The sequence below is a fragment of the Rhinopithecus roxellana genome, chromosome 12 (genome assembly GCF_007565055.1).
Source record: "Rhinopithecus roxellana isolate Shanxi Qingling chromosome 12, ASM756505v1, whole genome shotgun sequence".
NCBI lineage: Eukaryota > Metazoa > Chordata > Mammalia > Primates > Cercopithecidae > Rhinopithecus > Rhinopithecus roxellana.
In genome coordinates, this window is record NC_044560.1 from 124,808,399 (window position 1) to 125,022,818 (window position 214,420).

The following is a 214,420-nucleotide window of genomic DNA, read 5'->3' on the forward strand; positions in this document are numbered from 1 at the left end:
ACTTGTAGAATTTTACCATCCCAAAGTTAGATCAGACTCAAAGAGCAGCGGTCTAGACTCCAGCCCAGGGCAGAAGTCCAGGCTCTTTTTGTACACACGCTACTGTCCAAGAGCTCATTATCTGGAGATGTGACCTTGAGGAGTGGTGCTGGACTTAGAGTGGACGGATCCATGTGACTTGAAACCCTGCCTTCCCCTTTTGTAAAAGTGGGATGAGGTTATTGACCTCACAAGACCGATGTAAGAAATAAATTAATTTTCTTGAAAGTGTTTTATTTCAAGATTTATAAGTGATATTCACATCTGAGTTGCTATTATTCTTGACATTATAAGCTCCTATCCCTGGGATATATTAATTAATTTCTTCATCCCCAGAGTCATCTTCTACAAGGTGTCGCTTCTCTGGTTGAACACTTTATGATCCCTGGGGTGTTAAATTTAAAGTAAGGACTCCCTTGCCTTACACCCAAAGTCCTTCTCTTCCTCATCAACTGAATCTCTTGCTTCTCCCCACCCATCAAATGCCCCCTGAGACACAGCAAACTGATCTTTTATATCTGTTAGCTTGGTGCATTGGAGCTCCCGTCCCCTTTTCTCTGAGAGAAACTTGTTTCAAATGTTCTGTCTTCTGAAAAGCCTTTCCAGTTCCATATCAAAAACCTCAGGTGAAGTTATTTGTTGCTTCCCCTGGCTTCTCATGACATGTTGTAGCTCTTACTACTATGGTACCAGAGTATAGTATTTAGGTTTTAGCTATTTTTCTTCTTGAATGAATAAATAATATTAAAATGCAACTTTCCTGGGAGACTGGCATTTTAATTATGGTCATTGGTTCCTTGACGTGATTTTTTTAAACAGCCGAGTACCTGGGCTCTGGAAAAAATAAGTCTAGAGTCTAAGAGATCTGGGTATGAATCTATACTCAATCACTTCAAACCCGTGTGACCTTGGATGTCATTTTATCTCTCTCAGTCTATTTCCTTGTTTGACCAAAGAGGAATTTAACAAAGCCTACTTCTTAGGGTTCTTGTGAGGATTATAAGAGGTATCTACACTGAATAGTAGAATGTCTCGTCCTGAGGCTCAGGACTATCAGTCATGCTATCTGGATCTCAGCTCTGCCTCTCTGGCTCTCTGTAAGATAACATGATCCGAGTATCTCTGCAAGATAACGTTTCTCAAGCTGTGATCCTTGGTCACAGAGCTCTACCATACAGGGCATGGCCTTCTGGGGAGGCCATTCCTGGCCTGCCTCACACAGCTTCATTCTTACTGATTTCTTAGGTGGTTTCTAAAGGCCCTTTGCCTCTGCTCTTTCATGATGCCATAATTTTGTGAGTGAGGCAGGTAATTAGAAAGAATTGTGATGAGGGGACAAGGAATGAGAGACTGACCTGGTCATGTCCTAGGCCATGGTCTGAGGATCCCAGGCACCTGGGGAGGTAGAGAGAACAGAGCTTTGTCGGTCTTTGTGTATTGCCTTATTCATGCCTTGAACGGTGTCTAGCAAATAATAGGCATTAAGTGCTGAATGGAGACAAGGAGAGTCCACAGGAATAGTTCTTCAGACTAGATAAACTGAGATGATGCCCAAGCCCAACCAGGCCTGTCCTGATGACTGTCTTGGGGAAAGACCCATTGAATTCATTCACTCAGCCTAGAAGACTCAAATTCCAACCTCAGTGGCCACTATAGCAGATCACATTTTCACAGTGGGAAACAGAGACTTCCTAGAGAGGTGCAGGTCTGAGGAGAGAGAAGGGCCAGAAGAGTTTCCTGCTCAGGGAAACCGAGGTAGGCAGCAGGTCCTGAGATGACACTGAGCATCTCAGAGGGGCATCAGGAGCATCTGAGTAGAGACAATGATTGAGAGAACTCTGGGGGCTCCTGAACTTTTGTCCTGTGTCTGTATCCACGACTGTTACTTCAGGTGGGTCTTCAAGGGAACTAGTCATAAACTTTGAAGTGGAGAAGGACCTGTAAGATCAGGTTGTCTACAAGGAATGGAGAGCTGGGAGGCCAGAACTCCTCCCAGAAAGGAGCCCAGGATGATCATTGATGAGGACAGAATTCCAGAGCCGAGGAGGGCAGCAGGCAGAGATCCTGGGGTTTACAAGAAAGAAGAAACATGAAGAGCATTGGGGAATAAAATGAGCCTTGTGGGCCACCTTCATCACTGACATTGTAAGCTCATAGAAAACAGGACCGGGGCTCCCTGTGGTTTAGAGGACAAAACCTGGGGACACTCCGCCACCAGCATGGGCTCTGCATTGTGCTTTGCAATTAGTGGATGCATGAGAAACACTCCTTGAACACAATTTCCTCTCTTCCATTTTACTCCTTTATTTTAAGCTCAGATCTTCCTCCTTCAGATGGAGTTGTCCCATCTGGTTACAGAAACTGGAACAGTGAATAGAGAAATCCTAGGATGTTGGAATTTTAAGAACGTTCCACAATGCCAAGAAAAATAGGTCTGTGATGAACCAATGGCACCATGATGGCAGATCTGGAAAATACATTTGACTCTGTCTGAGTCACAATCTCATAGGATCACAGAGACCTTGAGTTCATCCAGTCTACTAGATGGAGGAGCTAAGGCCCTGGGAGGGGCAGAACTATTTGGTAGCAGAGACAGGTCTGGAACCAAGGACTGGCTGCTCACCCTGCTCTGATCAGATGCCAGGCCTCGGCTGTCGGGCTCTTCTAAGAGCTGTCTGACATGTGTAGCTTTACCTTATCAGAAGGAAGGAAAGATGACAGGGGGCAGCCATTCCTGGCCTAGCATCCATCAAGACCCACATAAATATTTTCCCAATGTCTGCATGGCCGGCATCTAGTTGGCTAGGTTCCAGGTGACAGTAAATAATTCGGATGACTGGTTGCTTCCTGGCCACTTTCTTGGGTGTGTTTTCTGACAACTATGTTTTCTTGGAATGAACATTGATGAGACCTTGATGAGGGCAGTATGCCAAGCCCTTCCTGGACTTTCTGATGGCATTTCTGGTCAGGAAAAAAGTACCCATGGGGACTTGGTGTCAGTGTGCTTGGGGTAGAAGATCACTTTCACTCAGTCTGAAAGGCCTTTCAAGTGGGGCCAGGAATTAGTTTCAGGAATTAGGGTGGGGTGAGGTTAGAGACTCCGGGACCAAAAAGTCAGAAGAAATAAACTCAATTGAGGTAAAATGGGTAAGTTTGACCAAAGGCATGTTGGGGTCTTGGCAGAGAAGTTGGTAGGGGAAGACAAAGGTAGTATTGGAGCTGGCATAGCCTCAGGCTATCAGAGTGACCAGTTTTAGAGATCGAAGTTCAGGAGGGGGTGTGGTATTTAGGCCCCATCCATTCTGATGCTTCATCCAGGGCCTCTGACTAGGGCTGGCAGTGGGTATCTCAGGGACATACATGGCAGTCTTGGAAGACAGGTTCTCTACATCCTGTCTGGTTTATAGTAGGATGTCAGTCAGCGATTTGAGGAAACGGGAATGGAGTAGAAAGCAGGAAACATCTGAAAGAGTGGCAGGGCTGGAAAGTCTCAGTGCAGTTGAACCTGAAACAGGCCTTAGGAAAATCAGACAAATTCTAGATCTCAGCCTCCAGTGGGAGGTGCTCATTATCCTCTCTGCATTAGACAGGGTGGGCTCAGGATCTGAGGAAGCGGGTCTGAGTGTGCGGCGTGAAAGCCTTTAGTGCCTATACTTGCTCAGGGTGAGGGAACCAGGCTGGCACTGATGCAAAGACCAAGGCTTCTGTCACTGAAGGAAAAGCACACTGTGTCTGTGAGTGGATGAAGATGTAGAATCCCAGATGGAGGGAGCTGGAAGGACCCATACCCACAAGGTCTTGCCTGAGCCTCACAATGAAATTATTGGGACCCTGTGTCCCGTATGTCTTGATTTCCAGCCTCCAACCCCGTATGATTGCTCTTGGGACCCAGTAGAGATCACAGTTCCTCTACCTCTGAGAAAGGCAGGCAATGGGATTTAGGAGGCCCAATCTGACTTCCTGTATGTGGTTTTTGATGATTAGGAATAGGACTCTTTAATCTGCAGCATGGATCATCACCCAGGCATTTGATAAAACTGTTTTGAATCAGCCCATAATCTAAGACTGTACATTCTCTAGGGATGGGAATTCCTAAATTCACTTCGTCCTAAACGACTGCACGCACATTTGTCCTGATTTTGAAAGGAAATGCAGAATCGTTGAGAACGATGGGCATTGGAATCAGATGACTTGGGTTCAGGTACAGGTTGAACCAACTGTGTACTCTTGGTCATACCCCTGAATCTCATTTTCTTCACTGGAAAAATGGAGAAAGGGTCATTGGAAGGCTGACATGAAGTAATATGCCTAAAGTGCCAAGTACAGTTCCTGGCACAAAGTAGATGCTTAGTAAGTGATTGCTGACTTATTCAATATTTTGTTAAGCAAATAAGACCTGGGTTCTTATTGTAGATCCACCAAAATCAGACTATGTGTCTTTGGGCAGCTACCTCTCACTCTGAGCCACAATTGTCTTCAGTGACATGAGGAAAATAATGGCCACCTCACAAGGCTATTGAGAAGTTTTAATGAGATGCTTGTAAAATCTCCCAGTCTCCTCCTGGTTTTCAGGTTTAGGGGAAACTGCCTTACTGTGTAAACGATTGCAATGTATGAGCTCACTTTCCACATCCTAAAGGATATAAAAGCCTCTGATTCTAGGCTCAAAGCATTCCCCTGTCCATCTCATTCTTTATTCCCCCCTCCCTAATTCAGGTGTCATACCCTCTCACCTGGACGGCTCCACCTGCTCTCTCACAACCTCTCCCCTGCAGTGTCTCTTGCTCCAGCTGATTTTCTCCACAACAGAAGGGCACCTAGAAGGCAGAAGCCTGACCACCGTGCCCTCCTGCTCAAATCCTCCTGGCGTGGCATTCAGGGTTCTCCATATTCGAGCCAGGCGAACCTTTCCATTTCATTTCCCAGATTCTTCCTTCCAGATGCACAGTTTACATTCGTATTTACACAGTCCCCATTAGGAAAAGATGCCTGGACTCAAAAGCTGTGGGTGTACATTCTGGCCCTTCTTTGGCCATTGGGTCACCTTATACACACTGTTTCCTTTCTCTGGTTCCTTATCTGGAATGTTAAGGATTGAACTAATGATATCTCAGAGTCTGCTATGGTTTGAATGTTTGTGTTCCCTCCAAAATCCATGTTGAAACAGAATCCCCGATGCAACAGTACTAAGAGGTGTGGCCTATGGGAGGCGATTAAGTCATGAGGGTTCTACTCTTATGAATGGGATTTTCCCCCTTATGAAAGAGCTCAGGTTAAAGGGAGCACTGTCTCGCCTTCTGCCTTCCACCATGTGAAGATGCAGTGTTCCTTCCCTCCGGAAGACACAGCAACAAGGCATCATCTCAGAGGCAGAGAGCAACCCTTGCCAGAGACCAATGGCAGTGCTTTGATCTGGGACTTCCCAGACTCCAGAACTATATGATAAATACATTTCTGTTCTCTGATACTTTGTTATAGCAGCACAAATGAACTAAGACCGGGTCTTTCAGCTCTGAGGTATTTTAACAAAGTTTGATGCCCTATAGAGTGACCAGGAATTGTTTCTCTTTTTTTCTCTCACCACACATAGGTACAAATACATGGATTCTCAAACACTCACGTGCAAATTCTTTTTTTTTTTTTTTTGAGACGGAGTCTTGCTCTGTTGCCCAGGCTGGAGTGCAGTGGCCGGATCTCAGCTCACTGCAAGCTCCGCCTCCCGGGTTTAGGCCATTCTCCTGCCTCAGCCTCCGGAGTAGCTGGGACTACAGGCGCCCGCCATCTCGCCTGGCTAGTTTTTTGTATTTTTAGTAGAGACGGGGTTTCACCGTGTTAGCCAGGATGGTCTCGATCTCCTGACCTCGTGATCCACCCGTCTCGGCCTCCCAAAGTGCTGGGATTACAGGCTTGAGCCACCGCGCCCGGCCGCAAATTCTTACACAAGTACATACTTCCTAATACATAAGGACATGTGTTTTCACACATATATTCTCACATATGCACTTAATACTCCATACACTTAAGAACTCATGTTTTCTTGTAAACACTGTTATAAACACTCTTACATACATGCAAATGCTGGTCTGTCTTGTTCTCCACTGAATCTCCAGCATCTAGAGAGCAGAGTAAATCCTCAAAACTCATTCATGGAATGAATGAATGAATGACCCTCCCTGCCCACCATATTGACACAGGCATTCACACACACCACTTTTGTGTATACAAGCAATAAGATGTGCACACTCAAAGGTGTGAATGCATGCTGACATACATTAAATGTGCCCAGCACAATCATTCCCACCCACAGACTCACATTTTATATCTCCTTCTAGGAGCTGAGCTAAGGGAGACCCTTTCCTCAGTCATGCTGAAAGTTTCCTTGTTGTCAAGTTTGACTCCAGGAACATCCAAGGACCTCGCTTCAGATGTCAGAGATAACACCACAGACTTCTATTTGGACAGTGCTTTGTAAAAGTCAAATCACTTTATCAGATGATATCCCACTTGATCCTCTCAGCAGACCTGAGGGAGGCCTTTGAGCTGGGGTTATCCTCTTCATGTTACAGACAGGGTAACAGAGACCTGGAGAGATTAGGTCATTTGTCCAAGGTCAGAAAGCCGGCTAGTAAGTGAATCACCCAACCAGAACCCACCCCGCCTGCTCCCCACCCCCACTTCGCCCGTCTAGGGCTCTCCCAGTGACTGGTTTAAGAGGATTATTTATTCTTCAGTTGTTTTCGGCCCCTGATTTCTTTCTTTCTTTATCCTTTTTTTAATCCCCTGTTTCCGCCTGCAAAGAGTAGAGTTTCAGCAGGGAGTAAGGGAGGCCAAGTTCACCATCAGAAGAAAAATCTAAAAGTAACTTTTCCTTATAAACCTCAGCCAAAATTCCTGCCAAATAAAATGAGAACTTACCACACTTGCACGCGCCCACCTTCACAAAGAACCAACTCAACTTGCAAAAGGAACAAAGTTAATAAAGTTAATATCTACTTCAGAGAACAGAGTAAGGCCCTTCTGGCCATGTAATTTGCCAACTAATTAAAAGTTATTCAGCTTTATAATTTTAAAAATTTGCATCACTTTTAGTTGCTTGGAAGGAATTGGTAATGTGCAAACCTATTCTGGTCATTTTGGCTTTGGGTGAGCATGTGGGCCAATCTGCACTGTTTCTTTTCCACAAAGATGACACTGTGGGAAAGCTGGGGGCTCCCTTTGGGGCTTTGAGGACCCACGTATAGCCTTGCTGGCACCACTCTTTCCTGGCTCCAGCAGCTCTCAGGAGAGATGGTAAGTCAGTGTAACAAGATCACTGGCTTTGGAGTCAGGCTGACTGGTTTGAATCCCAGCTTTACCCTTAATGACCATATGACCATGGACAAGTCATTTAACCTCATGGACTTCAATTTCCTCATCTGTGAAAAACCTTCTGATACCACTACCTTGCAAGGTTATTATTAGAATTAGGGCTAGCTTATATAAGAAATCTGGCACATAGTAGATGCTCAATAAATGGTAGATACCATCAGATTGGTCAACCCAGCACTTGATTCTACCCTGTCTTAGGTTTCCAGGTGGAGGTTTTGTGGAGGGAGTAATAGGATAGCTAGGGAAGAGGGATAGAGGAGAACCAGGCTCCATGCCTGACTGTACAATGAATTTGGGAAACTAACCCCTCTCTGGTCTCTGCCACCCCATCCGTACATCTCTAAGGGGCTTTCCAACCCAGTGAACTGCATGTTGGCCAAGGATTAAGACTGAGTCTTCTCCTATCTCTACCCTTGGGTTAGAGAAAAGGCCAGATCCACAGTAGCTGCTCGAAGACAACTTAGCTGTTTGACTTTGTCCACTGCTGGTCAACCAAGCCCAGAGACATGGTAGATGCAAACTCAGACATACTCAGGCCAACTGTGTTCAAGGAAGGGATGACAATGTTATCTCATGTAACTGTTACATTGAATAAGCCAGACTCATGGGGGAATAATCAAGAAACAACTTTCATCAGTCATTCTGCCCATCTGAGTCTCTTTTTGTCCTTTTTGTTGAAATCTGACTCTTCTGTTTTCTCTTAGGTAATACAAATTTCCCCATTTGTCTTAAATCACAAAATATTGTTTCTGCTCAGTAATTATCATGTCTAGGATATTACTATTACTCATCTTAGTCCATTTTGTGCTGCTGTAGCAGAATAACTGAGACTGGGTAATGTAGAAGGAACAGAAATTTATTTCTTATAGTTCTGGAGGATAGGAAGTCCAAGATCAAGGATTTGGCATCTGGCGAGAGCCCTCCTGCTGCGTCATCCCATGGCGGAAGGCAAAGAGAGGGCAAGAGATTGAACTCCCAGCCTCACACCCTTTTATAATTGGCATTAATCCATTCATGAGTGTGGAGCCCTCATGGCCTAATTACCTCTCATTAAGCCCCACCTCCCAACACTGTTGCATTGGGGATTAAGTTTCCAACACACGCTTTTCAGGGAACACATTTAAACCGTAGCACTACTGTTAACCTGTTAATAATAATAGCAGTAATAAACTCCAAACTTCCTTTAAAAGCAAGATTTTTTTTTTTCCTCACTACTTGCTTGAACCTGGCACTGCTGCTGGCCTGCAGTGAGAAAGGGGCTCAATCTCCTGCAGTGAGAAAGGGGCTGTTTCTTCTTTTTCCTTCTCTGTCTACATCTTGCTAACCTTTGTGGATTTTTTTATATCTCTATTGTCAGGAATGGGAAGAGAAAAAGAAGGAAGAGGAACAGGAGAATTCTTCCTGGACGGGTACAGAAATGAAGATTCAGGGTCTCTCTGAGCTTGGCAGGCATTAACCTTACTTCTTCTTACTTTCATTGGATATTTTTATGGGTTTTTTGGAGAATCCCCACCCCCAACTCATGCAGGTGATCCCTGATGTGGGTAAATGCATTTTGATTCCAGCTGGCTCCTTCAGATTCCTTCCCCAGCCCCTAGGCATCTTCCAGCACCACCAGCCTCTTTATGCTGAGGTCCTTCATCCCACTAGATGGTCCACTGACAGGGTTTAGGAAGACTTAGAGCATCTCTCTCTCGTGTGTTCCAGATCTGGTTCAAGAGAACACATCTGCATTCTCTACCTTGATAAAATGAGAATTTAGGTTGTCCCCAGTGCAGCAACCTCCCTTTATTCTTCTGTTGGGCAGCTGGTCAGTCGGCATCTAACCTTTTACATTTAGCAGTGGGAATCAGATTCCAATTTATAGTATCCTCCAAATATAGGGAAAACATCACATTCTCCAACTATCCCATTAAAGTCACTTTCCCCAGGCTTGAGTTAATGGAAGGAGTGGACAAAGACACATGATGTACTTACAGCTCTTTCCAGAAAAACCCTGTATAATCCCCCACTTTGTTCTTGGCTTCTCCCACCTCTTTTATATGCCAGAGTTGAGTAGTGAGCAAGGAACCTCAAAAGTAGCTTTTAATACCATCTTTTTCAGTTCTTACATGTTGGTTCTGCACTGCACTTGCAGAGGTGGTATCCATTATCTTGGGGCCTCACATGAAATATGGACTAATGTAGTTTATATTTGTTTCCAAGGCAAAACTCTGAGGTAGATATTGCTATCTGTATTTAATGGTTGAGAAAACAGATTGGGAGAGGCTAAGCAACTAGCTCTAAGCATACAGCTAGTGGGGATTAAAAACCAGGTTAATCAGATTCCAAAACCTGAATTCTTTTCATCCTACATGAAGATTGGGCTTTACCTCTATAGCAGTTGGTGGATATAAAAATGCTTGAGGGCCTGCCACACAGCCAAGTTGAGCATCCACATCACAATTGAGTGTGACTGTCAGCTACTTATTAATCTTGAAGCATGTTCCTATCCATGAACTCATTTGCTGGGACATCATCCAGGACAAGAACCTTCCCGATGCCCATTGAATTGCTTCAGAAGAACCCAGCAAATAGTCTTTCTTGTGCTTGACCCAAGCATTGATTACTGCTCTCATTTTCTCCCTAAGGCTTTTAGTTAGTTTTTTCTGCTTTTCGGTTCTGTTGATTATTATATTGGAGAGAGACCCTCAATTAACATAATCTTTATAATCACCAACAACATGTATTTAAAAAGTGCTCATTTGTTTGTAGTATCTGCCTTTATCTTGTTCATCTCTGTGTCTGCAGCAGTCTTAGTACATATTATTACTCCATAAAGACTGGTTGAATTAATTCATTGGCTAAACAAAGTTAATTTAAGAGTGGGTTAGAGTTGGGGAAGGAGAATGAGAAGGAGGGAAATGCATACCTATGGGAGATGTAACGTCAATCATCAATGGCTCATACTCCCAATTCCCTGGGCAGGCCTGGATAAGGGTCTTTTAGCTTCAACTTTCTCACCTGACCAGCAGGGATAAGGGTCTCCATCCTGTCAGCCTCACTGGGAGTATAAGATGAACCTCCAACAAATCATCGAAGTGGAAAGAAATAAAAAAGTATCACACATGTGGGTTTAGTCTGGGAAAACAAAACTCCTGACTCAGCCTGGGTCTCCTCAGACGGTGGGCTAGGAGGACCCAGAAAACCACTCTGGCCTGTGTAAGTTGCAAACAGAGGCTTCTACTTTCTGGGATAAATTATCCATGAGGCAGAGGCGTCAGGGCTGTCTGCTCCCTGTCTGGCCTCCTTTGCCATCTCACTTCATGAGGCATAAATCCCCAAGACTCCCCAGTCATTTCTTATCTGCATCAGTGTTTATTTTTTAAAATTGTGTTCCCCCCTCTTTTCTCTGCTTGCTATTTTATAGGGATATGGGCCAGGAGGGCAGAATCCAACTACAAATCTCACAGCTCTCCCTGCTGAGACGTTGGGACAGAGGGAGTGAGCTATGGTGTTCTGAAGCATAGATGTCATAGATGTCCCAGCAAGGGCCAGAGAAAGTGCCTTGGGGTATTTCCTGAGAAGGCGGGGCTCTGAGATTTGCTTTCCTGGTGTGCCCAGACCTCAGGATGCAGAATCCAGAGAGAACAAAGAGTGTGTTCATATGAAAAGGACACCAGGTATGGTGTTGGACTCATCTCCGTCACACCTAGCTGGGTGACATTGATTAAGCTACTGTAGCCTCATTTTAGTCGTTAATGGGCATGACAATAACTCTTAAGGTGATTGTGAGGATCAACTGGGATGACCCAGGCCACTGTGTCTAGCATACCACCTGCCATGGGAGGTGTGCAGTGCACATCATTTCCTCTTATCTTCAGCTGTGATTGTGAAGTAACATGTTTATCATCTAATCTTCCTCAAGACTCTTGAATGTAAGCTCCTTTGAGGCAGGGACTTTGTCTGGCCTATTCACCCCAGGATCCCCATCACCCAGTAGAATGCCTGACATGTTATCTGTGCTCAATCAACATTGGCTGAATAATGAATGAAACCAAATGATCTGAATGATTTCCATAGGCACAGAGAAATTTCAATATGAGCACATTGCTACAGAGACCTATAGACATTCCGAATCAGAAAGGGCTTTTGAACAACATGCAACTTGAGGTCTTCTTTGTTGAGAGGAAGACACTTAGGTTCAGAGAGGGAAGACACTCGACCAGGATTCCACCAGAAGTTAGGGCGGGAACCCAGGTCTTCTGACTCCTCATCTGATGTTCTTTATACTACATTATGCTGTTAGTCATGTCTTTAAGGTAGAAGAGAAGGGTAGAGAATTATGAAACAGAAAAACCTAAGAAAAGGAAAGTGAAGGGAAAGAAAGCATTTCCACTCAAGTTGAGAGAGAGAGAGAGATAGCCAGAGAGACAGATGGACACAGACTTAGAGAAAGACAGAGAGACTCAGGGCTGGGACCTAAAAGGAATTAAATCCAAAACATACTATGTTACATGACAGACAGCCTGAGTATTACTTTAGAACACTGAGAACTCTCCCCTCACTATGGGCTCAGCAATGCCCTTGACCTTTATTCATGTGGGTCACAGCATGAGTAACCTTGGTGAAAGTGGGGAAGCTTCAATTTCCACTAGAAGCCAACCTCTATTGCCTATTTCAACCTGGCTAGCAAGGCTTTGTTTTCCTCATAACCTACACAATGATGCCACTACTACCACCACTACCGTTTCCAACAGTTCAATTACTACTATAAAAGTTCATATCTTTCTAATGTTTATTATGTGCCAGGCACTGTCCTAGTATTTTACACACATGAACTCAGTTAATCCTCACAGCCACCATCATTTTACAGATGAGGTTAAGTAATCTGCCTGTGATCATCCCGTTGGTAAAGAGAGGAACAGCAGCACAAAGGCCAGACATCTCTCTGGCGTTAAAGCCCAGCACAAGCTGTCCTCATGTCTCACTCAGGCCTTTCTCCTGCTGTCCTTTCAGAGGTCACCTTGTTTTTACTGAATCGAAACAGATTCTTCCGTTTTATTCTGACATGCTTTAACCACACTTCCTACTCCTCCATGTCTGCAAATATCCAAATAAAATACTGTTCCAGGCCCTGTGCTAGGGGCCCGGAATGCAGATATGAGAAATGGTGCAGTCTAATAGGGAGGCTGACATTTAAATGGAACATTACAAACTAGTTCTTTAAGTACTAAAGAGAAGCATGACCCCAGCACCTGGGGAGTTAGAATAGAATTCATAGAGGAGGAGGAAATATTTCATCTGCATCTGAGTTGAGTAAATGACCACCAGAAGAGGGAGGGAACAGAGAATGCAGGCTGAGACGTGCTGGTGCGAAGCAGGATTTTGGGGGAACCAGTGGGGTTTACAATGGAGAGGGCCAGAATGTGAGACTGGAAAGGGCTTGAGGTCAAGATGTAAAAGATTTGAAGACCAGGCTAACGGCTGGCTTTATCTCAGTGATAATGCTTTTTCTATTTTTTTATTTTTTATTATTATACTTTAAGTTCTAGGGTACATGTGCATAACGTGCAGGTTTGTTACATATGTATACTTGTGCCATGTTGGTGTGCTGCACCCATCAACTCATCAGCACCCATCAATTTGTCATTTATATCAGGTATAACTCCCAATGCAATCCCTCCCCCCTCCCCCCTCCCCATGATAGGCCCCGATGTGTGATGTTCCCCTTCCCGAGTCCAAGTGATGTCATTGTTCAGTTCCCACCTATGAGTGAGAACATGCGGTGCTTGGTTTTCTGTTCTTGTGATAGTTTGCTAAGAATGATGGTTTCCAGCTGCATCCATGTCCCTACAAAGGACGCAAACTCATCCTTTTTTATGGCTGCATAATATTCCATGGTGAATATGTGCCACATTTTCTTAATCCAGTCTGTCACAGATGGACATTTGGGTTGATTCCAAGTCTTTGCTATTGTGAATAGTGCCGCAATAAACATACGTGTGCATGTGTCTTTATAGCAGCATGATTTATAATCCTTTGGGTATATACCCAGTAGTGGGATGGCTGGGTCATATGGTACATCTAGTTCTAGATCCTTGAGGAATCGCCATACTATGATCATGAACGACAGACCTGGCTGACCCTCATATTGACTGACACACAGAGGAGTTGACTGGCTGATAGAGGTATGTGTCAAAACTTCTCCATAGCACCAGGGAGTATATTGGAGCCATTTCTGTTGAAGGCCCAGCCCTGCTACAACAGAGAAAATTCTCTTTCTGCCCTCAATTTCCTCCAAGCTGAGACTTACTTGATTCTGGCTGCGGATGATGCTCCTGGCTCTGGGATGTGTTGGGCTAAGAATTTCTGCCAGCCTTCTGGGCTTCTTATGAAATCAGATATTTGAACAGGGCCCCAGTTTCCCAACATATGCCTAAATCACTTCCACTGTTCTGAAACCTACTCCCATGTATCCACCACTCATCACAGCTAGAGGGGTCTGTAGCCAAGCTGGGAAGAATCAGACCTCCTGATTCTTCTCTGAACCCTGGGAGATGTGGGGCTAGGACCAAGCCTGCAAGAGGCCAGGCGGTCCCACCCTTAGCCCTGGGAGGAGAACTTCCTAAATGTACAGCCACTAGCAGTTTAATAGCTCTGGGCCCAGCTCATGTACATAAACTCTCAGTTTTATTTTGATATTTATAGTCACTGGTAAAATAAATAACACACTTGATTGGAGGTTGTTAAGTTGGTGCTCACAGTTTGCCAAGGGCCTGGGAAGCCTGCTGGGGTGTGACCACTCTGGGCATTCTACAGAGAAGCTTGATTACTCTTCCTTCCACCCTGAGTCCACAGCACTCTTTCCATGTGGTGGTGTTCCCACCTTAGACCTATTACTCCCTCTCATAGGCTCTCTCAGAGCTGGCTAAGGCCTCTCTGACTTCCTTGATTCCAGAGTCTCTGAGAGGGAGTAGGAGATACTCTGGCATCTCCCACTGAATTAGAAGCATAGTGTTTTAGAATCTAAACATCTTTCAAGCTAAGATTATTAATGTCCAAGAATAGTCAGATTATAAATTGTGAGAAATTTGGAATTCTAAACTATGTGAAACAGAAATAGGGGCACCGAGATATCGAATGATAAGAATTTCAGAAGTGAGGAGCTTAGTTTGAGTCTAGGCCTCTGTCCTCCATTGGGTTTAGATGAGACTAAACAGATGTAGCTAACTGGTGTGTGTGTGTGGTAGAGGTGGGGGTGGGAAGTGGCCAGGTAACACTTGGCAGTAGACAGGTAGACCTGGCTGAAGAGTGGGGAAAGGTGGAAGCTGCAGAGAGGAACAGAAGGTGCTGCATTCTCACTGACCAAATGTGTTCATAAGGACATGAAAGACACCTATGAGGAATTTGGGACCTTTGGGGGCAGGAGCCAGTGAAAATTTGAGCTATTACTATTATGTAACCTCATTTAACTCAAGTTAGTTAGAAGTCTGGACTTTTAGGGCTTTAGAATTAAGACTTGAAGAGCCGTGAATGGACTCATGCCTGTAATCCCAGCACTTTGGGAGGCTGAGGCAGGTGGATTGCTTGAGCCCAGGAGTTTGAGGCCAGCCTGTGCTGGCCATCTAAAAAAATAGACAGGCATGGTAGCACAAGCTTCTAGTTCCAGCTACTTGGGGGCTGAAGTGGGAAGATCCCTTGAGCCTAGGAGTTTGAGGCTGGAGTGAGCTATGATCATGTCACTGCACTCCAGCCTGGGCAACAGAGCAAGACCTTGTCAAAAAAAAAAAAAAAAAAAAAAAGCAAGAATTAAGACTCAAAGCTTTTTAGGCTACCAGATATTTAGACTAGAATCTAGAATAGTAAAGACGTAGATGAGAATCTTAGAACCCTAGAATTCTAGGATAATATAACTTAAGGGTTCTAAGAATGTATCTAGTCTTTTTCCTAGTGAATTAGGCTGGGGTTTGGAGACAGTCTGAGATAAAGAAGACCAATCGTGGGCTATTGCAGCTTTATGAGTTTCACAACATCCAAAGTTGAACTAGACCTGAGGAGCGATGAGGGAGGGAAAAGCAGCAGCACGTGGTTACCATTAATGGTAGATGTAAGACAGGATCTTGATTTAATACTTCTTAGTGCAGTTAAAATAAAGTTAAAAGAGATGCCCAACCTAATATTCCTACTTTATGACGAGGGAACGGAGGTCCAGAGAAGCAAAGTAATATGTCCAGTTTGGAATCATCAGTTAGTGGCAGATCAGATCTGGATGTGGATCCATGTTGCTTGGCTTCCAGTCAGTTATTTCCTTTTCACTGGTCTGCTCCTCCTGGACTGAGGTCACTCATTGCATTCTCTTGACAGCTTTATGGGAACAGTTAGTATATCACTGGCCTGTTTAGTAAATGGAAATATAAAGGACAATGAAGAAAGGAAATGGATTCTGTGATGGGAGCACTGGGCAAAATTCATAAGTTATTTCAGGATGAGGCTATGAATTTTACCCTTCTCCAGCCCAGTTCTGTTTTCCTGTCACAGACCAACTCCTGTCCTTGATGGGCTGAACCTGGCTAGTCCCAAAATGAGGCTTCGGTCTAGTCACAGACGGACCCTCGACCTTGGCCAAAGACTGAGCCTTGACTTCGATAACAAAATAAGATAAAGCATTTAATGAGAAAATGAGAACACAGGCCATATTGCATACTGAGCAGAATACAGGTCATTTTCTGTACTGAGTCAGATCTTCTGGTGCAGGGGAAAGACAGTAGGCTCTAGGGTCTCCTGGAACAGAACCTCCTGGTTTCATGAAGAGGGAGTTTCTGAGAAGAAGCCTTTTTCACTCTGCATATTTCAGATTTATCTGACCCTGTGGATGAGAAGTGACATCTGATTGGTGAATTTGGGAAGAACTTTAGGGCATATAAAGCTCAGTTCTGCTACTTTCTTTACCTTGAGAGCTGTCTGTCTAAGAGAAGCACGCTTTCTGCTCTTGCTCTTGGGTCTTGTCCTTATAGCCAAGGATGGCCTCGCATAGGACTGCTCTGCTTAGTTGGGCAAGTCTGCCTACTTAGGGGGATGATTTAGCTGTACTATGTCATTCAGGATACTTTTGGAACCAACGTCTCCCAAACTGTGGTAAAAGTTAATTTCTTTTCTTTTCTTTTTTTTTTTTTTTTGAGACAGGGTTTACTCTGTCACCCAGGCTGGAGTGTAGTAGCAAAATCACGCTTACTGCACCCTCGACCTCTTGGGTTCATGTGATCCTCCCACCTCAGTATCCCAAGTAGCTGGAACCACAGGCACATGCCACCACACCAGCCTAATTTTTTGTATACATATATTTTTTTTTTGTAGAGATGGAGTTTCACCATGTTGCCCATGAAACCAGCATGGGCAAAGAGATCTATCTGCCCATTTTGGCCTCTCAAAGTGCTGGGATTACAGGCATGAGCCACCATGCCCAGCCTAAAAGTTAATTTCTTGCTCATGTCACTGAAAGATGTGAAAAGGGTGCTCTGCCTTATGCAGTCATTCATGACCCAACTTCCCCCTGTTGTGTGGCTCTGGCATCTTCTAGAACAGTTCTTCTCAACCGGGGATGATTTTGCCACAGATGGGGCATCTGGAAATGTCTAGAAACATTTTGGTTGTCACAACTGGAGAGTGGGAAATGCTACTGGCATCTGGTCAGTAGACACCAGAGATGCTGCTAAATATCCTGCAGTGTACAGGACAATCTCTAATAAAGAATTTTCTGGCCTAAATGCCAGTAGTCTAAAGTTGAAAAATCTTGTTCTAGGGCCTTCTTGGATCATTCAACCAGCAGATGAAGAAAAAGAGGGAGAATGGAGAATTATATGTTGGAGAATTTTATGGATCTTACTGCTAAGTGATGTGTAACACTTCTGCCCACATTCTACTGGTCAGAACTAAGTCACATGACCACATACAAGGAACAAGGCTGGGAACTGTGGTCTAACGATGGCCAGCAAGAAGAGGAAGCAGGTTTGCTGAGCATCTATTCACTCTCTGCCAGAAGACTCATTTGTCTCCAACCACAACCTGTAAAGGTACTGTTTTGGCCTCCATCTCTATTCTCTTTTATTTCTTAAATCATTCAAATTTAATCACCCATGGATTCAAATACTGAGTAGGGCAAACTGCTTTAACTCTTTGATCTTCCCTTTGCTAATCACAACACGGAGTTAATACAAATAACCTCCCAGGGATTGTTGGAAGGGTTTCTCCTGTTCTATTGCTCTATCTGCATTCTTAAAGGTGATCCCGCCTTCTTCCAACCAAAATAAGGTTCTGAGGTACCCTATTCCAGAAAAGGAAGTTTCATCCTGATCATGAAACTCAGTTCTCAAAGAAAGAAAAATGAATATGTTTGCAGGATTCTGAGACATCTTGCAGTTACTCAGAAATTTTCTCTGAAAATAAAAATGGCTACAGAAAAGAATCCTTGGCTGAGGGGTAGAGGGGCACTTGACTTCTAGTTCCAGTCCTGCCTCTGAATGGCATGTGTAGGCTCAGACACATTCCTTCCCTGGATCTTAGGGCCCTTGTTACAGAGTGGGCAAGGTGATTTTTCTGTAGCTCTAAGATCCAATGTAAGTTTTGCTTGAATTTCCCTCTCCCCCACCAAACTAATCTCTTTCTTGGCATCAGCATGCACTTAAAGAATAAGATCTTGTTTGTAAGGGAAGGGCACAGTGGAGGTGGGTGGTTTAATGACCACCTCCTCTCCTGGGGAACTAGTTTGCAGAGAGAAGCCTTCAGGAGGTTGTCATAAATAACTAGACCCTTATCCTGACTTCCTCAAAAGAAAGTCAGACCAATGATTGATTTAGCCCATTTGGGCAAGGTTGGAAACCCAGAAGAATGCTCACTGGCAGATCTGCTTGTAAAGTTTCACATTAACCACAACTGGGCTGGGTGTCAGGGTCTCAGACATCCTTGTAAGGCTTGCTCAAGAGCCTCAAAGACAAGGCAGAGGATTTCATGCCAGGTTAGAAGTGAGAGGTCAGTTTATGGGAACAAAGAGTAAATGATAAACTCTAGATAACAGTTCAGAGAGAGAATTTTCTACAGCAGGGGTGTCTAATCTTTTCGCTTCCCTGAGCCACATCAGAAAAAGAAGAATTGTCTTGGGCCAAATATAAAATACGTATAAAATACCAATGATAGCTGATGAGCTAAAAAAGAAAAACTGAAAAAAATCTCATAATGTTTTAAGAAAGTTTAAAGATTTGTGTCGGGCTGCATGCAAAGCCATCCTGGGCTGCATGCGGCCCATGCAAGCTCATCGGTTGTACAAGTTTGTTCTAGAGTTTCCTATGAGACCTTTACAAGGATATTTTTTCTCCCATCTCTCAGGACCTCCAGAATACAGCAGGCATCATTAAAACCTAATCTAATTGACATGATGTGTGCATGATTTAAATATTTAATTACTTTTGGTCAAGAGTAAACAATTGTATGTTACAAATTACATCCATAGTAGAAAAATATTAGACATAAAAGAGTTTTCTATGTCTCCTTCATCAGCAACACTGAGTGCTGAAAAGAGGAGCAGAAAAGGGAAAAAGAGTGTAGGGGAAGAAAGCCTGAGACAAAACTCTGCTGCCTTCCCTATCTGGCTGCCCCAACTCTTAATTCTCCCAAAAGAGAAGTCATTTAAGATTTACTTTCTTAGCTTGATAGGCAACTTGAAGCTTTCTGGACCCACGGCTGCCCCTACCCACTTCCCACTTAGAAAGCCTCCTCATCTCGCAAGGCCTGAACCAGTCAGCAAGTCTCCCTTTCTCCCGAGTTTTCTGTCTGAGCAGGAGGTTGTTCTCCTGAGTTTTCCATCTGAGCAGGAGGTTGCCCTGCAACTGCTAACAATTGGGGTCAGAAATCACCTTTGGAGGCAAATAAACATCCTAGGTATGCCTAATCTTCACTGAAGCTTTGAAGAACCACCCACTCCCTGCCCCACCAGTCTGCACAAGAAGATAGGTCAGAAGAGGGACAGAAATTTGTTATAGTCATTTCAGAAAGTGCAATGTTTATAGAGGGGATACTCCCTTCTCACCCGCATCCCCCCACTTCTCTCCTAACTTAATCTAAGTCAGAGAGGAGGTTCCAAGAGAGAGCCCTGTAGAGACTGGGAGCACCTACAGGAAGTGGGGACAGGGAGAGTTTCATTTCCTGGTTAGAAGTTTACTGATGTGCAGAATTTGCAGGCACATCCCTATTAGTGCACAGTGGAACTTAGAGGGAAACTTCTAGGAAGAGCTTAGCTTCTCAAAATTCACTGCAATTTGAGGGTACATATGAACCAGAGATCGAGATCTGCTGTTGCTGCTTTTTTAAAAAACAACTTTATTGAGGTGTAATAGACATATTACACATATTCAAAGTGTGCAGTTTTACAAGTATTGACACGTATATACACACCTAAAGCCCTCACCACAATGAAGATAGTGAATAGACCCACCATCCTCACTTTTATTTGGTAAAAGTTTGTCCCTTTGTGATTACTCCCCCATCTCACCCCCCACCCACCCTTCCCAGGCAACCATTGATCTGTTTTCTGTTGTTATAGATTAGTTTGCATTTTCTGGAGTTTCATATAAATAGAATCATACAGTATGCACTCTTTTCTCTCTGACTTCTCTCACTTAGTATAAATATTTTGAGATTTATTCATATTGCTGCTGTATGGCTTCTTCATTCCTTTTTACTGCAGAGTAGCATTCCATGGTATGTAAATACACTCATGTATTTCTCCACTCACCTGTTGATGGACCTTTGAGTTGTTTCCAGTTTGGGGCTATTACAAATAAAGCTGTCATTCACATTCATGTCAAGTCTAGTATGAACGTATGTGCTCGTATATTTTTAGTTGGAATGGTTAGATCATATGGTAGCTGTAGATCTTGAGACTGCCAAACTATTTTTTCTGAGGTGGTTCTATCATTTTACATTCCCATTAGAAGAGTATCAAGTTGAGATCCTCGCCAACACTTGACATGATCAGTCTTTTAGATTATAGCCATCTTCATAGGTGTGTAGTGGTTTTGTGGTTTTAAAATTGCTAAGGATCATGAGCACCTTTTCATGCATTTATTTGCCATGCATATATATTCTTTGGTAAAATGTCTCTTCAAATATTTTGTCTATTTTTTTATTGGATTACTTGTTTTCTTTTTATTGAATTTGAGAGCTCTTTATAGATTCTGAATACAAGTCCTTTGTCAAATATATGCTCTGCAAATATTTCCACCCATTCTGTAGCTTGTCTTTTCATTTTCTTAATAGTGTCTTTTGAAGTATGAAGTTTTAAATTTTGATAATGTCCAATTTATCAAAATTTTCTTTTATGGATTGGACTTTGATGTTGAATCTAAAAGACTTTGCCTATCCTGTGGTCACAAAGATTTTCTCCTGAAACGTGTTATAAATGTATGATTTACATTTAGATCTACAACATAGTTTGAGTTAATCTTTTATACATGGTGTGCATTATGAATTGGACGCTCTCTTTCTGTTTTGTTTTGTTTGCTTACATACATCCAGTTGTTTTAACAACATCTATTGAAAAGTCTGTCCTTCCTCCCTTGAATTGCTTTTAAATCTTTGTCAAACATCAGTTGTCCATACATGTGTGGATCCATTTATGGACTCTGTATTCTGTTCCATTGATCCATTTGTCTAGTTTGATTCTAATGTCACATTTTGGTTACTTTATAGTAAGTCCTGAAATCAGGTAGAGTTATCCCATCAACATTGTTCTTTTTCAGAATTGTTTTAGTTATTCTAGGTCTTTTTTATGATCGCAAGAATTTTTATTTATTTATTTATCTATTTATATTATACTTTAAGTTCTAGGGTACATGTGCACAACGTGCAGGTTTGTTACATATGTATACATGTGCCAATATTATAAACACCTCTATGCAAATAAACTAGAAAATCTAGAAGAAATGGATAAATTTCTGGACACATACACTCTCCCAAGACTAAACCAGGAAGAAGTTGAATCCCTGAATAGACCAATAGCAGGCTCTGAAATTGAGGCAATAATTAATAGCATACCAACCAAAAAAAGTCCAGTACCAGAATTCACAGCTGAATTCTACCAGAGGTACAAGAAGGAGCTGGTACCATTCCTTCTGAAACTATTCCAATCAATAGAAAAAGAGGGAATCCTCCCTAACTCATTTTATGAGGCCAACATCATCCTGATACCAAAGCCTGGCAGAGACACAACAAAAAAAGAGAATTTTAGACCAATATCCCTGATGAACATCGATGCAAAAATCCTCAATAAAATACTGGCAAACCGAATCCAGCAGCACATCAAAAAGCTTATCCACCATGATCAAGTGGGCTTCATCCCTGGGATGCAAGGCTGGTTCAACATATGCAAATCAATAAACATAATCCAGCATATAAACAGAACCAATGATAAAAACCAGGTGATTATCTCCATAGATGCAGAAAAGGACTTTGACAAAATTCAACAGCCCTTCATGCTAAAAACTCTCAATAAATTCGGTATTGATGGAACGTATCTCAAAATAATAAGAGCTATTTATGACAAACCCCCAGCCAATATCATACTGAATGGGCAAAAACTGGAAGCATTCCCTTTGAAAACTGGCATGAGACAGGGATGCCCTCTCTCACCACTCCTATTCAACTAGTGTTGGAAGTTCTGGCTAGGGCAATCAGGCAAGAGAAAGAAATAAAGAGTATTCAATTAGGAAAAGAAAAAGTCGAATTGTCCCTGTTTGCAGATGACATGATTGTATATTTAGAAAACCCCATCGTCTCAGCCCAAAATCTCCTTAAGCTGATAAGCAACTTCAGCAAAGTCTCAGGATACAAAATCAATGTGCAAATATCACAAGCATTCTTATACACCAATAACAGAGAAATAGAGAACCAAATCATGAATGAACTTCCATTCACAATTGCTTCAAAGAGAATAAAATACCTAGGAATCCAACTTGCAAGGGATATAAAGGACCTCTTCAAGGAAAACTACAAACCACTGCTCAGTGAAATAGAAGAGAACACAAACAAATGGAAGAACATACCATGCTCATGGAGAGGAAGACTCAATATCGTGAAAATGGCCATACTGCCTAAGGTAATTTATAGATTCAATGCCATCCCCATTAAGCTACCAATGACTTTCTTCACAGAATTGGAAATAACTGCTTTAAAGTTCATATGGAACCAAAAAAGAGCCCACATTGCCAAGAAAATGCTAAGCCAAAAGAACAAAACTAGAGGCATCACGCTACCTGACTTCAAACTATACTACAAGGCTACAGTAACCAAAACAGCATGGTACTGATACCAAAATGGAGATATAGACCAATGGAACAGAACAGAGCCCTCAGAAATAATACCACATATCTACAGCCATCTGATCTTTGACAAACCTGACAAAAACAAGAAATGGGGAAAGGATTCCCTATTTAATAAACGGTGCTGGGAAAATTGGCTAGCCATAAGTAGAAAGTTGAAACTGGATCCTTTCCTTACTCCTTATATGAAAATTAATTCAAGATGGATTAGAGACTTAAATGTTAGACCTAAAACCATAAAAACCCTAGAAGAAAGCCTAAGTAATACCATTCAGGGCATAGGCATGGGCAAGGACTTCATGTCTAAAACACCAAAAGCAATGGCAACAAAAGCCAAAATTGACAAATGGGATCTAATTAAACTAAAGAGATTCTGCACAGCAAAAGAAACTACCATCAGAGTGAACAGGCAACCTACAGAATGGGAGAAAATTTTTGCAGTCTACTCATCTGACAAAGGGCTAATATCTAGAACCTACAAAGAAGTCAAAATAAATTTACAAGAAAAAAACAAACAACCCCATCAAAAAGTGGGCAAAGGATATGAACAAACACTTCTCAAAAGAAGACATTTATACAGCCAACAGACACATGAAAAAATGCTCATCATCACTCACCATCAGAGAAATGCAAATCAAAACCACAATGAGATACCTTCTCACACCAGTTAGAATGGCAATCATTAAAAAGTCAGGAAACAACAGGTGCTGGAGAGGATAGGGAGAAATAGGAACACTTTTACACTGTTGGTGGGACTGTAAACTAGTTCAACCATTGTGGAAGACAGTGTGGTGATTCCTCAAGGATCTAGAACTAGAAATACCATTTGACCCAGCCATCCCATTACTGGGTATATACCCAAAGGATTATAAATCATGCTGCTATAAAGACACATGCACATATATGTTTATTGTGGCACTATTCACAATAGCAAAGACTTGGAATCAACTCAGATATCCATCAGTGGCAGACTGGATTAAGAAAATGTGGCACATATACACCATGGAATACAATGCAGCCATAAAAAAGGATGAGTTCGTGTCCTTTGTAGGAACATGGATGCAGCTGGAAACCATCATTCTCAGCAAACTATGGCAAGAACAGAAAATCAAACACCGCATATTCTCACTCATAGGTGGGAATTGAACAATGAATCACTTGGACACAGGAAGGGGAACATCACACTCCAGGGCCTATTTTGGGGAGGGGGGCATAGCATTAGGAGGTATACCTAATGTAAATAATGAGTTAATGGATGCAACACACCAACATGGAACATGTATACATATGATCGCATGAATTCTAGAATCAACTTATCAATTTATGCCATAAGCCTGCTGGGATTTTGATTGGGAATGCACGAATGTATAGATCAATTTGAGGAGAAGTAAAATGTTAACCATGGTGAGTTTTCTGATTCATAAACAAAGAATGTCTCCATTTATTTAGTTCTTCTTTGCTTTCTCTCAGTGATGGTTTGTAGTTCTCAGTGTATAGGTCTTTCATACCTTCTGTCTGATTTACCCTTAATTGTTTAATTTTTTTTTTTGGTGGATGCTATTGTAAATATATTTTTCAATATTTTATTTCTGATATTTTGTATATCTGATATGGAAATACAATAGCTTTTTGTATATTGACCTTATATCTTGCAATCTTGTTAAACTTATTAGTTCTAATTAATTTTTGCACATGCTATTATTTTTTTCATAGACAGTTACATCATCTGAGAATGAAAAATAATTTTATTCACTCCTTTCCAACCTGGATTCTTTCTATTCTTTTCTTTCCTGATTGCGTGCATGGCTAAAACATCCAGAACAATGTTGAAAAAAGTGCTGAAAGTAGACATCTTTTTCTTATTCTTGATATTAGAGGGAAAACATTTAGTCTTTACCATTAAATAAAATGTTAGCTGTAGATATTTTTGTTGACTTTCCTTTTTAAATTGAGGAAGTTTTCTTCTATTCCTAGTTGATTGAGAGTTTTTATCCAGATTAGTTGGATTTTGTAAGGTTGCTGGATTTTGCTAAATGCTTTTTCTTGTCTCTGTTGATATAATCATGTGGGATTTTTTTTCTTTTCAATGTGTTAAAATGGTGAATTACATTGCTTTCTCTTAAAAAATTTAATTGTGATAAAAACCTTGTGTAACAAACATTTTCTGTCTAAACCATTTTTAACTGGACAGTTTACTAAGTATGTTCACATTGTTGTGCAAAAGATCTCCAGAACTGGCACTGGTTTTTGTACGTTAAACTTACCCTGCATTCCTTGGCAAAACTTCACTTGGCCATAACACATTATTATCCTTTTTATCTATTGGATTTAATTTGTTAAATTTTAATATGGATTTGATTTGCTAAAATTTTGTTTAGAACTTTGTGTCTGTGTTTTTGAAAGATGTTGGCTTGTAGTTTTCTGGTAATGTCATTATCTGGGTTCAGTGTTAGGGTAATGCTGGCATCACATAATGAGTTGGTGGGCATTCCTTCTTCAGTTTTCTGGAAGAGTTTGTGTAGAATTAGTGTTATTTCTTCTTTTAATGTTTGGGAGAATTCATTAGTGAAGAAACTAGAGTGTTCTTCATTAGTGGGAAAGGCTTTTTGTCTCTAAGTTCTATTTTATTAGTAGAGACCCGCTGACTTTCAACCCCGATCGGTTTGGCCCCGGAGCACCCAAGCCACAGGTTCACCTACTTCCTCTTCCCACTGGGCCACCGCTTCTGCATCGGGCAGCAGTTTGCTCAGATGGAGATGAAGGTGATCATGGCAAAGCTGCTGCAGAGGCTGGAGCTCCGGGTGGTGCCCGGGCAGCGCTTCGGGCTGCAGGGGCAGGCCACGCTCAAGCCACTGGACGCAGTGCTGTGCACCCTCTGGCCCCGAGGCTAGCAGCCCACACCCTCGCCTCCCTGCGGCTGAGGAGGCCTCCAGGCAGGATGAGACTCCCTGGGCAAGGGCCGTGCCCGTCCACCTCTGCTGTTCATGGCCACCCACCCTTCTCCCTTGCCCTGTCCCCTGGGCCACCCTTCACACTGGCTTTCAGCGGGCCCTCTGCCGACCACCTGCTTCAAACCCCTCAGTGCTCCCTGTCGTCTGTGGACTCCACAGCCCTTCCTGGACTGGCCCTTGCTCAACTTCCAGCCGCCACCATTGTCCCTACCACTGAGGCCTTGCACAGGCCACTTCCTCAGACGAGACACCTTAACTCTTGTTCACTCCCTAAAGCCCACTTCAGGTGTCACCTCCTCTAGGAAGCCCTCCTTGCCACCCCCAGACAGGTCAGGGGCCCTTCCTCTGTGCTCCCTCGGTCACCTGTGCTACCTCTAACACTACATTGACCACACTGTACCGTGAGTGTCCACTGATGTGACCCATTGTCCTACCAGGCTGTGAGGGCCTCAATGGTAGGGTCTGCGTGTGATTCCTCTCTGAGCCCCCTGTGCCCACCCAGGGCCTGGCACAGAGTCGATGCTCAATAAATGAGTGTTTACTGCAAAAACAAACAAACAAACAAAAACAAGTAGATACAGAGATGCTAAGGTTATTTCTTTTTGACTGTGCTTTCGTAATTTGTGTTTTTTAGAGAATTGTTTTGTTGAGTTGTCAAATTTATAGGTATAAAGTTGCTCATAATATTCTCCTATTTTTTTCTGTAAGGGAATGTGTGGTGATGGCACCTGTCTCATTCCTAATTTTGCAATTTGTGTCTTTTTTCATATTTTCCCTGATCAACTTGGCTGGAGGTTGGTCAATTTCATTGATCTTAAAAAAATCACCTCTTGGTTTCATTGACTTTTTCCCTACTGTTGTACCGTTTTCTATTCCATTGATTTCTGCACTGAATTTTATTATTTTTTCTTCTGATGTTTATTTTGCCATTATTTTTAATTGCTATGGCTTCGAGTTAGCCAATCTTTTCTTCTGCCGTGTTTAATATATCCTTAATCCTACTCAGAGTATTTTTCATCTAAGATGTTGTAGTTTTCATCTCTAGTTTCTATTTGAGTATTTTTGAAATCATCCATGTCTCTACTTAACTTTTGAACATATAGAGAACAATTAAAATAATTATTTTGACATCTTAGCCTGGCAATTTTAAATCTGTTTCAGTTCTTGGATGGTTTTGATTGATTGATTATTCTCTCTGTGTTTTCTTGCTTCTTTGCATGCTTGGTTATCTTTGATCAGATGCCAGAAATGGTGACTTTTACCTTATTGGGTGGTGGATCTTTTTGATTCTTATAAATCTTCTTGAGCTTTGTTCTGGGATGTGTTAAGTTACCTGGAAATTTTTTTATCTTCTTAGGCCTTACTTTTATGATTTATTTGGCATATCTGAGCAGTCTAGGGCTAATTATTCTCCACTACTAAGCAAGATTTTCTGGAATACTGTAACCAATGCTCATAAAGTATGATTTCTTTCAACTGTCAGGGGGGAATATGCAATATTCCCAGTCCTGTGTGAGCATCAGACAATGTTCTTTAATCTTTTCAAATTATTTTTCCTCCATCCTCAAGTGTTACTTCACATACATGTGCTAATCAGGAGTCTGTTGAATATCAGAGGGGGATGCTCTGCAGATCATAAGGGCTCTTTCTTGGCACATCTCTTTCCTTTTATTACTTTGTCCATCCATGAACTCTATCCCACTTAGTTTCCCTAACTCGCAGCCTTATCACCTCTGTTCAAGGATCCTACTGGGCTCCACTCAGACTTTCTTCTTTGTCCCATAGCCTGGATATTCTCCGAAGGCAGCAAGCTGGGGCAGTCATAGGGCTTACCTAGTTTGTCTCTTGTCTCTTAGGGAGTAACTATCCTTTGTTGCCTTAGGTCTAGTGTCTTGAAAATGGCTGTTTCTGACATTTTATCTTTTTTATTTTGAAGGCAGGAGGGTAAATTCAATCCTGGTAACTTAATCATGGGCAAAAGTGCAAATCTCCTGGCATCCAATTCTTACCATAGATTTCTGACATCTGGAAGCATGGTGGAGCAACACACTTCCGAAGGAAGAGCAGGTACTCTAGTGAAGTTTTCCACAAAAGAAGAAAATGCTGTGCTCTTTGTCCAACTCACTAACTTCCCTTCGGCCCTTGGGGAGTGTAGAAGACCTCCATGTTCATCAGGGCTCCATTTTAAGGAGAGAACAGAAGTTGGAGGAGAAGGTGGAAGTTCTGATTGACGTGGACCACATAAGGTGACATCCAGCCAAAGAGGAAGCTGGGAGCCACAGACTGCTAACAGGATGAAGGGAGACACAGCTACCCCTCTGTGGGATCATCAGTGATGGAGGGGGCTGGCATAAAGATGAACATCTGCCTCCAAAACCATATAACTCTATACACCATATCATCTAATAGGAGACCAACATATTGTCAGAGGCCACCAGCAACAGAGGGAAGCAGGTAAAGTCAGTGTAAGATCAGGAGCCTTTCTCCACCAATGACAAACAGCCACTTATTTAGAGTGACCTGTGTTATTCCTCTTATTTTCCCTTCTTCCCTCAACATGAAAGGCACTAGACCCAGAAAAGAAAGGAGGAGAAAATAGAAGACAAGACCACAACCCGTTACCACTCTTTGTTTGTTTGTTTGTTTGTTCTGAGACAGTCTCACTCTGTTGCCCAGGTGCTGGAGTGCAGTTGCATGATCTTGGCTAACTGCAAACTCCACCTCCCAGGTTCAAGTGATTCTTGTGCCTCAGTCTCCCGAGTAGCTGGGACTACAGGCATGCACCACCACGCCCGGCTAATTTTTTTTTTTTTATAGTGATGGGGTTTCTCCATGTCCCTTTCCCACTCTCGTAACTTGAGGTACAAGTCTGGCAAACACTGAAGCGAGACGAGGAAATGCTATTGAAACTGGATACGAGATGATGAGTTGTGAACTAGACCAGATGGGACTTTTGGTAACTGATATCGATGGGAAAGCAATGGGATCTACCTGAAGATATCATTAGAAAATGAGACTGGCAGATATTACAAATCACATTTAACCGTTGTGGCTAGAGTAAATAAGTGGAACTGTTTATACCTATATCCCAATGGATTGAGGCTCCTCAATAAACTGGTTACATCAGATCTGCTAACAACGGCTGCTAAACATTGAAAGGGATACTGTGCTGAGTGCTGTACACATGCTATGTCATTTGCTCTTCACAACCTATAGGACAGGCAATCGTTTTCCCCCCATTTTGCAGATGACAGAAACCGAGGCACAACCAACTTGTCTAAATATAGATTATAGAAATTTCACATGTATCTCTCTAGTTCACATGAAGCGTCATTCTCCTTAATCACTTTGCTTTCCCTTGATGTTTTTCCAAACATTTTTGCTTATGTTCAGTGTTTTCAATTTCTCTAAGCTGTGTTGTGTCAGTCCATCTCCTGATGAAGCAAGGGCAGTTTGAATGCTGGAATGGAGGTGAATGAGGAAGGGGAACACTATGGGAGAATATTTGTTTTATGCAGATAAAATGTTGGATTGGAACGCATGGAACTACATCTGGGTGAGAGGCATCGAATAAATCACTTAACCTCTTTGTACTTTAGTTTCCTTATATGTTTTTATGGGCATCATGATAGTGCCTACTTCACTGGGCTGGCACTGGGAACGAAGTGTGAGTACAGATGAAGCCGTTAATCAGTGTCTGGCACATGGTCTGCTCTATCCGAGGATTAACCATGGTTATTATCTGTCCTTTATTACTAATTAAGCTCTTTTCACACTGAAAGCAAAAGTCCAAATGAACCTAAACATATGCGTTTCTTTTCTCCTCCACATCTTCGCTGCACCTCCTTCATTACTCTACCTCCATCACCACCCCAAGAAATTAGATCTTTGCATAGCAGAAAACACTTTTCTCATTCATAAGAGAAAGAATGGGACTTTTTTTTTTTTTTTTTTTTTGCTATTCCAAGACAGAACCCAAATATGACACCCAGTTTTTCTAAGTACACCTCTGGTTACATTGCTGGAGGTGTCAGTGTGAGGATTTAAGCTTAGCTATATCTGACAGCTGGTTACCCAGATGAGAAACCGAGAGTCCTCTTCCATCCTTTGCAGTGAGCTGCCTGGACCTGCAGGGTTCCTGCAGTACCTTCTATGTGCACCAGGTGGCAGGTGCTGCTTCGGAAATGCAGGTGCGGCAGCTGTACCACTGGTTCTACCCGTGGATCTGAGCACCGGGCTCACCTGGGAGATTTCTGATAACACAAATGCCCAGCCTCCGCCCCCAAGATTTTGACGCTGTGGGTTTGGTGTGGCGGCCTGGCATGTGTGTTTTTATAAAGCCCTACAGGTAATTATGATTCAGCTTGGTGCAGGGACCTGCGTTTGGAAGCGGCTGCTTCAGAGTGTTCCAGAGAATGGCAGCCTCACACAAGCATGAAGCGTTTAACTGTGGAACACAAATCAATAACCTGGGCTCCTAGAATTCAGGGTGAGGTTTCACAGAGTGTCAGAGTTGAAAAGGATCTTGGGGCTCACTGATGAAGCATTAACGACGAGGAGCCTGAGGCCAGAGAGAACGAGCCACGGACAGCCTGAGCTACAGTGCCGGTCTCCTCCCTCCTCCGCAGCCCTGCTGACCGCAGCTCTCCGTGGTTATAATACTGTCACTTCCCCGCTAGCCCAAGGATCTGAAAATACTTTTTGGTAAGCCACGGGAAGGACCCTCCTCCCTAAGTCAGTACCTTTAGCTGCTCTTGGAACAACTCCAAGCCTCAAATAATTCAAAACTGTGTGAAACGCGTTTTTGCCTGAATGAGGTGGGTGGCCTTTGTCCAGAGGCCATGTTTTAATGACTCTGCAGCGTGGCCCCCCTGCCTTCCATGCCTGCGGGGATGCTCAACCCTGTCTCCCAGCCCTGGTGCATCCCCAGCCCCGTGCTCCAGTCTTCTCACGGTCCGTGGGCATATCAAAACCTCTCTGAGCCTCCATTCCTTCTCTGTAAGACAAGGGTGAGGATTACATGAGAAAATGTTAAACATTTCTGTGTGTAACTGTAAAAAAAAATAGAGCTTAGTTTTCCTCTGTACTCTATCTTTGAACACTTTTAAGTTGGACTCTAGCTTCGCAGAGGCAAAGGTCCTCAGAAAATCTGTAACTGAAACCGCTAACTTTATACTAGAGCAAACTGGGTCCAGAAAGCTGAATGATTTACACAGGGACTTGCTGAGAGAGGAGGATTGGCCTGTAGGTGTCCCGATGTCCAGCCTTCTGTCCTTTCTTCCGTATCACAACCACTCAGCCCTGGGGCCTCTGGGGTGGAGCCTCTTACTATTATTATTACTATTATTATTATTATTATTATTATTTTTTCAATGTTCAGTTTCCTTTAATGACCCCCATCTCCCTGAAGGGCAGGTGCAGGCAGCTAGGCGATGGCAAGAGATGTTCACTTGAAGATCTTGCCCTGATTGAAGGCTTTGCCCACATGCTGGAAGGCCCCCTCCCAGGAAAAGTACTCTCGAACCAGCGTCTGGGTCTCCTCGCTGCCAGGATCCAGTTTCCGCCATGTGTATGACTCGTAGTCCACCTGCCAATCTGGACTCAGCGGAAAGGCAAGCTCCTGGCCTCGGAAGACCCAGACTCCAGAAATGGAGCTGCTATTGTTGGTTCCAAAGAGGATGACACTGGCGAAGGCATTCTTCCTCAGCTTGTCCAGTCGCTGGAACATTCCAGTGATGAGATTGCAGCTCATGAAGGTCTGAGTGAGTTCTTCAGGGAAGCGATACTCTGAGTACCACAGGGACCAGCCGTCCTTATCAAAGTGTTCCCAGAAATATGGCAGTGCCACAGAGAGTGTGTCCTCATTGGAGTACTTGCGCTTAAATTCATCCAACACAAAGGTACTCTTGGGCAAGTGAGCGAAGGGGTCCTTGGCCTTGGGCTCAGCAGCCAGCGCCTGCTCACATTCATCCATCTCCTCCTCAGGAGCAGGGGCAGCTGCCTTTTTCTCCTCCTTCCGCTCAGCCTGGGGCTTCTGCTTCTCTTCCCGTGAACCCTTCTCTTTCCGTGGTGTATCTTTTTTAGGCTGGGTCTCTGCAAACTTTTTAGCATCAAACTGGGCCATCTTCTCACACAGCTTCACTTCCCCCAAGACAGCCCGGAACTGGGGCTGATTAATGCAGGTGAGGAACCAGCGGTTGGTATTGGGAAAGGCCTGGCGGAAAGAAGGCTCTAGGACCTGCTTATAGAGCCACAACAGGGTACAGACAACTGTGATGTCAGCCAATGTCACTCGTTCGCCCACCAGAAAAGTCCTCGTCTTCAAGTGAGCATCCAGCAGCCCCAGAATTCGTCTCACTTCCTCCTTTGCATTCTCAGTGGCCTGTTTGTTGTGGTGCATGATGCCCAAGGTGGGGAATACCCAGGTACTGGCTGGGGGCACTATATCGGAATCAGCAAAGCTCACCCACTGCACCACCTGGGCTGCCGCCTCTGGAGTACTTCCCCGCAGCTCCTCGTTGCTCACATAGTAGGCAATGGCGTTGCTCTCAAACACACAGAATCCATCGTCACCCTCAAATGCCGGAACCTTGCCGGCAGGAAATTTGCGAAGAAATTCAGGGGTGCGGTTGGTTTGGCCAAAATGGAAGTGGGGTGGTGCGGAGAGCACGCGGACCTGAGCCCCGCTGTACTGAGCAGCGATGAGAGCCTTGAAGGCCCTCCAGTTTTCAGGATACGTATACAGGGTCCCAGCCGCCATGGTGATTCCGCAAAGAAAGGGGGTGGGGTTCTCCGCGCTGCCGCAAAGTCCTCTTACTATTATTATTCTGAATAGCTGTGATGCTAACTGGTGTCTTCCCCTTTCTCCTTTCCTTTCATCAACACTTAGTGAGCACCTGTTTTATCTTGTGCCCTATACTTGGTTTCTGTTCGAGAACCTTGCCTTGCCTACAATAAGTACTAAATAAATCTTTGACAGTGGTTTAATTATCCACATTTATTCATATATTTAGTGATAAGCACTTGCTTTGTGCCAAATCCTCTTCAGGGAGGCTGCGAGGAGCCCAAGAGGAGCAGATAATGACATGGTCCACAATGCACTTAAGGAGTTGGCAGAGTTTGGGATCAGGGGAGTCTGCGCGTGTGTGGATAATTAGCATTCAGGAGAAGGTAGAGTGCACGTAAGTACAGCTGTGTGCACCGTAGTGGCAGGAGGTCACTTTGCTTTGGGGCTGGAAGTCTGGGAAGTCAGACCCTGTACTTTTTCAGCATAAACCCTTGATCCCCCTTCTCCTTTAGCCTCTCCTGTGACTGCTTCTGCAGGATTCTGTCCTAGACCTTCTCTTCTCACTCTATGTGGTCTTTCTGGAGCATTATCCATCTTCCTGCCTCAATGATCATCTAATTCTTGATGGCTTCTAAATCTATATCTCCAGAGGAAAATGTTTCTCTGAGTCTCAGACCTTTACATCCTACTGTTTCCCAAATGTCACTGATTGCATAACTTGTCACTTGTACAAAACTGATCTCCTCTCCCTTCCAGTCTGCTTCTCCTCAGTGAGCTCAGAAACCTGGAAGTGGTCCTTGACTCCCCCCTCTTTTCTTTACTCTTCCACCACCCCAGTAATATCGAGGTTCTTTAAACCCCAGAATCCTGGAAATCTAAACAGCCCTGTCACAGTTTTCTTTCTCTCCAACCCACTTTTCCCTGTCACAGATTTCTTTCTCTCCATCCCACCTTTTCTGCCACTGTCAATCTCTGGGTACAATCAAGATTCACCTGCATTTTTGTAACAACTTTTTACCCAAATGGTCTTCCTATTTTGAGTCATGCTTACCTATCAGTCCTCCAAATTGGACCCAGAGAAGTCTTCTTATATAAAATAAAACAAACAAATGAAGTCCCTCCATCACTTACAGCTCTTAGAGGGTCTTCCCTCTGTCCCCAAACTTCATACTCCTGTAAGTGGCCCTGCAACCTGTGCTATGGATTGAATTGTGTCCTCCAGAAACATACATTCAAGCCCTCACTCCTCGTACCCCAGAATGTGAGCTTAATTGGGAATGGAGTTGTTGACATGTAATTAGTAAGATGAAGTCATGCTGGAGTAGGGTGGGCTCTTAATCCAGTATGACTGGAATCTGTATAAGAAGAGGGAAATCTGGACACAGACATAGGCATAGAGGGAGGACAGCCATGGGAAGTGAAGGCAGAGATTGGAGTTATGCTGCCAAAGCCAAGGAATACCTGGCTGCTGCTTCCAGAAGCTGGAAGAGGCAAGGAAAGGATTTCTCTTTCCAAAAAGGCTTTGGAGGGAGCATGGCCTTGCCAATACCTTGATTTTGGATCTCCAGCCTCCAGAACTGTGAGACAATACATTTCTGTTGTTTTAAGCCACCCAGTTTGTGGTAATGTGTTATGGCAGCCCTAGTAAATGAACATAAACTGTCAGGATCCAAATTCCAAGTATCTTTCCAGCCTCCTCTGCAGTCATGTGCCTCAATTCACCCTGTTGTCTCAGGCACACTGGATTACATACAGCTCTTCAAACACACTGTGCACCTGCACACCTTTGCTCACACTGGTCTCTGGTGGAAGGCTCTTCCTCTTCTCTGCTTGCCCACCTTCTCCACAACTTCTTCCTTCTGTTCCTTTGGCACTAGACATGTGAACAACGATGACTTGTCCTGGCCCCCTTGAGAGCAGGGACTCTGCTTCCCTCGTCTCTATCTCTGGTGCTTTAGCACTGAGCTGGCCTAGCACAATGCTGCAAGAATTGATTTGAGCTTGGTCACATGTTCGTCCACAGTTTATGAGTTTGTGGGTGGTGGGATTCAAAACCCTCATTCCTCCCTCCTCACTGGATTTCCAAAGAGGGGTTCACCCTGATTTCATCACCCACTAAAAGCTAATTAACCACGGGGCATAAATTCTTCTTGGAAACCCCCAAACTGCCAACTTCTTCTCCCTCATGCTGTTGCCAAGGCTCTTGAGCGGGCTTGAAGGAAGGAAACGTGGACAAAAAGATTTTGTTCGTTTCTTTGAGGCCAACACCTAATCACTGTCCCTTTTCAAGTGAAAAATGGGGAAAACGCTAGCTAACTGTTGTTTAGTGACCCCAACCCCCATCCCTTTAAAATAAACACTCTTTTCAATTAGGAAGATTTGTCACTGGGGACAGTAATTCCGTGTCCTACCAAAACAAACACAGTTGTAATTAGTTTTATCCAGGAAGAAAATTAACTCTGTTTATCTTAGCATAATTAATCACTGACCTTTTTTCTGTCCCGGCAGCTTGGGGGAGGGCATGGGAGTGGGAGGTTGTGATCTACAGCACAGGGGTGTTCCGGGCTCCATCTATCTCTCGTCTTGGTTACACAGCTGTCTGCGTGAGTTATTTGAATTAATATTCCTAGCCAAGAGTTGTGGAGCTGCCTCAGAGCTGGACTTGGAGAGACCGCTAAATAAGGCTATGATTTTATGGCTTCAGTCTGTGGAGAATTTTAGATGAGTGCGTATCAGATGGGCATGAAGGCACGCGGCCGACACTGAAGTTTGCTTGGCTCCTTTCGTGCCCTTCACCTTGACCTCAACAGGTCTTGAGAAACGGGAAGGATCCTCAGGCAAAGGCATTGGTCCTTGATTGTGGAAGAGAGGCTGCTGCTGCAGTGAGGAGGGACAGGCTTTGGGGCTATGGTTTGGTTTGGGTGTCAGTCTTGACTCTGATATCCTCTAGCTATATGACTTTGGGCAAAATACCTCATCTTTCTGAACCATAGTAACCTCCTAAGTGAAAAAAAAAAAAAAAAAAGCAAAACCAAAACAAAACAAAAAACCAGGACATGTGTGCATGTGTGTGGTGGGGACAGCGTTAGTAATATATATCCACAGGGATGAATAAGGATTAGAAGTGAGGTATGCTATGTCTCTAGCACAAGGCCTGATACTAAATAGTAATTCAGTGAACACAACAGGTAGGTTTTGTTATTTTTGCATGAACTAACTGAGGTTCCAGGGGTGGAAGGACACAATAAATGTCCTCTCTCTTTATTTCAATAGACCCACAACTCATGGAGACCCTACTGTGTGCTGGGCTCTTCTGCATTAGGCCCTGGAAATAAAAAGAGGGTTTAATCCTGGCTCCTGTCCTTGAGGAGCTCACAGCCTACTGGAGAGAGAGACATACCCAGATGTTCTCAATGTGTTGCAAAAAATGCTAAGCTGGAGACATGGGCATGAGATCCCCTGGTAGAGAGGGAAGCAGAGACTGAAGGGAGTCTGATTTCACTTATTCTGAGCCATTTAGTCAATGTATAATTCCTCACTTAATCCTCATGATAACTCTAAAAATAGGCATGAGGGAGGGGTCCCAGGGAAAGGTAATTGAGGCTCACAGATGGGAAGTCATTAGACCCCAACTACACAGCTAGAAAATGGTGCAGCTGGGATGTGAATCAGATTTGTTTGACACGGGAGCCTGTGCTTTGTCAGTTTTCACCTTGGAGGTCCTGGCTGGGTTTTAATGACTGGTATCCTTCCTCAGGACCTTTAGTCAGGAGCTTTAAAGCAGCAAGGCCCTGAAGGCTGGTGTCAGAAGACCCCAGAGTTAACAATGTAGCTTCTTGAGCCTCACCTCAGGCTCTTCCATATTAAAATCTCTTGCAGGAGGATAATGTTAGCAACTATAATACCTAAGGTGATTCTTATGTTCTCACCATCTGTTATAGTTTTAAAAACCTACCTTTTGCTCATGATGTTCAGATGGCTACTCCCACACGTGTTTGCAGGTGGGTGGGGAGAGCGTGTCCTCTAGGAAACAGGAAAAGAGAACTACGAAATCAAGGAGGCCCACATCCTGAACTGAGAAGGATGAAGAGGGGAGGTGAGATGGGCCAGAACCTCTTGAGAGTGGCCTAAATAGCTCACACTGGGGTGAGCGTCTCTGGCTGCCAGAGGCAGAGTGGTGGACCGGGCACCTGCTCTGAGCACAGGCCACTCACTCCCTGTCCATAGGCTTGTAACAGTGGGTTCAGAAGCAGGAGAGAGCTGCATAGGTCCTTTCTTGAAGCAGGAGGGGCCTTCAGACTGGGAGGCACATACTGCCCGCTGTAGACAGAGAGCAAGGCAACCTTTATTGATGCACAGGTTGCTGGGAGGATGTGGGGCTTTTGTCCTCTCAGATCTAGAAGAGAACTGGAGGCAGGAAGAGTCAGTTTCTGGTGCTGCAAAGGACTCCAGGGAAGGAGCAACCACAGATACTGAGGGCACTGAGGCTGGTTTTGCCAGGCCATGGTGAATCCTGGCCCTGCAAGAGTGGTCACTCAGATGGCAGGGGACTCCACACATTCTGAGCTGGAGAGAGAAAGTGAGATGGGCTATCAGCAGAGGCTGAAGAATCAGTCAGAATTGTATTCTATGTCCCACCTCTGCCTCTGCCAGTGACAAGCTGTGCAAACTTGGAAACCTTTTTTTGTTTTTTTTTGTTTGTTTGTTTTTTTTAAGTCAGAGTCTTGCACTGTTGCCCAGGCTGGAGAGCAGTGGTGTGATCTTGGCTCACTGCAGTCTCAACCTCCCGGATTCAAGCGATTCTCCTGCCTCAGCCTTCCAAGTAGCTGGGATTATAGGTGCCCGCCACTGTGCCTGACTAATTTTTGTATTTTTAGTAGAGATGGGGTTTTTGTCATGTTGGTGAGGCCGGTCTCAAACTCTTGACCTCAACTGAACTGCCCCCCTTGGGCTTCCAAACTGTTGGGATTAGAGGTTCCAGCCACTGGGCCCGGGCAAACTTGGAAACCCTTTTTTCCCTCCTAGTGCCTCAGTTTTCTCAAATGTAAAATGGGAATAACAATATCTACCTTGTAAGACTTTTGTGAGGGTCTAATAACTATCTTATACACATTATTTCATTTAATCTTCACAACAACCTTTAAAACAGGGATATGATCATTCTCAAATTTACACTTGAGCAAGAGTGAGGCAGTTCAGATGGCTTGGCCAAGGTTACCTGGCATTTGAGTGGCAGAGCCAAGAATTAAACCCAGCTCTGTCTGACGCTAGACCCTTTGCTTCAACCATATTCTGTAACGTCTCTTTTCTAGGAATGAGTGAAGGAATGTTCTCACATGTCATCATCCAGCCTCTGAGGTGCCTCTGACAACCATAATCGCCTCCTCATGAAACTGCGCCCAGTTCCTCCTGTGACTCTTCCTGCTGCAGCCATGGGCCTTGCTGTCCTGGCTGGGGATGCTGTTTTCATCTTATCTGGGGCTTCTCATTGCTGACAGTGCTGGAGGCTGTGGGGCAGAATGGTTTCAAGCACAGGCTCTGGAGTCAGGCAAACCTGGGTTTCAGTATTGCTCAGGAAGCTGTTGGGCAGGAGGACTCTTGGTGAGCAGGCACTGTCCGATAATGGGGTTTCCCAGGATCCCAGGTTTCTTGGGGGCACACAAGTAGGCCAAAGATGATCTGGGAACCTCCCGGAGAAGAATTGCCTGAGACTGTACTCTCCCCAAGAGGCTGTAGCCAAGAGAATAGGGGCCACGTCACGGGGGCTCATGATGGAGTCTGGGCTTTGTGGGAAAGGAAGTGGGGAGGGTCTCAGAAATGTTTTTATAATGTGAAATCTTCCAGTTAGAAATTTATATGCAGGATTTAATCATAAGGAAATTTGGACAGGACTCATTTTTCTCATTGCTGCTCTAAGCAGCTGCTCTAAGCAGCCTGGACTGTCTCCCCTGTGGCTTTGCTGAGTTCAGCAAACATTTATTGTGCACATACTGTGTGCAGGCACTTTGCTGGGGATACAGGGATGAAATGGGGACAGTGCCTATGCATGAGGGCATTGTCCTGAAGCTGGATGCTAAGGCCATCTGTGTGTGTGTCTGTGTGTCTGCATGTATCTCTGTGTCTGTTGTGTCTCTGTGTCTGTGCTTCTGTGTCTGTGTGTATGTCTGTATGATATCCGTGTGTCTCTCTTCGTGTGTTTGTGTGTGTTTTTGTGTATCTGTGTGTGTGTTCTCTGTGTGCCTGTATGTGTCTTTGTATGTGTGTTTCTGTATGTGTCTTTGTATGTGTGTTTCTGTATGTGTCTCTGTGTGTGTCTATATGTGTATGTCTGTGTCTATTTTGTTTGTTTCTGGGTGTGTCTACCTCTGCGTGTCTCTGTATACCTGTATACCTGTGTGTGTCTGTGTGTGTGTATTTGTGTGTCTCCGTATGTGTCTGTATGTGTGTCCCTGGGTGTGTGTCTGTGTGTGTGTGTATTGAGAGGGAGGGAGAAATGAAGGGAGTGACAGATGGGTCAGCACGGAAGGTGTATCGTCATTCACAGCTCTGGGAAGAATCAGTCAATCCACCTACTGGTCAAGACCAACTCTGGTGCTGCCCAGCTGACAGTGGGAATGCGACTTTTCATTTGAGGATGGGTTCGCATTTCCTAGGAAAAGAATCTAGGAGTTGGAGTCTCAAGAAGTGTTTTTCTTTTTCTTTTTCTTTTTTTTTTTTTTGTGATTGAGAGCTGAGCCTTGTGTGTGTTGGCTAATAGATAGATACCAATCTGCATGTTGGGACAGCCACAGAGAAGAGGTAGAGGGAACCACAGACAGTGAGCAGGGGGCTGCTGGAACCAGTCTGCCTTTATGCCCAAACCCCCAACTATAAATACCTCATCTTGGGGAGCTCAGTCTTTGGTTTGTTCATAAAAAAAACCAATCTGGGAACCAGAGGTGGACAGGAAAGAGGAGGCTGACTTGCCGCTCCTGGGTTGATGTGATCTTGGCTGGTGTTAACAAGTGTATTATGGTTCATAGCACAGGACAAACCCTTAGAGACTCCCCTTGTCCTCACCAGGGTCACCACACCAAACCAGGTATCTTCAGGTGTGAGGACCACAAAAAATTGGAGATCTCACCAGGGTGGGCAGGGATTTCTTGGTTAAAGTCTGAAGGAGAGAAGACTCGGGGGCATCTCTCTGGCTCCAAATCTCTGAAGGGCCAAAGGCAGAAGTGCTGGGGGAGAGTCAAGTTTTCATTTAGAACAGGGACAGCCTGACAGTGGCTGCCTTATGTGGCAGTGAGTTTCAGTCACCAGTCAACAGAGGCCCAAGAACTACTCACCAATGGGGCCAGGAGGCCAAGGAGGGCTGGGGAGGGCAGAGCAAGGACCCTGCAGGTCACCACAGGCTCCTGCCTCAGATCCTCTGACTGAGGGATGATCTGATGAAGGATTGGTGACAGACAAGGCCATTTGAGGCAGTGTTCATCATATCCTTGGAACATGTAAAGGCTACAACTTAACATTTATAGGGTGGTCTCCGCAGGACAGGCTACATCATGAATTGCTACCCAGAGGGCTGAATGCTCTGCAGCTCAGGCCTTCCCTGTGCTATGTGGCTTCTCAGGAAAAGGAAAGAGAATAGGATGACCATGAAAGAAAACAGGGAGAAAAGGAAGGGGAGGGGCTCTCAGAAGATGGAAGTCTCTGTTGACTGGGCACTTGCTCTGTTCCAGCACTTATATACTTGGCCACACTGGATCTTTGTGCAACTTTCTCTGGTTGTTTTACAAGCGATGGTCCAGGCGAACTCTCAGCCAGTGAAGTTCTAGGTCTGCCTGCCTGTGAAGACTGTGGTACTTGGGGTACCCCATGGCCTTCTTCAGGTGGGCAGCACGGTAGCTCAAGCCTGAAAGGTCGCTCGGAGGTCATTTCTTACAGCCCTTACCCACTCCCTGCAGGCCCTGCCTCCTGTGATCCACTTGCCCTCTGCTTGATTTTTCCTATCTGTGGATTTATAGAAAAAGAGTGGAGCGCTTGGCTCCCTCCTGTGGTTAGAGCAGTCAGAAACTGTTGCTTGAAGGAGGCCTTGCCTTTTAGGAGTACTAAGAAGATCACCACAATGGAAAAGATTTGGCAGAGCTAAGACAGGGGGATATTCCAGGAATGGTGTTATCTGGCATGTGGTAGGTGCTCCACACGAGTCTAATGAATTAGTGAATGAGATAGAAACCTGGAGGCAAGGGTGGGCCATTGAGGGAGAAAGGAACCAAAGCAAAGAGATGCGAAGGTACAGTATCCAATCAGGAAGGGGGCCAGCTAGGGCTGCAGGCTCTGGACCTGACTCTCCAGCCACCCCTGGGAATCCTGCACCGGCGATCTCCCCTGTGGGGCTAAAGCCCCCTTGTGCAATCATGGGGTTGATGTGTATGGGTGGTGCTCATTCCAGGCTGCAATTATTAATCACCTGGGAGGTTTTCAAAAATGATTACTGGGCCCTATCATTACTGATTTTGACTTAATAGGTCTGAGGTGGGGCCTGTACAATGCATTTTTTGAAAGCTCCCCAGGTGATTCTGGGGTCCCTCTGAGGCTACGAACCAGGCGTGGGTTATTTTTTTGAATGCTTCCAGCTCATATTGCTTGTGATTCAGAGCTTGTTTTTTTTTTTTTTTTTTTTTTTTAAAGATATTTCACTAAATTAAATTTGTATCCTATGCTAGTAGATGATGTTATTTCACCATTAAGACAAGGGGCTGATATTTGTCACTAATAAATCTAAAGATAGATCTTGATATTTGCATCCATAAGGTGATCCCCACCATAGGCAAGGGGAATATGATTCGTTCCCCATGCCTCTAATGTAATTAGGCATGCATTTTAAAGAAAGATGCACTATTGAGATACAAACTGGTAATGGGAGTTTAACCTTCAAATTGCTGTTTTGTTAAGGTTACCACTGTATCGCTTCAGTGCTTAACAGTGCATTATTCGTGTAGCAAACATGGAAAATCCACTGGGAGAGGAAGTGTAACACACTCAAGAGATGATTTGAGGCCTCTGGACTTTGTCACATCCCTAAGAACTATTACTTCATTCCCTTCTCTGTTTGTTCTCCTCTATTCTGTGCAAGAAGGTTAACACTGATGGGGGAACAGAAAAAGGAAAAATAATCTACAGCATGGGTAGCTACACTTTAGATACATCACTTAGAACAAGTTGCTCCTATTAGACAAGTCCAAAGGGCAGGCATTACATTGAGGCATTTCTCAGATCTCTCCTTGCTGGGGAACATATTTTAGAATTCTGAATTGTGTCTGTGCTGGCAGCCTTGGCTGGCCACGCTTCCCTGCCATCTCTCCCTCCATCCTAACAGGCTCTGGCCTACCACTGTGTGAGCTAGAAAGGTTGTTAACAGGGATAGCTCATAGAGAAGTTGCCAACTGGGCCCAGATGAGACTGTTGCCAGATGACACGAGCTCTGGGTTGGATTAGCAAGAAACCACTTGGAACAATATCAGTAGTAAGAACCACCATTGATTGAGTGCTACCACATACCAGATGTGACGCTGCACATGAATAGTTGGACTGATTTTCTTTATCAGCCCGAGGCATAAAAATAGGTTATATCACTTTTGCTTTTCATTTAATTGCTTAAGGCCTATCTGCCAATCATGTCCATCTTCCTTGACTTTTTCAAGAACATTGTGTAGTGTAAAGCATATGGTGATGTTTCCAAATGTACTCAATCTATCAGAGAGAATCTAATCTCGATTGTTAGGGAGAAGATATTGGCTTGACTCTGTGCAAATTTATTTATTTATTTTTGAGAGAGGGTCTTGCTCTGTTGCCCAGGCTGAAATACAGTGGTGCAACCTTGGCTCACTGCAACCTCCACCTCCCAGGTTCAAGCGATTCTCCTGTCTCAGCCTCCTGAGTAGCTGGGATTACCAGTGCACACCACCACACTGGGCTAATTTTTGTATTTTTAGTAGAGACAGGGTTCCACCATGTTGGCCAGGCTGGTCTTGACCTCCCGACCTAGGTGATCTGCCCACCTCGACCTTCTAAAGTGCTGAGATTACAGGCATGAGCCACCGTGCCTGGCCACCCTGTGCAAATTTAGCTCCCCCTCCCAAGTAGCCAAATCTTGGGACATTTTGCAAAGGATAATCTTTGTGAGCCTTAAAGAATCCTGTTACAGCTGTTCCACATCTGTATTGGTCTGTTTTCACACTGCTATGAAGATACTACCTGAGACTGGGTAATTCATAAACAAAAGAGGTTTAGTTGACTCACAGTTCCACATGGTTGGGGAAGACTCAGGAAACTTAGAATCATGACAGAAGGCAAAGGGGAAGCAAGGACCTTCTTCACCAGCTGGCAGGAGAAAGAGAGAGAGAGAGAGAGCGAGAGAGCCAGGAAGTGCCACACTTTAAAACCATCAGTTCTTGTGAGAATTGACTCACTTATCAAGAGAACAGCATGGGTGAAATTACCTTCACAATCCAATCACCTCCCACCAGGTCCTTCCCCTAACACATGGGGATTGCAATTTGAGATGAGATCTGGGTGGGGACACAGAGCCAAACCATATTAATATCTTAGTGTGTACCTTGTGGTCTTCTGTTTGCAATATCTCAGAGATGCAACTGAAGTGTTCAGAGAAAAATAAAGCATCTATTTCATTGTGATAAAACTTACAGTGTTGTCAGATAGAAGGCACTGGTGGGTTCTCTCTCTCTTTTTTTTTTTTTTTTTTGAGATAGAGTCTCACTCTGTTGTCCACTCTGGAGTGTAGTGGTGCAATTGGCTCACTGCAACCTCTGCCTCCTGGGTTCAAGTGATCCTCCTGCCTCAGCCTCCCAAGTAGCTGGTACTACAGGTGTGCGCCACTACACCTGGCTAATTCTTGTATTTTTAGAGGAGATAGGGTTTTGCCATGTTGGCCAGGATGGTCTCAAACTCCTGACCTTAGGTGATCCACCTGCCTTAGCCTCCCAAAGTGTTGGGATAGTCATGAGCCATCACATCCAGCCAAACCTACTGGCAGGTTCTCTTGACGAAAAGATTCTAAGTTCTGTTTTGCCTGGCAGTCTATCATACCTGTGTGCATAATTTAATGTTCACAACAACTTTGCAAAGTAGGTGACTTAATCTCATAGAATTTTTCTTATCATAATGATAGTGAAAGTTTATATTTTCTTACCACTTTTTCTTTGTTCCAGGTTGTGCCAGGTTGTATATAAATAATAAATAATGAGCTGGGTGCAGTGACTCACACCTGTAATCCCAGCACTTTGGGAGGCCAAGGTGGGTGGATCCCTTGAGGTCAGGAGTTCAAGAGCCGTCTGACCAACATGGTGAAACCCCATCTCTACTAAAAATACAAAATTATCTGGGCGTGGTGGCGCACACTTGTAATCCCAGTTACTTGGGACGCTGAGGCAGGTGAATCGCTAGGACCCGGGAGGCGGAGGTTGCAGTGAGCCGAGATCGTGCCATTGCACTCCAGCCTGGACAACAAGAGCGAAACTGTCTCAAATAAATAAATAAATAAATAAATAAATAAATAAATAAAAGGACTATTGCTAACCCTTACCATAAGACCATAGGTAGGTATTATCACTCAATTTAACAACTAACAAAGCAAGTCTCAGAGACGTTAAGTTCTTTGCCCAAGTTTTGGTAGTTCACAGATTTCACGAATCACAGAGGTAGGATTCAATACTACATGTCCCCAACTTCCAAACCCATGATGTTCACTGCGGGAAGTTATGTGCCTACAAATTTTTACCTATCCTAGAGCAGGTGGGATGTGCTTTCCTGAAGGATCCGGTTCTAAAAAGGTTAGGAAGTGCATTTCAGAGATGTTACGCAGGGTACTCCTGTCACAGGAAGGGAGGGGATGGACAATGTCCCTCCAGCTCAGGAAGAGACTTGTAAACCAGCAGACAGTCCCAATACTGAGCTCAGAGTCTGGTGCAAAGAATACATGAAGAAAGATATTTGTTGAAGAGAGAACGTGTTCTGACTTGCGACTGATTAAACGTTAAAGAAAATATACTAGGATCTGTCAGAGGAGGGGAGGTTACTGTGGTCTGCAGCGGTCAGGAAAGGCGGAGGCAAATTTTGACTCAGGATATGAAAAACTTGCTTACTACCAGCCATAGATGATAGGGCAGGATCCATCAGGTTGTTATGACAGGTTTTCCCTTCACTTAGGGGTTTCCAGGAGCAAAATTCTCTTTCCTGCTTAGTATGAACAGCCTTTAACAACCCTGCAGTACTAGTTTGGCCTCTAGATGGCACTCATGTACTTTTACAGCTTTTACTGCTTAGCTTCCAAAGGAACACAGCACTGGTTCTGTCCAACGTTTTCCTAACTTCTTTTTGTTGTATTTCTCTAGGTCATGGTGTCCACTTATGGTGAATGAGATGCCAGAGGACAGACGTATGTTTATTTTATTGATTATTAATTCATGCATGTGTACCCTCTCTGAAGATAAAAAGAATTTGAGGCTGAACGACCAGTCTAGCATCCTGTATTATACATATTGGAGGCAGACAGCACAGGTGCCCTTGGGACATTTGTTTTCTTCAATTCCATATTTATTACTTTTTGTTTGCTCTTAACTATTCTATTATTCTGAGACACATCTAGGTAGACAGGATGGAGGTAAGGCACAGTCAAAAGCATTGTATTTAGGGAGGTAATGAGAAACTGTGAATTTGAAATTACCAGACAGATGTAACAATCAATAAACTAGGAACATAGGAATTGGAGGCGAGGCAAGGATGGGTAAAAGATAAATGATATCATCCCAGGTTTTCTAAGCTTGGATAGGGGAGAATGAATTTGAGTTTGGAATGAGAATTTCTGGGAATGGGGCTGAGCCTGGGCTAGTTGAATTTTGAGATGGAGCAGAAGCATCTCTCCTTCTTCTGACCTTGCCCTGCATCTTATGACTATGTCTTTATTTAATAAATATCTGAGCACCACTCATGTTACAAGTATTGGTAAAGCCACTGAGGAAGTAGCTATAGATGAGGCAAACAAAACTTCTTCACATGAGCTTACATGTTAGTAGGGGAAGTAAAAAACCAATAACAAAATCATTTCAGATGATGATGGATGCTATGAGGATGACAAGATAGAAAACCGTAATAGAGAGTGATTGAGATGAGGTTTATTTAGATAGAGAAGTCACAGTAGACTTTTCTGGGGTGATGTTGGAGCTGAATCCTGAACAAAGAGAAGGAACCAGCTCTCTATTGATATTTGTAATTCCAAGGAAACTACAGCTCAAGACAGTCAACTCCCCTGGTAATATCCTAGAAAGGCTTGAGACTGTACACATAACAAAGAATGAGAATTAAAAGTGGGGGCCCAGACAGGAGGACACGTTGGAGCTTCGTACACGCAAGTTGACTTGCACCCTATCCCCGTGTACAGAATGGCCTTTAGGCAGTATTTACACCTTGGCAAAAGCAAACCAAACAGACCATAACTTTGATTACATCAGACAAACAAAATAAAATAGAAGTTCCTTTTAAGAAATATTAAAGAAGCCATCTAGGAGAGCAGGTGTAGCTGCTGCCTACCTATGTAAAGCTTTCCATAATCTGGCACTGTTTTGATGAAGAGGTGCACTAGAAAAATGACTGGTTTCCTGGTAGCTGGTAAAGTTTGATTATCTGTAAGTCTCGCTCTGGCTTCATCTTTCTTTTTCTTCAGTCTTAAATATATATTGGTAAGAAGATTCAAGATACTCCAGAAAAGTGTGTAATGTTCAGCAAAGAAATTTAAGATTAAAAAAATGGGGGAAAAAAAAGATACATTTAGAGAATAGGAGTTCAAACAGAAGCAAACCCCAAATACCCACCTTCTCTGCCAATCACATAAAAAAGGCAACACAGTAATAAAGATTAAGGAATTACAACAAATTACTGGAAATTAAAATTTGGATTATAAAAAATGTAATAGGAAATTGAGAAGATAAAATAAAGTCTCCTTCACACAGTGAGCAGGTAGCCATCTGCAAGCACGAAGAGAGTCCATCCTGGCACCCTGATCTCAGACTTCCAGCCTCCTCAGAGCTGCAGTGAAATAGATTCCTGTTGTTGAAGCCATCCAGTCTGTGGTTTTTGTTATCGCAGCCCAAGCTAACACAGATGAATAAATGCAAAGTTTAATAGGTAATTGGAATTTATAAGAAAATTAAGTGGCACTTAAAAACTGAAAACAAAATCTGAAATTAAGTCACCTGAGCACAGCAAAACACCAGAAAGACAAGTAAATAAAACGTATCCAAACAGAAGCACAGAGAAAGAATGCAAAACTCATAGAGGAATGTAAAAGACATGAGGGTCGATGTCAAAGGGGCTAAAGTAAGTATTATAATGATCACAGAAGGAGACGAATCAGGGGATGGTGGAGAGGCAATATGTGAAGAGATAATGGCTGAGAATTTTCCAGTACTTTCTATAAATGGAATCATATAATATGAACTTTTTTGTGTTTGGCTTCCTACACTCAGCATAATTATTTTGAGATTCGTCTCTGTTGTTTTGTGTACCATTTATTTCTTTCTATTGCTGAGTAGTATACCGTCATATGTATATTCCATAGTTTATTTAATCATTCACTCATTGATGGACTTTTGGGTTATTTCTATTTTATGTCAATTATAAATAAAACTAATATAAATATTTGTTTATGCAAATATTTGTATAAATGTATCCTTTGCTTTCTCTTGGTTAAAAACCTAGGAGCAGCATGGCTAGATCATATAGTAGGTATAAGTTTAACTTTTAAAGACACTGCTAAACTGGTTTACAAAGCAGCTGTACCATTTTACATTACCATCAGTGGTGCAGGGATCTTCCACTTTCTTGCCAAACCTTGGTATAGTCAGTCTTTTTGATTTTAGCCATTTAAATAGGCTTGTAGTGGTATCTCATTTGTGGTTTTAATGAACATTTCTGTAAAGACTAATGATGTTGAGCATATTCTGCATTGCTTTAGTTAAGTGTCTGTTTAAATCTTTTGTACATTTTTTATTAGGTGTTCTTATTATTGAGTTTTGAGAGTTCTTTACACATTTTGTCCTTTATGAATGATATTATTGGCAAATATTTCCTCTCAGTCTGTAGCTTGTCTTTTCATTTTTTAAACAGTGTCTTTTAAAGAGAAGTTTTTATGAAGTCCAAATTATAAATATATTCTTTTTTGGATTATACTTTTGGTTTCACATCTAAGAAGTTTTTTGCCTGTCCTAAGTTACAATGGTTTTCCCCTGTTTTCTTCAAGAAGTTTCATTGTTTTACATTTTTAAAATTGTGGTAAAAACTAACAATATGAAATCAATCCTCTTAACAAAATTTTAAGTGTGTACTATAGCACAATATTGTACAGTAGATCTCTAGAGCTTTTTCATCTTGTGTAACTGAAACACTGTATTCACTGAACACTGAACACCAACTCCCCAGCACCTCACCCGGCTCTCCTGTGGAAGCCATCATTCTACCTTCTGCTTCTATGAGTTTGATTACAGTTGATACCTCATAGTCATAGAATCATACACTATCTGTTCTTCTCTGACTAGCTTACTTCACTTAGAATAATGTCTTTAAGATTCATCCATATTGTTTCATATGACAGGATTTCCTTCTATTTAAAGGTTGAATAATAATATTCCATTGTATGAATATACCACATTTTCCTTATCTAATCATCGGTCAATGAACATTTAGGTTGTTTCCACATTTTGGCTACTGTGATTAATGCTGCAGTGAATATGGGAGTGTAAATATCTCTTTGAAATCCTATTTTCACTTAGCTTCTGTGGAAAACTGGACACGGTTAGAGATTTGGGGTTCCATGGCTGACATTTGGAACATGACACAGCAAGCTTTGGATAGGGGGTGCCACAAAACCCAAGGAATGCCCACCTTCTGGTTGACCCATAGCATCTACGATGGATGGAGCTGGTTAGTGGGAGAACACATGGTGCCCCCACAACAGGTACCATGATGTATAGAGCAACATTGGGATAACATCACTGTTGAGTGGTTGCCTACCATAGTCTACACAAATACAATATGTCACCACACCTTTGTGGAATAGGTAGCCTCATCAAGGTCAGGCTCCAATGGGCTTTGTGCCCCCAGGAAGTTTGTGTCTGTGGTGACACAGGATGGTCATATTTGTCAGCAAACTGGACTGGCTACTGTACCTGGGGGTGGACTGATATGCTTGCCACTGTCATTCCCACGTTGCTTAGAGGCCCACATAACTGGGAGATGATATGTTCCCAGTTTTGTGAGTGTGATGAGCCCCCTGGTGGCTCTACCTCTTAGCCTTAACCATCCCTGGAGCAGGTGTCATAACTGTAGAAATGCAAGTTACGGCCCTTGTGGAGCACATTGCTTGAGCTTTGAGTTACACCCGAGTTGCCATCCTTCTGTTGACAGATGAGGTTGATCAAATCCGGAAGGTGGTACTGCAGAACCAGATGGCTCTAAACATATTAACTGCTGCCCAAGGTGGCACCTGTGCTCTTTTGGGAATGCAATGTTGTACCTTCATCCCTGACAATCAACAAAACATAACAGCTTTTCAAGAAGCTTCCCAGGAAATCAAGGCAGTTGAGAGCCTTACTGATGACCCCCTACTGACATGGTGGGCATCTCTGGACTCTGGCCTATGCTGGACCCTAATAATTATGGGCAGCATGGTGGGAACATTAGTAGTGAGTTGTTGCTCCCTGTATTCCTGCCATGGCCTTTGGTTCCAGAGTTCTGCCCTGTGGGCATGTCTCCCCATTAGAAGGACTTCCTCAGCCTAGGGGGTGGAGTGTAAGAAAAATGGCTGTGATTCAGTCAGAAACAGGCTGAGGCAGACATCATTACAGAGGGTTTGGAGCACAGGCTCACAACCCCGTGCATTATGTAATCAAATTTATGCAGCCATTTTAATGTAACCTGTTTGTGTGAGCTCATACTGCTCCAATAGCATTGTGAAATGGGCCCACACCTTCGCTGAGATGACCAATGTTTCTAACTTGGATCTGCACTGCCCTTCCAGCAGCAGCTCTGGATGGCTTGCACTGGTACACACATCCTTTAAGCCATATTGCCTGTGAGTAATATAACGGCACTGCTGACTCTGTAGGAGAGAGAATAAAGCCACGTCCCAGCTGCCTACGGTCCCTCGAGTGTTCTTTCAGTTACCTGCCACACATCCACCAACTCCCCTCGAACCCCAGCTTGGGTTGGAACCTGACACGTGGTTGTACTAATTTACATTCTTACTAACAGTGTGTGAGGGTTCCCTTTTCTCCATATCCTTGCCGGCATTTGTTAGTGCATGTCTTTTGGATAGAAGCCATTTTAAGTGGGATGAATCTCATTGTAGTTTTGATTTGCATTACTCTGGTGATCAATAATCTTGAACACATTTTTATATGTCTGTTTGCCATTTGTATGTCTTCGTTTGAGAAATGCTTATTTGTATATTTTCTCCATTTAATTAAAAAAATTTTTTTTATTTTAATATTAACTTTTATTTTAAATTCAGGGGTACATGTGTACATTTGTTTTATCAGTAAACATGTGTCATGGGAGTCTGTTGTAAAGATTATTTCATCTGCCAGGTATTAAGCTTAGTATTCATTAGTGATTTTTCCTGATTCATTCCCTCCTTCCACCCTCTGCCTTTTGATAGGTCCCAGTGTCTCTTGTTTCCCTTTATGTGTCTATGTGTTCTCATCATTTAGCTCCCACTTATAAGTGAAAGCATGTGATGTTTAATTTTCTGTTCTTGTGTTAGTTTGCTAAGGATAATGGCCTCCAGCTCCATCTATGTTCCTGCAAAGGAAAGGATCTCATTCTTTTTTATAGCTGCATAACATTCCATGGTGTATATGGATCACATTTTTTATCCAGTCTATCACTGATGGGCATTTAGGTTTATTCTGTGTCTTTGCTATTATGAATAGTTCTGCAATGAACATATGTGTGCATGTATCTTTATGATGAAACAATTTATATTCCTCTGATTATATACCGAGTAATGCAATTGCTAGTTATAGTTCTGTTTTTAGATTTTTGAGGAATCACCACACTGTTTTCCACAATGATTGAACTATGCAATAGTGTATAAGTGTTCCCCTTTCTTCACAACCTCACCAGCATCTTATTTTTTGACTTTTTGATAATAGCCATTTTGACTGATGTGAGATGGTATCTCATTGTGGATTTGATTTGCATGTCTCTAATCAGTGACATTGAGCTTTTTTCATATGCTTGTTGGCTGCATGTATGTGCAGCTATTCTGATATCAGACAAAATAGATCATAAAGCAAAAAACTTTAGTAGAGATAAAGAGAAGCATTTCATAATAATACATAATGATAAGGGCATATATGTAGCACAATGTATCAAATTCACAATACATATAGGTATATGCACAAATCTTTTGCCTCTCATTCCTATTTTACTATCTTTGTGTGTATCAAGGACACACACTAAGGTCAAATTGTATGTCCTTCTGTCTGAGATCCTATCCTTGTTTCCTCTATAATTCTTATTCTTCTTTCACAAAACTTTGTCAAGTTTTTCCAAGTTTTATTGAGTCCATGGTTTGGTTTTTGCATTCTGGTCCCTTTTGCTGAGCACTCTGTAGCCTGACTTTCTTTCTGCCTCTATCTGTGACCCTACAAAGCTCTCAGCCTCCTGTTACTGTGACCTAAATAATAGTATGAACATATTCCTAGTAGACTTTCTGGAGAGGGAGGAAGGTCTGGTAGGCAATCCTCTGCTTCCGGAAATAATGCATAATGGTCATTGCCATGTATTTTGGAAATTAAGCTCAGCCTGTCTGAGCTTGCACAGTTTACTTTGTTTGTGTCAACACTGCTGCCTCACCCAGGGATTGGTTCCCCTTACCAACTTCCAGTTTTATTGCATACGACCTAGCCAAATTCAGTTCAAATTTTGTGTAAGTCACAAATATCCTTTTCAGGAAAGATTGCTGCAAGTCAGTATAAAAGATAAATATTAATTCTATTCTCAATATTGGATGTATTAAATGGGACTCCAGGCAGGGCCAGTAGGAATGTGAACTGAAATAATAAAGCAGTATATCTCAAAATGGAATGAAGATGCAAAGAAAGGTAGATGCTAATGTCAATCATTCATTTTACTTTCCCTCCAGTTACCAGAATTTAATTCAGGTATGGCCTGAGTTCTTTCCTAGGTTCTCTGTACTCTCTTCAGTCTAAGCTCTTAACCAGTCCAAGCTCCTACCTCTTAAATGGAATCCCATTTTCTCTGGACTGGGTTACTGCTTGGTTCAAAATGGTCCTCCATACTTCTTATCTTTGTCATCACACCACTTCAACACCTAAACGAAGTTTCTGCAATGCTTATTAAAATTACTCACAATCCCATCCCATATGCTATTTCAGTTAGAAAAAGGCTTGCTGAAGGAAATACACAATTTTACACATATTATACCTGCCCATTGTTGAGAAAAATGTAACTCCTGTTCTTCTAGTTTATTGGTTGTCTGCCTATCATTGGCATCTACTAAGAAGGAAATGTGTTGGACAGTGGGTGAGAATAAATGTGTCTTTTATTCTTCTCTCTCTTTTCTTCTTGAATATTCAGGAAATGTTTCCTTTTCTGACTCTCAGAGAAATAAGAACTCAGCTGAGATAATGGAGTGGGCATAGGAGTAATAAGAATAAAAATTCAATTTATCCAGCTTGCTTTAGAATCAGCTGTTTTGACATATATTTAACATTTCATAGTATATAATTGCAAGTGGAAGAACTTGCAGTTTAAAGAAATCTTTTGAAAAGTAAATGGTATAATCCCTCTGTTTACATATTCTACAGTATTATGTTTGATGCTATAAATACTATGGTTTTCTGGCTGATTCGTGAGCAGAATCAAGGTTCTTAACTTTCTCTTGTACCAGAGAATGCAAGTAGGATGTCAAAGTCCTATTTCTGTTCATTCATATTTACATTTAACAGACTCAACGTTGATCTTTTGCTGAGTAGTCTGGTAGTCTGGCTTCACTAACATGAGACTAGTTCCATTTAATACATACAATATTGAGAACATAATTAATATTTATCCTTTATACTGACTTGCTGCAATCACACAACCAGCAAATAGCATGCAAGATTATAGTTTAGAGCAGTCTGATTCAATTCATTACGTCACTACTTTCTCAGGGTGTGTGTGGGTTGTCACATGGACCATGAAGTTATCAGATTTGGAGCCCTTCCTCTTCTTCTTCTTCTTTTTGGAGCCCTCCTAATAGGGGATTTTGGAAGCCAGTAAGATATGAATCTAGGATCTGGTAGAATGAAACAAACTGTGTGGGCAGTTAGTCTTATTTAGCAGGCTGTCCGGGTTCAGGACATAGGAGCTCAGAATCAGCTAAAATAGCCCCTCAGAGCAGATTGGGCAGATAGGCTTTGTCATTGTTGTTTTGTTTTTGTTTTGTTATGTGTGAGCCTTGATAAACCTTTTGTCAGAAATATTTTCAGGAAGGGCTTTGAGTGTGCTTTATTATGGTGCTATGGGAAAGACTATTTGGAACCAAGTTGCATTGGGTCAAGGCAAGGAGTAGTGTTGAGGAGTCATTCTCAGGAATTTAGGAGGAGAGTGCATGAGACACCAGAAAGATACAAAGATAACAAGCAGACCAAATTCCAGCAGGAGGACAGCCTCCATAAACCAGTTCTGACTTGGGACAATTGGACTGGGTAAGGCTCAAAAATGTAAAATAGTGAAGTGGAGTGTTACGTACACTTGGATATCTCATAAATATCTCCAATTAGATAGTGGAAATATTAAAAGTGTGGGTGAAGAATTGAGAAAAGTCTGAGTTAGCTGGTAGATTTAACTGAAGCAATATGGAAAAAAAAATCTACTCTTTCTCAGGTCCACTTCCAGAGCTTAGGGCTTTCTGACCACAAGAGAGGGATCGATATTGATGAGTTGCTGCTAAGGTGATTAGTCCCTTTCTGCTTCTAAAAGAACTGCTCCAAGAAATTAGAATGGTGCCCTGCAACATTCCATTTCAATAATGAGAAAGACTCAGTCTACTAATCTGCTCAGGCCTCCAATAGTACAGGACTTAACTAGATTAGCTTTGGCCTTCCCTTTAAGAAACGTCCATTTTACCATGCTTCTTATCTTTCTCATCATAGGGCACTCCACAATGCAAATTCCTGTAGTCTCTCATTTCATGGATCTTTTTATGCTTTTAGTCTTTCATTTATTTTTTCTACCCATTCTATCTGTTGAGCCAGGACATTCATCCGATTTCAGTTTACTGTACCCAATATTTCTGCCTTATTTATATAATTATCTACTTTCTTCCTTCCTGTGATAGTTAATTTTATTTCCCAATTTGGCTAGGCTATGGTGTCCAGTTGTTGATCAAATAGCAGTTTAGATGTTGTTGTGAAGACATTTTTTAGATGTGATTAACATTTACATTCATAGACTTTGACTAAAGCAGATTACCTTCAATAATCCAAGTAAGCCTCATACAATGAGTCGAAGGCCTTCAGAAAAAAAAAAAAAAAAAAAAAAAACTGAAGTCTTCTGAGGAAGAAGAAATTCTGTGTCCAGACCCCCTTTGGACTCAAGGCTACATCAGCAACCCTTCCCTGGGTTTCCAGATTGCTGGCCTGCCTTGTAGATTTTGGATTTGCCATACTCCGCAATCATGTGAGGCAGTCTTTTCAAACAAGTCACTCTCTCCATATACACATCTTGTTGTTTTTCTTTCTCTGGAGAACCTTTCCTAACACATTTCCTTAAAGAAAACTTGACTCTGCCCCATAGAAACCATCTACTTTGTATGTGTCACTAATTGTTACTGCTTTTCCTCTCCCACCCTAGACCAAAGAGCCAGGGGGCAGTGTCAGCATTTTGAAGCTCCCTTTTATTTCCGCGGAAGACATGTTATTTTCTTATCAGATAAGATAAGAAAATATCTTATCTTTGTTACTGAGGCTATCCAACCAAAACAGTACACACTACTTTTATGCTTCTTGATTTAACAAAAGCAACCAAATTTCCTATCCCTTCCATTAATTCTTTCCAGATAATGTCTGGCTTTAGCCTATACATCTGGGACAGTGATATCTATCTTGAAGGGTAATCGTCAGAATTAGAGCCAATGTGTGTAAAATATTTAGTACTGTGAGACCATTAGCAGGCCCTGAATACATAGGAGTCAGCAATTATTATATTTCTATTCAGTATAGGTTCTTATATAATCACATGAGGCTTTGGTGACCAAAGGAAAAGCAATCCAACACCCCAGTTTCAAGATTGTTTGACCCTCACTCCAAAACCCTTCATCTGAACTCCTCTTTGGCCACTCATTACCGTGACAATGTCCTATAACACAGTAGTTTAAGAAGAGCACATGCTTCTTAAAGCTCTCCACCCACTCACCACAAACACATTTTATACATTTCAGTTAGAAAAATGGCTTATTGAAGAAAAACATTACTTGCCTATTTTTATTTTTGTTCCAACTGCTTTTGAGAAATTTGTCATGGAATCTTTGCCAAATGGTACTTCATAAGTTTTCTTCTAGGATTTTTACAGTTTTATGTCTTATATTTAAGGCTTTAATCCACCTTGAGTTGATTTTCATACATGATATTTCATATATGGTGAAAGAGAAGGGTCAATTTTCAGTTTTCTGCATATGACTATCTGGTTATCCCAGCACCATTTAATGAATAGGTAATCCTTTTCCCATTGCTTGTTTTTGTCAACATTGTCGAAGATCAGACTATTTTGACAAAGTCTCCAAAAGCAAGTGCAACAAAAACAAAAATACACAAGTGAAACCTAATTCAAGTAAATAACTGTTGCACAGCCAAAGAAACTATCAGCAGAGTAAACAGACAAACTATAGAATGGGAGAAAATGTTTGCAAGCCGTGTATCCAATAAAGGTGTAATATCCAGAATCTATAAGGAACTCAAACAAGTCAATAAGCAAAAACCAAACATCTACATTAAAAAATGGGCAAAGGAGATGGACAGGTACTTATCAAAAGAAGATATACACACAGCCAACAAACATATGAAAAAATGCTCAACGTCGCTAATCATTAGAGAAATGAAAATCAAAACCACAATGAGGTAACATCTCCCACCAGTCAGAATATGATTATTAAAAAGTGAAAAAATGGACCGGGTGTGGTGGCTCATACCTGCAATCCCAACACTTTGGGAGGCCAAGCTGGATGGGTCACTTGAGGTCAGGAGTTCGAGACCAGCCTGGCCAACATAGTGAAACCCCTCTCTACTAAAAATACAAAAATTAACTGGGCATGGTGGTGGGCACCTGTAGTCCCAGCTACTCAGGAGACTGAGGCAGGAGAATCACTAGAACCTGGGAGGCAGAGGTTGCAGTGAGCCAAGATCTCACCACTGTACTCCAGCCTGGGTGACAGAGCAAGACTCCATCTCAAACACAAAAACTCAAAACAAATAAGTAAATGGATAGCAGGTGCTGGAAGCCAGTTTCTCTCAGAAAGAGGGAAGTTACAGACACACAAGTGTAGAAGGATAAAGTAAACTACATCACGTTGGAGTAGTGTTAGAAAAAACAGCAAAAAAAATAACAGATGCTGATGAGGTTGCAGAGAAAAGGGAATGATTATACACTACTGATGGGAATGTAAATTAATTCAGCCACTGTGAAAGCAGTTTGGAGATTTGTCAAAGAACTTCAAATGGAGCTACCATTCAACCCAGCAATCCCAGTACTGGGTATATACCCAAAGGAATATAAATCATTCTATAATAAAGACACATGCATATATTTATCTCAGCACTATTCACAATAGCAAAGACGTAGAATCAACCTAGATGCCCATCAGTGGTAGACTAGATAAAGGTAATGTAGTACATATACACCATGGAATGCTACACAGTCATAAAAAAGAATGAAATCATGTCCTTTGCAGCAACATAGATGCAGTTGGAGGCCAGTGTTCTAAGCGAATTAATGTATGAACAGCAAACCAAATATGGCATGTTCTCACTTATAACGGGTAGCTAAACATTGGGTACTCATGGACATAAGGATGGCAACAAAAGACACTGGGGACTACTGAAGTGGAGAGGGAGGGAGGAAGGCAAGGGTTGAAAAGTTATTGAATACTTTGCTCACTACCTGGGTAACAGGGTAATTCATATTCTGAACCTTAGCATTACCCAATATATCCATGTGACAAACTCTTTTTCAGCATATTAATAAAGGTCCCAGCCAGAGCTATTAGGCAAGAAAAAGAAATGAAAGGCACCTAAATTGGAAAGAATGAAGTAAAATTATCTGTTTGTAGGTGACATAATCATATATGTAAAAACCCTAATGACTAGTAAAAAACTTTTAGAGTTAATAAATTTAGTTAAGTTGCAGGGTTCAGATTTGACATACAAAACACACTTGTGCTTCTATACATTGACAAAAATTGACACATAAAAGAAATTATGAAATAAAAGCCCATTTGAAATAACATCAAAAGGAATAAAATACTTAGGAATAAAAGTGACTCAGGAGGTAAAATACTTACACATTAAAAAGTATAAAGCATTGATATGAAAAATTAAAGAAGATCTGAGTAACCAAAGCAATATTTAGCAAGATAAAAGCTGACATCACACTCCCTGATTTAAAAATATATTACAAAGATATAATAATTAAAACAGTATGGTACCACCATAAAAACAGAACCTATAGACCAGTGGAACAGAATAGAGACCCCAGAAGTAAATTTACACATTTACTGTCAACTGATGTTTGATAATGATGCCAATAAAAACAATGGGAAATGGAGAGACTCTTCAAAAAATGATGTTGGAAAAACTATTCCTGCATGTAGCAGAAGTAAATTGGACCTTTATCTCTCATCATGTACAAAGATGAACTAAAAATGGATTAAAGACTTAAATGTAAGAACTGAAACCATAAAACCCCTAGAAAATAACATAGACAAAAAGCCTTTTGACATTGGTCTGGGCAATGATTTTTAGATATGACACCAAACACAAAGGCAACAAAAGCAAAGATAAGTAAGGCTACATCAAATTAAGAAGCTTCTGTGCAGCCAAGGAAATATTCAAGTGAAAAGTCAATATATGGAATGGAAGAAAATATTGGCAAGTCCTATTTCTAATGAGGGATTCATATTCAAAATATATAAGGAACTCATTCAACTGAAGAGCAGAATGCCAAAAAACTCAGTTAAAAAATGAGTAAAGAGCCTGAATATACATTTTTCAAAAGAAGACATGCAATTGGCTAAGAGGCATATGAAAAAGTTCTCAACATCACTAATCATCAGGGAAATGCAAATCAAAGCCATAATAACATATTATCTTACACATGTTCCAATGGCTATCATAAAAAAGAAATAACAAATGTTGGAGAGAATGTAAAGAAAATGCTTGTATACTGTTGGTGGGAATGTACCTTGGTACAACTGTTATGGAACAGTAAGGAGGTTCCTCAAGAAATTAACAATACAATTGCCTTATGATCCAGCAATTACACTTCTGACTATATATTTATCCAAAGGCAATAATGTCAGTATGTTGAAGAGATATTTGCACCCCCATGTTCAATGCGGCAGTATTCACAGTGGCCAAGATATGGAAAAAAATCTAAATGTCCAGCAATGAATGAATGGAAAAAGCAAATATGGTGTATATATACAATGAAGTATTATTCAGCCTTAAAAAAGAAAAAAATCCTGCCATTTGTGGCAACATGGATGAAACTGGAGGACATTATGCTAAGTGAAATAAGCCAGTCAGAGAAAGATAAATACTGCGTAATCACATTTATATGTGTAGTTTCAAATATTCGAGCTTGATATATCAAACTGAATTTTGTAAGGTGATCTTTGAGAGGGGATTTCCTTCACTTAGAAGTTTGACTGATACTTTGGTGTTCATGCTGCTGTTTATTGCTGCAGTGACTTACCTTGCCTTGTCTTGATGCTGCTGATGTGAATCATCCACTGTGAGGGAGCTGGTTGCTACTTCAGCTTTATCTTGCTCTCTCAGAGGCAGAGGGTAGATTGGTGTTTGCCAGGGGCTGGAAAAAGGAGGAAACGGGTTGATGTTGGACAAAGGGCACAAATTTTCAGTGGTGCAAGATGAGTAAGATTTAGAGCAATGTAACTATAGTTAGCAATACTGTATTGTATACTTGAAATTTGCTGAGAGGGTAGTTCTTATTTGTTTTTATTCACCCAAAAGAAAAAGATAACTATGTGAGGGGATTGATTGAGGTGATTTACATGTTAATTAGCTTGATTGTGGTGATTATTCCATAGAATATATGTATATCAGAATGTCAAGTTGTATGCCTTAAATATACACAGGTTTTATTTGTCAATTACACCACAATAAAACTGTAGAAAGAACCAAATTGAATTCTGTAAGGTTATCTTTGAGAGGAGATTTCCTTCACTTAGGAGTTTCACTGGTATTTTGATGTTCATGCTACTAGTTTATTGCTGCAGTGACTTGCCTTGGCTTGACTTACACTGATGTGAATCACTCACTGTGAGAGAGCTAGTTGTTACTTCAGTTCTGTCCTGCTCTTTTCTCACCTCATAGCAGCATTGGTTACCAAGGTGGTGTTTCTGAGCAATTGGAGGGAGCAAGGATATGTTAAAAATCTGGATTGATTAAGTCATATTTGGATGATTAGTCAAATACTTCTCTTCCAATTGGGCAGTGTCAGTCCCAGGTTCTATTCCGTAATTTTAAAAAATCTTATTTTCCTTTTTATTGGCTCCTCTTTTGTGTCAAGAAGGGAAGTTTGCTACTGGCTTCTTCCCAACTCCTTTGGGAAAGTTCATTAAGACAGACATCTTGAGTCTCATAATTAGTTTAGAGGCAGATAGATCCTGGGAAAGGCAGATAAAGAAAATAAGTTTGCCTTCTCTTTTGTCAGCTTGGTTGTAGCTACTAACAGAAATGGAACTTAGGGAAAGTATGTCCACATTCAGGATAAGAGCAAAGGATACTAATTTATCTTTAAGACAATGAGGTAATGATTCGTCCTGATTTTTCCTTATGGTCAGCATCATTTAAACTGATCTTCCTCAGATTTATAGTGCTGTCTTCTTCAGAGGCCGTCAATGGACTGCAGTGTGATGATGTGGAGGCAGATTATTACAGAAAAGACTCTATTGGGGACATCTGTCTATATTATAAGGAGTATGTTTCTTAGAATAGCAAAATTTCTGGTCAGCTCTGATTGCCAGTGTTTCAGCTATACATTTTTATTTTTACTTAGTCCCCCAAGAAGAGATTATGTGGAGGATGCTTGTAATTCCTCCTCAACAAGAGGGAAAATAGGCATAACTGCTACAGTCCTCTTTTCAGTAAGCTATAAATAGTAGTTACACTTAATACCTCCTGCTCCAGATTCCCTTTTCCCTCAGTCATTCCTCTCTATGTTGGGATTGTTTTTTATCTGGTGGGAAGACTCAAATCTTAATTCCTAAAGCGTGTGAGTCTTTAGTGACCCTGCCTTCATTGCATTCCTGTGGTCTTTAATTAATTACTACTGAACTTGAAGTAATTAGATGTTTCTCAGAGAAATCCTTGGTTTTTAGGCATAATTCTTTCTTCCTTGATGGTGTTTATTTCCCCTTGATAGCTAGAATCAATCCCTTTTTATTGACCACTTGATTCAGTGGCACTGGGAGCCTAACTTGTCCAGGTGGCAGTCTCAACTTCCATGTCACCAGGACAGTGTTGCCTACTTATGCGAAGTCACTCGTTTCTTGGGAAGCCTTTTAGACTGACAGACCTCAGACTCATGGGAGTAAGAAACAAGAGTATATAATAAATAGAATGTTGAATATGATAGTAAAAGAAACCACTCCCACTTTTATCTCTCTAGTCTTGAACTTACGCATTTTGGTCACAAAACTAAAAAGCACCACATATAATCATTGATTCAAATAAAGCACTGCATTTTATGGGTTTTTTTCAGCCTTGCAGATGGTGCTTTTCAACTAGCAACATGTTTTTAGTAGGACATTCCAATGATCTAGATAGGCAGCTGCTTCTATGTAAAGAAATATATATATACAGTAATATTGGTCAATTCCCTAAGTAGGAGTTCTTCACTGTACTTTTTTTGTGGTAAAATTAGTTCCTTGATCAGAAACCACTTTGCACAGAATAGCATAATGACAATACAAATGTTGTCATATGTCTGTGCTTGATAATGCTGGCAGAAGCACTTCAGCCAAGGAAGGCATATTCGTATATAGGATAATTGTCCAATCCAGTGGGAAAAAAATGCTCTTGTCTCTCTATGGTGGAAGAGGTCCAGTATAATCAATCAATAGCGAATGCATGCCAATCTGGGACTTAATGCATCATCACTATCATTGACATTCGGGCAATGAGTGGTTTCAGCAGGCAGAGAAGCTGTGGGAAGAGAAAATCCATTTTGTTGACCTCATGCATAACCTCCAGCTCATTACCATGGCTGTTTTGTACATGAGTCCATTAAATAAACACCAGAGTTACTCAAAAAGTGGCTGACATTCACAGGATGGGGCACCTTGTCCATTCGACCATAGAAAGCTTCCTCTCCAAAAGGCAACTTTGTATAATGATGTAAATAATTCACGACTGTGTCATACTTTGTGCTCATTCTGGAAGTTATATTAACACATTTCCCAGACTTCCTTTCACTAACCTTTCAACTTGATTTATGCTAAGATTCTGACCAACTAACAAACCCATCAGCTCATGTTAATGGGCCTAGTGTGTATTTTTATGGTCACTTAGTGTCTTATTATCAGGCATCTCTTTTTATTTGTAGAAACGTATTCGGTACAAGTACAATTTTGTTACATGCATAGATTTCATAGCGGTGAAGTCAGGGGTTTTAAGGTATCACCCTAATAATGTACATCACAATCATTAAGTGATTTCTCATCATCCACTCCTTCCAACCCCCTCACCCTTCTGAGTCTCCATTGTGTATCATTCCATACCTGATATCCATTGGTATACATTACTTATTAATAGCTCCCACTTGTAAGTGAGAATATGTGGTATTTGTCTTTCTGTGTCTGACTCGTTTCACTAAAGCCTTCAGTGTCGTCCATGTTGCTACCAAAAATGTGATTTCATTCTTTTTTATGGCTGAATAGTGTTCCATTGTGTATATATGCCACATTTTATTTCTCCAATCAACTGTTGATGGACACTTAGGTTTATTCCATACCTTAGTTATTGTGCATGGAGCAGTAATAAACATATGAGTGCAGGTATCTTCTTGATATATAGATTTCTTTTCCTTTCAGTAATACCCAATAGCGGGATTGCTGGATGAAATAGCAGTTCTATCTTCAGTTCTTTGAGAAATCTACATAGTGTTTTCCATAGAGGTTTTAGTAATTTACATTCCCACCAACAGTATATGAGTTCCCTCATCCCTGCATTCTTGCCAAAATCTGTTACTTATTTATTTATTTTTTTATTTGTTTGAGACAGAGTCTCACTTTTTCTCCCAGGCTGAACTGCAGTTGGGGCGATCTTGTCTCACTGTAACTTTTGCCTCCTGGGTCAAGCGATTCTCCTCCCTCAGCCTCCTGAGTAGCTGGGACTACAGGTACATGCTACCATGCCTGGATAATTTTTGTATTTTTTAGTACAGGTGGGGTTTTGCCATGTTGGGCAGGCTCGTCTCAAACTCCTGACATCAGGTGATACACCTGCCTCAGCCTCCCAAAGTGCATAATAATAGCTATTCTGACTGGGTCAAGATGGTGTAACATTGTGATTTTAATTTGCATTTCCCTGATGATTATTGCTGCTGAATATTATTTCATATACCTGGGTGTCTTCTTTTGAAAAATATCTGTTCATATCCTTTGGTCACTTGTTTATGATATCATTCATTGTTTTAGTTGTTGTTCAGTTGTTTGAGTTCCTTATATATTCTGGATATGAGACCCTTGTCACATGAATAGTTTGCAAATTTTTTTTTTTTTCAGGTGCAAATATATAACTTTATTCTTGCTAGGTTTCTTGGCACACAGTACTCCGTTTTACCTATGTTGTCACTCTGGAGTTGTGTTTTTGAAAAGTATTTGTTGTGACTCATTAGTTTACTCTCTTTTTTTTTTTTTTTAATTATACTTTAAGTTCTAGGGTACATGTGCATAACGTGCAGGTTTGTTACCTATGTATACTTGTGCCATGTTGGTGTGCTGCACCCATCAACTTGTCAGCACCCATCAATTCGTCATTTATATCGGGTATAACTCCCAATGCAATCCCTCCCCCCTCCCCCCTCCCCATGATAGGCCCTGATGTGTGATGTTCCCCTTCCCGAGTCCAAGTGATGTCATTGTTCAGTTCCCACCTATGAGTGAGAACATGCGGTGTTTGGTTTTCTCTTCTTGTGATAGTTTGCTAAGAATGATGGTTTCCAGCTGCATCCATGTCCCTACAAAGGACGCAGACTCATCCTTTTTTATGGCTGCATAATATTCCATGGTGTATATGTGCCACATTTTCTTAATCCAGTCTGTCACAGATGGACATTTGGGTTGATTCCAAGTCTTTGCTATTGTGAATAGTGCCGCAATAAACATACGTGTGCATGTGTCTTTATAGCAGCATGATTTATAATCCTTTGGGTATATACCCAGTAGTGGGATGGCTGGGTCATATGGTACATCTAGTTCTAGATCCTTGAGGAATCGCCATACTGTTTTCCATAATGGTTGAACTAGTTTACAATCCCACCAACAGTGTAAAAGTGTTCCTATTTCTCCACATCCTCTCCAGCACCTGTTGTTTCCTGACTTTTTAATGATTGCCATTCTAACTGGTGTGAGATGGTATCTCATTGTGGTTTTGATTTGCATCTCTCTGATGGCCAGTGATGATGAGCATTTTTTCATGTGTCTGTTGGCTGTACGAATGTCTTCTTTTGAGAAATGTCTGTTCATATCCTTTGCCCACTTTTTCATGGGGTTGTTTGTTTTTTTATTGTAAATTTGTTTGAGTTCTTTTTTTTTTTTTTTTTTTTATTATACTTTAAGTTCTAGGGTACATGTGCATAACGTGCAGGTTTGTTACATATGTATACTTATGCCATGTTGGTGTGCTGCACCCATCAACTCGTCAGCACCCATCAATTCATCATTTATATCATGTATAACTCCCCAATGCAATCCCTCCCTCCTCCCCCCTCCCCCCTCCCCATGATAGACCCCAGTGTGTGATGTTCCCCTTCCCGAGTCCAAGTGATCTTATTGTTCAGTTCCCACCTATGAGTGAGAACATGCGGTGTTTGGTTTTCTGTTCTTGTGATAGTTTGCTAAGAATGATGGTTTCCAGCTGCATCCATGTCCCTACAAAGGATGCAAACTCATCCTTTTTTATGGCTGCATAGTATTCCATGGTGTATATGTGCCACATTTTCTTAATCCAGTCTGTCACAGATGGACATTTGGGTTGATTCCAAGTCTTTGCTATTGTGAATAGTGCCGCAATAAACATACGTGTACATGTGTCTTTGTAGTAGACTAATTTATAATCCTTTGGGTATATACCCAGTAGTGGGATGGCTGGGTCATATGGTACATCTAGTTCTAGATCCTTGAGGAATTGCCATACTCTTTTCCATAATGGTTGAACTAGTTTACAATCCCACCAACAGTGTAAAAGTGTTCCTATTTCTCCACATCCTCTCCAACACCTGTTGTTTCCTGACTTCTTAATGATTGCCATTCTAACTGGTGTGAGATGGTATCTCATTGTGGTTTTGATTTGCATTTCTCTGATGGCCAGTGATGATGAGCATTTTTTCATGTGTCTGTTGGCTGTATGAATATCTTCTTTTGAGAAATGTCTGTTCATATCCTTTCCCCACTTTTTGATGGGGTTGTTTGTTTTTTTCTCGTATATTTGTTTGAGTTCTTTGTAGATTCTGGATATTAGCCCTTTGTCAGATGAGTAGGTTGCAAAAATTTTCTCCCATTCTGTAGGTTGCCTGTTCACTCTGATGGTAGTTTCTTTTGCTCTGCAGAAGCTCTTTAGTTTAATTAGATCCCATTTGTCAATTTTGGCTTTTGCTGCCATTGCTTTTGGTGTTTTAGACATGAAGTCCTTGCCCATGCCTATGTCCTGAATGGTACTACCTAGATTTTCTTCTAGGGTTTTTATGGTATTAGGTCTAACATTTAAGTCTCTAATCCATCTTGAATTAATTTTCGTATAAGGAGTAAGGAAAGGATCCAGTTTCAGCTTTCTACTTATGGCTATCCAATTTTCCCAGCACCATTTATTAAATAGGGAATCCTTTCCCCATTTCTTGTTTCTCTCAGGTTTGTCAAAGATCAGATGGCTGTAGATGTGCGGTATTATTTCTGAGGACTCTGTTCTGTTCCATTGGTCTATATCTCTGTTTTGGTACCAGTACCATGTTGTTTTGGTTACTGTAGCCTTGTAGTATAGTTTGAAGTCAGGTAGCGTGATGCCTCCAGCTTTGTTCTTATGACTTAGGATTGTCTTGGCAATGTGGGCTCTTTTTTGGTTCCATATGAACTTTAAAGCCGTTTTTTCCAATTCTGTGAAGAAACTCATTGGTAGCTTGATGGGGATGGCATTGAACCTATAAATAACCTTGGGCAGTATGGCCATTTTCATGATATTGATTCTTCCTATCCATGAGCATGGTATGTTCTTCCATTTGTTTGTGTCCTCTTTGATTTCACTGAGCAGTGGTTTGTAGTTCTCCTTGAAGAGGTCCTTTACATCCCTTGTAAATTGGATTCCTAGGTATTTGATTCTCTTTGAAGCAATTGTGAATGGAAGTTCATTCATGGTTTGGCTCTCTGTTTGTCTGTTACTGGTGTATAAGAATGCTTGTGATTTTTGCACATTAATTTTGTATCCTGAGACTTTGCTGAAGTTGCTTATCAGCTTAAGGAGATTTTGGGCTGAGACGATGGGGTTTTCTAAATATAAAATCATGTCATCTGCAAACAGGGACAATTTGACTTCTTCTTTTCCTAACTGGATACCCTTGATTTCTTTCTCTTGCCTGATTGCCCTAGCCAGAACTTCCAACACTATGTTGAATAGGAGTGGTGAGAGAGGGCATCCCTGTCTTGTGCCAGTTTTCAAAGGGAATTTTTCCAGTTTTTGCCCATTCAGTATGATATTGGCTGTGGGTTTGTCATAAATAGCTCTTATTATTTTGAGGTACGTTCCATCAATACCGAATTTATTGAGCGTTTTTAGCATGAAGGGCTGTTGAATTTTGTCAAAAGCCTTTTCTGCATCTATTGAGATAATCATGTGGTTCTTGTCTTTGGTTCTGTTTATATGCTGGATTACGTTTATTGATTTGTGAATGTTGAACCAGCCTTGCATCCCAGGGATGAAGCCCACTTGATCATGGTGGATAAGCTTTTTGATGTGCTGCTGAATCCGGTTTGCCAGTATTTTATTGAGGATTTTTGCATCGATGTTCATCAGGGATATTGGTCTAAAATTTTCTTTTTTTGTTGTGTCTCTGCCAGGCTTTGGTATCAGGATGATGTTGGCCTCATAAAATGAGTTAGGGAGGATTCCCTCTTTTTCAATTGATTGGAATAGTTTCAGAAGGAATGGTACCAGCTCCTCCTTGTACCTCTGGTAGAATTCAGCTGTGAATCCATTTGGTCCTGGACTTTTTTTGGTTGGTAGGCTATTAATTATTGCCTCAATTTCAGAGCCTGCTATTGGTCTATTCAGGGATTCAACTTCTTCCTGGTTTAGTCTTGGAAGAGTGTAAGTGTCCAGGAAATTATTCATTTCTTCTAGATTTTCTAGTTGATTTGCGTAGAGGTGTTTATAGTATTCTCTGATGGTCATTTGTATTTCCGTGGGGTCCATGGTGATATCCCCTTTATCATTTTTTATTGTGTCTATTTGATTCTTCTCTCTTTTCTTCTTTATTAGTCTTGCTAGCGGTCTGTCAATTTTGTTGATTTTTTCAAAAAATCAACTCCTGGATTCATTGATTTTTTTGGAGGGTTTTTTGTGTCTCTATCTCCTTCAGTTCTGCTCTGATCTTAGTTACTTCTTGCCTTCTGCTAGCTTTTGAATGTGTTTGCTCTTGCTTCTCCAGTTCTTTTAATTGTGATGTTTGAGTGTCAATTTTAGATCTTTCCAGCTTTCTCTTGTGGGCATTTAGTGCTATAAATTTCCCTCTACACACTGCTTTAAATGTGTCCCAGAGATTCTGGTATGTTGTATCTTTGTTCTCATTGGTTTCAAAGAACATCTTTATTTCTGCCTTCATTTCGTTATGTACCCAGTAGTCATTCAGGAGCAGGTTGTTCAGTTTCCATGTAGTTGAGTGGTTTTGATTGAGTTTCTTAGTCCTGAGTTCTAGTTTGATTGCACTGTGGTCTGAGAGACAGTTTGTTATAATTTCTGTTCTTTTATATTTGCTAAGGAGTGCTTTACTTCCAATTATGTGGTCAATTTTGGAATAAGTGTGATGTGGTGCTGAGAAGAATTATGTTCTGTTGATTTGGGGTGGAGAGTTCTATAGATGTCTATTAGGTCCGCTTGGTGCAGAGATGAGTTCAATTCCTGGATATCCTTGTTAACTTTCTGTCTCGTTGATCTGTCTAATGTTGACAGTGGAGTGTTGAAGTCTCCCGTTATTATTGTATGGGAGTCTAAGTCTCTTTGTAAGTCTCTAAGGACTTGCTTTATGAATTTGGGTGCTCCTGTATTGGGTGCATATATATTTAGGATAGTTAGCTCTTCCTGTTGAATTGATCCCTTTACCATTATGTAATGGCCTTCTTTGTCTCTTTTGATCTTTGATGGTTTAAAGTCTGTTTTATCAGAGACTAGGATTGCAACCCCTGCTTTTTTTTGTTCTCCATTTGCTTGGTAGATCTTCCTCCATCTCTTTATTTTGAGCCTATGTATGTCTCTGCATGCGAGATGGGTCTCCTGAATACAGCAGACTGATGGGTCTTGACTCTTTATCCAGTTTGCCAGTCTGTGTCTTTTAATTGGAGCATTTAGTCCATTTACATTTAAGGTTAATATTGTTATTGTGAACTTGATCCTGCCATTATGATATTAACTGGTTATTTTGCTCGTTAGTTGATGCAGTTTCTTCCTAGCCTCGATGGTCTTTACATTTTGGCATGTTTTTGCAATGGCTGGTACCGGTTATTCCTTTCCATGTTTAGGGCTTCCTTCAGGGTCTCTTGTAAGGCAGGCCTGGTGGTGACAAAATCTCTAAGCATTTGCTTATCTGTAAAGGATTTTATTTCTCCTTCACTTATGAAACTTAGTTTGGCTGGATATGAAATTCTGGGTTTAAAATTCTTTTCTTTAAGAATGTTGAATATTGGCCCCCACTCTCTTCTGGCTTGTAGAGTTTCTGCCGAGAGGTCTGCTGTTAGTCTGATGGGCTTCCCTTTGTGGGTAACCCGACCTTTCTCTCTGGCTGCCCTTAAGATTTTTTCCTTCATTTCAACTTTGGTGAATCTGGCAATTATGTGTCTTGGAGTTGCTCTTCTCGAGGAGTATCTTTGTGGTGTTCTCTGTATTTCCTGAATTTGAATGTTGGCCTGCCCTACTAGGTTGGGGAAGTTCTCCTGGATGATATCCTGAAGAGTGTTTTCCAACTTGGTTCCATTTTCCCCCTCACTTTCAGGCACCCCAATCAGACGTAGATTTGGTCTTTTTACATAATCCCATACTTCTTGCAGGCTTTGTTCATTTCTTTTTCTTCTTTTTTTTTTTTTGGTTTCTCTTCTCGCTTCATTTCATTCATTTGATCCTCAATCGCTGATACTCTTTCTTCCAGTTGATCGAGTCGGTTACTGAAGCTTATGGATTTGTCACGTATTTCTCGTGTCATGGTTTTCATCTCTGTCATTTCATTTATGACCTTCTCTGCATTAATTATTCTAGCTATCAATTCTTCCACTCTTTTTTCAAGATTTTTAGTTTCTTTGCGCTGGGTACGTAATTCTTCCTTTAGCTCTGAGAAGTTTGATGGACTGAAGCCTTCTTCTCTCATTTTGTCAAAGTCATTCTCTGACCAGCTTTGATCCGTTACTGGTGATGAGCTGCGCTCCTTTGCAGGGGGAGATGCGCTCTTATTTCTTGAATTTCCAGCTTTTCTGCCCTGCTTCTTCCCCATCTTCGTGGTTTTATCTGCCTCTGGTCTTTGATGATGGTGACGTACTGATGGGGTTTTGGTATAGGTGTTCTTCCTGTTTGATAGTTTTCCTTCTAATAGTCAGGACCCTCAGCTGTAGGTCTGTTGGAGATTGCTTGAGGTCCACTCCAGACCCTGTTTGCCTGGGTATCAGCAGCAGAGGTTGCAGAAGATAGAATATTGCTGAACAACGAGTGTACCTATCTGATTCTTACTTTGGAAGCTTCCTCTCAGGGGTGTACTCCACCCTGTGAGGTGTGGGGTGTCAGACTGCCCCTAGTGGGGGATGTCTCCCAGTTAGGCTACTCAGGGTTCAGAGACCCACTTGAGCAGACAGTCTGTCCGTTCTCAGATCTCAACCTCCGTGTTGGGAGATCCACTGCTCTCTTCAAAGCTGTCAGACAGAGTCGTTTGCGTCTGCAGAGGCCTCTGCTGTTCCCCTTTTGTTGTTTAGCTGTGCCCTGTCCCCAGAGGTGGAGTCTACAGAGACAGGCAGGTTTCCTTGAGCTGCTGTGAGCTCCACCCAGTTCGAGCTTCCCAGAGGCTTTGTTTACCTACTTAAGCCTCAGCAATGGTGGGCGCCCCTCCCCCAGCCTCGCTGCTGCCGTTTCGGTTAGATCGGAGACTGCTGTGCTAGCAATGAGGGAGGCTCCGTGGCCGTGGGACCCTCCCGGCCAGGTGTGGGTATAATCTCCTGGTGTGCCCGTTTGCTTAAAGCACAGTATTGGGGTGGGAATTACCCAATTTTCCAGGTGTTGTGTGTCTCAGTTCCCCTGGCTAGGAAAAGGGATTCCCTTCCCCCTTGCGCTTCCCAGGTGAGGCAATGCCTCTCCCTGCTTCAGCTCTCGCTGGTCAGGCTGCAGCAGCTGACCAGCACCAATTGTCCGGCACTCCCCAGTGAGATGACCCCAGTACCTCAGCTGAAAATGCAGAAATCACCGGTCTTCTGTGTCTCTCGCGCTGGGAGTTGGAGACTGGAGCTGTTCCTATTCGGCCATCTTGCTCCGCCCCTCAAGTTTGCAAATATTTTAACCCATCCTGCAGATTGTGTCTTTATTCTGTTGATTATGTCCTTTGCTGGGCAGAGAGTTTTAGTTTAATATAGTCACATTTGTCTGTTTCTGTTTTTGTTGTATTTGCTTTTGAGGACTTGGTGATAAATTCTTTGCTTAGGCCAATGTCCAGTAGAGTTTTTTCTAGGTATTATTCTAGGATTTTTATTGTTTTACCTTTAATGTTTAGGTCTTTAATCCATTTTGAGTTAATTTGTGTTACTGTTGAGAGATAGGGGTCCAGTTTCATTCTTCTGCAAACGGCTATCTAATTTTCCGAGTACCGTTTACTCAACAATGTGTCCTTTCCCCAGCCTGTGTTCTCATCAAATCTGTCAAAGATCAATTGGCTGTAAATATGTAGCTCTTTTTCTGTGTTCTCTATTCTGTTTCATTGACTTATGTGTCTATTTTTATGCCAATACCATGTGTTTTTGGTTCCTAGATACTTTTAATATAATTTGAAGCCCGGAAAAGGGGTCCCTCCAGCTTTGTTCTTTTTGCTTAGAATTGCTTTGGCTACTTGGGCATATTTTGGGGGCTCCATATGAATTTTAGATTATTTATTTATTTATTTATTTATTTATTTTTATTATCCTTTAAGTTCTGGGATACCAGTGTAGAACATGCAGGTTTGTTATATAGGTATACATGTGCAATAGTGCTTTGCTGCACTCATCAACTCGTCATCTACATTAGGTATTTCTCCTAATACTGTCACTCCCCTAACCCCCCACCCCCCCCAACAGGCCCCAGTGTGTGATGTTCCCCTCCCTGTGTCCATGTGTTCTCACTGTTCAACTCCACTTATGAGTGAGAACATGTGGTGTTTTGTTTTCTGTTCTTGTGTTAGTTTGCTGAGAATGAAGTTTTCCAGCTTCATTCATGTCCCTGCAAAGGACATGAACTCATCCTTTTTTATGGCTGCATGGTATTCCATGTTATGTGTCATGTTTTCTTTATCCAGTCTATCACTGATCATCATTTGGGTTGGTTCCAAGTCTTTGCTATTGTGAACAGTGCTGCAATAAACATACATGTGCATGTGTCTTTAGAGTAGAATGATTTATAATCCTTTGGGTATATACCCAGTAATGGGACTGCTGGGTCAAATGGTATGTCTAGTTCTAGATCCTTGAGGAATCACCACACTGTCTTCCACAGTGGCTGAACTAATTTACATTCCCACCAATAGTGTAAAAGCGTTCCTATTTTTCCACATCCTCTCCAGGATCTGTTGTTTCCTGACTTTTTAATGATTGTCGCTTTAACTGGCATGAGATGGTATCTCACTGTGGTTTTGATTTGCATTTCTCTAATGACAAGTGATGATGAGCTTGTTTTCATATGTTTGTTGGCTGCATAAATGTCTTCTTTTGAGAAGTGTCTGTTCATATCCTTCGTCCATTTTTTGATGGGGTTATTTGTTTTTTTCTTGTAAATTTGTTTAAGTTGTTTGTAGATTCTGGATATTAGCCCTTTGTCAGACGGATAGATTGCGAAAATTTTCTCTCACTCTGTAGGTTGCCTGTTCACTCAGATGATAGTTTCTTTTGCTGTGCAGAAGCTCTTTAGTTTAATTAGATCCCATTTGTCAATTTTGGCTTTTGTTGCCATTGCTTTTGGTGTTTTAGTGATGAAGTCTTTGCCCATGACTCCTGAATGGTATTGCCTAGGTTTTCTTCTAGGGTTGTTGTGGTTTTAGGTCTTAGGTTTAAATCTTTAATCCACCTTGAGTTAGTTTTTGTATAAGGTTAAGGAAGGGGTCCAGTTTCAGTTTTCTGCATATGGTTAGCCAGTTTTCTGAACATCGTTTATTAAACAGGGAATCTTTTCCCCATTTCTTGTTTTTGTCAGGTCTGTGAAAGATCAGATGGTTGTAAATGTGTGGTGTTATTTCTGAGGCCTCTGATCTGTTCCATTGGTCTATATATCTATTTTGGTACCAGTACCATGGTGTTTTGCTTACTGTAGCCTTTTATTACAGTTTGAAGTCAGGTAGCGTGATGCCTCCAACTTTGTTCTTTTTTGCTTAGGGTCGTCTTGGCTATGTGGGCTCTTTTCAGGTTCCATATGAAATTTAAATTAGTTTTTCCTAATTCTGTGAAGAATGTCAATGGTAGCTTATTGGTGATAATGTCGAATTTATAAATTACTTTGGGCAGTATGTCCATTTTCATGATATTGATTCTTCCTATCCATGAGCATGGGATGTTTTTCCAGTTGTTTGTGTCCTCTCTTATTTCCTTGAGCAGTGGTTTGTAGTTCTCCTTGAGGAAGTCCTTCACATCCCCTGTAAGTTGTATTCCTAGGTATTTTATTTTCTTTGTAGCAGTTGTGAATGGGAGTTCATTCATGATTTGGCTGTCTGTCTGTTAGGGGTGTATAGGAATGCTTGTGATTTTTGCACATTGATTTTGTATACTGAGACATTGCTGAAGTTGCTTATCAGCTGAAGGAGATTTTGGGCTGAGACGATGGGATTTTCTAAACATACAATCATGTCATCTGCAAACAGAGACAATTTGAGTTTCTGTCTTCCTATTTGAATATGCTTTATTTCTTTCTCTTCCCTGATTGCCCTGGTCAGAACTTCCAATACTATGTTGAATAAGAGTGGCGAAAGAGGGCATGTTTGTCTTGTGCCAGTTTTCAGGGGGAATGCTTCCAGCTTTTACCCATTGAGTTTGATATTTGTTGTGGGTTTGTCATAAATAGCTCTTACTATTTTGAGATATATTCCATCAATACCTAGTTTATTGAAAGTTTTTAGCATGAAGCGATGTTGAATTTTGTTGAAGGCCTTTTCTGCATCTATTGAGATATTCATGTGTTTTTTGTCGTTGGTTCTTTTTATGTGATGGATTAGGTTTATAATTTGTGTGTGTTGATCTAGCCTTGCATCGCACGGATGAAGCCGACTTGATTGTGGTGGATAGGCTTTCTGATGTGCTGCTGGATTCAGTTTGCCAGTATTTTATTGAGGATTTTTGCATTGATGTTCATCAGGGATATTGGCCTGAAATTTCCTTTTTTTGTTGTGTCTCTTCCTGGTTTTGGTATCAGGATGATGCTGGCCTCATAAAATGAGTTAGGGAGGATTCTCTCTTATTCCATTTTTTGGACTAGTTTCAGAAGGAATGGTACCAGCTCCTGTTTGTACCTCTGGTAGAATTCGGCTGTGAATCCATCTGGTCTTAAATTTTTTTGGTTGGTAGCCTATTAATTACTGCCTCAATTTCAGAACTTGTTATTGATCTTTTCAGAGATTCAACTTCTTCCTGATTTAGACTTGGTAGGGTGTATGAGTCCAGGAATGTATCCATTTGTTTCAGATTTTCCGGTTTATTTGCATAGAAGTGTTTATAGTATTCTCTGATGGTAGTTTGTATTTCTGTGGGATCAGTGGTGATATCTCATTTATCATTTTTTATTGCATCTATTAGATTCTTCTCTCTTTTCTTATTAGTCTGTGTAGTGGTCTATCTATTTTTTTTTTTTTTTTTAAACCCGGCTCCTGGATTCATTGATTTTTTGGGGGGTTTTTTCATTTCCCTATCTCTTTCAGTCCTGCTTTGATTGTACTTATTTCTTGCCTTCTGCTGGCTTTTGAATTTGTTTGCTCTTGCTTCTCTAGTTCTTTTAATTGTGATGTTAGGGTGATGATTTTAGATCTGTCCTGCTTTCTCTTGTGGACATTTAGTGGTATAAATTTCCCTCTACATAGTGCTTTAAATGTGTACCAGAGATTCTGGTACATTGTGTCTTTGTTCTCATTGGTTTCAAAGAACATCTTTATTTCTGCCTTCATTTCATTACTTACCCAGTAGTCATTCAGCAGCAAGTTGTTCAGTTTCATATAGTTGTGCAGTTTTGAGTGAGTTTCTTATTCCTGAGTTCTAATTTGATTGCCCTATAGTCTGAGAGACAGTTTGTTGTGATTTCTGTTCTTTTACTTTTGCTGAGGAGAGCTTTACTTGCAATTATATGGTCAATTTTAGAATAAGTGTGATGTGGTGCTGAGAAGAATGTATATTCTGTTGATTTGGGGTGGAGAGTTCTATAGATGGCTATTAGGTCTACTTGTTGCAGAGCTGAGTTTAGGTCCTAGATATCCTTGCTAACCTTCTGTCTCATTGATCTGTCTAATGTTGATAATGGGGTGTTAAAGTTTCCCATTATTATTGTTTGGGAGTCTAAGTCTCTTTATAGGTCTCTAAGGACTTGCTTTATGAATTCGTGTGTTCCTGTATTGGGTGCATATATATTTAGGATAGTTAGCTCTTCTAGTTGAATTGATTCTATGTAATGGCCTTCTTTGTCTCTTTTGATCTTTGTTAGTTTAAAGTCCGTTTTATCAAAGACTAGGATTGCAACCCCTGATTTTTTTTTTTTTTTTGCTTGCCATTTGCTTGGTAGATCTTCCTCCATCCCTTTATTTTGAGCCTATGTGAGCCTTTGCAAGTGAGATGAGTTTCCTGAATACAGCACACTGATGGGTCTTGACTCTTTTTCAAATTTGCCAGTTTGTGTCTTCTAATTAGGGCATTTAGCCCATTTACATTTAAAGTTAATATTGTTATGTGTGAATTGGATCCTGTCATTATGATGTTCGCTCATTATTTTGCCCATTAATTTATGCAGTTTCTTCATAGCATCGATGGTCTTTACGGTTCGGCCTGTTTTTGCAGTGGCTGGTACCAGTTGTTACTTTCCATGATTAGAGCTTCCTTCAGGAGCTCTTGTAAGGCAAGCCTGGTGGTCACAAAATCTCTCAGCATTTGCTTGTCTGTAAAGGATTTTATTTCTCCTTCACTTATGAAGGTCAGTTTGGCTGGATATGAAATTCTGGATTGAAAATTCTTTTCTTTAAGAATGTTGAATATTGGACCCTACTCTCTTCTGGCCTGTAGGGTTTCTGCTGAGAGATCTGCTGTTAGTCTGATGGGCTTCCCTTTGTGGGTAACTCAACCTTTCTCTCTGGCTGCCCTTAACACTTTTTCCTTCATTTCAACCTTGGTGAATCTGACAATTATGTGTCTTGGGATTGCTCTTCTTGAGGAGTTTCTTTGTGGTGTTCTCTGTAATTCCTGAATTTGAATGTTGGCCTGCCTTGCTAGGTTGGGGAAGTTCTCCTGGATAATATCCTGCAGTGTGTTTTCCAACTTGGTTCCATTCTCCCCATCACTTTCAGGTACACCAATCAAATGTAGATTCGGTCTTTTTAAAGAGTCCCATATTTCTTGGAGGCTTTGTATGTTTGTTTTTACTCTTTTTTCTCTAACCTTGTTTCCTTGCTTTAGTTCATTAATTTGATCTTCAATCACTGGTATCCTTTCTTCCACTTGATCGAATCAGCTACTGAAGCCTGTGCATGTGTCATGAAGTTCTCATGCCATGGTTTTCAGCTCCATCAGGTCATTTAAGGTATTCTCTACACTGTTTATTCCAGTTAGCCATTTGTCTAATCTTTTTTTGAGGTTTTTAGCTTCCTTGTGGTGGGTTCAAACATCTTCCTTTAGCTCAGAGAAGTTTGTTATTACTGAACTTCTGAAGCCTACTTCTGTCAACTCGTCAAAGTCATTCTCCATCCAGCTTTGTTCCTTTTCATTCTCTGTTCAGCTTTGTTGCTGATGAGGAACTGCAGTCCTTTGGTGGAGAAGAGGTGCTCTGATTTTTCAAATTTTCAGCTTTTCTGCTCTGGTTTCTCCCCATCTTTGTGGCTTTATCTACCTTTGGTCTTTGATGTTGGTGACCTACAGATGGGGCTTTGGTGTAGATGACCTTTTTGTTGATGTTGATGGATGTTGATCCTTTCGTTTATTAGTTTTCCTTCTAACAGCCAGGTCCCTCAGCTTCAGGTCTGTTGGAGTTTGCTGGAGTTCCACTCCAGACCCTGTTTGAGTGGGTATCACCAGCGGAGGCTGCAGAACAGCAAATATTGCTGCCTGGTCCTTCCTCTGAAAGCTTTGTCCCAGAGGGACAGCCACCTATATGAGGTGTCTGTCAGCCCCTACTGGGAGGTGTCTCCCAGTTAGGCTACACGGGGGTCAGGGGGACGTTTAAGTCTGCAGAAGTTGTCTGCTGCCTTTTGTTCAGCTATGCCCTGCCTACAGAGGTGGAGTCTAGAGGCAGTATGCCTTGTTGAGCTGTGGTGGGATCCGCCCAGTTCGAGCTTCTAGGCCTCTTTATTTACCTACTGAAGGCTCAGCAATGGTGAACGCTCCTCCCCCAGCCAGGCTGCTGTCTCGCAGATCAAGCTTAGACTGCTGCACAAGCAGTGAGCAAGGCCCCATGGGTGTGAGAGCTGCCAAACCAGGCACAGGAGAGAATCACCTTGCCTGCCCATTGCTAAGACCTTGGGAAAAGCACAGTATTTGGGCAGGAGTGTCCCATTTTTCCAGGTAGTCTGTCACAGCTTACCTTGGCTAGGAAAGGGAAATCCCCTGACCCCTTGTGCTTCCTGGGTGAGGCGATGCCCTGCCCTGCTTCAGCTCACCTTCCGTGGGCCACACCCACTGTCCAACCAGTCCCAATGAGATGAGCCAGGTACCTCAGTTGGAAATGCAGAAATCACCCATCTTATGTGTCAATCACGCTGGGAGCTGCAGACAGGAGCTGTTCCTATTCAGCCATCTCAGAATGCCTTCTGATTTATTCCTTTTTAACCCATTAGAAATTATATCCTATTTACTTAAATTAGTGATTTCTATTCAAAAGCAACCTAACATGGGAATGTTTCTTTTACTGAACGTTGAGTGTGAACACTATGTTCAAACTGTTAGTTGTGTTCTGACTTAGTGCAAAATTTTACATATATTTATTTATTTTTATTTTATTTTTGTGAGACAGTGTCTCACTCTGTCACTCAGGCTGGAATGCAGTGGCATCATCATGACTCACTGCAGTCTCAAGCTCCTGAGTTCAGGTGATCCTCCCACCTCAGCCTCCTGAGTATCTGGGACTACATGTGCATGTCATCATACCTGACTAATTAATTTCTGTTAATAGAGACCAGGTTTCATCATGTTGCCCAGGTTGGTCTCTAACTCCTGGGCTCAAGTGATCTACTGGCCTCAGTCTCTCAATGTGCTAGGATTACAGGTGTGAGCCACTGCACCTGACCAGTTTAAAATATATTTAAAATGATAATATGTTCTCAGTCAGCTAATATTGTCATAGGAATTACCTATGAAGATTTAGAATAACTGTTCCAACAAAGATTAATACTTTTATATTTCAAAGTACACTGAGATAGTTGAAGAGTAACAGACTCTTTAAGACAGTATTAAATATGTGAAAGAAAAAAAAAAAGGAGTGCAGATATCTTCAGAAAAACGAAAGCAGAGAGAATTCTTTGCCTGAAGATCTGCACTACCAGAAATGTAAAGTGAAGATCTCAGGACTCAGGATAAAGGAATATTATGACAGACATAAATCTCAATCTATATCAAAGGAAAAAGGTTCTAGAAATAGTAAATATTTAGATTTAAAAGATAGTTTTTTCTTACTTTATTTATAAGGTAATTGACTTTTTAAAGAAAAACAATAACAATGTATAGTTTATGACATGTAGAAGTAAAAAGTATGTCAACAATGACATGAAGAATGGAGTGGGGAGAAAACTTAATTATACCCTTGGATATTTTTTGTATTATACAACAGCCCATACAATATAACTTTAAGGTAGGCCTCAACTAGTAAAAGATGCGTATTTTGAATTTGAAGGCAACCACTAAAGTAAATATATAGCTAATAAGAAGATAGTAGAATACTAAAAGATGTTCACCTAGCATCATAAAACAAGGCACCAAGTGAGATAAAAAAAGACAGAAATTTTCAAACTGGATGAAATTGAGACACATTAAATAAAAAGACACAGAAAAGTTCAAAGTATAAACTTGAAAAAAATGATATACCATGTGAACAGCAAGCGTATTAATATCTTACTATATTAAAATCAGCAATGTAGAATTTAAGACAAACACTATTAGCAGAGATGAATGAGCAACATTTCATAGAGATAAAAATATGACTCATCAGGAAAACACAATGATCATAAATGTGTATGTTTCTAATTAAAGAGATTCAAAAAACAAGCAAAAAGTAACTAAACTAAAAAGAGAAATAGAGAAATTCATAATTATATTAGTTTCAGATTACAATACTCCTCTTTCAGTGATTGACAGGAAAAGTAAACTAAAATCAGCAAGATTAAAATAGAATTTAATATAATATGCAAATAAAGCAATATAGGGGCAGAGCAATGGTGGCTGGTGCTTTGGGAGGCCAAGATGGGAGGATCACCTGAGGCCAGGAATTTGAGACCAACCTGGGCAACACAGTGAGACTCTGTCCCTACAAAAAGTGAAAAAATAATTAGCTGGGTGTGGTGGCATACATCTGTAGTGCTAGCTACTCAGGATGTTAATGGTGGAGAGGGTTCAGCTTCTTGGTGTCTTGAATGAAGAGTTAGACAAAATGCTCAAACAAAGCAAAGAAGAAATGAAGGGATTTATTGAAAATGAAAGTACCTTCCACAGTGTGGGAGTGGGCAAAGCACAGAGGCTCAAAGGCCCTGTTACAGAGTTTTTGTGAGTTTAAATACCCTCTACTTTGGGTACACCCTATGTAAATGAAGAGGATGAAATAAAGTTACAAAGTCACTTAGTGTATGCCCTATGGAAAGAATATTTCCTCTCACAGCTGAAGTGTGAATTGGTCTTATGTTCCCTGCCTCCAGACCCTGCTTTCCTGCCTCATGTTGCCGCTGAGAGATGTGATCCCCATAAATCTTTATGGGAGGCAAAAGGACCAATTTTTTTTTCTGTAACTACTTCATGCTGGCTTGAGGCATAGTCCCTACCTATTGGGGATCACAGAACTCTTGCCCTGCTCTAACTGGTGGAGACACAGTAGCTTCTTGATGGCCACGGGTGGTGTCTTCATCTGGAACTAGCTGGAACCTTTGTTGCATGATCATCTGAAGCTTAATGGTCTCTAGGCAAGAGGAAATGGATTTGGTTAAAAGATTTAATGAGAATCTCAGGGGGTGGATACCTATGCTGTTAGGAATGTTTGCTATAAAGATTTGCAGGGGAGAAAAACAAAATCTGGCTTGTTCTAGAACTTATGTGTTTCCTTAAAGTCTTAGCACAAGCAACTCCATTTTGGTTTGGTTTGGTCTGCTGGGCCATAGTGCATGAGCTTAATTCAAGACAATGGCCTCCCAGAATTTTATTAAAACAATTTCCCCTTTTTGGTCAAGTTCTCACTTAGGTGAGAGTGTGACCAAAACTTGGGGCCTTAGCACCACTCTCAGTTATCATCATTTTGGGGTTTCTGGTCTCAGCACATTGTTTGTAGGTTATGGTGTCCTCATTGTTACATATCTTTTTTATTTTTATTTTTTTATTTTTATTTTTATTTTGGAGGCAGTAGTGAAATGTATTCACTCACTAAATTTTTTTTTAAATTTTTTTATTATACTTTAAGTTCTAGGGTACACGTGCATAACATGCAGGTTTGTTACATATGTATACTTATGCCATGTTGGTGTGCTGCACCCATCAACTCGTCAGCACCCATCAATTCATCATTTATATCATGTATAACTCCCCAATGCAATCCCTCCCTCCTCCCCACTCCCCATGATAGGCCCCAGTGTGTGATGTTCCCCTTCCCGAGTCCAAGTGATCTCATTGTTCAGTTCCCACCTATGAGTGAGAACATGCGGTGTTTGGTTTTCTGTTCTTGTGATAGTTCTTGTCATTCCAGTTGAAAGGAGACCATTCATTTGATGTTCTAGAGATGCCTGCATGCAAACATTTAAAACCTTTGAGAGAGCACAGCATGCCAGGGATACTATTATTATCACTGTTGGGAAGATAATACCAAGAGTCCAGAGTATGCTCTTTACCCAAGGCCCCCATGAACCAAACCTTCTAAAATCAAATAGGTCAAAGAATGAGCTAGATAAAAAGTTTACTCACTTGACTAAGCAATTTCTTTGGCAATTCCCTACCACTGAATTTCTATAATCTTCATTTGATGTATTTCTCCATAGGTCACAAGTGCCAGCAGCTACACAGATACTTCTCTGTTTAGCCATCCCAATATAACTTTCACAAGAGAATTTAAAGTCTGTTGTGAACTGTAGCCTTTAGAGTAGAATTTGTCATAGAGCTTATCATGAGGGATACATTTCTAATCATTGCTTTTTTTACTTTAAACCATGGAAGAAGGACCTAACAAATGATGCCCTTCTAGAAGAGTGAAGGCCTCCTGGCAATGTTCTCTTTAACCCATGATATGGGTTGAGAAGTGAAACAATGTTTTGTTTTTGACTGATTATGAAGCAACATATGTACCTTAACGTTTCTCACCTATATTGGGTCTTTATTCTTTATTTCTCAAAGTATAAGGTTATCCATGTATAAGGCTGGCTGCAAACTCCTTTACAAATAAAAGTATACCCCATGAGTGCACATAACAGTCCCCCTTTCCACTTCTATTGTTCATAGGGGCATAAGCAAGAAAAAAATTCAAAGATAAGAGTTTCATGATGGTAGCAGTCAATCTGTGAACTTGGGAAAAACTGTTCATATCAAGGATGCCATTTTCTTCTTGGGAGAAATTTCCCTGGTTAGCTATATCTCTATACAGCTGTTTCTATACAAGATGGTAAGTATATGAGTAAATAATATTCACTACTTATTTACTACTCAAACAATAATCAAAATGTATTGTAGAATAGAATATACATGTAATAACTAATATGGATAAAAGTCATAGAAAAAAGTAGGATGTAAGCGAAATTTAAAATTATAAAGTTTACGTAATATTGGAAAATAATAAAAGTAGTATTTTGTATTAAATTGTAGTAAGTTAAGAATTAATGATGTAATCTCTAGGATAACCATTAAATAGCAATAGAATGTAAAACTTAAAATTAAATAAAGGGAACAATAAAATCAAACATTTATTTGACCTAGAAAAAGTCAAGAAAGAAGAAAGAAGAAACATTGTCTAACTAATAACAGAAGAACCACAAATAAAATAATAAAAAGTTGCTAAAAGAAGAAAAGAAAGGAGAAGGACCATAAAACAGATGGACCAAATATGTAATAAATAGTAAGACGGTATATAGCAACTTAACTACGGTAGTACTTTTACTGAAAGTATAAGGACTAAATACTCCAAATAAAGAATAAGATTGTCGTACTGGTTAAACGTCAGTTTAAAATGTTGCTTACATGAGACACATTTTCACTCTAAAGAGACAAAATGTGTTAAAAGTATGGATAAAGATAGCCTGTGCAGAAAGTAACCAAAAGAAAGTGAATATAGTTATTCCAATGGCAGACAAAACAGATCACAAGGCGAAAAGCTTCAGTAGCGATAAAGAGAAACATTTCACGATGATACATAATGATAAGGGCATCTATCTAGCACAACGATGTAAAATGCAAAATAATGGCAGCGGCAGCCTTTCTGCAGCCACCTCTGGGATGATGCCGGTTGCAGCGGGGGAGGTGTGGCCAGGGCTGTGGTGCTCCATGGAACCAGTGGGACCCAGGAATAGGCAGAATCCTCGCCCTCTTCCCAGTTGATGGGGTAGGAGCCCCGCCCTCAGGTGCGAAGCTGCAGCCGCCCAGTGGTGGCTGCGGACTCAGGTGTCCCTGCACTCTTGGGGAAGCAGGAAGCCCCTAGCTGCCCCCTCAGGCTCAGAAGTGCCTGTTCCCGCTACCTGGCCACTTCCTGCTCCTGGTGCCTGCTCCGATTTCACAGCAAAGTTGAGGTGGAGCCTGTGCACTGTCGTGACCTGGCCAGGTGTGTGTGTGCACTCTGGGCAGTACTAACATGCCAGTCCCCTCCCACCTTGGCCCCTCCAGACTTTGAGTGCCAGCAACCATGGGAGGGAGGCCGAGGGGGCGCTGAGGTCGGCTCCAAGGGCTTGCAGTCACCCATGGGTAGAACAATTTGGATGCTGTGGACGGCATGATTGATGGCAGCAGGAGGCAGACAGGATCCTGGGTAGAAAGGGTTGGGTTCCTTCAAGCCAGGAATGGCTTGAAGCATGGGGGCCAGGCTGTCAGTTCTGGGTGGAGTTCACAGTCTGGAGTGAGAACTTACGCTGCTTTTCCAGGTTAGGAGCTACCCACTTTGCATCTTCTGAGAGCTGTTCTGTTGCTGAATGAAGCTCCTCTCTGCCATGCTCAGTGTCCAGTTGTCTGCGTACATCATTCTTCCTGGGCTTGGGAAAATAACTCCAGATGTGTGCCAAGTGGCAGGACTGAAAGAGTCACACAAATAGGTCTAAAACATGCCCTCTGCTCCAGGGTGACAAAAAGGAGAGAAGAGCTGCAGTCCTTCAGGGATCCCAGAATTAGGGACTCCTTGAGCCTAGGCTGAACCCTCTTTGGGACTCTGTGGTTCCTGGTGTCTCCAAGCTTCTAGGTACTACAGTGTTCCCCTTGTTCAGAAGCAGGTGCCTGAAGTGGAAGCCACACCTGCAGTACATCTGGTCCAGCTACAGCCTTGCACAAAGCCAGCACCGCTGGTGCCTAGAGCTGCCCAACCTGCTGCAGCAGCTGGCATGCTTGGTGTGTGCAATGGCTGGACCCCATGCTCACTCACTCACACACCCCTCATTGCTCTGTGTCTGGTTTGCCATTGGCAGGTGTGGGATCCGAACCGGTAGTGCAAGCCTAGTGCAACCTGCTGGGTCAAGTGGGTGAAATGAGCCCATCGGGCATGAGCAATACTCAGGCACACGTTACTACCAGCCACAGTGGTTTCTGGCTGGTGATGTGACACCTCAAGGATCCCATGACATTTTGGGGACCTTTTCTGGGATCTGCAGAAGAGTGGATAAAAATGGACTTGATACTTTCTATCTTTTTTGCAGAGTCCCTAAACTCCACAATAGCCAACATGAGCAAAAAATACTGAGCGTCTGTTGGCCAGTTAAAAGCGACTAGCACAGCTGCTGGACTTAAGATATGGAGGACAGCCTTGCTGGGAAGGACACTGTCAAACCCCCATCACCCTCGGGTGTTGGGAATGTTGGCTTTGTTCCAATCCAGTTTCCTTCCATGGAGGTCTAGCCATCATGTGGGATCAAAATAAGGTTTTGGGGCAACTGAAGGAATCAAGCCACACCTTGGTGTTGCCTGAGGACCCTTAGATGAGCTCCCATCCTGGAAAGCCCATTAAGGTGTTGGCACTAGGATCTCTAGTCTTTCCTATCGCTCTTTCTTTCTTTCTTGCTATCCTCTCCTTTACATACAATTTTAAGGGTGTTGTTCCAAACCATAGAGATAATATTACTGGGTAGAATGAGCATTTGGCGTAGGCATCAGGAGTATAAAATTGAAGGTTAAGAGTAGCACAGATGAAATGAAGTGCGCCTTGACATCTGTACATATATCGTGACAAAAATGTTCTCCTTATTGTTTCCTTGGTTGCCAGCTTACTGTCAAGCATCTTGAGGCACAGAAAAGAAACATGACCTCAGAAAGGAAGCATTAATTTTAATAACATCCTGCAACTGGACCTTTTCTGTAAACGTGATGGCAAATGGTATGGGGTCCCATATGTGCAGACTTTCTTTGCCTTGCAGCGTAATCTGGACCTTTGCCGATGTAATAGGATTGATTCAACCTGCCTAGTGGCCATCTCAGGAGAGGATCCAAGGGGTAGTTTCAGGGAACGAGGGAAGCAAACCCCAGAGGTACTTCCAGTGGGGAAGTCAACTCTCTTCACTCTTCCCTATCCAGGTTTTCTCTCAAGCTTGCCCCATCCTAGAAATCCCTGTTAGGCAGGTCCCAGACTCACTCCCACCTATACAACAGATGTCTTGTAAATTTGGCCCCATTAAGGTCCAGGTCCCCTTTTTTCTACAGGACTTCAGGCAAATTAAGGGGGATCATGGAAAGTTTTCACATGACCCTGAGCAGTATTTAGAGGCCTTCCAGAATTTAACCCAAGTATTTAAATTCTCCTGGAAAGACATTATGTTACTTTTGAATAAAACCCTACCTACCACTGAAAAGTAGGCTGCTCTGCAAGCCCCTCCCCTGCACTTAAGTTGTTTCTTCCTCCCCCATGTCAGGAGTCGACATAGTCCTGCAGATACAGGGAGTTTTTCTATGAGAGGGCTCAGTTTATTTTTCCTTTGGGAGACACCTCATCAGGCCAAGTCCCCAATTCCTGGGATTCCCTTTCTCTCCCTTCTTTGAAGAGGGCGTGGTCCCACAGCTTCACATGCTATGGGACCAAGCATGATTGGGAATTTATGATAGGGAAGCAACAGAGGAGCTGCCCCTGCTGGTTGTTGGCTGCAATTTGAGGAGGGCCACCTGGGACTGACTTAATGGGTCCATACACTCTCCTGATGCACCTTTTTGTCCCAAGCTTCGATTTGAGGCTCAAAAAGGAAAAGTAGATTTGACGGACCCAGATGCAAATGACAGTGGAAGTCTAGTGGCACAGCACAGGTGAGCATGACTAATTCCTGCCAATTGGGTGCCCCCCTGCTTCATGGAAGGAGGTCATGCTCTCATCCATGGTACAGATGTGGTCTAGGGAACCCAAAGTTTACCAACAGCCAGAGGATAGGGCAGTGCATAGGTGAGTGTAAATATTTATACCCGCTAGGCCTGCCCATTACATGGGTGAAGGTCACACTTGCACCAATGGGTAGCACCTGCAAAGGCTGCTGGGACTCAGGGATATACAGTTGAAAGCAAAAAGGGGATGCTTTTTTTCTTCTCCCTCATGTACTCCAGGGATTTGCTGTAAAAAGAAAGGAACAAAGAGATGCCTTTTCCCCCTCTTTCCAGATGGGTAACCAATCATCTTCAGCCTGCACTCCTCTCAAGTGCATCCTGAATCACTGGAACTCCTTTGACACTCAGACTGTGGAGAAATAAAAAAAAAAGTTTTCTTCCTCTGTCCTCTATTCATGGATGGATAATCACATCTTTGTACTACAGGATACTTCCCTCAGATGCATCCCCTAAACTGGGAAAGGTTTAATTTCCTCAGACCTTAAAATGCTTGGCAATCTCTTGAGGAGCAACATTTGTTTGTCTGTTCCCCCTTCACAGGACTCAGGGTTGATAGTGCTCCATCGCTGAGGTGAGGGAACCAAGAAATCTGACATTCTAGCAGAAAGCTAAAAGTTATTACCCATTAGACTTTTGGCTTCACCCTCTCTGTGCAACTTATTGTTGGAATGACAAAATTCACTGTATTCTCTGCCCCTCTATGAGTTCAAGAGCCAGAAGTATTGGCCATTTGGCATGGGTAAGGTCAGGTAATGAGAGATTTAAAAGGACTTCTTAAAAAAGGAGCACAATGGTTAAAAGTCAGCTTAATTAAAAGTGAATATCTAAGCTATAGGTATATTTAAAAGGCCTTTATGTCTTTTCTCTTTGTGGATCTTGTTTTTCTGGAAAAGGTTTTTTTTCTCCTCAGCTAACTGAGCTATTTTTCTCCTCTCTTGCTGCACACATGAGAGGCCCTAAGATAGCCTGGGACTCCTCGGGAAAGCCAGAGAAGGCAACACTGACCCCATTTTGGGAAAAAAAAGGCCCCTGTTTTTTCTCATGGAACTCCAGGAATTAGAAGCAAATAGATCCCTCTCAAAATCTGTCTTTGTCTTATGGCTATGCCTGTTTATTAGGCCCTAGAAACTACATGTTTTTCTAGCCCTGTTTCTTGAAGGGATCCACCCTGAGGTCAGTAATCCAATTAAGAGACCAGCAAATTAAAAATATTACAATTACTGTATCTTCCTCTGTCTGTGTAGTTATATATGTGTTATGTGTGTGATGCTTATGTAAAAAAAAGCTCTAATTGATTGGCTTAAATAAAAATAATGGCTTAGATCAAATATTTTTTAAAGAAAAATGAATCTGTAATGCCTTTGAGTTCATGTGACTTCAATCTTTGAGAATTAAAAACAGCTTTAAATCTTATTGGTAATGTAAGAATGTCTTCAAAATGTAGACATATGGCCTAAATTATGCAGGTCAGAAAGTAGGTTTGCTAAATTCTTTAAGGTCATAAACTGCTTCTTTGGCTTTTGAAAATTGTTTGACTTGCTTGCTTTACAGTTTGGTAAAGTCTGGGGACATATGGAGTTAACCACACCCCTAACTATGCTGGAAAGAGTCAAATCTTACCTGTACCTACTACATAATTAAGGTAACTTACCAATTTTATGCCAAAATTAAAAATTGCTAAGAGTTACCACTATAACATGTAATTGAGTCTGTTGAAAATTGGTTTACCTTCAAGGTGTGTAAGGAAAGTAAATTTTTTTTGGTAAAAGATAAAAGAAGGCATAGGAATGTAAATTTCTGTCTGTTTAGAGAGTTAAAGAATTGTTTGAAATTAGATAAGATAAAAATGAAAAGTTTAAACAAGTTGTGGAAGTTTTGCAAAAATTAATCTTTTAACAAAAATTTTGTGTGTGAACATATTTACTTATTCAAGAGGATATTATTAGCTTTTTCTGTGTGTTGAACATTAGAATAAAAGCAAAACAGGGTTTTCTTAAGGCAATGATTTGCTCTTTAACAAAAGTTTGTAACGGGTTATAAAAGGTTTATGAGAATCTCATCTCATGATCAAATTGGTTAAGATTAGATAGATTTGTCCATAAGTTTTTATTTAAAAATTGGGGTTGACATTAATAATAGACGAATGCAATGGTGAAATTTGGCTCTGTTTCTCTGGAACAAGATTTTCATGTGTTAAAGAATAATAAAAGATTTTTGTTTGTTTTGCAAATAAACTACCATAAAAAGAAGGGAAGGACAAGAGACAGATTGTTTGGAAAGCTGTCTTCCTTCTTAATGAGAAAAGGTTTTTGCCTTCTTTTTAAAGTTTTGAGTCATTATTTTGGGTAAATAAATGACTTAAGGTAACATGGAATTCTTTTCATAATATGAAAATTTTTAAATCTTTAATATATTTGATAGGCTTTCCAAAATTACAGTTCAGCTTCAGAATAGTCTTTTCTGACCCCTAACTTTGTGATGCTACAGAGGGCCACCAGAACATCCAGAATAGAGGTAAACAGATATATTTGGCACGTTTAGTTACAAGGAATTGTTGAAATAAAGATAAGGTTTATTCTTCAGGTTATATTTTAGTAAACATTATTAACATATGTTCCAAAATGGTATGGGATTTCTAAAATTCTAATGTCTGAGTGTATGCTATCAATCATAATTAGGGTTGTTATGTTATTATAAACCACAGAAATAACCAAATTTCTTTGTCAATCATGTTTCTAACTATGACTACCGTAAGACATTTTGTCATTCACAGACAATTATTGTTGTGTTTTGATCCACCTCAATAGTTTTTAATGAACTATAGGAATTTGACAGGTGCTCATTAGTTGTTTTTAAGTTTTTGTCTGCATTTTAGATTAAGAACCATTCTTGTTTTTTGTGAGCCAACCAGAGATCTCTGACTGCAGCTCAGAAGAAACAAAGGGAATGGGTAATGTAGAAGTCTTGATCAATATTCTCATTCTGGTCAATTATCCTGCAAATTCTACCAGGCACTGAGGGTAAATGGGGTGCCCATAACCCAGAGCTTTTATTTGTGGGAAAACAAAACCAAGGGATTATCTACTCCCCTAAACAGTTATTTCTCTTCTAAAGTTTAACTGTCGCCAAATGAGATTCAGTTTCTTTCATCAGGGTGAAACAGCTCCAGCTACAACATTGTTTTCAGAATGGTTAGTCTATTTTGCTTCTTATTTCTGTGATCTTTGGCACTGGATTTTTTTTCCTTCACATAGTTAAACCTTCTTGTAAAATCTGTTTCTTCTCACCTAGAGATCATCAACTCCAAGCAGTCATGCGACTGGAGCCATGAATGATGACTCCCTTTTTACCAGGGACCCTTAGGCCTCTGAGACACATCTGACTGCTGTTTTCCCCAAAACAGCACCTTCTGTCAGAATGAAGCAGTTAAGAGTGATCATCATTCCTATCCTAACAGCAGTTAGGTGTATCTCTTCAGAGGGGAATTGGTGGCAGTGGCAGCCCACCTGGAGCAGCCACTGTGAAGACACTGGCTACAGCAGGGAAGCATGGGCAGGGCTGTGTGCTCCACAAAGCCAGTGGGTATCGGGGGAACCTGCCTCCAATATTTCAATGTATATGCTGTTCCCTAAGTGTCAGCTGGTCTGAGAAATAAAGCGAAAGAGTACAAAGAGAGGAATTTTACAGTTGGGCCACGGGGGTTGACATCACATATCGGTAGGTCCATGATGCCCACCTGAGCCACAAAACCAGCAAGTTTTCATTAGGGATTTTAAAAGGGGAGGGGGTGTATGAACAGGGAGTAGGTCACAAGGATCACATGCTTCAAAGGGCAAAAGGGAGAACCAAGATCACATGCTTCTGAGGAAACAGGGCAAGGACAAAAGCAAAGATCACAAGGCAAAGGGCAGAATTAGAATTACTGATGAGGGTCTATGTTCAGCTGTGCACGTATTGTCTTGATAAACATCTTAAACAACAGAAAACAGGGTTAGAAAGCAGAGAACTGGTCTGACCTCAAATTTACCAGGGCAGGATTTTTTTCCCCACCCTAATAAGCCTGAGGGTACTGCAGGAGACCAGGGTGTATTTCAGTCCTTATCTCAACCCCATAGGACAGGCACTCCCAGGGCAGCCATTTATAGACCTCCCTCCAGGAAAACAATTCTTTTCCTAGGGTCTTAATATTATATTCCTTGCTAGGAAAAGAATTTAGTGATATCTCTCCTACTTGCATGTCCATTTATAGGCTCTCTGCAAGAAGAAAAATATGGCTGTTTTTCCCCAACCCTGCAGGCAGTCAGACCTTAGGGTTGTCTTCCCTTGTTCCCTAAAATCACTGTTATTCTGTTCTTTTTCAAGGTGCACTGATTTCATATTGTTCAAACACACATGTTTTACAATCAATTTGTACAGTTAATGCAATCATCACAGGGTCCTGAGGTGATATACATCCTCAACTTACAAAGATAACAGGATTAAGAGATTAAAGTAAGACAGGCAAAAGAAATTGTAAAAGTATTAATTTGGGGAACTGATAAATGTCCATATTAAAATGAAATCTTTGCAGTTTATGTTCAGAGATTGCAGTAAAGACAGGCATAAGAAATTATAAAGGTATTAATTTGGGGAACAGATGTATATCCAAGAAATCTTCACAATTTAAGTTCCTCTACTGTGGCTCCAGCCAGTCCCTCTTTTTGGGATCCCTCACTTCCCGCAACAAGTGGAAGCTGGGAACAGGCAGGAGCCCTGCCCCTTTCTGAGTTTATGGGGTGGGACCCCACCCTCTTGGTTGCAGCTGCAGCTGCCTAACCATGGCTGCAGACCTGGGCATCCGTGAACTCTTGGAGGCCCAGGTAGTCCTCCCTGACCCCAAAGGCTCAAAAGTCTCTCCTCCCACTCCCTGGCCTCTCCCTGTTCCTGGTGCCTGCTCTAATTTTGGAGAAAAGTTGAGGCTGAGCCTGGGTGCTGTCACAAGCTGGCTAGGTGTGCACACTTGGAACAACTCTAACAGCTAGCCACCTGACACCTCAGCCCCTTCTTGACTTTTGGTACTGACAGCCATGTGAGGGAGGCTGAGGGGGGCTGAGGGCAGGTTGGCATGGGCCTGCATGTGCCCCATGACACAAACAGCCTGGGCTCCATGGACAACATCATTGATGGTGGCAGGAGGTAGACAGGCTCCTGGGCAGAAAGGGGTGCATCCCTGGTGAAACCTCACCTTCAAGCCAAGGATGACCTGAAGCATGGGGGCTGGGCTTTCATTTCCAAGCACAGTTTGTGGCCTGGAGTGAGAACTTATAATGCATTTTCTGGACCCACCCATGGCTGTTGATGAACTAATAAGTGTACACTTCCACCCTTCTGAAGCCCATAAAAACTCCAAACTCAGCCAGATTCACAGAGCTGTTGAGATGACCAGCTGTAGGAAGGAGATACCCAGTTCTGGTCTCCTCAACTTGTCCAGATGACCAGCTTGTGAAAAGGAGCTACCCACTCTGGGTCTCCTCTCTGCTGAATGTTGGACACTTGTTGGGACGACCTGCCTGTAGAAAAGAACTACTCACTTTAGGTCTCCTAAGAGCCATTCTGTCACACAATGAAGCTCCTCTCTTCCTTACTCACCCTCCAGCTGTTTGGGTACTTCATTCTTCCTGGACACCAGATAAAAACTGGAGACCTGCTGAATCACAGGACTGAAACAGCTGTAACACAAACAGGGCTGAAGTATGCCCCCTGCTTGCTACATTGTAGGTGACAAGGAGAGAAGAGCTGCAGCCCCTCAGCAAGCCCAGAACTAGGGGGTCCCTGAGCCAGTGTTGTGACACCCTCTTTGGGGCTCTGCAATTTGTGGTATCATCAAGCTTTTGGGCACCATTGTGTTCCTCTTATCTGGATGCGCGTGTCTGCAGTAGAAGCCATGTGCAGTACATCATGTCCAGCTGCAGCCTCGCATGGAGATGACATCTGTACTGGCATCTGAAGCTGCCCACCCTGCCCCAGCAGCTGACATGCTTGACTCTGTGCAGTGGCTGGACTCTGTGTTTGCTTGCTCACACAACCCTTGCCTCTCCACACCTGGCTCACCCTTGGTAGGTATGGGATCTGGACCCATAGCCAAGTGTAGCCTGCTGGGCCAAGTGGGTGGAATGAGCCCAGTGAGCATGAGCAACACTCAGGCAGAAGGTGCTGTTGGCCACAGAGCTTTCCAGATGGTGAAGCAGCACACCAGGGATCCTGACAAGAACACACATAGGAATATCCACGAATCTTATACCTCACACTCCTATTTCACTATCCTTGTGTGTATCAAGGATACATGCTAAGGTCAAATTATATGTCTTTCTGACTGAGATTCTGTCCTTCTTCTCTCTATAATTCTTATCTTTTGTACATGAGGCATTGTCAAGTTTTTGCAAGTTTTATTGTGGCCCACAGTTTGGCTTTTGCATCCCTGCCCTTTTTTGCTGAGCCCTCTGTTTCCTTACTTTCTTTATGCCTCTATCTGTGGCCCTATAAACCTCTTAACCTCACTTGTTACTGTTCTGTGACCTAAATAAGAGTATGAATGAATTCTATTATTGACAGGGAGAATGGTCGGGTATGCAGTCCTCTGCTTGAAGAAATCATGTGTAATGGTCACTGCCATGTATTTTGGAGGTTAAGTTCTGCCTCTCTGAGCTTGCACAATTTACCTTGTCTGAGTCAACATTGCTGCCTCATTCAGGGATTGGTCCCCTTTATCAATTTTCAGTTTTCTTGCATATGACCTATCCAATTTCAGCTCAAATTTTGCATAAGTTACAAATATCATTTTCAGGAAAGAATAATAATCCAAAATAATTTTCTGTTTTTCTGGTGGTGACAGATTTTATCATCTTAGGGAGAATATTGCTTTTTTTGGAAACTGTCTTTCTAAGCCATCTTGAGGTAGGAAAATACTGACAAGCTTTGGTTTTAGTTAGTGCCAAGACTTCTAAAAAAGATGAGAAAAATAATACATAATAGACAAGGTGAAATTGTTTCCTCTGTGTGAGACAGAGAGTCAGAAAGGAAAAAGGAGACATGAAAGGAGATCATGATAATAGTATCATGTTGTATCAGTTTCTATGAACCTCAAGTCATTGATAAATCAAAGACCATCATAAAATGCTTGGGATATTTGATTTTGGGTTGATATGGAAACTAAACAGAGAAGAAATGTTTGAATGTAGGGGCTAGAGATAGAGGTGACGTGGATATTTTGATTCTATGGATGTTGGGGAAGTTCTTAGACTTTCTCCAAATATGAAATCAGTAAGGATTCAAGGACGTTTCAAGCTAGAGCACTGAGGAAGAGGAAATTTCCAAATGACATCTGAATTACCTACACCTTCAGCCAATCTCAGGTCTCATTCTATCATGTCTAGCTCTTATTTCTGAAGCTTCCATAATAAGAGTTTTGTATCTACTTTATATTACCCACAGATACTGGCTTGTGACCTCCCAGGGGCTCCTAAACTGGTAGAAGTTTCTAGTCTTGGGTTAGGGTGGGAGATTCTCATTTGAACACCATTTGTGTACTCAGTTTAAAATGAACATATGGATCTGTTGTCTGGTTTCATTATTCTAAAAATGAGATTGGATCAATAAGAGGAAAGATAGACAATGCCAACTACCTTTCCTTGTATTTCCTTGTATCTCTATTCTAGATTTTAAAATTTCCTGGTTGATTGCTTTTTCAAAAAATAAATTTTATTTGAGGTTTACAAAATAATGCTATGAGTTATGTATAAATACATAGATATATATAGATACTATAATGGCTACTATAGGAAAGCAAGATTATCATATTTATCAGCCCACATAATTACCTTTTTTGCTTTAATTTTTTAATTCTAATCTCTGCCCTGGCCCTGCCTAGAAACCTGTTTTCTTTGGAATGATATCCCTGTCTGGATCTAACTGGTCCTAATATAGACTGCATTTATAATTCTGAATCACTAATTCTTTTAGTTCTCTCGGAACAGCCTGTTTATTCTGCAGTTATGTATCATTGGTTACCAAATTCCCAAGTCTTTGTGATCTAGGACCCTCACTGGTAACTTTTAGGATTATTGCCCCTTGTTCTGTCCTCTTGCTAATGACAATCCTGCCCATCGTGTATTATTATGTCTTCTGGGGGATCCAGCAGTCCAGGTAACCTGTTTGAACGCTATCAAGATGTCTTCTCTTTGTTTCATGCTTATTCAAAATCTGGGACTTTTTAAAATCAAATTATAGCTTCTCCTGTTTTTATTGGGTCTCTTCCAATTTTTTAAAATGAATTCAGGCTTCAATGGATATCCTTTCCTTTGTAAAAAGGCATGACATTATCTGGGTGCCTGCCAGTGATTAGACCCTCAACATTCTGACTGATTTTGGAAAGCAAAAGAAAAATCTCTGGGATGAAGGGGCTGTCTGGAACTTTGCATTGTATAAAGGTAGAAATATCCTTGTCTGTTTAGTGACTCGCAATGTGTCTATTGCTTTATTGTTTCAAAGCTTCCTGGCATGGCTTGTTTTATGAACCATCTTGACGAGTAATTAATTACAAGTAAGTGGGGGTTTAGAAGGTGAAAGAAAAACTTGCTTAAAATGATGCAAAACTATATCTGCCTGAGAAAAGCTAAATTGTTTAATTTGGATGAGGAGTTGTAGGAAGACACAGGCTTCCTTACATTTTGGCCAATTCCCTGTCCCCTTCCTGCCCTCCACCTTCCCATCAGAGCCAGTTAGAACCAGGCAGTCACCAGTCCATAAAAAATGGGATTCCAGGCAGGGCCAAGCAGGAATACAAACTGAAGGAATTAGAAGCCAATGTTAGTCATTCCTTTTACTTTTCCTTCAGCCACCAGAGTTTAATCCAGGTATGGCCAGGGTTCTCTCCTAGGCTTTCTGTTTGTACCCTCTCTTAATTCTAAGTTCATTAACCAGTCCAAGCTTCTACCTGTTACGTGGCATCCCATTTTCTCTGGACTAGGCTACTCCCTTGCTCTAATTTGTTCTCTGTATGTCTTGTCATTGTACCATTTCAGCACGTACAGAAGTTTCCGCTATACTCCTTAAAATTGTCCACTCACAATCCCATCTTATATGCTATTTCAGATAGAAAAAGGCTTACTGAAGAAAACCCACAGAATTCCACGTATATTATATCTGCCCATAGCTTTAGGAAAATATAGCTACTGCTCTTCCAGTTTATTGATTGTCTGCCTATCATTGGTTTCTACTAAGAAGTAAATGTGTTGGGTAGTGGTAAGAAGGGATGTGTCTTTCGCGCTTCCCTCTTCTTCTCCTTGAATATTCAGAAACTATTTCCTTTTCTGACTCAGAGGAGCAAGAAATCAACTGGGATAATGGAGTGGGCAGAGGAGTAACAAGAATAAAAATCTATTTCTCCAGCTTGCTTTACAATCAGCAGTTTTAACAGATATTTAATATCTTATAATATAGTATTCCAAGGGAAAGAACTTGCAGTTTAAGGAAATGTTTTGAAAAATGAATGGTATAATCTTTCCATGTTTTATACATCCCAAATTATCATGTTTGACTACTATAAAGACTATTATATTCAATATTTTCTGGTTTATTTGTCAGCAACACTAAGGTCTTTATGTTTTTCTTATCCCAGAGAAATGCAAGTGGGATGTCAAAGTCATATTTCTATTCATTCATATTCATATTTAACAGGCTTAACATGTTGCACAGTGTGGTAGTTTGGTTTCACAAACATGAGACTAGTTCCGTTTAATATATACAGTAACATTTTGAGAATTAATATTTCTCTTTTATAATGCCTTGAGAATCACACAGTTAGTAAATAGCATGCAGGATTATAACAGAGGTCAGTCTGTCTCAATCCATTACACTACTTTCTCAGGGTGTCTGTGGGTTATCACATGGATCATGAGGGTATCAAATTTTGAGCCTTTCTAGTACGGGATTCTGGAAGTCAATAAGAGTAGATTCTAGGATATAGTTAAGATTAAACAAGTTGGGCAGGCAGTTACTATGACTCAGCAGACTTGCAGGGTTTAGGACCTAGCAGTTCAGAATCAGCTAAAATAGTCCCACAGAGCAGACTGAGCACAAAGCTTTGTTATTGTTCATTTTTGTTTGTTTGTTTTATTTTGTTATGTATGAGCCTTGATGCCTAAACCTGTTGTCAGCAATATTTTCAGAAAGGGCTTAGAATATGCTTGACTGTGGGGCTATGTGAAGCAGTGTCTGGAACAAAGTCGGACTGGCTCAAGACAAGGAACAGTGCTGGAGAGTCATTCTCAGGAATTTAGGAGGAGAGACCACAGCAGAAGCAATGGCCACACATGGGACACCAGAAAGGTGCATAGATCACAAGCAGACCAAATTCCAGTGGGACAGACTTCATAAACCAGTTCTAGAGAAGTAGGCTAGGCAAGCCTCAATAATGTAAAGTAGAGACGTGGCGTGACATGCCCACTGGAATATCTTGTAAACATCTCAAATTAGATTTAAAGGTGTGGGTGGAGGATTGACAAAAGTCTGGGTTAGCTGCTAGATTTCACTCAAGCAGTGTGGAAAAACTCTAGTCTTTCCCAGGTTCACTTACAGAGTTTAGGGCTTTCTGACCACAAGAGAGGGACTGATACTGACTTTGTTGTTGTTAGGGCAATTGATCCTTTTCTATTCCTAAAAGATCTTTACCAAAAAATTTTAATGTTGCCTCCACAATATTCCATTTCAATCATGAGAAATATTCACTCTACTAACCTGCTCAGGCCTCCAACAGTGTAAGGACCACCTCATCGGCTCTGGCCTTCCCTTTGAGAAATGTCAAATCCACTATGCTTCTTATCTTTATCGTTGTGGGCCATTCCATAATGCAAACTCCCGTAGTCCCTCTTCTCTTGGATCCTTTCATGTCTTTTCTCTTTCATTTCTTTTTTCTCATATTCTATCTATTGACTCAGGATGCTCATTCTATATGCATTTACTCTACTCCATGTTTTCACTATATTTAAATAATTATCTTTTTTCTTTTTTCCTGTGATGAATAATCTCATTTGTTGATTTGGCTAGGCTATGGTATCCAGTTGCTTGTCGAACAGCTGTCAGATAAAGGTGCTTTTGTGAAGATGCTTTTTAGATATGATAAACATTTAAATTGGTAGACTTCGAGTCAAGCACATTACCTTCAATAATGTGGATGAGGTTCACCCAGTGAGTTGAAGGCCTCCAGAAAAAACAACTGAGGTCCCCCAAGAAAGAAGGAGTTCAGCCCCACATGGCCTTTGGACTCAAGGCTACGTCAGCACCTCTTCCTTGGCTTTGCAGATCGCTGGCTTGCCCTGTAGATTTCAAACTTGCCAGCTCCCACAATCATGGGAGGTAATCCTTTCAAATAAGTCTCTTTCTATGCATAAACATCTTATTGGTTTTGTTTCTCTGAAAAACATTTACCTATACAATCCCTTAAAAAACCTTGACTCTGCCCCATGGAAATCACCTACCTTGTGGGTGTCACTAATTGTTACTGTTTTTGCTCTCCCACGCTAGACCAAAGAGCCAGGAATCTGTCAGCATTCTGAAGCTCCCATATACTTCCCACTTCTTTTCTTGTCAGGTAAAATTACATCTTTCTTTATTATTAACACTATCCAACTAACACAGTATGCACTATTTTTAAATTTTTTGCTTTTGTCAACCATCAACCTTCCTATCATTTGATGACAATGTCTGACTTTAGCCTATATACCTGAGACAGTAATATCTTTCTTGAAGGGAAATTGTCAGAATTACGGCCAGTGTGTCTAAAGTGTTTAACACTGTGAGTCCATTAGTAGTCACTCAGTACGTAAGAGTAATTAGTAAGTATTATGTTTCCATTTAGTATGGGTCTGTATATAAGCTATAAAATATCAATCTCTGTAACTTTATACCTTCAGGTTCTCTCACACATTTTTTTCTATATAACTACTCTTTTATCTCATTAAGACCTTGGCCTAAACTCTTTCTTTGCTTTGTCATGATACTAATGAATGCTGAGCTGATTTTAGATCCAACAGGTTTCTGGTTATTTGGGATAGGGGTTGGTGGTGACTGTTGTCTAGAGTCTAATCAGCTTATACATTAGAGATCTTTAATAGGTCATTGTTAGACTGGAAGGTCCCTGATGGGCATGAGCAGGATATGGGTCCCGGCTCCAAAGGGGAAAAATAAATAAGTCCTCCAGTTTGGGCATATCAATGTTATACACTGCGATATTCTAAAGCATGAGTCACAGGAGTCCCTGGTGGGAAAGTATGGTACCCACTCTCAATTGCTGATGAGATAGTAGATCCTCACTCTGGACTGTATAACTTTGAAATACTTTATGTTTTCTGTGCCCTTGATTGTAATTGTCAGGTGATCAGAATCTTGTAGTTTCTCTAGTTTATACCAAAATATTAGGGTTGTTTTAACCCCATAAGTATTTAGAAAATAATGGTAATTGATGGTACAAAATTCTTAATCCAGAAGAAAGAGAATTATCAGAGACAAAATAAAATATAAATTTTCACATGTGGCATTTATTGTGTTTAGACAAGTTTTTTCTATACATATTTTGTTGAGAGTTTTTATCATGAGCGGATGTTGAATTTTGTCAAATGCTTTTTCTGCATCTATCAGGATAATATTTTCTTATCCTTTATTTTGTTAATATGGTGCATCACATTCATTGATTTGCATATGTTGAACCACACCTGCATCCCAGGGGAAAATTCCACTTGGTTATGGTGTGTAATTCTTTTAACATGCTGTTGAATTTGGTTTGCTAATATTTTGTTGAAAATTTTTGCATCTATGTTCATTAGAAAATTTGTCATGTAGTTTTCTTTGCTTGTGGTATCTTTGTCTGGCTTTGCTAGTAGATTGATGCTGGCCTCATGAAATGTTTGGAAGTAGTTCATCTACCTCTATGTTTTGAGAAGAATTGGTTCTAATTTTTCTCTGAACGTTTGGTAGAATTCACCTGTGAAGGTGTCTGGTCCTAGGCTTTTCTTTGTTGGAAAGTATTTGATTATTGATAAATCACCTTTTTTAATTTTATTGGTCTGCTTAGGCTTTCTATTTCATCTTGGTTCAGTTTTGGTAGGTTATATGATGCTAGGAATTTATCAATTTCCTCTAAGTTGTCCAATTTGCTGGTGTATCATTGTTCATTATAGTCCCTTGTGATCCTTTTTATTTCTGAGGCATCCATTGTAAAGTCTCATCTTTCATTTCTTATTTTATTTATTTGAGTCTTTGCTCCCTACCCCTTTAGTTAGTCTAGCTAAGAGTTTGCTGTATTGTTTAATTAAAAATTAATTTAAAATTTTAAAATATTAATTAAAAAAGTTTTGTTGATTTTTCCTACCTTTTATTTTCTATTCACTATTTGATTTATTTCTGCTTTAATCTTTATTATTTCCTTTATTCTGCTAACTTTGGGCTTAGTTTGTTCTACTTTTTCTAGTTTCTTGGGGTGTAAAGTTAGGTTTTTAAATGTGAGATATTTATTCTTTTTAATGTAGGTGTTCATTACCATAAATTTCCTCTTTAGTATTGCTTTTGCTATGTACCTTAAGTTTTGGTATGTTGTTTTTATAATTTTGTTTTCAGATATTTTTAAAATCCTCTTTTGATTTTCTTTTTACCCAATGGTTGTTCAAGAGTGTGTTTTTAATTACTACGTATTTGTAAGATTTCTCATTTATTTACTGTTATTGATTTCTAGTTTCATTCCATTGTGGCCAGAAAAGATATTTGGAATGATTTCAATCTTATTAAATTTGCTATAACTTGTTTTGTGATCTAAAATGTAATCTATTTTGGAGAACATTCTATGTACATTTGAGAAAAATGTATATTCTTCTGTTGTTAGGTGGAAAGTTCTGTATATGTTTATTAGGTCTACTTAGTATGTAGCAAAGTTCAAGTTAGCTGTTTCTTTATAACTTTTTGGCCTGAGTGTTCTATCCATTTTATCTCAACACAATAAAGACAATATATGAAAACTTCACAGATAATATCATAATCAATGTGGAAAAACTGAAAGCTTTTCCTGTAAGATCTGGTACATGGCAAGGAGGCTCCCTATTACCACTTCTGTTCAACATACTACTAAAAGTTCTAGCTAGAGTGATTAGGCAAAAAAAAAAAAAAAAAAAAAAAAGAAATAAAAGACATCTAAATTAGAAAGAAGTAAAGTTATTTCTGTTTGCAGGTGATATGATCTACATATAGAAAATCCTAAAGACTCAATAAAAAACTTTTAGAACTAGTAAAAAAATTAGTGAAATTGCAAAATACAAATTTAGCTCACAAAAATCAAAATGAATAAAATACTTGGGAATAAATGTAACCAAGGAGGTAAAAACCTTATACATTATAAAGTATAAAATATAGATGAAGAAAATTAAAGAAGATATGGATAAATAAAAAGACATACAATATTTATAAATTAGAATAATTTGTATTGTTAAAATGTAGGCCAGGCACAGTGGCTCATGCCTTCAGTTCCACTGCTTTGGGAGTCTGAGGCAGGAGAATCACTTGAAGCCAGGAGTTTGAGACTACCCTGGATGACACAGTGAGAACCTGCCTCTAAAAATAATCCATACTATGCAAAATGATCTACAGATTCAATATATCTTTATTAAAATGTCAATCTGACATTCTCAACAGGAATAGAAAGTTCTAAAATTTGTATAGAGTCATGAAAGACCCAAAATAGCCAAAGCAAACTTTAGAAAAAAGATTAAAGAGGAAATCATTTACAATAGCAAAGACATGGATTTAAACTATGTGCCCATCAATGGTGGATTGGATAAAAAAAAAATCTAGTACATATATGTCATGGAATTCTACGTATCCATGAAAAAGAATGAAATCGTGTTCTTTGCAACAACATGGATGCAGCTGGAGGCCATTATCCTGAGAGACTTAATGAAGGAACAGAAAACCAAATACCACATGTTCTCATGTATAAGTAGGAGCTAAATTATTGAGTACTCATGGACATAAAGATGGCAACAATATAAATTGGGGACTGCTAGAAAGGGAAAGGGTAGGGGCCAAGGTTGAAAAACTAATTGTTGAGTACTGTGTTCAATACCTGGGTGATGGGACTATTCATATTCCAAAACTCAGCATCACACAATATACCTGGGCTTCATCCCTGGGATGCAAGGCTGGGTCAATATATGCAAATTTATGCCTTTACTATTTATGCATGTAACATACTTGCACATTCCCCACCTGAATCTAAAATAAAGGTTGAAAATAAAAGGACAGGACTGTTGACCATTAAAAAAAACATTTCAATATTTAAAGCTCTGCATTGTCCAATCAGTTCCCAGCCATTGTCAATCCTTATAAACCTACTAAGCTCAGTATGCAATGGTCCCCCAGCCCCAGAACCTTGGGCTGGTTGGAAATTACTATTCAACTGCATAATAATAATTCAGGATTATAAAACACCATAAACAAAAGTAAATAAGTTAATTGAAAAATGAATAAATACTTATCATTTGCAAAAAAGAAACAAAATTGAACTGCAAACTATGTTTTTCAAAGCTTCGCAAACTCACTTTTCTTTTCTTTTATTTTTTTTTTTGAGACGGAGTCTCGCTCTGTCACCCAGGCTGGAGTGCAGTGGCCGGATCTCAGCTCACTGCAAGCTCTGCCTCCCGGGTTTATGCCATTCTCCTGCCTCAGCCTCCCGAGTAGCTGGGACTACAGGTGCCCGCCACCTCGCCCGGCTAATTTTTTGTATTTTTTAGTAGAGACGGGGTTTCACCATGTTAGCCAGGATGGTCTCTGTCCCGACCTGCAGGACAGTCGAACAGACCCTGGAAGGGGGAGTGGGAATGGAGGAGACAAGAAAACACGAGAAATGGAGACAAGACAGTATCCTGATCAAGTCTCGTTTAATGGCGGTGGTGCAATGCCTTATATAGGCTGGCAGGGAAGAGGAAGGGCTCAGAGCAGGCGGGGAGGAGAATAATGAGAGACGTCACCAGGCGCATGCTTGGTAGACTTAGTCTTTCCCGGGCATGGGAGGTTAACTAAGCGCGGGCGGGAAAAGTTCGCGCGCGCGGGTAAAGTTGATGATGAAGAACCAGGAAGTGCGCCATCTTGTCTCCACAATGCAGAGCTTAAGCAACAGAGGCCGCGGCAATTTCCGGGCCTCACGGCTCCAGACAGGTCCTCCTTTTTTATATTATTAGTGACTAGAAGATAGTCCCTCGGGAACTGCGCCTGTCTTAGGTTGGAGTGACACATCTCTTCACTGGTACCCGTCATGGGATTAGGCAGTAGCTATGACGGCCCTCCTGTCTTAGGTTAGTGAGAGATGACACTCTCTTACCCGTCATTGGCTGTCCAGTTCAGCGCACAGGGAAGGTGGTTCACGGCAAGCGTAAGTATGGACCACTGTGATCTTCCTGTTCAAGGCGATGATAATGGACCTGTATGGGTTTGGCTTGGATGGCCTCGATTTGTTGCTTAATGAATGTCATGAGCTTATTGAAGATTATAGGCCCCAAAGAGAGTAAGAGCAATAGGCAAAGCAGGGGGCCCAATAACGGTATAATATAGGGGAGGAGTCCATGGAACCCAGTCCAAAATGGGTTATCAGTCATTTCTTTTCGTCGTTTTTCTAGGTCTTCTTGTAGATGCTTGATTTTATCTCTGACGATCCCGGACTTGTTGGCGTAGAAACAGCACTTTTCCTGTAGAGCTAAGCAGATACCTCCCTGTTCGGCAGTTAGTAAATCTAGGCCTCTTCTATTTTGGAGCACCACTTCTGCCAGAGAATCTACCTGATCTTGTAAATCTTGTATAGTACTTGAAATGGCCTGCATATCTGAGATCAATTGGCGAGACAATTTGGTGTATTGAGTAACAGAAACCCCTAGGCCTGTAGCCCCTGTTGTTACAGCAGTAGTTATGCCTAATCCTGCAAGTAGGGGGATAAATTGTACTGCCCTCTTGTTTCTTCCTAAAAAGTGATCTATAGCTGGGATAGGTACAGGTTCATCTCCAGGGATAATGTCTATATCTGGCAGAAGGGTGGCAAGGATACAAAGTCCTGTCCAGTTTGTAGGCAAATATGTATATGCTCTATTATTGCCGCATATAAAAACTGAACTGTTTGGGGCACACAGCGAATGAGAAACATTAGTGATAATAGAGCAATTAGTGAACTCAGCTATGCCTACGTCAATGTCGTAGGAATTGTTGAGAAGTGGAGAGTAGATGCACAAAGAGTTAGAGAATTCGAGGGGCTGTACTCGAAGAGGAGGAATGATTGTACAGGAAGTATTGGATGTATATCTTGAATCATTACTGGGTATGGCAAGAGGAACGGGATCCCCTAATGGTAAGCATAGCCAACAATCACTGGCTAGACCAGAGTTGGAATTATTGAGCAGACTATGCGTAACAGTGAGGAGGTCAAAGGTCTGAGCATCAATTTTTTTCTTTCCCACGAGTTTTGGGCAAGGCCAAGGGGTGGTAGTAAATTTCCAGGTACAAGGACCTTTGCAACTCCTCAAGTTTTTTGTGTACCATAATTACCGAATTCTGAATAATGAGTGACATCCATTTGCCAGATCATGTTGGGAACTAGTCCTCTTGGGTTAATTCCTAAGTGAGGGACTGGCAGGTATGTTATACAGGTCTGACATTGTTTAACTATTTGTCTTGCTTGTTCTCTAGTTATTTTAAACATCAGTCTCAAAGTTTGAGCATTAAGATGGTGTAAGGCATGAGTAGCCTGTGCTTGGGCTAGGTTTGTATTTGTAGCTATGGCTACCGTCTTGGCTGCCATATCAGCCAGTTGGTTGCCCTGGGATAGAGGTCCTGGTAATCCTGAATGAGCTCTAATGTGTCCAAGAAAGAAGGGTGTTGTTCTATTATGTATTAATTGTTGGCATTGTAAAAATAACTTGGCTATATGTGACACATGCTTAATTTGTGCTACTGTCTCAAATAGAGGTATTGAGTGAACTAAGTATGCACTGTCGGTATAAATATTAAGGGCCTGATTAGGGAAGGCTGACAGCACTGCAATTAGGGCCTGTAATTCTACTAACTGAGCCGAGGTATGGCTGGTTTTGAATTTAACAGTGGTGTCTGCAAAGGTATATGCAGCAGTTCCTGTGGATGACCCATCAGTGAATATTAATAAGGCATTGTCTAAAGGTGTTTTACTGATGACATGAGGAAAGACAAAAGCATGTAGTTTACAAAATTGGATAAGCTTATTTGGTGGGTAATGGTTATCTAAGTTAACAGCATAAGAGGCGCAAGCAATCGGCCACGTTTCAGTGTTTTGCATTAGCCAATGGATTTGTGGCTTAGAATAAGGTTGTATGATCGTAGAGGGTTCAATTCCAAAATATTTTTTGCTATTGTCTCTCCCTAGAATAATTAAATCTGCTATGGCATCATAATAGGGGAGTAATACCTTTTTGGGTGATGAAGGCAAGTGGACCCACATAATAGGGTTATTTTGCCAGAATAAACCAGTAGGTGTTAGTGTTGTGTTAAATATTAAAAGGGTTAATGGCTGTGAATAGTCTATGTTAGTAACAAATTGCTCAGCAATGGCCGCCTCTACTTTATTAAGTGATAAAAGAGCTTCTTTTGATAACGACCTAAGGGACTTAGGGTTGGGGTCACCTCTCAGGGTGTCGAATAAGGGTTTTAAGTCTCCTGTGGTGAGTTTTAAGTATGGCTGGAGCCAATTTATGTCTCCAAGGAGCTTTTGGAAATCATTGAGGGTTTGTAACTTATCTTTATGGATAACGGCCTTTTGATTAGTAATTTTAGGTCCATTTATTTGAAAACCTAAATATGTATAAGGGTCTTGTAGTTGTATTTTTTCTGGAGCTATTTGTAAACCCGCTGTGGTTAGTTCTTGCTTGAGTTGAGCAAAACACTGTAAAACTTGTTCTCCCATTTTTCCTGCTATAAGAATGTCATCCATATAGTGTATAATATACATTTGTTTCCATGTCTCTCTAACTGAGTGTATGGCTGTAGCCACATATTTTTGACACAAGGTGGGACTGTTGGCCATACCTTGAGGTAACACTTTCCATTGGCATCGCTTCATTGGTTCTTTAAAATTTATAGATGGTAAGCTAAAGGCAAATCATTTTTGGTCAGTAGGATGAAGGGGAATTGTAAAAAAGCAATCTTTAAGGTCTATGATAATTTTAAATATCCTTGAGGGATTGCTACCGGAGAGGGTAGCCCTGGCTGTAAGGCTCCCATAAGGACCATAGTAGCGTTTACTGCTCTTAAATCTTGTAAGAGTCTCCACTTTCCGGATTTCTTTTTTATGACAAATATGGGTGTATTCCAGGGAGAGTTACTCTCCGCAATATGCCCTGCCATTAGCTGTTCCTGCACTAACTGTTGGGCCACAATTAGCTTTTCATTAACTAAAGGCCATTGATCAACCCAAACAGGCTCATCCGACTTCCATGTTATGGGGTCAGCGCACTTTTGGGGTGCAGGCATGTCAATGGCCGAAGCTAAAAATTTCCAAACCCCTTTGTGTTAGATTGTCCTAAGGCTGGAATAGGCCGTTGAATACCATTTTCCCTTTTTCCCAGTCCTTTTCCGGGGCTATAACCTTGGGCTAGCATTTGTGCAGTAACTATATCGTTAGGGCTGCACATTATGATTTTCATCTGGGAGAGTAGGTCTCGGCCCCAAAGATTAACAGGCAATTGAGGGATAACAAATGGTTTAATGAGACCTGAGTTATTTTCTTTGTCTTTCCAGGTGAGGTATTTAGAGCTTTGTCTGGGATTACTGCTTTGCCCAATTCCTCTTAAGTTAGTTAAAGTCTCTGTGGTAGGCCAGTGAGAGGGCCAGTCCTCTTGTTTGATGATGGTTACATCAGCCCCCGTATCTATTAATCCTGTAAACAACTTACCATCTAGCCACAAGGTCAGGGAGGGCTTTTGATTAGTGATTGGCTGTACCCAATATATATTTGAGGATCCAAAACTTCCCTTTCCTCTGTTAGAATGCTGGACTTTATTAGTTGTTTTAATTAGAGGCAGTAGGACTAATTGTGCTATTCTATCCCCTTGAGGGGCAGTAATAATATTGTCAACAGCCCTGGCCATTATTTTAATTTCGCCAGTATAGCCGTTATCGATTACCCCTGGAAAAACTTGTAGACCCTTCACAGTGACACTACTTCTTCCCAGGATTAATCCAAAGGTATCAGGAGGCAAAGGCCCATATATTCCAGTGCCTAAAGCTTGTGCTCCCATCTCAGGCGTTAATACTGTGTGGGAGGTGGAACAGAGGTCCAGTCCTGCACTTCCTGGGGTTGCTCTACTAAGTCTTGAAATGGATTGTTGCTGCTGGCTGGAACAAAGCTGACCGCCCCATAAGCTTGTTTCGGGGCCTGGGGCTGGCCCCTCATCCCGTTTCCCTGTTGGGATGGTAAAGGATTTCCCTGACTGTCAGTTTTAGATTTACATTCATTAGCCCAATGTTTTCCTCTTTTACACCTTGGGCAAAGGCCTGGAACCTTTGCTTCGGAGTTTTTATTTGAATCCCCGTGGCAATCTTTTGCAAAATGTCCCCTTTTGCCACATTTAAAACACCCTCCTTTTTCTTTGTTCTTATTATTAAGGAAGTCTTTTATGGTTTGTCCACTGAAAGCTGCGGCCATTGCTAAACCCTGTTGATAGGAGGGCCCAATGTCTGAACAGAGACGGATATATCCAGTTAAGTCTGTTTTCTTTCTATAAGGTCGGATTGCCGCTTGACAAGCTGGATTGGCATTTTCATAAGCCAATTGTTTAACATAATCTACACCTGCCTCGGTATTACCAAAAATCCTTCCTGCAGTTGTTATGAGCCTATGTACAAAATCTGCGAACGGCTCATCAGGTCCCTGCTTGACTCCAGTGAGCGAAGCTCCTGGGTCTCCTTTAACAGGGAGTTTCCTCCAGGCTTTGGTAGCCACTGCTTGGATTTGAGAAAACAGTCCAGGATCATACTGCATCTGAGCATCGGTTTCTGTGTAATTACCCGAGCCAGTTAGCATATCAAAATCCCAACCATTTCCGGCTTGTTGGTTTCTCTTGGCCGTATCTCTACAATTTTCATAAAATTCTGACTTCCAAATCAGATGGTCGCCTCCAGAAAGAACTGCTCTAACTAAGGTATTCCAATCTATGGGAGTGAGCCAATTTTCGGCCACAGATTCGACTATGGCCAGGGTATACGGGGCAGTAGCTCCGTATTGCGAGACAGCAGTTTTTAGTTCTTTTATTACAGTAAATTCAAACCCATTGTGGTGTCTCCAGGCTCGACCCTGCGTATCTGTAGTTTCCGTTACTGGAAAAACATCTCGAGGAGAGGAATCCTCCCTATTCCTACTACCAAGCGACCTTCCTTTTGGGACATGCTGTCCGGGTCTCTGAGGGTGAGAGGGTTTCTCTATTCCTTTAGGGTATTGAACGCTCTCACTTCCTGTCCTTAATTTCTGCAATCTAGTGATTAAAGACTGATGTAGTTCTTCGAGCTTTATTTGCTCTTCAAGCTGTGCAATTTTTTCTCTAAGCTCCTCTTTTGGGTCTATTACTGCCATAACTGCGGGGGCAGAAGCCTTATTATAGGGAGGGGGATAAGTAAGAGTTTGTGGCCAGTCAGAATTATGATATTTTGCTGCCCCTTCCTCTAAATTATCCCAGTTTACTTCTGAAGGGTTAAGGTTATTTTTACTTTTGCTTTCATTAGTTGTAGGTAAAACTGGGTATTTTTTGGCCTTTTCCTTATTTGATGTTTCTGTATTTGTTATTGAGGGGACCCCAGCCTCTTCCTCATCGCTTTGTAGCGATATAAGGTCTATTTCTTTATTAGGTATAGATTTTTCGAGGTCGGTTTGGGAGCTGCCTCTTAATATTTCCTCAGTCTGAGTAACCACCGCCATTACCTCAGGATCTTTTTCTTTTTCCTTTTTATCTATTATATCTCTGATTAGATTCCAATAAGAAAAAGCTGTCACCGGAACCTTCTCTGGTCCAAAAGTACTATAGTAATCTTGAAAACAGTCTCCCACTCTACGCCACCTCTTTATGTCAATGGTCCCCTCTTGTGGAAACCAAGGGCAGGTTTCTTTTACAAAATCAAAAAACTTAAATAAATCATTACTTTTAACCTTTACTCCTCGTGTTTTTAAAGCCTCTTTTAATTGCCCTACATAAATTTGATGCTGGCTTAATTCTTGTCCCATAATCAGACACTATTACTCACCTCTGGTTCCAACGCGGCAGGCTCCCGCGACGTCCGGAGGAATTTCTTCCACTTTTACTTTCGGCCGACTTTAGTGCCTTCTTCCTCACTTCTTCCCCCATGTCCAGGTCCCTGTCCGGGCGCCAGGTGTCCCGACCTGCAGGACAGTCGAACGGGCCCTGGAAGGGGGAGTGGGAATGGAGGAGACAAGAAAACACGAGAAATGGAGACAAGACAGTATCCTGATCAAGTCTCGTTTAATGGCCGCGGTGCAATGCCTTATATAGGCTGGCAGGGAAGAGGAAGGGCTCAGAGCAGGCGGGGAGGAGAATAATGAGAGACATCACCAGGCGCATGCTCGGTAGACTTAGTCTTTCCCGGGCATGGGAGGTTAACTAAGCGCGGGCGGGAAAAGTTCGCACGCGCGGGTAAAGTTGATGATGAAGAACCAGGAAGTGCGCCATCTTGTCTCCACAATGCGGAGCTTAAGCAACAGAGGCTGCGGCAATTTCCGGGCCTCACGACTCCGGACAGGTCTCGATCTCCTGACTCGTGATCCGCCCGTCTTGGCCTCCCAAAGTGCTGGGATTACAGGTTTGAGCCACCGCGCCTGGCCGCAAACTCACTTTTCTATGTTGTCTTGTGTTGTTATGTAAAATTTGCTCCAGCATTTTGTTCAGAAAGATGGCATTGATCAACAATATATTTATCTAAACTGTTGCCACAAAGTTATTATTCATGCAGGGCTACAACCGGATTAATTTTGGAGAAGAGCTGTTCAAACAGGCCCAGAGCTGTGGTACTTACGAACACCACCGTTTCTCTTTTTGCTAATTAGTTTGAAATGGTTCCAAATAAGAGTCAACCCCACAGAAGTCTGTGTAGCATGAAGCCAAGCTTGTTAAGACACAGAAAACAGTTTCGTCTTGATGAATCAATAACTGCATCATAAAGCCTTTTCAAAAGGAATACAATCTGAATTACCACACTCAAATGTTGTATATTGTTTATATGCCTCTCAGTCTTTCTTATTAACATTTAAAAAGCCTATTATTATGACTCAATATAGATGACAATATGTTTGTAATGTTTCCCTGCAGTAGGATGGTAGACTAAATTTAGTATAATACCATTTTCTCTTCTCTTCTTATTATATAAATTAACATTTTTTTTGTTTTGTGTGTTTTTGATGCATGACTGCCCTTCTAAATTTTGCACTATACCATTAAAACAATTGTTATCAATAGTTAAATAAAAAAGAACAAAGCTGGACATGTCAATCTTCCTGATTTCAAACTATATTATAAAGCCAAAATAACATGACAATATGGAATGCCATAAAAACAGTTATGCAGACCAAAAGAACAGAATAGAGACCTCAGAAACAAATTTATGCATTTACTGTCAACTGATCATTGGTGCCAAGTAAAACAATGGAGGAAGGGGTGTCTTCTCAACAAATGATACTGGGTAAGCTGCATATCTACATGTAGCAGAAGTAAATTGGACATTTATGTCTCACCATATAAAAAATCAACTCAAAATTGATTAAAGACTTAAACATAAGACCTAAAACGTTACAACTCCTAGAAGAAAGCATAGGGAAAAAGCATTTTGAGATTGGTTTTGGCAATGAATTTTTTGATATGACACTGAATGCAAAGGCAACAAAAACATACAAAACACGTTAGGCTATATCAAACCAAGAAACTTCTGCATCACAATGAAAAAAAATCATCAACAGAGTTAAAAAGCAACCAAAAACCTTATCCACCATGATCAAGTTGGCTTCATCCCTGGATGCAAGGCTGGATCAACATACACAAATCAATAAATGTAACCCATCACTTAAATAGAACCAACGACAAAAATCACGTTATGATTTCAATAGATGTAGAAAAGGCCTTCAACAAAATTCAACACCCTGCATGCTAAAAGCTCTTAATAAACTAAATATTGATGGAATGTATCTCAAAATAATAAGAGCTATTTATGACAAACCCACAGCCAATACAATACTGAATGGGCAAAAGCTGGAAGCGTTCCCTTTGAAAACTGGCACAAGACAAGGATGCCCTCTCTCACCACTCCTACTAAACATAGTACTGGAAGTTGTGGCCAGGGCAATCAGGCAAGAGAAAGAAATAAAGCACATTCAAATAGGAAGAGAGGAAGTCAAATTGTCTCTGTTTGTAGATGACATGATTGTTTATTTAGAAAACTCCATCATCTCAGCCCCAAATCTCTTTAAGTTGGTAAGCAACTTCAGCAAAGTCTCAGGATACGAAATCAATGTGCAAAAATCACAAGCATTGCTATACACCAAGACAGAGAGCCAAATCATGAGTGAACTTCCATTCACATTTGCTACAAAGAGAATTAAATACTTAGGAATCCAACTTACAAGGGATGTGAAGGACCTCTTCAAGGAGAACTACAAACCACTACTCAAGGAAATAAGAGAGGACACAAACAAATGGAAAAACATTCCATGCACATGGATGGGAAGAATCAATATCATGAAAATGGCAATACTGCCACAGTAATTTATAGATTCAATGCCATCCCCATCAAGCTACCATTGACTTCCTTCACAGAATTGGAAAAAACTACTTTAAATTTTATATGAAACCAAAAAAGAGCCTGCATACCCAAGACAATCCTATGCAAAAAGAACAAAGCTGGAGGCATCACGCTATCTGACTTCAAACTATACTACAAGGCTACAGTAACCAAAACAGCATGGACCAAAACAAGTATAGATCAATGGAAAAAAACAGAGGCCTCAGAAAGAACGCCACACATCTACAACCATCTGATCTTCAACAAACCTGACAAAAACAAGCAATGGGCAAAGGATTCCCTATTTAATAAACGGTGTTGGGAAAACTGGCTAGCCATATGCAGAAAACTGAAACTGGACTCCTTCCTTACACCTTATACAAAAATTAACACAAGATGGATTAAAGACTTAAATGTAAGACCTAAAACCACAACAACCCTAGAAGAAAACCTAGGCAATACTATTCAGGACATAGGCATGGGCAAAGACTTTATCACTAAAACACCAAAAGCAATGACAACAAAAGCCAAAATTGACAAATGGGATCTAGTTAAACTAAAGAGCTTCTGTTCAGCAAAAGAAACTATCATCAGAGAGAACAGGCAACCTACAGAATGAGAGAAAAATTTTGCAATCTTTCCATCTGACAAAGGGTTAATATCCAGAATTTACAAGGAACTTAAACAAATTTACAAGAAAAAAAACAACCCCTCAAAAAGTGGGTGAAGGATCTGAACAGACACTTCTCAAAAGAAGAAATTTGTGCGGCCATCAAACATATGAAAAAAAGCTCATCATCACTGAAATCATGAGGATTAAAGAGGAAATTAGAGAAATGCAAATCAAAACCACAATGAGATACCATCTCATGCCAATTAGAATGGTGATCATTAAAAAGTCAGGAAACAACAGATGCTGGAGAGGATGTGGAGAAATAGGAACGCTTTTACACTGTTGGTGGGAATGTGAATTAGTCTAACCATTGTGGAAGACAGTGGGGCGATTCCTCAAGGATCTAGAACTAGAAATACCATTTGACCCAGCAATCCCATTACTGGGTATATACCCAAAGGATTATAAATCATTCTACTATAAAGACACACACACAGGTATGTTTATTGCAGCACTCTTCACAATAGCAAAGACTTGGAACCAACCCAAATGCATATCAGTGATAGACTGGATGAAGAAAAATGTGGCACATATACACCATGGAATACTATGCAGCCATAAAAAAGGATGAATTCATGTCCTTTGCAGGGACATGGATGAAGCTTGAAACCATTATTCTCAGCAAACTAACACAAGGACAGAAAACTAAACACCACATATTCTCACTTATAAGTGGAGTTGAACAATGAGAACACATGGACATGGGGAGGGGAACATCACACACTGGGGCCTGTCGGGGGGTAAAGGGGGTAGGAGAGGGATAGTATTAGGAGAAATACCTAATGTAGGTGATGGGTTGATAGATGCAGCAAACCCACGTGGCCCATGTATATCTGTGTAACAAACCTGCAGATTCTGCACATGCATTCCAGAACTTAAAGTATAATAAAAATAAATCACACATATTCCATACATATATATGTACCATGTTCCATACATATATATGTACCATGTACCCACAAAATTTCAAAAAAAAAGAATGTAAGAAAATATTTGCAAACTATACACCTGATAAGTGGGTAATATCCATATTATACAAGAAACTCATTCAACTTAATCACACAATAAAAAATAACCCAACAAAAAAAATGGGCAAAGAACCTGAATATACATTTCTCAGAAGAAGATATAAAAATGGCCAAAAGGCATATGAAAAGGTCCTCAACATCACTAATCATCAGGGCATTGCAAATCAAAACCACAATAACATATCTCCACACACCTACTGGAATGGCTCTTATCAAAAAGAAATAGTAAGTATTGGAGAGTATGTGGAGTAAAGGAAACGCTTGTACTGTTGATAGGAACGTAAATTGGTATAGCCATTATGGAAAAATCATATGAAAGGTTCTCCAGAAGTTAAAGTTACAACTACTGCATGATCCAACAATCCCACTTCCAGCTATAAATCCAAAGGAAATAAAATCAGTATTTGGAAGAAATATCTGCACCTCCATGTTCATTGCAGCATTATTCTCTGTAGCCAAGATATGGAAAAGACCTCAATGTCTACCAATGAATGAAATAATTAAAAAAGTGATATATATATGTAGTAAAATATTATTCAGCCTTAAGAAAGGAAGAAATCCTTCTGTCTGTGACAACATAAATGAATCTGGAGGACATTAGGCTACATGAAATAAGCCAGTCACAGGAAGACAAATATTGCATAATTACACTTACACATGGAATTTCCAATATTCAAACTTACAGAAGCAGAGAGTAGAATGGTGATTGCCATGGGCCGGGAAGAGGAGGAAAAATGAGGTGATGTTCAAAGAGTACAAAGTTTCTGTTATGCAAGATGTATAAGTTTTAGAGTGCTAATATACAGCAACAGGACTATAATTAACAATACTGTATTATATAGTTTAAATTTGTTGAGAGGGTAGTTCTTTCGTGTCCTTAGCACCCCAAAATAGAAAGTTAACTATGTCAGGTGATTGAGATGATTTATGCATTAATTAATTTGATTGTGGTGATTATTTCACAGTGTATATGTATACGAAAATATCAAGTTGCACACCTTAAATATACATAGGTTTTGTCAATTATACCTCATTAAAGCTGTAAAAAGTATCAAATTGAATTTTGTATGGTTATCTTTAAGAGGGGATTTTCTTCACTTAGGAGTTTCGCTGATACTTTGGTGTTTATGCTATGTTTGGTGCTGCAGTGACTTGTCTTGGCTTGACTTAATGCTGATTTGAATCACTCACTGTGAGTGAGCTAGTTGCTATTTCAGTACTTCCCTGCTCTTTTCTCACCACGTAGCAGCATTAGTTACCAAGGTGATGTTTCTGGGAACACAGAGGGAATAAGGACGTGCTGAAAATTTGGATTGATCAAATCATACACAGGTGAGTAGGCTAATGCTTCTCTTCCAGTCAGGCAGCAACGAGTCTCAGATTTTATTCTGTAATTTTTAAGAAAAATCTAACTTTTCTAGTATATGAGCTACTATGCTGCTCTGCTTCAAGAAGGGAAGTTTGCTATTGACCAGTTTTGGAACCTTTACAAAGATAAATACTTTGAGTCTCACAATTAATGCAGAGGCAAATAGATGCTGAGAAGGGCAGCTACCAAAGACAAGTTTGCCTTCTCTTTGGTCAGATTGGTTGTAGACATTAATAGAAATGGAATTTAGAAAAAAATAGGTCCAGATTCAGAATGAGAGTAAGGGATACTTATTTTTCTTTAAGACAACGATTCATCCTGGTTTTTCCTTATGACCAGCATCATTTAAACTGGTCTCCCTCAGATTTATAGTGTGGCATTCTTCAGAAACTTCAGAGGCTGAGTGTCAATGGACCACAGCGTGATGATCTGGAGGCAGACCATCAAAAGGGTGCTTTCATACTCTATTAGTGGACATATGTCTGTATTATAAAGAGAAGCATGTTTCTTAGAATAGCAAGCTTTTTGATCAACTCTGATCACTAGGGTTTCAAGTACATATTTTTTTCTTACCTAGTCTTATAAGAAAAGATTTTGTGGAGTATGCCTGTAATACCTCCCCAACAAGAGAGTAAATGGGCATAGCTGCTACAGTCCTCTTCTCCAGGAACTAGTTATAAATAATATTTATAATGTTTACCACTACCTGATCCAGATTTCCTTTTCCCTCAGCCATTCCTCTGCATATTGGGCCTCTTTATCTGGTGGGAAGTCCCAAATATTTATTCCTAAAGCCCCTAAATGGCCCTGCTTTTATTGCATTACTGAGGTCTTTAATTAATATTTACTACTGAATTGAAGTGATTACATGTATCTAAAAAAGTCCTCCAACTCCAGGCATGGTTCTTTCTGCCTTGATGGTGTCTATTTCCCCTTGATAGCTGAAAATCATTCCCTTTTTATTCGCCTGTTAATTCAGTGGCAATGGGAGCCCAATTTGGACAGGCGGCCGTCTCAACTTCCATATCACCAGGACAGATGTTGGCACTCATGTGAATTTACTCCTCCCTTAGGAAGTGTTTTAGACTGACAAAACTCAAAACTGTGGGAATGGGAAGTGAGAGTATAATGAATAGATTATTGGGTATGACAGAGAAACCTCTTCTGCTTTTGTCTCTCTAGTCTTGAAGCTATGCATTATGGCAATATAATTAAAAAACACCACATATACTTTATTTATTTGAAGAAAGGACTGCATCTTATGGGGGAGTGTTGCAGCCTTGCAGGTGGTGTTTCCAGCTAGCACCATAACTGAGTCTTCAATAGACTATTCCAATGGTCTGGAAAAGCAGCTGTTTCCATGTAAAGGAATATATATATGGTGAGATTGGCCAGTTCTATAAGTAGGAACTCACTGATGTTCTTGTTTTATGATAAAATTAGTTCCTTGGTCAGAAGATATTTTCAACTGAATACCATAATGACAACAAAATGTCATAAGTCTGTGCTTGATGATGCTGGCAGAAGCACTGCAGTCAAGAAAGACAAACACATATACAGGATAATTGTATAATCCAGTGGAGAAAAATTGATCTTCTCTCTATAGTGGAAGAAGTCCAATATAATCAGTCAGTGGAGAATGGTTGCAAATCTGAGACTTCATGTTTAAGCTCTACCATAGACAGTTGGGCAATCAGTGGTTTCAGTAGATAGAAGAATCATGGGGAGGGAAAGTCCATTTTGTTGATCTTATGCATAACTTTTATCCCACCACCATGGCCGTTTTGTACATAAGTCCATTAAACAAGCACCAGAGTTTCTCAGAAAAGAGGCCTGACTGATATTCACAACATGAGATACCTTCTCCACTTGATTATTGAAGACTTCCTCTCCAATAGATAGCCTTGGATAACTATGTAAATAATTCACAAATATGTCAAGATTTTGTGCTCATTTTGAGAAGTACATTCACACGTGACCCATGACTGCCTGTTACTAATCTTCCAACTTGGTTTATTCCAAGATTCTGACCTGCTGGCCAATCAGTTCATTAGCCAGTATAGATCATTATGATCACTTAGTGTCTCATTATTAGGCATTCAATCTCTACCAGACTCTAGTAGTAAGCCAGAAGTTGATTCTCCACGGGAGAATAGTTGTTTTTAGAAGATTTGCCTTTTCTCCAATTCCATAGATAGTTGCGTGGTGGCTCTTGAAAAAGAATTCAATTGGAGAATCTGATTTTGAAGCTCACTATAAAATTGCACTAATCAAGCCTGTGCTATTGATGTAAAAGCCCACAAATAGATCAGTGAAACAAAAGAGAGTCCAGAAATAGATCTGAACTTTCTGTACTTTGCATCTTTGTCAAGAATTCGTTGTCAGTACAACACTATTCCTCTGATAATACAACACTATTTTGATTATTGTATTGATTAATGCTAGGTTTCCAACTCTGTTATTTTAAAAAATGTTTGGATATTCTATATCTTGACCTTTTCTATAAAATTTTATATAAATTATGTCAATTTCCTCAGAAAGACGACTTGAATTTGGAGATTAAGTTTAATCCATAGGTTAAAAGCAGATTTATAAATAATATTGAGTCTTTCAATCTATGAACATTATATATCTATCCATTAATGTGGGTCATCTTTAATATCTCTAAATAATGTTTTTCAGTTTTCATTATAAAAATATTCTACTTATTCAATTTATTCAAATGTATTTAATTTTTGATGTTATTATAAATTGTATATTTTAAAGGGGACAGGTTTTCTTCTATTCAGATTTTGAAAGTTTTATTGTAAGAGTTGAATCTTGTCAAATGATTATTTTCTACTTCTGCTGAGATGATCATACATATAATTTTTTCCTTTCTGTTAATGTCATAAATGCTTCCTTCTATCTTTTTTACTTTTCCTTCTATTTTAATTTCAGTTTTAATAATTTTTTTTGGTCTCTCTTTAAGTTCACTGCTCCTTTCTCAGTTGTGTCCTGTCTGTTAAGCCCTCAAATTATCTTTATATCTAATATCATATTTTTCATGTCTAGCATTTTCATTTCATTCTTTTTTGTAAAATAATACCTATCTGAAGAAATTTTCCATCTGCTCATGCAAGCTGTCGCTTTTCTAAATAGATGTGTTATTGTATATATTATAGTTTTATTAAAACGTTTATAAGTGGTGAACTAAACATTTAGGCCATCTCTGGATTTGCTTTTATTGATTCTTTCCTCTCTTAATAATGTGTCATATTTTATTACTTTTTATTGTCTTATAAAATTTGCTTGCATGTCAGACATTGACATGACAATGAAGAGTAAATACTAATGCTAATTCTACTTATAAAAGGATATGTCCTTCTTTTGTCAGGTTGCTAATATGGGGAACTGTGTCAATGTAATTTGTATTTGAGTTGCATTTGGGCAGTTTAACCTTTAGTTGGATTCAGTTTCACCACTTACTTCAAAGTCTTTCAGTGTGGAATTAGGACGTCACCTTAATAGGGTCAAAGACTCAAGGACCAGCAAGTTGCAAAAGATGTCTTCAATCCACTTGCCATCTTCCTGAACTTTGAACTCTCTCTTTCTCTCTGCTTTGCAGTTCAATTGCCAGCTTTCTGGTTCACCAAGGAATTCTTTTTGCTCTCCTATCATACTTTAGCTCTTTTGTGTCTTAGACAATCTTTCTCCATTCTCTTTTCCAGCCCTCAGCCATTAGAAGACCAGTGTAGTGTGACTGATGAGGGTGTCTCTAGGAAGATTTACCACACTTTATCTGTCTTTCCCTGAATCTTCAGCAGTCATTTGGGGAAGGCCCTGCATGCCTCAAAATCTCTCTAACCTTTTGTGCTCTGTCTGCATCCTTTGGTATACTATTCCCATGTAATAATTGAGTTTCCATGATAAAGAATTGGTGATGCATACAGATTTTCTGTGTGGCAGGGGCTCTTCCCCCAGACCACATATGACTCTTAACAATTTAGCTTATTGTGCACTACTCCTATTCATGGTAGATTCTCTTTTCTCTCATAATTTTACCAGAGGTGAAATCAGCTGTAGGTTTCTTCTCACCTAGGAAGGTGTCCTCACTTTTTGGAATTTGGTTTATTAGGTTTCTTTGTGTTCTTAGCTCTCTCATGGCTTTTTAAAAAGCTATAATTCTGTAGCTTACCAACATTCTTATTTGTGTAGAAGTAACAGATTTTTATTACTTAAACTTTGAAACAATTTCAAATTTTTATGAACATTGCAAGAATAGTAAAAGAGCTCCAATAGGCTCAGAGACTCTATTTAAGTCACACTTCCAGTACAGCCTGCAAAACCATGAGCCAGTTAAACCCCTTTTCTTTATAAATTACCCAGCCTTAGTTTTTCTTTATAGTGATACCAAAATAGACTAACACACCCTGGAATCAATTATTTGTCGGAAGAACCTGGTTCTGTTGAGAAAGGAGTGGTATTTAGAGACCAAGATCTGGCACTAGCTGTTGCTCCTGGGTGCTGCCAGTGGACAGAACTCAGAATATCTATGTATCTAACTATTCACACATATGTATTTAATACTTAATTTTCTATCTACCTGTATATATTGAAATCCATGACTTTATATGAATTGCTCCAATTTCAACTCAATATCATAGAATGTATTCTAACTTCCTTTCTATATTTGTAGTTCCTTTCTCACATTGTAAGACACCTGGCTGTCATTATCCTTAAAAATATTTGCTTATTTGCCTAGTCCTCATGTATGTAAACAAATGCTGGTTTAGACCCTTACTGTTGTGGTCTCTGGTCAATAACTGATTGCCTATTAATCAATTTTCCTCCTCAAACCCTTACTGTTTTGGTCTCTGGTCAATAACTGATTGCTTATTGATCAATTTTCCTCCTCTTCTGTTTTTTTGTCCTTGTCAGTTTGGTGTACTGGCTACAGTGCTGCTCCGCTGACCTTCCTGAACTAAATGCATTGTATCAATTGTATTATATTATCCTTCCACCAAAAATACCCAACAGTTTTGCTTGCTCCTTATTATCATCAACATTTGATATTGTCAGTCATTTTAATTTCAACTATTCAAATGTGCAGAGGTGCCTTATTGTGGCTTTAATTTGTATTTCCTGGTGACAAATGATGATCATGTTTATGTGTCTTATTTGCCATTCAGATATCTTCTTTTGTGAAGTGTCGACTCAAGCAATTTTGTCAATTTTTCTGTCTTTATAAAATTATAAGAATTCTTTATGGATATTCTGAATGGAAGTTCTAAGTTTATACAGTCATCATTTGGTATTCATAAGGGATTTGTTCCAGGATCTCTGCAAATACCAAAATCTGTGGTTGCTCAAGTTCCTTATATAAAATGTAGTGTTTGCATAAAACCTATGCACACCCTCCCATATGCTTTAAATCATCTTTAAATTACTCATAATACCTAGTACAACATAAATGTATATAAATAATTATTATGCTCTATTTTATACTTTTTATAATTTTTATTGTTGTATTGTTATTTTTTCCCAAATATGTTCACTTCAAAGTTGGTTATGGTTTTAATATGCATTTTCCTGATTCTTAACGAGGTTCTACACCTTATCTTATGTTTACTGCTATTTGGTTATTTTCTATACTTAACTGTTCAAGTGTCTTACTTGTTTTTCTACTGGTTTAGCTCCCTTAAAAATAATTTGTATAATTAAACATTTTAAAAAATAAATATTCAGGATATGCACTCTTTATCATTTGAATATTTGTGAATATCTTCTCCAACTCTGTGACTTGTCCTTCCACTCTGTTAGTCATTTAACACTGCTTTCATTTATTCTATTCTTTTCAATCTCATTTGTTTTTTAATGAATAGATTAGACAATTGCAAGAGCCATCTAACCTGTAGGTTTTCTCTCCTTTGGTACATTATTTTATATTCTTGTGTTATAAAACATAAATCTCACCATGGAATTACATCATTTATATTTTGCGTATATGCACACCATTTTCTAGAGGATAAATCTAACATTTTATTCATTGACGTATTTGAGGTCCTTCATGAACCAAACTTTGCATAGCTACTGAGTGTATGAAAACAAATATGTACCCCGCAATCCAGCATGCAAATGTGTATCTTAGCAGTGTCTTTTTTCCCCCTCTATCTGGATTCCTAGAAAAACAGCTTGTGCTTAAACGTATTACTAACACTCTATTGATGAGAAGTGGGGTGGTGGTGTAACAATCGGTAGCAAAAGTGAGGGGGAAAATTAGTATATGAAACAAGAAAGAAGAAGTATTTATCTGCTCGCTTCCTCCTATTTCTTGTATCAGATTCATCCAACTTTATCTCATAGGCATTTAACACTCCTTTACAAATGAGTTATTTTAACCAGGTACTCTGGGAAACTACTGGGGAATCTAGGTCACACCTTCTTTTGAATGAGGGAGTGGTGGGTACAACCAGAAGTTCCATGGATCCAATTAGGTCAGACCATGCCCATAACATGTTTTGCTGAAACTGGCCCTTCCCCAACAAAAGAAGGCAAATCATCGTTTGCATCAGGAAATGAGGCAACTTTGGCAGCAGCAGCCAGGGCTTTCCGCCAAGCAAGTAGCATAGGTCAAGGGGCAGGTGGGGCCAAGTGAGTGTGGGAATGTGCATAGCTTGGTTTCTGGACGTCTTTTATGCTCTTATCTACCACAGTTCCTTTCAGAACAGTTAACCTGATAAAGGCGGTAAGCCAAGTCAACACATACGAAGGAAAGGGGAGAAGAGATCATTTCAGTGGACCTGACACCTAAGGTTTGATGAGCTCATTTGGTTGCACATCAAATGAAATTCTCTCAAAAGACAAGATTTGAAAATTATTTATTTCTTTTATTTCCCTGTGTTACTATGGTTCTTGCTTCCTGATACCGTATTATGGTTTTGTTTTCCAGGTGTGATGGAGCCTGCATTTTCCTCTTTATCTGGATACTTTGTGGCCATTCTTCTCTTACAGATAACAGTACTCACCTCAGGTAGGGATATCTATTTCTTTTTCATGGTGCGTATTACACTGAAAAAAATGAGCAAGCTTATCACTGTTATTTTACAGATTTTACCCTTATATGCCAGTTTCGATGGTAGAAATGAGTATTAAAACAGCTTAAGATTAAGAAATGTTATTTCAATTGTTATGCTACAGAGTTGCGATGATGTGCCTATGAGACAACACAGATAAATGTTTAACATGTCTCCTTAGGAAGCTTAAATTCTCACTGGCAAATCATAATAAATATGTCTTATATTTAAGAACACACCACAATCATTTATGTAACCATATGAATTATAAGTTTATAGGATTAGCAGGACTTCACATAAAGAAGTTAGTGTGAGTGGGAGCTGTCCACAAATTTTTCTTAGAGCAGAGGACTATTAGGTTTTATAATTCAGATTACTTATGACGAGAGGGGTAAACGTTCTTAGCAGAGACAGAAATGAATTTGACATAGTATAGAGAAGCAAAAGCTAAAGGTATGGAAAGACCCATGTGATAGTTATCTACAGTTTTGGAACAAATTAGCCTAAACATTAATGATGTAAAATAACAATCAGTTTATTCTATCCACAATTTTGTGGGTCAGAAACTTCGGCCAGGGCTCACCCGGGTGATTCTTCTGCTCCATGTGACATAGACTGAGATCACTTGGTGTATCTGCTGGTGGAGGAAATGATCTGAAGGGCTCAAGGTGGCTTCACTTAGGTGTCTGGCGTTTTGGTGGAGTAGGCTGGAAGGTTGGGATTAGCTGAGATTGTCAACTGACATATCTACATGTGGATTTTCTACTATTGTGGTCACAAGGTAGTCAGACTTCGTATAAGGCAGCTCAGGGCTTCAAGAAATATTGTTACAACAGGAAAGAATGGCTGCTGCTCTTTTACTAAAACAGACCCAGAAACTATTGCAGCGTGTTTTCTGCTGCATTCTACTGAACAAAGAAATCATAGAACACACTAATTCAAGAGGAACAGTCATACTTTTTGCTTCATGGAAGGGACATAAAAATTGTTGTGGCCACTTTTAGCCCACTAAAAACTGATATTAGAAAAAGTAACTGGTATTTTTTTAAGTAAAGATTGTAAAGTAATCAGGTTCCACATCCCACGTCTTGACAATTGGAGCATCCTCCATTCATTCTTTAACTATTTATGAAGTGCCTATTATGTTCAGGTAATGCTTTATGCACTGAGGATATAAAAAAGAATGAAAAAAGAGACTTTTTTTGTTTCATTACCTACATATTAATAGGTCATGAGAGAAAATGAAGAAAAGCATTAGAAATAAAATATCAGATAGTGATATGTGCTAAGGAAATGTGATTTCGGGAAATGTTGAATGAGCGATCATAAAACATTTCTTCAAGGAGTAGTTTTTTAAGATGGAACCTGAGTGATGAGAAGGAGGCAGCTATGAGCGTCTGGGGGAAAAACACTGCCATCAGAGTAAAGACATATCTGAGAGCAAAGTTCTGAAGTCGGAACACCACCAAGAATCAGAAGAAAGGTCAGAGCATCCCAAAAAAGAGGATCTAGGAGAGCATTCTTTTGTAGTCTTCAGACTAAATCTTTGGTCTTCAACTCTCCACAGAGCAGTTCACTGTGAGTAGCTCTAGGAATCACCACGTGGTCATGGTCGGCAGCCAGGCTGAGCTCAGCTGCCGGCTGTCCCCACCACAGAATGCACAGCTCATGCAGGTGGGCTGGTTTCGGGATCCCCATTCCCAAATGATTTACCTGTATGAAGATGGGGAAGAACACCCTGGAGAAGGCGTTCAGAACTACACGAATCGCACAGTGTTCCTGAAGGATGCACTAGAAGAAGGCAAAATTACCCTCCAGATTTACAACGTCACTGCTTTTGATGGTGGGCAGTATTGCTGCTTCTTTAAAGATGGCCACACCTATGAAGAAGGCATCGTGGATCTGAGGGTGGCAGGTAAGGACAGGAGAGTCATCTTCAGATTTCCTTGGCAATTCCATGACCCCAAATTCATGAATATTTTTTAAAATTTACAACTTTCAAATATAATAAAATAATAATAGAATTTTTTGAAAAAATACAGAGAGTAATATAGTGGCACAGATACTCTTAGCAATTTGTCATAGTTCCTTTAGATTACGTTAAAGTCACCTTTGTACCTCTCAATAGTGCTATTTACTTTTCTACTTTCCAAGAAGTAGCCATTATACTTCTTATGGTTCTTTTTTTTTTTTTTCTTCAAATTTTAAGAACATCAGTTGCCAGGTGTCTTCATCACAGAGTGCACAACATATGGAGGTGGACTGGTTTTGGGATCACCACTCCCAACTGGTTTACAAAGACTGGGAAAGACACTGATCGCTCTTAAACACTTGACTTTCTTAAAATTCTTTTTTCAAATTTAGTTCTTAACCCATATGGATTTTACTCTTGTGTATTTATGAGGGGACGATGTTGTTATTGACAAAGCTAGTCTCGCCAAAGATGGAGTCTTTCCTTCTTTAGTGTCACAAAGCCAGTACATAAAACTGAAAGTCAGTTTCAAACAGTGTAAACTTATTCGATGGTCACGGAATTGAGAAGTGGGAGCATGGCTCACAAATCAGTTTCCTGATTAGCGATGGGTGAGGAGATTAAAATATAGGGTTTTTCTAATAAAGAAGTTGGACATTAAAACTAACGGGAGGAATATTAATATATTTTCTGGAACTGGGGAGTGAACGTCTGGTAACCAGAGTGCTGCCTTCCCTTTTGTCTTTATATGGCTTCTTCCAGTTGATGATTGTCAAGTGTCATGGTTCTGGTGGGGGTGCCATTTTGCATGGAAATGAGATTATAATGAAGCCTACTGTTGTTTTGAAGCCGTTTTGTCTGCCATCTTGGTTCTAACCAGTCTCAGCTGGTCTGGTTACAATGGAACTTTTTATTGCAGGTGCCATGTTTCTTGAATATAAGTAGAGGTAGGGCAGGGTAGAAATTCAGCTGTGTCACATAGGCATTACACTGGGTAACAATGTCTCTCCTTATTAAATTATATATTTATTGGATATTCCCAATAATTGTCAGGCATTTCTCTCGTCGATCAAGTCCTTATCTGTGCATGGATATTTTCATGAGTTTTTAATTTAATTTTCTATTGAATCATCATGACATAACTTCTGGACCTATGACCGTACTGCTTTGTTCAAATGACTACAAGTTATGTGCCTTAATATACAATAGGGCACGTCTTACAACTTCACTATTCATCTTCAAAAGTGCTTTGGACCTTTACTATATAAATTGTAATTATAAAATTATATTCTGTTAGGAATTACGATTGAAATAAAATTGAATTTATAGACTAATTTTAAGAGATTTGCTATGTATTTTTATTGAAATGTCCTGTCAATGAAAACTTAAGCTTTTCAATTTTACTTCAGTTTTATTTCAGTTAAATTTCATATGTTTACCCATAAAAGTCTTGCACATCTTTTGTCAAATTTCAATAGTTAGTTTGTAAAATTATGAATGAGATGTTATTGTTAAAAGTTTTAATGATTATGGTTTTGATATAGGAGTGCAATTGATTTTTTTATTTTTTGTTTTCTTTACATAGTTATTTTTGAATAAAAACTTCCTCAAGATTCAAAGTTTAGTAATTTAAAAAATCCATGATAAAAAGTCTTCTTTTCCATGACCATGAAACCATAAATTTCACCTCTCACGGGCAGCTAATGTGATGTGTTTCTTAGATACCACTTCCTGAGAATTTTTTTTAACATATAAATATGTGTATACACAAATATACTGCATAAACAAATATACTGTACATCAACATATACGTACATGTGTATACAAACATATAGATGTACAATAGATACTTTTAAAATAATTGCTAATATATTTTTGCAACTTGCTTTTTTTTAAACTTTGTAACATGAGTTGAAGGTATTTTTTTTTTAATGGAATCAAGCTGTGTAGCCCAGACTGGAGTGCAGTGGCACGATCTTGGCTCACTGCAAGCTCCGCCTCCTGGGTTCAAGCAATTTTCCTGCCTCAGCCTCCCAAGTAGCTGGGACTACAAGCGTGCGCCACCACGCCCGGCTAATTTTTTGTATTGTTAGTAGAGACAAGTTTTCACCATGTTAGCCAGGATGGTCTCGATCTCCTGACCTCGTGATCTGCCCGCCTCAGCCTCCCAAAGTGCTAGGATTATCGGTGTGAGCCACTGCACCTGGCCCCGAAAGTAATGTCGTATCAGTATATGAATCTTCCTATTCTTTCTATGATGGCAAAGTATTCCACGGTGTGGATAATTCAGAAATTATTTTAGCCATATGCTTTTAAAGAACATGTAGGTTACTTCAAGCTGTGGGTGTACAAGCAGTCCTCTAATAATTTAAATAAATTACTACATGTGTAATTTCACACATGTGCAATTGTATGTCTTTTTGTACGTGTATAAAAATTATGCCATTGGTTTATCAAATCACACACACACACACACATACACGCAAAGCCTTTGGACATTTAATTAGGCTTTATTGAATTGATTCAGCAATTTGGAGATAACTGACTGACATTTCTTTCTGCACTGAGTACTGTTTATTCTGCTACTTCAGATGGCACTCTATGGGATCCTAATCCATAGCTTCACTTTCTATGGTGAGATTTCTGCATTGGTAGGTGCCGCACTTCGCTCAGCCTCTAGAGGCCTCCAAACTGCTCATTATTTTCTATTTTTTAAAAATAAATTTCATTGTGTGTATTTAAAGTATACAACATGATATTGTAGGATACATAAATAGTAAAATGGTTACTATAGTGAAGCAAATTTATATATTCATTATCTCGCATAGTAACCCTTTTTGTGGCAAAAGCAGCTAAAATCTACTAATTTGGCAGAAATCTCTAATACAGTACAATTTTATTGCCTTTAGTCCTCAGATAGTATATTGGATCTCTAAACTTGTTCATCCTACATGTCTGTTATTTGCTTATTATTTTCTATTTACCTGTATGAAGTCAACAAATGTATCCATGGGGAAAGGCCAGGAATGGGCTTTTGTCCCCTTGGATATGGAGTGGTGCTGATCCATCAGGATCTTTATCCTTTTGAGCTTTAGGATTCTGATCTTCTTTCCCTACCTGAAGTTCTCTAAAGGAAATTTAGAGTATTTGCTGCCTTTCCTGGCAAGTAAATGCTACAGGGGCAGAAATAGCTAGAACCTCCTTGAATTCCAATCACTTCCCCATTTAAGTCCTGTAATGATTCTTTATCTTGCTATATTTTTAATCCAATTTTATGAGGTGCTTTTTGTATTTTATCTACCTTTTGGGTTGTCTCCAACAGGAAGGATGGTCACAATTACCTTGCCATTAATGGCAGCCCAAAATTGAAACACATAATTTCTGTTTTTTTAATTGTTTTCACTTATACAATTCTATTCCCCCAAAATAACTTGATTCAATTTATATGCTTAAGAAATGATGATGCAAATTTCAAAATAGCCAGTTGAGAGATGGGGGCACCCAGATGAATCTGGCTCTGGCTTGGATTGATTAAATTATTTTTATTTTTGTAATCAAGTAGACTTTATATACATGGAGTGCACAAATCTCAAGTGCACAGCTCAATAAATTTTTACATATAGGGACACCCACAGATTCACCCCTCAGATCAAGATATTAAATATATCCAAATGTTCCATCTTACCTCTTTCTAGTCAATACCACTCTTCTCTTGCTGGGGTTCTAACTTCTATTTCCATAGATTAGTTTTGCTGTTCTAGAACTTATATAAATGGAATCACACATATATGTGTGCAGTTGCTTACCATTATTCGTTTATGTTGTAAGTGGCAGAAATTTCTTCTTTTGTTTTTCCTTGTATTCTATGCTGTGAATGAACTTTTGGGTTACTTTCAGTTTTGGGCTACTATGACTAATACTGCCATGAATATTTTTGAACATATTGTTTTGTATACATCAGTACTCATTTCTGTTATGTATTATAAGTAGGAGTGAAAGTGTTGGGTCATGAGCATAGGCGTATGCTCAATTTCAGTAGATACTAACAATTTCCCAGAGAGGTTAACCGATTCACAGTCCTGGAGCCAGCCATATAGGAGAGCTCTAGTTGCTCTACAGCCTCTCCAGTCTTTGGTAATGTCAGTGCCAGTGCTGTTCATTAAAACATTTTGGTGGGGTGAAGTGGAATGTCATTAAAGTTTTACTTTGTATTTCCCTGATGGCTGGTGATGTTGAACATCTTTGCATATAATTATTGGTAACCTGGATATTTTTTAAAATGAGATGGCTTTTCAAATATTTTTCCCATTGAAAACACAAAGTTTATCTGTCTTATTGATTTATAATACTTAATATATTTTGGATGCTACTTTCCAGATGTATTGCAAGTGCCTTCTCCTAGCTGTGACTTTTTTTCACTTTTTACATGTGGTCTTTTGAAGAACAACAGTTAAGTCCCAATTATCAGTCTTTTCTTTTATAGATAACATTTTTGATGTCTCGCTAGCTTGGATTTGGATGGAAGTATTATTCTTGTTCTAATTGTGGCCACCCGCATTACACTTATGGTATATATGGTATATATAGGGCACAGAGAATGAAAAGGCTGATTTACTTCTCAATTCTTGAGTCCACACCAATAACTGTAATGTAATTTCTCTCTCTCTTCTTTCCAGCTGTAGGCTTGGATGTGCAAATTAATGTTCAGGTTCTCAACACAGAGGGGTTTGTGGTGGAGTGTACCTCAGGAGGGTGGTTCCCACAAGCCCAGATGGCGTGGAAAGATAGCAGTGGGAATGTAATTCCACATTCATCAAAATCTTACTCTCAGGATGGAGCTGGATTATTACATTTGAAGATGACCATTCTTCTAAAAAATAACACCCATGGTCCTGTAACTTGCTGCTTTTACAACCCAGTCACTGGTCAAGAGAAAAGGGCAGGTATTGTCATACCAGGTGAGTGCTTGTGGCTTGGTTTTATCAAGGAAGAACTGTCACATAAAATTTCATGTCCTTCTTCAGTGTGGCCAACTAAAGAGAAAATTAAGTGGAATAATAAATGTGAGGCTGTTTTATGAACTATGAACTGCTGTAGACATGCACTATTGAAAATGTATTAAGTTGCTGGGACAAGGAAAATACCAGGTGCTAAGCGGTTATTTTAAATAATGGAAGATATTAGAATCATTAAAGAAAAAGCCCTTGTTCTGTATAGCATGTTAAGGCTTCCAAAGTTTTTATGTCATTTGAGTGCTAGATTCACCTTTTTTGGGCTTTGTGACCTTGGATATCACTTAACCTTCAAGACCGTTGATTTATCTCATTTGGAAATGATAAAGTATATGTTATTTTGAGCTTGAAATGAAATATTGCCAGTGCAATAGTTTTACAAAACAAAGCAATATGCAGAATTAATATTGATTTAAAAATTATTATGTCACAAGTGTACTTTATTACAGAAACTGGTTTGGTCCTAGTATTACTTAACACAGAGACAGGGAATTATTTTAGTTTCATTTCTCAAGAGATGCTTTCCCAAAAAAGAAGAAGGAGGAGAATATTCCCTGAGAGACATCATTAGTGTCTACCCAGAGGGTCTTTGGATGTGATTTCAGATCAATTTTACCTCTGTTGTTAAATTACTCTGAATAGAAGAAGGTAAGCATTTAACTGGATCCAGTTCACAGAGGCTTAATATCAAGGAAATATCCTTTCTCTTAACAGCCATGAGTGAACAATTAGAAAGCTGATAAAATAAATACTGTAAGTCCTTTTTTTTTCTTCCTGTTCAGCAGAAACCCATCCATTTCAGGTGCTTAGGTCCCTTTGTGACCCAAAATAGACTCCTTTAATCAACTCACCATTTCAGTTTTCTGCGCCACTTCATGGGAGTATTACTTCTGGTTTCCCTTTTAATCCTACGTTTCCCTTCTGAGCCATTTAGGTTTCCTGCACTGACCAACAGTAATCAGCGTTGTTGAAGGTAAGGTGTGAATCTAGAACCTCAGATCTCATGCTCCTTTCTTGTTTATTTTTAAAATTTCAAATAGAAGCCTTTCAAAAATGAAGAACGCAAATTGAGTCATGATGATAGCCAAGTAGGGGGGATGCCTTGACAATGGATTGTGCTATTTTTACATGTTATTTTTGTTGTTGTTTTTTCTAGAATCCATGTGTGCCTCAGGTTCTAATAGTCTGGTGTTAATTTAGTAGGTTAGCCTGCTAGACTTCACATCATCTTAAATTGAAATACACTAAGATATTTATTTTGTGTTCTGTATCTGAAAATCCCAGTCTCTGGAGGTATTGCCTGTATAATTCTGTGGTTTCTCTGTTCCCAATCTCTCCTTCATTATTTGGGAACCCATGTTTGTCTCTCTTTATATCTTATATACAAGGATCTTAAAACTCCACTCTCCCAATCCCTAGTAATTGGCAGAAAATGATGGGCAAACGTTGACTTTCAACTTTCCTGATTTTCTAAACTTTGAGAAATTTGAGGAATTATCTGCTTTATCAACACTCAGCAATTCCTTCCCTCCCTCCCTCCCCTCCCTCCCTCCCTCCCTCCCTCCCTCCCTCCCTCCCTTCCTTCCTTCCTTCCTTCCTTCCTTCCTTCCTTCCTTCCTTCCTTCCTTCCTTCCTTCCTTCCTGTGGGTGGCAAGCTACCCAGGTGCCAAGGCAAGAGACTGAGGGCACAAGTTGTTCCAGTGTAATAAAGAAAATATATAGAATAAGAATAGTTATATTAGAAATAGATTATAGATATGATTATATGTGAATATTATTAATCATTAGTTTGTAGCATTACGTTTTATTGCAATATTATAATAATCTTTGTTCTACAATTACAACATAGGAAAAACCAGGCCATACAGAGACAGGAGCTGAAGGGACCTGGTGAGAAGTGATCAGAAGACAAGTGTGAGCCCTCTGTTACACCCGAACAGGGCCACTAGAGGGCTCCTTGGTCTAGCGATAACACCAGTGCCTGGGAAGGCACCTGTTACTTAGCAGACCTTGGTCTAGCAGTAGTGCCAGTGCCTGGGAAGGCACCCATTACTTAGCAGACTGGGAAAGGGAGTCTCCCTTTCCCCAGGGAACTTAGGGAAGACTCTGCTCTACCACCTCTTGTGGAAGGCCTGCCATCAGTCAAGCCTGTCTGTAGCCATCCAGAGGCCTAAACGTCTCCCTGTGATGCTGTGCTTCAGCGGTCATGTTCCTGGTGCACTTTAATGTTCCACCTTGTACACCTGGCTCCGCCTTCTAGACAGCAGTAGCAGAATTAGTGAAAGAATTAAAGCTGTTGAGCTCTCTGAAAAATGCATAGAAGAAATAATGATGTAAGCTGTTCCCTCTGTCTCTTTGCCTCGGCTACCAAATAGGGAAGGGCCCCCTGTCTGATGGACACGTGACTCGCATGACCTTATCTATCATTGGAGATGATTCACACTCCTTACCCTGCCCCCTTGCCTTGTATACAATAAATAACAGCGCAGCCAGGTATTTGGGGCCACTACTGGTCTCTGCGTCTTGGTGGTAGTGGTCCCCCGGGCCCAGCTGTCTTTTCTTCTATCTCTTTGTCTTGTGTCTTTATTTCTACGCTCTCTCATCTCTGCACATGAAGAGAAAAACCCACAGGCCCAGTAGGGCTGGACCCTATCCCTCCCTCCCTCCCTCCCTCCCTCCCTCCCTCCCTCCCTCCCTCCCTCCCTTCCTTCCTTCCTTCCTTCCTTCCTTCCTTCCTTCCTTCCTTCCTTCCTTCCTTCCTTCTTTCTTTCCTTCCTTCTACATTTTGATCAGGATATTAGATATTCTCTTCTGGGAGAATTTTTCTGTTAAATTGGTCTCACAGGAACTCCCTACAGGGAATTTAAACACTGAATGTCAGATGTCTTTCTTAGTTTTATTTCTGTGACTTTAGAGCTCTTACTTTTTCTTTAAACTTTCTAAAATTTCACCAGTGGCACTTCTGATCCAGTCCCACAACTATGGAGTTTTCCAAATTCAACATTTACTGTGGCATCCAAGGCTCTGTTCTATAATTTCCCTCCTTTCGTGGATTGTCCACTAGAATGTAGGAACAGAAGTAGGAATTCATCCTTTCATCCAGTACTGTTCTATTCTTGACACAATAACTCCCAAATTCTGTTCTTTCCCCTAGTCCAGCTTCATTGACTGACAACCCTCATCTGAGCTCAGAGTTTATAGCATGGAGTGTAATGGGGACCTTAAGTGTGGCTCCTGCTTCTTCAGCAGTAACCTTCCATGCACAATGTAATCTTATAATTCTGTTGCTGTACTTACCAAGTCTTTCTACTCTTTCTTTCAGATATCCTGTTCAAATCAGAGTATATGTCATTGATGTCACATAAAATTTCATATCCTTGGATATATTTGAGCATTGTGGTTGCTCTTCTGTTTCTCAGAATAAAAGGTAATGAGTTCTGAAGCCATTCCTTCTTTACTTGATACCAAGTGTTCGGAGGAGGTTCACACAAAACAGTGTCAACCACAAAGCATCTCACGGCTGTATTTGCCAAAGAAGGTCTTAATATCTTGAGTTATATCTCAGGATGAGCTAGTGTTCTCCATGTTTATGTGGTTCTCCAGAGCGAAAGCACTGCTGCTGCCATAGTAGCTGTCACCTCAAAAATCTCCTGATCCTTGCGGAGCCATCATTACTTATTTCTTCTCACTTGGGCCATTTTCTGGAATTTAAATAATAATAGTTTTGAGGCTAGGTGCAGTGACTCATGCCTGTAATCACTAGCACTTTGGGAGGCCAAGGCAGGTGGATCACCTGAGATCAGGAGTTCAAGTACTTTCAGTGGTGAGGAGGTCACTAACTCACTCATTAGGCAATTTGACTTGTTTGTTCAACAAATGTATGCTGAGTATCTCAGGGATTACGTATTGTTCTAGATATTAACAGTAAAGCAAAAGGAAAAAACAACTTAAAGTCTTTGTCCTTGTAGAAGTTACTTCTAGTGTGATGTAAGGAAACTCTTCCTTTTAGGATTTTCCTGTTGGTAGTTTCTGGTATTTGTGATTTTAAAAACTCACACACACAAAAACATAGAACCAAAACAAAAGAAATGGCCAACATGGTGAAACCCCATCTCTACTAAAATACAGAAATTAGCCAGGCATGATGGTGGGTGCCTGTAATCCCAGCTACTCGGGAGGATGAGATGTGAGAATCACTTGAACCTGGGAGATGGCGGTTGCAGCGAGCCGAGATCATGCCAGTGTACTCCAGCCTGGGCAGCTGAGCGAGACTCTGTCTCAACAACAACAACAAAAACAAAAATAATAATAGTTTTGAATATATATATATATGCTTTTGTTTTTTTTTTTTTTTTTTGCTCTGTAGCCCAGGCTGGAATAGTTTTCTCTTCCACAGGCATCTATGGATTTTCAGACTTATTCCTCAAATTCTCCAGAATATTTTACCTTGATTATAAGAAAAAGAAAAACACATGAACCAATAATCCAATTCTTGGTTCTCCTGAATCTTCTCTCAACTCCCCTTTGTTCTTCCTATGAAATTAACCTAAACATACACCCCTTGCATCACTAAGGGTGGGAAATGCAGCCTTAATTTCAGAGAGTTGAAAACAGAAGGCAGAGAAGACATTGGATACATTTGAGAATGGCCCCTCACAGTACTGGATCTTAGGACTTTAGACCATGCAAGATGAGTAACAGAAATGACATGTTATGCCATCAAGTATTCTAGATTTCCTGAGAGAAAGAAGCTGTGATACATTCTAGGCTGCTTTGTATAGAGGAGGAGATGGACTAGGAGACTTTGGGAAATAATTTCATCCATAGTGACATAAATATAATTGATAAGACAAGGTGCCTTTTGAGAGTTATCAGGAAAATGAAACTCTTCTATAGTTCAGAAAACAAGCCGAAAAACGAAAATAGAGTTCATCTTGGCCAGTCCTATATAATTCATAAAGATCTGTATAACTTTGAATGAGTATTTATCATGTGCCAGAAAATGTGATAAACAATTTATAGTTAATGTCATCCAAACACCCTATGAGGTAGGTTCCATTTATTATCACCATCTTTTGGATGAAGAAATTAGTCATCAGAGTTTTCAGTTAAATTGTTCAAGCTCAAACATGTAGAGCCAGGGCTGAAACTTAGACGTTTCAAATGTGAACATTTTGCTCCAAATATAGTGATGCTCTTCTCCACTAAGATGTGAGGTATCAACATCATCCTTGCGTACTTTCAGTGATGAGGAGGTCACTAACTCACTCATTAGGCAATTTGACTTATCTGTTCAACAAATGTATGCTGAGTATCTCAGGGATTACGTACTGTTCTAGATATTAACAGTAAAGCAAAAGGAAAAAACAATTTAAAGTCTTTGTCCTTGTAGAGGTTACTTCTAGTGTGATGTAAGGAAACTTCCTTTTAGGACTTTCCTGTTGGTAGTTTCTGGTATTTGTGATTTTAAAAACTCACACACACAAAAACATAGAACCAAAACAAAAGAAAAACTCAAACAGAAAGCATCATGTTCTTTTCTGGATCTTCTTCACCCTAAGCCAAGTATTTATAGTTATTGGTTCTTTGCATAATGTGTCTCAGAATTACACAAGTCTTGTCATTTTCTTCTAGAATTGTTATAAATAAGCAAAAGAATCTTTTAAAAATCTAGTTTGAGGCTTATGCCTGTAATCCTAGCACTTTTGTAGTCTAAAAGGAGCAGATTGCTTGAGTTCAGGAGCTCGAGACCAACCTGGCCAACATAGTGAAACCCCGTCTCTAATAGAAATACAAAAAGTTATCTGGGTGTGGTGATGCATGCCTGTAGTTCCTAGCTACTTGGGAGGCTGAGGCACGAGAATCGCTTGAACACAGGAGGCAGAGGTTGCAGTGAGCCAAGTTCGTGCTACTTTACTCCAGCCTGGGTGACAGAGTGAGACTCCGTCTCTAAATAAATAAATAAATATCTAGTTTGATATGGGAAAGCATGGTTTAATAAGGAAAATTGCCCAGACTTGAAATAATCTTTCTCACACCATAGTAAGCTCTCTAGAATATAAGTTTTCAAGCAAAGTTTGAGTGACTAAATAGCAGGAGTGCTATAAAGAAGATCCTTCAGTTATACCTTCAGGGCATTACAACTGTGAAATTATTGGGTTCCAAAGCACTGTTGTCCTCTTAGCTAACTCAGAGTTTCCCCAAACTACCATTTTGTTTGTCCTACAAACATCAGACTCGTATATGTTATAGTGACCGGGGTCCCATTCTCTCTAGATCTTATTTTCATGTTGTGATCAACAAACATGCTGCACAGAGGGTGGGAAAGTAGGAAAATACTGTTCTCCAGTACCCTCATCTATCCTAAGTCCAAACAAGTTTTCCCCTCATTCCTGATTCCTGGCTCTACCTCATTCACAATCCTGCTTTTTATGCCTGAGCTGTGACTTAGGTTGAATAGACCTAAATAGACATTATATTGAGACCTTAAAATAATTTCCTTAATCTAGCATGTTTGTTGCTGTTCCAATGTATTCCAAAAGAGCTAGCCTCCTAATTCTCCTTCTCCTTGATCCTTTTTCAGTTGCACAGAATATAAGGTGTGTTCATCTTGTGTTTCAGTGTCTACCTTTCCTGATGTATATTGGCATTTTGCCTATCTATTTGCAATTCAGGAAAAGAGGTAAGTGGTACTAGAAAAATAGAAATTCTCAGTTCATCTCTTCTTAGCCTGGTACCCTCTTTACTTGGATGTATTTAGGTAAAACTGGGCAACTTTCCTAGCAACAACAGAAGGAGTCAGGATTTAGGGACACCTTAGAAACTTTAGATGCTGTCCTCTGAACTGTGCAAGATGCAGAGTCTTAGGCTTCTCTGATGACTGCCTGTATTTTCAGCATCACTCATGGTCACAATTGCTTGCATACCAGGGGAACGGATATATTCCTTGAGGTCTGGCAACCATTTCATCCAAGATTATGGGATCCAGATGCTCATTTACAAAACACAATTATTTATGTCACCAAATGTTGGCTCCAAGACAGTGATTAATAACCATTTTTGCATCAGAGATTCCATTTGAAAAATTAATGAGTTCAAAAGGCCAATATTACATGTTTTATTTCCTATTCAGTTTCAAGACTATTGAAAGCCATTATTTGATCATCTTGTGATATGGTTTGGCTCTGTGTCCCAACTCAAATATCACCTTGAATTGTGATAATCTTCACGTGTGAAGGGTGACACCAGGTAGAGATAATTGAATCATGGGGGAGTTTCCCCCATGCTGTTCTCATGATGGTGAGTGAGTTCTCATAGTTTTGAGATCTGATAGTTTTATAAGGGGCTTCCCCCTTCGCTCGGCACTCATTCTCTTTCCTGACACCTTGTGAAGAGGTGCCTTTCACCATAATTGTAAGTTTCCTGAGGCTTCCTCAGCCTTAATTGGAACTGTGCATCAATTAAACCTCCTTTCTGTATACATTACTCAGTCTCAGGTATTTCTTCATAGTAGTTTGAGAACGAACTAATACATCTTGCCTATATATTTAGATGTTACTAGAAGTGCAGCTATATTTATATACTTTGTTATGATAACATCCGAGAATTTAGCAATACTTTTTATTTGTTTGCAGTTACTGGGAGTTATTTACATAAAACAATGATGATCAAAGTAAACACTAAACAAAAGGATCACTTTATTCTTTGCAAGAGCTTTGCCTTCACTCCTAAGACATAACTGGTCCAGATGCTACATAGATAGTCTTTTCAAACCTTTATATATTTTGAATTTTCCCCAGCATAACCTATTCCATCTATTTGCACCTCAAAGTGTAAACCCAATCCTCAAATCTTCACAAACAAATGAGCCCAAAGGACAAGCCCACCAGGATCAACAAAAGCTGGCAAGAATGCTTAAGAATGTATAAAATATAATTCTATTTCAATCAGTATGTAATTTCCTAAACTATTCTTTCTGACTACAGTATATATACTGCAATGTCTATCTATCTGTCTGTCTATATCCACCAAATATTATTTTCAAGTTATTTTTAAGCAATTGAGAAAACTAAGGAAATATTTTGTGTACTGGAAGAAATCAAAAGATGCAATCAAAACCTTATTTTGAGTTTTTTCTTTCTCCCTCCCTCCCTCCCTGCCTCCCCCACCTCTTCCTCTTCCTCTTTCTCCTCCTCTCCTCCTCCTTCTTCCTCCCTCCTCCTCTTCTTCTTCTTTTCTTCCTCTCCTCCTCCTCCTCCCCCTCCTCCCCCTCCTCCTCCCCCCTCCTCCCCCTCCTCCCCCTCCTCCCCCTCCTCCTCCTCCTCCTCCTCCTCCTCCTCCTCCTCCTCCTCCTTCTTCTTCTTCTTCTTCTTCTTCTTCTTCTTCTTCTTCTTCTTCTTCTTCTTCTTCTTCTTCTTCTTCTTCTTCTTCTTCTTCTTCTTCTTCTTCTTCTTCTTCTTCTTCTCTTCTTCTTCTTCTTCCTCTTCTTCTTCTTCCTCTTCTTCTTCTCTCTCTCTGTCTCTTTCTCTCTCTATCTATCTCTCTCTCTCTCTCTCCATGGGCATCTTCTAAATCCAGGTTGCTTATTTTGTTTTGAAGTCCACATTGGAGTCAAGTGGACAAAGGATGATTACCAGAGCCCTCATAAAGGAAGAGTTTAATAAAAATAACCACATGTATCTGGGACCCCAAAGGGGTGAACATCAAAATAGTCTGTGTAAAAATTCACTAAAAATACATCTCATAGAGTATAATAATAAGAAAAATACTTTTTCTCCATCAGTACCAAACAGTAGAATTTGAAAATAATTCTGCCTTAATCATTCATATACATAAACCCTCCCTTAATGAGATTGTAGCCATTAACTTGGTGAAGATTGGTGAAATTTGAATATATTTTGAAGATAAAGGCAACTGATTAACGTCCTATTAGATATTGAGGTGCAAGAAAACAAAAAGTGTCAAAGATGATTTTAGGTTTTTCAGAAATAGCAACTATGAAATAGAGTTGCTGTTTATTAGATACACAATATAAATATTTTTAATATATTTTAAAAATAAAAGGATGAATTCAAAATAAGAATCAAAGATGAAACTAATAAAAAGATCAAGAATAGTTGAAAGAGATCAACTAGAATGTCTAGGAATTAAATATATAATAATTAAGATTTAAACACAAGGTGGATAAGAAAAACAGGTGACCAGGAACAATTAAAAGAGAACTGGACTATTGGCACTAGATAAGATAGAGTGAGTACATCCTGCCCTGTCTCTTTAATTGAATATTGCTTAAAAACTGGACAGAATGCATCAAGCAGGTATTTGAGGATATTGTAAAGCAAACAGTAGCAATCAGATTAAGGAAGACCAGAAACCAAGGAAATACCGAACCAGCAATGAGTTTGTCATTTTTTCCCTCTGGTATACCCAAGTGATATGGTTTGGCTGTGTCCCCACCCAAATCTCAACTTGAATTTTATCTCCCAGAATTCCCATATATTGTGGGAGGGACCCAGGAGGAGGTAATTGAATCACAGGGGCCAGTCTTTCCCATGCTATTCTTGTGATATTGAATAAGTCTCATGAGATCTGATGGGTTTATCAGGGGTTTCTGCTTTTCCTTCTTCCCCATTTTCTCTTGCTGCCACCATGTAAGACATTCCTTTCACCTCCCGCCATGATTCTGAGGCTTCCCCAGCCATGTGGAACTGTAAGTCCAGTTAAAGTAAGTCCTGTTTTTCTTCCCAGTCTCGGGTATGTCTTTATCAGCAGCATGAAAATGGGCTAATACAGTAAATGGGTATCAGTAGAGTGGGGCATTGCTGAAAAGATACCCCAAAATGTGGAAGCGACTTTAGAACTGTGTAATGGGCAGAGGTTGGAACAGTTTGAAGGACTCCAAGGAAGAAAGGAAAATGTGGGAAAGTTTGGAACTCCCTAGAGAATTGTTGAACAGGTTTGCCTAAAATGCTGGTAGTGATATGGACAATAAGATCCAGGCTGAGATGGTCTCAGGTGAAGAAGAGGAACTTGTTGGGAACTGGCACAAGAGTTACTCTTGTTATGTTTCAGCAAAGAGACTGGTGGCATTTTGCCCTTGCCCGAGAGATTTGTGGAATTTGAACTTGAGAAAGATGATTTAGGGTATCTGGCAGAAGAAATTTCTAAGCAGCAAACCATTCAAGAGGTGACTTGAGTAATGTTAAAGGTATTCAGGTGGTTTTTTTTTTTTTTGAGATTGAGTTTCACTCTTGTTGCCCAGGTTGTAGTGGAGTGGCACAATCTTGGCTCACTGCAACCTCCACCTCCTGGGTTCAAGCAATTCTCATGCCTCAGCTTACTCAATAGCTGGAATTACAGGTGTCTGCCACCAAATCCAGCTAAGTTTTAAAATATTTTTACTAGAGGCAGGGTTCCACCATGTTGAGCAGGCTGGTCTCAAACTCCTGATCTCAGGTGATCCACCTGATGTGGCCTCCCAAAGTGCTGGGATCACAGGCTTGAGCCACTGCACCTGACCAGGCATTCAGTTTTAAAAGGGAAACAGTGGATAAAAGTTCAGAAAATTTGCAGCCTGACTATGCAATAGAAAAGAAAAATCCATTTTCTGGGGAGAAATTTAAATCAGCTGCATAAATTTGCATAAGTAGCAAGGGGCCTAATGTTAATCTGCAAGACCACAGGGAAAATGTCTCCAGGGCATGTCAGGGATCTTTATGGTAGCCTCTCCCATCACAGGCCTGGAGGCCCAGGAGGAAAAAGTGGTTTTGTGGGCCAGACCCAGGGTCCCTGTGCTGTTTGAAGCCTAGGGACTTGGTGTTCTGTGTCCCAGCTGCTCCAGCCATGGCTGAAAGTGACCAACATAAAGCTTAGGCTGTGGCTTCAGAGGGTAGAATCCCCCAGCCTTGGCTATTTCCACATGGTGTTGAGCATGCAGGTTCACAGAAGTAAAAAATTGAGGTTTGGGAACCTCCACCTAGATTTCAGAAGATGTATGGAAATGCCTGGATGCCCAGACAAACTTTTGCTGCAGGGGTGGCGCCTTCATGGAGAACCTCTACTACAGCAGTGCAGAAGGGAAATGTGGGATCAGAGGCCCCACAAAGAGTCCCTACTGGGGCACTGACTAGTGGAACTGTGAGAATAGGGCCACCGTCCTTCAGACCCCAGAATGGTAGATCCACTGACAGCTTGTACCATACTCCTGGAAAAACTGCAGACATTCAGTGCTAGCCCATAATAGCAGCCAGGAGTGGGGCTGTATCCTGCAAAGCCAAAGAGACAGAGCTTCCCAAGACCATGGGAACCCACTGCTTGCATCAACATGACCTGGATGTGAGATATGAAGTCAAAGGAGGTAAATTCGGAGCTTTAAATTTTGACTGCCCTGCATGGGCTCTGTACTTCTTTGTTCTGGCCAATTTCTCCCATTTGGAATGGCCATATTTACCAAATACCTGTACCCTCATTGTATCTAGGAAGTAACTAGCTTGCTTTTGATTGTACAGGCTCATAGGCAGAAAGGACTTGCCATGCCTGAGGTGAGACTTTGGACTGTGGACTTCTGGGTTAATGCTGAAATGAGTTAAAGCTTTGGGGGACTGTTGACAAGGCATGATTGCTTTAGAAATGTGAAGACATGAGATTTGGAGATGCCAGGGGAGGAATGATATGGTTTAGCAGTGTCCCCACCCAAATCTCAACTTGGATTTTATCTCCCAGAATTGCCACATGTTGTGGAAGGAACCCAGGGGGAGGTAATTGAATCATGGGGGCTGGCCTTTCCCATGCTATTCTCATGATAGTGAATAAGTCTCACTAGAGCTGATGTTTTACTGGGGGTTTCTGCTTTTGCTTCTACTTCATTTTCTCTTGATGCCCCCATGTAGGAAGTGCCTTTCATGTTCCGCCATGATACTGAGGCCTCCCCAGCCATGTGGAGCTGTTAGTCCCGTTAAACTTCTTTTTCTTGCCAGCTCGGATATGTCTTTACCAGCAGCATGAAAACAGACTAATACACTAAGCCTGGGCTCAAAGCACCATGAATCCCAGAAGGTGTCATTAATGCAAACAGCAAAAGCTCCAGGAAAAATCTTCTAGTTAAGATTTCAGAAATGAGAAAGGAATCTCTGGTTTGTGGTTGTAGTGGTAGCATGAAACTAGAAGTGTTTGTGACTCCTAGAAATAGACTTTCCACTTTTCTCAGAAGATCTATGGCAAAAAGAGGGTGGAGAAACCCTAAGTGACTTTGTCTCTCCATGTCCTAGTGCTGCTCAGTCATGGACACAAGTACAGTTGCAGGGAGTGTACAGCATAGTGGAGGTATATAAAAACCCAAGATTTCTGGCCTGAAATGACAAATAGACAAGCCCTAGGGAACTAGAAATTACCAGAGAGAGAGCAGAGAGGAAAGAACCTTGGGAAATTGATTCCATAGAGTTGTTTATGAACTCCAGAGTTCATCCCAGAACTTTAAATGTATACATCTGATTTAAAAAATCCCAGCACATAGAAGATATTGAGGACTAAGCTAAGGGAAATATCATTGCCTATAGCACACACACAAGACAAATATGAAAAATACTTCAAAAAATAATTTAGCAATAATTTTTAAATAATTGCTTTCAAACAGGAATTGAAAAATATATGAAAGGTCAATGTTCATAGGACTTATAACCCAAACCCAACTGGGTCAGGTGTCCATGAAAACAAAAATATTAACATGCCCCATAAGATTTGACAAGAATCTGAGATGTATAACATCATATTCAAAATATCCAGAAGACAATCCAAAATTACTCAGCATGTGAAGAATCAGGAAAATCTCAGCATGCATGAGTAAGAACAATAGGGAGCAACACTGAGATTACACAGATGTTAAAATTATCAAAGAGTTTAAAACTGCTACTATAAAAATATCCAAGAAGTAATGGCAAACACTCTGAAACAAATGGGAAATGAAGCTTCAGCAAAAAAATAGAAAATATGCAGAGGAACCACCTTGATATCCTAGAGCTAAAAGCTACAATAGTATTTTTTTTTAATTATCACAGTATAGGCTCAATAGCAGAACTGAGATGACAGAGAAAATATTCAATGTACTTGAGAGATAGATGCATAGAACTTATTCAACGTGAACACCAATGAGAAAAAAGAATTTAAAAAAAGCAGAGTTTCAGGGACCTGTAGGACAATAGCAATAGAATGAAACTTGTGTCCTGGGAGTTTCAGTACAAAACATAAGAATGAAGCACAGTAAAGATATTTGAAGAAATCGAAAACTTCACAAATGTGGCAGAAGACATAACCTACACATTCAAAAAGTACAGTGAACCCCCAAATAGAAATCTAGGGAAATCCATGGCCATACCATAACAATCAAATGATTCCAAAGGTAAAGCCATAGAAAAATTATTAAAAACATCCAGAGAAAATGGACACATTACTTATGAGGGAAAACAATAATACAAACAATGGTGGAATTCTAATCCAAATCCATCCATGGTGTCAGAAGGAAGTGACTTTTTTCTATGCTGAAAGTAAAGAACTGCCAAACCATAATTTTATGTCCAGTGAAAATGTACTTAAATAATGAAAGTTAGTAAAAACATTTTAAGGGGAAATAAAATCTTGGGTAATTCTTTACCAGCAGAACTGCTTCAAAGCACTGTAGTTCTTCAGACGGGAGATAACAGCAGAAGGAAACGTGGTCATTAGGAGTTAAGGAAGACAAATCGTAACTATTGAAGTAAATCTATTACAATATTCCTTTCCTCTTGAGTTCTTTAATATGTTTGATGATGAAAAGCAAAAAAATAACATTGTCTGATTGGATTTTTAATTTATGTACATATACTTGTAATATATAAAACAACTACAACATAAGTAGAAATGATAAAGAGGTCTATTGTAGTGATAAAATGGTGTTTCTCAGTAGATTGTGAAAAGTTGAGCATGTATAATTTAATTCCTAGTGTAATCAAAATGATACAAATTGATAGAGTCAAAACCAAAAAAGATAAATAAATTAAAATGTGATTTTAAAAAAGTTCCTCTAAAATGCAGGAAAGAGTAAACAGGTATGACAAACAGGAAAAATAGATAAATTAAGTAATAAAATGGTAATAATTACTTAAATATAAATTCTCTAGTTTTGTCAATTATTCCTTTACAGTTTGAAGTCATGATATTAAGTTGATATACCATTGAAGTGGATAAGCTTTACTGGCAAAAGAAAACATTAATTATTACGTGTATCTAGTAATGCTTTCTTGTCTTACCATCTATTTTCCCAATAGTAGTATGGCTACTTTTTGTTTTCTTGCACCTCACTATCAACAGGACATTAATCAGTTTCCTTTATCTTCAAAATATATTCAAATTTTACCAATTTTCACCAAGTTAATGGCTACAATCTTTTGATTTATATTTGTATTGTACATATTTTTCTTTTTATTTAGCTTAAAATATTTTATACTTAAATTTTTCTGCATATTTATGATTTTGTGCTTCTCTTGGAAAAGGATATAATTAGATTTTAATTTTTAATCTACTCTCTTTTATAATTATTGCCACTTAAATGGATCATTTATACTTTTAGCTTATTGATGTTTCAAATTTCTAACATCATTTTGTGCTTATCTGACCTTCCTGTTTTATATACATATTTCTATTTTTCTTCATTTTCATTGTATTGTGTTTTAAACATTTTATTTTCTGTTTGTAATTTTAATTATTCCATCTGTTTTTACTTATAATGACATATAATTTATACAGTGTTTTTTTTCCCATTATTTAAGTGGTTCATTTAGAAATTTTACTATCAAGTCTAAATTTAATTAATACCTGAATTAGTCCGTGCTCACACTGCTATAAAGATACAACTAGAGTCTGAGTAATTTATAAGCAAAGGAGATTCAATCGACTGGTAGTTCTGCATGGCTGGGGAGACCTCAGGAAACTTCCAATCATGGCGGAAGGGGAAGCAGGCATGTCTTAAATGACAGCAGGTGAGAGAGCGCACGTGAGAGAGCAGGAAAAACTACCATTTCTAAAACTCGTGAGAATTCACTCACTATCATGAGAACAGCATGGGGGAAATCATCCTCATAATCCAATCACTTCCCTCTCTTCTACACATGGGGATTATGATTCAAGATAAGATTTGGGTGAGAACAAAAAGCCTAACCATATCAATATCTTAAACACTCTCAGAAGATAAAAAGATCTTGGAATAGTTTAGTAACGTGTAGTTCCATCAGGACATATACTATGATCACTGAAGATATTAATTCTATGTTATTTAAACCTCATAGAACATTATTTTAATTATTGTTTTATATAGCATTGCTTATTTATATTTATCTATAGTTTACAACTTTTTTGACTTTTATTTTTTCTTGCATGTCAGACTTAACAAATACTATCACACTATCTGATAGTGTTTGTCTCACATTTATTTCAATGGCTACAGAATTTTAGTTTGAAGATTTTTTCCAGTGCATTGAACATATTATTTCACTATTGTGACTTCCACTGTTTCTATTCTCTTGAGAAGTCTGCTTTTAGTCTAATTGGCGCTTCTGAATGTGAACTTTCTTTTTCTCTGGCTGCTCAAGAGTTTTTATTGTGTGTGTGTGTGTGTGTATGTGTGTGTGTGTGTGTGTGTGTGTGCACGCGCGCGCACATGCACATGTACATGCCTTTGTGGAATTCTTTTTATTTTTTAATAATAAGGATTAACTGGGCTCCCTGATTTTCTACATTAGTGTTTTTCGTCAGGTCTCAAAAAATCTCAGCTACCATTGTTTTAAATACAGCCATGTGTTGCTTAACAATGGGATACATTCTGAGAACTATTTATGTGGGCAATTGCATCATTATGTGAATACCATGTAGCATATTTACATAAACCTAAATGGTATTGCATACTACACACCTAAGCTATAAGGTATAGCCTATTATCCTAGGCTAAAAACCAGACCAGCATACTACTGTACTGAATGCTATAGGCAATTGTAACACAATGGCAAGTATTTATGTATCTAAACATATCTAAACATAGAAAAGGGACAGTGAATATATGGTATAAAGGATAAAATATGGTACATCTGTACAGGGCACTTATGAATAGAGCTTGCGGGACTGGAAATTGCTTTGGGTGAGTAACTGAATGAGTAGTGAGTGAATGAGAAGACTTAGGACATTTCTGTACACTCTTGTAGGCTTTATCAACACTGTACACTTAGCCTACACTAAATTTACTTTAAAAACTTTCTTTATTTGGTAATGAATTAACCTTAGCTTATTGTGACTTATTTACTTGTAAACTTAAAAATTTCTTAACTTTTTGACTGTTTTGTAATAACAGCTTAAAACATAAATATATTGTATAGTGGTACAAAAATGTTTTCTTTCTTTATGTCATTATTCTACAAGCTTTTTCTAATAAAACAATTAAAAAAATTTTTTTTTGTTAAAAACTAAGATACAAATACACACCTTAACCTGGGCCTACACAGGGTCAGGATCATCACTATCACCATTTTCTACTTCCGTATTTTATCCCCCTGGAAGATCTTCAAGGGCAGTAACACATATGGACCTGTCACCTCCTATGATAAGGATGTTTTCTCTTCTGTGAAAATTCCTGAAGGACCTGCTGGAGGCTCTTCTTAAAGGAGTTATCTCTGCAGAAGCATCCATCGTGGTTTGCTTGTAAGCAGATAACATACCACAACATTCCTGTTCATTAATGCAATCCTTTCAGTATTGGAGTTCATATTTTCAAATATTTTAAGGAGCTTGTCGATGTCTGCAAAAGCTTCTGCTAAGCCATTCACTCTGGATTTCCTGAGAAGTTCTTCTTTTTCTTCTCCTGCAGTTTCCTTGTCTCTTGCTTGTTCCTCAGCTATGCATTCTTGTTACAGTTCCAACAGCTCATTAATTAATTCCTCAGGATGACATCACTAGATGAAAGAAAATTTTCAGCTCCATTATAATCTTATGAGAACACTGTGATATATATGGTTCACTGTTAACCAAAACGTCATTATGTGGCACATAACTGTACTTCCTTTTCTCCTTTATTTAGTTTGTCTTCTTTTTAACTTTAGATTCTGTCAATCAGAACTTTCTACTCCATTCTCTGTCTCTTAACTTCTCTTCTTTATTTTTGACTTTTTCTCTCCATGTTTATGCCTTCCAGTTTATTATCAAGTTTAGTAATCAATTCCTAAATATGAGTGATTTTTGTGGTACCCACTCTGAATTCTTAAGTTCACACAATATGTTTCAATATCATCAATTTTATTTACTACTTTTTCAAAGTACCTCTTCTCAAGTTACCTTTAATAATTTTTGTTTTGCAGACGTTTCTTAGCTTGTCTCATCCAATTTTTAAATATAATATGTACAGGTGGTATTTTTTGGACCCTGTTTCATCTTTGAAATATCTAAAATTGTTTTGTAACTGTTTTCTGATTTCCTCTGGATATTGTCTTTGTAGCTCTAAATCACTTAACAGATGTTTAATAAGAGATTACTATATACCAAACACATTTCTAAATACTGGGAATTCAACAGTGAACATCGCAATGTTCTGCATTAATGAAATCAAAAGTATCATCTGTAACTTTATTATTGGTCCTTCTAGAGTTTGAGCCCTATGACAACCTTTTAAAGATTTGAGTTTAGTAATCATGGCACCTTCTTTATCATCTTTTGTCCATTTGTTACTTAAATTGATTGACTTTGACTTCCTCCAATATTATGATCATCCTGTGTACTTTATATATTAAAATTTTCTCTTCTGTCACTGAGCTGCAATTAAAAATAATTTGTTTTATCCAACTGTTCAGAGCCTCCTTATGACATTTTCAGACACTTTGCTCTACATTTCTTTAACAAAAGTGTAAAAAGAAATGAGAGTGTATTTTCAGTTTCCTGTGGATTAATGAGTAGAGATGACTTCTCACAGATTGTATTCATGGTTCAACCCAAATTGCACACACAGGCTCGACCAACCTACATATTCTATGACATCATAAAACCTCAGATAAGCCCAGAAAAAACAAGTAAATGAACCTACTCAACCTCCTCTTCCCTTTGTTAAGTGGGCTTCTACATGTCTGGATTCTTAATTTGTGAATATTTTCAAGTCTTTATTTCTTTATAATGAATTGTTTACATTTTTTCTTTCTCTTTTTTCAGTCTCTGTTTCAGATGACCTGTTCTTATTGTATAGTATTTGGACAGATGATTTATGCATAATCTTGGGTATTCTAATGTTATTCTTCACCCTACTCACTTTTGTTCTACTTTATACTCTGAAAGGTAAGTGAAACCGCAAGGGTGGGAGCTCCAAGGAAGTATATTCTGTACTTTTATCTGAATCTCTTGAAGGATTAGCTTTCACTCTGAAATATCTGTTAAAGGCTCAAATAACTCTGAAAAACTGGTGGCTTGGGTTATTCACGTTTTCCCTTATTTCAGCAAACTGACAGGAGCATTTTATGACTTACCTATGCCTTGCTAATTGCTCATTTCACTATACTGCAAATCTCCCTTTACTTATAAAGAACATGTGTGAGAATCGGCTTTCACCAACTACTTTTAAGAATCAGTGGCACCAGATGACATGATTGTATATTTAGAAAACCCCATCATCTCAGCCCAAAATCTCCTTAAGCTGATAAGCAACTTCAGCAAAGTCTCAGGATACAAAATTAATGTGCAAAAATCACAAGCATTCTTATACACCAGTAACAGACAAACAGAGAGCCAAATCAGGAATGAACTTCCATTCACAATTGCTTCAAAGAGAATAAAATACCTAGGAATCCAACTTACAAGGGATGTAAAGGACCTCTTCAAGAAGAACTACAAACCACTGCTCAGTGAAATAAGAGGACACAAACAAATGGAAGAACATACCATGCTCATGGATAGGAAGAATCAATATCGTGAAAATGGCCATACCACTCAAGATAATTTATAGATTCAATGCCATCCCCATCAAGCTACCAATGACTTTCTTCACAGAATTGGAAAAAAACGGCTTTAAAGTTCATATGGAACCAAAAAAGAGCCCACATTGCCAAGACAATCCTAAGTCATAAGAACAAAGCTGGAGTCATCACGCTACCTGACTTCAAACTATACTACAAGGCTACAGTAACCAAAACAGCATGGTACTGGTACCAAAACGGAGATATAGACCAATGGAACAGAACAGAGCCTTCAGAAATAATACCACACATCTACGGCTATCTGATCTTTGACAAACCTGATGAAAACAAGAAATGGGGATAGGATTCTCTATTTAATAAATGGTGCTGGAAAAATTGGCTAGCCATAAGTAGAAAGCTGAAACTGGATCCTTTCCTTACTCCTTATACAAAAATTAATTCAAGATGGATTAGAGACTTAAATGTTAGACTAAAAACCCTAGAAGAAAACCTAGGTAATATCATTCAGGACATAGGCATGGGCAAGGACTTCATGTCTAAAACACCAAAAGCAATGGCAAGAAAAGTCAAAATTGACAAATGGGATCCAATTAAACTAAAGAGCTTCTGCACAGCAAAAGAAACTACCATCAGAGTGAACAGGCAACCTACAGAACGGGAGAAAATTTTTGCAACCTACTCATCTGACAAAGGGCTAATATCCAGAACCTACAAAGAACTCAAACAAATTTATGAGAAAAAAACAACCCCATCAAAAAGTGGGCAAAAGATGTGAACAGACATTTCTCAAAAGAAGACATTCATACAGCCAACAGATACATGAAAAAATGCTCATCATCACTGGCCATCAGAGAAATGCAAATCAAAACCACAATGAGATACCATCTCACACCAGTTAGAATGGCAATCATTAAAAAGTCAGGAGGCCGGGCGCGGTGGCTCAAGCCTGTAATCCCAGCACTTTGGGAGGCCGAGATGGGCAGATCACGAGGTCAGGAGACCGAGACTATCCTGGCTAACATGGTGAAACCCCGTCTCTACTAAAAAATACAAAAAACTAGCCGGGTGAGGTGGCGGGCGCCTGTAGTCCCAGCTACTTGGGAGGCTGAGGCAGGAGAATGGCGTGAACCCGGGAGGCAGAGCTTGCAATGAGCTGAGATCCGGCCACTGCACTCCAGCCCGGGCGACAGAGTGAGACTCCATCTCAAAAAAAAAAAAAAAAAAAAAAAAAGTCAGGAAACAGCAGGTGCTGGAGAGGATGTGGAGAAATAGGAACACTTTTACACTGTTGATGAGATGATAAACTAGTTCAACCATTGTGGAAAACAGTATGGCAATTCCTCAAGGATCTAGAACTAGAAATACCACATGACCCAGCCATCCCATTACTGGGTATATACCCAAAGGATTATAAATCATGCTGCTATAAAGACACATGCACACGTATGTTTATTGAGGCACTATTCACAATAGCAAAGACTTGGAATCAACCCAAATGTCCATCAGTGACAGATTGGATTAAGAAAATGTGGCACCTATACACCGTGGAATACTATGCAGCCATAAAAAGGATGAGTTTGTGTCCTTTGTAGGGACATGGATGCAGCTGGAAACCATCATTCTCAGCAAACTATCGCAAGAACAGAAAACCAAACACCACATGTTCTCTCTTATAGGTGGGAACTGAAAAATGAGATCACTTGGACTCTGGTAGGGGAACATCACACACCGGGGCCTATTATGGGGAGGGGAGAAGGGGGAGAGATGGCACTGGGAATTATACCTGATGTAAATGACGAGTTGATGGGTGCTGATGAGTTGATGGGTGCAGCACGCCAACATGGCACAAGTATACATATGTAACAAACCTGCACGTTGTGCACATGTACCCTAGAACTTAAAGTATAATAATAGTAATAAAAAAATCAGTGGCACCAGAAAAAGACCCCAGTTCAGTCACACCTTGCTGTTGATCAATTGATTGTTGAACGTTTACTGTAGATCCACAGGAAAGGTTCTCCTTGACATCTCCACTGAACTCTTCCTTCAACTAAAGCTGTGACATGGTAAAGAAGGTACATGTGCAGGGAGGGGCAGCCCACCATTCAAATTGTGAGCAATTCCCATGTAAGAGCTACATGTCAGCCAACTACAAGAAAAATTTGAGGGAACAGTAAGTCTGTGCTCACACTGATGCAGGTTTATTTCATACCCTTCTTGTCATGGCTCCAAAACCTGAATTAGTTATGCAGTCATTTTACTTTGTACTTTCTGCGACTAATAAATAAATGTAATCTCTTTAGGGATCTGGGGGCTATACAATGAGAAAAAATGGAGACCACATCTAAACTTCTTGCTACTTGCATTACAATTAAAGAAATTATTTTCTTAATCCAATTGTGTTCTGTCTGGAAAATGTAGATTTTGATCTTGATTTTTGTTGTGTTGCAGACCCCAGTGAGTATAGTTGTGGCCTCTGTGTACACTCCTTCTTCATCTTAATTAAATAGATTTAAAATCAATATGCCATCCATAACACTGATTGCTTCCTTAACAGATTTTGTACAACTACAGACATCAGGGTTCTCATCTGAAACAGAGGAGGCTTGAAGACAGTAGAACCAGTGATGGAAAACATTGAAGAAAAAGCATTTGGACCAAAAGTCTGTACTTTTGAGTAAAGTCAAATAATTATCAATGTATAGGAAGAAAATAGAAATTTAAAGATTCTCAATATATCTTCATAGCAAGTTTACATGAGAATTACCTAATTCAAATGTAATTGCATCAAAATTAGGATCTCAATCTAAAGAAATATCTAATATGTAGAAAAGTAATAGCAAATAAACAAATGTGTCATAAAATCTAAATATTTCCCTGAAATAATGTAAATATATGAAAATCAGAAATGTAAATGACTAAAATCTCTGGTGTTTAAATTGAGACTAAAATGGGATAAAATTACAAAATAAAAGATGTTTGGTTTTCAGGACATATGCTTAAAACTTAATGAGAGGGAAAGGTGGAGCAAGGTGGTTGAATAGAAGCCTTCAGCAATTGTACCCCCTGCAGGAACACCAAATTGAAGAACTATCTACTCAGAAAAGTACTTTCATAAGAACCAAAAATCAAGTGAGTGATCAGAGTCACTGGTTTTAACGTCATATTCAGGAAAGAGGCACTGAAGAGTGTAGAAAAGACAGTCTTGAACTGCCTACACATCCTTCCCCCACTGCCTAGCAATGGTCATGTGGCATTGAGAGAGAATCTGTGTGCTTAAAGGAGGGAGAGCACAGTGACTGTGCTATTTTGTATTGGAACTCAGTGCTTTCCTGACAGAGTGGAAAGCAACACAGGACAGAATTCAGCTGGTGCCCAGAACCCATGGAGGGAACATTTAGACTAGTCCCAGCCAGAGGCAAATTATCCATCTTAGTAGCTGGAACCTGAGTTCTGGCAAGTCCTAATACCATGGGCTTAAGAGCCCTTGAAAGGCTATCTCAGTTACAAGGGCTGCAGTTCCTGGGAAAGTCCTCGTGTTGTGCAGGGCTTGGAGCCAGTGGACTTGGGGTATAAGTGACTTAGTGAGACACCAGCCGGATGGCCCAGGGAGTGCATGTGTGACCTCTCCTCCAAAGACAAGCAGTGAACCTCATAATTCCAGGAGACACTCTTTCCTTCTACTTAAGGAGAGGAGGTGGGGGAGTAAAGAGAACTTTGTGTTACAACTTAGATACCAGCTTAGTCACAGTAGAACAGAGCATCAGGCAGGGTTCTGAGGTCCCCCTTTCATCCTGTATCCCTTGAATGACCTTTATAAACACTCTGGGCTGGAAGGGCACTTCCTGCCTTAAAGGGAAGAACCCCATCCTAGGAGGATTCACCACCTGCTAACTAAAGAGCCTTTGGTCCCTGAGTAATTTGTAGTGGCAGCCAGATAGTACTTGTCACAGGCCTTGGTAAACACTTAGAGCCATACTGGCTTCAGGTGTGACCCAGAACATTCCCAACTGTGGTGGCTACAGGGAGAGAACCCTTCTGTTTGAGAAAAGGAAAGAGTTGAGGGGACTTTGTCTTGCAGCTTGGGTACTAGCTGGGCTTTGGGGGTCTCCAATTCCAGGACTTGGCTTTTGGATGGCATTTCTGCAGCTGCCCTGGGCCAGAGGGGAGCCACTCCTCTTAAGGGAGACACTCAAGACTTGCAGCAATTGACACAAGCTGACTGAAAAGCCCTTGGGTCTTGAGTGAGCACTGACAGTAGCCAGACAGTACTTGCCACAGACCTGGGGTGGTGGTCAGCATGGGGAGAGACTCCTCTGCTTGAGAAAAGGTGAGGGAAAAGTGGGAAGGATTTTGTCTTGTGGCATAAGTGCCAGCTCAGCTGCAACAGCATAGAGCACCAGGTCGATTCCTAAGGTTTCTGACTCCAGGCCCCGGCTCCCAGATAGCATCTCTGGACCCATGTGGGAATAAGGGAAACTTGCTGTCCTGAAGGGAAGAATGCAAGCATGGATGAATTTGCCAATTGCTGATTATAGAGTCCTTGGACCTTTGGTGAACATAGCCAGTAGTCAGCCAGTGGTCACTGCAGGCCTTGGGTGACAGCCAGTACTGTGCTGGCTTCAGGCCTGATGCAGCATAGCCCCAGTAGTGGTAGCCACAGCGGTGCTTGTGTCACTCCTCCCTCAGCAACAGGTAGCTCAACAAGGAGATAGACTGTTTGGGGGAAAGTAAGGGGAGAGAACAAGAATCTTTGCTTGGTAATTCAGGAAATTATCCCAGATCTTACCCAAGACCACCAAGGTGGCACATCTATGAGTTTGCAAGAGCCACAGCATTAATGGGCTTGGGATACACCTTAAAATAGATACGCTACAGTGAACAAAGACTTAGATAACATTATCCAAATTCCTCTGAATACATGGAAAGCTTTCCCAAGAAGAGCCGGTACACTCAAGCCCAGACTGTGAAGATTATAGAAGATACCTACCTTTCCAATGCCCAGACACTGACAAACATCTACAAGCATCAAGACAATCCAGAAAGTATTAGTTTTTCTCATACTGTTAATAAAGACATACCCAAGACTGGGTAATGTATAAAAGAAAGAGGTTTAATTGACTCAGTTTCACATGGCTTGGGAGGCCTCACAATCATGGTGGAAGGCAAAGGGGAAGCAAGACACATCTTGATGACAGACAAGAGAGCTTGTGCAGGGAAATTCCTCTTTATAAAACAATCAGATCTTGTGAGATTTACTATTATAAGAACAGCACAGGAAAAACCCGCCCCTGGGATTCAATTATATCCCACTGGGTTCCTCTCATGACATGGGAGGATTGTTAAAATTCAAGGTGTATTTGGGTGGGGGAAACAGAGCTAAACCAATCACAGAAGAACATGACTTTTCCTTCATGGAGAAACAGAGATATGTGACTTTTCAAACAGAGAACTCAAAATAGCTGTTTTGAAGAAACTCAGAGAAAATTAACATAAGGCAGAAAAAAAATTCAGAATTCTATCAGATAAATGTAACAAGGAGATTAAAATAATTTTAGAAAATGGAGCAGAAATTCTGAAGCTGAAAAATGCAGTTGTCATACTAAAGAATCAATCAGTCTATTAATAGCAGAATTGATCAAGCAGAAGAAAAAATTAGTTAACTTGAAGACTGCTGAATTCAACCAAACATTTAAAGAACTAATACTAATTATACTCAAAGTATTCTGAAAAACTTCTAAACTCAGGACCAGTATTATGCTGATACCAAAACCAGACAATGACAAATAAAAAAGAATTACAGGTCAATGTCTCTGATGAATATTGATGAAAAAAATACTTAACAAAATATTAGCAAATCAAATTCAACAACACATTAAAATGGTTATTCATCATGACCAAGTGGGATATATTCAGGGATGAAAGAATCATTTAACATACATAAATCAATCAATGTAATACATCATATCAATAGAATAAAGGGCAAAAACATATCATTATTTCAATTGATCCTGAAAAAGCATTTGATAAAATGCAACATTCTTTCATGATAAAAACACTCAGAAAACTAAATATAGAAAGAACATACATCAATGTAATAAAAGCCATATACAACAGACCCATAGCTAGTATCATACTGAATGGGGAATAACTGAAAGCCTTTTCTCTAAGATCTGGAACACAACCAGGATGCCCATTGTCACCACTGTTATTTAAGATAGTACTGGAAATTCTATCTAGAACAATCAAACACAGGAAGAAAACAAAGGGCATCCAAATAGGAAAGGACGAAGCCAAATTATCCTAGTTTGCAGATGATACAATCTAATTTTTGGAAAAACCTTAAAGTAATGGATATACTATATACCCTGACATGAATATTACACATTTTATGCCTGTATCAATATGTCTTATGTAATTCATAACTATATATACCTACTATGTACCCACAATATTTAAAATTTAAAAACTAAAAAGAAGCCTTAGCCATAAAAGTGAAAAATCTCTACAATAAACACTATAAAACACTGATGGAAGAAATAGAAGAGGACACCAAAAAATGGAAAGGTATTTCATGTTTATGGTTTGGAAGAGTGAATATTGTTATAATGTCCATACTATCCAATACAATCTGCAGATTGAATGTAATTTCTATCAAAATACCAATAACATTTTTTTCACAGAAGTAGAAAAAGCAATCCTAAAATTTATATGAAACTACAAAACACCCAGAATAACCAAAGCCATCCTGAGCAAAGAGGTAAAAAACTGGAGGCATCACATTACCTGACTTCAAATTATACTACAAAGCTATAGTAACCAAAACAGCATGATACTGGCATAGAGACAGACACATAGACAGAGAAAACAGAATAGAGAACCCAGAAACAAATCCATGCATCTACAGCAAACTCATTTTTGTTGAAGTTGCCAAGATGATACATTGGGGAAAGGACAGTATCCTTAATAAATGGTGCTGAGAAAACTGGATATCCATATGGAGAAGAATGAAATTAGACTCCTATCTCTCAAAATATACAAAAATAAAATAAAATGGACTGAAGACTTACTTCAAACTATGAAATTACTACAAGAAACATTGGGGAACTTCTCCAAAATTCTAACAACTCAATAAGAAAAAATCTAATAATCTGATTTAAAAATGAAAAAAAAATCTAGCCATTTCTCAAAAGAAGACATCCAAATGGCAAAAAGGTATGTAAAAAGATGCTCAGCATCAGCTCATCAGAGAAATGCAAATGAAAACTACAATGAGATATAATCTCACTCCAGTTAAAATGGCCTTTATCCAAAAGACCATTGGCGAGGATGTGGAGAAAAAGAAATTCTCATACACTGTTGGTGGAAATGTAAATGAGTACAATCACTATGGAGAACAGTGTGGAGGTTCCTCAATTAAGTGAAAATAGAATTACTACTGTATGATCCAGGAATTCCACTGCTAGGTATATACCTCAAAGAAAAGATATCATTATATTGAAAAGATATCTGGACTCTCATTTCTATTGCAGTACTGTTCACAATAGTAGATAAATTTGGAAGCGGCCTAAGTGACCATCAACAGAGAAATGGATAACGAAAATGTGGCACATACACACAAGGGAGCACTATTCAGCCATAAAAACAAAGAGATTCTGTCATTTGAAACAATACTGGTAGAATTGGAGGTCATTATGTTAAGTGAAATAAGCCAGGCACAGAAAGACAAATTTCCAATATTCTCACTTATCTGTAGGAGCTAAAAATAGCAAAACAATTGAACTCGTGGCGATAGAGAGTAGAATGATGATTACCGGAGTCTAGGGAGATTAGCCAGGAAGGGGAGATAACATGAGGATGGCTAATGGTTATGAAAATATAGTCAGAATGAATAAGATCTAGTGTTTGATAGCACAGCTGGGTAGCTGGTCAACAATAATTTATTGCACACTTAAAAGTAATCAAAGGAGTATAATTAGGTATAATTTTATTGTAACACAAAGAAATTATAAATATTTGAGGCAATGGATACCTCATTTACCCAAATGTGATTATTATTCATAGTATGCCCGTATAAAAGTATTTCATGTAACCCATAAATATATACATCTACTATGTACCCACAAAACTTAAGAATATATAAAAAACATAATGATTAAAAGCAGTTTTCATTTAAAAGAATGGAAAAATAAACACCTGGAAAATAGCAGCTGTATATTTTGTTAATATTTGTAATGATATAGAAATCATAATTACCATTGATATAGAAAAGATTATTATATTATTGTAATGGAAGTCAATGTTTTCAATTTAACCATTCTGGTAATTATGTAGTGCTGTCTTAATACTTGTGTCTTAATTTGTAATTTTGTGATCATTATATATATAGTCTAGTATAAAACATAGAGAAAAGCAACATATTTAGTCATAATGTACTTTTCTAACTCAGTGCAAAGTTAACCCAAGGCAATGTATAAATGTCTACATGAGACTTTAATATAATAAGATATTAGAATTTAATCAAAACTTCAGGGAAGAATAAGTTTGGTGTGAAACTAACACCTTGGGGAAGGATTTCCGGAGAAGGTTAGATTTGAATTGGAATTTTGAGAGTTAATCCTTTGGGTTTAAAATATAAGAGAGAATAAACTAGGAGGAACATATGGTGATTATAAGGAATAGAGTTATTGTAAATATGGCTTGTTTTTAAGCAATCTTGCTTCTCTTTTAACTTCTTGGTAATTTGAAAAGTTCCTATGTGAGATCTGCATGATTGAATCAGAACTAAGAATACACTAATGAAATTCTCTGAATGACAGAGTTAAATAAATTGTGGAGACTAAAGTGCTGAGTTCAGCAGATTCCCATGGTTTTTGGAAGTCACAGAAATGTTCACTTATTGGTGTATTATCTCTGGAAATGCTTGGCTTTCATATAGGACTAATTTTATTTTAAGAATGTTTCATTAAATTAGAGAAATTGAAAAGGATTTTTATAAGATTATAAAGGTACACAAATTATTCATTTATTTTATAACCTTGAAACAATTTTAGTCCATAAACTAATTCACATACTGATTTTATGTATATAATATATATTATAAGACTGATATAATATCAGCTGTTATACATATATTTCTAGAATAATAAATAATGTATTAAGGTAAGAAAAATATTCAAAAGCACTTAAGCAATATGTTTTATAAATATTTAATCTCATTTTATAGGTTGATTGATTGTTATTTTATTGATTGTTTCTTTTGCTGTGCAGATTTTTACTGCACAGGGAAATCAACCCAAATGTTAATGAAAAACAGGGAATCAACTGTTAATGAAAAACAGGGAATCAACCCAAATGTTAATCAATGAAAGGCTAGATAAAGATAATGTGTTACCATGAAATACTACGCAGCCATAAAAAGGAAGAAGTTTGCATATCCTTTGCAGGGACATGGATAAAGTTGGAAGCAATTATCCTCAGGAGACTAATGCAGGAATAGAAAACGAACCACCACATGTTCTCATGTATAAGTGAGAGCTGAATGATGAGAACATGTGGAGGGGAACAACACACAATAGGACCTGTCAGAGGGTGGGGGATGGGAGGAGGGCGAACATCAGGAACGATAGCTAATGGATGCTGGGCTTAACTTCTAGGTGGTGGGATGATCTGTGTAGCAAACCACAATGGCACATTTTGTTGTTGTTGTTGTTGTTTGTTTTTGAGATGGAGTCTTGCACTCTCGCCAGGCTGGAGTGCAGTGGTGTGATCTTGGCTTACTGCAACCTCTGCCTCCCGGGTTAAAGCGATTCTCCTGCCTCAGCCTCCCAAATAGCTGGGACTACAGGTACGGCCTCCACATCCAGCTAATTTTTGTATTTTTAGTAGAGATGGGTTTCACCATGTTGGCCAGGATGGTCTCAATCTCTCGACCTCGTGATCTGCCCACCTCGGCCTCCCAAAGTGCTGGGATAACAGGCGTGAGCCACTGCACCTGGCTGGCATATGTTTAATCTACGTAACAAACCTGTAAATACCACACATGTACCCCTGAGCTTAAAAGTTGAAGAAAAACTGTACTTCTCAACAAATGTGAGATTGGAGCATCACATTAGAAACTCAGAGGAGGACATTAATTCAGAAATTTTGGAACAAAAATAAGCTAGAAATTGATACCATGCATTTAGTAAAGACCTCTAGATGACAGCCCTGGTTTCCAAATTAAAATAAAATGTAAAAAATACCTACAAACAATGTTAAAAAGAAATGTTAAAAATAACACAAAAGATGATGAAATATAAGAGAACAGTTAATGATAGACAACTATTCAAAACTATTATCCTGATGAGGGAGTCTGTTTTATGGACAAAGATAAATGAATAGAATTGACTTAAAATATTAGAAATTACACTACATCAATAATCAGGTAACCTTTAAAAAGTAGGTGACACAAATTGTTGCCAAAGTTCTATATTTGGGATTTGGGGTAGAGCGGGTATGAAATATTAGTAACTGTATTCTGAAGTATAATTATAGTAAATATGTTTCTGTTACCTCAAGTTTCTAAAATATATATATATATATAGAATTGTCTCAAGTAGATTACAGACTAGTTCGTTTAAAACAACTTTTAAAAATAAAATCATAACAGATTTTCAGTTATATACTTTTTTGATATATACTTTTTTGAAGAGAATAAAAAAAGGGTAAGCTTCCTAAATTATTTGACAAAGCTGGTATACATTAACATGCAGACCTGTAAAATAGAGCACAAAAAATACAACTTGGAAATTTATGTAAGAATTCTTCATATTAGTAAGTAGAATTTAAAATCACATAAAAATTTGCTTCTAGTCCAATCAAGTAGAACAAAATAGTACTTTAATATTATAAAATGTATTAGCATAACAAGATGCAGCAATAGTTCCAATGAGAAACACAATGATAATAAACCCAATTGACACTGTTAAAGTTATTACATACATTTCAAATCCATTTTTAATTCAAAACTTAATCAGAAATAAAATTCTGTTTAACATCAGAAATATTAACTTTGAAAAAGAAGGCATATTAGAAATATTTATTTGCATGGCCAGAGAGAATATTACTCTTTCTTTATGCATAACCATAAGATGAGTCCTACAGTACATGTCCTCATTACATAACTATGAATTAAATCTAAGGAACTATGCTCAAAAGAGCTGGTCCCTTTTGTTTGATCCTTGCTTTTTCTGGCACACTTGAAATTGCAAAGGCCCATGTGGTTAAGAGTCATACCTGAACTTGGTGCTATCAGCTGAAGGAGATTCGTAATAATTAAATATCTGAAAGAAGATAGTCCTGCAGTTTCCATTACACCTGTGATAAGAAAAGAGGCAAGTTCAGAAAGAGTGAGAACAGGTGTAATATGTCACAGATATCATGTATCTCCACATCTCTCTGCAGTGAGTAACTGTCAGAGAGAGTTGCCAGATAAAATGTAGAACCTCCAACTGAATTTCAGATAAGCAATGCATAATATTTTAGTGTCAATATTTCTTGTACACTATTTAGCATCATGTAATTTTTATTTTCTAAATCTGGCAACCCTACTTGTAAGAATATTCATATAATGAATGTCATAATAAAATATGATAAACATTACCACGTCCAGCCAGAGGCTTCTTTCCCATTGAAGGATTTCTTCCTCCCAAACTAGATGTCATTTGTCTTCTGGTATTGTAAACTTCATCAGATGACCTGCTTCTTCAGAGAAAGTGGCAGCAGGTCTAGGGAATAGGCCCTGTTCTCCAAAGCCTTAGGAGCCTACACACCTGCCACGTTTAGTTACATTAGGTTCAAAGAAAAGTTTGAAGACAGATTTAACTTTGTTATTTTGGTGGGATGAATCAAGTGGCCACTTCACAAGAGACTGTGCCTTTCTTTTCTTTAGTTGTTGCAATTCCACTGAATTTTCTTATTCTGAAGAACTCACAATTAGAGATAGATGTATGGCTCTATTTGGCCATTTAGAACAAAGGGAGAAATAGAATTGTATATTTCATTCTAACATGAAGATTTTTCATCAGTTCTATAACGTTTTGGCTTTTAATTTTGCAGACAAGTGTGATCATTATCTATTTATCCTTCAAAAAAGAGATTTGATAGATATCAGGGTTATAGAGAAGTGGACAGACACTTGGATGGTAACAATAATGTGAAAATGCCACACTATGAACGTGGGCAGCTCTTGTAACCCTGGAGAGCAATGCACTTTGCAGTATCATGGCAGGGAGAAAGTCCACAAAATGAGGCTTTACTAATGAGGTGGTGTCTACATTTTGAAGGATGAGGTGGTCATTTCATACCGTGTAAAGGGAATAAAAACATACACCAGATCAATATGCAAAAACCTTACTGGACAAGGAGAATTGAGGAATGTGTGTGTCTAGTAAGATTAAGGAGTGAGGCAGAGAAGGGCTTCATGTGCTAGGGTAATGAATTTAATGTTTTTCCTCTATGATGGGAGGCAGTATGCATAGTGGTTAAAAGCAAGATCCTGCTAAGTATAAATTTTGTCTTTACTGTTTAGTCATATGAACTTAGGCATGTTACTAAAACTCTGTGACTATTTTTTCAGCTGTAAATAAGGGATACTAATTTCTTCCTCATTCTATTTATTATTGGAATTGATGAAGATATTATATGTAAAGTGGTCATAATGGTGCCCAATAAGTACTATAATATGAAGTTTACCATAAATAACTTAAGAACTATAAAGTATTAATTTTCTCAACAGTTTTAGTATATTGTAGTTTAGTGTTTAAGAGTGATAAAAAGCCAAGGCTTTGAAACCAGACTCAATCATTGCTCTACTACTTAAGAGTTGTGTGACCTTGATTATCTATGTAACCACTCTGTGCCTCTGTTAACTATCAGAAAAGCAGTTAGTAAGAGTATATATGCCATAATATTAAATTAATATAAAATGTTTAGATAAAAAAGTAAATCATAACAAATTCTCAATAAATGTTATCTTTGGCAATTAATAAAAAAATGTAAAATCATGGCCAACTCTATCCAGATTTACACATTTGAAATGTCATTCTGTAAGCTAGACAGAGGACAGAGACAGAAATGCCACTGGCAAGCTGCCATAAATATTCCAGCTCACGTGGGTGATGTTAGAGAAGGAATGCGAGATCTTGCTATGAGATACAACAATTGTGTAACCGCCACCACGAAAGAATGTAAGATATGGTGGAGATGTATTTTCACATGACTCCTGGGTTTCTGGTATGTGTAACTGGGTGTGCCATTAGTCATGACAAGAATCTTGGGAAGAAATGTGTTTGAGCTTTGGATGGGTCAAATTTTAGGTTTCTATGCAATTGTTTTTCTTTATCATATTGAATTTTGTACACACAAACTCATTCATAATTGCTGAAGTACGTGACTGCACCATTAGATTTTTAAGTCATCAAGTATAGGAACTATATTTCCTAATCTCAAAATATGTTATGATATCCTGCTGTGTCTAGATATGTGCTGTATAGCTCATGCTTACTCCACCAGATCTAATCTCGATTCTTCTCTGCCCTATTCTGTTTACCAGAACGCTGTGCTCTAAGGATTACAGTGATCAGTGAGTGCCCCTCCCTCTGGCTTCTGGTAAAATTTGCAAGCGTGAATAATAAGCAGGAGATTGCAGGAATGAAAGAAAGCAAGGTGGAGTATTTATTTTCTTAGCTCCCTCTTGCTGGATTGCTATGGTGAGCTGTATGCCCACCCAAAGGTCGTAATTTCCATTAAAACAAAAAAGCCTCACCTTCTTCAGGTTTTAGTTACTACTTCCTGCCGCTGCTCCTATAGGTTTGTGGGTGGTGACAACCAGGATATGCGCTCTCCTCGGGATCTTATTTTAGCTTCAGGATATGCACTACTCCTCAGGGTTTCCCTATATCTTGCTCACACATTTGTAAACAATCTTTTATTCGAATGTTTTAAAAATTTAAGCATGACATCTGTTTCTTTACTAGAGCCATGGCTGATATAGGAATCAGTATTGAAAGTGTGTCCCAGAAAGAAAACCTTAAAATATGATTCTGATATTCATGAATGCATGATAGTCTCATGTATTTGAGGAGGGCACAGCTAACCTTTTTGCTGGAGGGAAATGAGCAAGGGCAATGTGTAGCATACCATGGTACCAAACGTACTCAATTTGTCAGTATTCGTGGTACAGGATTAACTAACTGCAAGTAAGGAGGAAGGCACAGAGAAGAAAAGAAAGTGACTTGATTGTTATAGCAAAAGTAGTAATTGTAAAGACCGTGGAGTCCTCTACTTTCTTCAGACTTCCCTAAAGATGGACTTAAAGAAAAGGAGAAATTAAAAGCTATGAATATACAATTGAGAACATGTTTGGAGAACCCAAAGGTCTCCACTGCAGCTTTAGAGGAGTCCCTCATCTTCTCCCTAGCCATAAGACATGCAGCAGAGGACTGAGTCCAGTGTCTGATTTTAAAGATGGCAGAGTTGGAACAACAACTAAATGCTCCCCCTCACAAAGTTTCTTAAGCTAAGTTCAAGGAATTGGAGGACAGTCTGGGACTTGAAGATATTGGGCAAGAACACATGGAGAAGCCACACATGGGATCAAAAGTATAGATTTTCTTGCAATTGGGATGATTTGGCTATCACCTCTGCTGAGTATTCAGCTTTTAATTTTCAGAGAACTAGCAGGTTAGATGGTCACATCCATAATAAAAGAGATGTTAGTTATTCTTGAAGGGATTGATACTTACTCTATCATTGGATCTGCCAGCAGTGCTTTTTCATGCACAATCAACCATACACATACTCAATGCCATTTTCACCCCATGGTATCCCATACGACATTGCCTCTCACCAAGAGAATCGTTTTACAGCAAAGGAAGCACAGCAATGGGCTCAAGATCAGGAAAATCTTTAGTGTTACTACATGCCTGTGACCCAGATACACCTGACTTGATAGAAACTCATATATGCTTAGGTAGGGCACTAGCCCTACGACATGTTGAATATGCCTTAAATTAACGGTTAAAAAATTGTGCCATTTCTCCTGTGGCAGAATGCACAGGGCTGGAAAATGTCACCTGGGAGGTAATACTCTCACTATGTGGCTTTATTACTTATTTGAAAAATTTTGCTTCCCTTCTTATATCTTCAACCTCAGTGTGGTTGGAGGTTCCAGGATCTCACAGTGAAATGTTTCCACCATGGAATACAGTTAGTAATCTGATGAGTTAGAAGCTGAGACTGCCCTCTAGCCATTTTGAACTTCTCACATCACTGAACCAAGAGCCAGAAATGTGGGTAACTGGAGAGCTGGGGAGATCGATCCAGAAGTCAAATAGTACCTTGACCAATAGTCCTGGCTTATAGACAACTGAAGCAACCCAATCAGTCAGGACAGTCAAAGGCTGAGGTCCACAGAAATAAAGATTTAAAGAACTCCATCAGGTTAAGAACCTCATCTAGCTGAGGTGCTGATTGAAGACATGCAGAACACAGTATGAGTGATAGAAAAAGGCAGCTACAATTAGCCCATTTAGTGTTTTGTGACCAACTGTGTTGATAACAGCTATGCTTTATGTTTGTTAACTATGACTTTTTATTCATTTTATCAGAGATAACATGAATAACACTGGTGGTGACAGTCTAGGTTTCAGGTGTAAAATATGACAAAATTAATATTAACCATCAGGATATGGTAGCTTACAGGACTGGGGCTCCCATTTGGTAAGAATTCAAACTTTTCACTGAAGGACAAGACTAGAGTGTGGGCAAGACTCTTGCTAAGAGACAAAGGTGGTGGACTGTGTGGGATATCTTCTTTGCCTATACACATATCCAAAGGTAATTTGTAGCAAAATTGGAATGAAAGCCCAATATGGATGTTGGGAGGAGTGAGGTTGTTATAGAAAATGCAGTCTTGAAATATTGCTATAGAGAACCCACAGATTTTAGTCTCTCAAATGAGACTCTTGATCTGATTGGGTACATGTTTCTCATTCCATATGTGGGTTTTAGAAGCTATTCAAATAATGATAAGTTAGTGTTTGACAGGCACAGAATTTCAGAGCGGGATGATGAAAAAGTTTGGAGATGAATGGTAGTAATGGCTGCTACAGAATGGTATATTCAAAATGTTAAAAACTGTAACTTTTATGTTCTGTGTATTTTACCACAAAAATTTTCAAATGTTAAACAAAAAGGCAAATATGTTATCAAAGAATTATGAAAGTTAATGTGTCAGTTGAATTCCTGACATATTCAGCTTGTCAGAAAAGTGAATCAGATCACAAAAGAAGATAAGCATGTCTTTAACTTGTTATGATCACACCGATTTTTCTGAAATTATAGAGCACCCAATCCATCTCTTTTCTACTGTGTTTGTATTTGAAACAAAATCAAAGTGTTTCTGAGATAACTACTTTATCATTTGAGGATAGCTGACTAAAATACTTGCCATGAGTCTTTTTATGTCATCTTTTGAAAGCCAACAATTTCATAGATTTATGATTTTTAAACTCAACTCTCTTATAATGAGGTATTTCTCTTTCTCTTTATTTTTGTTAATCTCAGCTAGCTACACTAGATAAGAGGTATTCTGGTCACAAAGAATACTGTGCAATGGGGACTAGTCTTACTATTGTGTGACTGAGGAATAAGCCCTATGAGCCCAACATTTGCTAGAACATAATGGTACAGAGTGAGTTCCCACTAATCCACAAAGAAACATTGAGAAGGTTTTTCCATGAAGGTGACTAAGAGTTCTCAATGCATCTCATTCTTTGGAAATCTCAAATCTCATTAGTCTCCAAATACAGGTCCGTCAAGTCCCTGGAAATGTAGAATGGGGCTCCTCCCAGAAGGCACAAAGGAGAGAGAGGAATAGAAATGAAGACCATCAATGAAGAGAGAACTGTGTCCCTAAATCTTACTAAATCTCCTCAGTTACTTGAGTCAGGTGATCCAGAGTCCACTCTCTGTTGTCCCTATAGAATGAGTTCCAGTCGAGTCACATGAATTTCAACCATGCTTCAGCAGTTTTCCTGTAGCCAGGGCAAGATATGCCAGAGTCAGATGGGGATCAAACAAACTACCTACCAAACACCCTTCCTCTACCATCAGACACTGGGCATTTGATTATGCCAGCCTGATTCTTATGTTCCAGGCCAGGGGAAATTCCCAGGGGACTGGCTGCTTCAACCTGTGGGCAGAACTCTTTGTCAACTTCAGATTACACCTGGCAGTATGCACCTACTGACATGACATGCCACACTGAAGGAAAGCAAGATAGAATCTGATGTATATATTTCATGTAATTGGCACTGAACAAAAGAGCTATAATAAATTTATTTTGAATGTTATACCTGTACCTGGAGAGGAAAGAATGGGAGCTGTGGAAACACAAATAAAAGACACTAAATGAAGCACTCAAGGAAGGCTTTAAGGAGCTGATAATGGCTGAGAGGGGTCATGAAATAAAATTACCCATTAGCCCAGTTAAGAAAAGGATTCAAATAGTCTTCCCAACTTGAGGAAGCAACACCTTGAAAGACACAGGAGAGAAGATGGGGAACTCAGAAATTTTCAAGAAGTTTACTGTAGCTGGAATGGGAGTTAGGATGGAAGGGAAGGGTTAGAGGTGAGCTGAAGAGGGAAACAAAGATTAAATTATGAAGAGTGTAATTTTAAGAACTATATATGACATATACTTAAGTGTATATATTATTACTTAAGTCTCACATATGAAAGTATCTATTTATAGAGAATATAGGTAATATAAATGCATATATATAACATATAGCAATATACATAAGTACATATATAAACATGTACATGTCTCATATATTTACAAATGCTTACACATGTTTATGGATCTATGTTTATGGAATTATATGTTCACATGCTTAGGTTTATGTGCATATTCCTGTGTGTATATATATACAATACATATATATGTACAAATGATAACCCACGTATATATGTACAGTCATCCCTTAGTATGCTCAGGTGAATTGTTCCAGGATCCATAAGGTTGTCAAAATTTGAGGACACTCAAATCCCTTCTATAAAATAGCATAATATTTGCATAGAACCTTTGCACATCTGCCTGTACATGATAAATCATCTCTAAATTACTCATAATACCCAAAACAATGTAAAATGTTATGTAAATAGTTGCTACACTTTATTAATTTTATTTGTATTATTTTTGTTGTATTGTTATTTTTATTTTTTGAATTGTTTTAACTTTTAGGTTCAGCGGTACATGTGCGGGTTTGTTATAAGGGTAAACTCCGTATCATGGGGGTTTGGTTTATAGATTATTTTGTCACCCAGCTAATAAGCATAGTACTCAACAGAAAGTTTTCAGTCCTCTCCCTCCTCCCAACCACCACCCTCAAATAGGATCCATTGTTGTTCCCTTCTTTCTCATGTGTTCTCATTGTTTAGCTCCCACTCATAAGTGAGAACATGCAGTATTTGTTTTTCTGTTCCTGTATTAGTTCACTTAGGATAAAGGCCTCCAGCTCCATCCATGTTGTTGCAAAGGGCGTGATCTTGTTCTTCTTTATGGCTGTGTAGCATTCCATGGTGTATATGTACTACATTTTCTTTATCTAGTCAACCATTAATGGGCATTTAGGTTGATTCTATGTATTTGCTATTGTGAATAGTGCTGCGATGAACATCCACGTACATGTTTCTTTATGGTAGAATGATTTATGCTCCTTTGGGTGTGTATACCTAATAATGGTATTGCTGGGTTGAATGGTAATTTTGCTTTAAATTCTCTGAGAAATCACCACACTGCTTTCCACAATGGCTGAACAATTCCCATATATATGAAATATTCTCATATGTTTGTGTGTGTGTCTGTATAACCTGTAAAGAGTACAATGAGAGCTTAAACTAAAATAGTAGCAAAGCAGATGATGTACAACTGATTTGGAATCTATTTAGGAAGTAGAACTGATAGAATGATGGAGTTGAAGGAAATGACGAGTTGCAGGACGTCTCCCAGATTTCGGCATTTGACTGACCAGGCAAAGGGAGAGAATATTATTTGAGCTACGGCTTCAGAGAAGAGCAACTTTTTAAAAGTGAGGGAAATAGGCCAGACACAGTGGCTCACGCCTGTAATCCCAGAACTTTGGGAGGCCGAGGTGGGCGGATCATGAGGTCAGGAGTTCTAGACCAGCCTGACCATCATGGTGAAACTCTGTCTCTACTAAAAATACAAAAATTAGCTGGGCGTGGTGGCACGCACCTGTAATCCCAGCTACTCAGGAATCTGAAGCAGTAGAATCGCTTGAATCTGGGAGACGGAGGTTGCAGTGAGCCAAGATCATGCCACTGCACTCCAGCCTGGGCGACAGGGCAAGACTATGTCTCAAAATAAATAAATAAATAAATAAATAAATAAATAAATAAATAAATAAGGGCAAAATAATGTGGTGACTGTAAATGTGTAAGTTTGTTTGTTTGTTTTTTGAGGCTGATTTGAAGGTACCTGTGGAATCCTGTGTAGGTTATATTTAAGAGGCACTTTGTTTGATATGTCTGAAGCTTATGTATTATCTTTGACCCCCTCTTCCCTTTGGTTGTCCCAATACACGCTACACACTGAAGTCACAACCCTCAGGGTGTACAACACAATATCTCAGCTTCCTTCTTTCTTTCTCTGATGCGCTTAGAACAAAGAAACTGACCTCTTGCTTTTAAGCTTTTAAGCTTTTTGCTGCCATTCCCTTTAAGAAAACAGGCAGGTTAACCAAGCAACTTAGGTAGAGAAGTGAATTATTCTATAATATTAAAAAGTGCTTAGAGAACTGATCCCTGGTCTGTACACCCTGATATGCTCTTAGAAGACTCTCTGAAGTCTATGATAAAACTCTGCCATTTCTTCTAATTGCTTATGTTATGGAAAGAATGTCATTAAACTTCCTTTAACAAATTCCTTCCTCTATAATTATCCTTTATATGCAAAGCAGAAATGATATTGGGAATTGTATCCTTAGGTGAAGCCTCTCAGAAGTCAGTCTGAGAACTTTGTGGGAGGACCTGGTCTCCCAAATATGAGAATGAATACTGAGAAATCTTGAGAAAACTCCTGAAAAATGACACACCTGAGATCTGACCATGTCAATAGAATGAAATTTCAGTGTAGTCAAAATCCCTAAATCTAACCACTCATCTGAGTTCCTGAGTCTAGTATCCTTCTTTTCTTCAATTATTTCCAGTGAAGCTCTAGTTGGGCTTAGGAGCTCGTGAGTGAATCTAACTTAGTGTCCAATACATACAGCCAAGCAAAATGGGTGCCAAGACAAGTGAAGAGACTCTGGAGAGAGATTACAAAGAATATCCACTGTCAGAGTCATGTTTACTGTGACTAAAACATATTTCAGTAAGATATCCCAAAACAGAACTAGAAGTGTCTATGTAGCTCAAGAGGCATTAATCCAGATAAATTATTGGAGTGTAGGTAACCCTGATTAACATGTTTTTAACATAGTATGATTACTTTTACTCTGAAATTGTTGTTACCTATAACTCTTTTTCCTCAACACATCCACTCTGTACTTTTTGAACGTCTCTATATCACATTCTCCACCCAACCTACATATTTGAAAGTCATCAGGACTACGTGTAGTGGCTCAAGCCTGTAATCCCAAAACTTGGTGAGGCCAAGGCAGGAGGATTACTTGAGCCTGGGAGTTTGAGACCAGCCTGGGCAATATAGTAAGACCCTTGTCTCTACAAAAAAGAAAATAATAACAGCAGACTGTGGTGGCATGCACCTGTGGTCCTAATTACTTGGGAGGCTGAGGTGGGAGGATTGCTTGAGTCCAGGAGGTTGAGGCTGCAGTGAGTCATGATCGTGCCAGTGTGCTCCAGCCTGGATGACAGAGAAAGACCCTGTCTGAAAAAATAAACCAAAAGCAAAACAAAGCAAGGAAACAAAAAACAACCAAACTAATCTGTGGGATATTTCAGAACTACTTTGAAGGGGAGGATGCCACTAGATTTTTTAAAAAGTTTTCCCAGATGACTGCATTATGCAACCCAGGTTGAAAAGTATCTCTCTATACATAATGGTTTTCAGGGATTGTGATATAGCAGGATGAGCTGAAGACAAAGCCCCTCAGACACCGAGTTGAAGAAGGAAGGGCTTTATTCGGCCGGGAGCATCAGCAAGACTCAGTCTCAAAAACCGAGCTCCCCGAGTGAGTAATTCCCTTCCCTCTTAAGGGCTTACAACTCTAAGGGGGTCCACATGAGAGGGCTGTGATCAATTGAGCAAGCAAGGGGTACGTGACTGGGAGCTGTATGCACCGGTAATTACAATGGAACAGAACAGGACAGGGATTTTCACAGTGTTTTTCCATGCAATGGTGGTAATCTACAGATAACATAACCGATTAGGTTCAGGGGTTGATTGTTAACTACCAGGCCCAGGGTGTGGTGCTGGGCTGTCTGCCTGTGGATTTCATTTCTGCCTTTTAGTTTTTACTTCTTCTTTCTTTGGAGGCAGAAATTGGGCATAAGACAATATGAGGGGTAGTTTCCTCCCTTAGTGACAGGAATCTGGGAGGCAAGGAATGAAGTTTTCTCAATTGGCTTATTGGAAACGAATTCTGAATCCTAATAGAACATCTTATTTGCTCTGATATTCTGTGACTGTTCTTAATCTCTACTATGAATGTAGTACTGCCAACCATTGTGTTGTAAAAGAACATGCTGCATCTTGTAGTAGGACTTTCTTCTTGGTTCAGCTAAAAGTCAGGTTCTTGTCACATGACCATGAAAGATTAGGCTTGCAGACACTTTGAAGGGTGAGAAAAGCAGGGTTTATTGGGTGAAAAGGAAGAAAAGGGAAACAGGGACTCCCAGCAAAGTGAGAGCCCTCCTAGTAGGCTTCCTGCCTCACAGATTAAATCTCAGGTTACCATCCTGGAACAGGAGAGGCCAGGCTCCTCCCACCTGCAAACGGAGATAACTTCCTGAGGCTCCACCACAGTGTGCACTACTGCCAGTTCTCAGGCTGGTTGGGGGTTCTCCAGGGACTCCTTTATACTTGGCTGTCTGAATCTTGCAAATGATAAGTGACAGGCTGTTATTATCTTCACTTGCATAAGGCAATTAGAACATTTCTTTTCACTCTTGCGAAGTCAGAGATGGGAAATCTTGCTTTAATTAAAGGAGGAGAGTTTACATAATCTTCAAAAATTTTGTAGATCAATTACATAAGGATATAATTATGAAGGAGCCAGATGCAGTGGCTCATGCTTGTAATCCCAGCACTTTGGGAGACCAAGGTGGAGGATTGCTTGAGCCCAGCCAGGAGTTTGAAACCAGCTTAGGCAACATAGTGAGCCCCTGTCTCTAAAAAATAAATAAGAAATAAAAGAAAAAAATGATGAATAGAACATCACCAAAACTTAAAATTACCACTCATCTCAATACAATGTTAAGGGCTTCTTGTTTCTTCCACAAAGTTTGAAGTGTCACTCCAAAAGCAAAAACACAAAAAAGCTGGGTAATAAACAAAATTATAACTTTTTTTACACAATTTACATAAGAAATTTACACAAGAATAGATGAAAACTGAAATAGCTGTTATTGGATATTTTGACTTTCAACCTTCATACTAACGATTTGAAAGATTATATACCACCATTACTGTAATGGAATATTCTGAACTTAATTATGAGTTTAGCTCTACCAGGGAGTTCTATGCTGATTATCTGGTTGTATTGCAGTAATTAACATCTTTATTGTTCTGGGTGAAGCACTTTTTAAAGCATTTCTTGCAAGGCTGATCCAGTGGTGCTGAATTCTCTCAGCTTTTGCTTGTTTGGCAAAGATGACTTTATTTCTTCTTCAGTTTTGAAGGATAGATTTTCTGGGTAAACAAATATATTTACAGAACACAGATATGTCAATTGAGTAGGGTCATTGGCTTTGGTTCTGGGTGGACACAGTAGTGTAATCCCTCTTTAGTATGTTAATTTGCAGTCAATGTCAGCAATGCCTGTGAGTGCCTTAGTGACCAAGACTGTAGGTTTTAGTGTAGCTTTTCTGCTGGGTCAGGCATGGCCTCCCCACTGGAGCTAGGAGCACCAGGTTGTTCCACATGCCGAGGGTGTGTGCCAGCTACTCTTCCAGGTCAGGCAGAGCCTCCCTGCTGGAGGCAGGTGCACAGGGGCTGTGTTCTTGGGTTGGGCATGACCTCCTGGCTAGGCAGCACTGTCTGTTCTTTGGGAGGCAGGACACTATACGGGCTGAGATGCTGTGGTCATTGCTGATCTACTGGGCCTAACGTTTTGAGTAGCCAGTGTTGTGGCACTGCAGTCGTTGGGATGGGAAAGAGAGTGCTTCCTAGTCAGTTTATTCCCAGGGGTAAAGAAATGTAGCTGCTTGGTGGGAGATGGGATGAAACTATATGAGTGTAGTATAGTCACAGCAGAGCTCAGCAGTTGGGAGATGCAGTGGCCACTGGTCCACAGGAAAGTACACACTCTAGCAGTGGCTTTCATTGCAAGATGGAGTCATATAGCAGCAGCTGGGATCCCGTGGGGGAGGAGGCACAATGTGGGTGCTTTCTCTGGAGTAATGCAGCCAAAGAACTCCTGGAAGCTTTCTAGACTAGGCTCAAGGCGTGCGATGACTAAAGTGTTCTCTAGTAGCAATGACTATAGGTGCCTGCAGCTTCCATGAGGTCTCCTGTGGGCCTCCTACTTATCTTTTCCCCCAAGAAGAGTCTCTCTTGTTTCTGATCCCACCTGAGGAGATGGAATGGCAAAGGTTGGATATATTCTTCCCTCTTCTATGCAGCAGCCCCAAACGTCCATGTTCTGTACAACTTTTACCAATCCCTACTGTATTCCAGTGTTCTCCTTCAGATACTCTAGTCAAAATGTGGTTATTTATTGTTTTGGTCTTTGTGGATGTGCCAGGGGGTGATAGGCACCTCTAGTCAGTCATCTTGCCAATGTCACTCCATTTTGAATTATTTGTCACATAATCCATATACCTCCATTTCTATAACGTTAGTTCCTCAAGGTTTATTTTAATCTTTGTTTGGACCATATTTTCCCATTTCTTCTGTTCACTGACATTTTGTGTTGGTATCTGCACATTTGAAAAAATATTCATCTCTCCTAGTATTTACATACTGGCTTCATACAGGGGAGGACTTTCATCAATCAGCTTAGGTAGAGAGATTCTTTTGTAACTAGTGTGTGTAAATTCCCAATTAGGTGGATTTTCCAATTTCTGTTTTTTAAAACCCACAATCTTCTACTCCCCATGGTTTCTTTCTACTGTACTGTGTGACCTCTGGAGAGCAACGCATTTCCCAACACTTTTGTGAGTTTCTTACTCCTGAGTTCTAGTTTGATTGCACTGTGGTCTGAGAGACAGTTTGTTATAATTTCTCTTCTTTTACATTTGCTGAGGAGTGCTTTACTTCCAACTGTGTAGTCAATTTTGGAATAAGTGCCATGTGGTGCTGAGAAGAATGTATATTCTGTTGATTTGGGGTGGAGAGTACTGTAGATGTCTACTAGGTCTGCTTGGTGCAGAGTTGAGTTCAATTCCTGGATATCCTTGTTAACCTTCTGCCTCGTTGATCTGTCTAATGTTGACAGTGGGGTGTTAAAGTCTCCTGTAATTATTGTATGGGAGTCTAAGTCTCTTTGTAAGTCTCTAAGGACTTGCTTAATGAATCTGGGTGCTCCTGTATTGGGTGCATATATATTTAGGACAGTTAGTTCTTCCTGATGAATTGATGCCTTTACCATTATGTAATGGCCTTCTTTGTCTCTTTGGATCTTTGATGGTTTAAAGTCTACTTTATCAGAGATTAGGATTGCAACCCCTGCTTTTTTTGTTTTCCATTTGCTCGGTAGATCTTCCTCCACCCTTTTATTTTGAGCTTATGTGTGTCTCTGCATGTGAGATGGGTCTCCTGAATACAGCAAACTGATGGGTCTTGACTCTTTATCCAATTTGCCAGTCTGTGTCTTTTAATTGGACCATTTAGTCCATTTACATTTAAGATTAATATTGCTATGTGTGAAATTGATCCTGTCATTATGAAATTAGCTGGTTATTTTGCTCGTTAGTTTATGCAGTTTCTTCCTAGCATCGATGGACTTTACATTTTGGCATGTTTTTGCAATGGCTGGTACCTGTTTTTCCTTTCCATGTTTAGTGCTTCCTTCAGGATCTCTTGTAGGGCAGGCCTGGTGGTGACAAAATCTCTAAGCATTTGCTTCTCTGTAAAGGATTTTCTTTCTCCTTCACTTATGAAACTTAGTTTGGCTATATATGAAATTCTGGGTTGAAATTTCTTTGTTTAAGAATGTTGAATGTTGGCCCCCACTGTCTTCTGGCTTGGAGAGTTTCTGCCGAGAGATCCGCTGTTAGTCTGATGGGCTTCCCTTTGTGGGTAACCCGACCTTTCTCTCTGGCTGCCCTTAACATTTTTTCCTTCATTTCAACTTTGGTGAATCTGACAATTATGTGTCTTGGAGTTGCTCTTCTCGAGGAGTATCTTTGTGGCATTCTCTGTATTTCCTGAATTTGAATGTTGGCCTGCCTTACTAGGTTGGGGAAGTTCTCCTGGATGATATCCTGAAAAGTGTTTTCCAACTTGGTTCCATTTTCTCCCTCACTTTCAGGCACACCAATCAGACATAGATTTGGTCTTTTCACATAATCCCATATTTCTTGGAGGCTTTGTTCATTTCTTTTTCCCTTTTTTTCTCTAGACTTCTCTTCTCGCTTCATTTCATTCATTTGATCTTCAATCATTGATACTCTTTCTTCCAGTTGATCGAGTCGGTTACTGAAGCTTGTGCATTTGTCACGTATTTCTCGTGACATGGTTTTCATCTCTATCAGTTTGTTTATGGCCTTCTCTGCATTGATTATTCTAGTTATCCATTCTTCCATTCCTTTTTCAAGGTTTGTAGTTTCTTTGTGCTGGTTACATAGTTCCTCCTTTAGCTCTGAGAAGTTTGATCGACTGAAGCCTTCTTCTCTCAACTCATCAAAGTCATTCTCCCTCCAGCTTTGATCCGTTGCTGGTGATGAGCTGCATTCCTTTGGAGGGGGAGATGTGCTCTTATTTTTTGAATTTCCAGCTTTTCTGCCCTGTTTTTTCCCCATCTTTGTGGTTTTATCTGTCTTTGGTCTTTGATGATGGTGACATACTGATGGGGTTTTGGTGTGGGTGTCTTTTCTGTTTGTTAGTTTTCCTTCTAACAGTCAGGACCCTCAGCTGCAGGTCTGTTGGAGTTTGCTTGAGGTCCACTCCAGACCCTGTTTGCCTGGGTATCAGCAGCGGAGGCTGCAGAAGATAGAATATTGCTGAACAGTGAGTGTTGCTGTCTGATTCTTGCTCTGAAAACTTCGTCTCAGAGGTGTGCCCAGCAGTGTGGGGTGTGAGGTGTTGGTCTGCACCTAGTGGGGGATATCACTCAGTTAGGTTACTCAAGGGTCAGGGACCCACTTGAGCATGCAGTCTGTCCATTCTCAGATATAAACCTTCTTGCTGGGAGACCCACTGCTCTCTTCAAAGCTGTCAGACAGGGCCATTTACATCTGCAGAGGTTTCTGCTGCTTTTTGTTTAGCTATGCCCTGTCACCAGAGGTGGAGTCTACTGAGACAGGCAGGCCTCCTCGAGCTGTGCTGGGCTCTACCTAGTTTAAGCTTCCCAGAGGCTTTGTTTACGTACTTAAGCCTCAGCAATGGTGGGTGTCCCTTCCCCAGCCTCGCTGCTGCCGTGCAGTTAGATTTCAGACTGCTGTGCTAGCAACGAGGGAGGCGCCGTGGGTGTGGGACCCTCTGGGCCAGGTGTGGGATACAATCACCTGGTGTGCCGTTTGCTAAGACCCTTGGTAAAGCACAGTATTAGGGTGGGAGTTACCCGATTTTCCAGATATTGTGTCTCAGTTTCCCTTGGCTAGGAAAGGGATTCCCTTCACCCTTGCGCTTCCCAGGTGAGGTGATGCCTCACCCTGCTTCAGCTCTCACTGGTTGGGCTGCACCAGCTGACCAGCACCAATTGTCCGTCACTCCCCAGTGAGATGAACCCGGTACCTCAGTTGAAAATGCAGAAATCACCCATCGTCTGTGTCAATCGCACTGGGAGCTGGAGGCTGGAGCTATTCCTATTCGGCCATCTTGCTCCAGGGAGCCAGTAATTTATTTTTATATCAGCAATGTATGAGCTCTTATTTCCTCCAAGTCATCAAAACTTGACGTTATTAAATGTTAATTAGTAACAGTAGTAAAACGAAGTCATCTCATTGATTTGCATTTAACATACCCTGAAACATGATTTTCAATAATATTTTTACACATATAATTTTATTTTGTCTTTATATTATAAATAAAATTGCTTTCCTACCAGGATCTGTGATAACTGCTAGACTAATATTAAATCGGGTCATCATCACTAAGAACCTAAACAGTAGGAACTATTGTCAATCTGCCAATTCCCCAAAGAGGCATATTAAAATCTTAGTCCACGTTTATAAAATTGTACACCTTACTTGCATTTCTTTAAATGCTTCCTTTATAGATTAAGAGTGCAGTATTGATATATATGTACACTATCTTAATTTTTAGAAAACTATGTGTATGGTTTGTATATTTATTTTGGGGCCAAATTTTTTATCCCTAATGTGCCTTTTTAAATATGTTTTCTTAATATTTATATATTTTCATATTCTTTCTGGTAGAATTTTCATAGTTTTTGTCCTTGCATTCCTGTATTTTCAAATTTCTCTGTCATTATGCTTTAGTTTAGTTTTTCATAAGCATCATTGATTGATGGTCATTTTCTTTTTACTGCCATGTTCTAGTGTCAGGTTCTAATTAGCCTAGTTGTGCTAACTTTAAAATGGGGAAGCAAGGGTTTTGGTGGTTTCATAATGACTCAATAGCCAATTAAATGCTTGAAATTCAAGGTTTATGGATTTGTTGCATGCCTTTCACACACACAAAATCATAGAAATATACCCAACACACGCAGACAAAGATAAGAGAAAAGGAGTATGAAGAGCAGGGAGTCCTTCTGGAGACCAGCATGCTGACTGACCCACTGGCAGATCTGTTTTCCCTGTGAACACCATAGCAGAGCTTCCAGTGGCTGCTGTCATAGAGAAGAGGCTTCAGAGCCAGAATTCTCTCCTCACAGTTGTCAGCAGCAGAGCCTCTGCAGGCATCATGACCATCTTCAGTTTCTTTGTGGTTTTTATGGCCCTCTGAAGAGGGCCTCTGTTCATAGTCATCATCTTCAGCTGCCTTTTGGCTGTACTTTTCTGTCAGGTGCCTGTGGTGCCTGGTCACAGCAGGTGTTATCACCTCACCCCTCCATACATGTGCTTATTACTCAGAGTGTCAGCACTTTCTCTCTAAGCCAAGACAGAAATTACTCCATTTTGAGACATTTAGTATCACAAAACATTATTATATATCCCATGTTTAATTATTGATAAAATGACATTTAATTACTGACATAGATTGATTTTTACTTCCAGAGTTATTTCCATTTTATCATGTAAATTATTGGTTTTAATACACTTATTCCCTTAGCTTGTTATCTTCTGATTAAATTATTATCTTTTTTTAGTTACCATCATTTGTACAAAAACTATAAATGTAATACAAATTTAAATATTCAAATACATTTAATTTTTCCTCCACATAGCAATTATGGCCATTCATAAAATTGTGGGTTTACAATTATTTTCTTCTGAGTTCTTATAATATTGTGCCACTGTAGTCTCTCTATCCAAAGTTCCAGATGAGAAGTTTGTTGCTGCTGAATCCCTTATATTTGGAAAAAGCCTGTTAAGAAAAAATTTCCTCAAGTCATTGTAAATTCACATCTTAATACAGGCAAAAGTTGAGATGAAAATGTATTTCAGAACATATTGGTCTCATCTGAGGTGCCAAAGACATTTTTGGAAAAATCATGAGAAATGTTTATTTATAAATTTATTAATTTGACTTATCTATTAATAGTTTAAATCAATGAGAGAAAAATATTTGCAGAGAGTTTGCAAGAAATAAAGGTATTCTATTATTGAAAGGAACTTGATTTACTTTACATATACTTTACATTTACACTTTGCAAAGACAATAAATGGATACCCTGGTGAAATAGTAATCAAGTAGATTCTCTCTTCTTTCTTTTTCTTTCTGTCTCATCCTGTACCCTAATAACTCAAAGAAAAGTAAATCCTTAGTATTTTATGTGTTTGCTTGGAATGTCTATTGCACAATAATGTTGGTGTTCATATGTCAAGACATCATCAGAAGTTGCAGTGGTTTGTGTTTGCATTTTAAATTGTTCTAAATATTCTTATGCATCCTTTTGACCTTCTGAAACTAGAAAAATTGTCTCACATGAGACACATGAAATTGTAAACAACTTTTAAATATATGAAAAGAGCTAAAGTCTTTCATAGGGAACAAAGGTAAAAGGGTAGATGGAATTCAGCTACTAAGGAGCAGTGAAATTCATTCCAGGATCTCAGTACAAAAGACAAAACTGAAGAAAACATTTAGAAAAATAGGGAACACACACATATTTAAGGAAATTATTTGTCTTTGTAAGATAAATTGGTATTATGGAAGGTTTTTTTTTTTTTTTTTTTTCTTTTTTGAGATGAAGTCTTGCTCTGTCGTCCAGGCTGGAGTGCAGTGACGCGGTCTTGGCTCACTGCAAGCACCGCCTCCCAAGTTGACACCATTCTTCTACCTCAGCCTCCCAAGTAGCTGGGACTACAGGCACCCGCCACCAAGCCTGGGTAATTTTTTTTTTTTTTTTAGTGGAGACGCGGTTTCCCCATGTTAGCAAGGATCATCTCAATTTCTTGACCTCATGATCCACCTACCTCAGCCTCCCAAAGTGCTGAGATTATAGATATGAGCCACTGCACAGGGTCGATTTTTTTTATTTAAAAATTAAATGGTTGATTTTCAGCATTTCAACAAGTAGTCAATTTCAACTATTTTCTCTTTTGACTAGGCTATCATGAGATTGTTGCTGTATAACTCTATAATATTAGCAATGGGAGGCACATTAGTAGAGCCCTATTCATGTGATAAATAGAATGATTTGGCCTTTATAGTCCATTGCATTGTGTAATTTCCAGTTTAAATCAATGAATGCATTGTCTGGACTTTTTTCCATATAATTCTAACGGAAAAAAATTACAAATTGATAAAATGTTTGGATAAAGCAACTCATTCATTGATCTCAATGAAATACAGAGAAGCAGCATCAGAAGAAGCCTTGTATCACCATATAGATGAAAACAGGACTTTTTAATTTTGTCTTAGCTCTTCTGGCCTCCTCCAATGTGAGACAGTAAAACTTCTCTATGACTATAATCCTGCATTGAATTCCATTGGGTCACTAGGTAAATGTGAGATGAGCTGCAGAATATTGGCTACAGGTTCCATACTACTTTTCTCCATCATTAACTCATGCCTATCAAGGCAAGATAATAACTGGCTTGTTTTTCATGGTGGCATAAACTAGGCATGAGAAGTATAAATCTGTATGGTAACAAGCACACACCTGTCCCTTGTATTTGTTTCATTTCAGCAGGTGGTATGTTGGCAAGCTAATGTTTGGACATAAAGGATCACACATAGGATATTGCTGTGAAGTAATTGGAAATTACAGAGGCTTTACCTAACAGGCCTCACAGAAGAAAGCTGTTCTTTAAGAAGGCAAGTGACTTGCAGTTTCTGGAGAAAGTTGCATTCCAGGGCTCAGCCTCACCCTAAAGCAACTGTGCTTATATGCATATCTGCTCTCTCAGCCCAGGAACCTCCTTTTGGAGGCCTCCTCCTTGGGGGCCTCAGCTGAGATGCTTTTCATTCACTCTGCTGAGGCCATCTTTTCTGGGGCAATTCTTTACTAAAAACCTCTTTTCTCTGACTCAGTACTACTGCATCTCTAGCACTTCCCTGTATCCTACAACCTTCCCCCTAGTTCATAAAATGACAGGAGACCTTTGTAAAGAGACAATTTTCCCCAGCTCTGCTGATATCCTCTGACCCTCACCCAGTGCTGTTCTATGGGGAAAAATGGAACAGGAGGAGGAAGCACTACATTCCTTTTTGGCCTCTTTCTTATATACAACTACAGTAAGTAAATAGAGTTTCTTTCAATTCGACTTCCCCTAACTGACCAAATGTACACATGGTAGCTCTCAACAGAAGGTCTAAAGAATGCCAACAGTCACTGGATGTAAAGATGAAAACAAAGTAGACTATTCCACTTAGTTCCAGGTTATGGATTTTTTTGGTTAAGCAAAAATAATTTCTTTATATTGTTTGTAATTACTCACTAGACTTGCATCATGTTTGAGGGAAAAGCCTGAAGCCTACAGGTAAACAGGATATACCTTTGCATAACCTTGCACACATTTTTAATGGAACATTTTGGGACTGTAGATTTTGGGTAGAGCAAAAGAAGGAAATATTAACATTTTCCTTCCTAGCTTACTAGTTCTACATTCCCTTCCATTTTCATAAGGAAATTATATTTGCACAATAAACCCAGGACTTCTGTCTTTGGGCATGAGTTATGGGATATATGTCCCATAACATATAACAAAGATATATGTACTTTTATCAACATAGGTTCAGGAATGTTAATGGTTTCTGCCCTGTGGACACTTACATGTTTCTAAAAAAAAAGAGTATGGCATTAATTTTCAAGTCAGTCCTTGAGATAAGAAGAGAGGAAATCCTGCAAATTTTTCAAAGAGCTCAATATACAGAAAGTTTGGTGAATGCCTTCTGGATGAAATATAGCTGAACCTTCCATATTTATCTGGGAGAGTTGTCCAATTATTCAATCAATGTTGAGAAAGTTATTGCCATTTGAGACAACAACATGGGCACTGGTAGAACCCCAGGAACCTTGAAAAGGCTATAATCAGGAAACTCTTGTATAACACACAGGTCTTTGTTTTTTCTTCCAGTTACTAAGGCACAAGGATAAGAATGGTCACTCTTCTGGACATCTGGAGATCCACCAAAGGAATGATTCCCTCTGAGTTACCACCCTTCCTTTTACATTTACCTCTCAGTCTGAAGTAAACCAAGGAAATAAGCATGGTGATGAAGACCATCAGCACCCACACCATCACAGTCATATCTTCCAAATACATAGAAACAAACTGGAATTTTCGATCTGAAACAGGAACTAGGGAGAGATGGAACATTTAGGATTGTTGCAGCAGAGAGAGGAGGGCTCGTTTAGAGATTTATGATAAGTTTACTCTCCAGGTTCCTGTTGCTTCATACCATCTGAGTGTGTCTGATGGTTGGGGAGAAGTAGGTTGGGCTATGTGGATGATCCTGGATATGAGTATATTTGGGCTAAGACCAGAAGAAGGCTGTGATGAGGCAGGTGCCATTCTTCTCAAGCAGCATAGTATTTTCCCTGAGTGGCCACAGTCTGAAGGACAGATAAACACATTGTGTATTTACCCACATTAGCTGGTGCTGAGGACCCTCAAGAATCCTGGGTCTTGTGAGGAGTGTCATAAAATAGAATAGTCTTGGGTGAGCAGACTCTCTAGAATAAAAAAGATCTCAAAATTCTTAAAAGTCATACTATCATCTATGTCAAAAGTCTCATTTAAATTATGTTTTCTCTATGGTTCTAAAGAAGTAAACATGCCCATATCATAGTATTGGTTAACATATCTTGTAATGGCAGCACCACTACCAGCAATGAAGGCATCTGTTTCATTACTATGCTTATTAGAAATTACTCTCTTATATAAGAGAGTACAGTTATTAAACCATAGTTATTAATCACCAAATATTTGCTCAATTAGTGACTGTGTAAATGACAAATGCCTCAGGCATGTCACGTGCTATGATAAGAACCTGAATGAAAGTGGTGTTTTCCAGAGACTGGAAGAGCTCAGGGCCTCTGAACAGCTGAGAGAAGTCTTAAATAACTTGGTAATAGTAATGGTAGAATCTGTGGACAGTGGGTGCAGCCCACAGAGGGTTAGCTGAAGCAGGGCGGGGTGTTGCCTCACCTGGGGAGCACAAGGGATCAGGGGATTTCCCTTTCTTAGCCAAGGGAAGCCATGATAGACTGTACGTGGGAAAACAGGACACTTCTGCACAAATACTGCATGTTTTCCTATGGTCTTAGAAACCAGCAGACCAGGAGATTCTCTCCCGTACCTGGCTCAGTGGGTGCCATGCCCACGGAGCCTTGCCCACTTCCAGTGCAGCAGTCTGAGATTGACCTGTGAGGTGGCATTCTGGAGGGGGAGGGGCATCTGCCATTGCTGAGACTTGAGTAGGTAAACAAACTGGCTGGGAAGCCCACCTGCCTCTGTAGACTCCACTTCTGTGGGTAGGGCATAGCTGAACCAAAAGGCAGCAGAAACTTCTGCAGACTTAAACGACCCTGCCTAACATCTCTGAAGAGAGCACTGGTTCTCCCAGTATGGAGTTTGAGCTCTGATAACGGACAGGCTGCCTCCTCAAGTAGGTCCCTGACCCCCATGTAGCCTAACTGGAAGACACCTCCCAGTAGGGGCCAACTGACACCTCATACAGGCAGGCATCACCTGGGGACAAAACTACCAGAGGAAGGATCAGGCAGCAATATTTACTGTTCTGCAATATTTACCATTCTGCAGCCTCCACTTGTGATACCCAGGCAAACAGGGTCTAGAGTGGACCTCCAAGAAACTCCAACAGACCTGCAGCTGAGGGACCTGACTGTTAGAAGGAAAACTAACAAACAGAAAGGAATAGCATCAGTATCAACAAAAAGGACATCCACACCAAAACCCCATATGTAGGTCACCACCATCAAAGACCAAAGGTAGATAAAACCACAAAGATGGGGAGAAACCAGAGCAGAAAAGCAGAAAATTCTAAAAACCAGAGCGCCTCTTCTCCTCCAAAGGATTGCAGCTCCTCACCAGCAACAGAACAAAGCTGGACAGAGAATGAGTTTGACAACTTGACAAAAGTAGACTTCAGAAGGTTGGTAATAACAAACTTCTCCGAGCTAAAGGAGCATGTTTTAACCCATTGCAAGGAAGCTAAAAACCTTGAAAAATGTTACATGAAAAATGAGAATAAACAGTGTAAAGAAGATGTTAAATGACCTGATGGAACTGAAACCATGACACAAGAACTTCGTGATGCATTCACAAGCTTCAATAGCCGATAAAATCAAGTGGAAGAAAGGATATCAGTGATTGAAGATCAAATTAATGAAATAAAGCAAAAAGACAAGTTTAGAGGAAAAAAAGAGTAAAAAGAAACAAACAAACCTCCAAGAAATATGGGATTATGTGAAAAGACCAAATCAATGTTGGATAGGTGCCCCTAAAAGTGATGCGGAGAATGGAACCAAGTTGGAAAACACTCTGCAGGATATTATCCAGGAGAACTTCCCCAACCTAGCAAGGCAGGCCAACATTGAAATTCAGGAAACACAGAGAACACCACAAAGATACTCCTCGAGAGGAGCAACTCTAAGACAAATAATTGTCAGATTCACCAAAGTTGAAATGAAGGAAAAAATGTTAAGGCAGCCAGAGAGAAAGGTCAGGTTACCCACAAAGGGAAGCCCATCAGACTAACAGTGGATCTGTTGACAGAAACCCTACAAGCCAGAAGAGATTGGGGGCCAATATACAACATTCTTAAAGAAAAGAATTTTCAACCCAGAATCTCATATCCAGCCAAACTAAACTTCATAAGTGAAGGAGAAATAAAATCCTTTAGAGACAAGTACATACTAAGAGATTTTGTCACCACTAGGCCTGCCTTACAAAAGCTACTAAAGGAAGCACTAAATATGGAAAGGAACAACTGGTACCAGCCACTGCAAAAACATGCCAAATTGTAAAGACCATCCATGCTAGGAAGAAACTACATCAACTAATGGGCAAAATAACCAATTAACATCATCATAATGATGGGATCAAATTCACACATGACAATATTATCCTTAAATATAAATGGGCTAAATGCCTTAGTTAAAAGACACAGACTGGCAAATTGGATAAAGAGTCAAGACCCATCAGTGTGATGTATTCAGGAAACCCATCTCATGTGCAGAGACACACACAGAATCAAAATAAAAGGATAGAGGAAGATCTACCAAGCAAACGGAAAGCAAAAAAAGCAGAGTTTGCAATCCTAGTCTCTGATAAAACAGACTTTAAACCATCAAAGATCAAAAGAGACAAAGAAGGCCATTACATAGTGGTAAAGGGATCAATTCAACAGGAAGAGCTAACTATCCTAAATATATATGCTCCCCATACAGGAGCATCCAGATTCATAAAGCAAGTCCTTACAGAACTACAGAGAGATTTAGACTCCCCCACAAAAATAATGGGAGGCTTTAACAACCCACTGTCAATATTAGACAGATCGATGAGACAGGAGGTTAACAAGGATATCCAGGACTTGAACTCAGCTTTGCATCAAGCGGATCTACTAGACATCTACAGAACTCTCCACCCCAAATCAACAGAATATACATTCTTCTCAGCACCACATTGCACTTATTCTAAAATTGACCATATAATTGGAAGTAAAGCACTCCTAAGCAAATGTAAAACAAAAACAAAAACAAAAACAAAAACAAAACCCAGAAATCACTGCAAACTGTCTATCAGACAACAGTACAATCAAACTAGAACTCAGGATTCAGAAACTCACTCAAAACCACACAACTACATGGAAACTGAACAACGTGCTCCTGAATGACTACTAGGTAAATAACAAAAAGAAGGCAGAAATAAAGATGTTCTTTGAAACCAATGAAAAGCAAGACACAATGTACCAGTCTCAGGGACACATTTAAAGCAATGTGGAAAGGAAATTTTATAGCATTAAATGCCCACAAGACAAAGCAGGAAAGGTCTAAAATCGACACCCTAACATCAAAATTTAAAGAACTAGAGAAGCAAGAGCAAGCAAATTCAAAAGCTAGCAGAAGGCAAGAAATAACTAAGATTTGAGCAGAACTGAAGGAGATAGAGCCACAAAAAAACCCTCCAAAAAATAAATGAAGCCAGGAGCTGATATTTTGAAAAGAGCAACAAAATAGATAGACCACTAGCAAGACTAATAAAGAAGAAAAGAGAGAAGAATAAAATAGATGCAATAAAAAATGATAAAGGGGATATCACCACTGATCCCACAGAAATATAGAATACCTTCAGAGAATATTACAAACACCTCTACTCAAATAAACAAAATCTAGAAGAAATGGGTAAATTCATGGACATATACACCATCCCAGGAATGAATCAGGAAGAAGTTGAATCTCTGAACAGACTAATAACAGGCTCTGAAATTGAGGCAATAATTAATAGCCTACCAATTTAAAAAAGTCCAGGACCAGAAGGATTCACAGCCTTCTGAAACTATTCCAATCAGTAGAAAAAGAGGCAATCCTCCCTAACTCATTTGATGAAGTCAGCATCATCCTGATACCAAAGTCTGGCAGAAACACAAAAAAAGAGAATTTTAGACCAATATACCTGATGAACATCAATGCAAAAATCCTCAATAAAATGCTGGCAAACCGAATCCAGCAGCACATCAAAAAGCTTATCCATCACGATCAAGTTGGCTTCATCCCTGGGATGTAAGGCTGGTTCAACATACGCAAATCAATAAATGTAATCCATCACATAAACAGAACCAATGACAAACACCACATGATTATCTCAATAGATGCTGAAAAGGCCTTCAACAAAATTCAACAGCCCTTCATGCTAAAAAACTCTTCATGCTATAAACTAGGTATTGATGCAACATATCTCAAAATAATAAGAGCTATTTATGACAAACCCACAGCCAATATCATACTGAATGGGCAAAAACTGGAAGCAATCCCTTTGAAAACCGGCACAGGAAAAGGTTGCCCTCTCTCACCACTCCTATTCAACATAGTGTTGGAAGTTCTGGCCAGGGCAATCAGGCAAGAGAAAGAAATAAAGGATATTCAATTAGGAAAAGAGGAAGTCAAATTGTCCCTGTTTGCAGACGACATGATCGTATATTTAGAAAACTCCATTGTCTCAGCCCAAAATCTCCTTAAGCTGATAAGCAACTTCAGCAAAGTCTCAGGATACAAAATCAATGTGCAAAAATAACAAGCAATCCCATATACCAATAACAGACCGGCAGAGTTCAAATGAGTGAACTCACATTCACAATTGCTACAAAGAGAATAAAATACCTAGGAATCCATCTTATGAGGGATCTGAGGGACCTCCTCAAGGAGAACTGCAAACCACTGCTCAGTTAAATAAAAGAGGATACTAACAAATGGAAGAACATTCCATGCTCATGGATAGGAAGAATCAATGTCATGAAAATGGCCATACTGCCCAAGGTAACTTATAGATTCAATGCCATCCCATCAAGTTACCAATGACTTTCTTCAGAGAATTGGAAAAAGATACTTTAAAATTCATATGGAACCAAAAAAGAGCCCACATTGCCAAGACAATCCTAAGCACAAAGAACAAAGCTGGAGGCATCATGCTACCTGACTTCAAACTATACTACAAGGCTACAGTAACCAAAACAGCATGGTACTGGTACCAAAACAGAGATATAGACCAATAGAACAGAACAGGAGCTTCAGAAATAACACCACACATCTACAACCATCTGATCTTTGACAAACCTGATGAAAACAAGCAACAGGGAAAGGATTCCCTATTTAATGAATGGTGCTGAGAAAACTGGCTAGCCATATGTAGAAACCTAAAACTGGATCCCTTCCTTACACCTTATACAAAAATTAATTCAAGATGGATTAAAGACTTAAATGTTAGACCTAAAACCATAAAAACTCTAGAAGAAAACCTAAGCAATACCATTCAGGTCATAGGCATGGGCAAGGACTTCATGACTAAAACACCAAAAGCAATGGCAACAAAAGCCAAGATAGACAGATGGAACCTAATTAAAGAGCTTCTGCACAACAAAAGAAACTACCATCAGCGTGAACAGGCAACCTACAGAATGGGAGAAAAGTTTTGCAATCTACTCATCTGACAAAGGGCTAATATACAGAATCTACATAGAACTTAAACAAATTTACAGCCAAAAAAACACAAACAATCCCATCAAAAAGTGGGCAAAGGCTATGAACAGACACTTCTCAAAAGAAGACATTTATGCAGTCAACAGACACATGAAAACATGCTCATCATCACTGATCATCAGAAAAATGCAAATCAAAACCACAATGAGATACCATCTCTTGCCAGTTAGAATGGTGATCATTAAAATTTCAAGAAACAACAGATGCTGGAGAGGATGTGGAGAAATAGGAACACTTTTACACTGTTGGTGGGAGTGTAAATTAGTTCAATCATTGTGGAAGACAGTGTGGCGGTTCCTCAAGGATCTAGAACTAGAAATACCATTTGACTCAGCCCATTACTGGGTATATACCCAAAGAATTATAAATCATGCTACTATAAAGACACATTCACACATGTTTATTGTGGCATTATTCACAATAGCAAAGACTTGGAACCAACCCACATGTCCATCAATGATAGACTGGATTGAGAAAATGTAGCACACATACACCATGGAATACTATGCGGCCATAAAAAATGATGAGTTCATGTCCTTTGCATGGACATGGATGAAGCTGGAAACCATCATTCTCAGCAAACGATCACAAGGACAGAAAACCAAACACCGCATGTTCTCACTCATAGGTGGGAATTGAACAATGAGAACACTTGGACACAGGGCAGGGAACATCACACACCGGGGCCTGTCATGGGGTGAGATGGAGTTGCATGTATCTAGACTTTTGTGCTACTGTTCTAAGCAGGGTTGGGCTGTACATAGAGTTACACCCTATGTGACTGTGATGTTCTCTTTTGCTGCTGTTGGTCCTCAGTGTTCTTTGGAGTCTGGGGAGGTTTGCACTTTAAAAATAAAACTTTCATAGAAACTGCTTTATCTAAAATTTTGGTTCACAGCCTTTGTTGGATTACCTATTAGGGCAAATAAAGTGTAACCATGTACAACGGGTGAGCTTGTATTGCTATCTTATGGCTAAAGTTCCAAGGTAAAAGCTATTGGATCTTCATTTGTGTGTGTACATATGTGTAGATGTGCTTATTTGTATGTACACTTATTGTTACATGTTGTGTAACAACATGATCCATGCTGGATCAGGAGCACAGCAGACACCTTGCCAGATCCAGAGGGATGGAAGTCAGCAGCGGGTCTGCGATGCTGGCAAACAGCAGTGGTGGATGGCGAGTGAAAGCTCAGCTCCAGCCGTAACAGACACGGACCAGAAGAGTGCAATTGCAAGATTTAATAGAGTGAAAACAGAGCTCCCACACAAAGGGAGGGGACCCAAAGGGGGTTGCCCAAGACTTATTTTTATAAGATCTAAACAGAAACAGTACATTGTATATTTTTTTTGGAGAGGTGGATGAGAGTGGAAATGTTTGAGCATTGTTTGCTTCCAGGCGAGTCAATTGAATCAGTAGTTTGAGTTGGTTTTAGAACTTTCTCTTTGATGTATAAAGACTATGATATAGGTTCAAAATTTGGGGCTTATAGCAAAACAACTTTATGAAGCAACAAGGGAGGCAGAAAATAACCCCCACTTGATGTGGGGTTAACTCTGCCTCCCATAAAGATGTATGGAGCTCACATCTCTTAGGGGGAAATGTGATAGAATAGGGTCTGGAGACAGGGAACCTAAGGCAAACCCATGGCTGACTTCCTTGAATTAAACCAGAAGAAAAATTTCAGCCTCTTACTGACCATGGGTCAAGCCTTGATCATTTCAGCCTCTGATTGGCTATAGACCAATCCTTCATTTGCATAAGGTGTAATCAATGGAAGCCTCTAAAAGGTACCTAAGGGTGTTACCAAATTCTTCTAGCTTAATAAAAACCCAGCCAGGTGCAGTGGCTCACGCCTGTAATCCCAGAACTTTGGGAGGCTGAGGCGGGTGGATCACGAGGTCAGGAGATCAAGACCATCCTGACTCACACGGTGAAACCCCATCTCTACTAAAAAATAGAAAAAATTAGCCAGGTGAGGTAGTGGGTGCCTGTAGTCCCAGCTACTCAGGAGGCTGAGGCAGGAGGATGGCGTGAACCTGGAAAGCGGAGCTTGCAGTGAGCAAAGTTCATGCCACTACACTCCAGCCTCAGCAACAGAGCGAGACTCTGTCTCAAAACAAACAAACAAACAAACAAACAAAACCCAAGGAACATTGCAATTGGGGCTCTTGAGCCTCTTGCTCAAGTCTGCTCCCACTCCATGGCTTGTACTTTTGCTTCAGTAAATCTGTGCATGCATGACATTGTTCTTTCATTGCTTTGTTTCTGTGTTTTGTCCAATTCCTTGTTCAATATGTCAAGAACCTGAATGACCATAGTCAATACCTAGTATATACATAGTCAATACATAGTAACAGCAGCACTGGAGTGTCTCTGAACCTATTATGGTTAGAAGGCTGTCTGATTAAATATTCTTTACTCAATTAAACTCTGTTTAATTTGTCTAAGGTTTTTATTTTCATAAAATGTATGGCCAGAATTATTTATCCAATGTATAAGTAAGAAATAATCAGGATCAGACCATTTAGGGATTTGAAAACCAGCTTAAGAAGTGAGAAATAGAAGTTCATTGAAGTATTTTGAACAGATTATCAAGATCCTATAGACACATAGAGGTTTATTCTGACTGTAGTGTAAAGAACATTTTAAAAGGTAATATAGGACATTCTGGAAAGATGATAGAGTAGAAGGAACCAACAATCTGCCTTCTCATGTAAATAACAATTACACCAGCAGAATCTGTCTGATGTAAGTTTTGAATCTCTGGAGTCTATTGAAAGTTTGCAACTACGGGGGGAAGTTTTGGATGCTAAACTGTAGTTAACTGCAGTCAATTTCAGCTTTTAGCACAGTAGCAACCACACATTCCCTACCCCTAGCCCCACAGCAGACAGTTGTGCATGTGCTCCTGGAGCAGCCTGCACATAGATTGCAACAGCCACGGGGGACAAAAATAACTTTTTCCTCTAAATATTGACGATGTGTTGTCTGATCACTCATTGTTGCTTCTGATCAAAAGGTGCAGATACAGAAAGGGGAACCATTGTTGTTGCATCTCCTCTGCTGTTGCAAGACCTTCCCTTTCTACCTGAGGTGACATTCAGGCAATTTAAAAGGCCAGAACTCTGTACCCCTTTTATTTTCTCTATTTCTTTGATCTATGGATTTAATGCAATCCCTATCAAAATGCAATGGAACTTTCTCGCCAAAATAAACAAACCCATTCTAAAATTCAGATGAAATTTTAAGAGACCCTCACTAGCCAAAATTACAATGAAAAAATATATTAGTGTGTCTTCTTTTGTGAATCAACCAAATGAGTGGCCAAGATGGCTGACTAGAAGCAGCTAGTGTGCATGGTTCTCATGGAGAGGAATGAAGGAGTCGTTAAATACAACACCTTTAACTGAAACATCCAGGCACACACACTGGGACTAATCAAGGAAACAACATGACCCACACAGAATGAAGAAAAGCAAGACAGGAAAACAGCCCACCCAGGAGCAACACAGAGCCATGGGAACCTCCCCTGCCTAGAGAAGCTGTGAGTGTGTGACCCTGGGAAACCATGCTTCTCCCATGTGTCTCTGCAACCCTCAGGTCAGGAGATCTGGTGAATCCACTCCACCAAGGCTTTCTGTCTGACAGACAGCACCATATGGAATTTTGGCAGAGCAACCACTCAGGCATGTGTGGAAACCCTGGAACCTTAGATATGTGGACATTCCCACACACGTAGATGTAGCTCCAGTAAAGTGGGAGGTTAGATCCCTGAACACAACCCTAGGAAAGAGGCTGAATCCAGGGGACTCAGAAATGAAGACTGCAGGCCCCATTTCCATGGCACCTCACAAGACCCACTGGCTTGGAATTCCAACCAGAGACTGGTAGTGGCATTGCACCTCCCTAAGAAGGAGCTCCCAGCAGGAGGGACAGGTCACCAGCCTTTACTAGTGATACCTCCAGGCACTGGAAAAATCTGAGGTTACAAGACACTGGAATGCACCACAAGCATACTGCAGTAGCCCTATGAAAAAGTGGCCAGAATGTTACATGAGTGCCTGTTCCCATATCTGCTCACTGGCCAGGTCCTCCAGGCCTGAACCTCCAGCCACTCCCCACCGAGATATTAAGCCAGTAACAACTTGACAACTCCCTAGACAGAGCCTTCAAGGGCAACTGGAAGTGTCTCTGCCATTGCTGCTGCAAGGAAACTGCCCTTGCTACCATTACACTAATAAAGGATCAAAGAACTTAAGTGCTTATCCACACTTCCAACAAGCAGCAGTCGACCCAAGGAGAGGAGGCCAGTCAGTCTCTCATGGGTCCCACACACTCCCCACTGCTCGTCACCAGACAGGGAACCCCTGGCTTGGGTTCACAACACAGACCCTCCATCCTGGGCTGATTGCACTGAACACTTGCTAACCTGGATATCTCTGGGGTGGAGCCCCCAGGAGACAAGCAAACAACTCTTGGCTGCAATCACTAAGAATCCTTCCTCTGCTGCCTCCAAGTTGGGGAAGGAACATAAACACTGAGATCACTCCAGAGTTGCAGTGGACAGTCCAGGAGTTGCAAGTTATGATCTACAGCCAGCCATCAGCGATGAGAGGAAACCATATTTTCAGAGCATTGAGAGAAAACATGGCTACAACTGTGAAGAAATATGGGGGAGCCAAACAGCCAAGAAAGAGTCTACCAGCTGACCAGTAAACCTAAGTGCCACCTGTTGGATCACACCCTAAAGTTTCAACATCAAAAATACTTGACTAACATTCTCCTGCTCTGAAACAAGGGGCAATAAGTCAGCTTCAAATAAAAACCCTGCATAAAGCCTTGGTCAAGGGAAAACATCCAGAAAAGAAGTCTGTTGACTCTACTCAATCTACATTGCAGTCAAAGGAACACCCACACACAGAGTGAGAAGGAACCAACACAAGAACTCCAGTAACTCAAATGTCCAGAGTGTTGTATGCCCTCCAAATGACCACACCAGGTCTCCATCAAGAGTTCTCCACCAGGCTGAACTGGCTAGGATGACAGAAATAGAATTCTAACAGACTTAAAAGTTCCAACAGACTTAAAAAAAAAGACATAGGCTGTCACGCAATAATAGTGGGAGACTCCAATAGTTCACTAAAGTATTAGATCATCAAGGCAGAAAATTAACAGGGATATTCAGGACCTAAACTCAACATTGAACCAAATGGATCTGATGGACTTTTACAAAATTCTCCCCTCAAAAACAGCAGAATATATATTTTTCTCATCACCAAATGGCACATCCTCTAAAACTCACCACATAATTGGACATAAAACAGTCCTCAACAAATGTAGAAAAAAAATTATACCAAAAACAGTCTCAGATCACAACACAATAGAAATAGAAGTCAGGACAATGAAAATTGCTCAAAATGATGCAATTACATAGAAATTAAATAACATGCTCCTGAATAACTTTTGGGTAAATAATGAAATTAAGAAATCAAGCAGAAAGAATCAGAAAAGAGATATAACATACCAGAATCGCTGGGACACAGCTAAGGCAGTGTTCACAGGGAAATTCATAGCACTAAACGCCCACATCAGAAAGTTAGAAGGATATAAAATTGACAACTTAACTTTACAACTGAAAGGATTAGAGAAGCGAGAGCAAATCAACCCCAAAGTCAGCAGAAGATGAGAAATCACAAAAATCAGAGCTGAACTGAAGGAAATTGAAACCCAAAAAACATTCTAAATATCAATAAATTAGAAGTTTTTTTTTTTAAAAAAAGTAACAAAGTAGGCCACAACCATCTAGAGTAATAAAGAAAATAGAGAAGATCCAAACAAATTCAATTAAAAATGATTAAGGGAATGTTACTACCGACCCCACAGAAATAAAAACAACCATCAGAAATTACTATGAACACCTCTACAAACTAGAAAACCTAGAAGAGATGAATAAATTTCTGGACACATACACCCACCCAAGACTTGGCCAGAAAGAAATTGATTCCCTGAACAGACCAATAACAAACTCCAGAATTGAATCAGTAATAAATAGCCTACCAACCAAAAACAGCTCAAGGCCTGATGGATTCACAAGCAAATTCTATCAGCTGTACAAAAAAGACTTGGCAGCATTCCTACAGAAACAATTCCAAAACTTGAGGAGGAGGGATCTCTCCCCAACTCATTTTATAATGACAGCATCATCTTGATACTAAAACCTGACAGAGACACAACAACAACAAAACAGATCAGGCCAATATCCTTCCTTAACATTGAGTCAAAAATTCTCAAGAAAATACTTCAAATCAGATACAGCAGCACATCAAAAAGCTTATCCACCATGATCAAGTAGGCTTTTCTCCTGGAATGTAATATTGTTTCAACATACACAAATCAATAAATGTGATCTATCACATAAACAGAACTAAAGACAAAAACCACATGATTATCTCAACAGATGCAGAAAAGGCTTTCAGTAAAATTCAACACATTATTTTAAAAACTCTCAATAAACTAGGTATTGAAGAAGTATACCTCAAAATAATAAGAGCCATCTATGACAAACCCACAGCCAACATTATACTGAATAAGCAAAAGCTAGAAACATTCCCCTTGAAAACTGGGACAAGTAAGGATGCTCTCTCTCACCATTTCTGTTCAGCATGGTATTGGAAGCCCCAGTCAGAGCAATCAGGCAAGAGAAATAACTAAAGTACATCCATATAGAAAGAGAGGAAGTTTGCAGATGACATTATTCTATATCTAGAAAACCCCACAATCTTGGCCCAAAAGCTTTTTCAGCTGAAAAACAACTTCAACAAAGTTACAGGATATGAAATCAATGTACAACAATCACTAGCATTCCTCTACACCAACAACAGCCAAACCAAGAGCCAAATCAGAAAAGCAATCCCATTCACAATTGCCACAAAAAGAATAAAGTACTTAGAAATACAGCTAACCAGCGGGATGAAAGATTTCTACAAGGAGAAATACTAAAAAAAAAAAAAAAAAAAAAAAAAAAAAAAAAAAAACAAAGAAACAAAAAACTGCTCAGAGAAATCAGAGAAGACATAAATTTTTAAAATCCCATGCTCATGGATAGGAAGAATCCATAACATTAAAATAGCTATACTGCCCAATGCAATTTATAGATTCAATGCAATTTCCGTCAAAATACCATCATTATTCTTCACAGAGCAAGAAAAAAAATATTTTTAAATCCATATGGAACAGAAAAAAGCCCATTGGCAAAGGCAATCCTAAGTAACAAGAAAAAAACTGGAGGCATTATATTACCTGACATCAAACTATACTATAAGGCTACAGTAATCAAAACAACATAGTACTGCTATAAAAACAGGTACATAGACCAATAGAACAGAAATATAGCCCAGAAATAATGCTACACATCTATGATCATCTGATCTTCAATAAAACTGATAAAAACAAGCAATGAGGAAAAGAATCCTTATTCAATAAATGGTGCTAGACTAACTGGCTAGCCATATGCAGAAGATTGAAGCTGGACCCCTTCTTTATGTCATATACAAACATCAACTTAAGATAGATTAAAGACTTACATGTAAAACCAAAAATTATAAAAACCCCAGAAGACAACCTAGGCACTACCATCCTGGACACTGGAGAAGACAAAGATTTCATGACAAAGACACCAAAAGCAATTGCAACAAAAGCAATAATTGACGAGTAGGATTTAATTAAACTTAGGAGCTCCTGCACAGCAAAAGAAACTATCAACAGAGTGAAAAGACAACTTACAGAATGAAAGAAATATTTGCAAACCATGCATCTGACAAAGGTCTACTATCCAGTATCTGTAAGGAACTTAAACAAATTTACAAGAGAAAAACAAACAGCTCAATTAAAAAGCGGGAAAGGACATTACTTCTCAAAAGAAGCATACATGTAGCTAACAAGCATATGAAAAAAAGGCTCAATATCACTAAGTTTTTAGAGAAATGCAAGTCAAAATCACAATGAGATACCATCTCACACCAGCCAGAGAATGGCTATAATAAAAAAAGCCAAAAAATAATGGATGCTGGCAAGGTTGTGGAGAAAAGGGAACATTTACACACTGTTGGTGGGAGTGACGGGAGTGTAAATTAGTTCAACCATTGTGGAAAGCAGTATGGTGATTCCTCAAAGAGCTAAAAAAAAGAACTACCATTAGACTCAGAAATCCCATTACTGGGTATATACCCAGAGGAATATAAATCACTCTACCATAAAGACACATGCAGAGGAATGTGTCTCTGCACATTCACAATAGGAAAGACATGGAATTAACCTAAATGCCCATCAATGACAGATCGGATAAAGAAAATGTCATACATATACATCATGGAATACTGTGCAGCCATAAAAATGAATGAGATTATGTCCTTTGCAGGAACATGAATTGAGCTTGAGGCCATTATCCTTAGTAAACTAATGGAGGAACAGAAAATCAAATACCACATGTTTTCATTTATAAATTGGGAGCTATGTGATAAGAACTTATGAACACAAAGAAGGAAACAACAGATACTGGGGTCTACTTGAGTGTGGAGGGTGGGAGGGGGAAGAGGAGCAGAAAATATATTAGGTACTGGCATTAATATCTGGATGATGATATATGTACAATAAACCCCCGTGACATGTGTTTATCCGTGTAGGAAACCTTTGCATGTACTCCCAAATCTAACATAAAATTTAACCTGGGGGAAAGAAAAGAGAATTGTCTAGCCATGACTTTTCCCACTTTTTAGTGAAATAATAATAATAAAATTGATGTGTTGCTTCAGTTTTTTGTATATTCTGGATTAGTCTCTTGTTGGATGAATAGTTGGCAAATATTTTCTCTCATTTAACGGGTTCTTTCTTCTGTTGATTATTTATTTTGTGGCATGGGAAATTTTTAGTTTAATATATTCCCATTTGCCTATTTCTATTTTAGTTGTCTGTGCTTTTGAGGTCAAAGTCATAAAATATTTGCTTAGACTATTGTCAAGTGTTTCCCCTGTGTTTTCTTTTAGAATTTTTTTTTTTTTTTTTTTTTTTTTTTTTTTTTTTTTTTTTTTTTTTGAGACGGAGTCTCGCTCTGTCACCCAGGCTGGAGTGCAGTGGCCAGATCTCAGCTCACTACAAGCTCCGCCTCCCGGGTTTACGCCATTCTCCTGCCTCAGCCTCCCGAGTAGCTGGGACTACAGGTGCCCGCCACCTTGCCCAGCTAGTCTTTTTGCATTTTTTTAGTAGAGACGGGGTTTCACCGCGTTAGCCAGGATGGTCTCGATCTCCTGACCTCGTGAGCCGCCCGTCTCGGCCTCCCAAAGTGCTGGAATTACAGGCTTGAGCCACCGCACCTGGCCAATTATCTCTATACAATATAATATATATACACACACATACATACATGCAAGTGCTGGCAAATATGTAACGAAATTAAAACCCTCATGCACTTTTAGTAGGAATGTAAAAGGGTACATCCACTGGGGAAAACCATATGATGGTTCCTCAAAAAAATAAAAATAGGATTACCATATGATCCATCTGTTCCACTTTGGGTATATACCCGAAAGGAATTAAAAGGAAGGGCTTGTGGAGATATTTGTACACTCCTATTTATAGTAGGATTATACACAATAGCTAAGATACGAAAGCAACACAAATGCCAATTGATGGATAAATGGAGAAGCAAAATGTGCTATATTCATAAAATGGAATATTAGTCTAAAAAGGAATGGAATTCTTCAATGTGCTATAGTATGGATGAGCATTGAGGACATTATACTAAGTGAAACAAGTCTGTTATAAAAAGACAAATATTTCTATAATTCCACTTAGATGAGAAACTTTGTGTACTGAAAATCATAGAGACCAAAAGTAGAATGTGGGTTGCCAGGGCTTTGACAGAGGGGCAAATAGGGAATTATTGTTTGATGTGTACAGAATTTCAGTTTGGGAAGATGAAAAAGCTCAGATGAATTGTGGTGATGGGTGCACAACAATGTGAATGTACTCAATGCGTCCAAACTGTACACTTAAAAATGGTTAAAACAGTACATTTTATGTTATGTAGATTTTACCAAAATAAATAATAAAATTTTCTGTTTTTGAAAATACTTTGTGGGAGAATGTATCCCACAGAGTGGAAGAAAATATCTTTAAAACATATATTGACAATGACTTGAATCTAGAATACATTACCTCTCAATTTCATGATGCATTTACAATATTTTTTCCTTTCTGTTTTCCCTTAAAACAGTATACTAATATTTTTGAAACACACGGTGAAGGCATGTAAGTGCCTGAGTTGGGATCCTGGCTCTGCCATTATTTAGCTAGGTCATCTTGGATAAGATATTTAGCTTCCTTCTGTACCAGAATTTGTCACCTGTAATATCTCTTTCACTAAAGATTGAATATACTAATCTGTACAAAATTCTTAGCACATGTAATAAGCATGTAATATATGTCAAATCACTAATATCTAATTTGATTTGATTTAACTAATATCAAATCACTTTGCTCCTTTTCTTCTGGTAAAGGTGGATGTGCTATTTAGTCTATAGTCGTTATTCACTGGCTGAGGTATGGACATTTTTGGAGTAAAATATAAAAAACACTTTAACCTTAATTTGGTTTAAGGCCATTTGTGTCTTCATTTCACAGGAGTAAATTATTGAAAAAAATCCTCTGAAGAGTCCAGCCCTACTTTATAACTTGTGATTTTTGGCTATAGCTCCAGCTTATGAAGAAGAATGACTTTGACTGATGTCATTGCATCAGTCATTGCATATGTCATTTCCATAGGGACTTCAAAGATAAAGCTGAGGGCACATGTCAATGATGTTGAGTTCAGCTATCACAACATTTTCAAAATCACCATTTCCATTTTACCAAAAAGGAAAAGAATCAGTTTCAGGTGTCGATGCAGACCATGAAATTTAGCAAACTGTGTGTCAACATGTGAATAATTTTGAGAAGAGTGTCTTTTGATTTACATTGGATATCTGAAAAAATACCTATGACCTAAAACATTTATGATATACTGAATTATTATCCATTCGAGACTAAAAGTATGGTAAAAATCAGCATAATTTATTTGATCATGTGATGTCCGATGTTTGACAAAAATAAAGCTATCAACTAAAAGAAATATTTTCTTTTCCTAGAAGCAGAAGTATCAGGAGTTTGTAGCATTAAGCTCACAAACTTTAGGAGGTTGGATTCCAAATCCCAGGACATGAGGTCCAAGTATGTACTGTTCCAGTACTTCAAACAAGTATCATTGCTTTTTGGCTAAATGTCTTGCCAGAGAATGGGCATTTAGAAAAGGAGATACTTTCAGCAAGTTCCCATCCTTTTAATCCACGTACCTCTGTTTCTGTGATGCAAAGTAATAGTGAGTCCAGTGATTACACACACTGAAGAGAAGACTATCCCAATGCCTATCAGGCAGGGAGAATTCCAGTCACAGCACCTACCTGAAGAATAAGAGATATTGTAATTATTAGTTATTGGCATGGAGGCACTTTATATTGGGGCACAATGTGTCAAGAAATCAAGAGGTATGTTTTGATGCCACCCCCCTGAATTCATTTAGATTTGGGTTAAGGCTTAGGTCTAAAGATCAGAGAGCTGTGAGTGACAGAGACAAGAAAAATGGCTGTTTCTAAGATGGGACAGGTTTGGGTTGAGGCTAAACAGGTCTGGAGGAAAACAAATCCTTCTTTCTCTCCATCTAGTCCGTCAATCAATGGGCTTCATTAGAGCACTAGCTGGAGTTACGTTCCGATTGTTATCATTTTACCTGGGCTTGAACGAGGCTGGGAGTACAATAGCTCTGGAGACCTGTGAACTGCCTAAAAGATCATATGAATGAATCTCATGAGTAAAAGTGTTTTCAACAAAATAATATTAAAAATCTTCTTTAGCACATGTAACAGCAACATCATTTGGCTATCTAGTCTGTCCATAAAATAGTCTATGATGCGGTGCTTATTACCACAGGTGACGCCATTCCACCACTGGAGTGTTATAGGCACACTGGAACTTAGTGGTTAAAATATGGAATACAAGTGTCCATGTGGCTTATAATCGATCTTGTTTCCTACCATTACAAGCTGTGTGATTTTAGGTGCAATAGTTAGCTTCGGTGTGTTTATTTTCATAATATAGAAATTAGAGGCATAATAAAATTTAATTCAAAGTGTATTATGGAAGTTAAATGCACTAATTTCTGTAAATCTGTTGGTGTGGAGTTTTTCAGTAGTAAAAAAACAACAAATGTTAGCCTCTAATGATGATGTAATAATTGCTATTATAAAACGAATTCTGCATCCTTAAACATTATTTATTCCAACTGATTCACCAACACCTTTCAAATAAAGTTGAAGAGATTTTCAGAAACTCAAATTATACCCATGAGAAACAGTTGAATAACTGGGCACACTCAGTTTGGCAAAGGTCAATTTAGAGATGCTCCTGACTACTAATCTCTGAAGAGCTATCTGGGAAATGTCAGTTGTTACACATGTGACCTTAGAATGTTCAATAAACTGTAAGATACACAGAAGCAGGTCAGTATTAAACAAGGACAAGCATTAAAAAATGTATTGAAGTAGGAATATTAGAAAGAACAAATCTCTAAAAGCTTGGATAGTGTAAATGAGCCGATAGAAGCTACAATACAGTTTATTTTGCAGAACAGCAGCTAGCAGGGGTGAATGTTGGGAACTGGTGGCTTTCTGGTGGAGTGGTGTCTTCCCCAACCACAGTGGTAGAAAATGACAGTTCTGAGGGTCAGATAACAGAGTTCAGGCCAGAAGAGCAGCTGGAAATGTAAAGGGAAAATCCAAGAAGTGGAGAGACGTGCAGCAGGACCAAGACTCAAATCCTTCACTGACAGCAGAACTACCTATGGTGGGAAAAGGACCAGGGGCCTGGTGAAAAGCAGGAGGAGGCCACAGGAGACTCTACTCTTCAAACACAGAGCTCTGCTGGAAAAGATCTGTGAGTCTGAAGCTTCTTAAATTGAGCGTAACCCCAAATCATGAACAGCTATTTTTTTTTCTCTTAAATTTTCTTGCTTATCGTGCAAGTTCCCCCAATCCCTGCCCCCAACACCATAGTTGACAATGAATGAAAACATTTTGTTTCAGCAAAAGTAAACCACCTGGTGTTGCAGCTAGTCTAACTCTCCCTATGTGGTATATTTTCCTGATGCTGTGCAGTTAAAACTTTATTTTATGCCCTGAAGGGTCATTGGCCCCTTTAAGAATTCAAGTGAGAAATATGTGCAAATTTTGTTAGGTGTTAAATGCTAAAAAGCTTTCCCAGGCTGTTTGAAAATCTGTCACCATAAGGAAAATGGGTTTCAACTTGGTTGAGATACAAAAATATCACACTTTCAGATAACAGCATTGTCAACAGCTCCAGCAGCAAAAGAGAACAGTATATAGGATCAAGGAATGAGTGGAAAGCATATGTATAACAAACATCCCAGAGTTCAGAACTTCCTGAGACAGACAGACCTGAGAATTATGGGTCATGCAGCTTTAGCTTCCCCACCCCCATTAGCATCTCTCATCCTTTAAGCTAACTTACGTTGCTCTCTTTGCTGTAGCTCAACACTGGGCATCATAATGAAGAATAGCAGAACAGCCAAGATTGCAACCAGAATCAGTATCCAGACAGAATCCCATGGAAATAGTTTATCTGAAATAGGGAGTCACAAATCTTACCACTTAGGAAACATGAACCCACAAAACTAGAAATGATGATTCATCCAAAGCATGTTTCTATTTAGTACCTATCACCTTTGAATATAAACCAAGTCCAATTTGGGAATTATAATTGAACACGTGAAAAATGGGATAGGATCTGGAGTAGGGCAGAGCTGAATGTGAGTTAGTTTGAAGATGGAGGAAAGGTGAGTGAAGGCTGCTATTCCATGTTTTTTGTTTGTTTGTGACAGAATCTCACTATATTGCCAAAGCTGGCTCTCAGTGTTGCAATCACTGCTCATTGCATCCTCAACCTCCCTGGCTCAAATGATCCTCTCACATCAGCCTCCTGAGTATCTGAGACTACAGGCACATGCCATCATGCCCAACTAATGTTTTACTTTTTAGTTTCTCATAGAGACAAAGTCTTGCTACGTTGCCTAGGCTGGTATCAAACTCCTGAGCTCAAGGTATCCTACCCGCTAGACATTTCAAAGTGCTGGGATTACAGGCATGAGCCATGGCACATGGCCTCTTCCGTGCTTTCTGATGTTTAGTGAATAGAGATAAAATCTCCCTGATATGTCTCTATTCCCAGGACTGTAACTCATGTTCAAAGTTTGTGCTCATTATAATTCTTTTAAATCATCATTTTTTAAGTGCATATACTTTTAAAAAACATTTTTCACTAAAGTTGTAAATAAATCAGCAGGACTTCCCCTGGCCCTTACTTTTCCTTTCTTTGTTTTATTCATATATATCCTGCTATGAACTGGGGGGAAGGAAGGTATGTAGTTTAGTCCTCCTTTATCCCCTGTAACTGTTCGTATTGCTGTTTCTGACACAACCATAATATGAAGCTTTTTTTCTGGAAAATCAAACGAGAAAATAAATGCAAAAATGTTTGAATGTAGTAAATTGCTAAAATTGTTAGGGGAGTCATGCGTGTAAGTGATAATATCCCTCTCAGCATGTGGCTCTCACATTAATTTCATGGACATACACAAACACTACCACATTCATATTTACTTGACAGTTTACAAGACACTGTATTTCAGTCATTTAAGCATCAATTATTTATTGCATTCCTGCTATGTGCTGTGCAATATTTGAAGCACTTGGAGTGTATCAGTGTATAAAACCAACAAAGATTTCTATCTTCAGGTTTTAGAGGGAGACAGATAAGTGACAATAAACATAATAAGTAAGTTGTATGGTGGGCTAAATGGTGAAAATAATATGGAAAAAAGAAAAATTAAGTAAGGTAAGGAGAGAAAGAATCAAGTAATTTGGGGGCAGGTGGCATTTTTTTCAAGCTGGTTTGTCAAGTTACTCTTTATTAGGGAAGTTGAGTTGAGCAGAGACTAGAAGGACGTAGGGGAAGTTAAAGCATTCTAGGAAGAGGGACCAACTAGAGCTAAGCCTCCAAGGCAGGAGCATGTCTGGCCGGTTTGGGAACAGGAAGGAGGTCTGTGTGACTACAGTAGAGTGGACAAAGGAGGGTGTTAGGATATGAGGTCAGATAGGTAATGGGGCAGAGATAATGCAGGACATTGAAGGGCATTTTACTGTGAAAAACAAGCGGGAGAAATTGCAGGGTCTTGAACAGAGGGTTCCTATTTATATGATGAGGATGTACCATAGTAGACAAGAGTAGAAATAAGAGGACATTTAGGAGTTTTAGACCATGGGTGATAGTGTCTCAGACTTGGATAGCAGTAGTAAGTTGGTGAGAAGTGATGAGATGCTGGATATATTTTAAAGGTAGAGCTAACAATATTTCTTGTTAGATGTGATGCAGAATATGAGAGAAAAATTGGTGTCAAGGATGAATTCAATAATTTTGTTCTGAAAAACTGAAAATATAAGGTGTGATTGGTCTGGTCAGGCATGGTGGCTCATACCTGTAATCCCTGCACTTTGGGAGGCTGAGGGGGGCTGATCACGAGGTCAGGAGTTGGAGACCAGCCTGATTAAAATGGTGAAACCCCATCTCTACTAAAAATACAAAAATGAGCCAGGCGTGGTGGAACACACCTGTAATCCCAGCTACTCAGGAGGCTGAGGCAGAAGAATCGCTTGAACCCAGGAAGTTGAGGTTGCAGTGAGCCAAGATCGTGCCATTGCACTCCAGCCTGGGTGACAGAGCGAGACTCTGTCTCAAAAAAACAAAAATTGTGACTGGAAAGACATTAATTAAGCAAATTGGCAGGTAATCAGGAGTTAATTTTATGATGTGTTTGGTTCAGGATATTTATTAGACTTCTATGTTGAGATGTTGAGTTTGAAGATGAAAACAGAGTTTGGAGAGAGGTCTGGGCAGGAGATACTATTGGAGGAGCCACAGTCACATTGATGGTATTCAAAGTCTTGAGACAGAATGAACTCACATCAGAAGAAAGGCTCAAAAAACTAAATCTGGGAAACAGAAAACCAAATATTGCATGTTCTCACTTATGAGTGGGAGCTAAATGATAAGAACACAGGGACACGTAGAGGGGAACAACACACACTGGGGCCTGTTGGAGAGTGGAGGGTCGGAAGAGCGAGAGAACAAGAAAAATAATTAAGGGGCGCTAGGCTTAATACTTGGGTGACAAAATAATCTGTATGACAAACCTCCATGGCATAAGTTTACCTATATAACAAACCTCAACATGTACCCCTAAACTTAAAATAGAAGTTAAAAAACAAAACAAAAACTATGTACTGGGAAACTGAATAGCAAGAAGACAGAGTGAAAAGTAAAAGACTGTAACAAAAAGAATCAGAAACAAAACAAGCAAGAAGACAATTAATAAAACCAAGAGAAAGTAATGTCTTGGAAACCAAGGGAAGAAAGTATGCATATGATTTTTTCCTCTTTAATTTACAGATTTTATGGCAATGGCCATCATTTGAAGAACAAACACGCAGATCACACCTGATAAGACAATGCTTGCCCTCTCCTCTTGACCAGTTACAGGGTTTCGAAGGTAGCAAGTGATGTTGCCATGGGAGCTATCTCTAAGGAGAAGGCTCATCTTCATGTTGAACAATTTGTTTCTATCCTGCGAATGGGATTTTGATGAAGGTGGAATGATCTCTCCTCTGCTGTCTCTCCATTCCATTTGAGGCTGTGGGAACCAACCTTCTGAATTACACTCCACTAAAAGACCTTTGGTATTCGGAGGATGAATAAGAATTTGTATTTCTAAACTTGTAGCTGGTTGGAAAACAAAAAGGGAGAAACTATATTTAGGGGAAGAGAAGAGAACAGAGAACAGAGGGGAAAAGACTTCCTGCCCCCTTTCATCCTTGTGTCCTTAGATATTAATAGCTAAACTCTATGGGGCTGATTGTCATGACAAGCCATTCAAAAAGGAACAGGGATAAGCCACACTGAAGTGTTGTGATAAATATATTAACAACGTAGTCCAAAGTAAGTGAGGTGAGAAAATGCCTGTTTTTTCATTTATTCTTTTACTCAAAATGTGGGCTATTAACTAAATTCACATAACTCGACTAGGTCCTTGGATTATGATATACAAAAAAATCAAGATCTCAGTCCTCAGAATTTATGGCTTAATGTTTTTTCTTTTATCTTCACCATTAGCCACTTCTGAGCCACCATAACAAATTACAAATAATAAACAACATTATAAATGCACATTTGCAACTTTAATTAAAACTTTAACTTTTATGTATTTTGCATACAATAGGTATTTTTACATCCAATATGTTTTACTTAAAAATAAGTAATACATTACTGTTTTCAAAATATGATACATACCACTTTAGAGAAAATAGATAGGTCTTTAGAAAAACATGCCGGGCGCGGTGGCTCAAGCCTGTAATCCCAGCACTTTGGGAGGCCGAGACGGGCGGATCACGAGGTCAGGAGATCGAGACCATCCTGGCTAACATGGTGAAACCCCGTCTCTACTAAAAATACAAAAAACTAGCCGGGCGACCTGGCGGGCGCCTGTAGTCCCAGCTACTCGGGAGGCTGAGGCAGGAGAATGGCGGGAACCCGGGAGGCGGAGCTTGCAGTGAGCTGAGCAATCCAGCCACTGCACTCCAGCCTGGGCGGCAGAGCGAGACTCCGTCTCAAAAAAAAAAAAAAGAAAACAGACAAGAAAAAAGAAATTTTCAGGATTTACCTGGGACATAAGTCTTGCCTAATATGTGGGCAAAGAAAGAATGAACAGAGATTTAAACTGTGACTCTAGAGTAGCTCTAATAAAATTTTCTGCAATGATGGAAATATGTGTGCCCTCTAATACAGTAGCTGCTTGCCACATGAGATGACTAAACACCTGAAATGTGGCCATTGAGACTGAAAAACTGAATGCTTAATTTTATTTAATTTTCATATGAATTTAAATGGCCACATGTGGCTAATATATATCATATTGGATAGCTCAGCTGTAGACTACAGAATTGAGTGTCACATAATATCCAGTAAAGATGTTAAGTGTGAGTGCCCTGTATCCCTCCACATGTGTCCTGACATTTGTGAAGCCCTTGGCTTGCTTCAAGTCCTCCATCTCCCCTCCATTTCTCTGTCATTCAGAATACTTCAAGTGTGAGGTGATTTGCTTAAATGCTTTGTATTCGCAAATAACACCTATATAGTATATATATTGTAGAACTTTGAAGATAGTGGGTGAAGGCTTTTTGAAACACATTTAGAAAAGTGAATCTGTAACTAGGTAATCAGTGAATTGATTCAGGGAGAAATCAGAATAAGAATTACCATTAAGGAGTCTATTGTAAAGATTCAGGTACTTTCAAAAGTCAAGTTTTACTAAAGTGTTGCCAGAAATAGCTAGAAGGATTATAACGAATTTTAAAAGGATTCTGTTAATTTTGTAGCAATCTAACAATATATGTAGACGTAAAAAAGCAGACAGTATTTACTGATAGTTTTGATGTCTGCACAGGCATAATTCTCATTCTTGATCCTCCACTCCTTCCAATTCAAACCCTAAACTCATGAATTTGACCCTGTTAACCAGACCATATAAGAGAAAAATAGAAATAGTGAGAATTTTCCTAATACTCAGCCTCATACAGGTTGAGAATCTTGGATGCATAGAAACCTCACAGGGATCCATCCTTACCTGTGACCTTCACTTCTGCGATGGCCTCTTCATAGACATCTCCGTCTTTGAAGAAGCAGTGGTACTGCCCGTCATCATCAGCACTGACATTAAGGATCCTGAGGGTCACTTTACCTTCTCCAATGGCTTCTTTGAGGAGCTTTGTCCGCTCCACATACTTGGAGATAGTTTCTCCATACAGGTCTTTACCCTCCTTATACAGGTAAACAGGTCGTGTGTAGTGACTCCGGAACCAGCGTATCTCCATGTGTTCTGCGCTTTGTGGTGGAGACAGCTGGCAACTGAGCTCAACTTTCCCACCCAGTGCAGCCAAGACTGGCCTCTCTAAGCTATTCACTGTGAATTGCTCTGGGAAGGGAGACAGCAACCAAAGGGTGAGAGGTGGACTGAGACAAAATTTTCATTTGAGTTATTATATCACACACACATATAGACACACCCACACCCCCCCACACACACATCTTACTGAAAGTAAATTCTTTTGTTTTCACTTTTCCTTGAAAACATCTTTACTTTGCACTTTGTTTGAATGGAAATTCATGAAATTATTTCCTTTAAGGAATATGGGCCAGAGGCAGTGGCTCATGCCTGCAATCCCAGCACTTTGGGAGGCCGAGGCAGGCGGATCAAGAGGTCAGGAGTTCAAGACCAGCATGACCAATGTGGTGAAACCCATCTCTACTAAAAAATACAAAAATTAGCCGGGCTTGGTGGCACAGGCCTTTAATCCCAGCTACTCAGGAGGCTGAGGCAGAAGAATCGCTTGAACTCAGGAGGCAGAAGTTGCAGTGAGCCGAGATCTCGCCATGGCACTCCAGCCTGGGCGACAGAGTGAGACTCTGTCTCCAAAAAATGAAATATGAAAAATGGTTTCCATTGTTGCTGTATGATTTTCATTTCTGTTAAAATAAAAAAAATTACTACCACCAGTATAATAATTGCTCCTCTTCATTCTATTATTTCATTTACTCTAAACATACTTTCAGACAGTTCTTAAAATTTACTCCATTTTAACTATAATGAATCCATGTATGAATGCATTTGTCTTTTTCTGCTCTTTCATACTGCTTCTTGAATTGGATGATTCTTGTCTTTCTTAAATTCTGGAAAATTCTCACACATTCTATGTTTAATTTGACCTCTCTTATTCTATGCAATCTCTTATTATGGAAGTACTGTGCTTAACACATTGCATCTCTCTGTTTTCTCGGATTTTACCAGCAAGATGTCTTAAACTATCACCACCTGCCCCTGCAAATGTCCACAGGTTAGGATGTTTCATTTGTCATTTTCTGCTTATGATGCCACTTGGCTGTAACAGATGTTCTTTCAGTGTTGAGGCTCAGAAACTCTCAAAGTTGATATTTAGTCCCTGACTACAATAAAGTGTGAGAAGAGGGGACATTTCAGACTCTCCATTTTGGTCCCTTGCCCCACTCATTGAGGAAAGTGAAACCGTTTTTGACTGAGTCAGTGAAAGACTCATTATGACTGAGTCAGTGAAAGACATCTAACATAACTGCCTCCATCTTTCTTCTAACCCCCAAGTTGTTCTTGTTTATTCCTGGACATAGGCTGAGCTAACTTTGGGAGAAACTTCTTTATAGTTTATAGTTTAAAAGTAAGATGATAACAGTCCTTTCTCAAAGCAGGTCTCCTTCTGGCCTGGGGACTAGATTGCCTCTGTAGGACTAACATTAGTCACAAGATTAGAAATTAAGGTTAAACAGTCATGCAGCTGGAGGCTACAACATTCTGACCCTCCCTACACTGCTCCTAAGATCAGTGCTTGAGATATTTTGCAGACTCTGCAAATTTTAGTGCCTCAATCAATTAAACTCCAATTACATATTTAACACATTGATTATTTTGAGTGTTTTAAATGCATATGTAACAGGCAAAATATCACATATAGAGTGATTACAAGCTAATTGTCACATTTACCTTTATATCTATTTTAAAATAATAATAATAATGCAAGGTAAAATCATTTCATTGTTATTCCATACCAGTTTTTATATCTAACTAGACATATAATTGATATATTCTTAAGGTTGTATAATACATATTTTATCAAATTTTCAGGTTTACAACAATCTTAGAGAAAATAAAGAAAAAGAAAGAAAAACTTTCAAAGGCATAATGGGAAATATTAGAACATTTTATGTTAAAATCAACAATACAGCACACATAACTTGATATAACAATTTGAGATCATGAAAATAAAAATACCTTTGAAATACTTCAAAAAAGAAAATATGTTTGTAAACTTTTTATAGAAAAATTATATTAAAAAAACACTGAGCAGAGAAAATCTCTACAAGATATTTAGTTATATAAATACTATCTTTTTTATAAAATTCTGTAATTAACCCATGAAAAGAAAGTTCAATGGGACAGAGTTTGGAGATGCAAATCCTTAGAGGAATTTGGTTTATGACAAAGATAACGTCTGGGGTATCTGAAGAAAGATTGATTACTTAATAAATAAAAAAAACTAGGTATTTAAAAAAATGATGTCAGATTTTAATCCCAATTTTTATATAAGAAATCATTTTGCATGGGTTAGAAAGTTGTTGTTATAATCTTGATGTGTGGTCTGGAGAACTCTGACTAAGCAAACATAGGACTCAGACACTGTGAGAAGAAGAAACAGCTGAGAAGCACAACATAAAAATAAGTCAGTAAATTGAATTTCAAACTGATCAAGAGTGTATAGAAAAGGTACAACGGATCAAATATTAATTCATTATTTTCAAATTTTGATTCATTAAAATTAAAAATGTCTGCTCTGCAAAAGCTTTTGTTAAGAGAAGAAAAAGACAAGCTACAGACTGAAAAAAATTGCAAAAGACATAGCTTATGAAGGACTTGTGTGCAGAATGTAAAAATTAACAGTAGAAAAACAAACAACACAATTAAAAATAGACAAAATTCTGAACAGATACTTTATCAAAGAAGATACATAGATGGCAAATTAAGATATCAAAATGCTCAAAATCATACATAATTTAGGAATTCCAAATTGAAACAATGAGATACTAACCTAAACCTATTATAAGAATGGCTGAAATCCAAAACACAAACACGGATGTGAGGAACAAGAACTCTCATTCATTGCTGGTGGGAGTGCAAAATGGTGTAAGAACTTTGGAAGACAGTTTGATAATTTCTTACAAAGCTAAATGTAAGATTACTATAGAATCTAGAAATTGTGATCCTAAGTAAACCCAAATTAGTTGAAAACCACATCCAATGAAAACTTGCATACAAATGCTTAAAGAACCTTTTCTAATACTTGTTAAAATTGGAAGCAGTCAATATGTGCTTCAGTAAGAGAATGGATAAACAAACTATGGTAAGTCCATACAATGAACTATTACTCAGTGATAGAAATAAATGAGTTATGAAGCTATTAAAAGACATGTGGGAAGATTAAATACATATTACTAAGTGAAATAAGTCAGTTTGGAAAGGGCACATACTGTATGAATCCAACTGTACGACATTCTGAGTCAGACCTATAGAGAGTAAAAAGAGCAGTAATTGGCCAGGTTTCAGGGGAAGATGAACAGGTGAAGCACAGGACATTTTTATGATGGTGAAATTATATTGTATGATACTATAATGGTGGATGCATAGCATAATACATTTATATAATGAATTGGAGAATTCCAATTTCCTTGGCTGATCAAGGAAAAAGATAAGACCATAGGTGGCAGTAGCACACAAAAGCTTCTATTTGGACACCACTTGGACAGGGTTGCAAAAAGAGCAGTTCTCACAGGATAAGGCCTTATAGAAGCACAGGGGACCACTATCCAGAATGCAGGAGGACAAAGGCGCTCCCAAGAATGGGAGGGAGATGCTGTTTGTTTAGATAACATCACTTCACAGCATGGTAGGAAGCTGCTGGGTCAGAGGGCTCTGAAGAGCATCAGGCTGCAGTTTATATAACTACAAGATTTTTCTTATCTATAGCTGGCAGATGTTGGGTGCAGTTTCCCAAGGTGTACAAAGCAGGAAGACATAAAATGGCAGAAAAAAAAAATCTACCTGTTGGGGATATATTTACAACAACTGGATGTGAAAACACTCCAGTTTGGCATCCTGGGCTTTTGAGCTAATGAGTCTCAGCCTGATTTAAGAAGCAAGCAACAAAGGACCAATATGCAAAGGCCATCGCTGGCTCATTTCTACAACAATTTGTTAAATCTTAGAGAAAGGTACAACACAGAGTGTTTAACGTAAACTTGGACTTTGTTAATAATCATCTATCAATATTGGTTCATTAATTTCAATAAACGTACCATACAAATGAAAGAGGTTAACAAAAGGGGAAACTCTGTGGGAGGGGGGCAGGTAGAGAAGAGGGAGAGGGGTTATGTGGGAACTCAATATACATTTTGCACAATTTTTCTGTAAACCTAAAACTTCTATAGAAAAGAAAGTCTATAATAATTTTAAAAGTCCATGAGGAGAAAAAGGAGAGCGAAATAAATGGAAACTTGGGGGAAATTTTGTAATTCACAAAATAAAATCAAAAATCAAAACCAAACAATTCTGCACATCCAAAATATAATTAACAAGTCCATCGAATTATAAACTGGTCAAAAATACATGGAAAAGTTAACAGATCAAAAAGCAAATTGTAATGTGTGCAAGTTTAATGCAAAGGAAATGTGAAGTAAGGCCATTAAGTAGGCAGTTTAGATAAAATGAATACAATTTTTTGAGAGGAAAGAAGGCCACCCAAATTCAATAAACAAGTAAAATATTATCATTGTGAGTTTCTATTTTTCATCTGTAATTTTGGAAAATATAAAAAATCCTGATACCTGTAACAGCCACCTGAAAAACTCACATATGCTGTTGGTGGACAGGTACATTGGTATCTATTTCAGAATAATATTTTTAATATAATAAAAACAGCACATAGCCTTGACAAATAGTTCTGTTCTTAGAAATATTTCCTACATTCTTACTCATAGATATGCTCAAAATATATGTGCATAATGTTGGTGGCAGTTTTTGTTTTATTAGCCAAAGACTGGAAACTACCCAAATATGCATCAGTAAGATTTGTACCATGTAACAAGTAGCTTTTGCCAGAAATTTTAAATCTTGTGTGCCACTTATTGGTTCAGGCTTTTAATGTATTTGTCTCTAAATAAACTATATTTATATCTGCTTTGCACTGATCACCTTCCACTGCAAATTTTCATCATCTATCAAGGTCCCACCAGCCTATTGTGTCTTTGCTTATCTTACTGTACAGATAACTCACATGGATTCCAATATGGACCACAATTTGGGCAGCTTCTTCATTGTATAAGATATAAGTAAATCATGTCTCCGCAATACAAATATTGAATTCTTGAGAGCAAATATTAGGACTTCTTCATTTGTTTGTTTGTTTGTTTTCTCCCTGGAACCTAACACACATCTGGGTACATGAAAAAGACTTGCTGATTAGAAGTAGTTTTTCCTAACCATAAGACAATTCTTACAGTACATGTCCTCATTACATAACTATGTATTAAACCTAAGGAACAATGCTCAAGAATTTGTCCCTTTTGTTTGGCCCTTGCTTTTTCTGCCACACTTCATATTGCCAAGACCCACAAGGGTAAGAGAGAGTCATACCTGAACTTGGTATTGTCATCTGAAGGAGATTCATAACAACAAAGCATCTGGAGAAAGATAGCCCTGCAGTTTCCATTATACCTGTGATAAGAAATTAGGCAGTTTCAGTGAGAACAGGATTAATATGTCACAGAAATCACATATCTCCACATCTTCCTGCAGTAATTAACTCTCAAATAGAGTTACTAGATAAAACGTAGAACCCCCAGTTAGATTTGAACTTCAGATAGGCAGTGTAAATTTTTTAGTATAAATATTTCTTGGGCATCATATAATTTTTATTTTCTAAATCTGATAACTCCACTTTTAAGATGTTTAATATAATGACCAAGTCCAGTCAGAGGCTTCTTTCTCATTAAAGAATTTCTTCCTCCCAGGCTAGACGTCATTTGTCTTCTGGTGTTGTAAACTTCATTAGGTGACCTGCTTCTCCAGAGAAAGTGGCAGCAGATCTAGGGAGTAGGTCCTGTTCTCCAAAACCTTAGTAGCCTAAGCATCTGCCACAGTTAGTTACATTTAGGTTCAAAGAAAAATTTAAAGACAAATTTAGCTCTATTATTCTCATGGAATGAATTAAGTAACCACTTTATAAGAGAATACGACTTTCTTTTCTTTAGTTGTGGCAATCCCTCAGAATTTTCTGCTTCTGAAGAACTCACAATTAGAGACAAGTGAATGAGTGTATATGGCCATGGAGAACAAATGGTAAAATACAATATTGCATATTTAGTCTAATGTGAAGGTTTTTCATCAGCTCTGTAATGTTTTGGCTTTTGATTCAGCAGACAAATGTGATGATTATCTATTTATCCCCAACAAAAAAGGTTTGCTAGATTCTAGCGTCACAGGCAAGCGAACAGACACTTGGATAGTAACGATAATGTAAAAGTGCCATCCTATGTACGTGGGCAGTTCTTGCAGCCTTGGAGAGCAATTCACTCTGCAGCATCATGGCAGGGAGAAGGTTCACAAAATGAAGACTTTACTAGTGAGGTGGTGTCTACATTTTGAAGAATGAAGTGGTGTCTCAAACAATATAAAGGGAATGAGGACATACACCAGATTCAATATGCAGAAACCTTATTGAGCAAGGGAAATTGAGGAATGTATTTGTCTAGCAAGATTAAGGAATGAGGCAGAGAGCATACTGTGAAGGATTTCATATGTCAGGGTAATGAATTTAAGCTTTATCCTCGAGGCTAAGGAAGAAACTCTCCAAATATGATTCTGAAATTGGATTGCTTATGTATTCAAGGAGGCCACAGCTAATGTATAGGATGGGCAACGTATAGGATGCCATGGCACCAAACTTATGCAATTTGCCGATAATTGTGATACAGGTTTAACTGCAAGTGAGGAGTAAAGTACAGAGAAGAAAACAAAGTGACTTGGTTGCTATGGCAAAAATAGTAATTTTAGAGACTATGCAGTCCTCTACCTTCTTCAGACTGCCCTAAAAGATGGACTTATGGAAAAGGGGAAATACAAAGTTCTAAATGTACAATAGAGAACATGTTTGAAAAACCCAGAGGTCTAAATTTCAGCTCCAAAGGAGTCCCTCATCTTCTTCCTAGCCATGAGATATGTAGCAGAAGACTTTTAGTTTTCAGGAACCTAGTAGGTTAGATGGGTACATCTATAATGGGACAGGCATTCATCTTGAAGGGACAGATACTTACTCTGTCATTGGATCTGATGTGCCTACCAGCAGCATTTCTTCATGCACAACAACTCATACACATACAGAATGCTTTTTCATTCCATGAAATCCCATACACCAACAGTCCCCAACCTTTTTGGTACCAAGAACAGATTTCATGGAAAACAATTTTTCCATGGACTAGGAGAAGGGAGGATTAGTTTGGTGATGTATCAAGTGCATTACATCTATTGTGCAGTTCATTTCTACTATTAAACATTGTAATATATAATGAAATAATTATACAACTCACCATAATGTAGAATCAGTAGGAGCCCTGAGCTGGTTTTCCTGCAACTAGATGGTCCCATCTGGGCATGACGGTGGGAGACAGTGACAGATCATCAGGCATGAGAGTCTCATAAGGAGCATGCAACTAGATCACTCACATCCACAGTTTACAATAGGTTTCGCAATCCTATGAGAATCTAATGCTGCTGCTGATCTGACAGGAGACAGAGCTCAGCAGGTAATGTGAGCAATGGGGAGGACCTATAAATACAGATAGAGCTCACTTGCTGGCCCTCCACTCACTTCCTACCATCTGCCCAATTCCTAACAGGCCATGGACCAGAACAGTCCATGGCCTGGGGGTGGGGACCCCTGCTATACAACATTGTCTCTCATAAACAGAATCATTTTACAGCAAATGAAGCACAGCTATGGGCTTAACACCATGACATTCCCTAGTCTCACCACATTCCCACAACCCAGATAGAACTGACTTCATAGAACCTCCAATAAGCTCAGGTAGGACATGTGGGATATGTCTTAAACTAGTAGCTAAATAATTGTGCCATTTTTCCTGTGGCAGAATGCATAGACCCGGAAAGCAAGGAATAGATGTGAGAAGTGATACTCTCACTATATGGTTTTATAACATGCTGGAAGAATTTTGCTTCCCTTCTTGTATCTTCAACCTCAGTGTGGTTGGAGGTCCCAGGATCTCACAGAAAAATGTTTCCACCATGAAATACAGTTATGAATTAGAAGCTGAGACTGCCCTCTAGCCATTTTGCACTTCCCATATCACTGAACCAAGAGTCAGAAAAGTGTGTCATTGGAGAGCTGGAGAGACTATTCCAGAGGGCAAAGAGGTGCCTTGATCAATAGTTCTGATCTACATAAACTGAAGCAATTCAAGTAAGGTAAGACAACAAAAGGCTAAGACCCAAAGAAATAAAAATTAAAAGGATCCCATCAGGTTAAGAACCTCATCTAGCTGAGGTGCTGACGAAGACATAGAGAACACAGCATGAGTGACTGAAGAGGGCACCTACAATTACCCAGTTTAGAGTTTTGTGACCAACAAAGTCTACAAAAGCTGTATTTTCTGTTTATTAACTATGGCTTTTTATTTGTTTTGCCAGAGATAACATGAATAACACTGGTGGTGATGGTCTAGGTTTCAGGCAGAAAATACAGTCAAATTAATATTACCCATCAAGATATGGTAGCTTATGGGACTGGGCTATCCTTTGGTAAAAATATAAACTTTTCACTGAAGGAAAAGACTAGAGTGTGGGCAAGACTTTTGGTAAGAGGCAGAGGTGGTGGACTGTGCTGGATATCTTCTTTGTCTATCCACATCTACGTGCCACACTTCTCCAAAGGTAATTTGTAACAAAATTAGAATAAAAGTGCAATATGAAAATTGGAAATAGGGAATAAAAAGAGTGAAGTGGTTAAAGAAAATGCAGTCTTTTGAAACATTGCTATAGAGAACCCACAGATTTTAATCTCTCAAATGAGAATCCTGATATGATTGGGTACATGTTTCTCATTTTACATATGGGTTTTGGAAGCTGTTCAAATGATGATGTTAGTTTTTAATAGGTACAGGATTTCAGACTGGGAAAATGAAAAATTCTGGAGATCAATGGTGGTAATGGTTGCACAACAATGTGAACGCTACAGAATGAAATATTCAAAATGGTAAAATTTGTAAGTTTATGTTCTGTATATTTTTAAATGTTAAACAAAAAAGGCAAATGTGCCATCAAAGGATTATAAAAGTTAATACAAATCACATTCAACTTGTCAGGAAAGTGAGTCAGATCACAAATGAAGATATGCATGTGTTTAACCCAGTATGGTCACACCGATTTTCCTGATATTATAGAAACAATGTCTAATTCATCCCTTTTCTGTTGTGTTTTTATTTTAAGTAAAATCAATATGTTTCTGATATATCCACCTTATCTTTCAAAGATAACTGGTTAAAATACTCTCTACAAATCTTTGTCATCTTTCAAAACCCAAAGCCAACAGTTTTGCACATTTAATATTTTTAAACTCATCTGAACTATCCTATAATAAGGTATTTCTCTTTTCCTCTATTTTGTTCTTCTCAGCTAGCTACACTAGAGATGAAGTATTCCAGTTACAAAGAATACTATGCAAGGGAGACTAGTCTCACTACTATGTGACTGAGGAATAACATGCATAGGAATACTATTTCTTTAGTCCTTATCAAAACAGATTGGAGAAATGGAGAAATTGAGACCAACATTTGGGAAAACATAATGCTACAGAGTGAGTTTCTACTGATGCACAAAGAAAATTTGCATTTTTCTGAAGAAGGCTAAAGATTTTCAATTTATCTCATCCTTCTGAAATCCCAGATCTCAATAGTCTTCAAATACAGGACTGCCAAGTCCTTGGAAATGTGGAATGGGTTTCCAACTAGAAGGCACAAAGAAGAGAGAGGAATAAAAATGAAGACCATCAATGAAGCGAGAACTATGTCCCTAAATCTTACTAAATCTACTCACCTACTTGAGCCAGGTGACCCCAAATCAGTTCTCTATTGTGCCTACGAATGAGTCTCAGTTGAGTCACATGAATTTCGACAGTGCTCCAGCAGTTTTCTTGTAGCTAGGGCTAGATGTTCCAGAGTCGGATGGGGATCAGGCAAACTGCCTAGCAAAGCCCCTTCCTCTGCTGTCAGACTCAGGGAATCTGAGTCTGCCAGCCTGAATCTTATGTTCCAGTCCAAGGGAAATTCCCAGGGGACTCACTGCTTCAACCTGTGGATAGAACTCTTTGTTCAGCTTCAGTGATCACACCTGGCAGTATGCAAGTACTAACATGACACATGTCATTCTGAAGGAAAGCAAGATGTAATCTGATGTACATATTTCATGTAATTGGTGCTGAACAAAATGGCTGTGATTAGTTTATTTTGAATGCTGTACCTGTACCTAAAAAGGAAAGGAGGGAAGCTGTGGAAGCACAAATAAAAGGCACTAAATTCAGATTAAGCATTTAGGGAAGGCTTTAGGAAGGTGATAATGGCTAAGAGGAGTCTTGAAATAAAATTACCCGCTAAGCCCAGTTAAGAAAGGGATCAGAGTAGTCTTTCCAGGCTGAGGAAGCAACATCTTGAAAGACACAGGAGAGAAGATGGTGAACTCAGAAATTTTCAAGCAGTTTACTGTGGCTGGAATGGTAGTTAGGATGGGAAGGAAGGATGAGAGGTGAGCTGAAAAAATAAACAAAAGTAAAATTATGAAGAGTGTAATTTCAAGAAATATATCATATATATTATTTCTTAAGTCTCATACATGAAAGTAACTATAGATAATATAGGTTACATAAATGCATAAGTACATATAACATATATGTACATATATAAGTAAATGTATAAATATACATGTATGCATGTACATGTACATATTTATAAATGGTTACACGTGTTTATGCTTATGTTTACATATATATGTTCATATGCATAAGTTTATATGTACACATGTATATATATTCACACAGCACATATATATGTGTAAATGATGATTCATGTATATATGTACAGTCATCCCTTGGTATACTCAGGTGATTCGTTCCATGATCCATGAGGATACCAAAATTCGAGGACACTCAAGTCCCTTTTGTAAAATAGCATAATGTTTGCATAGAACCTGCACACATCCTCCTATGTATGTTAAATTATGTCTAGATTACTTATTATACCTAAACTGAAGTAAAATACTATGTAAATATTTGCTGTACTTTAGTAGTTTTTATTTGTTTTTTATTGTATTGTGAGTATTTTTTGTATTTCTTTAACTTTTATTTTAGGTTCAGACACATATGTAAAGGTTTGTTATACAGATAATCTGCGTGTCATGATGTACCTCAACCTTAACCTCACATCTTAAACAAAATTTAATACGAGATGGAAATCTAAATGTAAAAGTTAAAGTATAATGTATAAATCATAGACGAATATTTACAAAACATGAGGTAGGCAAAAATTGGGGCAAGATACAAAACCAGTAACTACAAAGAAAAAAAAATTATGAATCGAATTTCATCAAAATTAAAAACTTCTTATTAAAAATGCCATTAAGAATATAGTAAGACAAGAGAGACCATGGGAATATGTGGGCATCTTAAACATCCAACAAAGGGCTTATATCCAGAATATATAAAGAACTCCTACACCTCAATATTGATTTTGAAAAAAACCCAATTATTATTATTATTTTTTGAGACGGAGTCTCACTCTGTCGCTCAGGCTGGAGTGCAGTGGCCGGATCTCAGCTCACTGCAAGCTCTGCGTCCCGGGTTTATGCCATTCTCCTGCCTCAGCCTCCCGAGTAGCTGGGATTACAGGCGCCCGCCACCTCGCCCGGCTAGTTTTTTGTATTTTTTTAGTAGAGACGGGGTTTCACCGGGTTAGCC

The 214,420-nt window shown here is 39.6% G+C and overlaps 3 protein-coding genes across 14 annotated transcripts; 1 reads left to right on the forward strand and 2 right to left on the reverse strand.

The window, feature by feature from the left end:
- Positions 1–31,072: 31,072 nt before the first annotated feature.
- Positions 31,073–32,511, reverse strand: LOC104657142 (elongation factor 1-gamma). The gene has a single exon (XM_030913551.1). It carries the CDS (start codon positions 32,466–32,468, stop codon positions 31,155–31,157), a length of 1,314 nt encoding a protein of 437 aa, XP_030769411.1. The 5' UTR covers positions 32,469–32,511; the 3' UTR covers positions 31,073–31,154.
- Positions 32,512–36,822: 4,311 nt separating this feature from the next.
- On the reverse strand, positions 36,823–212,719 carry LOC104657143 (selection and upkeep of intraepithelial T-cells protein 1). 10 transcript variants are annotated; one of them, XR_004052250.1, is made up of 10 exons: positions 212,509–212,719; positions 209,988–210,045; positions 208,036–208,116; positions 202,390–202,737; positions 200,208–200,489; positions 197,162–197,276; positions 194,936–195,039; positions 59,079–59,193; positions 58,527–58,640; positions 36,823–37,056 (listed from the first exon to the last, which is right to left on the reverse strand). XR_004052250.1 is itself a non-coding variant. In XM_030913554.1 (9 exons), exons 1-9 carry the CDS (start codon positions 210,043–210,045, stop codon positions 174,230–174,232), a joined length of 1,164 nt encoding a protein of 387 aa, XP_030769414.1. In that variant the 5' UTR covers positions 210,046–210,313; the 3' UTR covers positions 173,358–174,229. The 10 variants fall into 10 exon arrangements, 9 of the variants coding, with proteins under 9 accessions (XP_030769414.1, XP_030769419.1, XP_030769416.1 ...); XM_030913554.1 differs by lacking the exons at positions 36,823–37,056; positions 58,527–58,640; positions 59,079–59,193; positions 212,509–212,719 and adding exons at positions 173,358–174,246; positions 177,506–177,628; positions 205,875–205,910 and having other exon boundaries at positions 194,936–195,043; positions 197,166–197,276; positions 209,988–210,313; XM_030913559.1 differs by lacking the exons at positions 36,823–37,056; positions 58,527–58,640; positions 59,079–59,193; positions 212,509–212,719 and adding exons at positions 173,358–174,246; positions 205,875–205,910 and having other exon boundaries at positions 194,936–195,043; positions 197,166–197,276; positions 209,988–210,316.
- Positions 112,202–148,269, forward strand: LOC115892367 (putative selection and upkeep of intraepithelial T-cells protein 1 homolog). 3 transcript variants are annotated; one of them, XM_030913563.1, is made up of 8 exons: positions 112,202–112,302; positions 119,271–119,351; positions 120,962–121,309; positions 126,043–126,324; positions 129,701–129,805; positions 132,962–133,060; positions 144,589–144,711; positions 147,904–148,269. In XM_030913563.1, the coding sequence occupies exons 2-8, from the start codon at positions 119,276–119,278 to the stop codon at positions 147,954–147,956; spliced, it is 1,086 nt and encodes a 361-aa protein (XP_030769423.1). In that variant the 5' UTR covers positions 112,202–112,302; positions 119,271–119,275; the 3' UTR covers positions 147,957–148,269. The 3 variants fall into 3 exon arrangements, with proteins under 3 accessions (XP_030769423.1, XP_030769425.1, XP_030769424.1); XM_030913565.1 differs by lacking the exon at positions 147,904–148,269 and adding an exon at positions 144,957–145,100; XM_030913564.1 differs by lacking the exon at positions 112,202–112,302 and adding an exon at positions 119,071–119,133.
- Positions 212,720–214,420: the final 1,701 nt, after the last annotated feature.

Excerpts from the sequence above, each read along its gene's own strand:
- LOC115892367 (XM_030913563.1), top strand. The coding sequence starts at position 119,276 with ATGGAGCCTGCATTTTCCTCTTTATCTGGATACTTTGTGGCCATTCTT. Across the intron at positions 121,310-126,042 it reads CGTGGATCTGAGGGTGGCAG|CTGTAGGCTTGGATGTGCAA; the intron begins GTAAGGACAGGA and ends TCTTCTTTCCAG. Across the intron at positions 133,061-144,588 it reads TTTGCAATTCAGGAAAAGAG|TCTCTGTTTCAGATGACCTG; the intron begins GTAAGTGGTACT and ends CTCTTTTTTCAG.
- LOC104657142 (XM_030913551.1), bottom strand. The coding sequence starts at position 32,468 with ATGGCGGCTGGGACCCTGTATACGTATCCTGAAAACTGGAGGGCCTTC.
- LOC104657143 (XM_030913552.1), bottom strand. The coding sequence starts at position 210,045 with ATGGGACCATCTAGTTGCAGGAAAACCAGCTCAGGGCTCCTACTGATT. Across the intron at positions 208,117-209,987 it reads CCTACTGATTCTACATTATG|GTATAATGGAAACTGCAGGG; the intron begins GTGAGTTGTATA and ends TTCTTATCACAG. Across the intron at positions 177,884-194,935 it reads TTTGCATCACAGAAACAGAG|ACTGTGGCCACTCAGGGAAA; the intron begins GTACGTGGATTA and ends TCTGTCCTTCAG.